The sequence below is a fragment of the Maylandia zebra genome, linkage group LG7 (assembly GCF_041146795.1).
Source record: "Maylandia zebra isolate NMK-2024a linkage group LG7, Mzebra_GT3a, whole genome shotgun sequence".
Classification (NCBI taxonomy): domain Eukaryota; kingdom Metazoa; phylum Chordata; class Actinopteri; order Cichliformes; family Cichlidae; genus Maylandia; species Maylandia zebra.
Window position 1 is genome coordinate 15,361,722 of NC_135173.1, and position 281,608 is coordinate 15,643,329.

The window sequence follows — 281,608 nt, forward strand, 5'->3', positions numbered from 1 at the left end:
CTGTCTGAATGACACATTTTAATGGATCAATTTGTAAAACCCAGTGCTTCACTACCACCTAACACTGATATGATGCGAGAAAAGTTGGAAACCCATCTGGCCCTGTCACTTCACCCCACCTGCCTCATATCCATATCCCCGCGTTGTATAGTATTTCATGCAAGAGGGTATCCTGCATGAGTTTGCCGACCGCATCATTAGGCCCCGGGCAGACTGAGGGCTTTCTTGGAGTCATTGGGTGCTTCCCCTGTCACTTTTTGATGCAAGGTGATGTGACGACTATCCCTATATTAGATGCAGAAATGAGATGTCGGTTATTTTACCACTCGGTATTCAGCCTGCCTTACATCACCCATTGGCAGCCCAGGAAGTGGTGAAGGAACAGTTTGTCCATGACCTTGACTTAGTTCTAGAAAAAGCCAGTTAGAAAGCAAATTAAAACATTTTCAATTATTTTTTTCCCTTTCTATGAGCAAATTTCCAATTTGTGCTGGAACTTCCTGTCGCATGAAGCTAGAGCATTATAAAATAAATGGGATAAGTCATGACAGTTATTAAAACTAAACCATAGAGCCCACATCATAACATTTGCCACTCAGTAGATGTTGTAAAAAAAATAGAAGTAGTTCAATTAATCCATGGCATTAAATCTGAAAACAAATTATCATTAAAATGGACACTGGTCATCAATTCCCTCTGCTGTGAAATTCTGACAGCGTCTCCTGCGGTATGTTATTGTACTTCACAGACTATCAGAGACTCTCAGATCGCCTGAGTAATAAATGTGAATGTTACCCACACAAGTCTGCAAAATAGAAAGCTAATATTCTATTCCGTCACGTGGCCCTCTGATATCACAGATTAGAAATTCAATAGGATATGAGAAGAGCTGTACTGTAGATGCAAATGCTGTGTGCATTTGCAATACCTCAACTAACTGTTTGCCTGCGTTTTGTCAATAGAGCTGCGAAGGTCATTTGCTCAGAGCGTCCTGCAGTGATTTCCATTTGATTATATTTTGTTTTCCACTGCGCTTCGTGCTATTTGTTCACGACCTGAGAATCTTTTTGCCATTTGTTAGGAGAATTCTCCACAGGCTAATTTGACCACAGTCTATTCGCACCCCCTGCCCCACGCCGCAGCCACCACCCCCCGCCCCTGTGCTCCCAGCAGCATTGTGCCTGTCACTGATGCATCTGTCTCCACTGGTATCTATAAATACCCCCTTCTCTCCCCTTCAAAAACCTGATTCCCATTGATTTAGTGACCTATATACACATCACCGTCATCCCCTCCCTTCCTCCGGCTCTCTGCTCCTTCTGTAGATGGTCCTCTGCTGTCTCCACCTCTGATTTCCTATTTCCTTCATCATCCTTTCCCATTAAGCCCAACTTAGACCACCTCTTCCTCCACCTTCTCCCATCCTCTTGTTAGAAAGCAGGAAAGGCTAATAATAGTTCACGGTGGAAAGCTTTAGTCATGACACATGAAAAGGACTCGAGTGAGGAAAAGAACAGCAGCTGGTGCTTATTTCTGTATTTCAAAGTGTTGTCATTGTGGTAAAATGAGCCTTCAGCTAATCTGCTGTGCGTGTAAACACTGGAGTGGATAGGAAAGGAGTCTCTCAGAGAGGAACAGCTTTCAATGTGAAATCTAACTCTGCCTAAATAAGATCAAAGACAAAGACATACAGAAAAAGAGAGAGCGGGGTGTGTGTGGTGTGCATGCAGGGCTGTATGAAAGTGCTATGATGTAATAATGCTGCAGGCTGCTGCAAAATAGCACCCAGAGAACTAATGCCATGAACAAAATGTTAAATTCATTGCAAACAGCAAGGGATTAATAATGAATATGTTCTGCTGACACAAGCAGGAATCCTAAACCCCAAACATTAGGCTAAATTGCACAAGAAAATGCACTTATTCCTATCATGCAAGTTCTAAACACATAGACCTTATTCAGCGAGTGCAACCACAAAGAGCTCAGGTAAAAGAGGCTCAGCTGCCTATAAGGTCTGCCACAGCTGTAAGAGACTAACAAAAGAAAGCTGAAACAGTGAGTGAGATGGGAGCGCGTGATCTTCTACCACACCACCCCAGCTTAGCATACACCTGTAGTATAAGGCGCTGTTCTGCTCTCTTCCCACTCCCACTAGAGGACCACAGCTCTACTGCGACCCCACACTGACACCTGGTGGCTTCATCGGGCAAAAACCATAACAGCAGTCACAGCTGCACCCGTGCCCCGAGGAGCCACAATGTCATCCTTGTAGTCTTCAAAACATAGCCCTACTGTTTAGTCTTCACAGCACTATTACACGTGAAAAAAAAAAACAAAAAACGCTGTGTCAGTTCTTCTGTGTTCTCTCGGACGACCGCCGGACCACAATAATGAGAGTTGGAAAAAGTGTGACACTCAGCACACAGACAACCACAACAGGAGATTTCAGGACAGTGAGTTTATTTAACAGCAAATTGTGACAGGGAACACAATTTATTTATTTTCCATTGCATTGTAAACCATGTCTAAGACAACCGTGTCATTCACCACATATTCATAAACACCCTCTATGTCATAGAGAGACTTTGTAGGTGGACAGCGGGGGTGGGGGGTCCTCGATTTCTAAAGTGCTATAATGCACAATTCCTCTTGGAGGAAGAGAACAGAGGCCGTGAAATGAGCTCAGACCCCCCAAAAGGCCTCCAAGGTCCCCCCAGCTGCATTATTCATACACTGTGTTTCCTGTGACTGACAGATGGTGTTCAGCGTTTACTTTTTTCCTACTGAGTGTCTGTGTGTGTGTGTGGCTTTACTTATTGCATATCAGTGAGCTGGTTCGTGAAATTTCTCGGTGAATGTGTAAAGCACAAATCTTTAGATTAAAACGTAATAAACTCTTCACTATATTCATAATACATCTCACCTACATTACATTCTTATATTAGATTAGTTTAGAATATGTACGAGATATACATTTGTGGATAACTGGTGACGGCTGACGTAGTGAACACCATCACGTTGGGTCTCTTATAACGACCTGTTGTCTCAGCCCTATGGATCCAGTTTTACAGACATACATAAGCTAGCATGTTCATTTCATTCAAGACTTCTGCAAAGAAATAAATCAAGACTTTTAAATCACGTCTGCAAAAGCAGCAGATGGATTTCCAAGATTTCGAGTATCCAAAGCGGGTCTCTTGTGCCTAATGATCCTTTGTGCTTTCTTTGATTGTATACACTCCGGGTCGTACATTTGGTGTTTTAAAAGCTCCTCTGTGTTAGCCCGCACCCTGGCGACAGATGCTGGACAGATTGGATGGCAGAGGAGGGCAACAGATAGAAAGAACAGGAGGGGGGAGGGCACTGGACCGACAATCAAGAGAATCAAGAGAAAAATACCGCGGTGTCACACTAACAACTACACATCAACTACACCACTACACCGTCAGACACGCACGCACATACACACAAAAAACCTAATGCACAAGGTCAGTTTAAATTCACAGCAGGGTTTAAAGAAAATTGACTTGCGCAGTGTGTTCAAAGTTCGGGCAAAAAAACAGATGAGAACGATCCGAGAGCAACGAGGGAGGGGTGGGCTTTTAAAGGAAATCTGGACGAGACAAACGTAGGCATTGTGATGACAATAACAGCAAATACGAAATGAACTTGGAATGTGGAAAAGAAAAACAAAAAGAAAAATTACAGCGGTACTTTATGAAGCCAAGCTCACGTGAGCAGACGGGCCATCTTATTATCTGCCGACATGGCTGGAGGTGCCAGATGATGTCCCTCACTGACCTATGGCTTTCAGTTAAGACATTGATAACGCTGAGATTAGCTCGAAGTGATTCAGTCAGTGTGGCCTTGGTCGTTAGTGCAGCCACTGTCATATTGCAGCCACCTCATGAAAGAAGCACCATTCAAAACAGACAGATTTTCTTTACCGTCCGATGCCAGCAGGTCTCTGTCGGCTTTCACATTTAATTTTTAGAACTCTTTAAGCATTTCTGCGAGTCGTTAACTTAAAACAAAAGACACTTCCCTCTATCACCGATGCTTCATTTGGTCCTAGCTGATGAAACAGGCTGACCCACACTTAAACAATAGCAATAGGCAATAGGCAGAAATGCCTCCCCCCCCCTCCAAAAAGAAAAAAAAGAAAGAAAAAAAAGAAAACGACACTAATGTTTCCCACTGCAAACATTTAAGAAAAAAATCTCATTAAAATGTTGCATTTAAGTTCATATGATGTGTCCGGCGTTAATATTCCTTCATTCGATATGTCCACATCATCATAAAACATAAAAATCACCACAACATGAATTGACAGGGGAGCTGGAGAGGTAGGTGTGCAAAAAAGCCATCATTTACAAAACAAACAATAAATCCTAAAACGTCAAGTTCATATCATCTGCATGTTTACAATATAGTTAAGGTGGACACTTTGACACAGGAAAAGAAAAACAACACACAAATACATAGTGCTATACTGCCCACAGAAAGGAATATCGATAAATAAAGCTCACTCCCACAAATTAAATACACTGAAAAGTTGCATCGTGTATCTACAGTGCAACAGTGCAGTTGACGAGCTGCTTGAACGGTGGGAACAAGGAGGGAATGTGATTGGAATAATACACTTCAAAGTCACCTTGATCTCCGGTGAGATAAACCAATGGCAGCGCTTCAGTGTCGTGATGCATAAACGAGATACAACAGGGCTGCTTTCCCTCGCAGCTTAAAGCAAACAAAACCCTCTAAAGCAAATAAACAGATGTTTGGTTAAAAAAAAATCATCGACTGCACTGAGAACGCATTAGTGTGATTTTTTGATATCCAAAGGATTTTTAGCTCTTTGGGTCCTGCCATTGAATTCAAGTTTGGATAAAGAATTCAAACTGAATATGAACTCATCTGTAAACAAAAATAATTTGGTCTGTATCTGATGTGAGGATGAAATGCTCTGGACTTGCTGGCTCCACAATGGATGACTGTATTCATAAATCTCAGGAGGTGAGGTCTGACCGTTTGTTAGCATCAATAATTACTAATAATCTGGCTTTCCATTAGAATTACTTTCAGCTCATTTAGTGTTCACAGCAATGCTGTCCGTCTGAATCCACCGTGCATCACGCGTGGCAGAAAACTGCTTGCTGCACTTTAGGTCGCAATCCAATCAGTGATGTCACAGCAGGTGTTTTCGGTCGCCTGACAAAGGCTAACTAAACCCCCGCTGTGACATCAGTGATTGGGGTGTGGGCAGGAGTGCGATACGCTTGACCCATAAAAAGGCGTGAGGGCGCAGCTGTTTTGTGATTCCGTCAAAGTTCAAACAAAGTTTACGCATGTAGTTTGTAGTTGAGCACCGATTCTCACACTGGTGCTTCAGTCCAGTGTGCATCCACGAAACAAAGCTATAGTCGTAGTGGAGGGGGGCCAACAGTTGAACCATTGTGGTAGTGCAACGCATCAGATGGAACCTGATCTACTTAAAAAGCCATGGCAATCAAAGTGTGCTCAGAGCTGAATGGCTGGGTTCATTACAACCACTTACAGGAAGGGATGTGGCTCCTATGGAAAGATCATAGCGATTGTGCTGGTATCACATCAACAAGTTGCCTCGGTCTTTGTCTGAAACAGAGGCCTGTGTTACTGTAACTCGTTGTGTGTTACCTTTTAAGACATAAGGTTAAGGGAAGGTTGTGTTTTTGATTTGTTTTTTTTGTTTTACAGGACTAATATTCTTCTACTTGCCTAAGTAAGGAATGTGCATTTATTTTTAATCTGATCATCATCATTTATAATTTATAGTTTCAAACCAACTGGTAAGATTTCATCTGTCACTTAAAGACTAAAATTTGGTACTGTAGGGTGGCAGAACTGCAGCAACCGAGGGCAGTACATCTGCTTTAAAACATAACAATCATATTCAAAAAGATAAGTACAATGTTGTAATTATAAAGTGATATTCTTTTTCAAACTTAAAACAAGCTGATATTTGTGGCTTTATTTCCAGAGAGCTGGCTAAACCTGCCAACTGGATTTTTTTTTGTGCCGCCATAGGCAGCTTGGCAAACTAAGGCTCCCTCCTGAATGATTTGAACACATTCAACACAAAAAAACAATCTGTACTAATGGTCACGCTCGGACCCATCACAAACTTCTCTCGGTATGGGATGAATCTTCGCGAAGTTGGTGTAATGCATTATGGGAGGGAAAGGCAGAAAGGAGGTGCTCCTTATTTGTCTTTTTTAGGCAAGAAGCTGAGGATAAATTCACCCACGCCCAGGAAGTAGACCACCTGGGCGATGCCAAACAGAGGAGCGATAACCAAGGCTCGACAGTAGGCTCCCTTCAGGAAGGCTGATGGACCCTCGTTACGCATGATTTTCCTGGGGAACAAACAGGAAAACATAGGATTAACCCAAAAACACATCCAGCACCGGCAGACATGGCGGGTGACTGTACATAGCACTTTGCATGTGCTGTAAAAGCATAATTAGGTCACCTGATGCAGTCAGTCACTCCAGCGTACGTGTCTTCTGTGTTCCCTCGGGTCAGCGACTGCAGTCTAGTCTTTATAACTGCAACACAGTGAGTTCAGGTGAGTATAACATCAAACATCAGTGCAAAGACTGCAGAAACAGTGTTCTCAGTGCCACTGCTCACCATCAACGGGGTTTACAGCCACAGCTGCTGTGCTTCCCGCAACGCAGCCTGATATAAACGAAACATAGAAAGGAGCAGGGCCCTCTGCGCCTCTTTTTCCAAAGTTATTCAAGTTGGCGAAAAGGGGGAAATAGATAATAGAGAATGGAACATCCCTATAAAATCAGAGAAATAAAACCATGACAGTAAGTTCTGAGAAATTCACTAAAACTACAAAAGTACAGTTGCCAAATCTGTTTTACCTGAGCAGCGTGGCACCAAGGCCTTTATACAGCCCAGCAATGCCCTTTTCCCTCAGTAACTGTCTGGTTATCTGCATGGCTGTCGGGGATTTCGTCTCCACGGTACCTGCTGCCACTGTCTCTGGCATCAGCTTCCTTTGAGCAGCTACAAATTGCAGGGAACATTAAAAGAAAAGTTCAAGCACTCGATGCTAAGAGCAGGTATACATGAACAAACATTTTGGATTTGTAACAGAAAAAAAGACAATAAGATAAAACTGTTGTCATCTCTGACGTGACCACATGAGGCCACTGTTACTACACAATGTCACAAACAACGCAGTATTTGCTAGATTAGATCTCCTCTTACCAATCCGCCCAGCATCTTGGAGCTGAATTTTCAACATCTCCATAGGAGTTGTGACAATAACCTACAATTAGAGCAAAATAAAGGTTTCACATAAACTGTCAACATTTACAGACTGTGAACAAATTAATCTGAAACGACTGATTAATAGAGTGGAAAACAAATGCAGTGTAAATCTAATTTCATCCATTAGTTAAATGCCAACTCTTGTTTTCCTCTCTAATCCACACAGTAGTAACTAGTTAACTGGATTAAGGGTGAGATGGTCATGTTCTCAGCTGCAATCTTAATCCAAGGTCTGCTACACTTAATCTAATCACATTCCTCGGGCTTGAAGCCTTTGGCCTCATTGACAACAGGCATTTCCTTCTGACTCACTCACTCAGCGCACATGGCTGAGCACTCTCACAGAGTCTTATCTGAGCACTCACGTCTAGCTGCCAGAGTATAGCCCGCTAACGGGACAGCATCTCAGTGATTAGAAATCATTCACTAAAAAGGAATATTACAGGTCACATTCAGATCACAGATAACACTATCTGCAGTGAGAAACTCCCAAGTATGTTTTATGACTACCACCTCTCATTTAAAGGTGGCTGTGGTTAATTCCAGCTGTAGGCAGAGACAAATGAGGTCCAGTAGTTTGGATGTGATCTGACACTGGCAGTGTTAAAGCTGGGTGTTCCAGATGGAGAACAGGAGGATGCAATTAAAGAAGCGCCTCACTCACTCACCTGGCATGTACCTGCACCGCAACCGGCCAACATCTCTTTGAACAGAGTAATCTTTCTGGAGAAGCAAAAGGTAAAAGCGCGATCAGATTAAAGCAGACACTAGACTGACAGTGTGAGAGCCAGACAACTTCATTTCCACAGTCCTCGAAAAAGGAGTTGTAACCACTAGTGCTGGTGATGCTAATCTTTGTCTTCCATATCAACATGTCAAGCACAAGGGCAGATTAATAATTCACAAGGCGAGCAGGTGGGCCAGACAAGTCAATCATTCATCAGCCTACATGTTTGTCTCCATAGCGATGGAGACGGATGCCCCAGAGAGCTCCAGGGTTGTCTGCACAGACAGTGCTCATGGTGGATAACAGGTACTTTTTTATTCAGCAGCGCACTGTGATCGGTTTTTGGCGCATGTAATGTGATTCCACTGTGTGCCAATTATATTTCACACGTACATGTAACTCTGTATTTAGAAACCAAACAGTTAACAAGCCAGCGTGAAGTGCTCGGTGCCTCTGAGAAGATGACAGAAAATGGGGGATTAGCTGGAGCCTTGGTGACACTAAAGACAGCTAACATGTCAGGTTATATGCTAGTAAACACGCCAGTTAATTACAGTGGGAATTAGAGGAGTGGGCAAGTGTCAATCTGCCTGTCAGCACTTTCATTTCTCACCCATCCTTGGAGAAGTGATGCCTGAAGAAGTCGTTTGCAGCTAATTTGATGGCTTTCTCCGGTGTGACTAGCGTTAAGTTCACGGCAGCTCCTGAGAGGATAAGAATGGCAGAGAAGGAAAGTAAGACACAAAGAAGAAGAAGAAAAAAATAAGTATTTAAGTAGTCTCTTTTTTCTCTACAGTTTGTGAGTTTTGTTGTTGTTTAACTTTGTGTACCAGGTTTTTCTTGATTATTGTAATGGCTGTATGTTTAGCCTTTAGTACATGTTACTACTGTAACCTGGTTTCCACTGGTATTTAAAAGTGTTTATATTTTGATCTTGTTTAGTCTAGCGTTCCCAGCATCCTCCTGTAACTTTTTAAATCTTCATCTCTGTCAGGTGACTCCCTTCTTAGTTATTTCCTCTTGTGCCTTGTTGTAGGTTTGACTTCCTTTGTTATTGTCTTAATTAGTTTTAGCCGTTTCTTGTTACCCTAGTGTTTCCACTTCCCTGATTACCTCATGTGTGTATCTATAGCCTCAGTTTCCCTTTGTCCTTTGTAAGAGTGACTGTTATTCACTCATGTGTGTGACTGTCATTGGTTGTTGTGTCGTTCTTATTTTGCCACATGGGATTTATATTCTTGGAGCAATAAAAAAAACTACGTAAAAACTAATAAAGGGAAATCTATGTTTCTTAAAACTGTGTCTTAAAAAAGACACATGAAAAACCACCACTCCCCATGTTATCTCATGTTAGACTTTCCACATCTGCAGAATGCAAAGATACACTTAGGTCTGAGTGACATAAATTTCATCATCAGAGGGTGAATGTGAGGCTCTGTGCTCTGTGCAGATATCCATGTCCCTGCCAACTACACTAAAAAGCATCAACTATTAAAACATTGTTTAAGTGAACACCAAACAGACTTGATACGCGCATAACAGGAGGTGCTTCAAGCACACAAGCCTACACAGGTTAGAAAAATGATTATCTTATATTTAAATGAGTTTGCACATTAATCACATACAAAGTCAAAAAGCTTCACTTTACCTCTGTACATCCCAAAATATCCCTCTGACCGAATGGTCTTAATAAGGCAATCTGACCTGTAACACAAGCACAACAGTTGTGGTATGTCAGTTGAAGAGCTGCCTGAAAGGCTGAGTGACACTACACAAGGCTACTGTGGATTAAAGCTGGAAAAAGAAAAGAAAGTCATACATGCTAGTGTAAAGGCGAGATCCATTTTGCTGGTTTTGGAGCCGAGTCTTGGCCAGGTCAATGGGAAACACACAGGTCACTCCGATTAGGCCAGCGATCCCCCCATTGATCAATTTGGCAGGCAAACTGGATGAAGGTAACAACCATAAACACAAAGACAAAAATATCAAATGTGGATGGTCACTAGATTAAAAACAAAGCCACAGCTCCAAACCTCTGTAACCTTACCTGATCTGCTTGTCAGCCATTTATCTGAAGCCCTGACTGGTCAAAGTTTAATGCGTCTGCTAACCGGCTGGTTTGTTGTTAAGAGTAGTGTTCGGCTGTCCGGGTGGGATTATGTAGCGGGACTATCTTCTGTCCACTTGACTTGTTCCAGCTGTTGTCAGGTCAAGCTAGGGGATATCTGTAAAGAAACAGAAAAAGAACCGGTCCCATCTATCACTGTCATGAAGTCGCCCGAATGAGAAAAATTTCAAAGGTTACCATGAAGCAATGTCACCTCTACAAATATTACAACATGGACTTGCTTTGGTAGCAAGTTACGGCAACAAGTATAAATATATATGCATGCTTCTGCTCAAAGCAACTTATATTAAATGCATTGAAACTAAAAATCTGCCATAGGTTTTGCAAACCTTCCTATTAAGGTTATTCTGTTTGTTTAGTGCTTTCAAAAATGAGATGAAAATTATGTAAATGCCTGCAATGGAAAGTCAATATACCAAAAAATGGGTTTTTAAGCTTTGGTGAAAGATGGGCGGTGACACTCTACAGTCCTGGTGTCTGTGGATACTTCATTATGCTCTGTATATCCCACAGTTCACAGACGAGCATAAATATTTCCACTCTAACCCAGGTAAACTTTTTAAAAAAGCACATCTCAAGTGGGGAAAGAAAGAAGAAGATGCAGGCCTAAAAAAAGCTATCTACAGCAGATGAATTATTTCCAAGATGGCGCCGCGGATGGCAGCCTCGGTACTGCGCTCTCTCGCACTTTTCTTGTTTTTGTTTATTTTCTGCGCTTTTGGTCACTCAGACCACATCACTTTCTCCAGAGATCAACTGCTTAACATCAGGCAGTCATCTCACTATAGTTCTTATCCATTTTTCACAAACCCGGAAAGTTTTTTGGAGATTTTAGTTGGAGGCGCAGCAGCTCTCTGTGGCTCCTGGAGAAGACGTGGACGGGGGAGTCGCGCCGGTGCGCTGGTGAAACTACGTCGGCGAGGATTCCGCACGGCACTCCCCTCCATTCACCTCGCGAATCTCCGCTCTCTTCCAAACAAAGTCGACGAATTACTGCTCTTAAACCGGACTAACAAGGACTTTGCACGCTCTGCTGCCCTCTGCTTCACTGAAACCTGGCTCAGTGAGCGAGTCCCAGACGCTGTCTTAAATCTGCCGGGCTTCCAACTTCACCGGGCGGACCGCGAAACAGAGCTCTCAGGGAAAACAAAGGGTGGTGGAGTCTGCTTCTACATTAATGAAGGTTGGTGTACTGATGTCACAGTGTTACAGAAACACTGCAGCTCACACTTGGAAAGTTTTTTCATCAACTGTAAACCTTTTTATTCACCGCGGGAGTTTTCTTCCTTCATGCTGGCCGGAGTTTACATCCCTCCACAGGCCAACGCGAACAACGCACTGTGCGAGCTGGCTGACCAGATTACTACCCTGGAGAGGAAATTCCCGGATTCCTTTACAATTATTCTTGGGGATTTTAACAGAGCAAACCTAAACTACGAACTCCCTAAATACAGACAGCATATAGACTGCCCCACCAGGGACAACATCATACTGGATCACTGCTACACCACTCTAAAAGATGCCTATCGCTCTGTGCCCCGGGCAGCTTTGGGACATTCTGATCACTGCATGGTCCATCTTATTCCAGTTTACAGGCAAAAACTCAAACGTGCCAAGCCTGTAGTCAAAACTGTGAAGAAGTGGACTAACGCAGCAAAGCAGGAACTGCAGGACTGTTTTGACTCCACTGATTGGACTGTTTTTGAAGCTGCATCTGAGAACCTAGATGAGCTCACGGACACTGTGACATCATACATCAGTTTCTGTGAAGACGTGTGTGTGCCAACAAAGACCTTTTGCACATACAACAACAATAAACCATGGTTCACTCCTAAACTCCAACATCTTCGTAAGGCCAAGGAGGACGCCTTCAGAAGTGGTGACAGGGTCCTGTACAAGCAAGCCAGGAACACACTGACCAAGGAGATCAAAGCAGCTAAAAGGATCTACTCCCAGAAGCTGGAAGAACGGCTCCCAGCCAACGACCCTGCGTCAGTGTGGAGGGGCCTGCAGGAAATCACCAGCTACAGACGCCCCCCACCCACTATTGAAGCAAACAAAGACCTGGCCAACGAGTTAAACACTTTCTATTGCAGGTTTGAGACGGACAGACTCCCACGCCCCACCCTCCCCTCCCCAGGGACATTGCTTCAGACATTGACCCCCAACACACCTTCCACCTCTCCCCCCTTCACCCTGCCCCTCCCCAATCAAGACTCAACGACCACCCCCACCCTCCCCAATCCAGACTCAACGACCACCACCACCCTCTCCAATCCAGACTCAACGACCTCCACCACACCTCTCACCCCCCCTTTCCTCCTCCCTGAAACTAAGAATACACACTCAGGATGTGAGCCGACTATTCCAGAAACAGAAGCCCAGGAAAGCCCCCGGACCAGATGGCGTCTCACCCTCCTGCCTCAAAACCTGTGCTGAACAGCTGGCTCCCATCTTTACTCGCATCTTCAACAGATCCCTGGAGCTGTGTGAAGTTCCCTCCTGCTTCAAACGCTCCACCATCATCCCTGTTCCCAAGAAACCCACCATCACAGGACTGAATGACTACAGACCTGTCGCCTTGACGTCTGTGGTCATGAAATCCTTTGAACGACTGGTGTTAGCCCATCTGAAAGACATTGCAGGCCACCAGCTGGACCCTCTGCAGTTTGCCTACCGGGCAAACAGGTCGGTGGATGATGCAGTGAACATGGGGCTGCATTACATCCTGCAACACCTTGACCGCCCGGGAGTTATGCCAGGGTCCTGTTTGTGGACTTTAGTTCGGCTTTTAACACCATTGTGCCTGAACTTCTTTCCTCCAAACTCTCCTTGCTCAGCGTGTCACCAGCTACCTGTCAGTGGATCACCAGCTTCCTGACAGACAGAAAGCAACAAGTGAGGCTGGGGGAGATCACCTCTGAAACCCGGTCCCTCAGTATTGGTGCCCCTCAAGGATGTGTCCTCTCACCACTAGATAGATAGATAGATAGATAGATAGATAGATAGATAGATAGATAGATAGATAGATAGATAGATAGATAGATAGATAGATAGATAGATAGATAGATAGATAGATAGAACTTTATTAATCCCTCGGGTGGGTTCCTCTGGGAAATTCGATTTCCAAAAAAGCACAGCACCGACAGAAGTTACAGAAGTTACACTACTGTTCTCCCTCTACACTAACGACTGCACCTCCAATAACTCGGCTGTCAAACTCCTAAAGTTTGCAGATGACACCACTGTCATTGGCCTCATTCAAGATGGTGATGAGTCTGCATACCGGCAGGAAGTTGAGCGGCTGGTACTCTGGTGCAGTCAGCACAATCTGGAGCTGAACACTCTTAAGACTGTAGAGATGACAGTGGACTTCAGGAGACATCCCTCAACTCTGCTCCCCCTCACCATATCAGACAGCCCTGTGTCAACTGTGAAGACCTTCAAGTTCCTGGGTACAACCATCTCCCAGGACCTGAAGTGGGAGACCAACATCAACTCCATCCTCAAAAAGACCCAGCAGAGGATGTACTTCCTGAGACAACTGGGGAAGTACAGTCTCCCACAGGAGCTGCTGATCCAGTTCTACACTGCGGTCATTGAGTCTGTCCTGTGCTCCTCCATCACAGTCTGGTATGGAGCAGCCACTAAACAGGACAGGAGCAGACTGCAGCGGACTGTACGGGCAGCAGAAAGGATCATCAGCGCCCCCCTGCCCTCCATCCAGGATCTGTACCTCTCAAGAACCAGGAAACGGGCAGGGAAAATCATCACAGACCCCTCACACCCTGCACACAGACTTTTTGATCTGCTGCCCTCTGGCAGACGGTACAGAAGCCTGCAGACCAGGACCACCCGAAACAGGAACAGTTTCTTTCCCCTCGCCATCTCCCTTCTTAACAGTTGACCTGTCACACTGCTCCCACTGCCAGACTGCAACTGCACCTTATGTACATTTTGTAGTATTCATTCCACCTCATTCATTTCTGTATTTTATGTATATAAGTTTAGATTCGTTATTTATAGTTGGTTTACATAGCTTTGTGTATGTATGTGTAATGTGTATATATAGACACTTGTGTGTGTGAGATTTACATTGCTGTGCTTGAGAGCCACCATCTACCGGAACCAAATTCCCTGTATGTGTCTGCACATATACTTGGCCAATAAACACGATTCTGATTCTGATTCTGATGAACAGTATCTAAAAGGTATGTCCTTAAGAACTAGAAATAAATCCAGCAAAGACCTGACAGAGGACATGTGGCATGCATCTGGCCCTTCATGTCATGGTCCTGGGTCGGTGACCCAGCGCTTTTAGTTTATCATTTTCTAGATGATGATTGTTTAAGTTCTGTTATTTTCGATCTGCCTCTAAGTCTGCGTCTGTATCTGTCTGTCTATGGTGTCTCCCCATCTGTTTGTGAATCTGTCTGTTTAGTTCAATGCCTTGTCTGGTTCCATGTATCTGAGTTTCCTGTTTTATTGTGAAGGTCCGTGTCGTATGTGAGTGTGATCAGGTTACGTTTCCCCTGTCCCGTCAGCCCAGATTCCTCCCAGCTGTGTTGCCCTCCTGTCTCTCATCCCCTGATTACTGGTGTGTGTATTTAAGCCCTGTGTGTTCTCCTGCCTGTTGCCGGTTCGTCTGTATTACTCAGTGTCAGTCTGTGTATCCACCATGTCTTCTCCCTGCTGTTCATCGTCATCCTCCTCTGCTCGTTTTCATTCAGGTTTGTGCTCTGTAGTTTAGTTGTTTCCCAGTTTAGTTCAGTTCGAGCCCCGTTTGCTGTTTGTCCACATTCTTTTGTGTTCAATAAATCACCTTCACTCCTCTACGACTGCCTGCGCTTGGATCCTCATTTATTCCACACGGCTCGCCTCGGCAGCCGTGACAGTACGAACCGGCCACTATGGACCCAGCAGCAGTCAACCCACCCGAGGAGCTCCGGGAGGACATTATTTACTCGGTGGACAGATTAATTAACTTATGGCTCGAGCATGAGGGGAGAGAATTCCGCCAAGGCATAGCTGTTCGGCTACAGCGCTTAGTTTCTGGTCTCCCCTGGTTGCTCAGCTCACTTCACCCGCTCACACAGAATTTCGTTCTGAACGAGCTTCATCTTCTCCCCCCTGCTACCACCCACTCTGCAACTCATGCTTCACTCCCTGACCCGACGGAGAGTGTCCTGCCCGGCCCGTCGGTCCAGCCTTCAAATGGGAAACGGCACTCACACCGTCGACGCCCCTCACCACAGTCGGACCCCAGGATATCAGAGCGGCCGACTGTGGTGAGTAAAAAGGATAACGGCTCCAATCTGAACTGTAAGACTTTTTCTTCTGGGGTTGTTCGGGGTGTGTCAGTGGGAGCTAATTCACAAAGCTTACCTACCTTCGTGATAACTGATCTCTCCCAGGTTGGCATTTTTAAGACTTCAGCGAAAGCAAAGGGCTGTTGTTCTTCTGAACCTGTTAAACCCATGTCAGCTAACCCAGGGTCTGCTAAAACTGTGGCATATATCCCAGAGACAATTAACACCAGCTCTGATAATACCAGGACTGTTTATTCTTTTGAACTGCAACCGGATGCTCAGTTAGCCGCCCGGCCTCCAGCTCAGTTAGCCGCCCGGCCTCCAGCTCAGTTAGCCGCCCGGCCTCCAGCTCAGTTAGCCGCCCGGCCTCCAGCTCAGTTAGCCGCCCGGCCTCAAGCTCAGTCTCCAATTCCACCACCGCCGTCATCCCAACCATTGTTTCAGTCACCCTCAGTTCAGCCTCCTGTTCAGCAGCCACTAGCCCTGCACCCTGTGTCACTTGCTACTCCGGTACAACAAGCCCAGTCAAATCAATCTAAAAGGAACTGGGTTTCATCCGTTTGTTCTAAGCAGAGCGTCAAACCTAATGATAATGTCAACATTCCTCAAAGGCTGGCCAGTTCTGAGACTGAGATGCACTCCAGGGCCTTCCCAGAGGCTGGGTTTCAGCCCCCATCAGACTCTGGACCCCTGGAGTTTAAGAAGCCAGCTGAGGACTGCACCCGGCTGTCGCTGCCTGAGCAGGGTCAATGCTCTGCGCAGCTGCAGGCCGCTATGTGTTTGCCAGAGGCCCGTGCGCCTGCTGGTCCTGTTCTGTCCCTGCCAGAGGCCCGTGCGCCTGCTGGTCCTGTTCTGTCCCTGCCAGAGGCCCGTGCGCCTGCTGGTCCTGTTCTGTCCCTGCCAGAGGCCCGTGTGCCTGCTGGTTCTGTTGCGTTCCTGCCAGGGGCTCCAGTGCCCACTGGTTCTGTGACTGTTTTTGCTGGGGGGCCGGAGGAGCCCGTCCAGCCTTCTGCCTCGTCAGCCGGGGGGCCCGAGGAGCCCGTCCAGCGTCCTGCCTCATCAGCCGGGGGGCCCGAGGAGCCCGTCCAGCCATCAGCTGCAGTCTCATCACCGCCTGCAGTCTCATCACCGCCTGCAGTCTCATCACCGCCTGCAGTCTCATCACCGCCTCGTCTGGTCCGGCTCCAGCATCCTCACCGCCGTCTTCATCCGCCTCGTCTGGTCCGGCTCCAGCATCCTCACCGCCGTCTTCATCCGCCTCGTCTGGTCCGGCTCCAGCATCCTCACCGCCGTCTTCATCCGCCTCGTCTGGTCCGGCTCCAGCATCCTCACCGCCGTCTTCATCCGCCTCGTCTGGTCCGGCTCCAGCATCCTCACCGCCGTCTTCATCCGCCTCGCCTGGTCCGGCTCCAGCATCCTCGTCTTCATCCGCCTCGCCTGGTCCGGCTCCAGCATCCTCGTCTTCATCCGCCTCGCCTGGTCCGGCTCCAGCATCCTCGTCTTCATCCTCCTCGCCTGGTCCGGCTCCAGCATCCTCGTCTTCATCCTCCTCGCCTGGTCCGGCTCCCGCATCACCTGCAGTGGCCTCCTCTTCAGCTTCAGCCTCAGCTTCCGCCTCGCCTGGGGCTGCAGGGGCCACGCAGCCTTCAGGTCCCCTACTACCACCTCCACATCGTCGGTCATCTGCCAGGCCGCTTGTTGGGCATCTCCGCCACCGTGGACGCCCTCCTGGACGCCGCCACTGCCTTCCGCACGGTCGGCCCCCGGACTTGTTTCCACGCCGCCGTTGCCGTCCGCACGGTCGGCCCCCGGACCTGCCCCGTTGCCATTCGCATGGTCGGCCTCCTGAACTTGACCATCTGGGCCTTTTTTGGACTCTGTCCCTCCGTCCTGGGCCCCCTCCGCCCGCCCTGGTCGGGTTGTTTTCTGTTTTGTGTTGGTCCGTTTTTTCGTTTCTGCTGGGCTGTCTGGTGCCAGCCCTTGAGGGGGGGGTACTGTCATGGTCCTGGGTCGGTGACCCAGCGCTTTTAGTTTATCATTTTCTAGATGATGATTGTTTAAGTTCTGTTATTTTCGATCTGCCTCTAAGTCTGCGTCTGTACCTGTCTGTCTATGGTGTCTCCCCATCTGTTTGTGAATCTGTCTGTTTAGTTCAATGTCTTGTCTGGTTCCATGTATCTGAGTTTCCTGTTTTATTGTGAAGGTCCGTGTCGTATGTGAGTGTGATCAGTTTACGTTTCCCCTGTCCCGTCAGCCCAGATTCCTCCCAGCTGTGTTGCCCTCCTGTCTCTCATCCCCTGATTACTGGTGTGTGTATTTAAGCCCTGTGTGTTCTCCTGCCTGTTGCCGGTTCGTCTGTATTACTCAGTGTCAGTCTGTGTATCCACCATGTCTTCTCCCTGCTGTTCATCGTCATCCTCCTCTGCTCGTTTTCATTCAGGTTTGTGCTCTGTAGTTTAGTTGTTTCCCAGTTTAGTTCAGTTCGAGCCCCGTTTGCTGTTTGTCCACATTCTTTTGTGTTCAATAAATCACCTTCACTCCTCTACGACTGCCTGCGCTTGGATCCTCATTTATTCCACATGGCTCGCCTCGGCAGCCGTGACACTTCAGCTGATCTATCTAAGCATCACTGAAGCCTCATAAGAAATGGTGGCTGTTAACAAGGCCTTCTTATGGAAGGAAAACAGGGCGAACATGACAAAATGACTCAAGATCTGGACTGAAAATTAGTAGCAACAGGTCTTATGGTGTGATGAATCCATATTTACAATTTTTGTTCAAATCATCATCAAAATGTACAGAGGAAGTTAGGAGAGTTGGTGCAGAGAGCGTCTACAGTCATCTATAAAACATGGTGGAGGCTCTGTCATAGTTCAGGACTGCATTTCAGCCAGTGGTGTTGGGTAATTATACAATTATTAATACAGAAAAATAGTGACAGATTTTGATCGAACACAATTAGCATCACAATGGAGTAAAAGCACAACTGGGTAGAAAACACACAATGAACCACTATCAGTCATTAACTGGCCTCCCCAGAGTCTGGACTTCAACATTATCGTAGCAGTGTGGGATCATTTTAACTGAGATTGTAACAAAAGCAGCCAACATCCAAAGAAGAGCTCTGAATGTCCTTCAGGAAGCCTGGAGAACTATTCCTGAAGTCTACTTAAATACATTACGAAAAAGCTTGACTGAGTTCAGGTTACATTAAAGAATAGATTTGCTTGTCTCAAATATTGTCTTTCAGGCTCATTAGAATTGTTTTTGCCTAATATACTGTTTTTCCATTTGTGCTGCACAAACCATTGCATCTATTTCCAATTTCCTGAGGGGTGGCTCGAGACTTTAGCACAGCAATGTAGGTCTTTGGTAAAAGTGGAGGTTTGATAAAATGTCTCCTCAACTTTGATAGCTATATTGCCATAAGAAGGTCCTGTTGACAAACTCTTTCACACTGGACAAACTTAAATGTGTTTCGTTTTACATGATGAAAGACAATAAATCAATGTGTGCCATTAATACTTAAAACTATCAACATGTTATGAAAAAGCAAGACTAATCCCATAAATGTAAATGTAGATTTGAGAGAGCTTTAGCCATTAATGCAGACTGATTACTAACTGCTAAACAACTCTGTCACCAGCCAAACATCTGTGCAGCATGCATGTCCTTGAATGTTCATGTTTTCATGCCTTTCCATGCTTTTCATGCTTTCATTGTCAACCTGAGGTGCTATAGAGGAAGCTCAACCCTCTGCAGGCTAAAACAGTAATTATGAAAAAAAAAAAAAAACCTAGATAAAATATGTCTGCAGTGGATAAGATGCACCCTATTTTTGGTACAGAATGCCTTCAGTTTAAAAGGATGCTTCCCATTTCCCCTTTCATTCTCTCCTCCCCCTTCATCCACCAATCACAACCTGCCTCTACATGTGCACTCCGCTGCCTTCTCTCCCTCTCCTGCTCTCTCCCTCTCACCAACCCTCCCCCATCACTTCCCTCAGTCACGAGTCACGACTCTCAAACGCAGCTTTTCCGTCTCAGATCTTTGCTGACTTGTGGGCTTCTTAGTGAAGTACAAATGCTTACAGTTGCACAACACCAATATCACTAATTCCTCGGATCCGCTTTCAGAGACATTTCGCAGCACGAGGTGATGTTTCGGTTTACAGAGGGCACGAATGCAGCTGCAGTCTGGTGTGTTTAGTTTGGATGTGGACTTGAGGCCCCTGCTAGCTGCTCCAGAGGTGGAAGAGGGAAGAAAGGGGGGGGGAATTGGTTTAGAGCAGGTCAGCGAGCTGTCTCTGGTGTCTGTTGCCTGGGCGTTGTCCTCACTGCTCCTTGGAGCCAAACACAGGCAACTTCACAACCCACCTCCATCGCTCATCTTCCTTTAACTGTTTTCTCGCCGAGCAGCGACACTGCGCCCACATTTCCACTGTGCTGCATGCTCCTTTTGTTTTTCTCTCGCTGACTTCCTCGCGAACATAGGCATATTAACGCTACGGCCAGCAGTGGGGATATAAGCTGAATTTAAAAGTGGCTATACATTTGGTTAGTAACAGGACTGAATATTAAATGAAAGCCACGAAACTGACATCTTCCTCCTTCTCTACACTGCCTGCAGCTTTTTTTGTCGACTTCACTTCAGCCACACGCCACAGCTATGTCTGCTCCAGCATCCATCTGACCCCTAGCCATAGCGTGGCTGCGCTGTCTTGTCATGACAATTGGAGTCTGTGTGGAAACAACTAGGACCAGTGTGCAGTGTTCACAGCAAGAGACACTGCTCATACTTCTTATGCTGTTCTTTGCACAGCATAAGCGGAAAATAACAAAGCGGTGCCTCATTTGTAGTTCACATAACCAGGGATTTTTCATGCTCATTGTACACACAAGAACTTTTAATCCACATACAGTTCAAGCTAAGCGTCTGTGTTACCTTACTTCACAGCAACATTTTCCAACATTTGCCATTTGAAAAACAAAACTACATTTTAAGCTTGAGTAAATGAAACCCCACTTAAAAAAACAAAAGACATTTACAATCCAGGGTTTCCTCTTTGGCGGCCAACAAAATCTTTTATAGGCAGGCACGATGTTGATTTATCGATCAAGGAAGTGAATTACTTCTGGAAAAGTCAAAGGAGCTTGCAAAGAAAAGCTTCTGGACTTCTTTAAGTTACTTGAAGACGTTTCACCTCTCATCCGAGAAGCTTCTTCAGTTCTAAGGTCTTCTGGAAAACAACTTAAAAGCAAAAAATGAGACAAAAGTGAAAACTTAATCAAATCAGCCAAGTAAAAGTGACTCGAAGCATCTCTCTGACACACACACACACTCGCACAGAGAGTGTTCACACTAAGGTCATATTTTGAGTTTGGACTACTGAAACTGATAAGCACTCATAAGTAAACAATACATGATTATGCAACTCAAGCAGAACCTTGAGCTGAACAACTTAAGCCGGCCCCATAAAACCACCCGCTAGACGTTTCTGATTAACAGCCTCGAAGAGAGTCAAGGCTCAGACTGAGACAGATAACAGTTGAGTTTCTGACCCCTATTCTCACTTCAGGAACGGGACAAAAAATGCTGCCATAGAGAAACAAGAACATGGGAACAACCTACCTAAGAAATATGTGTGAAATTTAGTGCTTCCATCCACGTAATCCTAACAAAGGTGTGCCATACTGAAGCCTTTTTTTTTAATCTAATACAAATATTTCAAATAATAATGCAGCAAGCACAGAAAAGACATTGGATCATTATGCAAGTGACATTAGTAATGTCAGATAAGTAGAATGCAAATGATATTCCTATCATTTAAATCAGCTACAAGCATAATTCCCTCATCTGCCACAGAGCCTGGGCTACTTCTCCTCTCCCAAGTGGCAGCAGGATAGAGGTCTTGCTGACTGAGCATGAAGCATAAAAGGAAGTAAGCACCAACAATGACAAAGTGCAGTGGTAGTAAGTGCTCAGCTAACGTGACTATGGTCGGATGAAAAGACAGAAACGCACGAAAGTCAAACAGGCCATCGTCATTAGCTCAGCGCAGGCTGTTGTTACCGATCCATCTGTCTCACAAGAAATGATCTGATGAATCAGATGCACACTCTGAGGCATCCAAGGAGAGAGGAGGGGGACAAGGGGATTTCTGCAATTCTCTATCAGATGTCGAGTACTTTTCTGAGCTGCAAGAGCACAGAGGTCACACCTAATATAAACTCAATCTGTCCAGTTTCTTCCAGGGACAAGATTTTCCTCATTTTTAATTTATGAATTCGGTTAAGTTTACTGCAAAGCTGCTTCAAAATATTATCATTCGGCTGACTTCTATATAGATATTAGAGCATATTTGATGACCGAGTTTAAATTTCCTTACTACACTAAAAGCAACATCTACTGTTTTCACCATGAAGCATCAGCTGCTTGTATTTTGGCTATTTTTGGACAAAAGTGCAGAAACAAGGGATGAAATTTGTGGTGTCACAGATAAATCTGATTGCTACTCCCTCTTCCCTACTGCATCGGGATTATAAATCTAATGCCTACTTATGAAAGCTCTCTCGCAATCTCCATTTACAAAAAGGAGGGGTGGGAGTTGTGATCTTGGCACAAATCATCTCTGTCAGTGGCAGTGCTCTTTGGGGCCATTAAAACTGACACACAGAGCATGCATTGTTGGAAACACCTGCTGGAGATGGGAACCAAGAGTCCACAGGTTTCAGGCTGCAAAAAATACCCGCTTCTTTGCCAACAAATGCCGTTGTTTAGTCCCTCCTCTGGCACCAACTGTCTCCCTTGTGGCCCAGTTTCCAGTCACACGGGGCTTTTCTCTCCCGTCTCTTCAGTTCTGCTTACATCTCACCTTTCCTACAACCTCGATAAAGGAATAATCATGCTATTGTTGGTCCAGATTCAGCTTTAAAGTATCTGCTTACAATTTACAGTACTGTCCCCCACCATCAGTACCACTACACTTCATTCTCCATTCGGTGCACATACATTAGTGATATTTATCGGTCCTTGCCTAGACATTTTAGCGTACTTTCAGGGAAGGCTGAAAACTTGCAGTTTTCTGAATGAATGTAATGCCAAGTCATGAGTATCACAGTCATACAGGTGTGATAGATCCAGTGGAAAGCACAGGAATGACACCCTATACTCAAGAGTGGCTCACCTCATGAATTATTTCAAGCAGTAAAGATGCTTTGTTTGGACTACTTCTCCACTACAAATGCTGTTCATCTGAAAAACGTGCTGGTTTTTCATGTACATGTCAGCACACTCAGCAGCTAAATGTTACCTTATGTGTGCACTGAAGGGAGTTTGGGGCCCCAGACGGAAGAGCGAGGAGTCACAGTAAAGTGAGTGGGTACTATGGGAACGGCCTCCGTTATGTATCCTTTTCAGCAATAATGCCATTACCTAATTTTGCAGATTCTTTAAAATGCTGGATCTTTCTAGAAGTGGTCCTAAGTTAGCGTTTAACCAGATGCAACGTGTGCCTTGTCAGAGTCAAAGAGGAGCAGCTTTTACTTTTCTCTGCCAGTTAAAAAAAGGGTAGGTGGGTTTAAATGGGTTCACTACTACAATCCCAGCCCACATGATAACACCGTCACTATGGAGGAGAAGCCGGCAGAAGACGGACTCTGACCCGTTTCTACCGTAATAACCAAATATCAAAGAAGCTAATATTTGCGTTCAAGGCATTAAAATTTAAACAAACCCCATCATTTGTCTGCAGCACTGCACGTACCCCGGTTGCACCTGTGTGCGCGGTTTGTGGGCCAAATATGAGAAGGCATATTACCGACCACCGGTGTAACGGTTATTCCGCTGTTTCATAACGGTGGGCCAGACATAACGTTAGTCTGCAATAGGCCCGGCTATGAACTAAACATCTTTAAAACCAGCACAGGATAACAAAAAAACCCAAAATCCTCGGCTTACCACATAACGGAAAATTATTTACTGACCATGAATACGCGACAAACTCACATTCAAGCAAGCTAATACCCCATCTCTCCTGTGCCGTTTTACACATTTAAGCTCAACGTGCCGCCTTTTACCCTATTCCCAGGTGAGATTTCAACGGCTCTAGGCAAACAGGCACATTTTGTGAGTCAGATACCAGACGGTGAGAAGCGCAAGGCTCTGCCTGCATCCCGTTATGTACATACCAGACACACAGAGCCGCTTCCGCTGTCTCCTCGGTGGTGCTGCGGTATGAAATCAAAGCCTTTACTCTCTGTATCTTCAGCTGAGAAACCCACAGTGGTTTACCTACCGGCGTTACTAGCGGTTCAGTCCGGCGGAGGGAGGTAGAGGAGGTGGGAGTGAAGGCAGGCGGGCAGGGAGGGAGGGAGGGAGGGAAAGCGATGGAGTGAAATAGAAAAAAAAACAGAAAAGAGGATTTTAAAAATGGGGGCCTCTAGTGGCGTGTAGTGGAAGTGCAGGAGGTAAAGTTGTAGCAATGGGGGATGGGAGTCGGCGTCATGGTGACGCTTCATCACATCACAGTGACCTTGAATACCGAAATAGAAAAAAAATGGCAGGAGCTGAAATATTGGGGCTGAGCGTGCGGCAATAAATGAGTGAGTCACGACCAAAGAAAGAAAAACAGCTGACAAGTACAAAAAATTATATCCCAGTTTTACTTATAAGACATATTAAAAAAGTGTACATTCATACATTACAAAGCTCTAACGTCCTCATATCATACTGAGATTGTGCTGCAGCTAAACTGATTATTCAGTGACCAAAGGCACACAAGGAGGAAATGTAATCAGCTGTAAAAATGGCTTATGTTTGCAGTTTTAGTGCAGTCCTGTAACATGCTCTCACAGGTCTCAGAGCTGTTTGCTGTCTGAACAGGTACCAGAAATTAAAAAAAAAACAACATTAATAGATCCAGTCATTGGTATATTTCAAAAATAATTATAGTTTGTTATTATAATTTGATTCTGAATCAAAAACATGAAATGCTCTTTCAAAATTATAGTGAAATTATGGTTTGAAATAATGAGATGTTTTTTTAAATGAATGAGACACATTTATAAAGTGCTAAAGAAAACAAATATATAAAAAGTTAAAGATTTGAGATATGGAGTCAAAAGTTTAAGATGATTTTGATCAGGACTGTCAAACATAAGGCCTAGGGGGCAAAATCTGCCCAGCAAAGACTCCAATCCAACCCGCTGGACAGCTTTGGAAAATGTTAAGGAGGTCATAAAATTATGACTTTTAACTGCATTTTATTACGTTTTGAGCATCTCTTCCTACTATTCCTAACACATGTTCCTTCATTTTACACCAAGGTAATAGATTCATTAAATAAAATAAATTAAATAATTAAATGACTTAAATGAAGATCAAAGTCGATTGTGCATGGCCATCAGGTACAATGAGCTCAACATCCCTGCTTTAGATGCTTACATACTTGGGGGGTTGGTTTGTTAAAAACAAGGTATAGGCCATTACACAGTAAATCCATTTTACCTGTTCCTCTGTTGAGCTTATGAAAGGTGCCACCAGCACATAGCCGGTTATCATGATTGTGCACTTCTGCAGTTGATGACAACAGAACAAGATAGTGGAGGCCCACGGTAAACAAGCAGGTCACTCAAGTGTAAGTCAGCCATCTGTGTCCAGCATGGGCTCATCTACTGCTGTTTTTCACCCAGAGAGGAGCTCTCTGCTTCCAGACCTACTCTCCTCAAAGACTCTGTGTACTTTCTCTTTCCTATGTTGACAATGTCCTCGATCTCTTCGGCCAGGTCTCTCCGGCCGCTCTCGATCATAGCAGCCACCAGCCGAGATACTGCCCCGGGTGCTTCGTTCTTCTGCGCCCGGGCCCAGTGAAACAGCATGTCCAGGACCAAGGCACCCAGATTGTCCCTGGTAGCGAAGGAAAACACACCACTGAAATATATGTTCAAATCCCACAGTAAACTCTCTAATCTCCTACTGTTATACCTGTTATATCTAACGCACATTAGTATTAAAATGTGAATAGATTCGTACATTAAAATCCTACACACAAATGCAAAAACACACACACACGCACACACACATACATATACATAATGCGTTTTTCTTCCACCTCCAGGATGAATCAATAGAGGGTTTCTGAACACGAGGAGAAGGGGGAGGGCCAGATGAGCATCAGCCTGTGTGTAATCTCCTGCAGTGTCCCAGATGGCTTCGTGATGGCAGTGCAGATTAAAACAATCAAAATTCACTAGCATGTCTCTCCCACTCCGGGAATTTTCCTCCTGTTACATACATCTCACGCCATCTTGTTCCTGGCAAAGCTTTGACTGTGCCATGATGTGTGATCACTCACTCAACAAATGTACTTTCCTCCTTTTCTTTTTTTTACCTCTCTCTTGGCTAAAAATGTAAATGACTTAGTTTGACATATTTATTTTTTATATGGCACCCATTACCAAATTATTCATATATTATTAACAAGAATTTGAGATAGATAGATAGATAGATAGATAGATAGATAGATAGATAGATAGATAGATAGATAGATAGATAGATAGATAGATAGATAGATAGATAGATAGATAGATAGATAGATAGATAGATAGATAGATAGATAGAGTAATGTTTTCACACACACTTCTTTTGCATAGAAAACTATCCACTCAGAACACATCACAGAGATTTCAGAATGAGGTTGCTTGGGTAACCCTCTAGTGAATTTCCTACTCTGTCATTCAGGGGTATTTTTGAGCACCACTGATTATCACTTCATTCACTCACCTAAAAGTTGAGAGTAGTTACTGACTTATTTGGAGGTTCATAAAACATAAAAAAATGTATTTGACATTACTGATTTAAAATCAACACCTTCAAGCTCGACTGAAATGTGCAGCTTCCACGTGGAAAAGCCAAATGTCTTCACTTAAGTAATTCTAAGTGAACATGATTGTTCAGTCCTACCTGTTCTTGTACTGGATGCGTTCCAGTTCTTGATAGCTCAAGCCCAGATTGAGGCCAATAACACGCCAGTCTTGTGCTATCTGAAGAGAGATGGACAGCAGGTTGGCTTCTGTCAGGTAGCCACTCTCAGGGTCACCCAGGTTCAGAGGAGGATACTCGACCTCCTCCATGATGAAAGTGTTCTCTGAGTTTAGAGCCTACAAGAACAATAAAGAAAGTGGTCCCTTTAGAGCATAGGGAGAAAGCCTCCTCTGAAATAATGCTTAGAAAACGTTTTTCTGTACTAACAAGAGTCTAGTTTAGAAACTAATAATAATGTATATAGACAGAACATTTTACATGCAATAACATCTTTTAAGATAAGAATAAAATAGGATCCATCTCTTCAACTGACAGGAAGTCTTAGAGGTAAAGTTGTAAGCCACTGGCTGTCGAGTCCTTTCCTCTTTCTGGCTACTTCCTCTGGCAGGTTGCTGGGAATCTCCCCTCTATAAAAGGACACCTGTAACAGAGGTGCAGAGCATATTATCAGTGTTGTCCAAAACCTGTTTAACCATAAAACACAGAAAGCACATTTACCTTTTTAAATGTGATTCATTATAATCAACAAGAACATTTATTAGGAATTAATCTCCTTTAGACACAAACTCCATTGGGCAAGAAGTATTATATATCAGGCCCTGAGAACAGTTTTATGTTGTTGGTCGCTCTGTGGTTCCTTGGAAAAACAGGCTGGATTACACTGTTTCCAGTTTAGAATAACAATTCCTTTAAATTGATAGCCCAGGGTCCACGGTTTATTGAGTTAAACCAAAATTGCCCTCAAATAATGGAGCAAGCACACCGCAGGGCAGCGAGGAAGAGTTTCTTTATTGCCACGCCGAAACTGATGCGATTCTTTATTATCATTGTGAAGTGGGTGAAGTGTGTAATTCTCTGTCTAACACGCTTGCAGTTCCAGACTGATGTTCGTTGGGTTGCCAGTAAAGATTGAGTAGGGTACTACGGCATTCCCATGTGAGCTCCACAGAGTAAAGCTGACGAGGACAGATCTTTGTCAATAAACCAGTTCTCCACATAGATGCCTCTGTTAAAAATGTTCTCTTATTCACCATGCGAGGAGCACAAGTCTTCTCCTTGGATATCTTACTCATAACAGACATTATCCAGACATATACAAGCACACAGGAAGCACCAGTGAGTTTACTAGAAGGAACTAAAACAGAAGGCTTTTTCCTTTTTATTCCCCTTTCCATAAAAACTGCACTACATCCATTAGGAAATAATGGGAGAGAGACCACCAATATCTAATATTCTAATGGTGAGCAATTGCAACAGAGAATTTCATTAGTTTTAAATCAACTGTTTTAGGTATCCTAGGAAGGTACAAGCTGTAAAAGAACCATTTTTAAAGAAAGTGTAGTCTTCTGACAAATCTCAGCTGTCAGGCTTAAAATTTGGATTTATAGGTCCACCTAAATAGGTACCTGGCACAAAGGACACACAGATAGATATCAGTGAAGCAAATCAGGCACACCTCACCTCCCACACACATTTGGGGATAACTACTTTCTTGCTATCTTTGGCTTCATGTTGCTCTAAAGAAAACATGTGAAAAGAGATTTATTATCTCTGAACTAAGCCATGGGACATCTGAGAAGTACTGAGAAGATGATATATGCCTCAAGAGAATGTGTATCTTTTTTAGTATTTACTTTACCTTCGTCTCCCCAAAGGTAAGGTCATTCAGCTGTCTACTTTTAACAGAGTGGGGTCTTCTGAGGCCATTCATAGAGAAATTATATCAATTCCCATGTGCTTCCACACATTTTTTTAAACCAACAGATTTAAAGGTATGTGGGGTCTATGTATGTAATGGTGTGCTATCTTAAAAATCCATACCTCACATTAAGTGTTCAGCTTTTGCTATAGACTAAAACTCTTGACCACAAGTTTTGATTCAATTCTGAGCTACCAGGACTGGACCTGCAGTGTTTTGAAAGGTGCAACTAATATTTTTTTCCAGCTCCAATGTAGCATACAGGAAAATGATGAGCTAAAATACAATAAAAAGAAACCACAGGACTGAATCAACACCACTAAGACAGGATCACAAAAATCACAGCAGTAAATATTATAGAATTGTTTTAACCTGTAAAATAGTGTAGGTCACATCTGGTCCCATCATGTAGAAATTGCTGCACAAGCATGTTAAAGGATAAAGTGCATGATGGCACTTTCACAGATGTGACCTTCAAGCTCATTTATACTGTGAAAAGTCCGTTTTTTTCTTATATACTATATTTGCATGCAAGCCTGTGAGTTTAAAAAAATGTGCTTTCCTAGTTAAATATAAAGCAGACAGTGTGTGCATGGTGGTGGTGGTGGTGGGGGGGTGGGGGTCTATGACTTACCTGCCCCCTCACTGGTCCCTTCTGACCCTGTGCTGAACAGATATACACTTCCTTCAGATTCTTCAGGCTGGAGTAAAACTCGAAACAGAGTCTTCCCCCCACACAGTCTGGTCTATCTGGAAAAAAACAGGGAAATATCAGTGTGAGACAAAAAGTTATGTCAGGCCAATCATTACACAACCGCACATCATAAGACCTCGGAAGAAAAGACAAACAAGCTAAAGTCCTTCTCCTGGCATTGATTAAATCCTTAAAAGAATCATCTGTATAGGTTTAAACACATATTTAATTTTTGTCCAAGAAGATAATTGATTCTCCTTTAAAATGACCTTTGTCCTGTTTATCGTGTGCAAATCTAGTAGTTAATTTTCAAATCGCGATTTCCAAAACACAGCGACATTGTATTCCTGGGGAAAAGTAACCTTTAAGTTAATGAAAATGTCATCACAAACAAAACATTTAAAAAGGTTTAGCGCTTTGGTGGTAAAAAATTTTTTACAGCAACAAAATAGGTTGTGTTATTTTGAGCCATGTTTTAACTGTTCCTCTTCTCCCCTTCTTTGCTCCTATGTGTCTGTTTCACTGTGACAAGCAGGGAGGGGAGCAGAGGAGAAGAATAAATGCACACAGAAGGTGAAACAGTGAACAGAGGACCTAACCCAAGCCCAAAACAAACTATGAAATATTGAGTCTGAAACCATTGCAACATAGAAATGAAGCTTTTTGATCTGATTACATAGTTATCTATGAATGTGCTGCAAATATTATGTAAAACTTGGTTGTGATTCCTATATCTGGCAACTTCACCCCACACGTGCTGAAGGACGACGGGATTTCTCCCTTAGATTGGTTACCCTGGCTGACAATACAGTTCAGAGGAGAAAATGCCATAATGGTATAGTCTGCTCTGTTCACTAATGATATAAAAACACCATCCATCCATCTTCTTCCACTTATCTGTATCAGGGTTGCCAGTTAAGCTCACTGTGTGAGCAGTGGCGACCATGTGATCAGTACAGTAGATTTGATAAAAACTCCAAATCAACCTCAAACAAGTTTCTCTAAGGCTTCATACCTGTGCTGATTTCTAAGCCTCTTTCAAAGCCAGCAAAGAACTGCTCTCCTTCCAGCAGGTCACACAGGTCTGAAGGCTGGGGTCCATCATATTGTTCTGTCAAAGACTGCATTCTGCTCTCTACCTGTGCAGGAAACACCACAACCATTGCTTAGCACCTGAGCATGCAGTTTACACCAGAAACAAATCAGTTCAAAGTCATACACTACCAAGGCTATGACACCACCCACAGTGGCTGACTCTGTGCACAGTGACAACACAGGAAAAAAAAAATCACCACAAACCTTGTTAGAAGGTAAGCACTGCAGCAGAACCTGTGAAGGATCAGTTTTCCTCTGGAGGACCAGGAACTGGACTTTGAACTGTTTTAACCTCTGGTAGATCTTCCTGACCGCCCCACTGACGCAGCGCTGTGTAGTATACCAGAGCCAGTACCTGTAGTGGTACACACATTATAATCCTACACTGTAAATTACATTTCAAAAGTGCTTTATGGTGATATAGAGCTGACCCTTACCAGGAGAAATGCGTAATGTAGAAAATGGCATACAAATGGGTAACATAGAGAGAGACTTGTGCTGTGATGTCAGTCCAGGTTTGGGCAGTGGGATCTCCATGGAGCAGATGCAAACAGGACATATCAACTGTATGGCCTGCAAAGAAAGGGAGAAAAACATTAATATACACTAATTTAATGTGTTATTACACACATGTGTGAGCATCAGGAGGGCCTAATGTACCGGTGACACCAGATGGCAGGGGAATCTGAACTTTGATTGGCTGTAGAAAATGCATGCTGGGAGTCTGGGAGAGACAAAGCAGGGGGCTGACTCTGGCCTGAGGATCACCGCACAGCGCCTGCACGTCTGACATAGACACCTGCAACACCTGCAAATCAGGAAACACCAAAGTCTTGCAGACCAGACAAGAACAGTGATGTCAATCATGTGTAGGTACTGCTGCTAGCTGACCTGTAAAGTGATGGTGCGAGTCTCCACTGTGGAATCCGGAGGAAAGTGAAGCTTTACTCCAGGATCAGCACTTGACACCAGTAAGCCTCCGGCTGGTGTGACAGAGCAGCTGTCCTTTACTGGGCGAGACACGGCCATAAACCAAGAAAAGTGGTTCACTGAGCAGCATGCCAGCTAAAGGTACAAAAAGAAGCCAGTTTCACCACTAATATAGTAATACTGTTTGTCCAAGACAAAAAAATAATTGTAATAATATCCATTTGCAGTAGCATGTTTTATGGGTTACCCTGGCTGGACGTCCCCCAGGGCGACTGCTATGGCTCTCACTTCCTCTCCTTAGCTCAGTGGGCAAAGTACTCCATGACTGTCCATCAAACGTCCGCACCACCACCTCCTTTCTTTTCGTCCGGTGATATGGCACACATACCTCAACAGGCTGTAAGCATTTTAGAGGTGAGATGCATTTATCTCATGCAAGTGCAAGAAAGAAACAGATAGGAAATAGCAAATATTTGATGGAAACCACTCAAGTTACTAGTCACATTCACACATTCATACAGTGCTTTATTTTGTGCATTTTAAGCCCATTATCTACCTCACATCCACACCTATGGCACCTGCTAACCTAACGTGCAAACAAACATAGAGAAATGGCCCAGGGTTTGATACATACATTCACCAGCCACTTCATTAGGTACACCTGCTCAATCCCTTACTGATATCAGAGGCCAGAGGAGAACAGCCACACTCCTTTGAGCTGATATGAAGGAAACAGTAATTCAAATATCTACTCATTACAACCAAGTATGCAGAAGAACATCTCTGAATGAACAACACATTAAACCTTGAAGCAGATGGTTAGCAGCAGTGGAAGACCACATCGGGTGCCACACCTCACAGCTAAGAACAGGAAACTGAGAATACAACTGGAAAAACATTGCCTGGTCTGATGAGTTTTTTGGGAAGTCTTTTCTTGGTAAACTTTGGGCATCTTACTACCAAGTAAGCATCATTTGAACACCACAGCCTACATAAGTCTTACTGCTGACTAATCTCTTTATGAACACAGTGTACCAATTTTCTGATTCCTGCTTCCAGCAACTGGTTTCTTGGATATGACAAAGAACTCACTGTACTCAAATGGCCTCCACAGTCACCAGATCTAAATCCAGTAGAGCATCTTTAGGATGTGGTGGAGCGGGAGATTCGAATCATCGATGTGCAGCCAACAAATCTGCAGCAACTGTGTGATGCTATTGTGTCAATTTGTACCAAAATGTATAACACTGTGCTGAATGTATGCCATGAAGAATTAAGGCAGGGGGTCAAACCTGGTACTAACAAGGTGAAACGAATAAAGTGGCTGATGACTGTATAACTAATATTACAAAAGAACTAGGTTGGTCATGTTTACCCGAGTGCGTAAATAACTAAGGTTCTAAACAAATATGTAAACAGAGGTAAAGTTCGGTTTCTCCACAGCCGCAAATCACAAACTACCAAATCATGATAACTAAATAGTTATGGAGTGTTCCTATACGCTTTAAAATACCTTTAAAAATGTGACTCCATGAGGACGAAGTTCCAGCGGATGACTAAGAAGGATCTCATGCTCCTCCAGCTGTACCCACTTTCGCTGTGGCCTCTTCTCGGCCCAGGCCAGTTTTGTGGCTGTCACTATGCATCCTGGGGGGAACACCAGCTCAGCCCCCCCTGGGAGGAACACGTGACACCCGGCAGACGAAATGCAGAAACTAAAGAGCAAAAGGAGCATCAAACCTTTTTTTTTTTAAATATAGCTTGTATCAATTTAACTAACGGTATTATTTCAAAGAATGAGAAAATATGAGCCTGCTATGAGTGACACTGTACCTGTGCTGATTAAACCCAATGTGCAGTTCTGGGAGTTTTGTTTCTGCTTCATCTGGTGAGAATAAAACACAGTTAATATGCTAAAAACAAAGTTCAGCACTGCATGTTCAGGATCAAAATACATTGAGCTCTAATCGATTTTAAGCTCCTGTTTTTCTCTGTTCACCAGGTGTAGGAGAGAGAGGAGGAGGAGTTGGAGGTCGTCCCAGGGGATTGTCACGGACGTCTATTTTAAGCAGAGGCAGTTTGTTCAGACAGAGTGGGATCAGACGGAGGTCATTGCTGTAGATGACAAGTTCCCTGAGTGAAAGGAGAGAACCTGGGCAACAAAAAAAAGACAATGTTACTCTTTTTGAATTGCTCCGGAACCAATTTATCTTACATTAAGTGATTTTTCACTAGACACACCCACTCACCCATATGCCCTTACCCATGCTCTCTGGTAGCTGCTTTAGCTTGTTCTGGGACAATTCCAGCTTAACAAGCTCCTCCAGTGAACCAATTTCGTCAGGTAGCTCCTGGAGGAGGTTATTTGACACATCCAGAGTCTGTAGTGCTTTCAGTTGACCCAGACCCGGGGGGAGAGACACCAGCTCATTCCCCAGGAGGGAGAGGTAGGTGAGGGAGGAAAGCTGGCTTATATCAGAGGGCAAAGCCGAGAGGTGGTTGTGACAGAGGAGCAACGAGGACAACATGGAAAGGCTAAGCAGACAGGATGGTAAACAGGAGAGCTGGTTGAAGGAGAGATCCAGGTGCACCAGATGGGAAAGTAAGGAAACAGATGCTGGTAAGGTGGTGAGGAGGCCAGGCAGGGGGTCACCCCTTGAGTCATGTAAACAGTGTCCTTTAGTTAGAAAGAAAAATGCAATTAGAGCAAAAGAAAAAGACAGAGAATCACAGAAGAATTATCATTCTATGACACAGTATTACATAGTTTAACTTAACTAAAGGCAACAACTAAAATGCAATGAAACAAGTATGGTGACAAGCAGATGACACTGAAATAAATTTATGAAAAAAGTACCCCGAATAGCCAGTGATCGTAGCTTTGTCAGATGGGACAGGACATCCAGTGCACCATCCAGCCCTGCTTTTTCCTCAGAGCCCAGCCTCAGGTACTGAAGGCCCTTCAGCTGCCCCGGGATGGACTCCCAAAGGAGGGGCAATGCAGCTGCACCTCCCCGGTACACATCCAGGGTCAATCTTGTATCAGTCAACACAGCTGAAAGCTCCACGGAAGGAGGCAAGGGTGGAGACAAGGACAAGGGAGAAGAAGATGAGGAGGAAAAGTCGGTGTGACGGCTGGAGGAGTATGAGCAGGAGGGAAGGGTGGATATGGAGGGAGCACAGGTATCCATAAGGCTGATGGGAGACACAGAGGGGGGATCAACAACATCTCCCTGCTCTCCAAACATAGTGGGGCCAGCCATCCTCTCCTGTTCCTGATTCAAAAGTCCCCAGATTCCGTGGGCCAAAATTTCTGCAACTCCACCTGAAAGGCTGCATGCAGGTGTAACCTCCACCTCTCCGTCTTCCGTGCTGGCTGCATGGCATCCACAATCTTCATCGGGAGGCGCGTCGTCTTCGCTGCCTCTGTCCATTGAACACACAGTCTGTTAGCTGACTTGCCCCTCGCCCAGTACTTTCCTGAGAATTTCTCCCCGCATAACATTTGTTATGTACAGGTCATGTCATTACACCCAGACGGAGCTAAGAGGCTCCCATGAGAAGGGACGAACAGTTTATGTGTGGCACAAGTTCTGAATTAGTTTAATCTAACCACTACGAAGCTAAACGTTATTAGTTATGGCCATAGCTATAATTAAGAACAAAAATGCTAATTAAAAAATATCCGCTTACTACGGTGGAGCTCTTAGTATTCGCTTTAATTAACCAGAGCTGTGTACGACTTAATGCAACGTTATTAGATTACTAACGTGTAACAAAGGAGTCTGGTTTCTTAACTCTTTATCGCTACTTCCGGAAACCAGATTGTTTTTTAAAAAGAGGGCTCTGCGTCACTGTTGTTCGTTTGTTTTGTTCACAAGATCTAGCGACGGAAGATAGGAGGAGTCAAATCGACATTTTCCGTTTAATTCTAGAAGCCCGCCCCTTCGGTAGCTCTTGTGTATCACAACGAGCGCCTTGATGGTGGCGCCGCCAAAGTTTCAGCAGAGAGCGGGACTGTCGTTTTAGCAACGTGTGCAGTGATGTTAGTCCCCCTTTGTCCAGCGGGCGGCGCTGTTGAGATCATTTTATTGCTGTAGGCGTTAGTGTGATGATGTCCACCCATAAACACTATTTTCAGATGTTTCATGCTATGAACAATTTTAAACGCGAACGTAATGATACGATTAATGAAATAATTGTAAAATTATTTTTTTAAATTGGTAAAATTACCAGTGACTGTGGAGGTAATTTGAGTACAGTGAACTCATTGTCATGTTTAAGAAACCCGTTTGAGATGATTTGAGCTTTGTGGCATGGTGTGTTATCCTGCTGAAAGATTCCATCAGCAGGCTGTGGTGTTTAAATGATGCTCAGTTGGTAGTAAGGAGCCCAAAGTGTCCTAAGACAAAATCCCATACAACTTTACACCACCACTAGCCTGAATCTTTGATACCTCCAATGGATCCAAGCGTTCTTGTATTTTTCAGAGATGCTCGTATATATACCTTAGCTTAAGTATTTGAGCTATTTTTGCCTTCATATCAGATCAAAGTGGTATGGCCATTCTTTCTTGACCTCTGGTATCAAAATGACATTTTCACCCAGATCACTGGATATTTTCTTATTTTCAGACTATTCTCTGTAAGCCCCAGGATGGCCTGTGGAAAAAACCCAGCAGATCAACAGTTTCTGAATTACTCAGGCATGCCTGTCTGGCCCCAACAACCGTGCGCTTTTGAAGTTATTTAAATCACCTTTATTCCTAATTCTCATGCTTGGTTTGAAGAGCATGTTGTCTTGACCATGTATACATGCCTAATGCATTGAGTTCCTGATTTAATATTTCCATTAACTTACAGTTAACATATTCATATAAATTATACACATACCAAAATTGTTACTTTTAACTTACTGACAAATGTTACTTAAAAGTAATATTTTCAGTCTGCAGTTATTCTGGCATACACAAAACAGCCATAACATATGATATTTAATATATATGTATGTTTATAAATAAATATTTTTTTTATATAGAAAATAGCTCTAGAAGACCTTTAGCTTCTATACTGTCATCATTCGTCCTCAAACGTGCTACTTGTTTTTAACTGTGTTGTCCATTTGTTCAGTGATAAGTCCAGAAATCAATATGTCGATGAGGAAATTATGTCAAAAGGTCATAGTGGAAAATTTGCTTTAAAGTGTAAAAGTATTTGTTTGACTAAGATAAATTATGCCGAAGGTCAAAGGTGGTAGAGTCAGAGTGATCAGAACATAATACTCGGTCAGAAAAAAGTGTCACCTCCTGTATTCTTTTGTTGTTGTTTTTTAGTGGCTTTCTTATGGAAGAAATATGGTGCCCCGAACAGAATCTGAATCAGTTCCCACAGCAGTGACTATTTGCAATCTATTTCTGTGAAGTGTTGCAGAAAAACATTTCAGTGTTATTGCTGGGTGTACTTTAGGCGCAAGAGATTTGGGACTTCATTACTGTATGTTGCGAAACCCTACTACCATTTCAACTTGTACCAATGTTTACTATTTTGTGGCGATACGCGCGGGAGGTATGTGTGTGTGTGTGTGTGTGTGTGTGTGTGTGTGTGTGTGTGTGTGTGTGTGTGTGTATGGGTGGTGGTGGTGGTGGTGGTGGTGAGGGGGGGGGGGGGGGGGGGGGGGGATAATCTGGTTTATTTTGCCAATATTGCATAACAGGAAATCAATACACCTTCCGAGCGATAACACCAATCGTTGAAGAAAATCCTCATAGTTGTCAGGACATGTTTTCCTGACAACGAAAAAACATAAACAGATAGACAAATATAGAAAGGACAAAACAAAACGCCTTGCTCCGTCTGGGGACGAACTTTTGACAGCTGTCAGAGAAGACGCGTGTGACCGCTCTGTGACTTTCCGGGTGTTTCAACAACGCAGAGTGTGATTGGTCGCTTTAGTATCTTTCTCGATTGTGATTGGTGAACTAGAATTTGCGGTGTCGTTGATGATTGGCCAGCCGGGTTCGCTCTACGCCCTCCTCACGCCAGTACTTCATGAAATCACAACAAGTCCCCGTGGTCTACTGCGTCGGTATATTAACCAGTCCAGGGCTGCTTGTAATTACAGCTTTCTTACTTTTTACCGTGAAGGCATTTTTAAACAGTCTGACTGTTTCGGCGCTACCTGCAACGGAAAATCTGACTTAGGCTTAACCAAAACAGGAGACCGACATTAAGTTATGAACAGGCTCTAGAAGCAGACTGTTAGCAAGTTTTTATAAGTTGGTATCTGCGTAAACTCAGTCGTATCGTGTTCCAGCGACCTTAGCCCCACTGGAGTCCACAGCTGTGGACCGCCCTGGCAGGATGTTTCCACTGGACTCCCCGTGGAACATCTCTTTCGCCGGCTGCGGCTTCCTTGGTATCTACCACATTGGCGTGGCTAGCTGCCTGCAGGAGCAGGCTCCCTTTCTGGTCCAGAACGCCCGGCACATATACGGTGCATCTGCTGGAGCTCTCACCGCCACTGCTCTGGTCACTGGAGTATGTCTCGGCAAGTATCTTTTGGGTCTTAGATTACTAAGCTCGAGTACTATGTAGGAGTTATTGCATGTAACTATGCGTTATAGCTTGAAATGAGCGGGATAAGAAAATGATGTAGCATGAAATTGAAACAGAGTGGCATTGAGGCCATCCTCACGCTCATCAGCTCAGTGGTGCAACTCAAAAGTGATAACCATCTTCTGAGGAAGAGAGGATGTTTTGTAACAGGATTGTCATCAATCTTCTAATTCTTGCTTTAAATGTATCGCCTGTTACCCGAGCAAGTCCCCTTATCTGATGCTGTGCATGTAAAAACCGATTGTGAATGTATTTGTGTCTATTTTGTTGTATACTACACGACCTTCCCAAGTACTATGAATGTAATATTGGAGTATTGCTAAAATTTGGCATGCTTTTAATTATATATATATATATATATATATATATATATATATATATATATATATATATATATATATATATATATATATATATGTATGTGTGTGTGTGTGTGTGTGTGTGTGTGTGTGCGTGTGTGTGTGTGTGTGTTACACTGATGTCCATTAACCTGTCTCGCTGCAACAAAAGCACCAAAACTTTCTGTCATAAAGTGCACAACAGTTCCCAGACGCCAATGTCTGTTTCCCTGTTTCACAGGAGAGGCTGGTGCAAGCATCATTGAGGTTGCCAAAGACGCGAGAAAGCGGTTCCTCGGGCCGATGCATCCTTCCTTTAACCTGGTGAAGATCGTGCGACACATGCTGCGACGCACTCTGCCAGCTGATTGCCACCATCGAGCCAGTGGGAGGCTGGGAATCTCTCTCACCCGAGTTACAGATGGAGAAAACGTCCTGGTGACCCAGTTCAACAACAAGGAGGAAGTGGTGCAGGTATGCAGTGTTAATACTTTGATCAGCAGGCTTGCTGCAACATAATATTCATCTCCACTGCAGCTCCTTTGTTATTGAGGCAAAACAAATGATATGCAGATGCTACATTGGACTATGACACACAATGTTTTCACCATTTTCTGATATGTTGTGCTTGAATTGTTGTGTAGGTTGTTATATTGTAATAATAAAAGTTACAAGCTGCAGCCCTAGTTTTTAAAAAAAAAATTCAGTTAATGTTATTATAAAATATCCTTTAAGACCAGAAAAACAATAATAATAATTTCTGATATCACAGCGTTTATGTGCTGAGAGTATTATTTAGCTGCAGTCTGCTTGATTTGATTTAAATCAATCAGAAAATCTCCAGCAGTCAAAGAACTGTATTTCCTTTTACAATTATTAATCAGACGTTGTTTCTTATTATTTCTTTTCCAAATCAGGCGTGTGTCTGCAGTGCCTACATCCCAGTGTACTGTGGCATCATTCCTCCCACACTGCAAGGAGTAGTAAGTAAATGTACTCTTATCTGGCACCTGTGCACCTTTCTTTTAATCTCACGTTCCTGCTTTTGGAATATTTAATTAAATCTTTCCCTAAGAAGATATTAAATGTTGGAATATAGAAGCACAGCATGTTTAAAACATGTCATGGCGAGTCCGTTTTGCTGCTTTGCTTGAATTACACATCGTGTTTCCTTCTATTGTGCTTTGCTGTGACTTTTGGCAGTTTTTCTTCTTTCTGTAAGTGCTCCTGTCAGGGGCCTCCCTTCCCTGAGAATGTGTTTGCTCTGAATGGCATGTGCTTGGAAACAATGATTATAAAATTCCTGCAGAGTTAGTGTTTGTCGCAGATCTCACACTAAAGGGGGAAGTTTTGCTGGCCATGTTTCTAGAACAAAGGTTTTTTTTCTGGGAAACATCATTGAGCAATACCAGCATTCCCAACTGCTCGCCGTGGCCTTTGTGATGGTTTGTTTGGAGCTCACGTGCTCTTGTTTGTATGCAGAGCTTGTGACCAAAATTAGAGAGTAGCAGAGCCAAATATGATGGTGCAGACACAGGCTTTGAAAGTTAGTCCGTTCTAACTCTCTTAACCCTCAGTGGCTCAAGTTCAGATGGCTGATGTCATCCACATCTTATCTGTTGACACAGTGTGAAACCTCTGCCATGCCTCCACTTCAATAAAAACACAGATTAGTCAATACACGGGATTTTATGTCATTGCTATCATCATCCTGTTTAGGAAATGCTGTAAGGACACGAGTCCTTTAAAGTCAATCACGTGTTACTTTCTGTAGATTTTCTGATGTTTTTTTTTCTTTATTCGTGTAGCGATACGTTGATGGAGGAATCTCAGACAACCTCCCTCAGTACGAGCTAAAAAACACCATCACCGTGTCCCCGTTCTCAGGAGAGAGCGACATCTGCCCCCGAGACACCTCGACCAACATGCACGAGCTTCGCTTCACCAACACAAGCATCAAGTTCACTCTCAAAAACCTCTACAGAGTCTCCAGAGCACTTTTTCCTCCAGATCCAATGGTATGTAGCTTGATTACAGCCTTCCGGATCTATGCACATAGAGATACACACACAGCTGCCGACAAATTGATTGGCTCAGTGAGTGAACTCAGTGGACCTCTCTGACTCATGTGAGATAACTCTATGTGTTTGTTTTGAGTGCAGGTAATGAAGGCCATGTGTAAACAGGGATACACGGACGCGCTGCATTTTTTAAAGAGAAATGGTAAGGGTTGTTGATCTGCCAACTTACTTCAAAGCTTCTTCTGATTGGTACTGACAAGTCGAATCGATCTTTTGTCCCCTGGCTCTGAGATATGTACAAACATTATCAGCCAGATATACTATCACTGCTTGTGCTTCCGATGACTATGTGATCAAATCAATAGACTGATTTTTCCTGTGATTTGGCGTCTCTTAGCCGTTATCGTTAGTCGTTAGCTTTATGTAACTCAAAGCATGAGTTTACTAAGGTGACACTTAGCAACACAAGTATTTTAAACATTATGAACTCGTTAAGTTATTTATTTTATTAAGAAATGACTCTGACAGATGGTCCCAGATTAAATGAGTTACTCTGGTATTTTCTCTTCTTTTCAGGATTGCTTAATCTCCACCGAATTTATACAGACAGATCACTACTAACTAACAAAGAAGAAAATGAGGAAGTCAGTGAAGAGGAGGACGCAAATAAAAGTGAAGACAAAGAAAAGTCCCAGGTGGAAGAGACAGCATTGGAGGTTTATGCCTGCGCCTCTTTCGACGAGCAGATCATTGAGTACCTTCCTCCCGCTCTGCACAAAGGTAACATGATGCCGAAGGTACAGACTGAGTTGAAAAGTTGGTACACTGTGACAAAGCAAGAAATGGAACCTTTTAGTGTAAACTGAAAGCAGCATCTGCCTGGGTAGTGGATAAATATATCTAGAGATTAAAAACAATTTAAAACTCCTTTAATAATCTTTAAAATATTTGTCACTGTGAACAATAATGCAAGGACTTAATGTTTAAAATGTTAAGCAATGTTGCTTTTTTGTTCCATTTCTCCCAGTTTCAAACAAAGTTTTTAGCATCTTGCACAGTTGGTTCATATTAAAACTCTCTTTAGGAGAAATCACAGCTTGTAAGCCTTTATGTAGCCAGCTGAGTTTTTCGATCCTTGTGAAGCCTTGTAAATCTAACTAAAGTCCTGAGACCTTTGTAAACATTTTGCCTGCTACTCTTTTTCCAGAAAAGAGGCAGCAATGGCCAAGATCTTTATGTTTTTGTGACTAGACGTCTTGTGTCATATCTCAGGAATACCTGGAGTGAATTCTTTAAATTGAACTTATGGAGGAACTCTCTGTGTTTAAATGTCACTGTGACCTCACAACAAACATTTGGGTTTTTTGGGTTTTTTTGTTAATGAAGAATTCGTACAACATTTATACAAATGTCTAAAATGATAAAATTGCTAAAGGTCAAATCAGGGCAGACTTGGATATGAACTGCACCTCTAACCCATGGGTAAAGGCATAAAACTGAGAGGTGATTATTCTAGTGCCAGTTGTTTTATAAAACCCTTATCTTAGTTTAAAATTAAAAAGAGCATGGTTCATCTTTTGGAAATCAGCAAATTTTCTGCTAACTATAATAGTCACAGCACAAATTCAGAGTAAAAGTGCTCAAACCTTTACATCACTGCAAGTCCTGTGGGAAAATAAAGTACACAATCTTCCCTGTACCGAAAAAAATCGATTTGATATGTCATAAGATAGAACTTGTGTACAGTTTCTTTGTAGTTTTGCACAGAGGAGGGTAATTCTGTCTCTCTGCCTCCCTCTGCAGCTCTGGTCGAGGCCTGCATGGAGAGGAGGAGCCTGGCGCAGTCGCTAAGCAACCTGCTTCCTGTCAGGATGGCCACAGCCATGATGCTTCCCTACACTCTCACCCTGGAGTCTGCTATGTCCTTGACTCTCAGGTGCTATAGGACTTCATTACGTCTGTCTGTTTGTACATGTAGTCCCTTTTATTGAACTAATTACCTTTAAACTGTATTTCACTTAGAGTGCATACAGTGAAAATCGATCTTAGCACCATTTTACTATTACTGCAATATTTATAGTATTATTTAAGTTGGTTCAGTCAGTTACTGCTCTTACTGTCTGGGAGCAACTGTAACCTTATAATTTCCTCAGGGATTAATAAAGTATTCTGATTTTGATTCTGGCGACTATGTCCTCTGGTGACTAATAATCGTTTGTCCCTTGTGTAGACTTTTGGAGTGGCTGCCAGATGTACAGGAAGATGTGGTGTGGATTCAAGAACAGTTATTGAAAATCCTACAGTGTTTTCTTCGCCAGACCTCCAGAAGCTTGTCCCGCAGTGTATCTGCCAGGTAGGTTTAGCCCTGCAGTTACACAAAGCTTTGACTTACTGTTTCTGCCATCCATTTATGCCACATATTTACAACGCCTGTCATTATGATGCCATGTTGATAAACCCCAAAACTGGATCTGCTTCATACAGTGAATGAACAGGGCTGAATTTCAACTGGGTTAAACCTACAGTAACTGGTTATGTGATCCTGTTGGGGGCAGCAGAAACAAGTAGCGACTAAAAATCCCTGTTCTGTCTGATAAATTGACCGTGTTGACACATCCAGCAGTTACAGAGCAACAGTATCATTTGGTTGCTGTAGCTACCTGCCGTGTAGTTCACAGAAGATGATCTACAGTGAGGTTTTAGGATCTATATGATAATTTGAAAGTGAAGCAGAGCCGCTAACTGCAGATTCCCTCTCCTCGTTCACACATCTGCATTTGATTCGTTGTCATAAAAATGTTTTTTTTTGTATCTAAACCTGATTTAATAACACAAAATCACACAGTTACAGCTTACTCCATATTCATGCTGGTAAATACTTCTCATGAATACTAGGTTGTTCTGCCAACTGGAGCTGCACCACTACAAGTCCATCCCATCCCACTTCAGCTCCCCAAGCCTGTTTCCCACTTGGGTGAACGGGAGGAGCTCTTCAGTCCAGGATGTCTTCATGCGTCTGGAAAACTACAAGAGGCAGCTGCTTTCAGATGTGCTCTGTATCAACATGGATCTGCAAGGCTCCTTCAAAACTGGAATGATGTCACCAGATAACAGCTCTGCTACTGACCTTTCCTCTGACCTTTCCTCTGAAGGTCTCACAATGCACACAGGTTGTCTTAATCTTCCAAATGATGCTAACTCTGGAAACTACCAGTAGCTGCTAAGAGTGCTGATAGAGAGAACATCAAATCAGATTTAAAGATCTGTCTTCTTCCTCATGTTAAGGTATTTTCGGCTGAAAGAAGATCTTTCTAATATGATCGTCCCCATTTTCTAATGGTTGGAAATTTTAATTGTTTCACATATTTACACTTAACTTTGTATTAAATGCCTTTGGACCAGTGCATGACGCTGAACTGAGGTTTTTGCTCAACTATTGTAAGGCCATACACACATCATGATTGTATGTCTATAGAAGTGCATTTAAACTTAGCACATGTGCTCAGTCATGTACAGACTTGAATTACAGGATGTTGGAAACAAAGAATGAGCACTTGAGGTTGCACGGTTAAAATAGGTGTGTGTTTATGTTTTTGGTGGAGTGCTGACCAGTAGTTAATCAGAGTTTTCCTTCTGTATCCAGTCATGAGCTTTAAGTAACTTTTGCTACACAGAGGGCAAAACGACTGATGAACCAGTCTGTTTAGTACACGTACCTACTCCATTTATGTGATGCAAGTGTCAATGCATAGTGTGAAAGACAACACTTTATGTTTCTTGGTTCATTTTAATGGCAATGCCTTATGTATTAACAATTATTTATATGAAAAATACAAAAGTGCTTTACTTTTTCCAAATCACGTATATATTTTTTGATCATCTTGATTTATTTAGATGTAAGTTGAAGCTTTTTATAAATGATTTTAAATATTTAGCATTGAATGTTGACAGATTTGATTTGTTGCTACATGTTTAGTGCATAAATCAAAAATGTGATTTTTTTTTTTATGAAGTCCCATTAATCTGACTGTGCCTTTTGTTCGTAGGTTACAACCTACTTGTTAAAATTCTTCTTGCACTGTGTGCTGCATCTTTAACTGTGTGATCTACTCCCATGCTGTGCCTTAACCTTCAATGAAATAATTGCAAAATGAGTGCCAAATGATGTAAAACAAAAAAATGTTTCAGAGAAAAATATAATAATGGATACTTTATTGATCCCCATGGGGAAATTACTTGTTTTTCTCTGCATTTGACCCATTCACTCAGTGAAGCAGTGGGCAGCCCACTAAGCAGTGTGTAGGGACGGTACCTTGCTCAGGGGTACCTCAGGGTAGCCGTTAAGTGGATTCGAACCGCCGACCTTCCGATCATGGGGCGACCACTTTACCTACTGAGCTATCCCTGCCCCAGGGATGTATGTTTGTTATTGTGAAATAAAGTGATGATCAATATTTGTGTCTTCATATTCCTCTTCTCACATTAGCCTGTAAACCTGTAGCTGACAATGAAAAGAAGAAAAACGTAACACATGCCAGGCAGTGACCAAATAATGACTCAGGGATCATGGCAGACTTTGAAAAATATCGCAGTGAAATGAACAAGGACAAAATAACACAGCAGGATACAGTTGGACAGCAACTAAAAGGGTAACATAAATAGTGTCCTAACATGGACAATGCCATGTTAGGACAAAAGAAAAGCTGCCACAATTTCCCTGTTTGCTAGTAGCTATTGAGAAACTCAAGCAAATTCACTCCAACATCAGACTGTGAAGTGCTCAGAGAAACTATGAAAAACTAAGAGCTACATCTCAGACTAGACAGACCTCAGTTAGCATGTTAAATGTTTAAGTTCATGAGAGAACAATTAAAAAAGACTAAATAAGTATGACGTGTTTTCTCAGGAGAAATGCTCTTCTCTCTAAAAGGACCATGACATTTGTATCTGAAAAAAAAAAGCCAAGACTTATAAGACAATCTCAGATTAGATCAGGAGTGGAGTGGTGATGATTTGGGTTTGTTTTACAGCCACAGAATCTGTGCAGCTTACAGTCTAGTCTGTGACTGTGTCTGTGGTAAGAGACTGAAAATGCCATACAGAAAACAATTAATCCAAGTGATATATATTGTATCCTCTGGACAGATAATATATTACATATGCAAACAAAATACATTCTTGTTAGTATCAAGAATATATATTTTACTTTTTATCCCCCTTTTCCATTATATTTGCATGAAAGTGCATGACTCTTGAGTTCTTCTTGAGTTACTAACATAACACAGCAGTGCATTCACTTATTCAGTCACTTTAATTCTAAAACTGTGTATATACTGTATATTCTGTGTATTTATCAACTCATTCTTATTGCCTGTTTATGCCCTGTCCTTATCTTTAACGTCATGCTGCTCTGTTGTATCTTAATTGCCCCTTGGGGATAAATAAAGTCTTTCTGATTCTGATTTAATTTAAAATATGTTAAATTATTGCAGTACAAAAAAAGGAGTTTGTTTTTTGGGTCAAATTGAGGAGCTTTTATTGTTGTTTTGGTTAGAGGAGTATTTGAATATCCCCCCCATTCTGTTCACATATAAAAGCAAAACGTGTCACACATAAGTCTCATCACTTCTGGCCTTTTAAGAAAGCTGGTGAACTTGGTATCATCCAGTTATTAGCCATAACTACCCTTAACTTACACATGCACATGCACTGATAAACACACCACTGTGCAAAACTACATTCCATGTGCAATAACCCAAACAATACAAAACGCTGTTTATTTACATATTTACTTTTCTGTCTCTCTCTCTTTTCTTTTCTTTTTTTTTATATTTGTACATTATATATATATATATTGTCTAAATACTGTTCATATGTATTTACCCCCCACCGCCATGTTTGCACTGAGTAGGAGATGCATCTGTATAGTGACAATGAAGGCATTCTATTCTATTCATAAAGATCAAAACAAGAAAAAAAAGAAAAAAGAAAAAAACGAGCATTAAAATAATATGACAGAAAAACATAAAAACTGTTGTATTTACTTATATAATTTTGTGTTTGTGTTGCATTAAATAATATAATAAATATATAATATAACAAATATTAAAAGGGAATCTGTGTTATTTCTTTGATTGTGTGGTTGGTCATCTTAACTGTCTGAACTTTTTTTCCCCTTAAATTGATGTGGTTGTGGTAAAAAAAAAATAACAGGGAAACTTCCGAGTAGTTCCTGAAGGCAGCGCAGAACTGCCACTCAGTCGCAGAAGTTCGCTATGTCGTGTTGTCCGCCAGGGGGCGCAGTCCGGGAGGTGTGTTGAGGGCGGGGGTGCGGAATCCAAACACGGCACTCCGCTTCTCTCCTCGTACCATGAGCTGAATCTGTCCGGGACAGACCAGGGAAGATGGCGGCCACTGACCATTCCCGGTCCGAAGCTGCCAAGCAGCGACGGCAGGATCAGCTGCAGCGATGGCTGGGCTCAGAGACGGATCAGACGGGTTCGGAGTCCCGGGAAATCTCGAGCGGTTCCGGAACGCGCCGGGCGAAAGTTCGGTTCGCCCAAGGAGCCGTATTTATGGCTGCTTGCTCCGCCGGAGACCGGGAGGAGGTGGCAGCGCTGCTCCGACAGGGAGCTGACATCAACCACGCTAACGTAGACGGACTGACAGCGCTTCACCAGGTAGGAAGTTTTGCCCCTCTAACTGTCAGCAGCTAGTTTTCCTTTCTGCCCGAGCTAATCGCTACAGTTGCTACAACTGTCGCTCATCTAAAGGGAAAAGGGCTCAGCGTTGATCCCTTAATGATCCTCACAGCGAAGAGGACTCACAGGTAAAATGGACCACTAACGTACTTCCAGCCTAGCAGCTCCTGTAATCCATCACTCATTCCTCTGTGCGTTTGTTTTATAAAGTCCGGGAAGAGTTTCTGGCCTGTTTAACACTAGCAAACTTGGTTTATTAGCCCGTTGGGAGGCTGTCTGATCCACACTGTTGCATTTAGTAAATTACAGGCTTCTTTTTATGGCGTAAAAAAAAGCGAACGAGAGGGCAGCAGACGGTAAAAACCAAAGAGCCTGGTGGACCATTTTTAGACAGTTATGGGCAGGCTTGTGGCATACAGGCCCTGCCGAAGAGTCAGGAAAGTAGTGGGAGAGAGAGTTTCACCGTCCTATCTAAAGGTCTTAAAGCAAAAAAGAAAAGAGGGAGGGCATTATAACTGAAGTTTTCACCCTTACATTTATTATTGCAGTTTTCGTGATTGTTGCGTTCATGAGTCGAAGACAGGCTGGACTTGTTCGGTGCATGTTCAAGTCCTCCTCTTGTCCCTGCTCTTGACTTAAGTCATAACACCCAGGCTCACTCTGGACACCATCACTGTCACACAGGCCCTCGGTGATGCAGCATTTCCTCCACTTTAATGGCACTGTGTGGTAAACACATTGCTGTCTCATCTCATAAAGTGAAAGCAGGGTCAGATGAGTTTTGACCAGGATTCCTGAGAACATACAGAAAAGATCTGCTTCGAAGTCCTCTGGCCTGCGTGCTCATGCAGATGTGGTTTTTCCCTCCCAATTTTGAGGCAGTTTAGTGAATTTGCCCCACCACGGCTGGTTCAGATGAGTCTTCTGGTGGCTCCACATGTCCGACCGGTCACCCAGTGTGGTCACCCTCCTTGCCCTCCATCCCTCTCTCCCCCTATTGCTCATCGGTTGCCTGGAAACTCGAATTAAATATAGGGCCCGCACTCTCCAAACTTTCCATCCTCTTCATCCAAAGCCTTTTCTGTCTTCTCCCTCCTCCTCCTCCTCCTCCTCTTCTTGCTTTCTCTTTCTCCTTCCCTTTGCCAGTTCCCCATGGAGGGGACTTTAGGGATTTCGGATGAAGAAATGGAAAACATGCCTCAAACAGCACAAACTGCTGTTGTCAAAGGCGATTTTCACAATGAGTCACTTGATGACCCAGTGAAGGAGTCTGCTGAGAGTGTGTGTATGTGTGTGTATGGACCGTCGTCACACGCAGGGTGCCAGAAGTACCCACTGTTCATTCATTCAGCTCAGAGCACCCACTCCATTAGTGGGCGACCCCCGCCCCCCCCCCGCTCCGGCTGTTACTGAGCCCCATTTTCAGCTCTTACAATGATCACATTTTGGTTTTTTGGTTTTTTTCCCATGCATTACCTGCCTAAATCTCTCATATTATAAAAGGGAAGGAGGAGGCTTTCCCCAGCTTTGTGATTAGTTGATTTAGCCTAAAAGAAAAGCCTCTTAGGTGGCTTAAGACAGGCCTGATGGAGACGTTTCTGTACGTGTTACAGACACTTGGCGCTGTGACGTCCCACAGAAGAACTGCTTCGGTAACGTCACATTTTTTGAGTAAATATCATCTCACCTGCTGACATCAGTGAAATGAGACACCAGTGCAGATTAAACTAATCGTTTTGTTGTTAGTATTCAGTTCAGCTTTGCTTCAGAGTCACAAAAAGACAAATCTCCACCTTTATCAAGTATTTATAGCCATGCCACTGGCTATGTGCCGCATTGGCCCAGGCCGATCTCGGCAACTACGCAGTAGATTGCCACTAAATTTATTATAATGTTTAAATAAACACTGTAGTCCCCAGAGGAGGAATCCGTATGACTTTGCAACCTTCTTCGTGAAGTTAACATTTGTAGTTTTTAGTGAAATGTATTGACAGCTATTTTTTTTTAAAAAAAAGAAAAGTTTTTTTTTAAACTTCATTTGTATTTCAGAGTATTACAGATGTTTACATATATGCAAACTCTGAGAGAGCAGGAGAAACTGTGTTGGCACTGTATCTAAAATATGGACCGTCACTTTTGATTTCACTTATTGATTACTCAGAATCGCTCTCGTTTTGGAGAAGCAGCATCGTCGAAAACTCCTCCAAAGTGAGTCTGCAGCAGCTTGTCTTTGCATACATGCATATATGAGATAAAATACAGAGGAATAGCTTCATTGCCAACAGGTACCCACTAAAAAGATGGCACACCATGATCCCTCTTTTAATAAAGAGTGGTTTCATTGTTTACGATTGAAAACGTTCTCTTCTGTTCAATTTAGCTAGTTTTCAGAGAGGGTGCCAGTTTTAGTTTTAGTGTTCTTTAATTATTCAGAAGCTCAGGGCGGCGATCACAATGCAAAGACCTGATTCACAGCCACACATGTGGTTTTTCCAGTAAACACAAAAGTATTTACCAAAGCCTATTCGTGCTGATTTTGTTGACAAAGTTAAATAAGACAAAAACTTCAAAAGTGTAGTTTTTGATTTTATTTTGTTACTTCAAATATTTATTTCCCGCCTAGTTTTAGTCGTAGGCTATAATAGCCGTGGGGCAGCATAATGTCATGATATTTTTCATATTGTACCGATACCGGGACACCAAATATCGATATTATCATCAAATCAATGAAAATGCTCATCTCATGCACCGCCTTCCCGAGATGGTGTTAGCCGAGCAAACTTGCATTAAAGCGACTTTACTGAAAAAATCGTCCAACACTGGACGCACACAGCATGACAAAACCGCATCCTAATTCAAAGTTACACAAGTTAAAATAGGAAAGAAACCTCCTTGCAACTAGAAAATAATTTTTTCACATTCTGCAACCGACTGCAACTTGTGGTGACTAAATGTTTGCTCAGAGCTCGAGGGCGTTGCACGCTCACGACCGCTTTTGATTACGAGACGATTGCGTAGGTCACCTGATAGGAGGCAAATTTTCTGCAAATATTAAATAAAAAATACTCAGAATATAGGAAAATGTTCAAAATTGCCATAATATCACATATTGAGTAAACTATTGTCTTACTTATTATCTTACTTTTGAAGTAGAGACTCACAAACACAGAGCATTACTAATATTTCATAGACAGGTGAATGGAATTATGGAGTGCTGCAAAGTTCAGTCAGTGAACATTTACGCTGCTCTAAATTGACAGTTAAACATTAGTGAATGTGAGCTAATATATCAGTGCATCCCTGTAATTAAAAGACATTCGTAAATTAACTAATAATGCTATTTATAAAGTCAGTGTCTACATCAGTTTTCACCCAAAAATGAAGAATAACAAAAGCATAATCTTATGTTACTCCCTGTCTGATTCTTACACCATCAAAGAGTAGGTACAGACGCTAGTAATATATTTTTAGTTTTTTGTGTTATTAACATTTTATTTATTTGGTCTTCGCACAGATTCTGAGCTACGGCTCATTTCTTTATATTTTGATAGGAAAATGTGAAATTGGTGTAGTGGTAGATACGGAAACATTTGCAAACATGCATGGAAATACATTATACAAGCTAAAAATGAAGCTTGTTCATATTTAATGCCTTTGAAAGTCAGTATTTGGTATGACCATCTTTATTCTTCAACACGGCCTGAACTCTCCTTGGCAAGCTTTCTTATCATTTCTTTGAGTACTCTTCAGGAATTGTTCTCCAGGCTTCTTGAAAGACATTCGATGCTCTTCTTTGGATGTTGGCTGCCTTTTTGAGCTCAAAGCTTCAAATTTGGATCCGTCAATCCATCAGGCGTGAGGAATCGGTGCTGCCACTGATTTTCAGTCCAGTTCCTGTGTAATTTGGCGCATACCTCAGGCTTTTCTCCCCGTTTCCCTTAATTAAAAATGGCTTATTGACAGCCACCGTTCTGATGAGACCAGAGCAAACAGTAGATGGATGAAAGGCCAGATCCATCTTTCTGGTCTCGGCTGGATTCTTTTTTTCCTTATTTCTTAAGGCCATGACTTTAAGAGACTGTCCATTTGCCAGTTTTTTTTATTTTTATTTTTTAAAGCTACCCACATCTCCTTTTGTCATCCACTTGTTCTGTTTCCTCAGTGTTTAAGGACACACTGCACACCATGCCGGGAAATGTTGTCGTTAGCTAATAGCTGCCAATTAAAAGTGGTTATTGGTGAAGTTGACTGTTACGTTTAGATTCAAAACTGGTTTATCTCTTGAGTTAGTTTTTGAATGATTCATAGGTCAGAGTTAAGTGGCTTAAAAAACCAAATAAAAACATTCCTCTGAAAACCATCAGCTGAAAATGAGTGAAAAAGCAGCCAAAAAAAACACTTATTCAGTACAAGAACCTTCCATTTGGCTCTTTTTAATAAATATTAACTTAAATCAAAGTAACCTATCATAGCAAAATCCCATGAGGTCCTCGTGGGATTTATCCCGGGACTTGTGTTTGATCACACTTAGATTCTTTGCTCGACCTAGCTTGAGGAAAAGCTGCTAAATAGAATCGCTGTTTCACTTGTGCTGCAAAATGACTGTTTTGGAAAGTACTTGAGGGCTTTTAGCAACCCACTTAGCAGAAAGTCATTACAGCAAGGAGACACAGTAGTCATTGTTTTAGCCCCGCTGCTTTGGTTGAGTTTAACAGATTTTGGAAGAGTCTGGAGTTTTGCCTTTAGCAACGAACCATGGTGAAGTGGGTCAGAGACCTCCTCTACTGTACTGAAACTGTACTCAGACTGGCATCCATTTGTTAATGTCAGAATAAACAGTAAACACTTGTACACGGCAATCAATCATGCGGACGTTTGTCCTCTGGCAGGCCTGCATTGATGAAAACGCTGAGATGGTGCAGTTCCTGGTGGAGAACGGGAGCGACGTCAACAGAGGAGACAACGAGGGCTGGACTCCTCTGCATGCTGCAGCCTCCTGCGGTTTCATCCAGATTGCTAAGTGAGTGTCGACCACCATCACTTTGTCACATCACAGCCGAGTGGTGCTGAGGGATTAGAAAACACAGACGTAAATCAGTGTTAGATAACACACATAAAACTCACACATATTCAGGGTTTTCCCAGGCTCGTGATTGGCCTTCTGGAGAGGGGGTTGACTGCACAATCGGTCGACATACATTTAAGGCTAACAGTCGGTGTTACTTGACTTGAATAAAAATGTATTTTAAACTCAGTGAACCAGTGATCTTCCTTTTGACTGAAGGCCAAAAGCTCATCGGAGGGTGCCAAGAAAACTCGTTTATCCTCCATTCAGGTTTTACCGTTGCTATCTGACAAATGTATCTTTGTTTTTTAAGGTATCTGATAGAACACAGTGCTCATGTTGGAGCAGTGAACAGCGAGGGAGAGCTTCCTCTGGATGTTGCCACAGAAGATGCAATGGAAAGGCTCCTGAAAGCTGAAATTAAAAAACAAGGTAAAAGCAACAAAAACGGGAGAATTGGAACCTCTCCTCTCCACCTTTCTGGTGTCCTCCCTCTAAGTGACTCATAACATGCAGTCACATTAGCTTGTTTGACTATTGTGATTGCTGGGTGCCGTACTCTAGTGCACTTTAGGATGTGGCTCCAGGTACAGTTCAGCTGGACTTGGGCACAGTATCGATTGAGATCCTAGCCTTGAAATGCTTCCTCAGTTTTAAGGTTAATCACACGAGAAATATGGGCAATTGTGCAAGATAACTGCTCCCAATGTGAGCGCACGGGGGCTTGATTCAAGGTTGTCAGTTCTGTTGGGATGTGCACATCCATCTTAATAATTAAAAGACAATATAAACCCTACTTTTGTGTAGAATCAACACAAATGCAAGGTTGCTTGTAATCGGATATTGTGCGTTTCCGTGTTATCTGTATTTTTAGGCCAAACCTGCAATCCTGAAACCGAAAATCAAATTTTCAGTGTGATGAGTGATGATGCCAAATTAAAAGAGAACTTTTATGTACAGTCAGTAATCTTACTGAAGTTAGAAGACTGAAAACAAACGTGAGCTCACATGTGTTAGTCAACCGAAGCGATGATGTTGGGAGTATTTCAAGGAATTAACTATACTGATGATTCTACACAGCTTTGGTGCCGGTTGCGTTAGTTTTTCACAAGCAGCAATAATCAGGAAATCATACAGAGCTCAGGCTTCAGTTTTTGTTTTTTTTTTATAAATATGGAGCCTCAGAACTTCATTTTTTCCTTTTTCCTGTTCATTCCAAAAGGAGGCAAAGAAACAAGGACAGCGGCCGTGCACCAAATGTTCTGTGACCTTAATTGTTCTGGACTCCAGGCTTGTGCTTTTATCTCTGTCGAATGTGTGTTAGCTGAGATCCAAATACAACCGGGAGCACAGATGACGTATATGAGATAAATTTACACTCACAAGTATTTATTTTTTTGTGTGTGGGATGCTTTACTTACAGAATTGTCCTGATATTTGTAAGCTTTTCGTAAACAAAACTTAAGTTAGAGTACATTAAACCTGACTTGTAACCCCGATGTCATCACTCATCATAGATCTAAATGGAAGGGGAGTTTTAGATGCTTTGAAGTGCTTCTTAACTCGAGGTTGTCACTGCTTGTCACAGGAATAGACGTGGATACGGCCCGAAAGGAAGAGGAGAGGATCATGCTCCGGGATGCCATGGCGGTGCTGGCAGGAGACGGCACACTCACACCTCACCCAAACACCAAGGCAACGGCTCTACACGTCGCCGCTGCCAAAGGCTACATTGAAGTCCTGAAGTGAGCATAAGTGCACACATAAGAGCAGCTTGTTGACTTTTGTTTAATTTTGTTACCATGCCAAGTCAAACGGCTTTTATTCTTAGCCTTGTTCTCTCCCCCACCTCCACTCCTCCCAACTCCCTCACCTCGCTCAGGGTACTGTTACAGTGCAGGGTGGATGTGGACTGCAGCGACACTGACGGGTGGACGCCTCTGCACGCAGCAGCTCACTGGGGGCAGGAGGAGGTGTGCAGCCTGCTGGTTGACAACATGTGCGATATGGGTGCCGTCAACAATGTGGTGAGGGCACGGCGAACAAGCTTTCCCTCTGCAGTTCAGTCTGTGATTGGAGCTTTAGCATGTGCCATCACTGATCACTGTGGCTGTCCTTGTAGGGACAAACACCTTTAGATGTTGCAGACGAGAACCTCGTGGACGTTCTGGAGGAGCTGCAGAAGAAGCAGAACGCTGTGAGTCTGTCTTCACACACACACACACAAGGCACTGTGACTATCTCACTTGCTCGGACAGACCTGTCATGATTGATGGCGTTCCAGCGGCGAGTGCTCTCTGTGTTTATGTCTGTTTATATTCCTCTTCAGTTACGTAGCGAGAAAGAGAAACAGACTCCTGTTATTGAGCCCATTTCGCATATCCCCATGGTACCAGTCCGCCCACGCAGGTCAGTGCCAGTGTGTTGGTGCATCCGTATGTTTGTGTATATCTGTGTGTGTGTGTGTGTGAGTGTGTACACGCTATGCTGTTCCTCAGCCCAATCCCAGTAATCCTTGATCCAGCTGTTGTCTGCATGCAGGTGTGACAGTCCCAGTGTTCCCATCCCTTCAGCTGTGTTACTTCTACCCACCAACCTGGGTAGATGTAGCAGTCTGTCTCTCAGTTTCATACTGAATATTAATGCTTTCTTTTTAAGTCTGCATCTGATCACCAGTGTTGGGAAGGTTACTTTTAAAATGTATTCCACTACAGATTACAGAATACATGCCCCAAAATGTATTCTGTAACGTATTCCGTTACGTTACTCAATGAGAGTAACGTATTCTGAATACTTTGGATTACTTAATATATTATCATGCTTTTTTACAACTACGTGAATGTACTATTGCTGTGATTTATGACTGTTACTGAAGGTCCGCGGCTCCGAACCGTATTAAAGGGACCTCTGACTAATATGTCGGTCTCCGAGTTGGGCTCGTAGCCGAAAAATAGCTTTACTTCGTTGTCTGGGTCAACTTTGCTAGCGAGAAACAGAGTGAGGCGTTGAAAGGCTGCTCCAACGGAACTTATTGTTTTGGAGGAAAACACGAACACAGCGTCTTAATAGCTTACTTACAACTGGGCTCATCAGACACTCTTCTTGGCTGCAGTGGTTATTATTATATTTACATGCTTCCAGCTCCTGTTTCTGCTCGATGATAACTCATAGTTTTCCACTCGCCCTTTTCTCCCTCCTCGCGCTCACAGACACATAACGGGTATGGCAGTCCATTCTCCCAGCAGCACGGACTACACTGCCCATGAGGCTACATTCTTTAGAGCATGTAGCATCCTGCTTAGCACAACAACAACAAAAAGCCGCTCTCTCACCCAGGAAACACGCAGAGAAAGAGCGTCACCCTGTAACCATGGCAACCGTAACGCTGCCACCTGGAACAACAGAACGTAGCTGTCAAACAAAACCCAAACAGTCCTGACCCGCGACAATATGAAACAGGAAAGTACCGCCGTGTAATCCATTTATTTCAACAAAGTAACTGTATTCTAAATACCACCTTTTTAAACGGTAACTGTAACAGAATACAGTTACTCATATTTTGTATTTTAAATACGTAACGGCGGTACATGTATTCCGTTACTCCCCAACGCTGCTGATCACATTGTAAATGCTAAATCCAGCCTGTTGCAAATGGCAGCTTACAACTAGTGTTGGGTGTAATGCGTTACTAAGTAACGCGTTACTGTAATTAAATTACTTTTCCACTGAAAAAGTAGAGTAACTAATTACTGTTCATTTTTAGGTATTTTAATTACAGTTACTTACAATTTACTTGCGTTACATTGTAAAATAATTAAACTGGCTGAATATCATTATTTAATTTCAATAATTTGTCTTCTAAACGTAGAAGTAAACTCTGCCGCTTTAACATCGTTGCAGTGCAGGTGCACATCATTTCGCGCCAGTTTGCTGCATAGTCGTATTCTAAAGCAGCGGTCCCCAACAATTTTTGCGCCACGGACCGGTATGAATACATTTTCTTTTTTTCGGTACCGGTACTAGTTTTATTTTGTTGTATTTATCCGCGACACCTTAAAGGCCGGTCCATGAAAATATTGTCGGGCATAAACCATACCTGAAAAGACCCAGGAAAACTGAGTAAACGATAAAAACGATAACAAAATAACGCTGAAAACCGATAAAAACCCTGAAAACTATACATTTCACACCTGAGCCTCAACTCTCGCGGCCCGGTACCGAACGACTCACGGACCGGTACCGGTCCGAGGCCCGGGGGTTGGGGACCGCTGTTCTAAAGCGGAAGATGTCGGACTCGGCTGAAGCGAGTGGCTGTTTTATGAAATGGACATATTCCCGTCTCTTCACCTTTCTGAAACAAGCAGACAAGAATATTACAGTAATATGTAAGCTATGTCCTGGGGAGAAAAAACTATCGGCTGCTGTTAATAGCACGAGTAATCTACTGAAGCGCCTGACACGAGAGCATAGACAAACACTTCCGAGTGATCCTTGTTCATCATCCATGGATAACACCGCGGCAACTCCTGCTAAGCAGGCAAAACTTGATTTTACTTCAGCAGCACAGAAAGCGTCTGAAGGTGAGCTTAAAAAATGATTGCAGGCTACATTGTGGAAGAGATGCTACCGCTGCGTACTGTAGAGTCTCCGTCTTTAAAAAATGTATTTATTATTTAAAGAGTTTAATTTCTATTGATTGTCCACTCAAGGTTTATAGGGGTTTTAAGAAGTATTTAGTAAATTACTTATTTAGTAATTAAGTTACTTTTCAGACACAGTAATTAGATAAGTATTTTAAATACAATATTGACTAAGTAATTAGTAATTAATTACTTTTTTAAAGTAACTTACCCAACACTGCTTACAACAAATAATTAAGTCCCCCTAGCAAGACTATATTTGCCATCAAACACTAGAAGGAAAAAAATATATTAACAGTAAAATAAAATGGTGGGTGATACGAGTAAATTCCAACATCGCAGTATATGCAGCGTAAAAACTACAGTGAAGGTTGGTGTGCTCGCTCACAGAACATCCGATGTGATGTGCTCATGTAAACAGGGGATCAAGAAAACAGTGTTAAAGATGTATTTCATACATTTAAAGATGGTTGAGATGGTTAGGTAGATGGATTCTTTTTTTCTGTACATGAAAGATTCCAAGAACAAAAACAAACAAAATTACAGATGGAAAAAAAAATGCCAGTGACTTAAAGACATTCAAATAATGCTGTCATATTCCTTCACGTTAGATATTAAAGACTAAACAGTCTTAAATTTGTAGGATCCTCTTTGCTCTTAGTACGAAGGGCCTTCCAGGCCAAAAGGGTGGAACGGAATAGTAGAGCAGTAGATGCACAGGATATGATGTAATGTCAGAAAAAGGTTTTCAAATTTGTGACTTCTCATGCAGCAGTGCAAGCGTTTGCAAGCAGTTGATTAAAAGCTCCACAAAAAAAAGAAAAAATATATACATTTTTTTATAACATTTTTTTAACATTAATTTAACCAGGAAACTCTAAAGGTAAACAATGTGTCTTTGGAGAGTGTCCCAAGGTGTCCTGTTGTTATCCCAGCATGTTTCTTTGTGTGCTAACAATATGCAGTAGACAGTAGAAATAAAGGACTTTTTCAAAACTTTGCAAAAACCGGTAGAAGTTGGTCAAGCGGGGTAAAAGAAACAGAAACTGACTAAAGCATAAATATTTCTCTGTAATGTTGAATTGAAAAGTCATGTAGAACTAAGCGAGGATGTTTTAAGTTTTTCAGGTAGTATAAAATGATTGCCCTCTAAGTGTTGTTGACGATATAAACGCATACTTTGTTTCTCCGTGAAAAGATGTCTTATTTTATCTTTGAATGCCATTTTTCACTGTTTCTCCTTCTCGAGTAAAAACAAGTATAATTCAAACACTTTTCAGAGGATGGGTGCTTTGCTGTTGATGTCTTGGTTAATAGGGCCAAATGTGCACGTAAACCATATTATTTACCATTAATATGTAGTGTGGCACTGAGAGACAGCATTTGTTTTTTTGTTCTTTTCACTTCTGTGGCTGCTCCTTAATCTGTGTGAATGATTTCAACGTTTCACTTTAAGGAAACGGCTCGAATTGGTGCAAAGCAATTGGCCACAATTACAAACGAAGCAGAAACGGCGGCACAGAAAATGACCCACTGTTTCACCTACCGAGGTCTTGATTGATGCATGCTCGCTCTAATTGGCTGCACATGGAATGATTACCCTCACTGATCAGCTCCCTGCATGCCACCTGTTGTTCCACCCCCCCCCCCCCCCCCACCCCACCCCCACCTTGGCCCCGCCCCTGCAGGACTTCTATCTCTCGTATGAGCAGCAAGGAGAAGATCTGCCTCCACGAGCGGGAGAAGCACCCTCCGCCTCCTGCCCTGCAGAGCAGTCCGGCAGAGGACGAGGAGGAGGAGGGCCAGGCGGGACAGAACCAGTCTCAGGGCCAGGCGAAAGCCTCGAGCAGCTCCAGCTCAGAGGAGGAGAGCGAGTCTGAGAGCGATGCAGAGTCAGGTGAGAGAAGCTGTTTCTGCTTTGAAGTACCTGCTGGCTGTGTTTATAGTTCAGAGTTATTGTTATTGATTAATCCTAATGACCTTTGCGCTCATACAAAGAAGGCAAAAGAGCATTTTTAATAACCTTTGCACTCTTGCAGAGAAAGCGAAAAAGCGAGAAATCATAAACAACTTGAACAACAAGCGCAACACCACCAATCTGCTTCCTACCTCCATGTCAACAAGCACCACTGCGAGCCAAGTGAAAAGGGTAAACGGGAAAAAGACTTGGAGCACATGAGATGCATGTACGGCTGTGTGACAGCAAGGCAGGATAATAAAAATGTTGACTGTGTGTGTAGCAGGAATTAAGCAAGCCTCCAGTCACTGAAGCCCCGGGGTCATGGAGAACATCTCTGAGGAAGGCGGACAGCTCTGTGACTCTGGGCTCAGCTGGGCTATCTGACCCCAGCCAGGACACCAGCAGACCTCCAGAGTCTGGCCTCGGCATGAGCCGCTCTGCCTCCAGCCCCCGCCTCAGCTCTGAGGCTGACACCAAGGTACGCAGGCGCTCGCGTGATTCATAGGTTTATACACTCATGAAACCACAGTCGTACTTCTATAAATCTAGCTTGACAGGCCAAATAAAGGCTTCTTTACTGCCTCCATTCACTGAGTCACATAAATAAATGACAAACTGATCTCTTCCCCCTCGCGCTCAGGAGCCAAGGCTTGCTCGAGTGCCGCCCAATCCAACACGGAGACTCTTCAGTATTCCAGATAACACTGCTGACAACTCCAACAGGTGGGCCTCAACTCTCATACACGTCCGCGTTTGTGAAGCCAGAATCCGAATCCCTGCATATGTCCCCTTGTCACCCTGTGTGTGTGTGTGTGTCTCTCTCTCAGTTGGCTAAGCCGTAGCTCCTCTTACACCCGACGCTTCAATAGTCAGTCAGGAAATGATCTCACTAGCTCCACCCCGTCTTTGCTTCACAGGTCAGTCATGCTGCTCACTGCCCGTCTAACTCTGCTGTTTGTGTGTAATTGTCACTGTCCCCTAACGGCAAACGCTAATTTGTGCGCGGCTGTGAAAGGTGCCTTTGAGTTTCCAATGGGTTCTGTCTTGTTTCCAGCTCATCTTATGGAAAGAGACTGGATGACCCCACCGTGACCTCAGCTAGCACAGGAACGAGCTCTGCTGGACTCGGCCGCCTTAATAGTGTCTTGGCTCAGAGGTATTTTTCATTTTACACTGCATGTACGATTTTTTTTTTTTTTTTTTTTTCCTTTGGACCAATATGAGTCACCTTTCATCTTTCTTTCTACGAAAAGACTTCCTCAGGAACAGACGGAAAAGAAGGATCAACCAGCCATTACCACCTCCAACTCTCAGAGCACGACCGCAGGCGAACAGGAAGCCAAGCAGAGGCGCAAGTGAGTGATAAGCGTGTCTTTGAGGATGTCGAAGGGCGCGACTTTGTTGCTAAACTTGCGTTTCGGCTAATGTAGGTCCTACCTGACACCAGTGCGGGATGAGGAGGCAGAGGCGCAGAGGAAAGCTCGCTCCCGACATGCACGGCAATCCCGCCGCTCCACTCAGGTGGGGATACTTGCTCAGATGTTCGCCCTACTGATAGAGGCTGTGTCAGTTTGGCGCTTGACTGTGTTTTCTTTCACCTCAAGGGGGTAACGCTAACAGATCTGCAGGAGGCAGAGAAGACCATACAGACCATGAAGACGGACAACAAAGGGAGAGAAAAGGAAGAGGAGAAGGAGAAAGAAGCAAAGCAGAAGAAGGGCGAGGAAGGGGTGAGAGCCGCCACTTTAGAGGCCTGTTGACTGCTGTCCTTATGTAACACCATGTGACGTCACAAAGTAGGGGATGCTGTGTTTACAGGAATTGAGCTGGAGGTCTCGTATTGCCAGCCTGCAGAAGTCAGACCTGCTGGGCCTCACACAACCTGCTGGCACACCTAGACCTCAGACCTCTGACAGAAGAGGTAGGCTGCCGCCCTTGTTGCTTGTTTGGGTTTTTGTTTTCACATTTCCTTCGCTCATCAGCGTGTGGTTTTTGCTCGCAAACATTAGTTTGGTCTTAAAAGGCTGCTGTCTGGCTTTGTTCCAGATGTGGAGGCCAACACAGGGGAGAGCGAGACAGAGCGATGGGCCAGGGAGCGCAATGAGAGGAGGCAAATTCAAGCCAGGAGGAAGGCACAGAGGACCGGGGAGGTAAATTCTGCTTATTAATCTGAAAAATGAAATGCAGGATGGATATGCTCATAAGAAGAGACAAATTTGGCGAGAGAAAATAGAAAACGAAGATGTGTACGATGAGGAGGAATAAGGGGAAAACTTGACTTTAGGGTTTTATGAAGAAGGAGCACAACGCATCACACTGAAGGGAAAAACAGTCAGGCACTCTAATATTCACTAGAGAGCTAAAACTCTTAAAGTGCCTTTAGCTGGCCAAAAACCTTTTAGTTTTCAAGTGAAAAGATTTTTTTTGGCGCTCTGTTTATTTTTCTGGTAAGAATCTAATGTTAGCTTTGCATTAGTAAGTTATTGCATTTGGCTAAACAAGTTACAAACATGGTAACGTTTCTCCTGGCTTTGTGAATTATTCACATTCAAGTCTAATAAAAAATGCAGACTATCAAATTGATTTAGCTTAACTGTTTACCCCTTGAAAGCCTACTAGAGATAACTCTCGAAGTTCTTCTCTGAACCGAGCAGGTCGTCATACTTCAGCTTATGTAACAAAATGACTGGGTTTGCATCAAAAGCCATTAAGGATACAGGGAGGTCGTCTTTGTAGGAAAAGAGTTAACTCACAGAAATGTAGTAGACACAAATTTATATCTGATTATTGGACTGCTCAATGACAAAATGCTTGCATCGCAGCTAAACATACAGTACTGTGCAGAAGTCTTGAGCCACCCCTAACTCTTTTGGGTTTCACTTCCAATGAGCCATCCAATAGTCCTCCAGACTTTCTGAAAGTCTTCCAAAGTTTTGCTTTGGACATTGGCTTATTTTTCACTCATTCAAGTCCAGTCCAGTCCTTGTACCTGACCATGTTGAAAGGAATGTTATTGTTTGTTGATTTCCAAAGAGCTACTGGTTCAAACCTTGGCATAGGTCAGTACTGTGTGAAGTGTGTTCTTTTTTTTTAAAAAAAAATAGCAGAAATTGGTCAGTAAATTGATGCCATTTATTTACCATTTTCCTACCAACATATAAAGAAATCGGGGGTGGCTTAAGACTTTTGCACAGTACTGTAATATTTCTGCTCATGCGTCTCATCTTAACCACCTTTAACTCCCGTCCGTCTCTGTTTTTTGGTTCGGGAGCTTGCATAAGTGTTGGTTCTGTACTCCAGTAGTGTGTCCCACCACACGGCAGCCTTTAGGCATTTCCCAGTGTTTTGCAAAAAACGGAGACGGAGTGCAACACAAAGTTAGTAGATTGTTGTGGGCCAATGTCTGTAAGAACCTATTGTTCTGTCTGTGTCGTCTGCAGGGTGAAGACAATGATCCCAGTGGAGAGGAAGAGTTTTCCACCAGTGGGCTCAATTCACAGGTCTGTGTGAACTCTTGTTTGTGATCTCATTAGAATGTAACTTAAGAAAAGAGCTGTAAGGTATTTGCTTTCCCCCCCTCTTGTTTACAGACAGACCAACGTTTGAGTTCCAGGTATGAATCCCACTTTTGATTGATCTGAATTTTCTCCATTCACAGTGTGGATGACCTTTTTGTTTTCATATAACCAGGTCGGACTCATCCTATAGCGACCGTACACGGGGAGGAGGATCTGAGACGAAGGACTTTAAGAAGGTGAACCGACAGCAAATGTATCGCTGTTGAGATCATGCGATACATTTGCCTTATTTGTCCTAACTCTTCATTGTGTGTGTGTGTGTGTGTGTGTGTGTGTGTGTGTGTGTGTGTGTGTGTGTGTGTGTGTGTGTGTGGTGTTTGTCAGTTGTTTGAGGAGGTTTCCAGACAAAACAGCCAGCTCCAGTCACAGCTCCAGGACACTCAGAGGAGTGTCACTCAGACCAGGTTGGATCTGGAAAAGGCCACGCAGGTGACAACAAATACACACAAAAAGTCAAACAGAAACTGTTCTTGTCGTCTTTCACCACGCAGAGTCAAAGCAAGAAGCTCATAGTGGTGGAACTAGTAGGGCAGGTTCTTTGTTACTGCTTATGATTTTTTTCAACCTCATTTCAAATACTATTGCTAAATATAGAAACCCATATAATGTTCCCTTTGTTTTAAGCCTTCGACTGCATTTGAATCCTGGTTTCATACCTTCTGCATATTATTATTATTATTATTTTTATTTTTTTTGTATTCTCCAATGGGAGTGTATTGTACAGTCAGTGATCCGTAGGCAACCCTTCAAATTCTCTACCCAGATGAGGGAAAAGTGAGACCGCTACTAGATTAAAAAGGTTCTTAGAATTTGGATATTTTTAATTTTTATTTATTTAGTAATTTTTTTTTTTACATTTTTTTTCCCTAATTAAAATTGATCTATATAGCACCAATTGACAACTATGGTTTTTGTTTTGTAAATTTAAAGTCCTTAAAATATTAGACAGAGAGCCCCCATTGATGAGCCCTTGTGATTAGGGTCTTGGCAACAGTGGGATGGAAGAACTTTCTTTTAACAGCAAGAGAAGTCCAGCAGAATCAGTCTACCATGACTGGTCGATGAAAGGAGAGCATAGAGGGGGAAAAACAGTGCAAAACACAAACTACAGGAGAGAGAAGACAAATGTTAATGGCAGTAGTGATGTGTAGTCCAGCAGCCTGAACCTACGAGAGAGTTCTGTTCATGTTCACCTAATCCTGTCGCAACTTTAAGTTTTCTGGAAAAAAAGTAATCTGTCTCCTGAACTTAAACTGGGAGCTGGTTCCACAGGTGCGGTGCCTGAATGCTGAAGGCTCTGCCTCTTATTCTACTTTTGAAAACTCTAGTAAATCACTTGTAAGCCTGCACTGTGACAGTTAAATGCTCTGTACGGGGCCAGATCCTCAGGACGTGTAAGGAAGCAGAATTCAAATACAATTCTGGATTGCTACTACTAGCAGTGAGCTCCCAGTTTCACATGCAGGCTTATTGTGTCCATGGTTCCAGGGTGTACCTTTTTGATGTCTTTTTGCATACAGGCCTGCATGTGATCATGTAAAAATACCAGTGCGGGTTATGTAAACGTGGTTTATTGTATTCAACAGAGACAGGAGCGTCTGACTGACTGTTCAGCCCTGCTGGAGCGGGAGAGGAAGGTAATGCATCCCTTGCTAATGATGTTACTTGCTGTGTTTTCGCTTCATCTGCCACACTACAGCCACTCTTGCTGTCTGTTGACGCTTTCTATTCTCTACTCACTCAAACCACTTCCTCGCTTGTTTTCGCTCAACTTTTGTGCTCCTTCTACGTCACTCTCTCTTTTTCTCTCTCTACCTGCTCCCCACCCTCCCATGTCGTATTTTCCCCGGCGCCAGGATCGAAGGATGTTGGAGCGGCGAATGGCGGAGCTGGAGGAGGAGCTAAAGGTGAGAAGATGTTGAGAACGACTCTTATCATGCCCACGGGCACTTTTGCATGCTTCTGCTCGATTAGCTTGGCTTTCGCTTGTGCTGTCCAGCAGTGTGGTGAGAGCACAAGGTAGAGAGCTGTTTTGCACCGTGTCCACGTGGTGTGACGAGGGTGGTGTCTGTTGGAGCCAATTTCTTCATTTAGTTGCTTAGCAACTTGAGGCATCTTATGTCTCTGCGGTCTCCATTGTGACTTTGAACAGAATGAGTTATTTTGTTGCCTTCTCGAAAGATAATAAACTTCTGTGTAACAGCAGACAAATGATTAAGCATGGCTTTTAACAGAATAGTTCTATTTATAAATCAATAACTAAAAATGCTAAAAGCTAAATGGATCAGTAAGGTAAAAAAAAAAGCAAAGCTCATCGTGTCACCCACTCTAAAACATCAAATAAACAAGATGATATTTAGTTTTGTAACCTGACTGAGGCAGGCTCGCTGCTTCCCTGTATATCCAGTGTTTAGTTATGTGCAATATATAAAAAAAGTACTGGGCCACCTACACATTACCTACATAGCTGCTGGGCCATGAAAGCACACAGTTTTTTGTGCTGATGTTAATGCCAGCGGAGGTTTGGAGCTCTGCAGTTATTTAGTCTGCAGACGGGTTTATGACTCGGCAACTTTGTGGCTAAAACTTCCACTTTCTAGTAATTCCACTTACAGGTTGCTGTGGAATATTTAGAAAAGAAGAAGGGGCACAAGAGACTGTTGCAACAGTTACATCTTATTACAGTATCACACTCAAATTCAATGAGCTCTTTAGATCCAGGTTTGAATCTATTGTCTTTTTTTTTCGTTCTCTGCTATCAAGTTGGTTTATTAGTTCCACTTCTGATATTCAAAGCCTCAGTGAACTGTAGACGGAGCAACATGTAACATGTTAAATGCTTAGTTTATCCACACCTGATATATATATATATATCACACATCTGATGGCTTGGAGGCTAAGGCAGCAATTTATAATCAACCCTTTGGTTTAAAAGGAGTTGTTGACTTATTAATAACCAGCCTATCAACAGGATGTCAATTCTCTGTACTGTTAATGTAAAAGTAGAAATACTAAATGGCACTGTTATCTATATCAGCCTTTTTGTTCCCTGTAGTTAATCAGACAAACAAAGCACACATAACTACACTGATAGCTGTTACTTTACTTTAGGAAGTGCTGTTTACTGGTTCTTTATATTGAGCTTGCTGATTTAGAAGTTAATGGCAAAGTCATTAATGATGTGGTTTAGTTTCATGTGCTGATTTTGCTACAGTGGGTCACAGTGCCTGCTGGAAAAAACTGCAAAAGCTATACTCGAATAAATTTAGGCTCCTCTCCTCTTCAAGGTGTTGTGTACGGCCAAACAGCTCCCAGGGCCTTTGTTTTTGTTGTTGTTTGCTTTTTTTGTTTTTCAAAATCACTTCTTGGATATCTCATTTCAACCACGTTTTCATCTGTGATGGAAAGCCTTGACAAAATGGCAATCCTACAACTTTAAATTCATTTTATGGGAAGAGGATGAAGCTGCAGAAAGCAAAAATCTGGCAAGTTGGGCTGGTTGTTGGGCAGAGGCCAAAATAAATAAGCCTTCAATGCACTGTGAGGCAGCACATGAGGGCAGAGGTCCTCTCTCCAACACCTCAGGATGTTACAGCGGAACTTTATGCTGACAACCCGACCATGGGGGACAAATTCACTGCTCAGCCCATGAATGTCAAAAAATAAAGCTCTAGCTTTCTTCCATTTGTGCTCCTGACCTCAGGCATTGCCTTTGGGCTTAGACACTGTGGACTTCAGAGCCAGAGACCCAGTTCTGATCCCTCGACGTGAAAGTGAGGTCAGCTTGACTTCCAGAGAGGGAGCGAGAGAGAAATGTAAAAATAGCAGGACGGTGAGATGGAGATGACCTTGTAGGGGAGATTGGACAAATTTATATTGTGCATAGTTTTTGGCTCTACAGTGCAGATTAACACATTCGCCTAATGCGAATCTGCGGTTCAAGACTGGGAGGAGATGGAAAACCCTGGGAAGGTTGTGCCAGGAAGGAAGGGCATCCGACGTCAAATCTGTGCAGATCCATCTGCCGCTGCGACTCCTGGGAAAGAAGCTTTATGGGTTTTGCTTCAGAGTCACAAACCTGTTGACTGCATTAATCTCTTAACATCCAACAGCTCATTGATCCAGTAATGTGACCACGACAAATGTAAAATAAAAGCTGCATTTATATTGTGTAAAGAATTTGTTTTAAAGTGAGTTTAATCTTTACCACCAGGTTTTGGTTGACCTGAAGGCAGACAACCAGCGCCTTAAAGATGAAAATGGAGCACTCATCCGTGTCATCAGCAAACTCTCCAAATAGATGCAGGGAGAGAGAGTGACATGAAGAGCAGGGATCCCCCCCGCCTCCCTCCACCCACCTATCCATCCATCACTCCCTGCCATACATTCCTCCCAGTGCCAAAGAGAGAGCGAGAGAGAGAGAAGGGGAGAGAAGCAGCAGAAAGTCCTTCGTACATGAGCACTACAGCATGACTTGGATTGTGGTGCTTCTATGCGAACAGCTGGCGTGTCTTTTGTGTGCCTTAATGCCGGATAGTCACAGCAAAGACCCCGTGGCTGCGGCCAGAGGCTTCCACAGTAGCATCATGAGACCCGACAACAGCCAGAACACTCTGTGTCTGGTGCAACACGCAAAACTGTGCGTCATGGTGAGCGCCAACGCACTCCTGTGCACTCCTATCCGTACTTCCTCGATGCACACAAGACAGTCTGGGCCTTAAAGTTCCCAGTTAGTATTTATTTTTGTGAACACATCTCACAACACACATTCACAATTTATTTTTATTTCATCCCCCCCAATCCCCTCATCCTACTCGCAGTCCAAATGTAATGTGTTGTCAGGCAAGAAAGATTTCGGTGCATCCTACTTTTTTTTTTTTTCTTTCTTTTTTCTTGTTTAAACATTCAGCGTCATCCTGACAACGGGAGTCATCCGTGAAGGTCTGTTGGGTTGTTGTCTTTCCATGTGCAAGTGTTTGAAGCCACCTACCTCTCCACCTATGCACTTCCCCACATCATTTTTATATTTTTGTGACCACAGATACACTCCATGCTCTTAAAAACAAAAAAAGAAAAGCACACACACAAAAACTGACCGGTCGGTCGACCGCAGCACTTTATTCTCTGCAAAGCGCTAAAGATCTGCGAGGCTTTGCCCGTCCTCCAGACAGAAAACGTTTCAGTTTACCACCTCACGACTGCTTGCCTTTAAGCAAGTAGAGTTAGAAATTACCAATGGGTGAATATCAGAGGTCATTGCACATCCTATTATGCTATGAGTGGTTTTTGGTTGTCATTGGATTAAATATTTTCATAATTTTTCGGCATCAATTCCTCTGACAAAGGAGCATGGTTATGTACAGTCTGTGTATAAATGTTAGCCTTGAACAATACCCCTTTGAAGTAAAATTCCATGTAGCCTTGCTTCACATGTTGGTTTTCTAATATATTAAATGGATGTCTGCACCCTAATAAAAGTGTGTTTGTAGCAAATGCTTGGTTATTATCCACCTCTGTTCAAGCAGACTGTCTTATCAGTGTACACAACACTCAGTTCCCAGATGGATTCCTGCCTCTTTTGTAACTCTAGTCATTGAGTGGCTCACTTTTATGTTTTGCGGTCACCTGTTTGTTTGCGTTTAGCTCTGTTTTCCCACACTATACTGTATCATCCATGTGCACGGTGTCTGTTAGTCTGTCTGCTGGTAGCCAGATGTCCTCTGTCACTGGGGGGAAAAAGAGAGAAACTGAACAGCTGTAACACACCAAGAGGCCTAAAAGAGGAAACAGTCCAACACAGATGTATTTAAAGTATGTTTGTGCTGCTGCATTAATCTGCTTCTGCTCCCAGGTGGACAATACATCAAGAGCTACTTGACATGATAGAAGCTGGTGTCATTACATATGCTGGAGTGCTCAGACATATGGGTGAAGCTGTGCGAGTCCCAGTGTTTCTTTCCCACTTGCAGTAAAGTGTAGTTAACTCGAGCCATCCATCTGTTTGTCTCATCTGAGAGTAGAAAGATGGACCACTGTCCTGCAGGCTAGAACCTCTGACAACAAGCTGAGCTCCTAATAAGGAAGGGCAGGCTGGCTGAGGCGCTCTCTCTAAATATCCCTCAGGTCTGAGAAAGAGAGAGGAAGGGAACTGGGGAGGAAGAGGGAAGCGGATGGATTGCAGCCTTATATGGACAAAGCACTGCTTTTCCCAGGGTTTGTGGCTCTGACCCCCGGCATGATGCCAGATGCTGCACGGGCAGCTCCCTGGCGCCACCGAGAGGTGCGAGTAATGCAATGCTGCATGTCAGCTGACGGTCAATAATTGATTTGATTTTTATTTCTATAGTTTGTTTTCTGGACTCGGCAATAAAAATAAATCTGAGACAATGCTTTTGTAATCGGGGAAGTAAAGCCAAGATCAACATCAAATAAAACAGGCAACAGACCAAAATTTTCAGGTTGATTGTTTGGCCATTTTCTCTCAGTAACTGGTTAACTGGATATTTTGGCAGCATACACTTTAAGACCCAAACCGAATTGGCAACAGCTTTATGGTGGCTTCGGTATTCCAAATCTTACTTTGGATTCACTTTTAGTGTGCAAGTGTGACTGACCTGACCCTAACAGACTGACCTGTATACAGAGAATATGTTTCTAACTAAAGATTTTCTCCTGTAAATCAATGAATCCATTGAGTCATCAATTATAAGCACATAAATTTGGGGCTCGCAAAACACACACTGTCTCCAAACCGAATCAGTAGATGTGGCGACACCCTGACTATCAGTCCCAAGATAGTTGAGCTTGTTGAAACACAGCAGACCTCTGGCACATCTTCATCTTTTCCAAGGTGCACACAGAGAATAAATCTGCAGAGATTAAACACTTGTGGCGCAGAGAATAACTTATGGCTCATAAACCCGATGCAGATAAGAAGTTAAAGCTGTTCCTGTGGAACGTGAATGACGCACCAGCACATACTCAAGAGTGCGGAGCAGAAATCTTGAGATGGGCCGTTACATGAGGATACCTGGACAGAACTGAGGGCATCAATCCCGCAACTGCCAGGAGGAATGGGAAGAGCAGATTCAGAGACTTTTAGATTAGAAAAACTCCTTCAGTGGGACCTGTGCAGCACTATGCAGATCAATCGGCATTCACCAAAGAACATCAGAGCCGACAGCTCCAGCATCATCTCCTCTGTTTGTTAAATGACTGCTGATGTCAAAAATCTGAAGTTGTGTGACTTGCCAAATCAAAACGCATCGTTTACCTCTTTATCTGAATCAGTCACGGCAGCAGGGAGGGGCAAATTCACAGGTCTGGACACTGGGTTGACACTACTGGGGATATCTGCAAGAGGTCACCCAGCCCAGAACAATACACTGTAGAGTTCTTTCTATGATTTATCTAAGTTGAGCTTTATGATAAAAACTGATGCAGTGACATTTCAACAAATAGGCTTGCCATTAAATAACTGGCACATAATTTGTTTCATGGACATCTATGGCTTTATTTCTTTTTGTATGTAGATTGGATGGGTTGCTACCACATCTGGTAAGAATTTCATGTCCATAGCACCTTTTGAAATATACTTACTTGGAAAAAAAAAAGGTGTTCAATGCGTGTTTGTGCTTGAGTAGGGCGCTTTATTAGAGTGATGTTAGACCCCAAGAAACTAATGTTATATTTCTGCTCATTTATTCCGCAAACTGAAACTAAAGGTTTTTTTTATGCGTTAGTGAATAAAAGCAAAGTAACAGCAGGATGTGACTCAAGCTGCCCACTTGCTCTGATGTCCTGGTGTCCTCACACGGTACAAACGAAACAGGGACACTCATAAAAGTGTTGTCCTAGAGCCAGCGATCAAAAACTTCACAGGATACCTCGTATTTAGCCTTACACTCTATTTGAGAGGTTCAATGTATGTGGCTGGTACTGACAGAGGACTGGCGCTTTTCTAGTCTTACTGCCCAAACAAAGGACTTCAGACTACAAGCTATTTTAAGCACGCATTCATAGAGCCCTACGTTTTATCTACCTTATCTATTTTTCCCACAGCCCACAGGAGGACAGGTGCAGCACTGGAAAGCTTAAAAATGCAATAACGGAAAATACGATGGTGATCTTTATCTTTGGAGCTTTTATTAATTAGTTAATTATAACATAAATATAACTGAAAATGTTGTGTTTAGAAAATCCGAACAAGGACAATGCATCTAAGTCTGACTGCTAAAGCAAAGAGAAAACTTTTAGTGTGACTGTGGAGCCGATGGGAAAATGAGGAGCTTTAATTTGGAGAAAGTGACGTGATGCCTCTGGGGAACAGGCCGACAACAAACAGTGTTTCTGTGTGGCCTGAAGAGTGTGCTGCTGATTTAATTGGATATATGTACGGATAAGATAGCAGCCATTTGAGCCTGTGACATAACCGGTCTCATTAAACTATCAGCATTTAAATAAAGTTTACATTAATGTCTTGCTTTTATGCACAACATGAAAAGTGCACCTGACATCGCCAGTAACACGGAAAGGGCATGCTGTTTTTAACAGAGCATCTGGATTTAATTAACTGACTTTAAACTCCACAGTTAATCCAGCCCATGTTTTACATGAGACCTGAAGTAATCCAGATTTTCTGTGCTGCACGACACAGGTCTCCTCCTACAAACGAGTTAGAGCTACTTCATCAACAACTTTCGAGTGCACTAGATATGAAATCTCGAACAAATAAAAGCACATAAAGTTTTGGGTTTGTTTTGTTTTGTTTTGTTTCATGAGTTGAGCCCTAAAGAACAAGCGGTTTGGGATCTCGTCCGGGTCTCGCCTGGACTTTGGTTTTCCTGCATTCTTCTTTGTTACGGAAACAGATGCTTCTTCCTTCTCACGTGAGAATAAAACATTCCCGCTTAAGTAATGAGTTTAAGGACTTACTGTACGTGTTTGTGCATGCTGCTGGCAGCAGCGACAGAGCTTTAACTTTAATGTGTTTTGAAACCATGATTTTACTTGATAAGGGGACATTTTATCTTTATTTGTGTATTTTTGTTTTTGCGTTGCTAAATTTCAACCAGTGTCTGCATGACACATCTTATGGTTATATTTAGGCATGGCTTGTGACACATAAGTGTCAAAGTCTACACTCTGCAAATGGTCTTACTAACGTGAACCTGTGAAAAATAGAGGGTCCAGGTCCACAGAGGAAAAAAGCCTTTGAGATCTACAGTCTTATGTTTGCATTATTAATCTTAATGGTTTTTCACTCCAAATCAAACATTTTTATCATTTAGGTGAAAACTTCCTGACTTCTTGGTTTGATTTGAGCCTTTAAAGTGAAGGTAATCTCCTCATCATGTCCTGTGATTCGGACCCTTACATCTTCACCACCGACACCCTCCCTAGTAACCTCCGCTTCCTCCCTCCACTTGCGAATGGCCATCTGGGCTGGAGGGTGTACAATAATATCATGCACATGGGGGGCGTTTATAATGGGGAGGGCGGGCGCTGCCACAGAGCAGATGTCCCCTGCCCTCTAGCTGTTAAGGTGGAGCTAGAGGAACCTGTCCAACACACCTACAGCCTGGACACCCACAAAGGTAGACTCTCCTGTGCAGGTGTTTTCTCAATGGTGTTGTTGCCGATCTGGTCTCATACTTCTCTCTCCTGTTCTTGTGCAGGCATTTTTATTCACACTCTGAGCTCCGCTAGCGCCACTGCCACACAGTCTTTGTACTCTCACCGACACTATCCCAACCTGATGGTGATGGAGATCCTGCTGGAGCGTCAGGCGACCTCACAGGAGCCTGTCACGGTTAAGCTGGTCAGCTCATTCACACCTCAAAGCAAAGACATCAGGTTTGAGACCGGTCCTGATTACAGAGGAGGCAGGTGAGGCTAACAACATTTTTTTAGTAAAAGGAAAAACTGTTGCACAATCTAAATCCAGCCCTCTCTCAGCCACATCCAGGGACAGACAACCACAGCTGAGTACCCTGGAGGTTCTTGTCCTACTGTGCACCTCATCTGGACCCCCGTGCCCGTGACTCTGATGCTCCCTCCCGAGCACAGCGAGGCTCGCTGGGGTTTCATCCTGGTTGCAGCCAGCAGTTTAGACTTGGCTGAGGCCAGTTTTGATGAGGGCCTGAATCTGATGGCAACTGGTAGTCTGCGTCCATCTCACGAGAAGGCCTGGCAAGAGCTGTGGCTGCAGAGCAAAGTGGAGGTGACAGGGTCTGAGAGCCTCTGCAAGGCCCTGATTGGCTGCATGTTCTACCTCCTCAGCGCTTTCCCGTCCATACATGACACCTCCAGCTCTTTTGGTGGAGTCAGTCCAGGAGGGCTCTCTAATGGTGGAGAAGGCCAGGACTACTGGGGCCATGTTTTCTGGGACCAAGTGAGGCTAGATTCAGCCAATGGCCATGTGTTGTTGATTCTGTTATATGTTGTGTCACACAATGACTCTTCCTTCCTGTGGCAGGACATCTGGATGTATCCCGGGATAGCCCTTTTTTATCCGAAACTAGCCCGAGCTGTGCTGGAGTACAGGGTGGGGACCATAGATGGTGCTAAAGACAACGCCCAAAAGCAAGGCTACAAGGTATAAGACGATCGGTGGAGTGTTTTTGTTTTTTGTTTCTACTGTTTTTTTTTCTGTTCAACTCTGAAAACAGAACACACAAACGCACTCATGATGTGGTGGTACATCAGAACACAGTAAAGTAAATAACAAAGTTACAATAATAAAAAAATTAAATAAAGGTAAGTAAGTAAAGTTTATTTATATAACACCTTTCATCGACATGTGTCACAAAGTGCTTTACAAGGTAAAAACACAGTACAGTCATAAATACATCATAAAAACCCTGGTCTAGTTAAAAGCTTTTTGAAATAAAAATGTCTTTAGCTGCTTTTTGAAGGTCTCCACCAAATCCAAACACCGTAGAAATTGGGGAAGTGCATTCCACAGTCTGGGTGCAACAGCTTGGAAAGATCAGTCCCCTCGAGTTTTAAAACGAGTGTGGGGGACCACTAAAAGGTTTTGGTTTGATAACCTCATGTTACGAGAAGAGGTATGTGTACGAATCAAATCAGCAACATAGGGAGGGGCCTGTCCCTGTAATGCTCTAAAAGTTCAAACTAGAAGTTTAAAATGGAACCTAAATCTGATTGGTAGCCAGTGCAGCGACTGTAACACAGGGGTCATGTGAGCTCCCTTGTTTGAGGGGGTCAGTAGCCTCGCTGCAGAGTTTTGAACAACCTGTAGACGAGCTAGCCCTTTCTTGTTTAGACAAGTAAACAGGCTGTTACGGTAGTCGAGTCTTGTAGAGACAAAAGCATGTATTATCATCTCGAGTTCACTTATCGACACGATAGATCTAAGTTTTGTAATCTTCCTCAAGTGAAAAAAGCAGGTTCTTACTATCTGATTTAAATGTCCCTCCAAAGAAAAAGCTTCATCAAAAACAACACCCAGGTTTCTAAGGTTATGTTTCTGTGAGGAACCTAAGTCACCCAGTCGCCGTTTAATATCAGGTATTGCACTGTCTGGTCTGGTGCAATAATCAAAAGTTTCTGTTTTGGCCGGGTTTAGCTGTAACCAATTATTGTTCAACCATTGTTTAATGTTGGTTAAACAGTCAAGTTATTCGTGTTAATATTAGTTTCCACCAACAGTGGTGATTCCATTTGGTAGATTTACACAATTTCCACCCAACCAAACTCTCTAAATATTTGGTTATGGACTAAACAATAACATCTAACATGTTCGTTGTTCAGTTTTAGAGGCTCGCAGGCGGATTTTGTTATCAGAACAGGTCTTAAAACACATTCCTGACACAGTGGAATTAATATTCCTGTGCAGATATTTACAATAAAGTCCATTAAGACATTTTTTCAAATGTTGTGCTTTTTTTAATATAGGATGTGACATATTAACCTTCTGAATACTTTCACAGTTACCTGCAAGGATGCTGTATAAGCAATACTACAGGTTGGACATATAATCTGTAATATCAAAACTACTCAGAACCAGAGCAAATCTTAATACTATTAAGAGTTTCTGAGGAATTTCAGGCAAATAACTCAGTGTTAGATTGTAAAACAAAACAAAACAAGCAGTGGGTACAACAGTGAGGCAGAAACGACAGATTCAACTGTAAAATCAGATATACTGTAAAAGATAAACAGGACGACTTTGTTGAAACCTGGTATCCTTCCATCACTTACTTGGAAAGAGATTATGATCGTAATAGCTGTTGCGTGTCCTGGTGCATTCACAGTGCCCATATTTAGTGGAAAATCCATGTTCTCTTATAATCCTTTTTTTCTTGCAGTTTGTTTTTGTTTTGTTTAACTGTGTGACATATTCTGAGAGTAAGAGTAACAACTGGGATATAATAATGAAAATCCTAGAATAAAGATGAACTTGGCATGAGAATAAAGCTGTATTAACACCTCAGACCCTAGTGGTTGTAATATTTTCTGTACATCTGCACCATTGGTGCACAGTTAGTATCTGCTGTATGCTATTGTAGAGCCATATATTTGACTCTCTGTAGGTCCGGCTTTACTTTTTAATAATAACAATTAAACAGAGTCTGAGTCTTCTAAAGAAATATGCTGTTTTACAGGGTCTAAAGTTCCCGTGGGAGAGTGCTGTGTCAGGGAGAGAGGTGTGTCCAGAGGACATTTATGGACAACAAGAGATTCACATCAACGGAGATGTCACATTGGCTTTCCAGCACTATCTCTACCTCACCGAGGTATGCTCGTTCACATCCCCACTCACTGTCCCTCCTACCTGGCGTTGTTAATCTAGCTCTTTGCTTTAGGATCTGTCCATGTTCAGAGAGGGACTGGGCAGCGAGGTCATCTATGGTGTGGCTGATTACTGGGTTTCAAGGGTAACCTGGAAGCCCGAGGACCAGAAATATCACCTAGATGGTACTCAACCTCGTCACGCCAAATAAATTCAGTGCATCAGTTACCCGCTTTAATGAAAGGATCTTACTCACACTTTGGTTTATTTTATATTGAACGTTAACTTCATGTTGTTTCCATTCAGGTGTCATGCCACCCGATGAATATTACTACAATGTCAATGACTCTGTGTACACAAACACAGTGGCCAAGCTTGGGTATTTGTATTCAAGATTAAACTTATAACTATAACACCTTATAACTTATGTCTTATCAATACCAGTAATAATGAAAATATCTTATTTGTCTTCAGTCTTCAGTTTGCTGTTGAACTGGCTGAACTCCTTCAGCACCCTGCGCCCAAGGAATGGCAAGCAGTGGCCGAATACATTAAGATACCTTTTGACGAAGAGCATCAGTACCACCCTGAGTACGACGGCTACATTAAAGGTTAATATTTGTTTCTGTTAAGAAAGAACCTTAAATATTCTTAACTTGATGCTAGAATATCCTCTGGGTGACAAACAGGGCATCCCGTGAAGCAGGCGGACACAGTGATGCTGGGATATCCTCTTGGATTGCCGATGTCCCCAGAGGTTAGAAGGAATGACCTTGAAGCATACGAGCCAGTGACAGACCCTCACGGTCCAGCCATGACATGGGTATGAAAGACACAGCATCCTCTATGGTCACATGAAACTGCTGAATGAACTAAATTTGAGGTTTGTTGAATCTGTGTCAACAAGAATTAACCTCCTTGGACCTGACACTCACATATGTGGACATCATATTTTGTCCCAATAGCAGAAAGAAATTAAAAATGCATGCCATGAAAGAGTTTGGGTCTTAGGAGGTTAAAGTAGTTATTAAGACAAAAGAGGATCCAAATCAGTACTTAATGTACTTAATAAGAAGTCTTACTTCTCACTGTGGTGCAGTGACTGACTTTTGTGTTCATATTTGAATCAAAACTTTTTACTTTCCTTTTTCAGGGGATGTTTGCAATCGGCTGGCTGGAGCTCGGGGAGGCTGAGAAAGCTCAGCTTTTACTTGAAAAGTGCTTCAACAACATCCAGGGCCCGTTCCAGGTACCCTTTGGCTCACACATCCACATAAACACACACCTGACATTTACTGGGTGAAAGATTGATTACCTTTCCTCGCAGGTATGGAGTGAATCATCCGATGGCTCCGGTGCAGTCAACTTTCTCACAGGTATGGGAGGATTTCTGCAAGCTGTGCTGTTTGGCTACACCGGTTTTAGGTTAGTTCTTAATCCAGGAAATAAACACTTCGGTGTGTTCAGTCCACAGTGTGTTCACAGTGATACAAAGCTTCACATACTTGTTTTATATCCTAGAGTTCAGAAGGACTGCCTGGCATTCTCGTCACTGCTTCCCAACGACGTCTGCGAGCTTTGTGTCCGTGGTGTGAACTACCTGGGCAGCCAGATGGACTGGCTGCTGAGGAAGGAAGAAGTCTGTATCATACTGAGGGAACAGGAAGGCAGTCCAGGCAATACTAAGCCCTGTAATTTACAAGTTGTCCTGAAGGCATCAGGAACTAAAATCCCCCTCACACCAGGTAAAGCACAAGTTCAAACATGCAGTTTGAACATGCAGTTCTTCAGAGAAAGTTTTATTCATGAAGATAATTTGATAGTTTCTATGTTAATAAGAGACAAACACTTCTCACAGTATAGCAAAAAGAAATTATCATTTAACTGTTTATATGGGGACACAATATTGATAGAAGTGAAAAACATATGAATCTCATAATCAGGGAAAAAACTTCAAGACTGTGATCTTCTCCAGCTTACCTTATCTAGGCTGGAAGTGATGTCAAAAAATAATGTGTGGGGCATGAACTCAAAAGCATAGCCTGCCAGAAAAAGATTTGAAACCGGTGTGCATACCTGAACCTGATCCAAACTTGTATACGTCTATATTTTCAGGGCAGCCGGTAACTTTCCCTCGAGAGCCCGGATACGTTTGCAAACTGATTTCAGCTGCTTCCTGCTGGCCTTTCTGAAACCTGAGCACCGATCCTCCGAAACATTTCACATGCTGACAGTTGAAAGCATATTATTTGTTTTTATTATATTTTGCTTGATTTACTAAATGTATGGAATAAAGAAGGGCAGTATTAATTTAAGTCCCCCAGCAGCTACGGATCTGAGCAGGGCAACAAATACAGTACTACACTGATGGATTTGTGTAATATTTGTGGACTTTTAAAGTTAATTAAAGAAATACAGAGAAACTTTGAGTCTAAATTACTGAGTTATTGAAGTTTGTGATGTCAAAGGAAATATGATTATCAGAGTTATTATAATTACGTATTTTTATTTAGTGTTTTTGTTTTAGTTTTGAATCTCTTCCTTTCACTTTAGTTCAGAGCAGCTTTGACATTTGAGTTTAATCTTTGTATATTTTTTATATTTTATGTATGCTAATTGTCCTTGATCAAGATGGGACTCACCAGGCACCGCATTGTAACAATATTATCACTTGATTTAACTCATGATATGATACTATAGCAATTTTAAACATTTTGTCATATGCAGAGTATTGCAGTAACATTTACTGTGATTTACCAACTGGAGTATTATCAGAATACAAGCCGCTGGCAGCCAGTTGAGTCGAGTCCCCTCGAGTTTGTTTGTTAATCAAGACTCAGACATCTGGAGACTGATGGCAACATGTTCGCCATCTGTCTGCATTTATAAATTAGACAGCAATTATTTGCAGACCTTCAGCAATCTGTCTGACAGTGATTGCAGTCAGTCCACCTCAGACTGCAGTTGTTTGCAGGAATGCATAATGTGATCAAATTAAACAAATCACCAGCCATCAATTTCTTTTATAGGTTTAAGGAGGTTGGTGTTTAATTTTCACTCATGTGACCAAGCCAATACCTTGAATTAGGAGATAGACTGGTCAAACTAAGTGTATAAAGTGTAGGATGTTGTTTTGTTTAACTGATTTAATGTAAATTTGCTCTTCCAAGGTTCCTCAGGAGATGTGGTGCGTGAAAAGGGCCCTCCTTTCTGCAGTGTTTGAAGAGTATTTTAATTTATTTGAAGAGATATAGATATTTGGTGTCTTTGTATTGATACATTATCACCGTGTAAAATATTGTGACACTCCCTAGTGTCTCTCTACTTGGGGATAATGAATACTTGCACCATCTCCTTTGACTACATTAAGAAAAGACTAATTTAGGGAGTAAGTTTTAGTGAACTATGTTAATTTGCCTGACACTAAGCACATCCACACTTTTTAATGGTGACTGTTAGATGATTAGAGTTGTAGTTAGATATGCCATGCAAAAAAGCAAAACACTAAACAACTTACAATAATTAAAATGCATTATAGACTTTTATTTATGACTGGAAGGATGAGGGCACAAGAGTATATACACAATGCATTTCTGTTTACTTTGACTTACAGACTACCACGACCTTTGTAAGATTCATGACTTCAAGCATCCTGTAGCTTTGCTTCCTGACAGGAGAAAACTATTTCAGTCTGCAGGGGGGGAAAAATCCAGAGGAAGGTCATCACTGTTTACTTGAAATACAATTGTGTCGTCTTCTTGATTTAGGCACACTAGAGTGCTTGTGTTGTGTGTGCTTGCGACCCTCTACCCTTTAATCGTCAAATCCCCTGTGGTAAACTATTATATAATCCAACACCATCTAGAGTCTTAGGTTTTTCTGATAATGAGCACATCCACACTTTCCAACCAGATGTTTACTAATAAGAGCCAGCCGAACTCTAAACCCACAGTTTCCAAGCGTGATTTTAAATAATAAAAAGAAAAAAGAACGAAACAAAGAATAAAATACATTTTTCTAAACTGGTCCACTTTGGTTATATTGCACTGTCATTCCTGCATGTTTGAGTGCTGGAGGGGCGGACCACGACAGATCTCCGATTGGTCCATTTAAATCTGGGCAGCGCAGTAACTCCGCCTTGAACGTCTGCTCGGGTTCGCACGATTTGAGTTCTCGTGTCACGAATTTCGGCACTCCGCCTCATCCCCAGCTATTCTGACCGGGGTGAGCTCCGCCCATCCAAATATTCCAATCCACAAATCGAACGCCTCCCGGGGACACAGCGCTTCATGATTGGCTGGAGAGGTTTGAACAAGTTATAAACGGTTTCAGCGGGACAGTTTGTAGGGTCGTTGTTGTCTTCTTGGGTATTCATTAAAGTGGGAAGCTCCTCGTTTTAGCAAATTTGTCTTTTACGCAAGTATACAATTGATGTAGCTTTTTAAAAGAACGAGCCGTCAGAAAAGTGAACATCAAAGGTAAATATTTTGACATTATAGACAATGTTAGCTAAGGTCATCAACGTTAGCTGGCAAACGTGGTACTTTTAGGACACGGCAGAGCAGCTATCAGTAAAACGCGATAAAGATGTGTTATATTATGCGGATGTGTCTTAAAATTACTGTTGCAACAGTCTTACAGTAGTATTTAAAATAATATGCGTGCACTGTCTTAAGTGTCTTGTGTTAGCTAACCTAGCTTGTTCATTTGAAAACGTTGTTAATTTTGTTCACTTCAATACATTATTCAGTGCTTTTGGAATATTTAGCTCATGTAATGATGCTATTTTTATGGTATCTCAACATGCCAGGTTTGCAATAAGATATTAAAAACAAATCTCTTGGTCGACAACACTGTTAAATACCCACCGACCTTAATTGTCATATAGTGTAGTCGCGGAAGTGGAAAACTGCACTGTTCAAGTTTAGTATACGTTATCAGGAAATCCCACACATTAGTTAGTCTAATATTACTTGTATTCTTTGCACAGCTGTCCAAAGGTTAAAGTCTTATTGTAAAACGTTTTATTCTATAAAACAGTTTTTTAACAGGAACGATAGATAGATAGATATTGGTTATTGAGATGAAAAAATGGTTAGTGCGTTAATCCTTTTAAAGGAACTCCGGGGTTTCTTTTTAAGCACATTTGGTTCGGATATTACCCGTGTAATACTTACATTCAGTGGCCACTTTGTTAGGTACATCTTGCTAGTACTGGGATGGACCCACGTTTGCCCCCAGAGCTGCCTTAATTTTTTTTATAGCATAGATTCAACAAGATGCTGTAAACATTGCTGAGAGAGCTTGGTCCACACTGACTTCAAAGCATAACACAGGTGCTGCAGATCCATGATGTGAATTTCCTCTTCAGCAACATCACTAAGATGCTCTACAGGTTTGAGATCTGTTGCTTGTTTGGCCGTTTGAGTGCAGTGAACTCACTCTCATGTGCAAGAAACAAGTTTAAGATGAATTTAGCTTTGTGACCACTGTCAGAAGAGGAGTACACTGTGACCTTAAAAGCATGGAAATTGTAAGCAACTGGTAACGGGGTGAAGTGTGGCGAGAAAATATCCCCCATATCCTCACCAGCCTGAACCATCAATGGATTTGTGCTTCCAAGTTGTTTTCACAAGATTCTGACTGTATCATCCAAATGTTGCAGCAGAAATTGTTGACTTATCTGATCAGGCAATGGTTTTCCAGTCTTCTTTTGTCCACTTGTGGTGATCCAGTGGAAAGTGTCACCTCTGTTTCCTCTTTGTAACTGACAGGAATGGCCCCCTGTAGTCTTCTGATGTTGTACGGCATCTGCTTTAACACTGAATGAGTTGGGCATTGAGAAATTTTTTTTTCTTTTTTTTTTTTTTTGGTTTGTTTTTGTATTTATTTATTTTTTTCCCATGTCGTAATTGTAATGAGTGTTTATTTGAGTTACCTTTGCCTTCCCATCACCTTGAACTAGTCTGGCTAGCCTCTTCTAACCTCTGGCATCAACAAGGCATTGTCACCTAGAGACCTGCCACTCACTAGATAATTTCTCTTTTTCAGGCTATTCTGTTCTTCTTTCTATGTTAGGAGATCTCAGTAGATCTGCAGTTTATTGAAATACTCAGACCAGCCATTTTTCACCGATTGACATTTATTATAATATTGGTGCATTTTATTTATTGGTGTGTCATATAAAGGAATTAAATATGTCGTCCTAAAACTGATTTAAAAAAATCAAAACAAAAACACTACAAACAAGAACAAAGAAAAGAAATGCAAAAAATATTGAGACAATGAGAAGGATTTAAAAAAACCAAACATTGCTGCATATGAAACATTTTTAATAAGCTATTTTGAAAAGGACATTTCAAACGCTGATGGTGCCCCATTCAATGAACTAAGTAGATTCCCCAGCTGCATTAGGGCTTCATAAGTCCTTGAATAAGGTGATTTAATGCTTTAAAGGGTATGGGTAAAATTTTAAGATTAGTAATTATTTTCTCAGCTAAACTGTAGTTGATGCTCCGTGTGGGGCTGCTTGAAACTAAGGTGACTCTTAACAGCTGATCCATAATCTTGGAGAGGGGAGAAGGGGCTCCACTGCAAGGGAAAAAGAAAGCAAGATCATAGCAAAAACTAAAGGTTTTCAATTTCCCCCCCAGTTCAAAACTGGTGTTTGGGAGGTGACTGTACATAAGCATGATTTGGAAAAATTGCATTTTCCTCTCTTTGATAATAATGTACTGAAGCTTCAGTACATTACATTTTTCCCCCATATCAATTTAACCTCACTTAAAGAAAAGACATATTTTTAGGAGAGCCCTGCTGATTTTGGCACTAAAAAAGATAAAAATGAGTCTTTTTTTTTTTTAATACCCCTGTAAATTGGGTCTTAACTATTCTTGTGATCTCAGAACTGTCGGCTTTTTGTGCCTCAGGTCGTCACCATGAACCCTGTACTATCAGTGCTATCCCTCACGCAGATGTTAGGTGGCAAAGCACAAGACATCATCGATGAAATCGATAATGTCCACATGGTTTGGCTTGAGGAGATACAACAAGAAGCCAATCGCATGTTCTCAAGGTAGGCTATAAATATGTTCTTCTATGTAGCTCTACTCTATAGATGTGTTTAATTTTTCTCTAATGGAGTGCTTTCTTTTCTTTGTTTCAGAGATTTTAATGCTGAACCAGAGTTGATGCCAAAAACGCCGTCACAGAAGAAAAACAGTCGCAGGAAGCGTGTGTCTTTGGGTCGCCAAGAAGAAAATCAAGGAAAGCAAAGGTTTGTTTTATCAGTTCCTGGTTTTAGTGAAGGCAGTCTGAAGCGTGCTGTACCTTTTTTGTAACTCTTACGTTATCCTTTCCTGCTTAGATACTCAAAGGGAAGGCGCAGTAACCTTCGTGGCTCTTCTGTTAAATCACTGCAATTCACTGCTAAAGAGGATCCCATTTCTGAGGTCTCCACCTCTGACACCAGCAGCACTGGACAGTCCAAACGCACCACTCGCAGAAACAAACAGACAAAGCCTGAGGTGGTAGATGATGAGAGCCAGTCACCTCATGACAGCGATAAAGCTGAAGAAGTGCAAAACAAAACGCAGATGCTGGAGGAGGAGGAGGAGGAGGAGGAGGTGGTTGAAAATAAGGAGGTGAATGATGCTAAAGTCAAACCAAATGACACAGTTGGCAACGCCACACCTCCTGAGTCTCTTAAGATTCCCTTACCTGAAGCCGTTGTCAGCATCTCTCATGCAGACCGCTTGTCTGCTGAGCTTGCAAAAGAGCCTGAGCCCTCTCCTCGTACAGCTGCTAAGATTGCAATAGCTGAATCTGCTCAAACCTCAAGGCGAAGCTCTGTGCAGTGCTCCCTGAAGCTACGTCACTCTCTGGCTGGCCTGCGGCACAGTATGACTCAGGAATCTGTCCGCCGTGCCTCGCGCCGCTCCATGCTTAAGAGGAAAGCTACTCGTGCGGGTAACTCCACATGTAGCACCAAAGTTAGTGGTAAGAAAAGGACTAGTTTGCTTATAATTACTTAATTTCCCAATTATTAAAGGGCTGTTTGAAATGTTTGACTTTTTATTATTGTAGATGACTCTTGCGTGGAGGAGGAGGAGGAGGAAATGGAGAGGGAAAACCAGGAAGTGTGAGTGTTATTTTAAAAAAAGGATATGGGAATCGTAATGATATGGTTTTGTAACAGAGCTTTAAAAAAAAAAAAAAAAAGTTCTGAATGGTCTTCTTGAATCTACTGATCCTTAAACTAAATCTTTACCCAAAGCCAATAAGCACGAAACCTAGGAGTGATGTTGGATTTAACTTTAGGGCTCATGCAGCTGAGGGTGGTAGACATCTCATTGTCACGTTCTGTGATCAACAGATGCCTTCATGAATGTAAATGCACAAAGTTGGTACAAGATGCAAACTACAAATTATGCTCAAGAACAGGAAGCCCACATTAGACTTTGCCAGAAATCATCTAAATGAGCTGGCTCAGGTCTGGAAAGAAATTCTTTGTACAAGTAGAAACAAGATAAACTTGTACCAGAATGATGAGAAGTAGAAAGTATGGAGAAAGAGGGAAACCAAACTGAAGCATACCATATTATCTGTCAGACATGGTGGAGGTAGTGTTATCTCATGGGCCTAATGTCTGCCAGTGGAACCAGGTCATTTTTTGATGTGTTTATTGATGAAGTAGCAGGATGAACTGTGACATGTACAGGGCTGTGCTCAGACTCAGCCTAATGCTGCAAAACTAAAAGTGAAAACTAAAAAGCTGTAATTCCCAAGCAGTTAAAGTAAAATCTTTGTTAAACCCCCTGCATTAAAGCTGAAAGTCTGCACTTCAATCACATCTTATTCGTTTTTAAAAATCCACTGTGGTTGTGTACAGAGCAACAACACGTCTCGTGCGCATCACTCGTTCCGTGGCTGCAAACTCACCCAAACTGGCGCCCCCATCATTGTTTATCAGTGAGATGACTCCTAACCGAGCAAGTATGGAAACTATTAACAAATACAATATATATTTTTTTTTTAAGTCTAAATGTCATTTCATTTGAGACTTATTTGCACTGAAAACATTGTTTTCTTTCAGTTATCACTGAGAAGCTGAATTTGCTGCCAGTTCGGAGGTGGGTGCTATATGACTGCTGTGATAAAGAGCACATTTACAGGAAAAACTAAATGAATTGTGTTTTTATTTATTTATTGCTACCTGTGTTGTGTGGGTTTTTTTGTTTGTTTGTTTGTTTGTTTTTGTTTGTTTTTTATTAATTAATTAATTAAAAATTTTTTTTTAAAGGTCAAGTCGCAGCACTAAGCGTAAAGCACCTGATACTATAGATGAAAGTCCGACAAAGAGGTGCTCTCCTCCCAAGAAAAGTCAAAGTGTAAGAAGCTCTTAATATGGTTGATGGACATTTTCATGTTTTAAGTGGATTTCTTAAGGTTTGACACTTTCTGTTTGCTCTGGATGAACAGGCAATCAAACCCCACATGAAGTCTTTTCTGCACACCGTCCAAAAGAATCAGATGCTGATGATGACTCCGAATTCAGTCGGCCGGACCGCAGTGATCAAGTCCTTCATCAAACACAACACTCCTCTGAGGATTGATCCTAAGGTAGGCTTCACACGCTGCAAGGTAGCATTATTTAATATGTACCAGCTTCTCTCCACATGCTCGGTATAGTCAGTGTTGCAGTGAATTTAAAGTTGCATTCAGTCACTTTTAATCTGACTAATGTGAAAAGGTCCTTTCATCAGTGAGCATCCCATAAACCTAAATCTTGTATGTATTTGAGAAACTTATGGGAGCTTAAAATGTGGGGGGACAAATAAAAACAAAAAAACACACTTCATAAATGTTGTGGGTCATATTTGTGGTCTGGTATGAATTATGCGGACCTTATTTGGATGTGCTTTCTCCTCTCCTCAGTTCAACACTAGCATAGTGGTAAGTGTAATGTCAAACATCGAAGCACTTTGTTTTTGGGCATTGCTGGTGTTTAATATTCCCGTTGTGTGACTTGATTAAACTTGTACTCATTTAGCACTTTCCCCATCCAAGCCTCTTTCCCACTGGCATGACATTTGGGTGTTTTTAAATAAAAAGTCAAGTACTAAATGTAAAGGTGGACTCTGCGCTGCACTTTCTATGGGCATGAGATCGACCTGCATGTAAACAACCTGAAGCTTATCAAATGCATTTGTTTCACAGCGGCCGTGTGTGGAAGGGGCTGCTCTGTAAACATTTCATCAGCCTGATCTCACGGGTCACTAATGGTCTTTGTTTGTCATGTTGTAAGCTAACAGAAATCAAATCACTTTAAATAGCTTTGGTAATCTCAGTGTTGTCTTTGAGACATTATTTCATCATAAAGTAGAAATCCATCTTAACCTAAGCTTTTTATTTATTTTCTTTTGAATGTGATTGACCTGTTTGTGGATTAAGATAAAACTGGGGAAGTATATCGCACAGTTACTTTTGGGATTTGTACAGTGCTGTGTTTGTGCACTTGGTGGTTTTTCCCTCATGGCCTTCTTAATGCATAGTTTCCTTATTTTAATCTGCACATTTGATTTAACTGAACCTTTTAGAGACCATGAAACTGGCATTTTGGATGGACTTTTGCTGTATTTTTGTAGGGGGCCTTCTCCCCCCCCCTTTTTTTTTTTTTTTTTTTTTTTTTAAATTTTATGATTGTTTGCCACCTTTTCACCTTATAGCATCTTGATCATATTTCTTTGTGACAGGATGAGGTTTTTATTTGCAAATCTACTTAATTTGTAACCTCTTTGTTCTATATTCTCAGACAAAAGAGCGTAACAAACTTGAAGCACTTAAAAAGAAGCAGGAGCAAGAGGAGGAAAGGATGAGGAAAATGGAAGAGGATAAGAAGAGGAAACAGGAGGAACTTAAAAGGTTAACCATGCACATATTTCAGAATCAAAGGCACAACTTAAATTTCTTTTAATTAACTTCTAACATCGTCTTCTAGGAAGAGGGATGAGAGGTTAAGAAGAGTCGTTGAGGCCAAAGTAAAAGAGGAGCAGAGGGAGGAAGAGAAGAAGAAGAAGATTGAGCAAAAAATGGCTCAGCTTGATGAGAAAAATGATAAGGTATGCAACAGCTCTGTTGGGCCTGAATCTGTATATTCCGCTTTAAAAGAAACCAACTCACATTTGCTCGGTCTTTCCCATTCTACACATTCATGCAGCGCGTGGCGGAGGAGAAGGCCAAGAAGAAAGCGGCCCTGAAGCGTCAAGAGGAGCTAGAACAGAAGAGGAAAATGGAAGAGGAGGCCAGAAAGAAGAAGATTCAGCAGGTTATTTGCTTTTTGTGGAGTATTGGCACTACAGCTCTTGTGCAGAGGGTTAAAGGCACTATATTTTCTTATACTGCATGCATGTTTGTTTGTTTGTTTGTTAAATCAGGAGGAAGAAAAGCGACAGCAAGAGTTGCTGGCCAAGAAGAAAGCTGAGGAAGAGGCTCGTAAAGCTCTCGAGCTGAAGAGGGAGCAAGAACGCGAGAGGGAAAGGGAGCTGGAGAGGGAACGGCAAGCTGCTGCGGAAAGGTCATATGATGATTTCAATACTTCTCACAGTATACAGGAATGCAGAAGAATAATATGTGGTCCTGATTAAACAAGAGCATATATTAGTACTGTTAGGTTTTGATTGGCTTTTCTAAGAATCCACTAACTGTAACGGTTTTTTCCTCTTAAACTGAAAATGTATCCCCAAAAAAAGAAAGGACCGGGGTCTTTTCTCTTGTTTGGCTATACAACCAGTCTGCTCCATATTATAAATGACCCCGCTGCCAATTTAAGGACACCTGTTACTTGGGCTTATCAGATAAAATATATCCACAGTTGTTAACATTAACAGTCACCGTTACAAATATAACTCCAGATGTTTAGCTTAAAAGGCTATTGTTAACTTTAGTGCTAAGAGCTGTGGTGGCTCTGATATCATCCTGCTGCACTGGAAACTTTTTGCTCTGCAAAGTAGGACTTAAACAATGTGAATTTCAAATGATTAATAAATTTCTCACTTTCCAAACATCCATAAATTGTCCTTTATTACTCTCTGTCCCTCACAGATGGAAACAGTTAACAGGAAACTGTGATCAGTGATGTGGAGGAGTAGTGTATATACAAAACACCATACCTAACATACCTAAAGTGTTAATTACCTGAAATGACAAACAAAGATTGTTAAAGCCTGTAAGAAAAGGATGTGATTTCACTCCAGGTTTTGTTTTTGGATTTTGTTTTTAAAGTTGATGTGATGTTTGTGCTTGCAGACAGCGAGTGGAGAAAGAAAAAGCTCTTGCTCTGCAGCGTGAAGTTGAGAGAGCAGCGAGAGAGAAAGAGATGAGGGAACTCGAGGAGAAAAGGAAGGCACTCGAGGAAAAAAGAAAACTGGTAAGAAACGGAATTTTAAACAAAACTTGATGTTTGAGCACTCGCAATAGTTACTCCTAATAAGAGAAATAAAAAGTGAGTGGAATTCCCCATGTTTGGGCTTGATATTTAAAAACAAAAAATAGAACTTGATTCAGATGATTAGGAAACATGGGTGTGAATACCCTGAAATTAAAGATGTGAGTCTGTGCGTTGTTGTTGTTATTATTATTATTAATAATAATAATATTAGCAGCATTATTAAATAAAAGGACTAGATGTTACAATCCCTGATGATGCATATTACAAGCACCATTTTAATTGGCCCAAACTATAAGGTATTGGTCCTAATGTGAACCTGTGGTGGTGTTTGTTTTTTCTCTGTGGTGTATGTACCAATATGTGTTATTGCTGGGTGCTTTCCCAGCAAAGAAATGTGATGCAGCATCACAGTTCACTTGTCAGTGGCTTCAGTATTTCAGCTCATTTTTGTATGTGGCAGAGAAAATTACTTCAGGTACTTTCAATTTAGCAGAGCAAAGGAAATCAGATTTGCTTCAATGTTTAGTCCTAAAGTACTGAACGGTGAAAGTGCACACACATAATCAGTGTGGCAGAAACATGCAAGTCTGTGGCTTTCTTGCATTTGATGTCATGGTCAGTGAGGTATGTAAAGACTGCAGCAGGTTCTCCACTGTCTATGCTAGAGCTTCTCGTTCACGGTGTTTGATGGGGATCCACTTCAGCAGATGTTAATTAGCAGGACTCTTTCAGGAAATGACTCGGAAAGTTTTCTCTTCTCATAAAAACTCAACACGTGGTAATCTCATTAACTTAATGTATGAGGACGTCTGTCAGCAGCTGTTTGTGACTGCAGCTGCTCAGCTGTCTGGTTTTTCTTCCACTAGGAGGAGCAGCAAAGGCTGGCAGCAAAAGAGAAAGCTGCTAAAGAGCTGGAAGCTGCTAAGCAGAGGGACGCTGCTGCTCAAGAGGCTGCTAAAACACAGGTACAGCAAAACCTTCAGTTCATCGAGACATCTTAACATAGGTGCAAACTGGGGAGCAAACCCAAACTACAGAAACATTTCCTGTGTTTCTATGCGTTCTGTTATTTGAGATCATATAGTCAACAAAAATATTTCAAATGAAACCGCTTTTAAGGGTGTGTTTTTTTTGTTTTTTGTTTTTTTCCTAAACCTTATTAAATTTCCTTCTCCCTCTCCCCATGCAATACAGACTGCTGCTAACCTAAATGTGACTGTGGATATTGAGGTAATAACAATAGATATTATACTTTTTACATTAGATTATATTCATTATACCATGTCTCTTCATCTGAAGCCTTAAGCATGTGAAAATGATTACGTGTGTGTCCATGACAAAGGTAATAGATTAGCATTTAATTTAGTTTCTCAGTAGCAAACATTTATAATAAATGTTTCAAAGGGTGTAAATTAACGTGTAATTTCCCAATTTTCTTGAACTGTTCAGCGCTCAGTAATGAGCACACCTGTAGGAAAAGGTGGTGATCTCAACGTGACTGTTGATATTGAGGTATGTGATTGTTTTTATGTATTTTTAACACACGTATATTTATTCTAAACAAAGACTAAATTATTTTTTTCCCTCCTCTTTCTGCAGCACTCCTCGCCACAGTCATATGCCATCACGCCAAAGGGTGGAGATAAACCTTTGATTTTGTCCAAAAATTCAGAAGACTATGGGATGGACCAAAACAGTGATGACTCTACTGATGACGAGTCTGCACCAAGGAAGCCTATTCCATCCTGGGCAGAAGGTATTTAATGATCTCTTAACTCTTCAGTATACCTGAAGTGCTTATGTGTTACACGTTAATCCAGCTCAGTTATAATTGATTGTCTCAAATTGTTACGGTGGATTCATACTAAGCTCAAAATTCACCATGGAGTCCTACTACTGCTACTACACAGCTCCAGTCAAAGAAATATTGTAACCTCCATGAACTAACTCTAACTCTCCTCTATCTGGGTCACCAAGCCTGAATTTGTTTGCCTCAGGAAGACTGAGAATTTATTTATTTATTTATTTATTTATTTTTTTCTCTCCACCATGTCTGGCGTTTGGGGTTTTCTTTCTTTTCCCCCTAAATTTAGGCTGAAACTCTGAGCCTAAATTTAGGGAATTGCTGGTGAAATGAAATGGCCCAGCACCATGATGGTTTTTTTTTTAAGACCCTGCTTTGAAAATCTGAGACAAGTTGAGGTGCCCGAGATTCACAGAATTTAGAAAGCCACTATTTTGTGATGTATATCAGGGCTCTAGAGTGCGACCAATTTGGTCGCAAATGCGACCAAATTTTTCAGTGGTGCGACTAAAAAAAAAAAAAAAAAAAGTATTTGGTTGCACCTGTGCGACCAACTGTTCGGGTAGCAAAAAAATAATAAAATTCTGCAACCTTCCCTGTGGTCAGCAACAGACACACATTATGCCCCTATCGTGGACTAAACCAATCAGAGATAGTAAGGGGCGGGACCTCTCTGATTGGCTGTGGTCCAGTTGAAAGTGCAGGTGGAAGAGAGAGGTGAGTAGCTTGAATAAAGCGATATCGATTCATTAAATCCTGAATCGACTTTTAAATATAACTGAGTTTTTTTTTCCCTGGCAAAACAATTTCAACAACAACCAAACAGCAAATGAGAGCAGGTACACGGATTCCACACAAAGACGTAACACAGACCCGACGCATCAGAATCAGCTTTGTCTTTCTCAGCCGACGGCCCGCAGACGGACACGCTGTCGGAGCTCGGCGATTCTGCGTCGGGTCCGCTCTGTGTTTGCGCTGATTCTGAGCTGCAAAAGAAGCAGCAAACTGTGCTTCACATTTGATCAATGTCGTCATGAATTTTGCTTCTCTCTCGCTCTCTCTCTGTACTTTCAGTTTCCCGTCTCCAATCTGTTTTCTGTATTATTCATTCGCTTATTACCCACCAGTCTACCGTTGTTTACAGCGCTGTCGGCTGTGTGCCGGTACGCCTAACTTTTTAAAGTTACGCCCATGGCAAAAAGTTAGTCTACAGCCCTGTATATTGTTATTGGGATATGAGATTTTGGCCATACCTGCACATGTGCAATGTGAACATTTACAGTGGTTAAGATTGTATAGTTTGGCCACCAGAGGGCACTCTGTAACGTCCATGTTTTCATGTGTTCTGCACCCTGAACAGCCAGCTGGTCCAAGCATTTCATTCCCAGTTGGGCAGAGCACAAACGAATAAATACTAACCACAAAAACAAAACAAAAAAAACCAAACGTATTTGTTGGCACCAGTGGAGAGGAAGAAGTCTCTTCAATAGGGAGAGGCAGAAATCTGCTGAGATCTGTTGGACAACTGATTACTTGATCACAAATATAACTTCATTTCCTGACTGAACTTGAAATGTAATGGCTCCCTTGATATTAGCACACTTTAACTTGGGATGAAGAATCCTAGGTATGACACTACAGGAAACTTGAACCATGATAAGATATTTCAGACATTTGTATCACAGTTCTGGTCTCTACGTCACAATTTTACACCCCTACCAAACTGAGCTAAACCCACATGTGTTTGTGGATATTGCATGCTATTTAAAGCCCCTAAACAGACCTGTTTGTGTTCTCTCTCTCTCTTCCAGGTCCCAATCTGCAGCAGATAATAATGAAGCAATACTTCAACCCTCCTGATTTGGACTCTTTCTTTGGAGCAATCGAGTCACCACGACTAGAAAACATCTTTTACAAGAGCAAGCCCAGATATTTTAAACGTACCAGCTCTGCAGTGTGGCACTCGCCTCCAGCTGGAAAGTAACATCTGTACACTCATACAGATGTATTAAACTGCTGTATAGTTAAAATTCTGAAAATCTGTTTCAAATAAAGTCATTTTTTTTGTTTTTCTGAATATTCTTTTTAAATGTATGTTTGTGTTTCACATCTTTGTCTCAGTAGGTTTTTGTATCTGTGGTTTGTTTAGCTTTTAGAGATGTAATTGTTTTGTTTTGGCTTGTAAATTAAAAGCAGGTTAACTGAATAACAACGGTGATGGTTGGTTTTTGCTGGACAGTAAAGCAGAATCTCTTTTATAATATTTATGGTTGTTTTCTTCAATCTGGTATGTCAAACTTTCTCTATTAGAGGTATGTGCTGTAAAAGGATTTTGTCACTCAGCAGTTGTCATGACTTTTAGTTCAAAATGCAGCACTGTGTTGAAAGCTGGTTGTAAAGCTTAAAGCTCAGGGAAATCCTCTGCTAAGAAGTCTGCTGTGTGTTCCAGAATAGCTACTTAATAGTTTTGGCACCACGGCTGGGGAAAATTTTAAATTTGGTGCGTTTATTTCACTAAAGTAAGGTTTAGCTTGACTTAAGTTACATCGATCTAGATCACACATGCAGCCTCTCAGTTATAGACTTTGTAATTGGTTTAAAATCTGGGTTTTTAATTTCGTTTAGTTTCAGGCTACAACCGAGAATTCTCTGCATTTATTATTATAAAGTTCAGATGCTCTTTATTCGGGTTTACTGATCCCTAAAATGGGTGTCAGACAGGTCTTGAGCCCAGTATTGGACCCACTGGACAGCTTTGGTAAATGTAAAGGAAGGCCTACATTTTGGACTTTTTGTCTTTGTAGCTCCTGATAAAGAACAGTAGCTATAAACTTGAATGCTTTTAAATGTTTATTTCTTAGAATTTAAGCCTAAAGAGTCATGCTGACAGATTTCATTTATTTACTACAAAAGCAATTTTCTTCATCGCGTAGAAAAAACAGACGTCCTGTTGCAATTGCATTTCTTTTTCTTATATTAACATTACAAGAATGAACTGTAAATAAATGTTTTTATCCTGAGAGAGAGCGGGGAGATTCTGTAAAATTAGACTGACATCTCTGTCAGACAGCATAATAAAAGAAATCGAAATTAAAAGGCGGCATTAAATATGTACCAGTTTCCATTGTAGTGTTTTACCTTTGGTCTACGGAATACGCAATGCATGAAAGACAAGACAGGTCCCAAGATCTACAAGATTTACTTGTTTTTGTTATGAATATTTTCATAGTTTGAATCTTCAGTGTTTAATTTTTGGGGAATGTGTCAGTCTTTAATTTAAACATAAAAAAAAACAATGCACAATGATTAAACATAATTTCAGACTAATGCAGCCGCTGGCACACTGGTTTGTGTGCTGTCCACATAGCCACAAAAGCTTTTAATTTTAACGTGTCCATTCCGCACCTTTAACGGCTAACGTCAACAGCGTTGCAGTCACCTAAGTGCGTTTGCGCGTCGGCAAAACGGCGAGTTAAGTCCTTAGTTGGAAATTTAATGTCGCAAGCAAGCGCAACTATCAGCGATAAGTTTAGCGAAACGTGTGAAATCGTCGAAGAAGGTTGGTTTATATAACCGCTTCCTCCGCAGCTGGGTTTAAATGTGCAACCTGTCCTGTTGTTTGTGAGATCAGCTGACTAAGATTTGGTTGCTAGCAGCGATTAGCTGCGCTGAATATATTTGGCAACGCAACTGTTGTTCAGTTAGCGTGGGCTTCGATGCCTGCAAGGTGCACGAAGCTTAAATTTTGATATAATTTAGCCACCAAGTTGGCCTTATTCATGCCACTGCCATAACCTAACGTTCCTCATAGCTGTTAAGCCAGCCTCCACTTGGGTCACGCAAGCAACCAGCGTTGTTTTTCATGTATTTATACTAAGCATTACGGTAGTGTAAGAAATACCTTAACGATAAAAGCGCTTCTGGGGAATTGGGATATATATATATACTCCCTTCAAACTTAGTGACTTGCGTGTAACGAGATCGATTAAGAGTTTTAATATTTCAATTCAACACCAGACTGTTATTGTGCGGGAGACACCGAGAGGCAGCTTTTATGTTAAAAGCAGCACTTACCGTAATGCTTAGTATACGCAGGTACACCACGGCCAACAAGAACAACAAATAAAACAACGCGGGTGGTAGCCCGTTATTTGGCAGTAGCTGCAGGCTTGAACGCTGTGGTTTCTTTGCGTGTGCAGGTAAACAATGTTTGTGTCTCGTCTTATCACAAGTTCAGTGTCACGAAACACGGATTCTGTATTAACTAGGTGCAAATTTAAGACAGAAGTTGTCTGCTACTTTACTATTAACTTTGACCAACAGCTGCTCTGGTGTTTGCCTTTTTTAGTCCCAAGGTCATTTGTCTGGATTAATGTGAATACAGATGACGTTGTAGTGTCCACTCGATTATTTATATGTAGGGACATTTTTCAGATGTTTTAAAAGTAGTTGTGTTTAGTTTGATGCAGGCAAACAAACACGTGAAGTGTAAATTCTCAGTGTCTCAGTATTGATGGCTAGATACTTTTTTAAAATGCAACATACTGCAATTAACTGCCTGAATAATCTGCTTCTCCAGTTATGAACAGCCTTACATTTGATCAGCATTTAGTTATTGTTATGATCTTTCCAGAAATGACTTCTCAGATCCGTCAAAACTTCCACCATGACTGCGAGGCTGCCATTAATAGACAGATAAACCTGGAGCTGTATGCCTCTTATGTTTATCTCTCTATGGTAAGAAATGTTTCTGAGTCAGTGGTGTTATGTATCACAGCCCTGTGTTATTTCAAAGGCATTAAAAAGAGTGTTTTAATCTTTTTGTTTGTTTATTTTTGTTTACTCTCCTGACTTTTAGGCATATTATTTTGAAAGGGATGATAAATGCTTGCCAAATTTTGCAAAGTTTTTTCACAATCAGTCCAAAGAAGAGGTTGTGCATGCAGAGAAGCTGATGACCTTCCAGAACAAGCGGGGAGGCAAAATATTTCTGCAAGACATCAGGGTATGTAAGGATATTTTCGCTAATGAGTTAAAAAAAAAAAAAAGCCAAATTCATGTCTTTTTATATTAAAAAACAAAACAGTCTTTTTATTCATCAAGGCTTTACAATGTTTTTTAATTATAAAAATGGATGGACTGCAGTGCTTCAGGTTGCTTTAATATGAATAATTTTACATGAATCTGATCGGTGCTGAATCTTCTTGAAATATTAATGCGTTAGAAACCGGATAGAGATGAGTGGGGGAGTGGCGTGGAGGCCTTGGAGTGTGCCCTGCAGCTGGAGAAAAATGTAAACCAATCCCTGCTGGACCTGCAGAAAATGGCCACTGAACACAATGACCCTCATGTAAGAAGCAGGCGTGGAGGATGTACAGTCTCCGCTGTTCGGATATGACTATCTAGTAAGATGCAGCATATTGTCTTTTTCCGTCCCCCGCAGATGTGCGACTTCATAGAAACACATTTTCTGGACGAGCAGGTAAAATCCATCAAACAGCTCGCCGACTGGACCTCAAACCTACGCCGGATGGGAGCCCCTCAGAGCGGCATGGCTGAGTACCTCTTTGAGAAACACACCATGGCTGAAGAGGGCAGTTAAATTGAGGCACATGTGATCATGGGTAATTCTGCTGCATGTCTGCCAAATACAGTATATACTGCATATGTTCTAAAAGAATGCTGCTTTATTTGTGTTCATTAGCTGTTAGCAGAGGCTGTAGCGCAGACTGGAGTTGTGTAACCCTCACCTCATACTACGTGTAGTGTGTAAAAAAAAAAAAAAAAAAAAAAAAAGACTAAGCAGGCCTTTAAATCATGCTAGTTATGCATTCAGGTTTCCTTACATGTCAGGTTTAGGAAGATTGGACCGTGGCACTGAAACGTTTTAGGCTGCAATAATTTAAATTACATGCATTGAAAAATTGTTAATCAACCTTTTTTGTTTGAGAATTTAAAAAGCAAAGAGAAATTCTGCTTTGTTATCTGTTATACCAGTGGTGTTTAAAATTTTGTGACTGTAAAGTAAGGTAAAGGCACTTTGGACAGAGTTGGACCTACCATGTGTGTCATCACTTCATTAGCTCTTATTTAGCACTTAAGTCCAACCATCTTGGTGCATTTTTTGGCTTTTCAAGCTCCTCTTCAGGTAGTGTGGCACCATGTTGGCATTAAGCTACACCTCCCAAAAATTACACACTCAGGCTGAGGTATTTTGTCCAGCTGAAGCCCCAGGCTTCTGTGTACTGATAAAGCTACCACGGTATTATTCGCAATAAGGTTTTTCTGGCCTATTCAGTTATTTTATTCTTTTTCTTTTTTTCACAGAATATTTCTCATAGTTTAACCACCATCCACACATAAAAGCCAAGAACCATGTTTATAGACCACTCCAATATATTCTTGTTACAATATGTAACAATACTAAAACACTGGTTAATTTAATTATATTTATTATTTTATAGCGTGTGTGTGTGTGTGTGTGTGTGTGTGTGTGTGTGTGTGTGTGTGTTGTTTTCCATTTGTCTTTATTTTAAGAAACCTTTGGTTACTAGCACAACTCTAGTTCTCTGAAAACTGAGCTCTGTATCTCACTGTGAGACGCCTTCTGCTTTGTCCAATCAATGAAACTCCACTTTCACTACATCTGACTTAAACAGACGAGCCACCTCAAGAGCATGATGTAGGGCAGTGCGATGAGATAGCTCAGAAAGCTGAAATTGCAGCTAAATGCACTTTTAATGGTGGAAAAAGCCACTTGCCCATCTATCAAATCCTGAAGGAAGCATACTTGAAACAGAACACTGATAGTTCAGAGCTAAGAATACAATTCCCTATCTCTCAAATATACACCATTTTTTAACATGCCAGGTCCATTGGAGCAGACAAGCTAGCTCTACCATCCATAATTATGAATAACATTGTACATTTTTGTCATTTTTTTAATGTCTCATAAAATCTTTCAGCTTGTTTTATTTTTGACAGTTAAATAAACATTAACATGCATAAGCAGTGAGACCTGTGAAAATGTTTTCTCATTGTATTTTATTTGGACTGATTGCTTCCTTCTGCAGATGTTAAGTCAAATTGTAGATTCAGTATGCTTGTAAAATAAAACAATAAAGTTGTAATGTACAAATAAATTAAAGTTTTTCATTTTATTTGGAAAAAAACTTTAATAGTGTCAAAAGAAGAATAATATATAATATTTATTAATAAAGACACTGATGCAAAGACTACCACAGATGAAGAATATACACATTTTGGCTGCCACTGATGAAACTGGAAAGTATTTTTCCATAATGCACTGAGGGTCAAATCTCATAAGGTCCTTTTTTAAAAAATATTACAAGTAGGTTAATTCTTCTGTGAGAGTTCATTGGAAAGTAAATAATTTTTAGTGGCTCCAGCTGATACAGTCCAGTGCCTGTTTTTGTGAGATATTTGGCACATGTGCTTAAAAAAAAAACAGTGAGTCACACCTTCTTTTCTTAGTCCTGCTCCCTCCCTCCTGCTGCCTTGTTCACCCCACCATCCACCAGAACGCCCAGCAGGTCTCCTTCGGCGAGTGAGATTCCTGAATCGTTGGGCGAGTTTTGCTGATTGGTTTCTTGCTGCGATGGCGCTGAAGTGGAAACTGTGTTCATGTTATTGCTCAACCCACCGTTGGTGCCCCCGTTGCTTGCCCTCATGTTGCCGCTGAAGTTCCCATGGTTACTAAAATTACCGTGACCTGTGCCGTTGCAAAGACTTCCCGTCGTGCCTGCGCTGTTGGTGCTTGTTACATTAATGCTGCTAGAGCTGCTGTTGGGATTACCGGGATTTGCTGCCGTTGTGCGAGAGGGCGGAGTGAACGAGAACACCCTTTCTCCTCCGCCTCCCGCAGCCCGGCCACTTGCTGGTCCAGGCTGAATGTCAGCAGATGGTAGGGTGTCCAGGGTGAGGCGAGGAGGGGGAGGGCGGCGAGATAGCAGGCCGTGTCCCAGTCTGAGTTTAGATATTGGGCAGAGTTCAGGTGGAGGGTCGGGGAAGGAGAAGGTAGGTGCACTCTGCGTATCCCCATCCTCACTCAGCCAGGGGAAAGCAGAGGATGGCGGAGGGGGGATGTGGTTAGGGGTGTCGGGAGGCAGCATCTGGGAGCCCACAGTTGGAGGGGCTAGAGAACTGCAGCTGTGATCCAAGTCATTTTGGGTTCTCCTAGCAGGTCGAGGACGGGGCACCGCAGGAGGAATGCAGTGAATTGGGGTTTGTGGGCAGCTATAGAAACCTGGTCTTTCGTACAAGGGTGTGGTGGAAAAGGCGTAGTCAGGATCTCCCTCCTGGCAGGCTTGACCTTGAGTCAAAGGTGCCTCTGTGTGCAAGTAAAGGGGAAAGCGGCTTAGTGGAGCTCCAGGGCGACGGCGGAGAAGTGACACCCGGGAGGAGCGAGGGAAGTTTGGGGAGTGGACACCGAGAAGACGACCAAGCCCTCCAAGCAGAGGAGTGGAGTAGTTGGCTTCCTCATTTTCTTTGATCTGCTCCAGATTGGACTGGAACTCCATCTCCTCCTTAGGAACACTGAAGACCAAACAGAAGGTTTGACATATGTTCAGCAAGTTTATTAAGAAGAAAGAAAAAGAAAGAAAGAAAGAAAGAAAGAAAGAAAGAAAGAAAGAATCATTAAACCTGATATCCAGCGCTGAGCCCATGAAGGAGGGTTTGCGGTGTTCAGCGCTGGCAGTAGTGTAGGGCGGCTGAGGTTCCGACTCATTCCAGTACATATCCCTCTCAACCAGAGGCAGGCTATCGTACATCTCATCCACAGATAACAATGAGACCTGGGACACAGTGAAAACCACATTGACTCAAACAATACACTCGCTGTCTAGGATCAGTTAGCAAATAGTTTGGTTTAGATTCACACCTGCAAATTGCGGTCCACAAGCCAGTTGGTTTCAAAGTCATCATCATCTTCACCGAATGGATTTATGAGTTGTTCAGCCACCTGAGACCAAAACAAACACACTACCTCAATGAAACTCAGTGGACAAATTAACAAGTCAAAGTCAGCAATCAGCATAATCCAGAGTTTAGATGTTAGTAATCCTCCTTTTTAGTTCTTGTTTATATTTATTTTTTCAACACAAGTGGTTATTTCATTTGTTGACCAGCTGTTTTTGTCAAAGTTGGGGATGTTTCATCTGTTCAATTAAAGAAAAATGTTTTCCAAGTCTTGTTCTGCACATCTTTAGTGCTCAATGGGATGAACTGTCCAGTAGCAAATTCCTTTCTTTTTGTGGCGGAAGGCCTCAACTTTAAGAACCACAGACATGATCAATCAGTGGTCCCTCACCTTCAGCCATCCAACATAGAAGAAAAACTGCAACAGGGTAAAAATAGGGAGGTAGAAATCCATTTCATGACCAGGGTATCCCTGAGTTGGATCCAAGAACTGACGACCGATCAGACACGCTAGGAAGAAGCTGTAGACTGCAACTGTTGCCACCTAATTAAAAAAAAAAGTCAGAGCATTAACTGATTATATGCCTTTAATTAGGATTGTTTTACACCATCCTAGAGAAACAGTTTATCTTGAGTTATGGCTTTTATTGCCGATCAAATGCATCTGGATTAGGGAGGGTTAACGATTTAAGGTATATGATGATTATTGCAAGAAAACCATTATATTTTTAGTACCTAATATTACTGCTATCGGCTACTTTTTGATTTCAGTGCTGAATGCAATATAAACAAAAACCTGAGTATAGACAAGAGGCAGGCTGATCCAGTCATAGCCGTACAGCTTCATACACTTCGCCCGTAAGCTATTCAACTCCTAAACAGAAAACAGTAAAAGTCATGCAAAACCAGAAAATATTTGCAGGCTGTGAGGCTTTGGTTTGCACACGGGCACCTACAGTGAGGAGAGCAGTGAGCGCCACGTCGTTGTTGATGCGACCCTCAGTCCGTGCTCTCAGAGCCAGGCTGACAAACCACATGCAGGGCACCCAGAACTTATTATGAGGGGAGGGCAAATCCTCCAAGTGCCTCAGCTCTTCTGATGTCATCAAACCTGAGATGGAAAAACACAACGTGTTGATGAAAGCAGCCAAAAGGTGCGTGTTCCTGCACGCATAGTCCTGGTGAACAGCCAGAGCTCGCCTCATAATCTTCTCATCAGTTCAGCCACATGAGAAGAAGACATTGGGTCTGAATGCTGTGCAGCTTCTGCACAGCATGCTATGTTTTAAAGAGGCAAGACTAATAACAGCAAACGACCCACCTGCCTGCACCAAATGCTCCATGGTTGGAAACCTCTTGTAGACTGCTGTGCTGACGGAGCGGTAGATGAGCACACCAGAGAGGTTGGCGTACCTCATAAGTGTCCTGCGGGTCAGCCGGGATGTTTCGTCAGCTCCTCGAACGTGACCTCCGACTAATGCTGCCAAACGGTCTGGCCAGGGTACATTCTCAAACTGTCCCCACCAACGGGACACGACCAAAGTCACATAGAAACCTGGTTAAGATAAATGAAGTGAAACTTTCAGTGATGCCCTCCTGACTTAAAAGGGTTAGGGTTAGTGAGCCACAACTCACCCAACACAAATGACACAGGGATGAGCTCTGCGTAGCGGTCGCAGTATATCGACAACTTTTCAAACAGCCTCTTCTGATCATCGTTTAACACAAACCTGGTGAGGGAAATATCAAAAGCACTGACGCGAGCTCTGTTAAAACAGCAAAGTGACTCTTTTACTTGCCAAAGTCAGAAGGGTTGTTACTTTTGTTAATACCTGCCTTGTGAAATACATCTCGCAGAACACTTAAAGCTATTTTAAGAGCTGTAAAAGGGTCACAGATGCCGTTATGTAGCAGGGTGCTACTCAAACAGACACGCAACCATCTACTCATAATAAGAATGAACTTTTGAGATGTTTGTGAATTTTCATTTTTGTAGATAACACTGAATGGCACAATAAAAAGGAGAGGAAAGCATGTACAGTGATTTATTACACCATCTGTGATAAAAACAAGAAAACACAACATCTGACCACTAAATCTAAACTCTTTTTTCAGGAATGTAAGTTAATAATAATAATGTGCTTTACAATATTTTTCTTTCTGCTTAACAACAACAATCATATTTTAGCAATACAAATATCACTTTGTTTAAAGAGCCATAAACCATTACAGAAACTGATTTTAGTTATTACCAATACTGTTAAATATAGAGCATAAGGGACATAAACCTTACATTGGAGTGGTAGTCTAATTAATTTATGAGTGCTAGTTTTTTTTTGTTTGTTTGTTTTTTTGAAGCTTTAAAGTAAAATTACATTTAAAGTTAATTATGTTCCTAATCCAACTGAGGCCTAAAAGATGACTCATAATTCCCAGTTTTGGGACCAAAACAGTTAACTCTCTCTTAAAAACAGAAAAATGTCATTATGAGAGCAAAACTCGTGCTGCTGTAATGTGACTTTCCTACCTGTAAACAACACTGAAGAAGTAGTAGAGCAGAGTGAAGATGATAAGCTCCCTGTAGAGCAGTTTGTAGATGCTGCCCTTCCATCGCAGGAGAAGGTGAAAAAAGGTCCCCAAACCCGCATCAGCAACTCGGCGGGAGTACGTCACTGTCATCGCTGCTGCTGCTTGTTGGCCAACGTGCTGGCTGACTGAGGCCTGACATGAAGGAAACCAGCGTGGTGTTGTCCTCCGTGCTTCGTCTGAGCTCAGGTTCGGCGATCAGCCCCTTAAGACCAGTGTGGTGACAGATCTGAAAGGACAGAGAGGTAAACCAAGCAGCTCAGATGGGTTGATTTGTGGTCCTCATTTAATCTGATTGGAAAAAGACACCTTGAAATGTGATGCGATTCGGATTTCAAGGTTGTGAGAGAGGTGATATGCGCAGACTTACTTAAAGAAAACGAAAATGGCCATCATGCTCTCTGCGGTTCAAGATGTGCGGTGGCAGCGTTCAGGGATAATGTTGGAGAAAGCAAAGCAGGAAAGAAAAAGCGAGCGAGGGCCTCCTACACCTCCGGTCACTTGATGTGTTAATCTGTTTCTCCAACAAAGCTGCATTGTGAGGCCAGCTCCTGTTAATCTGAGCAAATCTGAGGGCAGCAGAGAACCCACACTGCCACAAATAGGCTGGTTACGAGTATAAATGCTGAGTGTGTGGGTTTAGGTTAGAAATATGACTCTGTGAACCAAATCTCAGCCTGCTTCGACTTTTTGTAATTTAACACTTTTTCTACATCTCAGAGGTGTGCATTAGGTACACACCTCTGAGCTATTGTTCTAGTGTTTCAATGTCAGGTCACCTTTGCTGTTTTTTTCCCATCTGTAGCAGGATTTCATCATGGCAAACTCCTGGTCAGGTGAGAACGTGTGTGACCCCCCTCTGCTGGAAAAAATGCATACAGCTGAATCGCTACTGGTCAGAGTGTGTTAGTGATTAACCCTTCCTGTATAACCAGAAGGACCAACAGCAGGGCGAAGTGCAGGGTGTTTGGTTTCTGCTGCTTTTGGCAGATTTTCTTCTGCACTGGCAACATCTGTGAATCAGTTTTACATATTTCTGGTGAGTATATCCTCTCTATTTTTTTCTCCTTAATTCATCTCACAAGTGCAGTTTAACAGACTGAGCACAATCAGCCTGCAAAGAAAAGAAAATGTGGTATTCAGAAAGGGGAAAAGATCTTGAAGTTAGTTGCACTGATTTTAAGTTGCAGTATGTAACTCTGTGTTTTCTGCATCTTAGGTGCTTAATACCCACACACGTCAGAGTCATCCTTCCACAAACTAAATCATCCCAGGAGCTATCCAACAGCATTTGATGAATCTCTGCACAGCCTGAGAGATAACTTATGGATGCTTTTGAGGGAATTCACAGCGTCCAGATTTCCTCTTCTCCACCTTCAACTTCATCGAGCCCGGGATATGAAGTCCTCAAGGCGGGAATATCTGGGATTGCAGTATACTCCTCTGCAGTCTTCTTTGGCACACAAAATGTGTCTACTGTCAGGCACAAGTCTAGCAAGGTCATCGAGGAGGAAGGCTGTGTTGTCGGACAGTAAGTGTTAAATCTTGGAGCACTGGATAAACTGATAAAACACATTTTTTAACATAACACGTGCCAGTTGCTGCTTATGTATAAAGATTCATGTATACATTTATCTTCCCTTTATCCAGATTCTCCAGAGATAGTTGTGTAATTCTGCACATGGTGTAAAATGTATCTAAAAGTGGCACATTGCTTTGTCACAAGTCCTGCTCAGTGTGAAGTCTGTGATTGTGGGCGCGTGCACTTGTAACAAGGTGACCGAGTCAGATATGCAAAAGTGCAAACAAAGGTCTGTGTTTAGTTTTAGTGTAACTCCAACAGTGATTGGTATTTTCTTAGGCATGTTTTGTAAATGAAAAATCCTTCTGCTGTTCAGCGATCATGCAAAAGTTGGAAAACGTGCCGGTGTTGGCCTGAGATGGAGGATAAATGCTTGAAATGTAATCCGCACAGAACGTTTCGAGTTTTAGCGTCTTAAACCCTGCAGTCAGCAGTATTCCTAATTCTTTCCTACTGACAAATTCACTGACAGGACATGTCAGAGATTAAAAAAATTTAAGAAAAACTGGACCTTGGAGTAGCCAAGTTCATCCGCTGAAGGAAACCATTGTAGCTCCCTGTCCTCTCTTCTGATTGGCTGCTTCATGTAAACCAACACAGTCTCACAGCCTTGTGTGAAATTGTGATCTATTAATTAGTGTTCCTGGACATGATTTATCCCCACCCTTATCACACTGGTCTTACGTCTACTGATTTGTGCATTCCTTTTAATGGCCAGCAGGAGGCGACTCATCTGGTTGCAAAAAACCTTGCTCTGTATTTTTAGGACATATTGAAATGATTAGGCTTAGAGTCAGGAGGTTGTCTAAGAATGCTCATTGGCTAAAGACTCGTCAATTAAATGTCATTACCCAACAAGTGGGCTTCCTTCTTGGTTTTAAAGTCAGATCCACTCCTTGCTCATCATGTGCGGTTTCAGGACTTCATAAACAGCTGAGTAGCTACATCGGTCTCTTACACCATCTATAGTAGGAGTGTCAAAAATAAGGCCCAGGTGCCGGAATCGGCCAGTTAAAGACTCCAATCCGGCCAATTGGATGGCTTTAGAAAATGCGAAGGAAGGAATAATCCTAGACTTTTAACTGTAAGTTTTATAGTTTTGCCAAATGATAAAGACCTCCACCATGGCCATTCATACTACACCAAAGTAATTAAGTAAAACAATTCAGTGACAGCAAAGTTCCTGTTTTTTCCAGAAACTACTTAAGAAATTTCTTTTTTGTTTAATAGTAATAGTAATAATAGGCCCTCAGTAAAATAAAAAAAATATATACTTACAGGACAGCCTGGGCAATGAGATACCAGAACTCTGTAATTTTACACATTTATTTCTTACAATTTACACCCAAAAGAGTCATGCTGACAGATGTCTGTAATTAATGCAACAGCATTTCTTTATCTCATAGAAGAACCTGAAGTAGATATTTTACATTATATATATATATGTTAACACATAACACTATGTTACTATATCTCAGGGATTACGTGTGTAGTTAAAGAAAGGATAGTTTAACTGGTCCAGCCCACAATATAAAACAAGTTTGACATCCCCGCTCTGTGATTTTGGCAGACCAGGTTTGAAGAGCAAGTGGATGGGGCTTCTGATTTCACAGTAAAAGGTGTGGGGCTGAGATAACCATATTAGAATATTGGCTCTTAGTGACATCAAACAGATCCAAGAATAGAAAAAAATGTAAACTTAGAGTATTGGCGCTGATATTATTATTTGTAACTTCAACCATATTTCATATGAATATAAAACCATGATGAACATTAAAGTTCAGGGACCCTGGAGGCAACCATAGGGGATAAAATCTCACCACCCTTTTGGTACAATAAGTTCAGCACGTTTGCAGATAAGACTGCAAACTAACTTTGGTTCATAATTAACTTTTTTATTTAACATATTTACCTTCAAATCAAAAACTTTCTCAGTTTTGGTTTTACAATCCTCAGCCATCCTGCATGGCTAAGGGGAGAACGCCCTCACTGCCCCAATCCAAGATCGTGGCAGTGAGCAGAGCAAATCTCAAAAACAGTGAATCCAATTTGTAAAAAAAGAAGGCTTAATCAATCGCAATACAGTTAAAAATGACTTCTTCTGGTTGTTCATGCATAATAAAATCAAAAACATTTCTATTTCTCTAGCTTTCTGCCTGCTACACTTTCCTCACAGACAGGGCTTAAAGGTTTACACATTAAAATTATATTTTTATTCAACTTTATTGATTCTTGACTATCTTTTGATCAAACTTCTGATTTAATTACAGCAGGAATCAGGTCACTGTAAAATCAAATTAGTTCCCAGAACTTAAAAAAAGTATGCAAACTTGTTGCCTCAAAAAAGCTAATCTTACTTAAGATAACTAAGTTAGGGCAACTTATTTATTCTGAGTACCCTGTACAACCTAATTAGTTCCAGGAACTTAAAAAAGTATGCAAACATGTGGACTGAAAAAAAGAGAAAAAGATAACTATGTTAAGACATCTTATTCATTGCCAGTACACAGTACTAAAAATAACTTGTGGGTAAACAATTAGTATTGCACAATCGGAAAAATCAAGTTCTACTAAATGAAAAAACAATTTTTAGTAACTTACTATTTTTAATTTTGATTACAAAAAAATAAATAAATGCAACTAGCGCACGTTATGTTTTATCATCCTTGAATGTAAGAGATTTTAACACTTAATATAAAGTATATAAACACGGTAAGTACATAAGGCTCTGTCACTCTGTGCTACATTGCACTTACAAAAGCTGGATTTTAGGCCTCTTGCTTCATTTCTGTGCCCTGAATGGCTTTTACCCAGTGAAGAAAAATTATTTGTATGGTTCCATTAAGTATGATAAAGTTACTACAAAATAAAGTAAAATAAAAATTATCAGCTGATATTTGGGGATCAGAGAGGGGGGACTCACTGATTTTCCATAGAGTGACTCTGTAATCGGTTGTCTCTGGTCACGCAAAAAGCATACACCTAAGCAGGTAGACCCGTGACACCTTGTTGGTCCACGTACAGGACGTGCCGGTTGGGCAGTCGGGTGGATGTCATCATGTGACTTGTGAGAGCGAAGAAGAGAGAAGAAGAAGGAGGAGGAGGCAGGAAAAAGGAGATACACTCATTTTCCTGTCTTGGCAAAAAAAAAAAAGGAGAAGAAAGGAGTGAGTGTTATTTCTAGGAAGTGCAAACCAGAGCTGGCATTGCTCTTGATTTTCGTCTTGTTTCTGACTGAAACTGCTGCTGCTGGGCGGTTGATCGTCTGCGCAGGCGTCCGCATTCCTCAGCTGTGATTGAAAACGACTGGGATTAGTTTCACTGAAACTCGCTCGGACATTAGCTTGGTTTATGCTATATTTCTTAACTTAACAGCAGCAGCAGCAGCTCAGGGAAACTGGAGAGGAGCAGCTGACAAATACGCAGACGGGCTGGGAGGTTTATTTATCTGCTGTCCCGGACACTGACAGAGAGGGTAAGGGCGGATACTGACGCGGGACCTCTCCGTGGTAAAAAAAAAAAAAAAGAAAAAAAAAAAAAGAAAGGAAAAAAAGTTGGAAATGTAAGCTAACTAGCTAGTTAGCTCAAGGTCTGCTAATTATTTAGCTGCTTTGTGGACCGATTTATCTGCAACTTGGGGATAAAAGTAACTTAAGCTTCCTTTAAATTCAAATGTCGGGATTTTTAATGCTGTATCAGGGGTTTCCAAGCTGTGGTGCGAGGTCCACCCCGGGGTCTTGCAGTGAGCGCACTGTTGTAACCAAGAAGGCTATTGTTGTTAGATTGTGTTGACACTGTAAAAGTAAGTAGAAATGAATCTCAGGGTTTTGTAAGTAATCACACTGGCTCTAAGGTTGTTATGGTTTGGTGTTTTTTCTTTTAAGTATTATTTGGTTTTCTACAGTTTTAGTTTTTGTTTACATTTTATAGTGTAGTTTTAAAAAGTGGTTCTAGTTTCAGTTTACTTTTTATTTCTTGTAGATGTTTAGTTTATTTATCATTGGTGTTAATTTTAGTCTTTTAAATTACTGTAAAATCTACACACTTACTACCAACATGATGTGTTAAGTAATCAGATTGTACACTTAGCAAAGCCTAAATGGCAACTGTGTCAGGATCCAGGGTTGTGATCTAAACTATTACCTGAAAAGCATTAATATACTAATGCTGAAGGCCAACATTTGATTTTGTGATCCTTTTTTTGTCGAGCTACTTTTCATTTTATTTTTATATTTTTAAATTGGGGAAACCTCTGGGTTTTAAATGTGAAAATGCTCTGGTTGTATTTTTGTAAACACGGCATACCAGCCATTAGAGACCTGTTAGTAGAAGTAGTAGTAAATTGTAAACCTCATTAGGGTGTAGTTAAGTACAGGATTGGTTTTATTTTTATATATTTATTTATTTTTATTACACAATTTATTTTTTGTGGTCTTGTGAAGGTTGGTAGATCTGGATCCAGAACCAGAGACCAGAATGGAGGGAGGAGGCCAGGTCGGGCCCACGTCAATCCGAGGCCATGGCCAGCTCTCCCGGCTTCGCAGCTCCTCCCTGGAAATCAGGGAAAAAGGGTCCGAAATCCTCAGGGAACAGCTGGATGCTGCAAAGAAGGTATAGTAACCTACTTTGTGGTTGCGCACACACAGAGAAACAAAAGATAGTGTGACCAGGAAAACAAGGCGCTGACAATGCAAATGTTCTTCTCTGTTTTAAATGTGGTTGTGTCCTTTTCCCCTGCACATCTCAGGAACTGAAACTAAAGGACAAGGAGTGCGAGCGTCTGTCGCAAGTTAGGAATCAACTGGAGCAGGAGCTAGAGGAGCTGACAGCCAGTCTGTTTGAGGTCAGCAGTAATCATCGCTCTCTGCTGAGTGCACTGTAATTCTGACAGCTGGTGACGAAGAAGGTGGTTGGTGCTATGCCACAAAAGTCCTTAAATCAGCAGTTTGCATTTCTACAGAACCATCACTTCCTTTATATAAATAAAAATTTCAGGTTGATGTGATTTTTAAGCAACATTGTAATTGCTTTGAAAAAATTTTGACCCACTGACTCTGGGGGAGTCCATCTCTTTGTTAAGAGCAAGATTTACCAAGTTTGTTCTAAATTAGCTCTGAGGTTTAGCTACTAAAATGCATCAATATATAAACAAAGATGCAGCCAGCTCAATTTAATAGTGAACAGAAGTCTGTTAAGAGCAGCGCAGATAATTTCTGATGGAAAATAATCCAAAGTATATTTCAAAATCTTACACTCTTAAACATATGCAGTAAGACCAGCTGCAGAAAATACCTTTCAGTCGCAAAATTGACAGCACACTTCTTACCAAAAGTAGTTTTTTAATGCCACGAAGGTCATCTTTTTCCTTACATGTTCTGCTGTGTTGACCAGCCAGTCACTGTCTTTGTCTAGCTGCTGAGCTTTGAACGTACAATTTTAATTAGTCTCAATTTACCGGTACTTTTCAACAGGAGGCTCACAAGATGGTGCGTGATGCCAACGTGAAACAAGCAGCTTCAGAGAAACAGCTCAAGGAGGCTCAGGGGAAGGTGTGTGAAGTTTCTTTAAAAAAAAAAAATTAAAACAGTGAAGAACAGAAATCTTTCCTGAATCAGAACAGTTTTTTTTCACATAGTTGAAGGTCATAAAATAGCCTCAAATTATCAATATTAAATTTTTTTGTGTCTGGCTTGCAGATTGATGTTCTGCAAGCAGAAGTGACGGCACTCAAGACTCTGGTGTTGACGTCCACACCTTCTTCACCAAATCGCCAGCTGCATCCACAGCTGCAGTCTTCAGGTACCAGGGGATCGTACAAATCGCACATACGGAACAAGAGTGCCAGCGGTGCATTTCCACTCTCACCTGCAAAAAAAGAAGTTTCCATTCAGCCTGTGTCCAAAGAGGACCGAGAGGTAAACTGAAGTTTATACAGTTGTCTCTCCTCTCCTTCAGGTATGCGTCCCACTTTATTTCCCATTTCTGTTTCCAGTCACTTTTATCACTTTTAGCCAGATTCTCTTTCCTTTTTTCCCTTCTTTCTGCTAACCTCTCCGACTTGTTCTTCTTGTCTTTATCTGGGGTCTCTTCCTCTCTCAGCCTGCTGCTCCTGCCCTCCTCTCTCTGATCTTCTGTCTGATACCTGGCCAGTCTGTCAGTATGACCTATGACCCTCAATGGCAAAAACAGATAGAGGGGATGGGCACTGATGGCAGACAGGTAATCTGCATTCCTTTACATTTCCTACATTTCTCTAATCTTTCACATTTACCTGCGTCTTGACTGTGATTCTAGACTGTGATATCTGTTGAGTCAAGAGTGTGGTGAGTCTGGTCTGAGAGCTTTTCTTTCTGTAGTTTGTATTGAAATTTGTCAGCGTGTATGTAAGGTGAACAGGGACTTCTTGATGCAGCTGTTTGCTTCTTACTGGAGTTATCTGTGTTGAACGTACATTAGTGATGCACAAAGTTTATACCCAGTTCTTGACAGATAATCACTGATATGTTGGCTAATATCGAGATATTATAGATATTTTTGAAAATTGCCAAGCATGACACACTCACTGGATTGTCTAGTATGACTACAACAAAAACAAAAGATACCATTTTATGTCGCCATAATTTCGAGAATTTGTAGAGCTGGTTCAGTAATGTCAGTGCCTCTGGCTCATTGCTAAAGTGTGGTAGGGTTACCAAAACTAATTGTCCCTGGTGTCTCTTATCCATATTACCCAAGGTTGTAAATTTCGGGCTCACAGTTTTGCAGCTGTTGTTTTTTTTTTTTTTTTTTTTTTATGAGTTTGAAATTATTGTTTGACTTTTCTATCATAATGGATTAATGTTTAACTGCAAGTGATGTGTCATTTGTGGAGCTATTGTCTCTAGATCCTGTCCACATAACTGGTGTTATGTCTTACTATGAACAAAGGTTATTATAACGAACTAAAACAAGTTTTTAGAGAACTAAAAACTACCAGAAATGATATTGTGTATTTGAAAACAAGCTAAAGAAATCAAAAACCAAAATCAAAATCTTGTCTCTCTGGAGATACAGTGGGGCAAAAAAGTATTTAGTCAGCCACCGATTGTGCAAGTTCCCCCACTTAAAATGATGACAGAGGTCAGTAATTTGCACCAGAGGTACACTTCAACTGTGAGAGACAGAATGTGAAAAAAAAATCCATGAATTCACATGGTAGGATTTGTAAAGGATTTATTCGTAAATCAGGGTGAAAAATAAGTATTTGGTCACCTCAAACAAGGAAAATCTCTGGCTCTCACAGACCTGTAACGTCTTCTGTAAGAAGCTTTTCTGTCCCCCACTCGTTACCTGTATGAATGGCACCTGTTTGAACTCATCATCTGTATAAAAGACACCTGTCCACAGCCTCAAACAGTCAGACTCCAAACTCCGCCATGGCCAAGACCAAAGAGCTTTCGAAGGACACCAGGAAAAGTATTGTAGACCTGCACCAGACTGGGAAGAGTGAATCTACAATAGGCAAGCAGCTTGGTGTGAAAAAATCAACTGTGGGAGCAATCATCAGAAAATGGAAGACATACAAGACCACTGATAATCTCCCTCGATCTGGGGCTCCACGCAAGATCTCATCCCGTGGGGTCAAAATGATCATGAGAACGGTGAGCAAAGATCCCAGAACCACACGGGGGGACCTGGTGAATGACCTGCAGAGAGCTGGGACCAAAGTAACAAAGGTCACCATCAGTAACACACTACAACGGCAGGGAATCAAATCCCGCAGTGCCAGACGTGTTCCGCTGCTGAAGCCAGTGCATGTCCAGGCTCGTCTGAAGTTTGCCAGAGAGCACATGGATGATACAGCAGAGGATTGGGAGAATGTCATGTGGTCAGATGAAACCAAAGTAGAACTTTTTGGTATAAACTCAACTCGTCGTGTTTGGAGGAAGAAGAATACTGAGTTGCATCCCAAGAACACCATACCTACTGTGAAGCATGGGGGTGGAAACATCATGCTATGGGGCTGTTTTTCTGCCAAGGGGACAGGACGACTGATCCGTGTTAAGGACAGAATGAATGGGGCCATGTATCGTGAGATTTTGAGCCAAAACCTCCTTCCATCAGTGAGAACTTTGAAGATGAAACGAGGCTGGGTCTTCCAACATGACAATGATCCAAAACACACCGCCCGGGCAACAAAGGAGTGGCTCCGTAAGAAGCATTTGAAAGTCCTGGAGTGGCCTAGCCAGTCTCCAGACCTCAACCCCATAGAAAATCTGTGGCGGGAGTTGAAAGTCTGTGTTGCTCGGCGACAGCCCCAAAACATCACTGCTCTCGAGAAGATCTGCATGGAGGAATGGGCCAAAATACCAGCTACTGTGTGTGCAAACCTGGTAAAGACCTATAGTAAACGTTTGACCTCTGTTATTGCCAACAAAGGTTATGTTACAAAGTATTGAGTTGTATTTTTGTTATTGACCAAATACTTATTTTCCACCCTAATTTACGAATAAATTCTTTACAAATCCTACCATGTGGATTCATGGATTTTTTTTTCACATTCTGTCTCTCACAGTTGAAGTGTACCTCTGGTGCAAATTACTGACCTCTGTCATCATTTTAAGTGGGGGAACTTGCACAATCGGTGGCTGACTAAATACTTTTTTGCCCCACTGTATTTGTCTATGCAATGAGCCTGAGGAGACATTGTTGCTGATGTTTGACATTGAGGATGTCTACATGACTGTCAGTCAAGTGGTTATAATGATGCATTGGATTATTTTACTTCCCCGTTGCTAGTACCGCCCATATATTATTACTACTACTACTACTACTACTACCAACAACACCATTGATAAGAATAAGAATAAAAAGTAAAACTAACATTAAAAAAAATGAAAGCTAAAGTTAAACAAATGGTCAAAATGGAAATGAACAAACCGTTTGGAGCAGTTTTTAGCTTAAAGAGCTCAAAGTGTCCATTCAGCTAGAAACAATTTTCAATATTACATTTTTTTTTTCAATATTGAAGGAGGCGCTGTAGATCTTACAGCCACTGAAAGTGTTCCTGCCAAATTCAGTATAAAACTCCATAATTTTCACACTGTGGGAATCCCTTCCTACAACAAACTCCATAACTTTGACTGAGCGCTGTCGAACAGCCAGTTTTGCCTGGGACAGTTACTGAGTGACCTGACCTGGAGTTATCTGCACAACAGCATTACTAAGAGCTATTTTAATTCTCCAGATAACAAAATGAGGTGTTTCAGTATTTCATTTATTACATCCTTTAGCAGAGGATGCATCGGACCATCCTTTTTATGAAAGGAGAGGAGATGATTACATCCCTTAATTCATAGCGATGGTGGACCTTAACTACGTTTTTCACCTTAAAGGATCGACTGATGTGTTTTGAATTTTCTTTAACTGCTTGTTAAACCCACAGGTGACCTATCAGCGCTGTCTGCTTTATTAAAATGGGCTTCTTGTTGAGAGTTGCCTTGTTTGAAGTATGAAGAACATAGATTTATAGACACTCTCTAAATCCAGATTATGAGCTATATGAATTGACCAAAGCGTGCTCAAGGTTTGCTCCAGTCCAGTCTGTTTTGGTATTCCCAGACTTCCTGATTATTTTAAAAGGATTTTCACTTCAGGTCTGCTGAGATCATTTGTCTTCTATCATATAAATCCTAAATAAGGTGGAGGAATTTTATGGGCTTTATATTGACGATATTTCCTTTTTAAACTCTGATGTTTTGACAGCCCGAATTCTTTGAATACAAGATTTTCTTATCTTTAGTATTTAAACACTTTTGTGTGTTCAACAGTGGATCTTTTATTGTCAGTCATCGGTCTTTTGGGGATTAAACACGTCTTTAATCTAGATGTGTGTCAGAGAATCAGTTTTATCCAGTTTGAGTGAGGGTTTGGCTTTCTCTCTGCAGATGGACTCCATTTTGTTTGCTGAGTTTTTGATGTGGAAGGAACACCCGAGCCTGGACCGCTCCTCCGCCTTCCTGAGTCGTATTTACAGAGAAGACATCGGGCCCTGCCTCTCCTTCACGAGATCAGAGGTCATACTCACTGCTTCTTTGTACAGCTACCATGCTGCTTCATGTGTATTTTAACCTCCTAGGACCTGGCGTCCACATATGTGGACATCACATTTTTGGTTATTTAGACCAAAATACTCAATTTTGCTCTACAAGGGCCTGATATCCACTTATAAGGACATTATACTGCTACTGTTTTATCAAAATTTTAAACGATTATCCTCATATGTGGCTCTTATTTTTTCTTAAAAACAGAAATAAGGTAAAAAAAAAAATGTGGCAATTCTTTGTTTTTACATTCATCTGGCCCCAATATGCCCAAAAAACGCATGCCGTGGAAGAGTTAATGTGAAGTTATGTTAAAGTTATTGATTCCTGTTCTCCACAGCTGTCCCACCTGGTCCAGAGCGCAGTGGAGAACAACTCTCTGACCATTGAGCCTGTCGCCATGTCGGCAGTACCGATGGTTAAAGCCTCAGCTATAGAGTGTGGAGGTCCTAAGTGAGTTACCCGACTGTCATCCTGTCGTGTTTCACCACTCACTGCTCTGATTTGGTTGGTTTGGTTTTTCCATCGATGGTTTATGATCAGAGCCTTTTGTCTATCTTATAATTATGACTGAGAGTGGTTTAATCAGTGGGCACATTTCTAATCACCCTGATCTAAAATTGTTTTGTTTTTTTTCCAGTGGCTTTAGGGCTGCAGTAGAGACGTAAGTCCTCTCGGGAGCTAATAACCCTTTCAGCTTTTCACTAACTCTGATAACTGTGGCATGAAATAAAAAACTGTCAACACAGATGTGTGGAACGATATAAACAAATCTGTAAATTAATGAACCAGACGGGATCCCACTTTCATTCCTTTTGTGGCTAACTTTCTCTCTGCGCACCTCTTTCACTAAAACGAGTTGTAAAGTGTTCTCAGTATGTTTTACTGCTGAAGAACGAAAGGCCCGTAAGCTCATGTTTGCTGTATCCTGTCCTAAAACGGATGATTGTGCATCTACGTGTTGCTGCAATAAATTGTTGACACGTTGTTTTCTCTTGTAGAAAATGTGCATTAAGTGGCCTGTCACGGCTTTGCAAACATCGCATTAAACTTGGCGACAAAGAGAGCTACTATTACATCTCACCTTCCAGCCGAGCACGGGTAAATATCACTTCCTTTCCGTCCAAGGCACACCTGTAGTCTTGTTTGCACACCCTTATCAAACAGTTTGACTCAAGCAAACATGTTGTTTCTACCTGTGGTTCAGATCCTCAGCTGTTTCTCTCAGGCAATCTTTCTCTCTGAAGGAATGTTTGGTTTCTGTGTGCCTCGCCCTAAGCACGCTTTGCACCATATTAGCATTAGCAAATATGGTGAGTGCATCATTTGCACCCAGCAAATGATGCACTCACGCAACGACTTAACATCTTCTGTCTAGCTGAAGCCTCAAGGCAGGTAGCTTTCATAGTATATCATTTTTTTCTTCTCGTGTTTTGTATGTTTTGTTTTATTCTCATTAGAGGCCTTTAATGTGATTTTCATCTTCATATGTACAAATTGCAAAGTTCAAATTGCATTCATTACTTTTCTGCAGTTATAGTAATAATGTTTGAATGATACAAAATTCCAAGACATGCCAGTGTTATAAAAGTTTGCGTAGCCACTGTGTAGAGTCGTGACCTTGTCACATATTCGCTTTTCTAGATCACGGCTGTCTGCAATTTCTTCACTTATATCCGCTACATCCAGCAGGGCCTGGTGAGACATGATGGTAAGTTAGCAGAGACACAGAAATAAATAGTTTAAGCAAATGTAGTTATTATGCAAGTCATTTTATGCAATGCATGAGGAATTTTAAGTAGTGAGTAACTTAAGGTATTTTACTGAAAGATACAAATTGTACTGCAAGTAGGTAGTAGGTCGTATTTTTAAGTACAGCATAAGTAAGTAGTGGGTAATTTCATGGTAACTTTGTGGTAACTTTCTTCCACTGTATTTTTTGGGGCACGAGCCGTGTTGTGATGGATTAATCTTGCCTTTTTACATCTTTATTTAATAATCATTATGTTGATGTTTTATTAATAATCAGTTGTCCTTTTTATTATATGATGTATCATTTAATAATTTCTTCTTTCCCAGAAAACACATGAAGTTATGCACTACATAGAATTACTTAGAGAATAATGTGTCTTCCTTTAAAATTGAATTACAGGTGCGCGGCTCTGTTACCACTCGGTCTTAACTTTGCCAACAACCAACATCTTTCTTTCTAATTTTTTTTGTTCCTCCCATGTTCAGCGGAGCAGATGTTCTGGGAAATCATGCGTCTTCGTAGAGAGATGAATGTGGCCAAATTAGGTTTCTACCTCACTGACCAGGGCTAGGACGGTACCTGGAACACCCAACAAGAGAGCATAGCAGTTACAGCCTTGGGTAACTGTGGCAACGCACATGTCTTTGATCAGGTTGAACAGTGCTGCAGCAAAGGTCACCAACAAGGGAAGCAAAACATGTTTGTCACTTTTGGAAATGCAATAAAACAATTAGAATCAAACCAGCACTCCAGGAATGACATTAAAGTCCATGTTTTAAAAAAAAAGAAAAAAGAAAAAAAAAGATGATATTATTCCCAGACATGTCGGAGAAGTTTTTTCTGTTGCACCACATTCCTGGAAAATAACTGTTGTCCCCAAGAAAGTGTGGAGAAACTTCTTACTGAATCACCCACGGAATACAAAATTTCTCATTTTTATACAATAGACTGTGTGTCCTGATTCAGGCATTAGCCTGCAAAATAATGAGCACAATCTTAACCTCAAGTATTACAAATATGTGGTGTAATAGTTTTATTGTTTCCACACAGCAATGATTCAGCTTGTTTTCTTTGTACTTTCAGTTATCAGCTCAGACACCACAGCCCAGACCTTCATTCTGAGCATGGCCTTAATTTTGTTGGTACACTTCCTGCTCTGCCTTGTACAAAGACTTAACTTAGTCACCTTCAGCTTCTCGTTAGCCCTGTACCTAAAAATCAGATGTATCGTTAATTATTACCCACCCATGCTCAGAGTAGGGAGAGCTTTACAGTGACAGGTGAAAAAAGCTTTTAAGATGTGATTGAGTTTTGCACATCTGTAGTTAACAGTATGAACATAAAGTAAAAGCCATAATTGACTTTGCATGAATGCAGAAAATAGCCATAGTGTATATAGGTTGTATCTCATATTATAGATTTATTGTTACTGACTTTTTTAAAAAACAGAAATCTTTTAAAGGTAACAATGAAGTATAGTGTGTCAGAACGTGCAATAACTGCTTCTAAGCCTTATGCAGGGCTTTGAGGTTCCTGACCTCAGTGTACTCATAATCAACTGTGTAAAAGCTGCATTAAACACGAGGCATTGTATACCAGCTGTCACTTTTGTACCATGTCTCTTTTATTATTAGAAATCCGATCAAGAGAGGGAGACTCCGGAAGTTTGCCCGGGAAAGACTCATCACTTCAATTAATTTCAACCCAGTGCAACCAGATATCCCAGGGGTGATGTTTGCTCTGGGCACAGATTTGGGGTTAGAATAAGGTCATAACACTTACATACGCCAAACAGGTTCTCAAGCAGGAATACCGAGGAAATACTGAGACTGTGTCCAGCTCAGAGGGGCTTTATGAAGCCGACATTCCAGTAAGATTTGAGTTTCCGGATTGGAAAGACTTCTCTGAGCTGCTGTTTTGATGACCTCTTTGTACCGATTACAGCAGACCTTAATAAATAGTTTGCCCTGCTGTTTATCAAAGGGCACGGGAGGAGAAAAGATGAAATCAAGACGAATTTCTTATAAGCTGAACTGTTATTGAACACAGATGTGATACTTATAAATTAAGATGAAAAAAACTGCAGCTAGTCAACTAAATACATAAGAACATTTAAAAACATTTAGATAATTTCACAGGAATATTACAACAAAAATCAACCAAACTCTTACAAAGGATTGATTAACTTTTCTCTTGGCAACATCCAGCAGTCACCAGCGCTTCTCTCTTTGGGAGATATCTGCAAGAAACAAATTCAGTTATTGAAATGTTAAATATTTTTAGTGATGTATGAACATGTTTGTATAGCTCCGTTAATCATTACATTTCAATTCAATTCAGTCTGTTGAAACTAGCCCACCAGTGTTTGTGTAAAATGAGAAATCTGCATGCAGATGACTCGCCTTCGAAAACAGAACATGCCCATCACCAGCACGACCACGCCTCCAAACACAACTATCACTGCGGTGACGATGGAGACGGCCGATAGCGAGGAGGGCTCTGGGTCATGTGAAGAGGTGTTCAGAAGTGACAGACGTTTAGTACGTGCTGAATGGTGTTTAAAATTCACATTGGGAAATATTTAAAGTGATCTGAAACCAACCTGAGCACACAAAGGAGCCTGGTATGTTCAGGCACTCCAGGTGTTGTGGACAAGAAGTCATTTCCTCACATTCATCGATATCTGCAAAATCAGCCAAACTGACATATTTAATGGCATATTTTTAACTAAAAAACAAGTTTACTGAATGATTTATTAAAAAAAATAAATGACTAGGGCCCAGCCGCAGTACCTTCACAGTCCACTGGGGGCTGCAGCCCAGATATTGAAACAATTCACGTAGATAATATACCTGACTAAACTGCTAAAAATGTGTTTAAAATAAACTCCAGCAATTAGTTAAATTGCCCTTTCTGGAGAATTGTATTTTTAATTTTCATTTTAGAATTTTCCTGGTTAAAATTTCTTCCTGGAAGTTGGAATTTCAAATTCATTCTTGAGCTTAAATGAAAGTTATTTTTTAACAATTATAATTCCTTAAACAAAAAACATAATGTTAAACTCTGGCGTTAAAAGAAAAGAACAACACATGCCATCAGGGCTTGACTAGACAGTTTAGTTTTCGTACCCTGACACGATGGGGGTGCTGGGCTCCACTGCTGGCTGTTTGGATCACAACTGATGGATGAAGCTCCCAGCAGCTTGTAGCCAGAGTGACACTGATACAGGATCACCGAGTTACAGAGGAGATAGTAGCCAAATTGAATCCTGGGTATTGGACCGCAGCGGGGATCTGTGAGAAAGTCAGTGAAAAAATAAGGCCATCCCAGCTTCATACTCGACACAACTTGTTTTCCACAGCCTCACCCGAGTCCTGCTCTTTCCACGGGCTGATGTCAAGGTGAGGGATGAGGGGGTCAGAACAGGCCAACATGTCCTCCGAGGTCTCGGTGCGTGAGAACGGGTCGGCAGGGACATGTGTGACGTGGCTGTTGTCACAAATGATGCGGGATAAAGAGACTGAACGCAGATGTTTCCTCTGAGCGCGGGTGAACACTCCTTCCCTCTCCCACCAAAACCTTGAAAGACAAGCACATATTTTAGAATATTTTAGAATTTCACTTTTTTGCATCATATTTTTAATAATTTAATTTTAGCTGTGGCCCACCTGTCACCGTCTCTCAGCGCTCTGAACTGTCTCGCGAGCAGGCATGACAGGAGCGGTCCGACTCGGCCTCCGGGCAGAGCTGGCTCAGAGATGGCACCCACCCACACGTCGATGTTGTGTGGTGTCCCGTATAAGAGTTGGAATTTGTGAGCCAAAGTGAAGTTGCCCAGAATTTCAGCCAGGTCCAGTGTGTTGTTGGGAACAGAAAGGCCACAGAACTTTCGCCAGGAGCTGTATCCTGATGGAGGAGATGAGTCAGAAGACTGCGGGTTAAAGATGGAGTAAAGAAAGTGAGATAAGCATTAAATATATGGGGCTCATGTGAAATTGAACATAGCAAAATACTGATTTTACCAAGTGCTTTACAGTTAAAAAGGAAGGCAGATGTAATAGGAGGGAAATTAGAACCTTCAAACTTAAGTGTAGATATACAAAAATGAAATAAATAAGGTGAGATTAGGTTGCATAGCTGGATTCTCTCAAGGTTGACTGTTGCATTAGCATCACGTGATAACGTGCATTAGGAACTAGTTGGTTTAGCTCTGTGAGAAGTCACTCCCTGAGGGAAATTTCAGAGGGCCAGTTTTAACTCTTAATTAACAAGCAACACAAATAACTATTAGAGGACTACAGGCCACCTGGCAGGGTTATTAACACATTCCTACATCTGGGACTGGTTCATCATGAGTCAGCACACACTTTTCATGGCAGACTTTCAAGGAAACAAGTATAACTACTATTAATGATGCTGTGATGTTGTGCACGTTGACTTACATTACAATAACATCAACTGTGCTCTCATTTTTTTTGCAGCTAGAATATGAAAACACACAGTTTAATACAAGAATTAGTATACAGTATTCCCATGTCATATCACGTTTTACCTTTCCAGACACGCTACATTTTCGATTTATCTGCAAATTTATATTACAGTTTCTGCGTGTTTTAATTTTTAAAATTGCAATTTATTTTTGCAGTAAAAATAAGCATTATCTAGCCTAAAAAATGAATAACAAAGTTATAATAAGGTTTATAAGAGCACGGGGAGGATTTTTATGGCTTAAAATATACAAAAGTAATATAATAAACATATGGTTTTTACTTTGCAGATTTCCCCAGAATGGAAGCCCTGTGATAATAGAGGGAATACTGTAGCTGCAGAAAAACTACAACCACTGGTACATGGTTTTATGGTCTTAACGCTACTGTAATTTCTTTTAAAATACTAGACTAAAAGAGGTAAATGCGGGTGTTGGGAACTGTGGATCATGGATCCTGATTTTTCTTAAATCATTTAAAAGAGACCTATTCTTTGTGTGTGTGTGTGTGTGTGTGTGTGTGTGTGTGTGTGTGTGTGTGTGTGTGTGTGTGTGTGAGAGAGAGAGAGAGAGTTTTATTTATTTATTCCAATTTCTTTCATTGTATATGTCAAAAATGGCAACAATAACACAGTCTGATAAGATGTCATCAATAAGATGATTTCCACAAAGTTTCATCAGAAATTGCCTCAGTTGAAGGGTAACTGTCAAGAAGCTATTCTTGAGGAATGAAACAGGCAAAAAACGCTGAGGTACGCCAGATTAAACAAGAGCTGGTCTCAAAATCAGTGCTCTGATGGAGTCATTAATACAAATTTGAAGCAGGAGGCACACCAGTACAGCCATCTGTAAAGCATGCTCTATAGAGGCTACACTCTGTAGATGTCATACCAAATATTGACTTTTAAGACTGTCAGAATTAAACAAATGTGTGTTTATGTATGTCTCCCATTTCCCAAAATATGAAGGGTAGCTCAAGCACTTTGTAATGTCCTATATACTGTAACAATAGTGGATACTGATAGTAAAAATGGACAAAGTTTAAAAATAAAAATAAAGACACTATATGTGCAAGTAATCTCCACCCACCTGCCCCTCCTCTAATATGGGGGGCAGCCAATCACAAGAAAGCCTGTTTAAAAGGGGAGGTTCTAAAACATCTTGTTTCAGATAGAGGAGGAAGTGAGAGACTGTATTAAGGATAAATATAAGATACTGCACATATGGATTACTTTTAACTGTGACTGGTGCAAAGCTACTCTAGCTGACTTCAATAATGAAAACATGGAGCTGGAAAAGAGAACAATAGGACAGACAGCAGATGGGATATCGGTGCGAGAGGTTGCAAGTCTTGATACCGGGCAGGCCGTGGTCTCGGCCTCTCTGGAGATTCAGGGCTCCGAGGTCCAGAGGCATCCCACCCTGTGCCTGAAAGAGTCTCTCTGTCAGCTCTTCCACCATCATCTGACCGGGAGTCTGCAGCTTGGCTGGAGACAGCAGGAGGCCACGCAGCACTGGGTCTATACCACCTGAAACAACAGGAGGAAATTAAAACAGAAATAGAAATGCTGAGTACATGTAATCAGAGTAAAACAACAACATTGCTCTTTACCTTCCTGCACAACTCTCCAAGAGGCAAACAGTGAGTGATGCAGCAGCAGAGAGGGATACTGCGAGTTAGCATTATATCCTGGCCCCAATCTGGTCACTACTGGTTGCACGGTGACGTGAGCAAAACGAAATGCAGCAGTTGCAAAAACATTAGCAATGCTGGGATCCAAGTCAGGATCATAACCCTTGTAAGGAGGCATCAGATGAGACATGGCATTCTCACCAAGGACCCGTGGCAGGTAGTGCTCCCATGTTAGGATCTTAAAGGATTTAGAACACCAGTCAAAGTGATGAGAACAGGTAGATGTGATATGTTGTTCATCAGATAATCCTGCTGATACCTGATGAATGGCTCCTATGATCTTGCGGGCCTCCTGGTACAGGGTGTCTGGGCTCCAGTGAAGGTTTAGCAGGTGCAGCTCTTTGACCAGTCGGTTGTGCTCTCTCAGGAAGAGCGTGTGCAGCGCAATCAATCCCAGATGTTCATTGGCTCTCGAATCACCTGTGAAGCATTAGTCATGAGCAACAGCTGCACTGAAGCTTACAGTGGGTGGAGAATTTACAACATTCGCCCACTCACCAGCTTGAAAGCAGGATGTGGTGTTCTGTCGGTGAGCAGACCTGTCTGATGTTCCTGAGGTGGTGGAGTTGCGAGGGCCGCAGGGGTCCAGGTGAGCCTGGAGGCGAGGTAGGAAGGGCATGTAGGCAAGCTCGTGATCTGAGTGCTGGGAGTTGATGGCCATTGAGCCCAGAGGAGAAGATTGGTTTCTGAGAGCAGAAGCCAGGCTGGTGGAGCTGCCGTACACCATGCTGGCATCGACAAAGGAGGTGATGGCGTTGAGCTGCTCCCGCTGACGATGAGGCAGAACTCCAGCACCACAGCTGGGAGCAGAGCGGAAGAAAGGCATGCAACTCTGGACCCCATTACGAGGATCAGATGGTGGGATCTAGTAAAGAAAGTTGTCTTTAAACTGCTGCAGATGAGGGAAGGACATTCTTTTCCAAAGCAACAATATAAGGAAAAAAAATGATGCAAGTCTAGTCTTTTTTGGGAACAGCTGTCAATTTCAAATTTCTAAAACAATTTCACCTCCAGGAGTAAAGAATAAAAAATATCAGACATGTGTCTACTCGTGATTCAGAACTACCTTTAGCAGCAATAACGTGAGGTAACTTTATCAGTCTCTCGCATCATGGTGGAGGAATTCTGGCTCACTCTTTGTTTCAAGATTCTTTCTGTTCATTGAGGTTTGTAGGCATTTGCATGGCTCTCCTAAGGTCCTCCCACAGAATTTCAGTCAGGCTGAGGTCTGGATTTGATTGGCTCATTTGAACACTTTCATTCTTTTCTTTTTCAGACAGTCACTGGTGTTCATGGGATTGCTGTCCTTATACATGACTAGATTCATAGTTGACAAAATGACTGGAAGGTGCCCAGGATCTGTGGCTGCAAAACAAGCCCAAATCATCACCCCTCCACCACCTTGCTTGTCATTTAGTGCAGCGGTCCCAAACCTTTTTTGCGCCATGGACTGGTTTATGTAGGACAATATTTTCACGGTCCAGCCTTTAGGGTGTCGAGGATAAATACGACAAAATAAAACCAGTACTGGTACAAAAAAAGAAGATTTATTCATAACACACGGTAAAAGACCCAGGGAAACTGAGTTAATGATAAACACCCTGAAAACCATAAATTCTCTCGCCCAGTACCAAATGACTCTGTGCAACCTTGCACACCTGAGCCGTGCTGCCATGTTCTTTTTAGACAGAAAAGGATTTCTCCTGGCAATCCTTCCAAATACTTCTTCAGTGTTTTTGTAATTGTACTGTCATGACCTTTAACACTTAACATGCTAATTGAGTGCTGTAGGGTTTAGATGTAGATCTTTTTCTTCTTTTTTTTGGCAATTTCTCTTAGCATTGCATTTTCTGACCTTGGGGTAAATTTGGTTGAATGTCTGCTCAAGATTGCAGCATTGTCTTAGCACACACCTGAATGCTCCAGACCTTCAAACTGCCTAAACTTCTTAATTCCTATGAAAACAGTCAACTGAACTGTGAAGGTTCTCAGTATCCAGGTCATCGTAGTCTAAGGAGCTTGGAAAGAAAACTTCTCAGATGAGAGGTGAAACGTCTTCAAGCCACTTAAAGAAGTCCAGACGCTTTTCTTTCCAAGCTCCTTAGACTCAAGTGAACTTTCTTTTCACAGAACTTTACGTACAACGGCCAATGAGAAATCTTCTAATTGGGCGTAATGAGAGAGTATTTCCTGGTTTATATTTTCTATTTAAACCATTGACAGTGTTACCGAACCTGTGTTTGGTACTAATGGTAAGAGATAATCTGCTATACAGTAAATATACAGAAACTGTGCAGGTTACGGGTTTGGCATTTAGCATGTGAAGGAAAATAATAAAAAAAACAAAATAAATTAGAGCCTTCCAAGAGAGCTGGTGAAATGCACCTGGATGGGAAAGCAGGGTGAGTCTCGGTTGCAGGTGTGGGTACAGTCAGCTCCAGACTTAAAGGCAGCCGTACTGGGACTCTGAGGCGTCAGCACCAGATCGTGGTCTATCCACTGACCCCAATCCACCAGCAAGTGGGACAGAGTGGAGTCCACAGAGATGTTGTCATTGTGAGTGAACAGCACTTCCTGTGACACCAGCCGCACCTGGAACATACGAGATGAGGAGGAGGAGTGATGGGCTTACAGCAGCTGGCAGGACAGAAGACGACCGAGAGCTGCTGCAGGACTCTTACTGGAGGCAGGCTGGCATTGTGATAGGTGTGTTTTGGTTCCCACCCTCTGGGCATCCCCCACACATCCTCATACTCTGGAGCCAACCAACGGGAATACGGGATATTAGCAGCCCCCCATCTCGGATGTTGTCTGTACAGCAGCAGAACACAGAGAGATGGTTACCTGAAAACAACGATCTCTGTTGCGCCAGCCTGTCGAATTTTATACATGCTCTGACCTGTTGTTGCACTCGCCTGTGACGGATCTGTAACGCTCAGAGAGACAGTCTATCTGACAGCTGGGCGTCTGCAGCTCAGCGGAGCAGCCCGTCACATGCAGCAGATTCTCCGTATCTTCTACACTCAGCATTTCTGAGGGAGCACGGTAAGCACAACAAGGTCCAAGTTAGTAACACTGAAACATAAAGAAATATATATGAGAAAGATCAGATCAATTGTTGTGTCCTTTCCTGTCAAAAGCAGATACAAATGATTCAAATGATCCAAATGATCCAAATCTATTTCTGGAATTTGGTTTTGCTGAGCTTGATTATGCTTCAGTAGCCTCCATGAGTCAACTTATGCTGACTAATATTTTCTGGCACAATATGTAAACTGTATTGTTTGTAGTCATCATTGTAAAAATATCTTCTGTCCTCCTAAACAAGAGATTTTTTAATACCAAAAACACCCATACTTGGTTAAATAAAGCACATAAAACAAAGAGTTATAGAAGAGATAAATTGGCTGTGTAATATTATATCCTGAAACAAACTAAAAATATGATGTAGAATAAAGCTTGTTTAATCATTCATCAGATTAAATGGCCCGCAGGTTTACATGGTGTTCTGCTGCTGTTCAGTACCATAAGCGTTGGGCTGCATCATGGTGTTAGTGTAGACCATCTCTCTGATCAGCTCCACTGTGTTGTCCAGCAGTTCAGCAGCCCGGATCTGGGTCCTGGTTGTGCTTTCAATCTGTTTGAACTGAGCCAGCAGGTCACTGGGTCTCAGAGCGCCTTCAGACAGCGACGTCTTCACCCTGGAAACATTCAGAACTGTGTATTCAGTCCCTCGCAGACGTAAAATGATTTATTTTCTTCTATGTGTCAGCCTGGTTTGAGATATTTCCAGATATATTTTAGACCAGAATAAAGAATTTCTACCTTTCACTCGTGTGGGTGTAAGCAGCATCAGTCAGCTCAATCGCCCTCTGAAGAGCCTCATCAACAAACGCAGATCCCAGATACATCACTCCTGAGACCATAACAGAGCAGAGCAGTTAGAAAGGCTCCAAAGCACCTTCTCCTTTCAGCAATTATCAGAAATCCTACCTGAGGTGTTGCCGTGCTTCACTTTGGTCAGTGAAGCATGACCAGGGATTAAGAGCAGGACAACAACCAGTTGAAAAAGAGATGCAGACACCTGAAATGAAACCACATTAACCTTCAAATCTTGAAAAAAAAGGTCAAAATTTCTGCATAAACTTTAAATTGTACATTAAAGCAGAAACTCACCACAAGTGCTGTAGTCATTGTGATTCTGAAAACTTTTCAGTGTGAGCAAAGAAGGATCGCTTCAGGTTCAGAGAAGGAATCGGAGGATCTTACCGCTGCGTTCGCTCCGACTCATCTTGAGTGCAAGCAAGTGTAGGTGTGTGTTTGGCTCCAAGTGTCAAGGGTGCTATGTATACACTGTGAGCAGGGCCAACAGGTATGTGCAGAATCCCCTTATCTGTCCTTCATGGTGACAGAAAGGCAACATCAAACGCAGGACTCGCAGCCTCGACCTAATAACCTCTCAAATCAAATTTACGTCTGTGCTCTCGCCCTCGATGAAAAGCCTCTGTCAAATCAGCGTTACAAATAAATAATCCTACCCATCCCTCAGCAGAGCAGAGAGAGTATGTCTTTGCTGTAGTAGAGCACTCAACCAAACAAAGAGGCGGCTGAAATATTAGATGTCAAAGTTACTTTAGTGGCAGATTTGTTTAAAAAAAGCAGTTAGACTTCACAATGAGAAGCTAAGCTTAGTATTTGGGGATTTTTTTTAAATTAAAAGGGTGTCTGTGTCTTCAACACATGCCAAACATTTCAATCTGATGGTCCCTGTGCCAGTGACACAGACAGGTGGGGTGAGCTGGAAGCGGGGATTCTGGGAAATGACCATGAACCGAGCACAAGGATGAGACAGAAAGATTTCAGAGTGTTTCTGTCAACTGTGAGGCTTAACAACTCAAATGTATGCTTGCTTTCCCCCCCTTTGATGTTCCAGGTGTGTGATATCATCAAATGATTCACCAGTCCCATTTCATTACGCTGTTATTAATATTATCTCTGTTGACCCACCGTCTACTCCATGTGCTCCAGAGAAGAGTCGATGTATCCACAAAGGTACAGCCAAATATTTGGCATACAGGTAGATCAAGTGTCAGTTGACCCACATTTCCTCACTTGTATATAATGAGTTCTGGTCAAGTGGATTATTTCAGGTGATCATTTCTGATAGTAAAAAAAGCCACCTGGTTCTTAGCAGGTCTTAAAACTATGTTATTGATGCTAAAACACCTTTAGCATCAATAACTTGAAGTAATTATTATTACTATTATTTATTTTCTATATAACTATCAGTTTCATATTATTGAGCCAAGTCTTTGTTACAGTGTTGCTTCAGTTCTTTGAGGTTTGTGGGCATTCAGTTATGCTCTGCTCTCTTGAGGTCACAGCACAAGATTTTGTATACAAAGGAGTTCATGGTTGACTCAATGCCTGCAATGTGCAGTTTCTCTGAGCAATGCATGGACTAGTTTAGGGACAGTTTGCTAGGACAGCTGACATGTCATGAATGTTAATTGTTTTCCATGGATAAATAATCTTTCACATTCAGAATGATGAGCTTTTTGGAGATATTGCCTTCTAAGCCTCCCCAGACTGATGACAGCAACAGCTCCTTCTCTGTGATCTTAAACGTGCACCCATATGCTCCTGCAAATAGACAAAATTTCTGCTTTTATAAAGGTCATCACACTTGCTGAGAGAGAGTAATCGGAGAAGCTGCTACCAGTTTTAGTAAAAAAATAATGACGTGGTGTTATAACATCTATATTATTCATCTGGGTTTGCATTTTAATAATTTAAGAGCTGCTAAGGACCAGATTCATTTTATGATGTCCCTATATGTAACACCTTAGAACTGAAACAGGGTATTTCTTTTTCACTTCACTATATGGTTGGATAGTCAGTTTGTTTTTTCTTGTAATTTAGGTATTTGTTTTTCAAAGTGAAAGGTAAGAGTGAAGCTTTATGTACTTATGACTCTGTGGATGTGGGCTGGGAGACATTATGTCCTGGTGAATGTGAATAAGACTGTGAATAAGACTAGAGATAGAGAAAGAACAGCTTTATGCCAGGATGTTGATGTGACCTGGATGTCCACATTGACTAAATGTTATTGTTATTATAATTATTTCATTATGATTTCAACTGCTGTAACAAAAAAAAAAAAAAAATCCCAAATATGGGATAAAGCATTTCTCACCATCACCTGGTTTTGAGGTCTGCAGACTGGATTAAAGCCACCTTTGTGTTTGGAGCTTTCTGGATTTGTCTATCTGGCACAGATTCACAAGGGAAAAATACAGTAACAAGGATCGATAGCACAATAAATGAAACCTTAAAAAACAAACAATGAAAGCATTAAGAGCTTTGATGCAGATGGCTTTTATTCACATTATTTTACTCAGTTAGTTTGGTCAGTTTATTTTTGCCAAAGCAGAAAAATGTATTGATTCATTTGGTCGCATGAAACATGCAAAAAGCAGTAACCAGAACTACTAATTAAAAAAACTCACACATTGCAGGCACACACGCGTGAGTATTCACAGAAATTTGCAAGTACACACAATGAAGACACATAATACTGTTTTCACTCTGAGATAAATAACTTCATCTAAACTCGGGGACTTTGACAGATATCACAGTGAATAAATTAAGTCACAGTTTTAACAGCAGTTAGTGGGAAGACTTGTAAGTGTTAGCTGTATGTTGTTTGGTTTCAGATCTGGAGTCAGGCGTGCTGAGACCACAAGAACCGATCGCACCGCTCGAGCATCGTCTGGATCATGGCCCTGAAAAATAAAATACTTTTTAATAGTTTTTTTCATGACAAAGAAATCTTTAACCTGAGCTGACTTTTAAAAAGCAACGCCTGTATTTTAATCCAGTGGACAGAGCAATGTGAACGTGTGTCAATGTGCATCACAGCTTAAAAATAGGATGGGAGACATTTCAGTCTCCTTCATTTACCCAACTTACAGTTTGCTCAGACGAAATCTGATCAATGTTAATAAATATAAAATATAAAAATATAAATATAAAATGTATATTTTATAAACGTATCTGATTTCTGCTGCATTACAAACGTCTTATAGAACATGTAAAAAGAACAAAATGATATATGCAAAATATAATAATGTTCCATTAAAAGTAAACAGCCCAGCGAGTGAGCTGTCTTGATGGAGGATTGTGCTCTCAGAGTGCCTCTGGTTTAATGACCGTACAAACAAATTTGACATGAAATGTAGTCAGTATAGGGTCAGTTTGTTTGCAGCCTGCTGTTGAGCTGTGAACTACATTTAGTCCCATTTGGGAATCTTAGTCACACAAGATTCTGCTTTGTGTTAAGTACAAAAAAATAACAAACTAACAACTAACTTAAGTTCAGTGCGTGTAAAAGTGCAAACTACAACAATTACCACTACTAATTCGCTCGACTACGTGTTTTAATGAACAAGGAAATAAATCAGTGTCAGCAGTTTGTTATGCAAACATCCAAACATGTTGCAGGTTTGTTTCTGTGAACGTTACTTCCTCACATCAGCCAGGAACTGCAGGAGACCCCAATTTTTTACCGTTTTCTGCATCTAACAATACATGAATAGTCTTTCCTGTTGTTTTGAGATTCTAAACATTTGATAGCCTGACCCACCTTTGCCTCTTCTCAGCGACTCTCAGCACCTCACAGACCAGTTTGGAGTGGGGTGAAAGGACCAGTTGAACACCACAGTCCTCCAGGATGGTCAGAGCTTGGTCAGGCCCAACAGTCCTAGCCAGCATGAGAGTCAGGCTCTCCGGGCTGATCTTTCCTCTGCAGTCTGCTGAGCCATTGGACCAGTCGCTCCCGTTCGCACCTGCGACCTGCTCAGAGTTGACCGTGCTGCTGCACTGCTGAGACAGCTGGATCAAGAGCTTCCACTCGTCCACGGTCTGGGGCCTAACACCTGGCAAATAAAGAAGAGAAGGAACACACGTTAGTGCTTTTTTAGGTTTACAAACGTGGCCATTTTAAGGTCTCAATAATAACTAAATGAACCAGCCAAGTAACAGGATACAGTTCCAAGGAATTGGTCCGCGCAAGTGTTAAAGGCATTCCTGAATTTCTTCATTCAGACAACCTGTGAAGTCAAACATTTCCAAGGCTGCCCTCTGTCCTCCACCACAGCATTAAATAAAAGGAGAATGCTGCAGCGAGGGAGCTGACAGGGAATAGAAGGAGAGAACATATTTCTCCCGCATTGGCTTATCTTTATTGGCTCCCTGTTAAACTCTAAATCAAATTAAAAATTCTTCTCCTCACATCCAAGCTCTGAATAATCAGGCACTATCTTATCTTAAAGACCTTATAGTACCGCATAACCCCAACAGAGTACTTTGCTCTCAGACTACGGGCTTACTTCTGGCTCTCAGGATATTTAACAGTAGAATGGGAGTGCTTGCTCATAGGGGGTTGTTTTCTCTCTATTATCGTAGGGTCTTTACCTTACATTATAAATCTCTTGAGGTCAACGTTGTGGTGATTTGAAACCAAGTGAAATGAATCGACTTGAGTTACTCAGTTTAAATGAGTCGGTCAGTAAAGTCTGTATTTCATAACTCCTGCTCCACAGTTGGAGTTTAAGAAGATTATCGAGACCATCTTTATTACATGGTAATGATTAATTTAGATGTATTACCTGCTCATCGCACAAGAACAGCTGATCACAGGTTTTGCATTTACTTTAACTGTCCTCACTCTTACTTACTTATTAATGGATAGTTAGACGTACTGTATCTTTGTATTTCTTGTAATGAGTTTAAAGATGCAGCACTGTTCTTGTATTAAAAAAAGCAACCCCTGACGTGTTTACTGTAATTAAATCTCATCATCCAGTGAAGATTTCCCAAATTTAATTGTTCTTATCTGAGAGACGGTGGTTTAAAGACTTCGTCTTACCATCAGATTCATCCAGCAGGGTGATGTCATCCAGCTGACAGATGGCGATGAAAGCCTCTGTGCGAAGTTGGAGCTCATTGCAGAGGTAGAGGTAGCCCGTCCAGTACCTTCACACACACGTTACACAAAGGGTTATACCACATACATCCTGTTTTTTTTTTTTTTAAGGTAGGCAACTAATTACTAATTATACCCGTGACTTCGACAAGTCTGTAACATCTTCTGCTTTGAGGAAAAGTCTGCAGGAATGCGAATCAGCAGCGACAGAAGGCGTCCATAGCCCCAAGCGAAACAATGTGAATGCCACCTGCAGCAGGAAACACATGAAGTTAGTGATATTTATTATTGTTCCTCGTTCTCACTTCAGTATCTTACTTAAATAGATTCCAGTAGAAACGGCTATGTTTGGATCTATCCAGCTATGGTTCGTTTTCATCATGTTCAGCTAATCTACTGGGCCTTACAGGTTAAATAATAGCACTTATAAAAAAAACAAACAAACATATTATCTGCTTTAGTGACTAAAATTAGTCTGAAAGTTTTTAGTCACTTTAGTCACTTCTACACTGTTACCTTTATTAGTGAGACACATTCTAAAATGTTCTCCTGTAATTTTTTGTTTGTTTTCTATCATTTTTATGGAGTCTTAAAGAAACGTAATTTCTTAATTTCTTTAAGATGTCGTGAGGAGTAGCTCTCCAGGTTTCGTCATACATTAAAAACTCCACTTTGGATGTTGGCTGCCTTTTGTTCTGTTCTCTATGAAGAGGACCGCACACTGCTTGAGTAATGTTGAGATCTGGGGAGGCCAATCCATAACTGATAGTGTAAATTTGTGTGTTTTCTATCCAGGTGCTTTTATTGCATTAACCGTGTGTTTGAAAAATGAAACTGTGGCCAATAAGACGTTACAGATTTTACAGAAAAAAAATCATATTTCCATCAATCTTGACAAGATCCCTCAACATCTACATCTGAAATGCAGACCCAAATTATGACAAGACCTACAGAAAGCTAAAGAACTATTGTTCAAGAGCATTTAAAAAAATACAAGAAAGTCTGGCTTTTTGGAAGCAAAATAAAAAGAAATGAGGGGTGGCTCAAGACTTTTGCACAGCATTACAGTATGTTGAACTACTTTAAGATCAAAATACAAATAAACCGGTGACCAACTTAATCAATTAAAAAAAAGCCCATTATTATTACTTTGTATAATATTAGAAATATTTTGAGGGTTTGTGCACAAAATATTTTAGATTACAGAAACAGTAACTGTCAAAATGAGAGAAAACTCACACACAACCTTCCATTATCTTTGTGGCATCATTGAGCCAGTTCCTGTATCATAATGGCACATGGAAATGTAAGGCTGGGCTCATAAACAATCTCACTCTGCCAGTTGAAGGATAAAGACAAAAATGTGCTAACTTACCTTGGCTGTCCATCAGGGGTCAGGGTATCACAGCACTGTGGGGCATCATGGGTAAGTGCCAGCTCCAGCCAATCCTGTCTCAGCGATTCTGGATCAAGGAGGGACTGCAAAAATGACAGCCTCAAAAAAGAAGAAGAAATAAGTGTGAAATTCTGCTTCTACAACATGAGCTTGGTGTTTTATTTAATTGAACAAAAAGGTTAAGCTGAAGACGTACCTGTGCTCCTCAGTTTGTGATTGTACCAGATTATCCAGATATGCCAGGAAATGGCTTTTTTTTGCCATGGTCATTACATCAGCAGGAGTTATGGTAGGATAGAACTGGGAAAAGGAGCGTACAGCAGCCTCACCGTGCTTCTCATACAGTCTGGAAAATAACATAGCAAACTTATCTCATAAGGTCTAACAACACTTTTCTATTTCTATAGTTTAAAATCACAAATCAAATCAAAATCAAATCACTTTTACTGTCACATCACACAATACAAGACTTTGCGTTTCATTTTGAAGGTCAAACATTAAAGAAGGGACCTTTAAATATGTGATTTATCAAAAAAGGATGCCGACCTGTGAAAGTGAGCGAGGAGATGAGCTGGACTCCAGGGCTGCAGCTCTCTCAGACTTCTCAAAGATTTCTGCAAATCACCTCTCTGAAAAACTTCCACCACCTTGCTAGACTGGGTGAGCTCTACAGATACAAGCATGATATTGACGAAGATGAAACCACCAAGAATCAGTGAGCAATATATGTATATCATTATTTTATCAAAGTTCTGACTAGTTTTTAGTCTTTTGTTATATATAGGATTATTGCAGAGTACATGCATTTAATTTCCTAACCAAAATTAAACATATTCACCTTTATTTTCTGCGTATTTTTCTTCTATTTGAATGTTTTAATTTTTAAAATTGTCTGTTTGTCGATTTGTGAACTCTGAAAACACACATACATGTAAGTTTTCAAGGATAATTGTCTGACCTAGCATTGCCTCAGTGAAGGAGCTCATTATCTCGGGCTGCTCCTGATGGCACAGCAGACACATTCTTCTCACGCGCTCTTGGTCCAGCAGAAAAAAGTAGCGCCTCAGGAAAACTGTGCACCCCAGCTCTTGTTCATTCTGGTTTCTGAAGCAGCTCAGTTCTGTGTACAGTGTGGCCAGCTCACAGAGATGAGCCAGCAGATCTGATGGTATGGGTTTAGGGGGCACCACACGGACTGGCTCAGCAGGACTCCCATTTGAAGCACCGTTTTTCGTTGAGTCTAACTTTAGCTGGTCCTCACGCTGTCCCTCTTCTTCCTCAGGCTTAGGCGTTTCGTTCTTCTCTGTTACATCTGTTGGTTCTTCTGATGAAGAGGTAGGATACTCTCGTTGATCTGAGCAGGTGCTTAAATAATCCGTGTCCCATCTCTCCTCTCCTGCTCCATCCATAGTGGAATCACCTGCAGCAGCAGACTTGAGTGCCACAGACCCAAGTATTCGCTCCAGAACCGGCAACCACTCCAGCAGAGCTTCTCTCAGGGAGGCTGGGTCTAGTAGCACCAAAGGATCTTGTATCTGGGAGCTGATGTCGGAAACATATTTGTAACTGTTTAATAGAAGACATTGCTGGATCTTGCACTGGGGAAATTGACAAAATGCAGTACTTACATAGCTTGCTCTGTTGCTGACTGAAGTTCCTGCATTTCAGCCTCAGCGTTAGATATTTCATCACCAACCCTGTGACACGTACATGTCAAAGTAAAAAAGAAAACAGTCTGGATTTATTTCTTTTTTATGGCTACTATTGAAACAACACACATTGCTCTAAGCACTCTAAAACAGGGTCGCAACAGCACTTACTCATTCTCCATTTCCTCGGAGTACAAATTTGTGGTGGCTGATATTTCAGTCGGTCCGCCCTCTCTGAATTCAGGTCTCTGCCAGAGCTCAGAGTTCATCTGGAGAGTGTTGATCTTCTCTGTTGTCTTCTTAACAAAACTAGAAACACTGATGACAAGAAGGTGAACAATAAATACGTTTTGTTGCACCATTTAGCAAAACAACAAGAGGAAGAGAAAGCAGTACAAATACAAAGGTGAAATGACTCAGAAGGATGAAAAATGCGAGACCTTAAAATTAAACACACCACATGTGCCTCAGTATGAATAATAAAACACAGATGTGGGTCTTCAGCGGAAAGGGGAAGTAAGGCATATGAATGCACAGCTGCACTTGAGTGAAAGTTTCAATTCTCAGAAGAAGAAAGTGTTAAAATATAGCTCAAAGCCGCATGAGCTGCAGCGAGAGGCACGTTTGTAGTTAAAGCTTCTTTGTTTCATTCACCTGTCTTTAACGGCCTGCAGCGCGATGCGGGGGGGTTTGGGACGGAACGAGAGCGGGAGGTGAAACTGCAGGCCTTGGTCAGATCGTTCGGCCTCCGTGCGCTCACTGGTCTGCGGATCTGAGTAGAGGTGGGGGCGAGATTCGGAGGAAAAACACAGATGGATGGAGTACCAAAGAGATGAGAGAGACAGTGGACATAATGCAAGCAGATGGAGCAAACGTGGCAGACACTAATGAAGAGAGAACACAAATCAAATGCTGCACGATACAAAAAAAATTAACCCAAAACAGTGATGTATGTGAGTGATACGATGGAAAAAGATAAGAAACTTGGTATTAACAGTGGGACAAAGTGAAGATTAAATTTGTAAAGCAGGTCAATAATCACAGTGATTGCTCAGCACTCACAGCAAATCCAACAATGCAGCAGCAGAGAAATATTTTTTATCAAATGATTTTATTTTATTTTTAAACGCAAGTCAGAAACTGTAATAGAAAAAAAACAGTTGGTTATTAAAAACATGTATGATCATTACAACAGAGAGGCAAAGAGTCAAATTATTAGCAGTTGGGTTACACAGATCCTGTGGAACGCTCCCATATCCAATTAGTTAGGTTATTCACAGGTTTTTTTTCTCCCTCTTTCTTGGTTTTTAGTAGAGCGTTAAACTGAAAATAATTTTACTCTCTCTTAACGCTGAAATTAGAAGGGGTAGAAAATGAATTTGATCCTGAGACATAAATCAAATATATAAAAAAGAGAGAGAAAACACAAAGAGATGGAATCAGGATAAGAGTCAAAGAATGAAAGAAAGAAGAAAAGTAAGTTAGATTTCCGCTTTGCTGTGATCTCAGTTTCAGTATTAGTTTAATCTGTTCTGATCATTTTTAAAAAGAGTTACATCGACTTAAGTCTGCTCTCTACAGAAAAATGCTGTGTCTGCTAATATTTACTAAATTCTGGCTGCGGTTGTCAACTTTTCATCTCTGAGAATTTTCAGTTTTTGCAGATTATACTAAATATGAAGGTTATACAATGGAAAAAGTGTTATTTTATCACCAGTATTAGAAGGCTCTTTGTAACTCTGTATGCATCACTTAAGACTGTCTCTTACCGTGATTGACCTGATCCTCATCCTGCACAAAGCTGAATTCTTTGAGTCGCTCCTCCTCTGACACAGAGTGATTAAGCAGCGAGCTCGTCTCCTCATCTGACTGGCTTCCTCTGCGGCTGATCACTCGATAGATTCCACAGTCCAGGACGTTGAAACTCTCCTTAAAAACCGCGTATCTAATATCACTGCACTTCATTCATTCATTACAAAGAATAATTGTGAGCCACTGAAGAACTAAAGAAACACATTAGTTCTTACATGTGAGGAGATACTGCTCCTCCGGCTGCTGGAGGCTGAGTCAAGAGGCTCCAGCTTTGTGATGACCTCTTCCAGCTGCCCGATCAGCTCTAGATGTGTGCTGGAACTGAGCTGAGACTTCAGGTGCTCGAGGCGGTCAATGGGAATTGATTTCCTGGCCTGAATTAAATAAAAAATAATTCCTACTAAGATCTTGATAAACAAAGTAAAAAAAAATGCAAAAACACCATTAAAAAGTACTTAAACTTTAATCTGCAGCATACAAACATCTGAAAGTTGTCAAGAAAACTGACTAAAGCATCGTCGCCACTGACATTTTTATTTTAGAGGTGTGGACCAGAAGTCGAACGACTGCCTTTCTAGTTTAAAAGTCTGAATTACATTTCCACACAGTAGTATGTAGTATATATATATATATATCTAACGTAGAAGGAACATGATGGAAAATAGCATTTGATAAACTTAAAATTCAATTTGATTCAATTAAATAGCACCAAATGACAAAAAGAGTTGTCTCAGTGCATCACATGCAGCCCCACAGAAGTCTGAGCCAACAGAAGCACAGCTTAAGGTTTACCTGACCTCCCGGGCTTTAGGACTGTTTGACACAAGTATAAGCAAAGGCCTATCAAGGCCTCTTCTTGTTGAAGTTGTTGATGGTAAGATAGCAGTGTTGTTATTATTAATAAAGTAATTAATTAAGTTTCTTTTGCTTTTATAGCTGAGAACAGTTTCTTTAAATATCACTGAGCCCTGCTGTGTTTGATGTTGATGATGCAGATTAATCATTACGTTTTCTTATGAAAACTTAACAGTAAACACAAGGACTCTCTCTCCGTTTTTCTCTTCCTTCTATCAATCCCTCCATGTTTGGGTCACGAGGGCAGCAGTCTAAGCAGAAACACCCTGACTTCCCTCTCCCTGCCACCTGCTCCAGGTTGTCCCAAGTAAACCAAATGTCCCTTAACTAACCCTACTTCCAGCTGCTCTTTTTTATTAGCACCTGCTCAACTCGACTGTACCTTTAGAGTATTAGGTGATCGTACTGGTACTAGGGACATTTTTAGCACCTTCTTGGACGGGGTTTCAAGCAAACTGAATCAAGCCAAAAATGTAACACAAACAGAACCCATGCCACTGATTGGCCTGGGACCGACATGAATGAATGAGTCATGAGAGCGACTCCTTCACAAGAATCAAACCTGACATTTTTCAGACGAAGCAAGAGGGAAATGGTAACACAACGCCCACCACGTTCTCTGTGACAACAAATCAGAAACCAAGCAGCAGGTATACCATCACCTCCATCTCCTCGATTGTTGCATTGTGTCACAAACACGATGTCACCCACATTGAGCTGGTACTTCATTGTAATGGAAAATGACTGAAACTGAATAGAATCTAGCCAAGATGAACTTAGTGGAGCCAACGAGACGCTAATACAAAGCAGCTTTAGTATGGGAGTGGTAGCAATCTTACCCTGCTGGTAGTGATTGCGTGTTGGAACATACAGCAGACAGCAGCAGCCAGAGGCCAGGACTCCCTGCGCAGCAGGCGCTCAACACATCGCTCTGCAGATATCAAGGAGAGGTGGGACAGACGCCCGCTTCCATGGAGACAGAAGAGCTCACTGCGATAAACCGCCACGTCAAGCAAATCTACAAAAAACAGAAAACAGACAGAATAATTTACACTCGATTATATCAGAGCAACAAAGCTCTGTGTGATCATCGTTAACCTTCATGATTTTTGTCTATCGAGATTAAAAATAAACATGATGTTACTGCAGTAAAATAATAAAATGGTTACATTTTAAGGGAAAATTGTTTGTGTTCATGAAGTAAAAGGTTGGTGGTATTCTGGGAACAAAAGAAGGCAGAAACACACCTTTAACTTCTGTCCACAAAAGTAGCTGTCCATTCTGAGGTGTGAAGATATAAATGGCAGAATCAGTCCAGGTCAGCAGGTTTTGGTCCCTATACACAAAAACAAAGTGTATAGTTAGTCAAGTGACAGGCTGATCTGCATATGGATTTTTTTAAACAATTTGACATGTCAGATAAAATGAAAATATCTCAAATATTGTAACATGACATGAAAAATTATGCTTATTACCCCAAATAAAGCAGCTTAGGGAAGGCGATAGACTGTGGAGTCTTCTGCACTGGATTGTAATTTGGCTCATTTCTGCGTCAGAGGAAGAAAATTTAGATCAGAAGTCTGGCTTTTAAAATAAACAGGGTCCTAAGCAGGAGCACACAATACCTAAAGGTGATGAGAGGCAGTGGAGGACACGCCAGAAGCTGTTTGAACTGATGGGTGCTCAGAACCTCGCCATTAAAACTGGCCTCCCATATTCGAGACCCCGGCCGGGCACAGTACAGCAGTGGGGGCTGACCCATTAATAATCCCCTATTCTGAGGGAAAAAGCAAGCTCCAAACTCCCCGTCACGCTCCTTATTACCAACACGCCAGAACTTCTCCCTGAAGAGACACACAGAAGCCAAAAATCACATAACAACTGTGAAAAGTCCCCCATACACCACGGAATACAGTTTTTATAAACATGAGGAAAAAATAAAATATATATTGATTTTATAATATACTATACAGGAAGCTCAATGTGGCCAGGCTTTATTTGTGTTGGAGATAACGGGCATTACAACAGGGATTATTGTTTGTTTGTTTGTTAATTTATTTCAATCACGTAAACAATATACAGATACATTTAGCAAAGAAGAGAAGAGAGAAAAAAATACTGTACAAAATAAAGTTAATACATTTCAATACTGCTTCTGTTCTCATTCGGCTTTCTTTGTTATTTCTACTTCAGGCTCTGCGTGCTAACGTGAAATAGTGTTTCGACGCGTTATTTGACTCTTCTTCTGCAGAAATGAACAAACTTGGTGCCGCAAAATGCAGAAGTGATTTTACCAGTAAGCGCACTGTTGGTGCTGCCATTTATTCCTAATGTAACAGCTGCTCATTCAATCACTGAAACAATGTGGGGCACATCACTCACACTGCTGTAACTTTACAGTTGGGCTTCCTTTGGCGCTACAGGTAAACTACCGCTCAGGGTGGCTGTTTAAAGTGTATTCTTTTTGTAGAGTATAACAATTATAGGATCCTGTTAATGATGATACTGAATGATACTGTTAATCAGAATGTGTCACGGATGATTTCAAACTGAAACTCACAGCATAGCACACTGGACATATAAAGTGCTTTGGACCATATTTTCAGCATAAGTTACTATGGCGATCTAGCCAAGTTAAAAGTGAGGCACCTTTGACACTGAAAACTCGGCAACGTATTAATCCTGCTTGTAGCACTGCTTTTGTGCACAGAAGAATCTGTTGTAGTTCATGTTTAATAAAAATACAAACTTAATATTTTAAGAATAAGAGAAGAATCTGTGATAAAAACTAATATGTCCATGATAATGGACCCAACATATTACTACTGGACCATTAATGACAACATTTACCTAAATGGAAGCATGAGTGCGAGCTCTCTGTGAGTTTCTCCCGAAAAAGAGAATATGAAAGACACAAACGGATGGAGCAAAGGTGGTACTCACTTCTCTGTGTCGCAGAGATAGCAGCGGGTGAGGGAAGACACAAGCAGTCGTCCATCTTGGTACCCAAGCTGAACCACTTTAGAGTCCACAGTGGTGACAGTCTGGACAGGGAATATAACAAACGCTGACCCCTAAAGACAAAAAAAATAAATACATATATCATAGGGAAGGATGAATTTTAAATATAATAATAAATGTAGCATGCAGAGGCAACATTGCTCTTGTCTGCCAGAATAAAAAAAAAAAACTGAGAAAGAAAAAAAGTACAGTCAGAAAACTAATCGCCGTAAGAGCTAGCAGCTCTTATAGTTGCATGTTTAACCACTGAACTAGTACCTACTTTTAATTAGTGCCAAGCTTTCAATGTTAATCAGCAGTCACTACCTTTCCCATTTTGGAGGATCCTGCACGGAGAAAGGACACCTTGCCTCCAGAGTCGCCGACAAAAACTTTCAGCGCGCTTGTATCCCAGCAGAGTGCAGTAACTGTCTGACCTCTGTGCTCCCAGGACACGCTGACTCTCTCTGGACGACCCCGCCGCTCCAACTGCAGCTCCCACACCACCACCAGACCCTGACTGGATGTGTATCACACATAGTGAACAATATGGGAACCACAGCCAAACACAGAGATGAAGCAGGAAAGAAAAAGCCTGCAACTTGTTTAAAAGTACTTTTTGTAGTTACCCACAAAAGAATCTAACTACAACTTTAACCAACAGGGGGCAGCATTCTACAAGTGGGTGTGTTAACACACATTTTAAACCAAGGTGGTACAAAACATTTTTTTTACTTTCTTGAATAAACGCTAACCTTGTTGCAACTGCAATAAAGTCTTCATCGTGAGGGCAGCATGCCACCTGAGCGATGGATCCCTCCTGGCAGAAACACGCACATTGAGTGATGGGTCAGTGGACAAATGCAAAGAAAACAAACACCGCATTACTGTTTATGTTTAACTCTATCACTCATTAACAGAAGAGCAGCACAGGCTCACAGTCACTTATTACCTTGTGAGTGAGGATGAGCCGTTGTTTCCAGCCCTCCCTCTGAATCAGGTGCACCCCACCTGCTGATGTTCCTAATGCGAGCCACTTCCTCGACACTGCCAAACAGGTACACTACAGCACAGTGTAACACAGAATTAATGTCAAGCATAATTGTATTCTTGCTTTTCTAATTTTCTTCCACTACAGCTGAAAGAAATTAAATCCATATTGTGTATTTTTTTTAATACGTCCTACTAACTTTAAAGCCAGGATTCTCAAAGTGCGGTTCATGTGGCAATGGTGGCGCCCATTAGTAACCCTTTATGTGGCCTGAAGGTAGTTTATTTCAGATCACTAATGGTTAAAATATAAACACCACCAAAACAACAAATACCAAAATAAACAAGATTCTTGACACATTACATCCACTAATTTGTTTTTGTTTCAAGTCCTTCTTTAAAGATATTTAGGAATATGAGGTGCCTACTTGAATATAAATAGAAAACTGGCTAGAATTACTACCTTTAGCCTGCCGGAGTCCAAACGCAGAGCAGAGAGAAGTGGATCGAGGCAGTCGAACTCTGCCAGGACATAATTGTGGTTCTCTGGAACAACTGGTATCGGAGGCATCTTCACTGGTGCTCCAACACAGCTGAAGGACAAAGAGTGAGTCAGATAAGTATGAAAGAAAATAGGAGAGAGTTCATACCATGGCCCTCGGCCGTGTGGCTTCACATGACTTTCAGCAGCGTACCTACCCTCTTTAATTGACCAGTCATGACTCCACTCTACATTACCGCCAGCCTGAAAAGAACCCCCTCTTTAAAACAGTTAGTTTGGTGCACAGAGCACTTTTTAAATGATTTTATTATAATTCAGATAAAATACTGAAGCTTTTAGTTATTACCCAATATATAAGCAAACTTCAACATTAGGGTGTTTTTTGGAGTTAAAAATATGTTTATCTTTAACATTTTTTGTTATTAAAGCCTTTTATTCTGGAGATCTTTTGACAGGACAGCATGAAGGTGAGAAGGGACTGAAGGGACTGAAAATGTAGAACTGGCTACATTATCAGAACTCGGTGCTGCACAGTGATGATTTGCACTTAATTAACTGACGAATTTAAGGATAAAAGCCGTGAGGAGGATGTTGATTTTTTTCTTGCTGGATACATTCAGCCCTAGCTGCTGTTCAAAATGATTCATCTTTCATTTAGTGTTGGATGTTAGCCGTTTCAAAGTGGTGTTAAATTGTGTAGATTCAAGAGTTGAAGTTAGAAGTTAAAGTTTTGCAATAAATACGTTAGCATTAGTTGCAGAAAAATGAGCTGCTACTGTGAATAGTTGACCCAAAGGCTGCAGTCACTGGCTACACCAGACACCAGTTTTCATTACTGCTCTATACTATACTGTAAATCAGAGCAACAGGGCCTCACAATTGATGGCCTCGTATAAAATTTGCAATTAGGCTCTGAGGTCATTAAACACCACTGGTGCTCTGCCTGAAATAATAAATATTACAAACAATAATTAATACATAATAATAATAATTCAGTAATAAAATGTAATCTCTCTGATCCTCATTATTCTTAATGAAAACACTGTGACGCTGAAATCATTTAACTTACACAGTGAGCATTTTTTGGCCACTTTCCTTTCTTGCTAAACTTTATTAATAGCACTGCTCCAGTCTTACTGAACAAATGCTATACTGTCCCTCTCACTTACTGACACTGTGCAGCAGCTGTGCTGCTTTCCGTCTGCATTAAGTGTTTAAGCTCATATTTATGTAATATTATAGCTCCATCTTCCTTTGCCAGTGAAACCATCTTTGTTACCGTTCACACGCTGCCAACACCACCCCTTTCATATTAACGTGCTTGTAACTACATTATATGCCCAGTTTTTCCCCCCATAATTCTGTTTTATAAAAATTTTCAAAGAGAAGGCACAAACTGCTAAACTGGTGAATGCCATTACTGAAGCAATGAGACAAAACCCTACATTTGCACTTGGTTCACTGTATGAAGCAGAATATAAAAAGTAATCCATGTACCAAGTACTCACGTAGTGTCCAAATTTTTCTATATTCACAACCTCCGAGATCAGAACTTTCCACATTTACACAGGGAAATACAATTTTTTTCCATCTCCGACCTAATTCACCATCTATACCAACTTTAAAACACATCAGTGCTATTAAATAAATAAATATATACCATAAAAAAGTAATTATTTTTCCACACTTTTATTGTATGTTAAAATAAACTTGCTTTTATCTTGTGAATAAAATAAATAGGCAAAAATAAGCCCGATTATAGTAAACCAAAAATAAATAGTGATGACATTTTATTTATTCCATAGTTTTTTTGTAAGATGCAAATACCAAAACACTCTGGGCATGAAACAGACATTCTCCGTCTGAAATACGTCAGAATCGAGTCAGATTCTGATGCGTCAAAAATTTCTCTGGTTGTAGACTGTCGCATGGGTAGACTAAAACCCAGTTCATGTTGGTGTAGCTGTATCCAACTGTGGGACTGACAAACCTCAAATGTCACCAGAGCAGTAACAATATACAGGAAAAACAGGAACAAAGAAAGCGCGTTTATTAACCATTTCAGTATTATGAACAGGCAGTAGTCTCGTCACCTATGTTTGTTCATTGCAGTTGCTGCAGAGGATTCACGCATGTCGCGATCATAATTTAAAATCGAAAGCGTTTTCTCTTTTGGCCCAAAACAATGCGAAACGTGACAACGCGCACAGACACACAATAATATCCACTTAAAGATTAAAATATTCGCAGTGTTTACTTCCTCGTTAGTGGGCAATGGGTCCTGAAAAGCAGCGCCCACCGTCACGAGTTAATCTAACACCAGTTAATCTGAAACACCGGTCCAAAAATCACTGAAGCTAAAATTTGCGTCAAAACACACCGGAACCACGGGGAAATATTTAAAAGTGTAACACTTATTTCAAACATTTCACTGTCACCGTTTATTACAGTTAACACAAATCTAACCAGCCCGCTCCTCCCACTTTATTTTCAATAACAACTTAGCAAGAATGCTAGCTTAAACGCTGTCATGTCCATTCACCTCCAGCTTCATATATTAAACTCACCAGATATACCGAGCAACTCTCCCGGCTGTAACACCACACTTACAAGGCTTTCTTACATCCCAGATTTATTGCGTCTTTGCTCCGCTGTGCTGGAGAAAGTCGGTCAGCAGACCCGTGACAGTCTCACTCACTCAGCTGATGAGGGCACTTCCTGAAAGCAGCGCGTGGGCTTCCTCCGAGTTACAGATCAACTGAAATTGAAAGCGTCTGCATTTATTACCCAAATCAGTTGCGCATTTAGAAAGGCTACACATATACTCTGGATACTGCAGCAAATAATCCCTCTGAGGTAAAGATGAAACAACTCATCACATTATTAGAAAAAAAAAAACAAAGCAAAACAAGCTGCAGTGTGGAGATTTAAATGAAATAACTAAGCCTACACAAGCAGTATGATGAACAAAAGCTTTATGCCTCACTTTATTTCAGAGTTACATTTCTGTCTTCAGTGCAGACGTTACAAATCAGTGACAGTGTGATTTGAGCCACACGTACTAATGCACTCGTGTGTGAAATGTCTTTACAGTATTGCTATATTCACGTCCCCTCTTGATTAAGATTTTCCGGACAACTGTTCCAACAAATCTATCCAGAGTTCAGAAGGGTGTCTTGCACATCAATGCACATTTCGTTCTGTTCTGTGCACTGATGAAACACATTGGCAGTCCTCCACTTGCATCTCACACTGTTGTCCTGAGAGCCGTTTTTGTAGTTTTATTCATTTCCATCTGCATTTTGGTCATGTTAAACCCTTTTAAAAGTCCTGTTTTAACCATTACAGGCACCAATCTCTCAAACACCAGGAAAAGACAAAGAAAAGAGAAAGAAACTAATTACAGTTTTCTGTGACTGAAATGCAGTTAGTCTTTGTTGAACATTTGGGGTTGTAGCAGCATCCCTCTATATCCTCCTCATTAAGCCCTTGTGAACTGTGTTCCATTAGGCTTTAGTCTGTGGTCTGCTCACAGCAGTTCGGAGGACCTTCACAAGTCATTTGTCCGACCACTTTACTGTCTTTCTTGGCTTCTCTTTGAAAAACTGTCAGAGCTCAGGTTTTCCTCATCATCCGACGAGTTTGCCAGACCTGGAACTTGCTATAGGCAGTCTGCAGCATTTCCTCCAAGTGCCCTGTGAGCTGTGGGAACACCAAAGAGACTTTAGCGCTACATCTACGAGGTGAAAGAAAGTCTGTGCAACACTGTCGATGGCTCAAAAACTTACATTTGTACTCAAATACTGACGCTGAATTTTCTCCTTGAAAGGATGAAGCTTAGTCATTTGAAATCTCTCGAGGTTCGACTTCATTTTAATCACCTGCAAGAAAAAATAAAACATGAAACACATAAATTTAAAAAACAAACAAAGACTAAGTTAATGGTGTGCAGACATGGATAGAAGTCAACTAATTCACATAAGTTTCAGCTTTACGGTGGCAAGCATGTCTACTAGTTTTCATAGCAAATACCTAGTTAAGTATAGTTATTGTTTTACTTAGTTTACCAATGAGTTTGCAGGACATTTCTTAAATGCTGGGATTAGTTACGCTGGTGGGATGAGTCACAGATGTCACAATATTGTCAAAGTGAGAAAAAGGGCCAAGTCAGCAAACTGTTAAAAACAGTTGTCTTTTTTATTTATTTTACCAAGATTTTACATGGGATTTTATAGCTTCAGTTTTAATGTATTAGTGATAATTTCAGTTAAGAGTCAAATTCATTTACACAGGTCTTTTTAACCTGAAATAACAGTGCAATTAGGAAAGCTGCTACTAAGATGTGTCAAAAAACTTAAAGACAAAAGCCTTTCTCTTCCACTTTAATTTCAAAACTCAAGAAAGTCTTGAGCCACCCCTCATTTTGATATATTTTGCTGACCTTTCGGTCTAAGAAGCTTAGACAGAAAGCGAGCAGACTTTTCATTTTGTGAAAATGAAAACTTAAAGAAATCCAGCCACTTTCTTTCCAAGCTCCATAGAGTACCATGACCTGGATGACTGAGAACCTACACAGACATATTACTGACCTACGAAATCAGCAGGCATAAAAAAAGAGCCAATTTTTTTGTAATTTTTCACATTTTGTTACTAGCAGCCTGACACCCCCCCACATGCAAAAACCACACAATTTCTCCTCATTCTTTAGTTCACTCTATGAAAAATGGCAAAGATAACATATTTTAGTATTTTTGCAATACTGTTCGGAAAACATCTGCTTTATTTTACAGCATGATAATGATCCCAAACACAATATCCTTCAAGAAGCCAGAAGAAATATTTCTAAAGGGCTACTTAGAGAAATTACATAAATGCTTGCCTAAGAGAGTTCAGGCTGCGTTGAAGAATAAAGGTGGTCATACCAAATATAAACTTTCGCTTTTGTTAGAATTGTACAAACAGTTTTTTCCTTATATACTGTACACACAGCACCTATTTCCCATTGTCCTAGAAATAAATTTTATTCTTATATATATATATATATATATATATATATATATATATATAAGATTGGCTCAAGACTTTTGCACAGTACTTATGTTAATGTTCACTCAATATTAATGCTAATTAATTAATTGCTCCCAAAACTACATGGAGGCAGAAATATACATTAAATACAAAGATGATTTTCTTGTGTAGTCAAATATATGGGTCACAGGGATAATGGAAACAAAATGAATGTCAGTCACCTTCTCCTCCAAAAACAGTGTATTTACAGGAAAACAGGACCAGAAGTGTCTCAATAGCTCTCCAGCAGCTACATAAAGATGCTTCAACTCTCCCTGAACCTCGGTCGGTACCATTTCTGGAAGGAAAAAAGACAAACCTTAATTATTCTCAAAGCTGTTAGGTAAAATATGTTTCAATACAAGACAACCGATCGTTTTCGTGGTGGAAATTAAACACATTTAAGGATAGAAAAATACTGGCAGCTGCCAGTGCTACCCCCTCAGCCTCCTAGCAGATACACCTAACATATGAATATCAAAATCCTAGGTGGCTTCCTTTTTGAGTTATCGCATTAACAAGATTTCCAGAAACTTCTACCTGTGACGTTGAGGTCATTGAGATTTAAACTGTCCAAGATTTTTATTAAATGCACCTATGATATGAATTGGAAAATCCTACGTTGCCTTGTTCACAAGTTGTCCACACCGCTCGCCCCGGGTGACAACTCTACTTGATCAGCCCACATCTCAGCTGACATTCATCATATTGCTCAATCGTTTATAGCTTGCCAACAGTCAGCAACAATGCTTTTACCAAATCTGTAGTACACACTTACGATTTATGGCTTGCTGTGCACCTCCCTGCATGAGGACGCCACCTGGAGAAAGTGCTGCAATGGCAGAAGTAGCTGCTGTGCTGGACAACACCTACAAAAAGCGTGACTGTAGTTAAAATCTGTCATGCTCATAATTTGATAAAGCTGTAACAGTAAGCAGATTAAGTAATTACAGTGATATCAACAGTAAAATTAAATGTAGAGGATCTGAAATTGAATTTTTTTTTTAGCTCTGAGAGGTTTGATTATTCATCCATCCATTTTCTTCCGCTTATCCGGGGCCGGGTCGCAGGGGCAGTAGCCCAAGCGGAGAAGCCCAGACCTCCCTCTCCCCAGCCACCTCCTCCAGCTTATCCGGGGGAACACCAAGGCGTTCCAGGCCAGCCGAGAGATATAATCTCTCCAGCGTGTCCTGGGTCTGCCCCGGGGCCTACTCCCGGTGGGACATGCCCGGAAAACCTTGCCCAGGAGGCATCTTTGTCAGATGCCCGAACCACCTTAACTGGCTCCTTTCGATGTGGAACAGCAGCGGCTCTACTCTGAGCCCCTCCCGAATGGCCAAACTTCTCACCCTATCTCTAAGGTAGAGGCCAGCCACCCTTCGGAGGAAGCCAATTTCCACCTATGTTTTCCCGATCTCGCTCTTTCGGTCACTACCTGAATTATTAGATTATTTCTAACAATTTAAATACTCAAGTACGATAATCTAAATCTTTTTTTTCTACCAAAGAATAAATTAATTCCAAAATTGTCTCATCTGTTAATCAGAATCAGAATACTTCAATAATCCCTAATAAGGAAATGATGTGGATTACAGTTGCTCCAAGACAATAACAGTAGCAGACTGAACTAATTAAATATTGCAATACATTACAAAGTTTACAATATATAAGAAAGCTCTGATAATCACCATTTGAAAGTGAAAATATCAACATCATCTACTTATTGCAGGCTGGGACAATGAAATGTCTCCCAATCCGCTGACAGGGGCAACACTGAATATAAGCTTCAGTATGTGAAATGTCCCATCTCTGAGGGAAGAGTCATAAAAAATGGATGTCTGCCAAGGTTTTCCTAGTAAATGACAGGGCTGCTTTGTGATGGGTTTAAGCACTCAACTTCCTGGCTTATAGTTCCATTTAAATGGACTTGTTTACAACATTAACTATGTGTTTAAAAGCCTTTCTGCCTTGACTTTCTGACACAAAGTACTGGAAGCTTACATCCTAAACATGTGCCTGGAGCGACACTGAATTCTAAGCTGAAAGAACAACAACATCACAGGGATATCAGACTCTTTGTTGGGCACCTCCCTAACACGTGTTCTCCTGAACTTTACCTGAAAATTAGTTGCTAAACTTCACAGCTGTGCACGAATGACTCCAAAGATCAGTTGAATCACAACAGAGGCTCATCAATAGCACGCATGCATCTAATTGTAGTCTGAATGAGTATGTGAATGCAGGTTAAGATCTGATGACATCATCTTTAGCCAAATGCTAAAGTAACAGAAACACAAAGTCTGAGCTCTAACCTGAGTGAGGCTGGGTTTGTAACTAGCCATCTCATGACGGATGTAGTTGACAGAGTTGATGATATCTTGGCTAGTTGTATACTGCTGGGATTGAAGTGGCACAGGTCCATGAGCATACCTTATAAAAAGAGAAGTGAGACACATTGGATAGTCTGACTAAAAACGAGGCAGTTTTGTTAGCCTAAAACATGAATCAGTGCTGCAAAATAGAAGAGCAGCCCCTTGTGCTATAGCAACAGTAAGCTGTAGCAAAAACATTTGACCTTGTATTACATCACATCTATTATGAAACACTGCAAGTGAGAACTTTGTACAAAAGAAGTAAGGATCAGCAACAACAAACCCTCTTCTCAAATTTTGCTTGGCTGATTTTTGTCTGTAGAGTTCTACAAACTATCCCGGCTATACAAACTTTTCTAAACCTGACAGCTAATCAGCACCTAATGCAGTGCTTCTGTGAGCTGCGAGCCAGTGCAGGGAAAAACATGGCATGAAACTAAGATTAATAGATATAATTTCTGTTGGGAGAATAAACTAGCATTATATGTGGATGTGATCTTTTTTGGCTTCTGATGTGAAGAGTTTGTGTTCAATTTATTTAACTCAGGTAAACAATATACAGAAGTCGCAGGTAAGAACTACTGAGCTAATAATTGTTTAGTCAAAAGATACAGCCAGGCAATGATGCAATCAAAAACCACCGGACTTTCCAAAACTTCCGTCTTTGTTCTGTCAACTTCCTCATCTGCAAAAATCTCTCAATAAACTACATTTCAAAACACAAACACAGCTTACTGAACAATTTCATAAACTGCAAAATTCTTGGAAAATAAAGACAGCTAAATTACATCAGCTGTTTGTATGTTAACCTAGATGTTTTTAAATTTTAGGTAAAAACAAAACAATAAACTAAACGGTAAATGGACTGGTTCTCATATAGCACTTTTCTACTTTACCTGAGGACTCAAAGCACTTTATTCAACCTGCCTCACTCACCCATTCACTTTATTCTTTAATTTATTGCTTTTTCTACGTGCTTTCTATCTAACATTCACACACAACTTGAGAGCAACTTGGGGTTCGTATCTTGCCCAAACTAACTCCATCTTGGCTCTTCGTATGGTGTTTTAGTATCTTGGCATGCAGACTTCAGTAGCAAGAGATCAAACCACCAGCCTTCCGATTGGCAGATGAGCTGCTCTATCTCCTGAGCTACAGGCAGCCCATAAGTTGTGTATGTTTTACATTTATTAACTAACGATAATTTAGAATCACTTTACACTTGTTAACTGATGATATTATTAGATTAAAAAAGCATGGAGTCACCCAGAAAGAATTTAATAATATATGAAAATAAGTGGACATGTGGTACCTGTCAGACTTCTTCAGGTTTAATGGGACTGTTTTTGGTCTGTTTTCCCTTTGCAGATCCTCAAATTCTATGGCTTCCTGTAGTTTAACCTAAGAAAGTTTGTCCACAGAACAGAGTCAGTGAAGCTGCTACACAGAGAGCAATACTGTAAAAAAAGCAAAGCCATTGTACCTTCTTAACAGGAGGTTGAAAGAAGTCAGAATCCCTCGAGTTTCCATCTGTACTGCTCGTCTCACTGGCTTGGTCAGACGCCAACTCCCTTCAAATACAGGAGATTTTCAGGAAAATGATAAAAGACGCTGAAAAGCTTGCACTCAGGTTTAAGTGTGACTTCTTTACCCTCTCCTTGAGCCTGCTGCCAGGACCATGGCACTGTGATGGTTGAACCGCTTTATAATGGCAGAGTTGCTGCTGTCCTTCACCGACTTGTTTGCATTGGAAGTTGAGGGCTGTGTTGTGCAAATTCCATAACCCTGTGTCACAAAAAACAGGTTTTGATATGTAAAGGAAGGTAAACGATTAAAGAGTTATCACAAATGACTGAGGATGGCTAATCATCTCACCTCATCTAATGTTTTATCCTCCAACGACTGGAGGTCAACCAAAGGATTCTTTACTCCTTGAGTCACGAGAGTCTTTAACCCTGCATGGATTGAATGTTAAAACTTTACATTAATGGCTTCTTACGTGTGGTGGCAGTCCTAGAAAGGAGTCAGATTGCCTACCCTTCTCATCCTGCTTTGCACACTCTGAGAAGATATCCTGTGTCCCTGTGTTGATGCGGTCTCTGTGAAAATAATGGGACTGGAAAAAGCGGGTCCAGAACTCCTTTTCTGTCAGGTTATGAGGCACATTTTCGCTATACTTCTGCTTCACTGCAAGTAAAATGCAAAGTCAAAAAATTAATTTCTAAATGTCATGAGGGACACCAGCTGCACATTTAATAGACTGAGGAAAAACATCGAAGCCTCTATGCAGTTTTCTCACTGACTTTGCTTCAGTGAGAAAATTGTAGTTTTGCTTCCTTTCTGATTGATTTCATGCCAGTTATTAAAATCATTAATCTCATATCCCGATACAAGACATTTATCGTCCCAACAACGATATACATCACAAAAACTTTTACATTTTCTGTAAATTCTTTGAATCTCGAGTAACACGAATTGCGTGAAGTATTTCCAGCTGGGCGTCGTGTACCTGGAGTCGAGTGTTTTGACCGACGCATGGTTTATCTTGAGCACTCTCTCCATATTCTTTTATGTGACTCTTAAGTAGGTGGTAAAAGACGTTTGCCGTGTTTGAGTCTGAGGTGGGGACCGGTTTCCTGCATAATTTGCATAATACAGTCCATGTCAGACTTTTCATAACAATGTCCATGCTTCAGAGGTAGCCCCTCATTTAGAAATAAGGTCCTTGATTTGTTTTGACTGGTCTTTCTGTTTGTCATCATTTCAGTTTATTATGAAAAATCACAACAGGATCTTCAGCTTTATTGTGAAAGGTTTATGTGGAAAATAAACAAGCGGACGGCGGAGCCACACGCTGAGTTTACTGTCATTTTTGCTAACGACAACGCGTAAAAACAGTCGCTTGTCCATCCGTAGTGTAGTTATTTTAAATATTAGAGTAAGAGAGAACTTATTAATATAGCCAGTGACCATCAAAACCATGAAAAAAATATTGCCGTAAACTTTTTATTTTGCGACACCATGAAACAAAGAACAGCGTAATATAAAACGATAGACGTTTTCATATCGTCATCTGATAAATATTGTAATATCGAACAGCCCTAAAAATCATTGTTGCAGGCTTTGACTGAAATAAAAACCTGAGCTTGTAATAACCACTTCCTGGGATTTTTAAGGGCTTAAGAGTTGGAGATAACATAATTCTTTACCTGCAGGATATGTTCTGAAGATGGATTCAATAATGTCAGCTGTCAGGTTATATCTCAAGCCATTGCAACCATCAGTTTGAGGTCTAATGTCTGCCTGTGGAGCATAAAAGTGAGGTCTGTTAAACTTTAGCTGTAGGTAAGAGCTTCAGATTAGAAAATGTGACATAATTATGTCAGACTTCATGGACTCACCAAAAAGGCTCCAGATATACCAACTTCCTGTTTGTTGTTATACGGTGAGGGGTCTGTGTTGTTAATGCCTCCTGACCGGTTGGCCCAGAATTCCTCAGCACTGATCACTTGGCTCACCACAAGGTCTTTATATAGCTGGAAAAGCACCGGATCTTCTTGAAGCATCCTGCAGGAGAAAATACAAAAATAAAAGAGTAAAAGTGTGTTGACACATAAAAATGTAAAGGAGCTGGGAGCATCTTTATTTGCTTTACTGTTTCTCAGTCAGCTCATTAACTAAGATAGATACAAATTGACAATTCGATCTTTGACTCAAGAAGTGCCAGATGTGTGTACTATTATGCAGACATTCATTTTGTTAACTTTTATTGGACTACAAAGTCAATTTGGTTTTAGAGTTTTTGTTAATTGTATTTATTTTATTAATTTTAGCCATATCTTGTAAGATCAGACACACCCATGTAGAATGAAGTGTTTTTAATTACAATATTCCCACACACCATTTAATAATAATAATAATAATAATAATGGATTGGATTTATATAGCGCTTTTCAAGGCACCCAAAGCGCTTTACAATACCACTATTCATTCACTCTCACATTCATACACCGGTGGAGGCAAGCTACAGTTGTAGCCACAGCTGCCCTGGGGCAGACTGACAGAAGCGAGGCTTCTATCGCGCCATCGGCCCCTCTGGCCAACACCAGTAGGCAAGTAGGGTAAAGTGTCTTGCCCAAGGACACAACGACCAGGACAGAGAGCCCAGGGATCGAACCGGCGACCTTCCGGTTACAGATGCGATTCCCAACCCCCTGAGCCACGGTTACACTACTCCTGCAGCATTTTAGGATCCTTTAACCTAGAAATGCTGCTGGTCCAGCTTTGGTTGAAAATTGTGTCTCTGTGTTTTAGTCTAGATGGGCAGAAAAGACACTTTTGGAAATGCTGATGCTGGCACCCTCATTTGTTTACTGGTTTAATCTCATCAGCCACAAAATTTAAACAGAAACATAACAGCTTCCTAATCAGCTTAAATGTGTGTGTATGGATAATGCTCCTAGATGCATTTTCCTTTTGTGGCAACTCCTATTCTGTTGTCTACTACCATGACCACTTTATACTCAGTTTGTTCTTTGAGTAACAGTTTCACTTCATCATTGACTCCCCATAGTATTTTTCCACAAAATTGCCCTCTGCTTCCTGTTTACATTAGTTCATGCATGCCCACAGTGCAAATGTAACTGGCCACTCATGTGAAATCTGCCAGCTGATTATATTTTTATTATTGAAAAGAGCAGGTAAATAATGAGATTATCATTATGTTTCCCCTCTCTTGTTTTTACCAGCCTTTATTTATACATATTTATAAATTCCAACTCCACTAAAAATGCATCTCAGACGTAATGTCTCTTATTACTAAAGTCAAATGTAAGTCAAATATAAGACAATGTAAACAAACAAATAAAAAAAAAATCGAATTAAACTGAACTCAGGGCTCTAGACTAACTTCTTGCCATGGGCGCACCGGTGTGCCTAACTCAAATTTTTCAACCGCATCGCTTAACACCGCAGTTTTACATGTGCACTTTTTTGGGGGGGAATTGCAGTCCATACAGACAATATTCATTTCTAAATTATTAACTAACAATCTTGTACTTAAAGTGCTTTGTCAATATTGTAGAAAATGTTAAACTTAATCATCATCTCGGCCTCCTCTGACGACCTGTTTGCTGTTGCATGCTGCTGAAAGGCAGTGGGGAGAGGGGACACTTGGGCAGTGCATTTATTGCAGCATATAATGTGTTTTCTGGATACACTGTGCTTTTTCAGCATTCAAATATTGATGGCACCGTGTCAGAGCACTGGCTATGAATTTCAGATGGATCAGGCCTTAACTTAACAAAAAAGTTATCAATAGTTCTTTTCATCTTTTCTCATTACCCACAGCTACATCCACTTCTGTCGGGCCTAGGCTGCTCACTAGGGCTGGGTATCATCACTGATTTCTATAATTCATTTGATTCAGGTTCTCAAAGTCCTGATTTGATTCAATTTAGCCCCAGACAGTCAGAAATATTACAATTCTGATCATTTATCAGTATTGATACATGTGAGACTTCATCAGAATTTTGAACATCACAGCAGATGCCTTTGTGTGAAAGTAACTGAGAATAAAACACAGAAAAACTTGAAGGAGATTTTTCTGGCCTGGCTTTTTATAGCAGATAACCTTAAAAATATAATTTTTTCATTTAAGTGGAAAAAAGAAAAAGAAAAGAAAAAGACAGTGGCCGACAGCACTGTAAACAACGGTAGACTGGTGGGTAATAAGCGAATGAATAATGCAGAAAACAGAGATTTGAGAAACTGTTCTTGAAGTACAGAGAGAGAGAGAGAGAGAGAGAGAGAGAGAGAGAGAGAGAGAGAGAGAGATAGAGAGCTGTGCATGAAGTGTGATTTTTATCGTGGTGGAAGCAAAACAGCAAAAGTCAGAGGGAATTCATGATGACATTGATCAAATGTGAAGCGCAGTTTGCTGCTTCCTTTGCTGCTGGCTCGCTGAATTTTAGTTGGAGAGAGACAAAACCTGCAGCTCAGAATCAGCGCAAAAAGACGTAAACACAGAGCGGACCCGACGCATCAGAATCGCTGAGCTCCGACAGCGTGTCCGTCTGCGGGCTGTCGGGTGAGAAAGCCGAGAAAGACAAAGCTGATTCTGATGCGTCGGGTCCGCTCTGTGTTTACGTCTTTGTGTGGAATCCGTGTACCTGCTCTCGTTTGCTGTTTGGTGGTTGTTGAAATAGTTTTGTGAGCTTTAATCTGAGAATCTGTCGTTTCTGGCAAAACACAGTTATATTTAAAAGTCAATTCAGGATTTAATGAATCGATATCGCTTTATTCAAGCTACTCACCTCCCTCTTCCAACTGCACTTTCAACTGCCAATCAGTGACGTCCCGCCCCTGACTATTTCTGATTGCTTTAGTCCACGATAGGGGCATAATGTGTGTCTGTTGTTGGCCACACAGAGAGTTGCAGAGATTTTTTTTTTTTTTGTTACGCGAACAGTGCGACCAAATTTTTTTTTTTAGTTGCACCACTGAAATATTTGGTTGCATTTGCTACCAAATTGGTCGCACTCTAGAGCCCTGGAACTGATGTCATTCTTTATATACAAATGTGTATATAAATAATAATGAGTATATTTCCACACAGGTCTGCAGGACAAGCATTTGTAATTTGTACTTTATTTGCAGAATATTTGTAAAATGGGAAATCCTGTGGCAGAGCCAAAAGGATTATCATGATACTAAATAAATATTAACAACTTTCAAGCATGCACACAGATGGACTCTGAGAACTCAATAGGAGTTTATAGAGAACTCAAAGATGTGGAAAGCCACACCAATCCGATAAACAGAAGTAAAAGTTTAAAAGAATCTGTACTACCACTGTTATGTATTTTGACTCAGAGAACTGATCAGGCTCTATTTGTGAATATGCAGCAGTAGCAGCAGCAGCAGGCATTGCACTGCATTTCAGGTATTGCTAGTCATGGCTGAATGACTACGTTTCCAGATAACAAACAAAACCACGTTTTTCCACTTCTACTGGGGGACTGCGGTCCATTCAGGTTTGAAAGCTCTGAGATCCAACTTCTCAGAAAAAACAAATGCAGCTGGGAATCTACACCCCAGTTCACACAATTTGAAAATGAAGGCCCCCATTTAAACATCCAAAAATTGAATTACAAACACGACCACCACATATTACTGCAGGCAGGCTAGTACAGACTGTGATTACTTCTGCTAAAACATTACCCTTGATACATGTATTTACGTTAAAAATGTACCTGTTTTTCTCCTCCAGCTCCTTGTTGGCTTTCTTCTTGAACTTAGGCAGCAGCTGCTGCAGCAGTTCCTTGGCAGCCTCTCGGTCTTTGAGTGCAGTGCTCTCGTTGGCAAAGTGGAATGTGGTGCTCTCGCCAGTGTGAAGGACGAGCTGGAGCTGGACTTTGGCTTTCCCATCAGGGCTGATCTTCTGACCTGTACAGAGCAGAAACAGCAGCTTGAGCAATTTTTGTAGAGATGAGCATTTCTGTGCCTCGATTTGTAGTTTAACGGCATCTAGTACTCACAGCGGATATCTGCATACAAGTGGCTGACTGTGAAGCGGTCTTTGCCTTCTGGACCCCAGGCTATACGTTCAGCCATCAGATAGAGAGTGCCATCCTGCTTCTTCTGGCGGACCTTTTTCACCACCAACAGAACCTCCTCTGATAGCGATGTCATGGCTCAAGCAACTAACTGAGAAAACAGATAAACTGCTGCTGATTATAGTAGTAACTACGCATTAATGTAATCACGCACTATAAAATGGAGAATAGCAACAAATATGGGTTAGTGGGATGAAAAAATAATAACTGTAGCTCAAATAAAAGCGAACAGTTTATTTCTCAGTTTATTCAAGAACCTCAAATGAGCTGCAAGCAATAATAATTTAAACTCCCTCCACTGTAGTGCCATAACTGTAAGTTCTACTTCTTAGGAAGTCTCTCCTATATAACCTTAATGGCACTTAAACATATGCAAAGTCGACGTGGTGTTGACTGTTTTATTATATCTACTCAGCTAAGCTGCCTAACGTTAGCTAACAGTGAAGAAGAAAAAAGCTTCAGGGTGAAGTCGGGAGAAAACTTACTTTACCTCAAAATAAATCAATACTGCAACGAACGCCTTGCTTCCCCTCAATACATAATCTTGACACGCTTTATTCTTCAGTATAAAAACTGCAGAATGAGTTACACTGGCGATTTTTTCACGACTCTGGCAACGAGCGACTCGACTTCAGCGCCGACATGACTGCCGAGCGGTGTGTTACACTATAAAGGTTCCGGTGGGATGAGGCGAAGAAGACCATCGTTCCACCAAAGCCAGAAGTGAAAGGTACGATTTCTATTTAACGTGCATTTTAACCAAATTAACAGATATGTTACCAGTAATTACGATGCTGTTAAGGAGGATATTAAACACGATTAAAACATTCATTTGAGATTTTAGTCAATATTGATCTGACAGCATCGCACACTTGCTGCAGATTTGTTCATCCACTTCCGAAAGGTGCTCTATTGACCTGAGATCTGGTGAGGCCATTGAATACAGTGAACTAATTGTCATGTTCACGAAACCAGTTTGAGATGTTTTGAGATTTGTGGCACACGTATCTTGCTGGAAACAATATTTTTTGAAGATGGGTACACTGTGGTTATAAAGAGATGAACGTGGTCAACAGCAATACTCGGGGAGACTGTGGCAATTAAATGATGCTCATTAGGTACAGGCCCAGAGTTTAACAAGAAAATATACGCACCATCATAGCACCTGCAGCCTGAACTGTCAGTTTCTGTTTCTGACCCTAACATCTGAGTGTTCCAGCAGAAATCAAGGCTCATCAAACCAGGCAATGTTTTTCCATTCCTCTGTTGTCTAGTTTTAGTCAGTCTGCATGAATTGTAGCTGAGTTTCTGAGTGGTACTCATTGTGGTCCTGCTGTAGCTCATTGCGTTCAAAGTTTGATATCTTGTGCATTCAGAGATCCTCTTCTGAATACCTTGGTTGCAGTGTGCGGTTATTTGAGTTAATGGTACATTCCTATCAGTTGGAAGTAGTCTGGCTAGTCTTTTCTGACTTTACAAGACAATAAGATAAAAGATAAGATAAGATAAGATAAGATTTAAGATAAGATAGAACTTTATTAATCCCTCGTGTGGGTTCCTCTGGGAAATTCGGTTTCCAAATAGCACAGCACCAACAGAAGTTACAGAATGTGAGCAGAATACCATATATACACATATATAAATACAGAGACATATATAAATAAAGAGTATACAAAAGGGATAAATAGAATAAATAGGAATAAGAATACAAGGGAATTGCACATTTCAAGTATTGAAGTCTATTGCGCCGTTGGTTATTAACAAAAAGTATTGGACAGTGAAAAGGCACTACAGCTTAGTTGTTCCCCCCTCCTTTGTCCTCCTGCTTCCCCTCCCTTTCCCCTCCAGAGAGGAGTTAAACAGTTTGATGGCGTGTGGGACAAAGGAGTTTTTAAGTCTGTTGGTTCTTGTCTTTGGGAGAAGCAACCTGTCACTGAACAGACTCCTCTGGTTGTTTATGGCCGTGTGCAGAGGATGCCCAGCATTGTCCATAATGTCCAGCAGTTTTTTAGTGTCCTTTTCTCTGCCACTGTCACCATAGTGTCCAGATTCATGCCGACCACAGAGCCAGCCTTCCTGATCAGTTTTTCCAGCCTGGATGAGCCTGGATGAGTCCTTCTCACTATTACCACTCACTGTGGCACCATCCTCTGTAAACTGTAAAGATGGCGGGAAAATCCCAGTAGATCACCAGTTTCTGAAATACTGAGACCAGTCTGGTTGCCATCCATGCCATGTTCAAAGTGACTTAAATCAACTTTCTTCCTCATTCTGGAATTCTGTTGAGTAATGACATTCAGCAGGTCATCTTGGTCATACATCTACATACAGTGAGTTGCTGCCATGACATTTGTGTTATATAGAGTCTAAAAGTGTTAGTATTTTAGAAAAAAAACCCCGAATAAAAACAACCTTTTAATACCTCTTTCTAATTTTCTTAATGCTCATAATATTATAAAAATAGATTCCATGCTCTTACTTTCCTGGCTGTTTCAAATTTTTAAACAAAGTTTGCTTTGGCCAAATAATCTCAGCTGCTTCACTAATAGCTTTACCCTCCTTATTGCTTTATAGGTTATTAACATCACATTTTCATATGTATTACCTATACCCAGTTGCATATATAGCAATTCCAATTTTTCTTTGTTTTATAGTGCCACCATCTCCAAACCATACATCATAGCAAGTCTCACTACAGCTTTGAAACCCTTCCCTTTCAATCGTGCTGCAATCCTTCTGTCACCAATCAAGCCTTAACACTTGTCTCCACCCACGCCACCCTGTCTACCCTCTGTCAGAGTTAATCTGAATCTAATGTGAATTCTGGATGAGGTTTTTATTCTAGCTACTCAAAATCTGTGCTGCAAGTGCATTTGACTCTTTGCCAACAAATTGGCTTATACGTTTGGGTTTATTACAAATGACAATTGCAGAAAGATATTTTAGAGTTGAAAGGTTTTGCACCCAATAGCTGTTTCAAGTAGCATCACATCAAATAATCCAAATTCAATACATGTAATATTAATGATGGTATATTTTCAAATACCATGCAATTATTGCTACAAATGATGAATGACCACACAGAAAATGGATTTAAAACCAAAACAAGAACACATGATCATGATCAAAGCTGAATTTTATTGAAATAGAAAGTAGTTGAAAATATTAGATATTTGACAAAGATATTTTAGACATTCTTTTAACTCTTTTGCTAATAATAAAATTGAATGTTACATAATTGTGTTGTTAGAAATAATGTTCAACTATAATTTAAAATTCAAGTTATTGGTTTTCCCATTCTTATATGGAACTCTTTTCCCAATTTAAAGAACCATGACTGAATTACTGCGATTTCAGTTAAATCTGAATTTCTAAATTTATGTGGAAGCTGAAACGGCACATTATAAAGTTTGTAAGGGAATGACTTCTGGAGAGATGAAAGGACACACCCACCACAGAAATATATCATTTTCTCCCACCTCCAAAAGAGTACATGCAAATGTTTGGAGAGGGACTGTAAGTTAGAAAGAGAGAACTTAAGAAGATGCAAGTTTCAGACTAAAACATCTCTGCTGTTTAAGAGGTTTAGCATCGAGTTTTGTTTTTAGTCTTCTGATATTAAGTTTATATTGTTTAGATAGGTTTTAGGAAGAAATAATTGACATATATATTTGTCAGATTTTCTAGTCCAGTTTTCCATCTTTCTTTTCACAATCTTTACAATCATGCTCTTTGCATTCAGCAGCTTTGCAGCCACACTGGTCGACTGAAATGTACTTGTACATTTTTGTGGTGTTATTGGCGCACTTTATCTGCACTTCCTTCTCGCTGGTCTTCATTTCTTGACAGCAGGTGCATGAATGCATCATGCTATTGGCCTTTGCCGAATACCTGTAAATAAAGATAGTTTCAAAAACAAACAACTGTTTAATAAGAAATTATCATAAAAAACAGCACATGCAGTTTAGCATGAATGAGTAAATAGTTTGTTTCTGCATATTTTCATGAATCTCACATTGAGGAGGATGCTCCACAGGATCCCTCACATGATGTGAGTTCCACTTTCTCAACTGATTTGCAGTCATTTATGTACAGATAGGTGGTGTTGGTGTGGATTTTACAGGGGGAAGGAGGCAGACCTGTGAATGACAGAAAATCACTTGAATGACCGGATTGGTAATTATCATGTTCTGTTTGTTGTTCATGTTTAATAATTTGATCGTCACCTAAAAAAGCTCTTAAGTCTAGAAGCCTTTGTGAATGAAAACATGCTGCTGAAATGATTTGTTTGTGGTTTGCCTGACAGGAAATTTATAAGCATTGGCTTTCTTTCTTGGGGTAACAGAAGAAAATATTTGAGATTTAACAGTTATAAATGATTTATGAAGGCATATATTAATATGAAATTACATTTTCAAAAATATAAAGTAATACTGTGTAATGTGATTTTTTTTAATACTTACAAATTTTGCAGCAACCACTTGCATCTGTTTGCTCAGTTCCCTGAAAAACAGGGAGTTTGTACTGTAAACATTAGCAACTTACACAACTTACTTGTATAAAAAACTGTTGGAAGACCCAATAGCAGGTTGATTCTGTTTAATTAAAAAATTTGGCTTTGCAGTTATTTTAATTTAATGATGCATATTTTTATTTGGATGTAGTTTACATTGACTGTTTTTGGCTTCTGTACATTTTAAATACATTTAAATCAAAATTACAATTTTAGGAATTGTATTTTATAATTATAAAACAAAATCAAAGAAAGAAAGAAAGAAACTAACTAATCTTTCAAATGTTCTTTTTTGAGTGTCAATATTTGGCTGTAAGAAACAAAACCTCTGCTTTTAAAGGATTGTACTCACTGGAATGCAGTCGTTGGGATCAAATGGAGGACATGTTGTCTTTTGTACAGAAACTACAAATTCATTGTTCACTTGCTTGCAGTCATACTTGGTACACTGATCCTTTGACCAAGTTTGAGAAGGCTGTGAAGAACAGTAGTCAGTTATTAAAAATATATTTTTTTCATATCACAACTCATTAAGTGTTTCAATTATGTTGTACCAACCTTAATAATTACTGGAGAAGAAACGTCTGGGACATTCACGACACAGCTTGTCCTTATACATTTTCCACAACATGACCCAGGCACATCCGTATATTCATAGCCCTATTTTTTTTTTTAAAAATACAACATTTAATATTGTTTGAAACTTCACCCAGTTAAATCTACATATAGCATGATTAGTAGGCAGCAGTTACAAAATACTTAATAATCATCCTGCAAGTGGTATTTAGCAGATTGTGGTAGCTATTAGATCTGTGATACTCAAATAGTAAAATATTAGAGAAATATTATTTTCCAGAAATATTCTCATTGCTACTTAAGAAGGTTGAGTAGAAGGTTTGCTGAATTGGTAAAAACTATATTTATCAGATATTTAACAAATATTTTATAGATAGACATGTAAAGTCAGAGCATATCACATCAACATAACTATGTGAATAGCTAGCTGTAAAGTGAACAAATGAAAACCCTTTTAAAGATTGATTTCACAAATCAGCAACAGCATTTAGGGCAGCACTTTCCAATATTTAGATCAGGTCTTCAAACATATCAATAATAATACACTACATAAATTACATAAATCTTCACCTGTTTTAAAAACACACTCATCTTAGATTTCAAAAAATAAAGTATGTGAGTAAATGAGCTTGGACGTAAAATGTGAGGTCATTTAAAATCCTTATTTACATATAATTTTAGTGGTTCACATTCAGAATGAATGAAAATACAAATATTTTCATCAAAAAGTACCTTGTCACAATTTTTTAAACACTGTATTTCAGTACACTTGTAGCTGTTCAGCTCCATTTTGGAATTCTTGGTTTCAGTGCAGAGGCATTGCTCACATAGGCTTTTGTGGAAATTATCACCAGGCTGTGTGTGAAAATAAAAAGTAATGTTTTAACAGTTTTAATAGTAACACATAATATAAATATTGCCTTTAAAGAAACCCTCCAAAATACATATAAATAAATATAAATATTCACTATAATTTTTCCTTACCTTGTACTCGGTATTATTAAAGACACAAACATCTTTGGGCACTAAATAAGACAGTGTTCACAAAAATAATTAGATTAAAGTTTAAGACTTTTCACACACTGAATAAACAACACCTATAAGTTGCACTAACCACAGCTGTAAACAGGGCAGCATTTATCCTTTGGGGTGTTAACCTTCAATTCAAATCCCACGTCACAATGTGGTTGCAATGGACACGTGTTCGTGTTACATTCTGTTGGTGGAAATAGTTCCAGCATTAGTGGATATAAAACAAAACAAACCAGTAAAATCCAGAATGAATTAGAGTATTTTACAGCAGGTGTTTCTGGAAAACATATATTTAAAAAAAATGGAAATAGATCCAGAACATCAATGATATTTAGCAGTAGCTCATCTGGCTCAAAATCAGTTGCAACTCACAGGTTTTTTCCTAAAAAAAAACCCCAACCTTAACCTTGAGCAAAATTAGTCTTATAGACCAAATTGATCATTGTGTGCAAGTTTCAATTCCTCTTTAGGAGGAGCATTGTGATTTGTGGATGGACAGACAGACAGATGAAGGTCCTTCAACTAGATGAGCTAAAAATATCATATTTAAAGGGCATATTCCTGGGCACCAGTTTAGCTCAGTGAGTGAGCAGCTGCCCCCCCCCCCCCCCCCCCCCCCCCCCCAAAAAAAAATCCTTTTCTAAACCCAGTTAATCTAAGGAGCTGATTATTGCTGTTGTTAAATGATGTTAAACTGTGCCCTAAAATATTATTTTAATTTTTTATTTTGAAGAACTGTTCATATTTGCTTTGATTCATGCAGAAGAGGATACGTGATATCCAAAACAACTTACCACATGTCGGTGTCACACAGCAGTCCACTGTTTTGTTCACCAGCACCTCACCTTCGGTGCACTTTACTGGATTTTGAGTAGCGCATTTTACATTTTTACAAACCACACTAAAAGTGTTCTTATCGCAAACACATTCCTGACAACCAATCTTCCAGGTTTCACCAAGCTATATGGGTGATGAAAAAGAATTATTTACACAACATCAACAAATACACTGTGAATAATTGAAAATGTATATGTAGAATATCATAGTATTTACCTCTTTAGGTTTGCCATCAGGTCCAGCGCAACCTTAAATCATAAAAACAAGCAGCTCACATGTATACTTACAAAGATTCACATTAGATTTTTCTTTAATATGCAACAGAAAATATGCTTACAAGAGGAGACGCAGACATCAGAGGTTGAACTGAACAAAGTCATTCCCGCTGGGCAGAAGCACCCCTCTCCAAAAGAATTGCAGTTCTTGTTTTGGGGACCTTCTGCATTACATTGCTGAGAGAACTGTTCATTGTATCTAAATAAGAAGTCAGTTAAGAGGTATCATTACTTCAGAAATAGAACAAGAATTTATAATTATATGTCAGTGTAATACTTTTGTACTGGAGTAGGAGTAGCATCACTTAGTCCCCTTTGGTTCAGGCTGAAATCTGTTACTACAAATAATGACCTGAAATGTCACTAAAACTGATGCATGTTTTTCATCTCATACCACTTTGCATTCAACTTCCAGTTAGTTCAAGACTGATTGTATTTATCCTCCCCAGGGGATGATGTAATCTGTTCTGTTTGTTTCTCTGTCTGTCTGTTTGTTAGCTGTCCAGCATTCAGTTTTTAAGATACGTTTACATTTTGTGTGACGGTAGATACCAATAACAGATTTAATTTGGGTAAAAAATCCAGTCAACGTGACATCAAATGTGAAAATCAGTAAAAACTTTATATTCTCCACATTTGTTATGGATAGTCTTCAAATTTTCCAACAACAAACTAGGCTTTTGGAGACATGAGTACCTAGGTTAGCTGAGCATTTGAGGACATTTTAATATAAAAAAAGATATAAAACATCAAAGTTTTAGTATAGGCCTCACTCGCTGTGGGGAATTGCACTCTTTGAGTGCTCTTATCACACCTGTAACTGTACTTTGTGTTTAGTGTTACTTGGGTGCAGTTATGATAATGTAGTGATTACCTTGCATTGCAAGTTTGAACAACAGTTGGCCCACAAGGCTTGTAGACTTTATTGTCTGGGCATTTATATTCTACAAGAAACAAATATGTATTTAAGATGAAAATGGTTAGAAAACATCTAAAACATTATGGTTAAAAAAGAAAACATAAGAAAAAAAGCTCTGTCTTACCACACACTCCTTTAGTAGCATTCCTCCAGTCTACACAGATAGATGCCTCAGCACACATCAAGTTGTATGCCTCAATACTGCTGCATCCCATATTAACAGTTGTGTAGCAAACATCAAATTTACAGGCTTCATAAAATGGTTTTACATTTATTACTTTGTGGCATTCCTTGAATACCCTTAAAACACAATGTCAAATAAAGAAGATTACTCCAGTGGTCTCACTGATGGAACTAACATGTGTTTATTTTGTAAATTCGTACTCGCTGTTTAGGATTTCACAAGGTGAGCTATTGACGCATATTGTAGGTGAAGGTGAAGGTGGAGGTGGAGGCCCATTGCAGTATGGCGTATTGTCGACAGATACACGCCAGTCATATGCCATGTCAGAGCATGATGGAGAAATCTGACCATTTTTCAGTCTGCAGTCATTTTTTGTGTTATTGTCACAGGTACCTTGCGAAAAGAAATGTTAACATTATACAGATTACAGCCAAACACAGGGACAAACTGACTATCAGCCTGTATATGAGCCTGGCATTCTTTACTAAGCGATACAGTAGCCCATGTTTTAATCATATGGGCTACAAACAGCACCATCACAAGTTCAATAAAACTGCAACTGTTAATGCAGAAGAGAATGTTATATCAATCACAGATCGTGAAGGAAAATTTGACTTGTAAATATAGGTTTTTAATTAGAACATAGACTTATTTCTAGCATTATTTACTACCATATTATGCTCATTTAACTTTCACGATCAATACTTTAAGACATTCAACTATTAGCTTACCACACTGTCCTTCTGTGTTGCCATAGAAAAGAGTCATCGGTACATCTACGCTGAATAAAAGACCTTTGAACATCACAACTGCTTCAATTTTTGGGATTGTTAACCGCATCTCAGTTCCTTGATTTGTGATGGTCATGTCATTATTTGTAAACATAGTAGTGACAAGACTGCCGTTGACATATACCTAAGGAATTTTAGCATTAATTACTATTAGTGAAATATCTCAATGGTGCTGCATAATATTTGAATATATTATAATGTCAGTACTTTTAAGACACTTTGTCTAAGTGATACCCACCTTGTTCACAGTCTTTGCTCCTCTCTCCTGTGTTAGAATAACTGTATAGTTTTTGTAATACACAATAAGGGATTTAGGACAGGTCACAGTTCCAGTGGGATTACAGTTTACATTTTCAATATAAACTTTAAAATTGTGTCGAGGTGTGATCTCTTTAACCAGGACATAAGTGCAATTTTTTTGGAAGCTGTAGTATTGTCCATCAAATGTCAGATAATGAGGATCTCCCCAGCCACCACAAACACCTGCAAATATTAGATTGAGATTGCATCAAAACAAAAGATAATTTTGTAATTTACTTACATGTTTAGCAGCTTTGATATGTGGAATTTTAAAAGGGTTTTATTGAAACTTACATTTGCATTCATAGTGGAAACAACAGCCATTTTCATCATAAACTTTAACTGGTGGTTGCCCATTCTCACAAACAATATTTGTTACATTACATTGCACATGTGTTGTAATGTGTTTTCCATTTTCACATGTTTCTGTGGTGCAGTTGTTTGAACGCCAGGTTTCACCATTCTGATGAGAGCAAAACAGTGCTTTTAGAAATGAATTACACATGAGTTACATTATATTTTAGCCTAAAAGAGGCAAACACACTGATACACACTATAAATCACGTCGGATGTATTAAATTTAACACTTATCTGTATGTCCACAAATGTTGCAGAGGCTGTTTAAAAAATTATTTTGCTGTAAACTTTCAGTAAGAACTTTCAGTAACACCGAGAAATGCAACCACAGTGGAATTGCTAGCAAAGCCGTTACATTGCATAAAATTATAAATTTTACCTTGTTTCATATTTCAGCCTAAATAACTTAGTAAAGACAGCAGTGGATTTTTTCTTTACCAATATATTTTAATTCAAATACCTTTCTAGGTGGATTGAGAAAGAGGCAGCCTGGGATTTCTGGAGTTACTGAAGTTACTGGAGTGCGAGGGCTCGTTATGGGAATAGATGAAGTTGGTGGAGTTGTAAAGTTACATGGCTGGGAACGGATTTCAGTACCACATGATGAATTGCAATATGCAGTGTAACACCAGCCTTTTCCATCAGTCTTATTGTACATGAAGGTACCTATGTGACAATAAGAACTGAGTTAGAGCTAAATAACTAATAATGGATTGTAAAACGTACAGTTGTTAACATTGTGAGTTGGCCACAATAGCAACAGAGTTGATTATTAGATTTTCCTGTGGCCACTTCAAGTTTCTGCACAAAAGGTTAATTATTCCTCAATGGACGTGGATAAAAAAAACTATATTTTAAACACTTTATGAAAAAAAGTTTTATAAAAAGGAAAGGCAAAATAAGAAAATAAAGTTTAATAACTAAATAATTATTGCATGGACAACAACGAGGAAAGAAGCACAAAACTTACCAGCAAAAAATGAATGATTCTGGTATTTACACTGACAGTGGGTTTGATTTCCTGTTATTGGTGATGTTTTTACCGCTGTATTTGTAATTATTTTAGGGGTTGTTGTGGGCGGTGTTCCTGTGGTTGTAGTAGTGGAGGGTGAAGCTGTTGTGGTTTTTGTAGGCGGTGTTCCTGTGGTTGTTGTTGTGGGTGGTGTTCCTGTGGTGGTTGTTGTGGGAGGTGAAAATGTGGTTGTTGTTGTGGGAGGTGTTCCTGTGGTGGTTGTTGTGGGAGGTGTCCCTGTGGTTGTTGTTGTGGGAGGCGATCCTGTGGTTGTTGTTGTGGGAGGTGAAAATGTAGTTGTTGTTGTGGGCAGTGTTCCAGTGGTTGTTGTTGTGGGAGGCGATCCTGTGGTAGTTGTTGTGGGCGGTGAAATTGTACTTGTTGTTGTGGGGGGTGAAAATGTAGTTGTTGTTGTGAGAGGTGTTCCTGTTGTGGTTGTTGTGGGCGGTGTTCCTGTGGTTGTTGTTGTGGGAGGTGTTCCTGTGGTGGTTGTTGTGGGAGGTGAACCTGTGGTTGTTGTTGTGGGAGGTGAAATTGTAGTTGTTGTTGTGGGAGGTGAAAATGTAGTTGTTGTTGTGGGAGGTGTTGCTGTTGTGGTTGTTGTGGGAGGTGTTCCTGTGGTTGTTGTAGTGGGAGGTGAACCTGTGGTTGTTGTTGTGGGAGGTGAAATTGTAGTTGTTGTTGTGGGAGGTGTTCCTGTGGTTGTTGTTGTGGGAGGTGAAATTGTAGTTGTTGTTGTGGGAGGTGTTGCTGTTGTGGTTGTTGTGGGAGGTGTTCCTGTGGTTGTTGTAGTGGGAGGTGAAGCTGTTGTGGTTGTTGTGGGAGTTGTTCCTGTGGTTGTTGTTGTGGGAGGTGAAAATGTAGTTGTTGTTGTGGGCGGTGTTCCAGTGGTTGTTGTTGTGGGAGGTGTTCCTGTGGTGGTTGTTGTGAGCGGTGTTCCTGTTGTGGTTGTTGTGGGAGGTGTTCCTGTGGTTGTTGTAGTGGGAGGTGAACCTGTTGTGGTTGTTGTGGGAGGTGTTCCTGTGGTTGTTGTAGTGGGAGGTGAACCTGTTGTGGTTGTTGCGGGAGGTGTTCCAGTGGTTGTTGTTGTGAGCGGTGTTCCTGTTGTGGTTGTTGTTGTGGGAGGTGTTCCTGTGGTTGTTGTAGTGGGAGGTGAACCTGTTGTGGTTGTTGTGGGAGGTGTTCCTGTGGTTGTTGAAGTGGGAGGTGAACCTGTTGTGGTTGTTGTGGGAGGTGTTCCAGTGGTTGTTGTTGTGGGAGGTGGTCCTGTGGTTGTTGTTGTTGGAGGTGTTCCTGTGGTTGTTGTTGTGGGTGGTGTTCCAGTGGTTGTTGTTGTGGGAGGTGAACCTGTGGTTGTTGTTGTGGGAGGTGAAATTGTAGTTGTTGTTGTGGGAGGTGAAAATGTAGTTGTTGTTGTGGGAGGTGTTCCTGTGGTTGTTGTTGTGGGAGGTGAAAATGTAGTTGTTGTTGTGGGAGGTGTTCCTGTGGTTGTTGTTGTTGGAGGTGTTCTTGTGGTTGTTGTTGTGGGTGGTGTTCCAGTGGTTGTTGTTGTGGGAGGTGAAAATGTAGTTGTTGTTGTGGGAGGTGTTCCTGTTGTGGTTGTTGTGGGAGGTGTTCCTGTGGTGGTTGTAGTGGGAGGTGTTCCTGTTGTGGTTGTTGTGGGCGGTGTTCCAGTGGTCGTTGTTGTGGGAGGTGATCCTGTGGTTGTTGTTGTGGGAGGTGAAAATGTAGTTGTTGTTGCGGGCGGTGTTCCAGTGGTTGTTGTTGTGGGAGGTGTTCCTGTTGTGGTTGTTGTGGGAGGTGTTCCTGTGGTTGTTTTTTTTGTGGATACAGTTGTTGTTGTGGTAGACACACAAGTATAACGGCAACATAAAGCTCGTATTTCATAGTCATTACATTTTGGAGGAAAACCTTGGTCTTTGTTATGACAGATAAGTCCATCTTGTTGGTCACATACTAAAGTTTGACCTAAGTCTTCCAGCGACATATCTGGGAAATCTTTAGCTCTACATTGTATCTTCACAGGTTTTGTGCACACACTCAGGTCCAGATCAGTAATGTTAGCGATGGATTCATAATCTCCACCATCTGGAGTACTACTGGGATAATTCTTATTACTCCAGGATGACCATGTACACTCGTAGTCATTGCAAGGTGTTGTAGTGGTTGTTTCTGTGGTTGTCGTGGGAGATGTTTCTGTGGTTGTTGTGGGAGGTGTTCCTGTTGTGGTTGTTGTGGGCGGTGTTCCAGTGGTTGTTGTTGTGGGAGGTGTTCCTGTGGTAGTTGTTGTGGGAGGTGTTCCTGTGGTGGTTGTTGTGGGAGGTGAAATTGTAGTTGTTGTTGTGGGAGGTGTTCCTGTGGTTGTTGTTGTGGGAGGTGAAAATGTAGTTGTTGTAGTGGGAGGTGTTCCTGTGGTTGTTGTTGTTGGAGGTGTTCCTGTGGTTGTTGTTGTGGGTGGTGTTCCAGTGGTTGTTGTTGTGGGAGGTGAACCTGTGGTTGTTGTTGTGGGAGGTGAAATTGTAGTTGTTGTTGTGGGAGGTGAAAATGTAGTTGTTGTTGTGGGAGGTGTTCCTGTGGTTGTTGTTGTGGGAGGTGAAAATGTAGTTGTTGTTGTGGGAGGTGTTCCTGTGGTTGTTGTTGTTGGAGGTGTTCTTGTGGTTGTTGTTGTGGGTGGTGTTCCAGTGGTTGTTGTTGTGGGAGGTGAAAATGTAGTTGTTGTTGTGGGAGGTGTTCCTGTTGTGGTTGTTGTGGGAGGTGTTCCTGTGGTGGTTGTAGTGGGAGGTGTTCCTGTTGTGGTTGTTGTGGGCGGTGTTCCAGTGGTCGTTGTTGTGGGAGGTGTTCCTGATGTGGTTGTTGTGGGAGGTGTTCCTGTGGTTGTTTTTTTTGTGGATACAGTTGTTGTTGTGGTAGACACACAAGTATAACGGCAACATAAAGCTCGTATTTCATAGTCATTACATTTTGGAGGAAAACCTTGGTCTTTGTTATGACAGATAAGTCCATCTTGTTGGTCACATACTAAAGTTTGACCTAAGTCTTCCAGCGACATATCTGGGAAATCTTTAGCTCTACATTGTATCTTCACAGGTTTTGTGCACACACTCAGGTCCAGATCAGTAATGTTAGCGATGGATTCATAATCTCCACCATCTGGAGTACTACTGGGATAATTCTTATTACTCCAGGATGACCATGTACACTCGTAGTCATTGCAAGGTGTTGTAGTGGTTGTTTCTGTGGTTGTCGTGGGAGATGTTTCTGTGGTTGTTGTGGGAGGTGTTCCTGTTGTGGTTGTTGTGGGCGGTGTTCCAGTGGTTGTTGTTGTGGGAGGTGTTCCTGTGGTAGTTGTTGTGGGAGGTGTTCCTGTGGTGGTTGTTGTGGGAGGTGAAATTGTAGTTGTTGTTGTGGGAGGTGTTCCTGTGGTTGTTGTTGTGGGAGGTGAAAATGTAGTTGTTGTAGTGGGAGGTGTTCCTGTGGTTGTTGTTGTTGGAGGTGTTCCTGTGGTTGTTGTTGTGGGTGGTGTTCCAGTGGTTGTTGTTGTGGGAGGTGAACCTGTGGTTGTTGTTGTGGGAGGTGAAATTGTAGTTGTTGTTGTGGGAGGTGAAAATGTAGTTGTTGTTGTGGGAGGTGTTCCTGTGGTTGTTGTTGTGGGAGGTGAAAATGTAGTTGTTGTTGTGGGAGGTGTTCCTGTGGTTGTTGTTGTTGGAGGTGTTCTTGTGGTTGTTGTTGTGGGTGGTGTTCCAGTGGTTGTTGTTGTGGGAGGTGAAAATGTAGTTGTTGTTGTGGGAGGTGTTCCTGTTGTGGTTGTTGTGGGAGGTGTTCCTGTGGTGGTTGTAGTGGGAGGTGTTCCTGTTGTGGTTGTTGTGGGCGGTGTTCCAGTGGTCGTTGTTGTGGGAGGTGTTCCTGTTGTGGTTGTTGTGGGAGGTGTTCCTGTGGTTGTTTTTTTTGTGGATACAGTTGTTGTTGTGGTAGACACACAAGTATAACGGCAACATAAAGCTCGTATTTCATAGTCATTACATTTTGGAGGAAAACCTTGGTCTTTGTTATGACAGATAAGTCCATCTTGTTGGTCACATACTAAAGTTTGACCTAAGTCTTCCAGCGACATATCTGGGAAATCTTTAGCTCTACATTGTATCTTCACAGGTTTTGTGCACACACTCAGGTCCAGATCAGTAATGTTAGCGATGGATTCATAATCTCCACCATCTGGAGTACTACTGGGATAATTCTTATTACTCCAGGATGACCATGTACACTCGTAGTCATTGCAAGGTGTTGTAGTGGTTGTTTCTGTGGTTGTTGTGGGCGGTGTTCCTGTGGTTGTTGTTGTGGGAGGTGTTCCTGTGGTTGTTGTTGTGGGAGGTGAAAATGTAGTTGTTGTTGCGGGCGGTGTTCCAGTGGTTGTTGTTGTGGGAGGTGTTCCTGTTGTGGTTGTTGTGGGAGGTGTTCCTGTGGTTGTTTTTTTTGTGGATACAGTTGTTGTTGTGGTAGACACACAAGTATAACGGCAACATAAAGCTCGTATTTCATAGTCATTACATTTTGGAGGAAAACCTTGGTCTTTGTTATGACAGATAAGTCCATCTTGTTGGTCACATACTAAAGTTTGACCTAAGTCTTCCAGCGACATATCTGGGAAATCTTTAGCTCTACATTGTATCTTCACAGGTTTTGTGCACACACTCAGGTCCAGATCAGTAATGTTAGCGATGGATTCATAATCTCCACCATCTGGAGTACTACTGGGATAATTCTTATTACTCCAGGATGACCATGTACACTCGTAGTCATTGCAAGGTGTTGTAGTGGTTGTTTCTGTGGTTGTCGTGGGAGATGTTTCTGTGGTTGTTGTGGGAGGTGTTCCTGTTGTGGTTGTTGTGGGCGGTGTTCCAGTGGTTGTTGTTGTGGGAGGTGTTCCTGTGGTAGTTGTTGTGGGAGGTGTTCCTGTGGTGGTTGTTGTGGGAGGTGAAATTGTAGTTGTTGTTGTGGGAGGTGTTCCTGTGGTTGTTGTTGTGGGAGGTGAAAATGTAGTTGTTGTAGTGGGAGGTGTTCCTGTGGTTGTTGTTGTTGGAGGTGTTCCTGTGGTTGTTGTTGTGGGTGGTGTTCCAGTGGTTGTTGTTGTGGGAGGTGAACCTGTGGTTGTTGTTGTGGGAGGTGAAATTGTAGTTGTTGTTGTGGGAGGTGAAAATGTAGTTGTTGTTGTGGGAGGTGTTCCTGTGGTTGTTGTTGTGGGAGGTGAAAATGTAGTTGTTGTTGTGGGAGGTGTTCCTGTGGTTGTTGTTGTTGGAGGTGTTCTTGTGGTTGTTGTTGTGGGTGGTGTTCCAGTGGTTGTTGTTGTGGGAGGTGAAAATGTAGTTGTTGTTGTGGGAGGTGTTCCTGTTGTGGTTGTTGTGGGAGGTGTTCCTGTGGTGGTTGTAGTGGGAGGTGTTCCTGTTGTGGTTGTTGTGGGCGGTGTTCCAGTGGTCGTTGTTGTGGGAGGTGTTCCTGTTGTGGTTGTTGTGGGAGGTGTTCCTGTGGTTGTTTTTTTTGTGGATACAGTTGTTGTTGTGGTAGACACACAAGTATAACGGCAACATAAAGCTCGTATTTCATAGTCATTACATTTTGGAGGAAAACCTTGGTCTTTGTTATGACAGATAAGTCCATCTTGTTGGTCACATACTAAAGTTTGACCTAAGTCTTCCAGCGACATATCTGGGAAATCTTTAGCTCTACATTGTATCTTCACAGGTTTTGTGCACACACTCAGGTCCAGATCAGTAATGTTAGCGATGGATTCATAATCTCCACCATCTGGAGTACTACTGGGATAATTCTTATTACTCCAGGATGACCATGTACACTCGTAGTCATTGCAAGGTGTTGTAGTGGTTGTTTCTGTGGTTGTTGTGGGCGGTGTTCCTGTGGTTGTTGTTGTGGGAGGTGTTCCTGTGGTTGTTGTTGTGGGAGGTGAAAATGTAGTTGTTGTTGCGGGCGGTGTTCCAGTGGTTGTTGTTGTGGGAGGTGTTCCTGTTGTGGTTGTTGTGGGAGGTGTTCCTGTGGTTGTTTTTTTTGTGGATACAGTTGTTGTTGTGGTAGACACACAAGTATAACGGCAACATAAAGCTCGTATTTCATAGTCATTACATTTTGGAGGAAAACCTTGGTCTTTGTTATGACAGATAAGTCCATCTTGTTGGTCACATACTAAAGTTTGACCTAAGTCTTCCAGCGACATATCTGGGAAATCTTTAGCTCTACATTGTATCTTCACAGGTTTTGTGCACACACTCAGGTCCAGATCAGTAATGTTAGCGATGGATTCATAATCTCCACCATCTGGAGTACTACTGGGATAATTCTTATTACTCCAGGATGACCATGTACACTCGTAGTCATTGCAAGGTGTTGTAGTGGTTGTTTCTGTGGTTGTTGTGGGCGGTGTTCCTGTGGTTGTTGTTGTGGGAGGTGTTCCTGTGGTGGTTGTTGTGGGAGGCGATCCTGTCGCTGTTGTTGTGGGAGGTGTCCCTGTTGTGGTTGTTGTGGGAGGTGAAATTGTAGTTGTTGTTGTGGGAGGTGAAAATGTAGTTGTTGTTGTGGGAGGTGTTCCTGTGGTTGTTGTTGTGGGAGGTGAAAATGTAGTTGTTGTAGTGGGAGGTGTTCCTGTGGTTGTTGTTGTTGGAGGTGTTCCTGTGGTTGTTGTTGTGGGTGGTGTTCCAGTGGTTGTTGTTGTGGGAGGTGAACCTGTGGTTGTTGTTGTGGGAGGTGAAAATGTAGTTGTTGTTGTGGGAGGTGTTCCTGTGGTTGTTGTTGTGGGAGGTGAAAATGTAGTTGTTGTTGTGGGAGGTGTTCCTGTGGTTGTTGTTGTTGGAGGTGTTCTTGTGGTTGTTGTTGTGGGTGGTGTTCCAGTGGTTGTTGTTGTGGGAGGTGAAAATGTAGTTGTTGTTGTGGGAGGTGTTCCTGTTGTGGTTGTTGTGGGAGGTGTTCCTGTGGTGGTTGTAGTGGGAGGTGTTCCTGTTGTGGTTGTTGTGGGCGGTGTTCCAGTGGTCGTTGTTGTGGGAGGTGTTCCTGTGGTGGTTGTTGTGGGAGGTGAACCTGTGGTTGTTTTTTTTGTGGATACAGTTGTTGTTGTGGTAGACACACAAGTATAACGGCAACATAAAGCTCGTATTTCATAGTCATTACATTTTGGAGGAAAACCTTGGTCTTTGTTATGACAGATAAGTCCATCTTGTTGGTCACATACTAAAGTTTGACCTAAGTCTTCCAGCGACATATCTGGGAAATCTTTAGCTCTACATTGTATCTTCACAGGTTTTGTGCACACACTCAGGTCCAGATCAGTAATGTTAGCGATGGATTCATAATCTCCACCATCCGGAGTACTACTGGGATAATTCTTGTTGATCCAGGATGACCATGTACACTCGTAGTCATTGCAAGGTGTTGTAGTGGTTGTTTCTGTGGTTGTCGTGGGAGATGTTTCTGTGGTTGTTGTGGGAGGTGTTCCTGTTGTGGTTGTTGTGGGCGGTGTTCCAGTGGTTGTTGTTGTGGGAGGTGTTCCTGTGGTAGTTGTTGTGGGAGGTGTTCCTGTGGTGGTTGTTGTGGGAGGTGTTCCTGTGGTGGTTGTTGTGGGAAGTGTCCCTGTGGTCGTTGTTGTGGGAGGCGATCCTGTGGTTGTTGTTGTGGGAGGTGAAAATGTAGTTGTTGTTGTGAGCGGTGTTCCTGTGGTTGTTGTTGTGGGAGGTGTTCCTGTGGTTGTTGTTGTGGGAGGTGTTCCTGTGGTGGTTGTTGTGGGAGGCGATCCTGTCGCTGTTGTTGTGGGAGGTGTCCCTGTTGTGGTTGTTGTGGGAGGTGAAATTGTAGTTGTTGTTGTGGGAGGTGAAAATGTAGTTGTTGTTGTGGGAGGTGTTCCTGTGGTTGTTGTTGTGGGAGGTGAAAATGTAGTTGTTGTTGTGGGAGGTGTTCCTGTGGTTGTTGTTGTTGGAGGTGTTCTTGTGGTTGTTGTGGGTGGTGTTCCAGTGGTTGTTGTTGTGGGAGGTGAAAATGTAGTTGTTGTTGTGGGAGGTGTTCCTGTTGTGGTTGTTGTGGGAGGTGTTCCTGTGGTGGTTGTAGTGGGAGGTGTTCCTGTTGTGGTTGTTGTGGGCGGTGTTCCAGTGGTCGTTGTTGTGGGAGGTGATCCTGTGGTTGTTGTTGTGGGAGGTGTTCCTGTGGTGGTTGTTGTGAGCGGTGTTCCTTTTGTGGTTGTTGTGGGAGGTGTTCCTGTGGTTGTTGTTGTGGGAGGTGATCCTGTAGTTGTTGTAGTGGGAGGTGAACCTGTTGTCGTTGTTGTGGGAGTTGTTCCTGTGGTGGTTGTTGTGGGAGGTGTTCCAGTGGTTGTTGTTGTGGGAGGTGAAAATGTGGTTGTTGTTGTGGGAGTTGTTCCTGTGGTTGTTTTTGTTGTGGATACAGTTGTTGTTGTGGTAGACACACAAGTATAACGGCAACATAAAGCTCGTATTTCATAGTCATTACATTTTGGAGGAAAACCTTGGTCTTTGTTATGACAGATAAGTCCATCTTGTTGGTCACATATTAAAGTTTGACCTAAGTCTTCCAGCGACATATCTGGGAAATCTTTAGCTCTACATTGTATCTTCACAGGTTTTGTGCACACACTCAGGTCCAGATCAGTAATGTTAGCGATGGATTCATAATCTCCACCATCCGGAGTACTACTGGGATAATTCTTGTTGATCCAGGATGACCATGTACACTCGTAGTCATTGCAAGGTGTTGTAGTGGTTGTTTCTGTGGTTGTCGTGGGAGATGTTTCTGTGGTTGTTGTGGGAGGTGTTCCTGTTGTGGTTGTTGTGGGCGGTGTTCCAGTGGTTGTTGTTGTGGGAGGTGTTCCTGTGGTAGTTGTTGTGGGAGGTGTTCCTGTGGTGGTTGTTGTGGGAGGTGTTCCTGTGGTGGTTGTTGTGGGAAGTGTCCCTGTGGTCGTTGTTGTGGGAGGCGATCCTGTGGTTGTTGTTGTGGGAGGTGAAAATGTAGTTGTTGTTGTGAGCGGTGTTCCTGTGGTTGTTGTTGTGGGAGGTGTTCCTGTAGTTGTTGTAGTAGGAGGTGAACCTGTTGTCGTTGTTGTGGGAGTTGTTCCTGTGGTGGTTGTTGTGGGAGGTGTTCCAGTGGTTGTTGTTGTGGGAGGTGAAAATGTGGTGGTTGTTGTGGGAGGTGTTCCTGTGGTTGTTTTTGTTGTGGATACAGTTGTTGTTGTGGTAGACACACAAATATAACGGCAACATAAAGCGCGTATTTCATAGTCATTGCATTTTGGAGGAAAACCTTGGTCTTTGTTATGACAGATAAGTCCATCTTTTTGGTCACATATTAAAGTTTGACCTAAGTCTTCCAGCGACATATCTGGGAAATCTTTAGCTCTACATTGTATCTTCACAGGTTTTGTGCACACACTCAGGTCCAGATCAGTAATGTTAGCGATGGATTCATAATCTCCACCATCCGGAGTACTACTGGGATAATTCTTATTGATCCAGGATGACCATGTACACTCGTAGTCATTGCAAGGTGTTGTAGTGGTTGTTTCTGTGGTTGTCGTGGGAGGTGTTTCTGTGGTTGTTGTGGGAGGTGTTCCTGTGGTGGTTGTTGTGGGAGGTGAAAATGTGGTTGTTGTTGTTTCTGTGACTATGGTTGTAGTTGGTAGAGACGTTGTCGATGTTCGTAATGGTGTTGTTTTAGACCATGGAGAAGTTATTCGTGTTGTGGGAGTTAAAATTGTTGTGACAGCCTCTGTTATAACAGTAGAAGTCGTTTGAAATGTTTCTGTAGTGGGCCTCTCTGTTGTTGTTACTGGGAGTGTAGAAAAAATACAACATTTAGTTATACTTTTGTTTTTGCTAGAGTTAAATAAAAAATATTAAAAGAATTAAATCTTACCTGTAGAAGTGAAAGTAAAGGGTGTTGGAGATATAGTTGTAGTTGTACAAGGCTCTATTATTCTTGTAATATTTCCATCACAAATAGCAGAGAAACAGGTTCCATTTCCATCATGCGTCATATAGAATTTGAACCCTTTGTCGTAATATTTCCCTTCATCATCATAACATCCACATGTATCAACACATTTCATGGTTACTTCTTCCAAATAAGGCCTTTCAGGTGGGCAAGTTGGATAGCAGCCTTAAGAATTGAGATATCACTGTAAATTTTCAAACCTCACACAAAATAGGTGCATGCATGAAATCTAGCCTAACCATTTTGAACAACTCTGAGAAGTGGAAGTAAAACAATAGGTAACGCCACAGTACAAAGTATTATGCTTTTCACAGTGGATTCCCATGCTGTGACTGCTCTGAACACAAATTTAAAAAATAAAATCCTTATTCTTTCTTCCTTACTCTCTGAAGTGCATGCTGGGAGTGTGGTAGTGGAGCATGTGGTGAGTCTCACTGAGAGATTGAGGACTTGCTTCTAACTTTACTTTTCTACCTGTTGTGTGTGTGTGTGTGTGTGTGTGTGTGTGTGTGTGTGTGTGTTTTACTGGGTATTATATTTAGAATTGATTGTTTGCTTAGAGTTTAAGTGAGTGTTGCTGATTTTTTTTGAGTGCGTAATACCAGCGTTTTGGCTAGTTGGCGTACAAGTTGCCAAAATGGACTTCACTAAACTTATGAGACAACATGGTTTTAAGATCGAGGAGTGTAGTCTGGTGTTGGGTGAAATTTCGGGTCAAAGCAGCATTAAATCTGCTGCTCAGACAAATAGCGTAGTGGTGATCTTTGTTGACAGTATGGAGAAGGCAAAATGTAATTTAAAAGTGTAATTTGGTGAATTATATTTTTTTTGTCAGTTTCTCCTTTAACCATGCCAGCTAAGTCCATATTGCAACATTCCTCTGTTTATCAGCAATAAATCTCAGCAATAAATCTTTATAGATCTTTATAGCTTTTAAAAGACTTTTAATAACTTCTGCACTAGTCTCTCCAGAGTTTCTGAGGAGTTCATCAAGGAGCTGGGGGAGCCTCTAACATTAAAAGAAGTTCATACTGCTTTACAAAGTATGCCAGTAAGGAAGGCCTCCAGCATAGATGGACTCCCATTTGAATTTAATAAAGCTTTTTGGTCTGACCTTTGTGATGATATAATGGAGGTTGTTGAGAAGGGCTTTGCTGAAGTTTTTTTTTTGCCTCAGAGCTACATGAGAGCTGTTCTAACATTCTTACTAGGGGTGGGGGAAAAAATCGATACTGTGTAGTATCGTGATATTTTGTTTGCTAATAATGTATCGATACAGGGACAGCAGAAATCGATATTTTGTTACAAACAATTTTTTCTCTGAAGTCAACATGCTCTGACTCCAGAGCATGTTGACTTCATGTTGACTTTTTTATTTAATGTAAAATTATATATTTTTAAATTTACTTTCAAATTCTTCAGTTGCTGAAGGGGCTGCATAGTTTTCATAAATTGCATAGTTCAGAATATCTATAATTGTACCAGATGGTTGCATTCAGTTAAGTTGGACTAGACTAATACAAACCGTTCAGTTTGTCAACAATAAAACTGACTGAAATGAGAGAAAGACTGAGTGTGAGACTTTATCAATATTCATTTGATCTAATATCAAAGTTTACCTTTATGTGCAGAATTTAAATATCGCAAAATATTTAAAAAAAAAATCGCAATAATATCGTATCGTGCGTTAAGTATTGTGATAATATCGTATCGTGAGTTGTATGGTGATTCCCACCTCTAATTCTTACCAAAGAAAGGTGATCTCCACTATATTAAGGACTGGTGGCCTGTCTCTTTATTGTGCACTGATTATAATGTGCACTGTCAAAAGTGCTGGCAAACAGACCAAAGAAGGTGATGAATCATGTTGTCCACTGAACACAAACCTACGGCGTGCCAGGCAGGTCTATTGTTGATAATGTGTCACTAGTCAAAGATATTTTGGAGGTCTCAAGCTCATTGTGATGTCATATTGTTGGGGTCCCACAACTTCCAGGTGGTTTGAAATGGAAAAGAGGATGTTTGAAGTATCTGGGTGTGTAACTGGGACATGAAGACACACTAAACAAGAATTGAGGGGAAGTTAGGGAAGTGGAGATGGTTGTTACCGCAGATGTCATATAAAGGCAGGGTTCCTATTATAAATATATTATAAACTAAGTTTGTTTTTTATTGTGGCATAGATTAACTTGTTTAGAGCCCCCTTCATTATTATTAAATAAATTCAGTCTTTGATGATCAAGTTTTTTTGGGATAACTGACATTGGATATCCCAGGCTGTGCTTTTTTTGCACAAAGAAAAAGGTGGACAAGGACTAGTTCACCTAGAGAGCAGAACTGCAGCTTTCAGAATGCAGCTAATTCAGAAATACCTGATGGGAAGGGAAGAACATGTTTTCAGGAAACCAGTAACTAGTGTTTTGTAAGAGGAATGGGATAGTTGGGAATGGATAATTTTATGAAATTGTAATTTGATCTCATCTTCTTATTAAATGCCAATGTTTTATAACAGCCTTTTTAAAGCTTGGACCATTTTCAAATGGTCATTTTACTGGTTAAATATTAAAGCTGAATTTCTGTTTTATTAATTGGTGGATCATTTGACAGATTTTTTCTCTCAGTTGTGTTTTAATAATGTGGTCTGTTCTTTTGTCGATGGTCAATATTATTTCAACCATGTGTTTTTTGACTGCTTTTTTATTTTGTTAAAAAAAAAACTTGTGATGTCCTCGTATTTATTTATTTAGAAATAAATGTGTGGTTAAAATCCAATCGTTCTTTCTTTCAATTCAGTTAAATTCTATTTCATTTCAACAGTTGCCTCGAGGTGCTTTAATTTGAAAAGTATTGTAAAGTAAAGACTGTACAATAATAGGTTAATAATAATATCATGATGTCAGTGAGAGCAGCAGCCCCCGTCACCAGTTTCTGAAGTATTTTGTCAGTAAATTAGCTAAAAGGTAGATATAGGACACCAATACAGCTGGTTTCAAACAGTCGTTGAACATGGGGGCACATTTACACTACATTATCTACTTTACTTAAAAGGAGGAGACATGGTCAGTGATGCCTGGCTGTATAATTATGAACCTACAAATGCATGTACTTTCCTTTTCTTACAATGCATACCTTCTAATGCGGGAAGTTGATTGTAGCATATTCCAGAGGGATTTCTGCATGTCTTCATGCATGATCTTCCACAAGGCTTATAGTGCCATTCACACTGTCCATCAGGGTTGTAATAATCACAGAATACAGCTAATAAAACAAAAATAATAAATCATAAATAACAATGAACTCGATTTTACATTAAACCTTATTTGTAAACTTAGCTCATGCTGACAGTTATTATTATACTTTGCATTTTATATGTATCTTGTCACAGAAAAATAAAAAAAACACTCACGGCAGATGGTGGGAGTTCTCCATTTCACGCACACTCCTGCCTCATTACAGGCTGCTGCATAAGCTGCTACAGCTGAACAGAAACACTCACAATCTCCTCCTGAATTACAGGCACACGTGTCTCTCACACAGGCATCAAAATATTGTTGGGGATCCACCTTTTTGGAATAAGTAATTGTAAATGTAAGTAAAGAGTGACTTTGGTCCATTATAGCCTAAACGTTTACTTACATTCATAAACACTTACCTTTGAATAGCAGGCCTCAAATACTGCACTCTTGATAATGCTGCAGTGCTTCACTGCCCATGCCTGTCTGTGTGAGTACAGTGTACATGCATCCTTTGGAGTTTGTGCACTTGAGCAGCTAGGTGACACTTGCCAGCTGTTTCCGAATATAAGGGGATCAACCACAACTTCTTTATTTCTGGTAGTGAAATCATTCTTGATATTTCCATCAAAATTTCCACACAGACCGCAGACTTTGCCCTAAGAAAAGAACAAGTTTGTTTATATCTCTCTATCTCTCTATCTATCTATATATGTGTATGTGTGTATGTGTGTGTGTGCTCACAGACCTTGAATGTAGATCTGAGTTTTATCATGAGGGTTGTCTTTTTATCCCAAATGACAATAAGGCCATTCTTCGCTTCAATGACGAGATATAAACCCAAAGTGTGGACTTGATAGGGTATTTCTTCCCCACTGTTTTTTTTTAAAACTTTGATATGTTCATCTGAGAGACGAATTTCACTGTTCTGTTAAAAACAAAACATGCTAATTGGGAATTGTGAAAAACGATGTGACCATTTAGGAACATTAATACGTATGGATTTGCAACAATTGTAGACCAGATTACAGTACCCAGCAAAAGGTTAATATTTAATTTTTTGCCATGCTTAATTATCAAAAATAGAACAGGGCTCATGTTGAAACACACAGTCCAACTCACTATATTAACGACAACACTGTGTACCCTGTTTCTTTTTCAAAAAACCCATTTTCTCATATAGTGATAATAATAATGAGGTAATAGCATAGCATAGCATAGCATCTTTATTTATGACGCACTTTACATCCAACAATGTTGACCAAAGTGCTACAAATATAAAACAGAGAGGAAAAAGTTTAAATTACATATAAAATATCTTAAAATTAAAAATAATATAATTAATAAGAAACATATTAAGAGACATCAACAAGTCCTGCTATGCTAAAAGCCAAGGTAAATAAATATGTTTTAAGACGTGATTTAAAAACAGATAAGGAAGGTGCCTGTAATGCATAATTATTAATTATTAAGGTATCTATCTTTTTAAAAAAAACAACTTGTAAATGCAATTTCTGTTCATATTTACATACCCCTAAATAGAGCGTGATGTCAAAGGAGCAGACGCTTTCAGCATTTTCGCAGGGGATGCTCTCAGTCAGTACCTGAAAGGTGCCGTTCTCACCTCCACAGGAATCCTGCAGGATTCTCATGTCAGTATCACAGGACTGATTTTAACAGGTCATAAAGATTAAACGTAAGTGCAGACTGTACCTGGGTGAAGATGTAGCTACAGCCTCCACTAAAGGCAAATCTTGATTCATCAAAAGTGATGTAATTCCCTGCTCCATAAATGGTACAGGTTCCACCACAGTCTTGACCTGTACATTCCCATATGCTGCTTTTGCATGTGCTTAGATTTGAAAAGGGAAGTTAAATCTTGTTAAATAACTATTCCCAAAGCCCCCCCCCCCCCCCAAAAAAAGTTTCAGTGATGTGAAAAACATGCTTGGGGACACCAGAGTTTGAGTATTATTTAGTGTGTTTTTAAAATATACTCTTTATTTAAACAGAGTTGATGGATGAGTAAATAACAGGAAATTGTTAGAAAAAACCCCAAGAAGAACAAAAAAAGCCCTCACCATGTATTGCAGTCTACTTTAACAGATTGTCCATGTGTATAGTATTGTCCATTATATGGGCAGGGGCAGTCCTCCTGCTTTACACAGCCTCCATTATTATCTGATAGCAGGCCATCAGGACATACACATCCTGAGATACAATCTGTGCTGATCTGTTCAGGATAACAGAGACATATTTCATCAATATGCTTAATAACTGATTATGCTGTTGTAATGTCCATGTGTGGCAGTTATGAATCAGCTTCTCAGTCTTACACATTGTTTGTTCAGTGTCTGGCAGCTTTTTTGGCACTCAGATCCCTTTTCTCCCGGCTTTGCATTTGAGCAGTTGAGGAAAACCATTGGGCTTGTGCATGCTGAGAACAATGACAGTGTCTTTAAAGGGACACAACTGTATGGTTGTATTTACTTATACTTTGCTTTTCAGTAGAAATAACCATTTAATGAACAGTAATTAAGTACTTTGTACCTACTTTGAATCACTTGTTTTCCTGAACAGGTTAATTCTCCACCATAGCAAGAGCTGAAACATAAATGAAGATAGGCAAGACAAAGAAAAGAGATGCATTGTATCAGTTCAATGAAATAACAAGGTATCAATTGCAGCTGTGTGTATTCAGGTTAAACATTCCTGGGACAACTTCACTTGGTGATACTTGGGCATGTCACAACCTGAACCACATCAGTGAAGCAATAAAGTTCTTTGATAATGAAACTTGAATTTGCCAGAATCTTAACTTCTTTGCACATTTGCATAGGCCCTGAGAGTTAAGTGAGTCCACTTGCTGAATGAAATGAGTTATTTGTTTTGTAACAGGGTTAAAAAACAAAGAAGCCAAACACGCATGCCCTGCCCCTGCCTAAAAATAGCTATCAAGTAAAACTACCAAAGTGAAAGCAATTTCTCTTTCATTTCATCTCAAACAATGTTCTTTTTTAACTTTTCTTATTTATTTGCACTCGTCCTTTAAATTACTGCCATCTTTTGTTGACAAGTGTGTCTAGCATGCTTGTTTTGATTCACATTGGACTGTGTGGCATGTCTCCATTTTCTGAGTGTGTCCATGTCCACTTCACAGTGGCTTCAGTTTGTTACTTAATGTATAATTTGCCAATAATACAGTTTTATTTTACATCTCACAATAATATCAATAATTATCAAGCTGGACTATTTGACAAGAATATTTGAAATGGTGCACAATGGTGTTTTTAGGACCCCCAAGGCTAACTACTGTAAAGCAAAAAACGTAATTTTATTTATTGTATTTAATTGACTTTGCTTCACCCTATCAAAACCCACACATTTGCATTGCTATGGCCCAATGTCAACTTGAAACGATGTTACATCCAACTGGATTCAATGGTTACTAGCAATGTTCCTTCTAAGAGTGTGTGTAATCGCACACTGCTGGCACGGTCTCCGCACACAGAAAATCTGTGTTGCGCACCAAAAAAATCTAACCTGAATTGGAATTAAAACAATTTATTCTGTTTTGTAGTGTGAGTCAGTAAGTGGCTGCTCCAGCCAATGATGTGAGCAAAAACAAAACTAACCCCGCCCCATCCTTTCCTATTGGTGGACAAATGTACCATGTTGACCAATCTAAAAATGTTGGCAGCATGACATTTAGATGTTTAGGAAGGGGGGAAGTTTTAGGAGTGACGGCGGGGTTTGGAGATGTGAGAGATTTACGATGTTTCGTGTTTGGAGTCTGAAGTTAATGTGTTGTGTAGTTAGTGTGTAGTGTAGTCACTAGTTTTGTTGTGTGTGTCAGAACAATGAGGCGACTGCTGAATGTTGCAGGTGTTACAGGAGTGATACATCTCCTGTTGCCAGGTCTGCAGGCTTGTGATGTTCACCTTTATCTCATAGTGGACAAAAATTATTTTTTGGAGTGGCACAAATACTTTGTGTGGCATCAAATTTGATGCAGAACAGTTGATTGTTCTGTAAATAGTTTGAAATGTTTTTTTTTTTTTTTTAAACGCCTTGGCTGCATTTTTAGGTAAATAGCTGCAAAAAATTTAGTTGTTTGCAAAACTCATTTTTTTGAAGAACTATATAATTAATTGCCCAACATTGGTCATCATATACTGTATTTTACAGACAGAGAGTTACAAGACTCTCTCCCAGACCACAGACTCATACTCATAATACAGTCAGAGCTTTATTTAAAAAATAATAATAAAAAATTGTGTTTTCAAAATTGGAGTTCAAGTTATTTTTACTTCCAATAGTGTTAACATACTACACAGGTCTTGAACAAGATTTATTTTTTAAATTTTCATTGTAAGTGGATTAAAGCAGTTAATTAAAAGTAGTCCAACATAAATGTAAATGCTGTAATTTGATTATTTTAATAAACCATGTAACTTGGATGGATTCAGTGATGTGCACACGTCTAATGTTGTTTATGGTGGTCCAAGGGACCGCTCAGAGAGTTTGTGTGTTTGCTCAGACACATAAAAAATTAGAAGGAACATTGGTTACTAGTACCTGGTTTCAGAGTATCAAATATCTTGCCCCATGAAAAATGGACATGGGAAAAAAGTTCCAGACAAAAAATAGAAATGTAACAAGTTTACAGTTTTTGTCTCATATATTGGCCACAATTTCACTCCACTTTAGGCAGACTTTTGTAGGGCAAAGTACAACCAATCAATCGCATACTCTTCTACAAGTATAAAGGCACCAAAAAAACATCTTGGCAAGCACAAGTGCAGTACTTCACAGCATACTAAATTATTGGTGTTTTCTCTTCCCTTGTTCTTATCTACTTTATGTTAACCATCAAACATCATCAAAACACAAAATAAATAAATAACTAAATTAATGAATTAATAAAAATACAGAATATATGGAAAAACATACCAAGTCTGTCCATTACTGAGTGTAGTAACCTGCCCGGGATGCACCACTGTGTCTCCAGCGTAACAGGAACATTGTGAGGGTAACACACACTCGTTCTTCTCATTTAGATAAGTTCCTTCAGCACAGCCACAGCCATCAAGCTCAGTAAAATCAACCCCACATGTTAAATCTGACTGACTAAGAGAGCGACAGGTGCGACCACAGCTTGTCATTTTGTAGTCATACACAAAAGTAGGTGGGCAGTCATTTGTGTATTTCTCTGTTGGAAGAAAAAAGGACCCTTTACAGTTTAAACAGAGACAGATATGATTTATTGTAGTAGATAATTTCATTTAAACTTACGGCATGTGTTGTTCCTCCATCCAGTCAATAATACACCTTCAATAGCACATGCATGAACATAGGCGGACAAAGCAGCACACAAGCAATCCTCACTTTTTTCACAGGCACAGGTGTCATAAATACAATTCTGCGAAGAGAAACAGCAAAAAGCTTAATCATCAGTTAAAGCTAATAAATAATTAAAATAAAAACATACACTTGATTACAAAAAAGAAGAAATCCCTGCTTACAAGTTGATACTCTACTGGGTGTACCACAGGATGGCACGGTGAAAAAACACCTTTTGGGTCTGACAGCTGGGAGCACCAGTGTTTGGCATATTCCTCTACAGAAAGAAACAGGTTTACTTAAAAAGTGATAAGCCATCAACAAAACATAGAGCATGATGACTGTGACCTACCCTTTTCTGTACTCAAACTACAGGGGTCCCCGAGTATATTTGTCACGTCAGGGCAGTTTGACTTGGTTTTCCATGTGTTGGCAAATGTCCAAGCTGTATTTTCAATTATACCGGAGGTTGTTTTGAAGTCCTGTGATCCATCGTTATCAAAATCTCCACACAGACCTGGATAAAGATGATCATGGTGTAACATAACAATCTTCACACTTTAAACTTAATCCCAAAACCAATCAAAATCCAAACCCACCGACGAGTTTTCCTTTATTAGATACACTGGCTTTGATGTAGACCTGCATAACAGGTGTGAGCTGAATCTCAACATCAAGCCCGTAGGTGGTTTGCATTACAAGAAAGAATGTAGATGGGTGGAAAATTGTGATATCATCTGTAAAGGGAAATATATTTTATACGTATATATTTTCAAATTAAATGATGAGACTCATTTAAATGTTGAGATTTCATTCACTAAAAGATAAACAAGTGCTCACCCAAAAAGAGAGGAAGCTGAGTGAGCAGTGTGTGGTAAAAGACTCGCCCACTGGCATCAATTTTAACAATCTATAGGACAAAGTATATTACTATATCAGAAAAGCCATCTGAACCATTGGAAAACAAAATAAACTGGATAAAAATATACACATATTTTACCACATGATCTGACAGTAGTAGAGTGATTGAAGCCAGACAAGTTGATTTATCAGATTTTTCACATTTAGCCAAGTCGCCTTGAAGGCTGAAAGTCCCTTTGATTTCCTAAAATTGAAAAGTCAAAAATGCACTTACACATGTAGTTTACATGTATAATACATGTTTGTGAATAATAACAATAAAAATAATATAAAAAACAAAAGAAAGTTATTTTCTGTTTCACCTCACCTTTGTCAGAACATAAGAACACTCTCCGTGAAACATATACGTTTTATCGTCATAGGTGGTGATGTGAGAGCCACCCAGGATGGAACAAACACCAGGGCAGTCTTTAAGATTACAGATCCACTCACCATTTTTGCAGGTGCTGTTAAACAGAGGTCCGTCAGTTCATCTTCATAAACCAGTGTGAATATAGATATGAAGTTATAAATGATACAGTTACCAGCTCTTGCATGGCCCGGAGTAGGATTGCCCCGGTTGGTATATTTCTTCATTATGCGGGCAGCTGCAGTTGTCAACAGTGATGCACCCAGTATGTGTGACATCATCCAACACAGTCCCTTTGGAAACAGATAGTTTTATGATAATACACAAAATCACCATTAGGTCTGATGGGTATGTCATCGGCACATTTTGAGGCCCCAAATGTTCCTATTTTTTAACATAGATGTCCTCACTTTCCTCACTTTCCCAATGGGCTAAAAAGACCTAAGAAGAAATTTTCTTAGATTTCACTGTGGTAAACGTTGCAACCCAGGATGGCAACATTTGATCAAATATTATCCAATTTAGCTTCACAAATACACTATAGAGTGTCAAAAGGAAAAATAATACATTTAAAGAATAAAAGTGATAACCTAAGAATTATAATAGTGAATACATACTAGCCCCAATTTTTTTAAAAAAAGAAAGAATATTATCCTCTAGAAGCTACAAAACTTACCAAATGGACAGAAACATCCATCAACACAGTGTTCACTACACACTTTGTTTGTGCCCTGGTTTTTGCAAGTGTCCATGCAGGGATTACCACATTCCTTATACTCCAGGTTGAAGGGGCATGATTTTCCTTTTAAGCACACAAAAGTTAGAATTAAAATTAATAAACAAGTAATTGTGATGTTAGCAGTGGCAGTCCTAGCCTGTTTGGCGCCTTGGGCGAACACTTCTTGTCCATTTCCATTGGTTTTAATTTTGTACTCCAGTATGAACACCCATCCCTCAACCCAAGGATCACCACAACATGATCTAACACACCTACACCTTAGTTCACAGATTCACTTTGTCTAGGGTGCATTTATGAGATTTCAGAAATTTTTAAATTGTTATTGATCCCTTTACCTCTAGTCCTAAAGTGTAGATTTATTTTCTTACTCTTCTTATATTTATTGTTTGTTTACTTGCACTGCTGTAACTGGAGCCTCGTCGTCTCGTCTCTCTATATACTGGACTGTATGTAGTGGAGATGGCAATAAAGTTTACTTTGACTTCAGCAGCAAGGAGGCGCACCGAGGGCTCTCGCGCTCACTTTTTGTGTATAGAATTTCGAAAAAACATCGGTGCAAATTATAAGTCTGTATCATAATGTCTGGTGTTTTCGTGTTTGTTGGTTTGTTTTTATTTTGTTTTATTTTGCGAGTTGGTTATTAGATGCTGCTCCAGCCGGTCACAGAATCACCCGCCCTCCCCTCTCTGCACAGCAAGCAGCAGGAAGGGCGCCCTTTCTCCCAGCAAATGGGCAATAGAAAACCAATCGGTGCCTATGCCATTCCCAATAAGCGCTGGCTGACGTCAGGGCAGCATGAGTACGAGCATTTTTTTTTTTTTTTTTTTTGCCGGTGCCCGTGATGCCGCCCCCCGCCACGATGCCGCCCCGGGCAACCGCCCGTATCGCCCGTATCTGAAACCGCTACTGGATGTTAGTACAGTGAAAACAACAAATCCCCTTGTTTATGTTCTTACCACAGAAATCTGGGTTCTTCCACTGCCCTGGTGTCCCGCCTGCATGAGCACACTGACGGGAGTACTCTGACATGGTCGCACACACACAAGACGTATCATTGCTGACACAGGAGCACAGATCTTCCTTACAGGCGTCAATGAAGGACTCGGTTTCAATCAGGCCTTGACAACTGTCAAATGCACTTTCAGTCTTCAGTTTCTGGCAGAGATCTTCCTGTTGGTCAAAGATTATTATGCATTTAATATCATGCATTTAAATATATGTAAGATACTTCCAAGCAAAAATAATTTGACATACCGGAACTTCACATGACTCTTTAGCTTTAAAGGACGTGGTCTCACAATTGTCAGACAGACCACTGATTTTCCACTTGTCCCCATATTCTTCAATACAGTAAGAAGCCCCTGTATCTAATAGGAAATTATGTTTTAGCAAGTGTGATCACTGAATTGGATTGTAGTCTTCTTTAAGCTTTAGGATTTAGTTCTTACCTGAATTTGTGAACTCATTATTCAGTTCATTGAAGTCACCACACAGACCACAAGTTTGATTTCTGAATTTTGCATCCAGTTCAACCTTAAAACCATTTCAAAAATTAGATATGAATTAAATGCAGAAATAAAGATGAAATCTATAATTACTATTTGAATAATACAGTGCAGTGAGGAATACTCTGGTAAAGCTGCTTTTTACCTGTGCTAAAGGTAATATTAATTAAAAAACTCAACATTTCTGTAGCAATACACGACACACACAGTGTGTTTAAATCATATAGCACACTTTGGTAGTTATTTGTTCACTATAATATACAGTTTATTTACTATAATCTGCAGTATATGAGATTTATTTGTATCAAGCACAAAATCCACTTAGCTTTCTTTAGTAATTATAATCAGCATAATTTATTTATTATAGATTACTTCAGAAACATTAGTGGCGTCGAACACAGTAGGTAAAAAGCATACCCAGAGGGAGTCTTCTTGATTCCACATTAAGACCAATCCCAGCTTTGCCTGAACTTTAACATAGGATGCAATGCTTTCTACTGAAATGCCACCCCGACTGAAGGGTATTTTAGCACTATAAGGAATAAAAAAATAATCATCATAGTTAGATTAAATATTAATCGTCTATTAAACCAGTGCATCAGCTGTCAATGAAAAATCACATTTGTAAGACAGACTCACGGTTCATTGTTGATTTTGATGAATCCATTGCCTAATTCCACAACTTCACCATCCAGTTTCATTGTGACTTTCTTTATGGTGGTAACCATATCGGACTCCTGTCGTTGGAGCTCAATGTTGAAACTGTTGTAGTCTGCCTTACACTGGGATGCAAAGATGTAGCTGCAAGTGGATGGAAGCCTGAACAAATTCCCATCAAATGTCTTAAAGTGGTAGTTTCCCCATGTGCTGCAGAACTGGTTGTTGTGAGATGGGCTCACTACTATTTTGAAAGAAAATAAGTCATTACACTAGTGTAATGGTTAATCATTTATTTATTCATTGCGTTATTTTGTCTCTGAAAAAAAAATTACCTGTAATTACTGGAATTTTTCCAGTGTCCTGAACCGTGACTTAAAAAGAAGAAAAAGAAGAAAAAAGTTATAACACCTACATATCGTCATTATGTCAGAAGACAAATATGACTTGTACTTGAGTTCTGTTCATCTTAATGTAACACAAAACAGAAGGAAAAAAAAGCTGAAATAATTAAAGTTTCATCTTCACACAGTCATGGATACCACTCTCTTTGTGTTACAATAGACTACATACCAATGGTGGCTGCTGATAGGCCAAGGCAAAGGCTGAGCCATGGTATCACCCATTCTAGCTGCATGCTGGCTGACCTCATGGCTTTGAGCAATCCCTGTCCAGAGAGAGGGAAAGGTGCACCAACTGATACCTCACCGAAAGGGCCGTGTAATATAGTTCATTTGATGTTTGCAGTTTAGGAGGAGCAGAAGATGCATCCTGGGTGTTCACCTTTTTGTCTACATTAAAATCACACCCATGAAGTGTCTTATAACAACATTTCATCTTCATCTGTTTGAGTCATGATATATTTTGTCACTCCCTCTCTCATGCTCCATACCTCAGTTTTAATGGTAATCTTGGACAAACATCAACATTATAAAGAAAAATATTTTAAACTGAATTGTCATACAGTTTGTTTGTTTTTATTATGGAACACTTTCAGGACAGATTTTCATGAGAACGACACATTGTCAAACAAGGATTGCATGCTTTTCTCACGTCATTGTCAGAAAGACCAGCCCAGAGAATTTAAACTGTGGGTTGGCCTCTGTATCTTTCATTGACATAAGTAAATTTGCTGATGTAAAATACATCTATGAATCACTGAATCATACTTTGAGTAAACATTTGTCAAAGATGTGTAGATATGAAAGGGTTTACACACTAAGACAGTCTGCTTTGTCTTACCAGGTAACTTTATTCACATTTAAGTTAAGATTTAACTACATGATGGGATGTATATGTAATCAGCATAAGTAGCTTTGGATTAACATACAGCAAATGCTCAAAAAGTGAGATGATGAGACTGATGTAATTCTGAGGCTTTGCCAATATTTTTACATTGCCAAATATCATCAGTTATCATGATAACAGCACTATTTTCTGTGTAGTTTGCTCAACAAGTGTAACATTTGGTTTAATGTCTCACAGCCCCAAGAAGATAGATTCTACTAACTTTAGGTACATTTTAACTTCCCCAGATGTAACTATAACAATTTAATGGTACTGTTTTAAAACAGTCTCATTAGGACTCAACTTTGTGCAAGTAATTAAATTTTAGCTTGCTGACACATTAAACTAAGATAGTGAACTTCAAATAATCTGTATTATACCTTTGAAACAAGATGGAGTTAACATAACCACTATGCACTAGCATGTAAGTTGTGCTCTTTGTGTATGCTCATGCTCATGTCAGTTAGGCATTTACAGTGTTTCTGTGAAGCAGAAAAATAAACCTCACATAGAAACTTCAGAAATAGTTATAGTTTTAAATTAGTCAGTTAGTTTTTTTTACACGTTGTTTTGAGTGTAATAAAAATGTTGAGATAGAACCTTTGGTATAGCAAAAAGGAATTGCTTTTAATAGTTATAAATATAAAGATAAAACCTAATTAATACAGAAAATACAATTACCTAGCAGTGTGTGTATATAAAATAGAATCTTCTCGATAGATGCAATGTTTCTAGTAAAGATATCTAAACAATGATACTAGCACTTCTGTCTTAACAGGCAAACGAAGGAACCTCAATGATGAAAACATGGGGGACTGAAAAGTGGAAGTGCCCTTAAGTCCACATTCTATTTAATGGCCAGTAAGGGGGCAATAACTGTGGCTGAAAAATGATTGTAGGTTTTAGAAACAGTTATTGGAAAATGGCTCTCAGCCCTGGCTCCTATAGAAACATTCCAAATGTGTTTATGGGTTTGGTCATTTATTTTGGGTCATATTGAATATTGCGGGTAAATTATAGTGATATTTAAGGTATCAAAAAGTTAAGGTTATTCAAGTATTCTCTTAATTTTGTTACACAGTCGTTTGCATGTGTATTGTGTGTGTGTGTGTGTGTGTGTGTGTGTGTATATATATATATATATATATAAAAAAAAAAAACACCCAGCACGCCCCTGCGGGCGGTTTATCCTTCAAGCTCGGGTCCTCTACCAGAGGCCTGGGAGCTTGAGGGTCCTGCGCAGTATCTTAGCTGTTCCCAGGACTGCGCTCTTCTGGACAGAGATCTCCGATGTTGTTCCCGGGATCTGCTGGAGCCACTCGCCTAGCTTGGGAGTCACCGCACCTAGTGCTCCGATTACCACGGGGACCACCGTTACCTTCACCCTCCACATCCTCTCGAGCTCTTCTCTGAGCCCTTGGTATTTCTCCAGCTTCTCGTGTTCCTTCTTCCTGATATTGCTGTCATTCGGAACCGCTACATCGATCACTACGGCCGTCTTCTTCTGTTTGTCTACCACCACTATGTCCGGTTGGTTAGCCACCACCATTTTGTCCGTCTGTATCTGGAAGTCCCACAGGATCTTAGCTCGGTCATTCTCCACCACCCTTGGGGGCATCTCCCATTTTGACCTCGGGACTTCCAGGTTATACTTGGCACAGATGTTCCTGTACACTATGCCGGCCACTTGGTTATGGCGTTCCATGTATGCCTTGCCTGCTAGCATCTTGCACCCTGCTGTTATGTGCTGGATTGTCTCTGGGGCATCTTTACACAGCCTGCACCTGGGGTCTTGCCTGGTGTGATAGACCCCAGCCTCTATGGATCTTGTGCTCAGAGCTTGTTCTTGTGCTGCCATGATTAGTGCCTCTGTGCTGTCTTTCAGTCCAGCTTTGTCCAGCCACTGGTAGGATTTCTGGATATCAGCCACCTCCTCTATCTGCTGGTGGTACATACCGTGCAGGGGCCTGTCCTTCCATGCTGGTTCCTCGTCTCCCTCCTCTTTCTTGGGTTTCTGCTGCCTGAGGTATTCACTGAGCACTCGGTCAGTTGGGGCCATCTTCCCAATGTATTCTTGGATGTTCGTTGTCTCATCCTGGACTGTGGTGCTGACACTCACCAGTCCCCGGCCCCCTTCCTTCCGCTTAGCGTACAGCCTCAGGGTGCTGGATTTGGGGTGAAACCCTCCATGCATGGTAAGGAGCTTTCTTGTCTTTATGTCAGTGGCTTCTATCTCCTCCTTTGGCCAGCCTATTACCCCAGCAGGGTACCTGATCACGGGCAGGGCGTACGTGTTGATGGCCCGGATCTTGTTCTTACCATTCAGCTGACTCCTCAGGACTTGCCTGACCCTCTGCAGGTACTTGGTGGTTGCAGCTTTTCTAGCGGCCTCTTCATGGTTCCCATTCGCCTGCGGGATCCCCAAGTACTTGTAACTGTCCTCTATGTCTGCAATGTTGCCTTCTGGTAGTTCAATCCCCTCAGTTCTGACTACCTTCCCTCTCTTTGTTACCATCCGACTACACTTCTCCAGTCCGAACGACATTCCAATGTCATTGCTGTATAGCCTGGTAGTGTGGATCAGTGAATCGATGTCTCGTTCACTCTTGGCATACAGCTTGATGTCATCCATGTACAGGAGGTGGCTGACAACTGCTCCGTTCCGTAGTCGGTATCCGTAGCCAGTCTTGTTAATGATCTCACTGAGGGGGTTCAGGCCTATGCAGAACAGCAGTGGGGACAGAGCATCTCCTTGGTAGATCCCGCACTTGATGGTGACTTGTGCTATGGGCTTGGAGTTGGCCTCTAGTGTTGTACGCCACATCCCCATTGAGTTCCTGATGAAGGTTCTTAGGGTCCCATTGATCTTGTACAATTCTAGGCATTCCAGTATCCAGCTGTGGGGCATTGAGTCATAGGCCTTCTTGTAATCAATCCAGGCAGTGCACAGGTTGGTCAGTCTGGTCTTGCAGTCTCGGCTGATTGTTCTGTCTACCAGTAGCTGGTGTTTTGCGCCTCTGGTATTCTTGCCAATTCCTTTCTGTGTCCCGCTCATGTATTGACCCATGTTCATCTTAGCCGATATGATGCCTGACAGGAGCTTCCATGTAGTACTGAGGCAGGTTATTGGTCGGTAGTTGGAGGGGACCGGTCCCTTCTTGGGGTCCTTGGGGATCAGGACCGTCCGGCCTTCAGTTAGCCATTCCGGGTGTCTCTCGTTAACTAGCAGCTGGTTCATTTGTGTTGCCAGACGCTCGTGGAGTGCAGTCAGCTTCTTCAGCCAGTAGGCGTGAACCATGTCGGGCCCTGGTGCTGTCCAACTCTTCATACTGGAGACCCTTTCTTGGATATCTGCCACTGTGATGGTTACTGGACCCTGTTCAGGGAGGTCGCTGTGGTCAGCCCTCAGATCCTCTAGCCACTGAGCATTGCCGTTATGGGTTGCATCCTTCTCCCATATGCTCTTCCAGTATTGCTCCGTCTCCAGCCTTGGTGGTGCTGTTCTCTTATTGTTCCCTTGCCACTGAGAGTTGGTTTATTCTCCTGCCTTCTATCTCTCTGGTGTACCTCCTCAAGCGGCTGGCCAAGGCTGTGAGTCTTTGCTTGGCAGTTTCCAAGGCCTCAGGTATGGACAGCTTGCTGTATTTCTTAGGCACCTTATTTGTCGCACCTTTCTGCAACTCCGTTAGTTGGCTAACCTCCCTCCGTGCTACTTTGATCTTGCCCTCTAGCCTCCTTCTCCATGGAGGGTACTGCTCCTTGTCGCTGTTCAACTTGTAGCCAAGCATCTCACTGATCACTGTTGCCGTACTGTAGATCAGCTTGTTAGTGTCGGTAATCGTGGTTGTAGGTATTGCCCGTAGTGCTGCATTAACATCATCTAGCAGACCTTCTGAGGGTACTTCACGTAATCTTGGTAACCGGCTACGGGGGATCGAGGTTTCAAGCTTGGCCATGATCCTATTTTTCAGGTCAGTTCCTCTCGCACTCAACGATCCTTCTCCTATCGCACTTGGGGCTATGTACCCAATCTACTTGAATAACCTTAACTTTTTGATACCTTAAATATTTGAATATTGAATTTTTTTTTTTTGGTTTGCTTTTTGTAATACAAAGCAATATACTTCTCCATGTTGAAAATATTACAGGGTAATTTGTTCTCTTTGCAGTAGCATATTTAAAGGAAACCATGCAAAACTGGGAGATAGATAAATAAAGGACTGTTTTATCATTAAACTTGGCAAAAACAATTCCAATTTCTGTCATACATGGTTAAGTGGCATATACAAGACACTGAAAACAATGACACATGAACTGAGTTGCATCCTTTTTATTGAATCAATGTTCATAAATGCTCTCCTTATATTGGCATTTATTTTGTAGACATTTAATGATTGCTTTAATAATATGGGAGGAAACGTGTTCCTCATACACAGACTGGCTTATCACAGCAGTGTGAAGCTTCGCTTCCTGCGAATATGTTGTCCAGCAGCTGCGGTGCATTCTGTGTTGGTACAACCACACTCCTCCACATACATGTATGTGTAGGGGACCGTGTCTCCATTTGGGCAGACCAGGTCTACAGTGCGATTGCTGAAGCATGTCTCCTTACAGCAGGAACAAGAATGCTGCATGACTGCTGCTTCTTTAGAGTACCTGAATACAGAAGAGGATGGGTTTAATCAATACTGAAACTATATAATAGTATTTTTTAAAACGTTTCAGAGGAAATTATTTTAAAGATTATCCTTACATGGTATAAGTGTTGCAGGATCCTTCGCAATATGGCATATCTACCTCCTGGGCAGACGTACAGTTGTTGTGTGTAATATTGGTTTTCATGGACATGAACTTGCATGCCTTCTCCTTCTCTGCGCCTTTTCAAAAAAGATGCACAGTTAGCCTATTTTAATTTAAGTATCTTAACCTAAAACAAACTCAAATGTTATACTCACAAATTTTACAACAGCCGTTTGCTGCAGTTTGAATTGTCCCCTAAGAAGGAAAATATACAACAACGACTAAATACAAGAAAATATACAGCAACAAAAGTTGTTCAACTTCTGTTCACACAGATGAATGCAAACAAGATGAATAATGAGAAAATGGATACTTACAGGCTGACAGCTGCTCTCATTGAATACTGGGCAGACTGTGTGTGAAGTGCTTGTTGTTAAAATCTCACCATTCTTAACACAGGTATACTCATCACACCTATTCTCAGTTGGTGACCAGGTTTCTCCTTGCTGAAGATAATTGAGAGAGATATATATGTACACACACATATTTATTTAAACATAAATAAACATAAGCATGTGGCCTTGCAGCCAACTTACAGACAAGAGTTGCTTGGATCCGTTAATATTGACAACACAGTGTGTCTGCACACACTTCCCGCAGCACTCATCTGAATCAGTTTTTACATATTCATATCCCTGAAAGACAAAGAGAGGGGGCACATTTTGGTTGCCAAGTGCAATATAACAAAGCTACATCTACACTACACTGATATTGTTTAAACTGGGTGTTTCTTACCATGTCACACGTTTTGTTACATTCCTGATCCTTACAGCTTATTACAGTAGAATTTTGTTCAGCCTCACAGGTACACTCCTGACATACAGACCCAGGAACTGAAGAACCAGGCTAGCAGATAAACAGAAAATAGCCGTACAGAATTATGTGCAGTAGAAATCCTTAAAGGTAAAAAAGGTGGCCAATCATTTGCTTCTTATTTACCTGGTATTCAGTCTCATTCCGAACACAAACCTTTTTAGGTTCTAGGAAAAAGTAAAAAATGACTAAAGATAAGTGAAAGTGCTAATTTTGTCATTAGGTTATGCATCAATTTAAACTGCAGTCTTTAGTTTACCACATCTAAGTTCTGGACAGCATTTTCCCTTAGGAATACTGACAACTGGCTTTTTTCCAATTGAACAGGTCACATCTATGTCTGGGCAACCGCCAGGTTTACACTCTGTGGAGATGATAAAACATTTATTCAGAGTCAAGAATTAACATGAGCTAACAGTCATCTAAACACATTAAACACACGATTGCCTTGATGCTACAAGTCTTACGGCAAACAGGGGTAGAACAGCAGGGATCTGATGGATCAGTTTGGTTGATGAGGACAAATCCATCATCAGAGCATTCTGTTATGTTTGGTTTTGGGCACTCCTTAGGCTTGCAAGTCACAGTCTTTGTGGATTCTTCACAGGTGCACTTCTGGCATTTGAGCTCAAATCTTTCATTGAACTGAAAGTCATATAGAAAGTAATATATAATACTGTGGTTTCATTTGATATGTCACATTTGTCTCTTGCAGCTAAGTAAAGGTTAGGATTTTAACTGAACATGAAATTAAGACTTTGCTCACCTCACGAGAATTACCCTCAGGATCAAGACATCCTGTTGAAACAAAATTATTTAATCTTAATTGTAATTAATTCCAAACATAATCATTCATTCACTGCTTGCAGTAAAGCGATTTCTTATATTACAAGTCACTTAGAATTTCCTCCACACGTATAGATCCACACATATAGATCACAAGCATCACAATGTGTATTCACTGAAATGATACAACCCGGGCAATTATACCAAACTTACCACATGTTTTCACACATATGTTGGACTGTCTGCTGAAAAGTTTCATTCCATCAGGACAAAAACAGCCCTCAGCAGTAAAGTTCATGGTGGGTTCGTAAGAACTAAAATATTCAGACAGTGAGAAAAAGCATTAGCCCTTTTGACTATAATGGATTTTCAAGGCAAATAACACAAACTGTTTCCCATTGCTGGGAGGACCAAAACAAAAAACAAAAAAAAACACATGGCAGGGCTCCAGTTTGATCTATTAGTTGCACCAGAAAAAATGTGACCAACAATCAGGCATTTCTAAATCTGGTAAATCTTAACACTAGAATTGCACCAGCTTAAAAAAAATAGAATAAATAACTCATACTGTGACCCCTCCCAGTTGTACCGGAACTGAACATGTGCAAGTGGCATCTGCATGTTTGATATTCATGTGTTTCAACATCCCAAGTTTATTTCTTACATTTGTTCTTGTTGGTCATTAGCTGATATTTTACATTTCTGTGTAATGTCTTTAAAGTTGTCCGATCCTTCATGATAGTTAACAGGTCTGACAGCAGTTTAGGATAGCCTATCGGGTGTTTTTCTCTCTGCATTTGTTTTTCACTGCAAGTGTAAAGTATTTACTAAAATATTTATACACTAAATTGCAACACTGTTTGTGAAACCTCACTGTCACAGCAACTATGGAATTTGTACACCTTTGAAAATCTATAAATACAATATAGAGGCATGAGCAGTTTTACTGGTTGATTTGAGCCCCACATAATAAAGATTCTTCTTTTTGTTTATTGTCCTTCAGTCATGTTAACCATCTCTAGACCCAACAGTCTTAGCTAATTATAGGCCAATCTCCAACTTTTCTTTCATATCAAAAAACCTTGAGAGAGTAGTTGTCAAACAGCTAAGAGATCATTTGCAGAGGAATGGCTTATTTGAAGAGTTTCAGTCAGGTTTCAGAGCTCATCACAGCACAGAAACAGCTTTAGTGAAGGTTACAAATGATCTTCTTATGGCCTCTGACAGTGGACTCATCTCTGTGCTTGTCCTGCTAGCTTAGTGCAGCGTTTGATACTGTTGACCATAATATCCTATTAGAGCGATTAGAACATGCTGTAGGTATTACAGGTACTGCGCTGCAGTGGTTTGTATCATATCTATCTAATAGATTCCAATTTGTACATTTAAATGGAGAGTCCTCTTCACACACTAAGGTCAATTATGGTGTTCCACAGGGCTCAGTGCTAGGACCAATTCGGTTAACATTATACATGCTTCCCTTAGGCAGTAACATTAGAAAACATAGCATACATTTTCACTGCTATGCAGATGACACCCAACTCTGTCCATGAAGCCAGATAACACACACCAATTAGTTAAACTGCAGGAATGTCTTAAAGACATAAAGACCTGGATGGCCGCTAACTTTCTGCTTCTTAATTCGGATAAAACTGAGGTTATTTTACTCGGAGCTGAAAATCTTAGAAATATGGTATCTAACCAGATTCTTACTCTGGGCGGCATTACCTTGGTCTCCAGTAACGCTGTGAGGAACCTTGGAGTCATTTTTGACCAGGACATGTCCTTCAACGCACATATTAAACAGATATGTAAGACTGCTTTCTTCCATTTGCGCAAAATCTCTAAAGTTAGAAATAACCCGTCTCAGATTGACGCTGAAAAACTAGTTCAAGCATTTATTACTTCCAGGCTGGACTACTGCAAAAAGTAGAATGGGAGGGAGAGCCTTCAGTATTCAGTCCCCTCTTCTGTGGAACCAGCTTCCAGTTTGGATTCAGGAGACAGACACTATCTCTACTTTCAAGATTAGGCTTAAAAGTTTCCTTTTTGCTAAAGCATATAGTTAGGGCTGGACCAGGTGACCCTGAATCCTCCCTTAGTTGTGCTGCAATAGACGTAGGCTGCCGGGGATTCCCATGATGCATTGAGTTTTTTCTTTCCAGTCACCTTTCTCACTCAGTATGTGTTAATAGACCTCTCTGCATTGAACTATATCTGTTATTAACCTCTGTCTCTCTTCCACAGCATGTCTATTATCCTGTCTTCCTTCTCTCACCCCAACCGGTCGCAGCAGATGGCCGCCCCTCCCTGAGCCTGGTTATGCTGGAGGTTTCTTCCTGTTAAAAGGGAGTTTTTCCTTCCCACTGTCGCCAAAGTGCTTGCTCATAGGGGGTCATATGATTGTTGGGTTTTTCTCTGTACCTATGAAGCGCCTTGAGGCAACTTTTGTTGTGATTTGGCGCTATATAAATAAAATTGAACTGAATTGAATTGAATGTTGTAATACAAATATGTTTACATCTGCATCTTACATTCATGTAACCTCACTGTGTGTAGCATAACATTATTTGAAATGGCATCACAGTGTTTATTATCCTCTGATTAAGAGCAGCGTTGCTCAAAATGTGACATACCTTTTTGCTTCCTTTTGCTAGCTTCTGCCCATTTTTGTGTGGATCTGCCTGTAGTTTCTTAGTTAGTTTAGGTAATATAAAAAGGCAAAAAAAAAAGGTCTGACGACTCAGTGAGTAATAAATGTCATGTTGAAGACCATGACACAAGAAAAAAAAGGAATCAGTGATAGCAGTAACCTAAAAGCGTTGCATCATTCAAACACATTAGTGTGTCAATCCCACTATGAGAAGACTAAATTCAACCTGGAAAGCTGTTCCCAATCTAATGTACCCTGTATTTTTAAACTAAGGGGTCTTTAACAAATGTATAAAATGCATAAATAAATACATATATTTAGTGGCAGAGTGTTGTTTCTGCTTAACTGCAAGAGGAGACGTGAAGCAGAGTGATTTAGGGAGCAGTGTCAGGTCGGATTTGACTGGCACAAATTTACTAATCATGCCAGTCTTTGTAGTTGACTTATGAGGAAATAACTTGTTAGGTGGCTGCTAGGAAGCACGATGATATACGATGATGACATATCATGCATAATTAATGCCTTCATTTAATATCTATAAATTAAATTTTACTTTTTGTCCCTTCCACAATTTCCTACTTACTGTGTCAAATGTTTAACTGCTCCTCAACCTCCTTTAATAATGACAATACTTGTAATAAGTGTAGCTAGACAGGCCCCTGAAAGTAGTTTAACCACTATTAGCTTTCCCCCAACAGATTGTCCAGAGCAGTTGAGAAAACAGGACAACCCATTTACGTTTCAAATCGTTTTACCTCACTTGGAAACAAACCTTTTGACAAACAGAAGACAGAGATACCTTGAAACCATTGTCTTCCAGGGGCCAAACTGAAGAAACGCTGAAACTACGGATAAACACTGATTTTGTAAAATGATAATTCATGGCAACATTCATGTTTACATTTACAATTATGGATCATATAGCAGTGGGAATATATTTCATTATTGCAGATGTATTTCTGAAGGAGTTGTAAAGCATATAGCATATAATTCCTCCACTTCTTCAGTGCCATGTGCCAACCCAGTGCAAAGCAGCTACCTAAATTCCTCTCACAGAGGCCCATTATCTTGTTAGTGATGTTATGTCTTCACTGTATATGATAGCTTTGGGAGAATTTCGTTCTCCACGAGCTTCACCTACACCCCCCCGCCGCTACTGCTCGCCTGCTCACTTCAACGGAGGACGTGCCGTCCGAACCGCCGGACGAGGGATTACCCGGCCTGTCGGAGCCGTCTCCAAGAAAGAAGCGACGTTTGCGCCGTCGGCGTGGCACCCCACAGCCGGATGTCGAGACATGTAAACAATCGGCTGTGGTGAGTGAAAGGGACACTTTTTCTGCTGCGTCAGACTCTGTGACTGTGTTTTCTGGAGCTATTGTTTGTGTGTCTTCTGAAGATAACAATAATTTTTCTGTCTCACCCATGGCCACTGCTTCAAAGACTGTTTCTCTTGAGCCTACGCTCTGTGTTAATGACTGTTTCCATTCTGTTTCCAAGCCTGGTATTATGAATTTAGACAATGAAAATGTTTGGGACCCTTTTTCACCTGCACTGATTCATTCAGGGGAAGTTGTAAACCTCACCAAAACAGTTTTTCCTGATCATGTTCTCCCATCCACACTTTCACCACAGTTTAACGTTGGGTCTGCAATTCAGTTAACGGTTCAATCAGCAGCTGCGCTGCCCTCAGTTCAGTCAGCAGCCGCGCTGCCCTCAGTTCAGTCAGCAGCCGCGCTGCCCTCCGTTCAGTCAGCAGCCACGCTGCCCTCCGTTCAGTCAGCAGCCGCGCTGCCCTCCGTTCAGTCAGCCACTCCACCACTCATTATGACTCCACTACAATCGTCTCCGCTACCTGTAGGTCAGTCTGTAGCCGCTTCGCTGCCTATTGCTCTGTCGCCACCAGTTCAGCTGTCTGCCCGCTCATTTACTCAGCCACCATCCTCACTGTCTCATTCAAAGCAGGGAACACACTTCACCACAATATCTGCTGGTTCTCTTAAGCTGGCCATGTCAGAGACAGTTGCTCCCTCTAGGGCCTCCCCAGAGACTGGGTGTCAGTCACCAGCTAACTCTGGACCCCTAGAGGTCAAGACGCCAGCGCCAGCAGCCTCACCGGAGAACTCACCAGAACAGTCTCAGCTCTCAGCACCCCCTGAGAGTTCAAGTGAGTTCACCCGTCTGCCTCCGTCCTCTGCTGAGTGTATTGGGGAACACTTTCAGCCCTCTGAGGACTGCATCCCACTGTTGCTGCCTGAGTCTAGCCACTGTGCTGCTCAGTCCCAGCCAGTGTCCACACTGGCGGAGGTCTCCGTACCTGCTGCTTCAGTGTCTGTTTCCACCGGAGGGCCAGAGGAGCCCGTCCAGTCTCAAGCCATGTTAGCTGGGGTTTCGGGAGAACCCAGCCAGCCTCAAGTGTCGTCAGCTGGGGGTTCGGGAGAACCCAGCCAGCCTCAAGTGTCGTCAGCTGGGGGTTCGGGAGAACCCAGCCAGCCTCAAGTGTCGTCTGCTGGAGGGCCCGAGTCGCTCGTCCAGCCTCAAGTGTCGTCTGCTGGAGGGCCCGAGTCACCCGTCCAGCCTCAAGTGTCGTCTGCTGGTGGGTCCGAGTCGCCCGTCCAGCTTCAAGCCAAGTCAGCTGGTGGGTCCGAGGAGCCCGTCCAGCACCACGCCTCATTTGCTGGGGGTCCTGGAGTACCCAGCAAGCACATCCTCACGTCTGCTGACGGTCCGGGGAAGTTTGTTCAGCCACCACCTGCTGAATCATCCCCTGTGACTTCTACACCGTTGCCTGCATCCACATCACCTCCTGCAGCATCACCGCCTGCAGGTGTCCGGCTGCCTTCAGGTTCCGCAGCCGTCCCGCTGCCGTCAGGTTCCACAGCCGTCCCGCTGCCGTCAGGTTCCGCAGCCGTCCCGCTGCCGTCAGGTCCAGCTTCGCCTTCGTCTTCGTCTGGTCCAGCTCCGCCTCCGCCTGATCCAGCTTCAGCTCCGCCTTCGTCTGGTCCAGCTTCAGCTCCGCCTTCGTCTGGTCCTGCCTCGTCTGGTCCTGCCTCGTCTGGTCCTGCGGTTGCAACACTGCCGTCAGAGCCCGCTCGGCGTATTCTGCCTCACCTCTGGCGATTTTTTTTCCAGGCCTCTAAGTTGGCTTCATGGCCATTGTGGACGGCCTCCGGAAAGAGTTCGTCGCCGCCGCTGGCATCGCAGCCGACCTCCAGACCTGCTCAGTGGCCACCACTGCCTTCCAAGTGGTCGGCCTCCCGATTGGTTTTGCCTGCGCCGTGGCCGTGTGCACGGTCGGCCTCCAGAACTGTTTGCCCGTCGCCGCCGTTGCCATGTGCACGGTCGGCCCCCTGAACTTTTCATGGACTCTTGTTGAGCTCTGATTTGGTTTTGTTTTTGATCTGTTTTCCTGTGTTCTTGGACTGTTTTCTTGTGTGTTTGGACTCTTGTGCTCCTTGTTTTTTGTTTCGGACCCTCCTTCCTGGACCCCCTCCGCCCGCCTTGGTCTGGTGCTCTTTTTTTTTGTTTTGGGCTGTCGGGACACAGCCCTTGGCGGGTCGGTACTGTCACGGTTCTGGGTCAGTTTGACCCAGTATTTTGAGTTGTCATGTTTTTGCAGGTTTAGTTTAGTTCCATGTGTCATTTTCTGTCTGTCTCTCTATGTCGAGTCTGCGTCTTAGTGTGATGGTTTCTTGTTCCTGTTTTATTGTGAAGGTCTGCTTCTCATGTGAGTGTGTTCAGTTTTACCTCTGTCTCGTCTTGTTGATTATTCCCAGCTGTGTCCACCACCTGTGTGTAATTCCCCTGTGTTTCTCTGTGTATTTAAGTCGTGTCCTCTGTCATTGTAGTTGCTGGTCCGTCTGTGTATTCACCATGTTTCATCCGTGTGTTCCCTGCTGTCTACCATCGTCTGCCTCTGCTCGCCCTCCATGTTCATGTTCTGGTTTCTGCACTGTAGTTCAGTTGTTTTCCAGTATAGTTTCATTTGTCTTCGTTTGCCATTTTTCCTTTGCCATTTATTCAATAAACCACCTTCACACCTTCACGACTGCCTGCGCTTGGATCCTCCTTCATTTCTTCCACACGGCTCTTCTCACTCGCCGTGACACATACATCCATCTCTGCATCATCTATCGTATTGCAAATAACCCTCTGTTGCGGCTTACCTCTTGAGCCACAACCACCCTCAAGTACTTGATGTAATCCCTGGTTGCTCCAATCTCTATGCCAAATTATCCTTAATCAAAATACTTAACTGAAGTTGCCTATGGTGTGTTTATCAGAGTGTGTGTGAATGTTAGAAAAGAAAACACTTAGATGCAGAAAAGGAATGTGTGTTTGAATGAGTCATATTTACTTGAGTACTGAGTGCAAGTGTTTTTGATTATTTTATCTGAGCTGAGGACTAAATCTGTTTAAAAAGTCAGAATTCTGATAGGAACTCTGAGTAAGGCCCAAGTTGATGATGGGTTTTAATCAGTAACACTGTAAGGAAACTTGGAGTCACTTTGACCAGGAAATGTGTAGAACTACTTTATTGTCCTCGAACCATTCTTTAGATTTGCTGCAGCAGGAATAGTCTGCTTGTTGGCTTTGCATTATACCACAAGTGTCTCTTGCTTACTGAACTGTTTTCACTCTCTCTGTGTTTATATACCACTCTGCATTTAATCATAGTTTTTATTAATCTCTGACTCTCGTCCACAGCACATCTTTTGTCCTGTCTCCCTCTCTTCACCCCCTAGCTGAATGAGGCAAATGTTGTTTTGCCATAAGCCAGCAAAACTACAGAGGGTCTTCTCTGTATAATATTAGGGTCGTTACCTTAAAATTTAAAGTGCCTTGAGGCAAATATTTTTTTTAGATTTTGTGCTATGTAAATTGAATTGACTATGACCCTACGAGCCATTGGAAACTAATACAAATGCTTACATAAACTTTATAAGAATTATTTTAGAGCTGTGCATTTTCCAAAGTCTTAGATGTTTTATTTATTTTTAAAGCATTTCCTCTAATAAAAACATTCAGGAGTCACTCTGAAATTTGTTTCAGTTTTCAAGATTAAGGATATTTTTCTAATTTGTTGCTTGACACTTTACACACATGCCTTTTCCATTACAACTTACTTGTCTTCACAGGTTGGCTGATCTGCAGGACCACAAGGCTGATAAACTTGGTGTGATGGGCAGTGACTGGCTGTTTGTGAAATATAAAAACAAATCTTTTTTAAATATACATCCTGTTAAACCAATTTGTTAAATAACATGTACTGTAGACTGTTTTATCTCCTAAATACTATAGGATAACAAAAAAATTCCTCAAACAAGCCAATGAAATTACAATTAAATATCGCAAGCTTTCTTACCACACCACTTTTCTGTTTTAGTGTGGTTCCTCCAGTAAACACAAACTCCAGCACGAGCACAGGCTGCTGCATAAGTTTGCAAACTTGTGCACAGCACTTCTGTTTTGTTAACATTGCTGCTATCAAAAATGCAACCCTTGTAGAAATTATATGGCGATATAATAGGATGGCACTTTGCAAAGAGACTGTAAAAAAGAAAAGAAAAATATTGTGTTTTAAATGCAAACGGAATGGAGATAATCTGGCAGAATAGATTGGATAATGTCTACCTGCTATTAAGCAGCTCACAAACGCCTGTTTTGTATAGAGGTGGTGGTTCTTGTGCACTTGTAGATTTTGTAGGCGGTACAGTGCAATTGCCTTGGCCAATATCTTTTGCAGTCCAGTTGTCAGCCATCGCTGCAAAACTTTCAGCAAGCTGACCTCCAGGCAATATGCAGTCATCACTCGGGTTATTGTTACATGTTCCTGACAGTAATTATAATACAATTAATATAGAGGTTTACCTCAAACCAAGGGCTACTCGAGAGAGAGAGAGTTCTTACCACAATGACCCTTGGTATTATTGCCGAAGTTTTTATATGGAAGATTAACACTGAAGCCAGTTCCTCCAAATGTAATGACCACTTCTAGTGAAGGGATCTCCAAAACCAAGTCAAATCCTGAATTCATGACTGTAACACCATTTTGTGAATAGGGCAGCTTCAGACGTACTCCATTTTTCAGTGCCTATCAGTGCCATGAAAAAAAAGGTTGAATACTCAAAATTAACAATGAGTGCTTCTATTTGTTGTTCTCTTATCTTTGAATGACTTTAGGCAAATATGAATACTGTATACAAATACTGTATAACTGCCGGTGCAAGAAAGATCAAAGCAACAATAGAGAATCACTGGTCCTTGCTTTACCTCCAAATTTGATCTTCCAGTAAGGTTATGATTTGTCAAATTGAAAATTTGCGATCCATTTAAAATAATTATAGATCGAAGACGGGAAACATCTTCAGTGGAATCAAACACATTATCAATGTAAATCCTTAAGTGATGCCTTGGATTAATTTCTTGCATTAAAACATAAGTGCAGTTTCCTTGATAATTGTAATAGAAGCCATCAAATGTAATGTAATGATGATTGCCCCATCCTTTGCATTCACCTGGAAAAAGAGGGCAAAAAATTAAAATATGAAATTGATTAAAAAAACAAAACAAACATATGTCATTAAAAAAACAAAAAAACAAAAACAAAAGCACTAACCAAATTTACAAAAAAAGACTCACAATCACAAGCGTAATGTTGACAGCACTGGAACTTGTCATATAGAAGAACTGGTTTCTTTCCATTGCTGCAAGTTATGTTTTCAATGGGTGAACAGTGATGAGGAAGTATTTGAAATGTGTTGTTGTCAAGGGATATGGCCTTAGTGCAGTTGCAAAAAGGATGAAACTCTTGTCCCTGGTACAAATTGGGGGGGGGGGGGGGGGGGGGATGTTGAGAAAACACGATTGCAAAACCAGAGAAAGTACATGGCTGTAAAATTATAAAATAAGGTTCAATCATACCTTTGTAACATGAGTGGTAGAATGCATGGTGGATTTTGGTGTTCCAGTTATAATCCTAGTATTTGTTGGAGAAGTTGAAATTGTAGTTGGTGTTTCAGTTGTGTTTGTAGAATGAATTGGTGTTGTTGATGTAGGAGTAGTAGTTGGTGTTTCAGTTGTAGTTATAGAATAGGGTGGTGTTGTTGTAGTAAAACCTGTTGTTGTAGTAGGTGTTCCAGGTGTAGTTGTAGAATGAGTCGGTGTTGTTGTAGTAGAACCTGTTGTTGTAGTCTGAGTTGTAGTTGTAGAATGAGTTGGTGTTGTAGTCGGTGTTCCACTTGTAGTTGTAGAATGAGTTGGTGTTGTAGTTGGTATTCCAGTTGTGGTTGTAGAATGAGTTGGTGTTGTAGTTGGTGTTCCAGTTGTGGTTGTAGAATGAGTTGGTGTTGTTGTAGTAAAACCTGTTGTTGTAGTCGTTGTTGTAGTTGTAGAATGAGTTGGTGTTGTAGTCGGTGTTCCACTTGTAGTTGTAGAATGAGTTGGTGTTGTAGTCGGTGTTCCACTTGTAGTTGTAGAATGAGTTGGTGTTGTTGTAGTAAAACCTGTTGTTGTAGTCCAGCTTGTAGTTGTAGATTGAGTTGGTGGTGTAGTCGGTGTTCCAGTTGTTGTTGTAGAATGAGTTGGTGTTGTTGTAGTCATTGTTGTAGTTGTAGAATGAGTTGGTGTTGTAGTCGGTGTTCCACTTGTAGTTGTAGAATGAGTTGGTGTTGTAGTCGGTGTTCCACTTGTAGTTGTAGAATGAGTTGGTGTTGTAGTCGGTGTTCCAGTTGTGGTTGTAGAATGAGTTGGTGTTGTTGTAGTAAAACCTGTTGTTGTAATCGTTGTTGTAGTTGTAGAATGAGTTGGTGTTGTAGTCGGTGTTCCACTTGTAGTTGTAGAATGAGTTGGTGTTGTAGTCGGTGTTCCGCTTGTAGTTGTAGAATGAGTTGGTGTTGTTGTAGTCCAGCTTGTAGTTGTAGAATGAGTTGGTGTTGTTGTAGTAAAACCTGTTGTTGTAGTCCAGCTTGTAGTTGTAGAATGAGTTGGTGTTGTAGTCGGTGTTCCACTTGTTCTTGTAGAATGAGTTGTTGTTGTTGTAGTCGTTGTTGTAGTTGTAGAATGAGTTGGTGTTGTAGTCGGTGTTCCACTTGTAGTTGTAGAATGAGTTGGTGTTGTAGTCGGTGTTCCACTTGTAGTTGTAGAATGAGTTGGTGTTGTAGTCGGTGTTCCAGTTGTGGTTGTAGAATGAGTTGGTGTTGTAGTCGGTGTTCCAGTTGTGGTTGTAGAATGAGTTGGTGTTGTTGTAGTAAAACCTGTTGTTGTAGTTGTTGTTGTAGTTGTAGAATGAGTTGGTGTTGTAGACGGTGTTCCACTTGTAGTTGTAGAATGAGTTGGTGTTGTAGTCGGTGTTCCAGTTGTGGTTGTAGAATGAGTTGGTGTTGTTGTAGTAAAAGCTGTTGTTGTAGTTGTTGTTGTAGTTGTAGAATGAGTTGGTGTTGTAGTCGGTGTTCCACTTGTAGTTGTAGAATGAGTTGGTGTTGTAGTCGGTGTTCCACTTGTAGTTGTAGAATGAGTTGGTGTTGTTGTAGTAAAACCTGTTGTTGTAGTCCAGCTTGTAGTTGTAGAATGAGTTGGTGTTGTAGTCGGTGTTCCAGTTGTGGTTGTAGAATGAGTTGGTGTTGTTGTAGTAAAACCTGTTGTTGTAGTCGTTGTTGTAGTTGTAGAATGAGTTGGTGTTGTAGTCGGTGTTCCACTTGTAGTTGTAGAATGAGTTGGTGTTGTTGTAGTAAAACCTGTTGTTGTAGTCCAGCTTGTAGTTGTAGATTGAGTTGGTGTTGTAGTCGGTGTTCCAGTTGTTGTTGTAGAATGAGTTGGTGTTGTTGTAGTCATTGTTGTAGTTGTAGAATGAGTTGGTGTAGTCGGTGTTCCACTTGTAGTTGTAGAATGAGTTGGTGTTGTAGTCGGTGTTCCAGTTGTAGTTGTAGAATGAGTTGGTGTTGTTGTAGTAAAACCTGTTGTTGTAGTCGTTGTTGTAGTTGTAGAATGAGTTGGTGTCGTAGTCGGTGTTCCACTTGTAGTTGTAGAATGAGTTGGTGTTGTAGTCGGTGTTCCACTTGTAGTTGTAGAATGAGTTGGTGTTGTTGTAGTAAAACCTGTTGTTGTAGTCCAGCTTGTAGTTGTAGATTGAGTTGGTGTTGTAGTCGGTGTTCCAGTTGTTGTTGTAGAATGAGTTGGTGTTGTTGTAGTCATTGTTGTAGTTGTAGAATGAGTTGGTGTTGTAGTCGGTGTTCCACTTGTAGTTGTAGAATGAGTTGGTGTTGTAGTCGGTGTTCCACTTGTAGTTGTAGAATGAGTTGGTGTTGTTGTAGTCATTGTTGTAGTTGTAGAATGAGTTGGTGTTGTAGTCGGTGTTCCAGTTGTGGTTGTAGAATGAGTTGGTGTTGTAGTCGGTGTTCCAGTTGTGGTTGTAGAATGAGTTGGTGTTGTTGTAGTAAAACCTGTTGTTGTAGTTGTTGTTGTAGTTGTAGAATGAGTTGGTGTTGTAGACGGTGTTCCACTTGTAGTTGTAGAATGAGTTGGTGTTGTAGTCGGTGTTCCAGTTGTGGTTGTAGAATGAGTTGGTGTCGTAGTCGGTGTTCCACTTGTAGTTGTAGAATGAGTTGGTGTTGTAGTCGGTGTTCCACTTGTAGTTGTAGAATGAGTTGGTGTTGTTGTAGTAAAACCTGTTGTTGTAGTCCAGCTTGTAGTTGTAGATTGAGTTGGTGTTGTAGTCGGTGTTCCAGTTGTTGTTGTAGAATGAGTTGGTGTTGTTGTAGTCATTGTTGTAGTTGTAGAATGAGTCGGTGTTGTAGTCGGTGTTCCAGTTGTGGTTGTAGAATGAGTTGGTGTTGTAGTTGGTGTTCCAGTTGTGGTTGTAGAATGAGTTGGTGTTGTTGTAGTAAAACCTGTTGTTGTAGTCGTTGTTGTAGTTGTAGAATGAGTTGGTGTCGTAGTCGGTGTTCCACTTGTAGTTGTAGAATGAGTTGGTGTTGTAGTCGGTGTTCCACTTGTAGTTGTAGAATGAGTTGGTGTTGTTGTAGTAAAACCTGTTGTTGTAGTCCAGCTTGTAGTTGTAGATTGAGTTGGTGTTGTAGTCAGTGTTCCAGTTGTTGTTGTAGAATGAGTTGGTGTTGTTGTAGTCATTGTTGTAGTTGTAGAATGAGTTGGTGTTGTAGTCGGTGTTCCACTTGTAGTTGTAGAATGAGTTGGTGTTGTAGTCGGTGTTCCACTTGTAGTTGTAGAATGAGTTGGTGTTGTTGTAGTCATTGTTGTAGTTGTAGAATGAGTTGGTGTTGTAGTCGGTGTTCCAGTTGTGATTGTAGAATGAGTTGGTGTTGTAGTCGGTGTTCCAGTTGTGGTTGTAGAATGAGTTGGTGTTGTTGTAGTAAAACCTGTTGTTGTAGTTGTTGTTGTAGTTGTAGAATGAGTTGGTGTTGTAGACGGTGTTCCACTTGTAGTTGTAGAATGAGTTGGTGTTGTAGTCGGTGTTCCAGTTGTGGTTGTAGAATGAGTTGGTGTCGTAGTCGGTGTTCCACTTGTAGTTGTAGAATGAGTTGGTGTTGTAGTCGGTGTTCCACTTGTAGTTGTAGAATGAGTTGGTGTTGTTGTAGTAAAACCTGTTGTTGTAGTCCAGCTTGTAGTTGTAGATTGAGTTGGTGTTGTAGTCGGTGTTCCAGTTGTTGTTGTAGAATGAGTTGGTGTTGTTGTAGTCATTGTTGTAGTTGTAGAATGAGTTGGTGTTGTAGTCGGTGTTCCACTTGTAGTTGTAGAATGAGTTGGTGTTGTAGTCGGTGTTCCACTTGTAGTTGTAGAATGAGTTGGTGTTGTTGTAGTCATTGTTGTAGTTGTAGAATGAGTTGGTGTTGTAGTCGGTGTTCCAGTTGTGGTTGTAGAATGAGTTGGTGTTGTAGTCGGTGTTCCAGTTGTGGTTGTAGAATGAGTTGGTGTTGTTGTAGTAAAACCTGTTGTTGTAGTTGTTGTTGTAGTTGTAGAATGAGTTGGTGTTGTAGACGGTGTTCCACTTGTAGTTGTAGAATGAGTTGGTGTTGTAGTCGGTGTTCCAGTTGTGGTTGTAGAATGAGTTGGTGTTGTTGTAGTAAAAGCTGTTGTTGTAGTTGTTGTTGTAGTTGTAGAATGAGTTGGTGTTGTAGTCGGTGTTCCACTTGTAGTTGTAGAATGAGTTGGTGTTGTAGTCGGTGTTCCACTTGTAGTTGTAGAATGAGTTGGTGTTGTTGTAGTAAAACCTGTTGTTGTAGTCCAGCTTGTAGTTGTAGAATGAGTTGGTGTTGTAGTCGGTGTTCCAGTTGTGGTTGTAGAATGAGTTGGTGTTGTTGTAGTAAAACCTGTTGTTGTAGTCGTTGTTGTAGTTGTAGAATGAGTTGGTGTTGTAGTCGGTGTTCCACTTGTAGTTGTAGAATGAGTTGGTGTTGTTGTAGTAAAACCTGTTGTTGTAGTCCAGCTTGTAGTTGTAGATTGAGTTGGTGTTGTAGTCGGTGTTCCAGTTGTTGTTGTAGAATGAGTTGGTGTTGTTGTAGTCATTGTTGTAGTTGTAGAATGAGTTGGTGTAGTCGGTGTTCCACTTGTAGTTGTAGAATGAGTTCGTGTTGTAGTCGGTGTTCCACTTGTAGTTGTAGAATGAGTTGGTGTTGTAGTCGGTGTTCTAGTTGTGGTTGTAGAATGAGTAGGTGTTGTAGTCGGTGTTCTAGTTGTGGTTGTAGAATGAGTTGGTGTTGTAGTCGGTGTTCCAGTTGTGGTTGTAGAATGAGTTGGTGTTGTTGTAGTCGTTGTTGTAGTTGTAGAATGAGTCGGTGTTGTAGTCGGTGTTCCAGTTGTGGTTGTAGAATGAGTTGGTGTTGTAGTTGGTGTTCCAGTTGTGGTTGTAGAATGAGTTGGTGTTGTTGTAGTAAAACCTGTTGTTGTAGTCGTTGTTGTAGTTGTAGAATGAGTTGGTGTCGTAGTCGGTGTTCCACTTGTAGTTGTAGAATGAGTTGGTGTTGTAGTCGGTGTTCCACTTGTAGTTGTAGAATGAGTTGGTGTTGTTGTAGTAAAACCTGTTGTTGTAGTCCAGCTTGTAGTTGTAGATTGAGTTGGTGTTGTAGTCGGTGTTCCAGTTGTTGTTGTAGAATGAGTTGGTGTTGTTGTAGTCATTGTTGTAGTTGTAGAATGAGTTGGTGTTGTAGTCGGTGTTCCACTTGTAGTTGTAGAATGAGTTGGTGTTGTAGTCGGTGTTCCACTTGTAGTTGTAGAATGAGTTGGTGTTGTTGTAGTCATTGTTGTAGTTGTAGAATGAGTTGGTGTTGTAGTCGGTGTTCCAGTTGTGGTTGTAGAATGAGTTGGTGTTGTAGTCGGTGTTCCAGTTGTGGTTGTAGAATGAGTTGGTGTTGTTGTAGTAAAACCTGTTGTTGTAGTTGTTGTTGTAGTTGTAGAATGAGTTGGTGTTGTAGACGGTGTTCCACTTGTAGTTGTAGAATGAGTTGGTGTTGTAGTCGGTGTTCCAGTTGTGGTTGTAGAATGAGTTGGTGTCGTAGTCGGTGTTCCACTTGTAGTTGTAGAATGAGTTGGTGTTGTAGTCGGTGTTCCACTTGTAGTTGTAGAATGAGTTGGTGTTGTTGTAGTAAAACCTGTTGTTGTAGTCCAGCTTGTAGTTGTAGATTGAGTTGGTGTTGTAGTCGGTGTTCCAGTTGTTGTTGTAGAATGAGTTGGTGTTGTTGTAGTCATTGTTGTAGTTGTAGAATGAGTTGGTGTTGTAGTCGGTGTTCCACTTGTAGTTGTAGAATGAGTTGGTGTTGTAGTCGGTGTTCCACTTGTAGTTGTAGAATGAGTTGGTGTTGTTGTAGTCATTGTTGTAGTTGTAGAATGAGTTGGTGTTGTAGTCGGTGTTCCAGTTGTGGTTGTAGAATGAGTTGGTGTTGTAGTCGGTGTTCCAGTTGTGGTTGTAGAATGAGTTGGTGTTGTTGTAGTAAAACCTGTTGTTGTAGTTGTTGTTGTAGTTGTAGAATGAGTTGGTGTTGTAGACGGTGTTCCACTTGTAGTTGTAGAATGAGTTGGTGTTGTAGTCGGTGTTCCAGTTGTGGTTGTAGAATGAGTTGGTGTTGTTGTAGTAAAAGCTGTTGTTGTAGTTGTTGTTGTAGTTGTAGAATGAGTTGGTGTTGTAGTCGGTGTTCCACTTGTAGTTGTAGAATGAGTTGGTGTTGTAGTCGGTGTTCCACTTGTAGTTGTAGAATGAGTTGGTGTTGTTGTAGTAAAACCTGTTGTTGTAGTCCAGCTTGTAGTTGTAGAATGAGTTGGTGTTGTAGTCGGTGTTCCAGTTGTGGTTGTAGAATGAGTTGGTGTTGTTGTAGTAAAACCTGTTGTTGTAGTCGTTGTTGTAGTTGTAGAATGAGTTGGTGTTGTAGTCGGTGTTCCACTTGTAGTTGTAGAATGAGTTGGTGTTGTTGTAGTAAAACCTGTTGTTGTAGTCCAGCTTGTAGTTGTAGATTGAGTTGGTGTTGTAGTCGGTGTTCCAGTTGTTGTTGTAGAATGAGTTGGTGTTGTTGTAGTCATTGTTGTAGTTGTAGAATGAGTTGGTGTAGTCGGTGTTCCACTTGTAGTTGTAGAATGAGTTGGTGTTGTAGTCGGTGTTCCACTTGTAGTTGTAGAATGAGTTGGTGTTGTAGTCGGTGTTCTAGTTGTGGTTGTAGAATGAGTTGGTGTTGTAGTCGGTGTTCTAGTTGTGGTTGTAGAATGAGTTGGTGTTGTAGTCGGTGTTCCAGTTGTGGTTGTAGAATGAGTTGGTGTTGTTGTAGTAAAACCTGTTGTTGTAGTTGTTGTTGTAGTTGTAGAATGAGTTGGTGTTGTAGACGGTGTTCCACTTGTAGTTGTAGAATGAGTTGGTGTTGTAGTCGGTGTTCCAGTTGTTGTTGTAGAATGAGTTGGTGTTGTTGTAGTAAAAGCTGTTGTTGTAGTTGTTGTTGTAGTTGTAGAATGAGTTGGTGTTGTAGTCGGAGTTCCACTTGTAGTTGTAGAATGAGTTGGTGTTGTAGTCGGTGTTCCACTTGTAGTTGTAGAATGAGTTGGTGTTGTTGTAGTAAAACCTGTTGTTGTAGTCCAGCTTGTAGTTGTAGAATGAGTTGGTGTTGTAGTCGGTGTTCCAGTTGTTGTTGTAGAATGAGTTGGTGTTGTTGTAGTCATTGTTGTAGTTGTAGAATGAGTTGGTGTTGTAGTCGGTGTTCCAGTTGTGGTTGTAGAATGAGTTGGTGTTGTTGTAGTAAAACCTGTTGTTGTAGTCGTTGTTGTAGTTGTAGAATGAGTTGGTGTTGTAGTCGGTGTTCCAGTTGTTGTTGTAGAATGAGTTGGTGTTGTTGTAGTCATTGTTGTAGTTGTAGAATGAGTTGGTGTTGTAGTCGGTGTTCCAGTTGTGGTTGTAGAATGAGTTGGTGTTGTTGTAGTAAAACCTGTTGTTGTAGTCGTTGTTGTAGTTGTAGAATGAGTTGGTGTTGTAGTCGGTGTTCCACTTGTAGTTGTAGAATGAGTTGGTGTTGTAGTCGGTGTTCCACTTGTAGTTGTAGAATGAGTTGGTGTTGTAGTCGGTGTTCCAGTTGTTGTTGTAGAATGAGTTGGTGTTGTTGTAGTCGTTGTTGTAGTTGTAGAATGAGTTGGTGTTGTAGTCGGTGTTCCACTTGTAGTTGTAGAATGAGTTGATGTTGTAGTCGGTGTTCCAGTTGTTGTTGTAGAATGAGTTGGTGTTGTTGTAGTAAAACCTGTTGTTGTAGTCCAGCTTGTAGTTGTAGAATGAGTTGGTGTTGTAGTCGGTGTTCCAGTTGTTGTTGTAGAATGAGTTGGTGTTGTTGTAGTCGTTGTTGTAGTTGTAGAATGAGTTGGTGTTGTAGTCGGTGTTCCAGTTGTGGTTGTAGAATGAGTTGGTGTTGTAGTTGGTGTTCCAGTTGTGGTTGTAGAATGAGTTGGTGTTGTTGTAGTAAAACCTGTTGTTGTTGTTGTAGAATGAGTTGGTGTTGTAGTCAGTGTTCCACTTGTAGTTGTAGAATGAGTTGGTGTTGTAGTCGGTGTTCCACTTGTAGTTGTAGAATGAGTTGGTGTTGTTGTAGTTAAACCTGTTGTTGTAGTCCAGCTTGTAGTTGTAGAATGAGTTGGTGTTGTAGTCGGTGTTCCACTTGTTGTTGTAGAATGAGTTGTTGTTGTAGTTGTTGAGGTTGTTTCACAATGAGTTACACATCTTTGTATGTCCTCATTAAAATACGGCGTGTCTTCTCCACACTCAGGGTAACAACCTGCATTAATGAAAAACAAAAACATTGTGAAGTTACAGCAATTTCATATACTGATTTCGTTTCCTTGTTTTAATTAAAAAGTTCTTGAAATGTAGGACAGTGGTCCAACTAGTGTCACGGTTTCTTAAATAAATGAGTGAAGTGGGGATTGTCTACCTTTTATGTCTTCAGTTCTCACCTTTAACACATTGGAATATATACATATATGCTTACCTTCAAGTTGGTGTATATGAAGGGAGTTCATATCATTAGGACAAATTCCTTCTGGATTGTCACAGGTCTTGAGGCAGTGATTGGAGTTGTTATGAGTGTTGATGGGACACATTTTATAGTGCCATGTGCATTCACCTGGTTTATTGTAGTAATCACAAAATACAGCTAGAAAGAAAAAAAACCAACAGAAATGTGTGTAAATGAAAAATCAAGCTTAAGCCTATTTACTAGATGCTAGTTTTCAATAAATCAAATTAAAATAGAAGACCTGATGTACATTTTTAAAAAATGTTAATTAAGTATGAATCTTATGACCTTATCCCCTCTTAAAAATTGTCAGTGTCATATTTTACAAAAAACCACATACACACAGACACACGCCTTTGGAACTTCAGGTCAGAGGTTCCACTCCTGACCAGGGTATATGAATCTGGTAAGGATCCCTAGCCCTTCCTGTCGTATTCAGGTCGAATCTGACCAATTTAGAAATTTAAAAACTCATAAATATTGTGTTTTATATCTGATTGTCTCAAGGTCTTATAACATCCTCCGCGCTATGCACTTGAACATTTAAAAGTGATGAGGACCTGTTTTGTTGAATTTTGAGTGTTTTAGTCAACTATGTTACATATGTGGTGTTCCATAGAAAATGAATGGCACAGTATGTACCACCGGCAGATAGAGGAACTGGCTGACATCCAGAAATCCTTCCAGTAACAGGACAAAGCTGGACTGAAAAACATGGGAACAAACTCTAAGTATAAGATCCAGAGAGGGAGGGGTCAACCGCACCAGGCAAGACTCCAGGTGCAGGCTGTGTAAAGATGTCGCTGACACAATCTGGCACTTAACAGGAGGATGCTAGCAGGCAGGGGATACATAGAATGTTATAACCAAGTGGCTGGCATAGTATACAGGAACATCTGTGCAGAGTATGGAAGTCCCAAGTTTAAAATGCAGATACAGACAGAAACTGGTGATGGTTAACCAACCCAATGTTGTAATGTGCTAGTGGTTAATCGGAGCACTCAGTGCAGTGATCAGCAAGCTAGGCAAATGGCTCCAGCAGATCCCAGGAACAACATCTGAGATGTCTGTCCAGAAGAGCGCAGTGCTAGGAACAGCTAATATATATACACAGGACCCTAGAGCACCACCTGCAAGACTTTGGGTGCAATGTGTGTTAGGCAGGGCTCAACTCAATGGATGGCTTGGGCACTGGAACCAGTCTCCTGGAGAGGGGCTGGACTCAGTCTGGTGTTGCCCTGAGTGTTAGAGGCGGAGGTGGCTTGCTGAAAGTACGTTGGGGTTTCTCCCGGTGGACGAGAGGGTTTGTTTCCTGTGCCTTCAGGTTGGAGAATGGGTCCTGACTGTTGTCTGTGCTTTTGACTGACGGTTCAGAGTACCCAGTCTTCTTGGAGTCTCTGGGCAGGGTGCTTGAGGGTGCTCCACCTTGGGACTTTGTTGTCCTACTGTGAGACTTCAGTGCTCATGTGGGCAATGCAAGTGAGACCTGGAGGGGCTTGATTGGGAGGAACGACCTCCTGGATCTGATCCCGAGCGGTGTTTTGTTGTTGGACTTCTGTGGAAATCACAATTTGTCCATAACACACATGTTCGAACATAAGAGTGTCCATAAGTGCACGCGGCACCAGGACACCCTAGGCCAGGGGTGGGCAAACTTTTTGATTCGTGGGCCACATTGAGTTCTAACATTTGACAAAGGGGCCGGAACCGGAGCAGATAGATGGCATGCTTTGAAAACATCACCTCATTGGGGGAAAAATACACATCTTGGGATATGGAGAAAACATGTGCTTTAATTTCCAATGAAAATGAAGAAAAGCATTACAATAAAATCTCTGACTTCGAAATGAGTCTTTAAAGACTGAAAATCAAATAAATGAACATTTTATTTTAAAGCACTGAAAGTTCTGTTATCCTTCAGGATATCACATCACTCTCCTCCTGACTCTTTTTTTTTTTTTCCCCCAAAAACGGTAGGAGATGCAGATGTACTTGTCCTGTTCCTTTTATTCAATTTGTTTACCCGGTGCCAAAAGTCAACAACGACCAGTGCAAGAACAAAACAGTTGCAGCAAGTCAGTCTGTGAAGCGTTATATTTGATCTGCGCTCACTGTTCATTTTAACAACGTGCGTATCACGGAGACACACACATTTTAATGGGAGCAGTGTTGTTGGTCTCCTTTTTTAGCCAGCGCATCAAAGTCTGGAGTTAGTTTTCTTGTGGCGATTCTCAGGATGGATCTGAGGTGTAGGTCTGTTAACTTGGATCTGTGGCTGGCTTTGTTGATGTTCATGACGCTGAATGTAAAGCCAACATCATCTGCGCTTTTCGCCTTAGATTTGGAAACGCGGCATCATTGAGTGAAGCATAGAAGTCATTTAGTTTCAGAGAGCTGAACTTCTCTTTTAAGGCAGGGTCGATGAGTTCGAGCTGAAGCTCCTCTGGAGCTGTTTCGGGGTCTTGTAACAGAGGAAAGGCCAGTGACTTGTCAATTTTATCGAAATCCAAAAACCGACGGCAGAATTCTCCGTGCAGTGCATCCAGTGACTCACTGTATTTCTTTACTTTTGCTCCGGCCTCTTTCAGCATGGCTAGTGTAGGAAAATGAGTGAATGACTTGTTCAAAATCTGCCTGGAGAATAAAGCCAGCTTGGATTTGAAGGCTTTCACGTTTGTGTGCATGTCATGCACAAACTGCTCCTTCCCCTGCAGTTTCACGTTGAGCTCATTCAAGTGTGAAAATACGTCCGTAGCAAACGCAAAGTCACACATCCAGCTCTTGTTGCTCAGCTCAGGAAATTCCTCAGTCTTCCCCTGCTGCTCCAAAAACCACGCCAATCTCCTCTTTGAGCTCCCACATTCGTTGAAACACTTTGCCCAAACTCAACCAGCGGACACGGGAGTGATAAAGCAGGTCCTGGTGATCCGCATCAGTTTCCTCCAGGAATGCAATGAACTGACGGTGCTGAAGTCCCCCTGCGCGTATGAAGTTGACAAGTTTCACCACAGGATTCACAACATGATTCAGCTGTAACACCGATTTACATAGAGATTCCTGGTGGAGGATGCAGTGGAGGAAAATGACATCCTGGTCAGGGTTTTCATCTTTGACTTTATTCTGGATTCTCCTCAGCAGGCCAACGTTTTTTCCCGTTAAATTCGGAGATCCATCTGTGGTGACGTTAACAAGCTTACTCCAGGGAAGCTTCATATTTTCGATGGCTGCAGACACCCGTTCAAACAAGTCCTCTCCCCGTGTTTGTCCTTTCAGAGACTCCATTGTCAAAAACTCCTCCGTTATTTCAAAGGTTTCGTTGATTCCTCGGATAAAAATAAGGAGCTGAGTAGTGTCTTTGACATCGTTGCTTTCATCCAGTGCTAAAGAATAAAAAGTGAATGACTTTTTGTTTAATATGCTGGTGATATCTTCATCTATTAGTTTGGCAAGTCACTGTCCACCGTGATAAACTGATTTTCTCAAATTTGTCTTTGGTCTCCGGGCACAAAATACCTCCTGTCTCTACCATACATTCTTTTAAAAACTCGCCCTCTGACAGTGGTTTGCTGGCCTTTGCTATTTTGAATGAAAGCATAAAACTGGCCTTGGTACTTGACTCTTGAATGGCAGTTTGACGGTGAAAAAAACTTTGCTGAGCCTTCAAATTAGCTGCCAACTTCTCAGCAGCAGCTTCCCGTTCTTTTGTTGAGAGCTTGCTAGCATAATTAGCGTGCTTTGTGGCAAAGTGACGGCTAATATTATACTCTTTAAAAACCGCCACAGTTTCTTGGCATATCAAGCAAACAGCAGATGATCGATATTCAGTGAAAAAATATTTAGCTGTCCACTCCTTTTTGAACACTCGACATTATCTGTCAACTTTCATTTTCTTGGGTCCGCTCATCTTCATAGAGGGGCGGTGGGTCACAGGGTAAAGTGCAAACGTGGAGTAATAGGCCTACGCTTCACCTCAAAAAAGGCAATATATCTAGAGTGCGCCATCTAGTGAGGAAACATCAGAATTGCAGGGGAAATAAAACATTAACAAGGTTAATTTATTAATTTTTTTTCAAGTTTGGCGGGCCGGATCAAAATGTTTAACGGGCCGCATGTGGCCCCCGGGCCGTAGTTTGCCCATGCCTGCCCTAGGCCGTAGGTCGATGATCAACTTTGTAATTGTATCACCAGGCCTGTGGCCATATGTTCTGGACACTCAGGTAAAGAGAGGGGCTGAGCTGTCAACTGATCACCACCTGGTGGTGAGTTGGATCAGGTGGTCGGGGAGGATGCTGGACAAAACTGGTGCACCTAAACAGATATAGTAAGGGTGTGCTGGGAACACCTGGCAGAGGCCCCGGACCACAAGATCTTCAACGCACACCTCCGGCAGAGCTTCAACAGCATTGCGAGGGAGACTGGGGACATTGAGTGTAAATGGACCGTGTTCAGCACCTCCATTGCCAAAGCCACTGGACCGAGCTGCAGCTACAAGGTGGTTGGTGCCTGCTGTGGTGATAACTTCCGAACCAAATGGTGAACACCAGAGGTGAAGGGAGCCACCAGACTGAAGTCCTATTGGGCTTGGTTAACCTTGTGGGACTTTGGAGGCAGCTGATAGGTACCATCAGGCTAAGTGGATGTGGCTCAGGCAGTGGATGAAGCAAAAACTCAGGTGTGTTGGAGGATTTTGGAGAGGCCATGGAAAAAGACTTTTGGACTGCTTCGAAGAGGTTCCACATCAAAAGTGGCCAGTTGAGGTAGTTTGGACATCTGATAAGGATGCCTCCTTGGTGAGGTGTTCTGGACATGCCTCACTGGGAGGAGGATCCAGGACAGACCAAGGACACGCTGGGGAGATGTTATCTCTCTGCTGGCCTGGGAACACCTTGATGTCCCTCCTGACAAGCTGGAAGAGGTGGCTGGGGAGAGGGAGGCCTGTGCTTCTGTGCTTAGGCTGCTGCGCCTGTGACACGGCCTCAGATAAGTGGAAGATGATGGATGGATGGCTGGCTGGCTGGCTGGCTGGATGGTTTGTGTGTGTGTTTTCCCATAGTCTATTGCAGGGGTGCCCAATCCCAGTCCTCGAGAGCAACTGTCCTGCAGCTTTTAGATGCATCCTTGTTCCGACACAGCTGAATCAAATGAATGGCTTGTTATCAGACCTTTTCCAAACTTGATGGCATGCTGAAGAGGTAATCAAACATTTGATTCAGCTGTGTTGGAGTAGGGATGCATCTAAAAGCTGCAGGACAGTAGCTCTCGAGGACTGTGATCTTGTGTTATATAAATAAATTGAATTGAATTGGAACTGAGAATGAGACAGTATATCAAGTAATTAACAAGTGTGAAAATAATCAAGATAATTTAACAAACAGGAAGTCAAGGCAAGACACCAGCAAAAACTATTAAAATAACAGAAAAATAATAAAAGACACCTACTAAGCACAGAGACAAGAAAACTCATGCTCAACATAGATAAGGACACGGGGGAGGCAGGAATAATACATTTAGCCACAAATCAAAAATACAATAATTATAAAACTGAAATGTGTCACAAGAATAATTAACCCAAAGCAAGAATCTCAGATTTTAAGTTTAAGATTAAAAAATAGACAAAAAGCAAAACTTTGTACTCTAAAGCAGCAATACAGTCTAAATAGGAACATTCAGCAGGTAGTGCTGTCAGCGTTAATCTTGTTAAAATGATGTTAAAGCCATGACCGCATTAACGCTGCAAGCAATGTTCCCTCTAAGCTGTGCGCGTGCGCAATTGCGCACTGCTGGCACGGTCTCTGCGCACCAAAAATCTGCGTTGCGCACAAAAACAATCAAACCTGAAATGAAATGAAAATTAAAACTTTAACAATTCTGTTTTACAATTTTAGTCGGTAAGCGACTGGCTGCTCCCGAATGGGATTAGAACGATGCCACTTTATCCCAAAGCGGCGTGGCTGACCAGGAGTGAAGCCACGTTAATGACAACGTGTACAACCATTGGAGAATTGAGCAGGACAGACGGAATAATTGACTGAAAAAGTGTGGACTATACCACAGGCCACGTAAAACTAGAGTTATGATAAAAAAAAATATGCAATGCTTTCTTTTTTTCCTGAATACTATCGTTGTCTATATTTACTGTGGGAAGAAATGGTGCAAACTGTGTTTTATAAGGAAAACGCTCAAAAACACTCTCCGCCTGTGAGGAAAAACAACACCCCCCCCCGTCCCCCGCCCTTTCCCATGTCGACCAATCAAAACATGGCATTTAGTTGTTAAGAAACGGGAGGAAGTTTTAGGAGTGACGGTGGTGTTTTGAGATGTGAGAGATTTGCGAAGTTTAGCGCAAATCTTGTGTAGTTAGTGTGTAGTGTAGTCAGTAGTTTTGTTGTGTGTCAGAACAATGAGGCATCTACTGAATGTTACAGGTGTTATAGGAGTGATACATCTTCTTTTGTCAGGCCTGCAGGTATCAGGCTGTTGTTCTCCTTTATCTCATAGTGGACAGAAATTATTTTTTGTAGTGGCACAAATAATTTTTGTGGCATCAGATTTGATGCGGAACAGCTGATTGTTCTGTAAATAGTTTGAAATGTTTATTTAAAAAAACGCCTTGGCTGCATTTTTAGGTAAAACTCAGTAACATTTTTGAATAAGTAACTATGTAATTAATTGCCCAACATTGGTCATCATATACTGTATTTTGCAGACAGAGTTACAGGACTCTCTCCCAGACCACAGACTCATACTCATAATACAAGTCAGAGCTTTATTTAAGAAAATAGAAGAAGAAAGTTTTTACTTCCAATAGTGTTAACGTGCTACACAGGTCATGAACAAGATTTTTTTTTAATTTTCATTGTAAGTGGGCTAAAGCAGTTAAATAAAAGTAGTCTAACATAAATGTAAATGCTGTGATTTGATAATTTTAATAAACCATGTAACGTGGATGGATTAGATGCTGGCGTGACCACAGTCCACACATCTACTGTTTCTCACAGTGGTCCAAGGGATCACTCAGGGAACTAACTTAACGAGCTAACTGAGCTAACACGGTGACGCTGTGCAGCCCCATGCATGTTAGCATTAACGGAGTACTTGCCGTGTTAATGCAGTTATGGCGTTAATGTCAATTTAACAACATTAACGCTGACAGCACTATCAGCAATATTAAACAAGAAGCCAAACCTGAAGAACATACCTATGGCATGACGACAACAGTGCCTTTGTTCTATTTTTTTTCCTTTTATATCTAACGTATAACCGATGACTTAACATTTTTTTAAATTTAAATTTACACATGTAAAGAGCTCAGCTCAGTTCTACTGTATATTAGAACCTGCTTGATTCCCAGTAATAAAACAAGTAGTAAATACTTGTTTTTTTTTATATACAATTTTTATTCGTTTATCAAGAATAGCATAAAACAACACAACCAAACAGAGAAGAAGAAAGAAAAAAAAAAACACCACCCCAAAAAATCCCACATCCACACAGACACAAAAAAACATATTTTCACTCAATTACCCACAGATATAGAAAGAGAAAAAGATAAACTCCAAAAATGAATTGTCCTTTACACTTGCTTCCTATTTAACTGAGAACATCTTAATCGCAACCACCCCCCCCTCAACAGTTGGGACAAATCATTTGGCAAATAAGAAGGCAAAGGGGACCAAACATTGAGAAAGAGACCCTCATTTCCTCCTAAAATAGCAGCAGTTCTTTCGTGAGGAATAACTTTAAATAATTCTCTGTACCACAACGTCACAGAGGGAGGTTTATCCTTAACCCAATTAATGAGAATACATTTCCTAGCTACCAGCAATAGTTTGTGACATAATTTGCGCTGCAAGTGATTCAATGTTAATTCTTTTGAGGGTAGGCCAAGAAGAAAGTACCCGGGGTCCCTTTGAATCAGGTTGTTAAAAATATTACTTAGTTCTTGAGATATGAAGCTCCAAAATCTTTTGATTAATTTACATTCCCAAAAGTAATGAAAAAAAGTGCCAGTTTCTTTTTGACATTTACTACAAAGATGGGAAATATGAGGTGCAATCTTATGCAAGACATTAGGAGCTATATAAAGGCGATGTATGATTTTGTATTGGGTTCTGTCTTTTCGCTTAATAAGAAATGTCTCAATATCATCATATATAACTATTTCTGAAGACTGTGGAATTCTAGAATGAACGAAGTTACGAACCTGGAGAAAGCCAAAAAAGTGGTCTCTAGGAATATTAAAATTTGACTGCAATTGCTCAAAGTTCATCAGTGTGTTGTTTTGATACAAATCGCCAATTACCCTTAATCCCTTTTTGTGCCACTTATCGAACATGCTACAAGACATTCCTGGAACAAAATCTTTGTTTCTCAGTAAAGGAGTCAAGAATGAAGTGCAATCTTCTCTACCCAACCTTTTACGCATTTCCCCCCAGACCCTTATTGTATTATAAATGATTGGGTTATTCTTAATCCCCATTTTTAATATTGTTTTTTTTGTCACAGACAGCTAAGCTCCAAAGGGAATAAGGTAAAGTGGACCAAGAGTCTAGGTGAGAGTGAGAATTTAGATAAGCATGTAGCCACTCCCATAAGATACAGCTATGACATGCCCAATTATAAAAAATTTAATTTGGTAAGCCTAAGCCTCCCCTATCTATAGGCAATTGTAGAGTTCCAATCCTTAATTTAGGTTTCTTGCCACACCAGATAAATTTTGAAAAGGCTTTTTCTATATCACAAGAAACTTTCTGAGTGATCAATAAAGGTAGCATTTGTAGGGGATATAATAAATACTCATTTTGATTAAGTTCACACGCCCCATAAGAGAAAGCGGCAGTTTTTGCCATCTATCTAAATCTTTTTTAATTTTTATTATAACGGGTGATAAGTTCAGTTTCCATAAATCTTTAAGAACTGGTGGAATGTTTAGCCCAAGGTATGTAAAGCTGCTGGGGGACCATTGAAAGGGATTAGAGATATCTGGCAAAGAGTTAATCTGATCACCCAGCGGCATAACTTCTGATTTCCCAAAATTAATTCTGTAACCAGAGAATGAGCTGAACTCGTGTATGGTAGACATAATAGCTGGTATTGATTGTTCTGGTTTTGATAAGAACAGCAGAATATCGTCAGCGTACAATGCTATCTTATGATTTGTTCCACCCACTGTTATACCATGCACATCTTGGTGCTGGCGAATAGCCTCAGCTAGAGGTTCAAGTGCTAATGCAAAGAGGAGAGGGGACAGGGGACAGCCTTGCCTCGTACCTCTTTGCAATGGAAACGCTGATGATTGTACACCATTAGTTATGACACAAGCTTCTGGAAATTTGTAGATAGTTTTAATCCATGCAATAAAACCCTCAACTAAGCCAAATCTCTCTAATACATTAAATAGATATGTCCACTCGATTCTGTCAAATGCCTTTTTGGCATCTAAAGATATAACATAGGCTTTATGATTTGTCTGATTCGAGTATTGTATAATATTTAATAGTCGTCTAATATTTGTAGATGAGAAACGATTTTGGATAAAGCCTGTTTGATCAGGGTTTATGAGCAGTGGGAGAATGCCCTCAAGCCTCCTTACTAATAGCTTGGAGAGTAATTTAGCATCGACATTGATGAGACTGATCGGTCTGTATGATTCACACCTATCTGGAGATTTATTTTTCTTTAGAATTAACAAAATATTAGCCTGTCTGAGTGTTGGGGGCAATTGGTCATTCTTAAAAACATATCAGTCAATGGTCCTACAAGAAGGTGACTTGGTTTCTGCCCAGAGTTTTATAAAAAACTATCAGGCCCTGGTGCTTTTCCTCCTTTAAGGGAGTTAATAGCAAGGCACACTTCCTCCTCTGTCACAGGGTTATTTAACTCTTTTCTGTGACTTTCTGATAACGATACAACAGGCACCTTCTCTAGAAATTCCCGCATCTTCCCATCTGTATTACTACACTCTGATGAGTATAAGTGTATATAAAACTGCTTCATAATTCGATTAATATCCATTGTTTTATAATGCTTAACATGTTTATTATCAAACAGTGATTGTATAACGTTTGTATCTGTCCTGCCTTTTGCTATTTTTGCTAAGAGACGGCCAGGTTTATTCCCAGATTCATATAATTTATGCTTAGCAAAGAAAATTGCTGCCTTTGCTCTTTTAGTCAGTAATTGATTTAAAGCTGAGCAGGCTGCTTCTAACTTCTTAAGTATAGTTTTGGACCTGGAGATTTTAAACTGCACTTCTAGTTTTTGTATTATGTGCTCTAAATCGAGTTGTTCTTTTGACGCCTTTTTCTGCGCTATAGTGTATGAGATAATACTACCCCTAAGATAGGCTTTAGCAGTTTCCCACAATAAAGATGGGCTTACATCTTCCGTTTTATTAGTGGTCATAAAAACATTCCACTCTTTAGTGATATATTCAATAAATAAGGGGTTACTCAATAAATGAGGATTCATCCTCCATCGGCGGGAATTTGGCTCAAAATAAGGTGGGTGAATATTTATACTTACTACTGAATGATCAGATAATGGACAAGACCTTATTGAACACTCTTCCATCCTATCCAACACCGTCTTGGATTACAGGAGCAACTCTATTCTTGAGAAGCTCTGATGGGGGCAAGAAAAAAAAGTAAAGTCCCTATCTGTGGGTACTCGCCAGGAATCAAAAATTTCTAGATCAGAACAGAACTCTTTCAATCTAATGCTTCTTAGCGACAATTCACTCCCTGGTGGAGATTTATCAACCCTAGGATCAGGAACACAATTAAAATCACCTCCCAACACCAAATATGGGGAAGCTATGGCTGAAACATGGGTTAAGAGATTGGGAAAAAAAGAGACATCTTCTGAATTTGGACCATAAACACATCCTATAGAAACAGATTCTCTAAATAAGAAACCAGATATAAGAATGTAGCGTCCTTCCTTATCTTTTATGACTTTTTCTATGGTTAGTGGCAACTTGCTATGGATAAGGATGGCTACTCCTCTGCTTTTTGTGTTATATGATGAGTAAAAAACTTGGCCAACCCAATTTCTTTTTAGTTTTGAGTGTTCCAAATCATTTAAATGAGTTTCTGAAAGTACGGCAATTTGTGTTTTTTCCTTTTTCAAGAATGAAAGAAGTTTTTGTCTTTTAACAACATTATTCAGCCCTTTAACATTTAAAGAAATTATTTTAAGGTCAGTCATATCAGCTCAATCTCTTTTGTTATAATTTCTTTTCCCCCTCTATTATAACATGATGTGTGGGAAACCATTTCTCGGAGTGCGCTACTGCAATTAAGCAAACGGATGTTTCCATAGAAGGAAATGCGGGTAATTTTAGATACATTATATAGACAAAAACATGAAAAAAATAAAATAAAAATAAATAAACAACAGAAACAATAACCACGCATATTAATGATAAAAAAAAAGGAAAAAAAACAACCCCTAAAATCCCCCTTTCCTCCCCCCACAAAAACGATCCTACGATCCATCAAAAAAGAAAACTTGGTCTCGTGAAACCGAGCAAAAGTCACTGACAGAGAGGCAAAAAGGAAAAGAAAAAGACACAAAACTTCCTCTCCAAACTCCCGCATGCCACCGAGAGAACCAGCCAACCTCATTTATATTTCTGAGTTAAACATGTTTTACTTTATAAAGTTTGTAAGAAAAAACAAATAAGAAGGGACGGGACAGTTAAATCATTCCTTAATAAGTGTACAACTTCCAGTTCCAATATACCTTAACATGGACTGGGTATCCTTAAATTAAGAGTATGTCTAATATTTAAGTGCCGTAATAGAACTAATCATATTCAATCAATTGCTGTCGGTGTTCAATTTAACTCAAATTGTTCAAAAAAGCAAGAGCATCTTCAGATTTACGGAAGGAGTAATTGTTCCCTCCGTGAGAAAAGTTAAGTGTAGCAGGATAGCGCATATAAAAGCGCATATTTTTCTGGATAAGTTTTTGGCACACTCCGTTAAACGCACGTCGCATCTCTTTTACTCCTGTTGCCAAATCTTGTCGAATATGAATGATCTGTCCATCATAAGTCAGGGGGCCATTATCTTTAGCTGCAGTGAGGATCCTAATCTTGTCTACTGGATTATGCACCTTAATAATCATTGCATGAGGGTGATTAGGTCTTGATAATCCAATGGACCGATGGGCTCTGTCGATTTTGATTTTCCCCTGTGTAGTTTGAATACTTAACAATTTGAATACTCAACAAAAATACTTGTTAATTAAAATTTAATCAAGTATATAAAAAGCTGAAATGTCATTTTATTTTGTGAGTGAAGAATAACTACTTACGACAGATCTCTGGAGTTCTCCATGCAACACAAACACCGGCCTCAGCACAAGCCTGAGCATAAGCTGCAACCGCTGTGCAGAAACATTCACAGTCTCCTCCTTTGTCACAGGTACACGCATCTTTCACACAGTTTTCATAAAATGGAAGGTGGTCTACCTATTTAATCACGAAAAATGTATTAAAAATATGTGACAATATGTATGATAAAATTAGCCATAGAACTCATTTGGACAAATTACAAACATATTACCTTATAGTGGCATTCGTTAAATGTCTCTTTTATGATATGACACATAATTTTTGCCCAGTTTTCTCTGGGTGCTGATGTACAAGCTTCAAGATCAGCTGTCTGATCTGGGAAATTGCTGTACAGTTTCCAGCTGTTTGCAAACTCTAGTGGTTTGCTCACTACCAGCTGACCCTGGGTAGTGAAGTCATTCTTCGCATTACCATCAAAATTTCCACACAGGCCACACACCTCCCCCTGGAGAAACAAGAGAAGTTCATTGCTTTTTTTTTATAGCACATGACATGTGTTCCATAAAGTACGGTGGCCCCTAGAGACAAAGCATGTACAAACTCCAAAACACTTGCAAACTCCAAAACACATGCAAACTCCAAAACACTTGCAAACTCCAAAACACTTGCAAACTCCAAAACACATGCAAACTCCAAAACACATGCAAACTCCAAAACACTTGCAAACTCCAAAACACTTGCAAACTCCAAAACACATGCAAACTCCAAAACACAACAGAAGTGCTCCAGGACGCTAGGGGCAGTGTTGAGCTTTTGTTACCTAGTAACTACACAAGCCAGGAAGTACCAATGACCGGATTTGGGCTGTATCCCAATTCAGGGTCTGCAGCCTTAAAGGCCGCATTTTAAGGCAGATTACGTCACAGCGACACGACGAAGGCTGTCCCAATTCAAAGGCTGCTCGAAATGCGGCCCTCAAATGCGTCCCTGAATTTTAAGGATGGGTCGGTGTCCCCTTCATGGCCCAACATATCCCAGATTTCATAGAGCGGCGGTTGTGTGGATAATTTTGCCGAAAAAAAACGACGGAAGCGGAGCCGCCGAAGAGTAAACTTTCAGAAGTAAGTACTGAATATTATGTCACTTATTTATGCACAAATGTTTTTATAATGAAGAACATTAAAACATTACTGTTGGCCACATGTCGGGAAAGTTATGTGACATTAGCGATGGTTTTAAAGCCTTTACTTCAAAATATACGCCGTTCAATAGTTGACTTTAATCTTACAGAGAATGTGATGATTTTATGGATAATTAAAGTCAGTCATATATCCACAAACACGACAAGCTGAAAGTAGGTGATACTGCTCGGTTTGCAGTCCTGAATATCACAGCACAAGCAGGATTCACTGCACTGTTAATGTTAGCTATGTTATATTGCTGCCTCTGTTTGGTGGTGTCGAGCCAAACGGACTTTAACGTGTGTTTGAACGAGCTGACGCTTCACTCGTTAAGCTGAAAGAAAGATGCTTTAATCACAGGAGTCACACATGTGTTCACTGTACCATCTGGGAACTCTCCTTGTTTCGTAATAACACAAACACTAAATCCTCCTTCTTTTGTGCTGTTTTGTAGCAGTGTATACACCTGAGACTGTCACCTGTCTGTCTGTCCTGCACTCTCTCTCTTTTTCTTTCTCTCTGATTGTGTAATAAAAGTATGAACATTAATTTATAAGTTACACTTGTGTTTGAATCCTGCAGCTTATCACACATTTGATTTCCATGTGTGACAACTGCAAGTGTCCAGAGTGAGGACAGACTGAGGGACCCACTTGCAGTAACAAGTTTAATATTCAGAAACCTAAAGTATGTATCAGCAGCAGAATGGACCTAAAAATAAATGTTTGTTCCAGTTCTATGAAGCTTTGAGTATTTTGGATTAGTAGTACTGCTGTGTTTGTTGCATCATATTACTGTAATTGTTTATATGCTTTATATATTTTGAGGTAAGTTGATCTATAGTGTTACATCATATTCTATAAGGATGTTATGTGTTTGTATACTTTCTGCCCAGTTTGACCCATTTAGCAGAAGTCAGCCTGTTTAAGGCTCTGATATCTATTCTGTATGACTTAAAGCAGTTATGACATGGTCTGATTTTCTCACCCAATAAAGGAATGATTCATATATCAGTCTACTCTTCATTTTATCAGAAACAGTTATCACAGCTTGTACATTTTCTTTTTATAAATATATGTAAGCAATGAGCCAAATTTAGTAATGCCAACATACTGAAGGAACAACATCCATCCATCCATCTTCATCCGCTTTATCCGGGGCCGGGTCGCGGGGGCAGCAGCCTAAGCAAAGAGGCCCAGACCTCCCTCTCCCCAGCCACCTCCTCCAGCTTATCCGGGGGAATACCAAGGCGTTCCCAGGCCAGCCGAGAGATATAATCTCTCCAGCGTGTCCTGGGTCTGCCCCGGGGCCTCCTCCCGGTGGGACATGCCTGGAACACCTCACCCAGGAGGCGCCCAGGGGGCATCCTTGTCAGATACCCGAACCACCTCAGCTGGCTCCTTTCGATGTGGAGCAGCAGCTGCTCTACTCTGAGCCCCTCCCGGATGGCCGAACTTCTCACCCTATCTCTAAAGGAGAGGCCAGCCACCCTTCGGAGGAAGCTCATTTCTGCCGCTTGTATCCGCGATCTCGTTCTTTCAGTCACTACCCACAGCTCGTGGCCATAGGTGAGGGTAGGGACGTAGATCGACCGGTAAATTGAGAGCTTCGCTTTTACACTCAGCTCCCTCTTCACCACAACGGACCGGTGCAGCGTCCGCATTACTGCAGCTGCAGCCCCAATCCGTCTGTCGATCTCCAGCTCCCTTCTCCCATCACTCGAGAACAAGACCCCGAGATACTTGAACTCCTCCACTTGGGGCAGGAACTCATCCCCGACCCGGAGTGGGCACTCCACCCTTTTCCAGCTGAGAACCATGGCCTCAGATTTGGAGGTGCTGATCCTCATTCCCGCTGCTTCACACTCGGCTGCGAACCGTTCCAGTGCGAGCTGGAGGCCCTCACCCGATGAAGGAACAACATTTGTCTCTTATATATGATACACCTATATATACACTGTCAAAGATACTTGTCTTTGAGTGAAGATTTAAGGTGATAAGACATATAAATAACTGTAACTTGAATCTGTACTGAGGCTCAGTATTTGACACAGAGTTCATGTTCACTGCTGTAATAGCTAATAATGATTAATATAATAACTATAATATTGGCCATATTATATTTACATTACCAAAGTGATATGACTTTAGTCTCATGAACAACATTAGCTAATTGTTATTTACTAACTAATTTTAAATGACTGTTCAGTACGGAAATGAAGCCCAAAAACCATGTTTTACTCTCCTGTGGTCTCAGCCTCAGATACTTCTCAAATCACACAAAGCTCTTGTAGAAACAAACAAACAAATGAACAAAATATGTTCTCCTTCATTTCTGTCGAACAAAGTTGTATGACACGTTTCCAGCGGTTAGTATCATGGTTGCTAGGCAACCTGGGAAGCAACAGAGACTAGACCGTCCCATACAGACAAACTTGCTGTTTATTTTGCAAATCGAGCTCAACACTGCCCCTAGCGTCCTGGAGCACTTCCGTTGTGTTTTGGAGTTTGCAAGTGTTTTGGAGTTTGTAAGTGTTTTGGAGTTTGCAAGTGTTTTGGAGTTTGCAAGTGTTTTGGAGTTTGCATGTGTTTTGGAGTTTGCAAGTGGTTTGGAGTTTGTACATGTTTTGGAGTTTGCAAGTGTTTTGGAGTTTGCAAGTGTTTTGGAGTTTGCAAGTGTTTTGGAGTTTGCAAGTGTTTTGGAGTTTGCAAGTGTTTTGGAGTTTGCAAGTGTTTTGGAGTTTGCATGTGCTTTGGAGTTTGCAAGTGTTTTGGAGTTTGTACGTGCTTTGTCTCTAGGGGCCACCGTAATAAAGTATGTGTTCTGACTTTCACATAAAAAACAAGATGTGTATTTAAAGATAAAGGTTTATTTGACTCTTTCAGGAAGGGCCTGACAAAACGGGAAAAGGGATTTCATTCTCACAAATATGCACTTGTAAATTGTGGCTGGGGTGTGGTCTTTGGCCTGCTGCAGCGGAGAAAGCAGACACACAGTCAATTTATGTACCTGTGCACCTATTCTCCTTGCCTCCGCGCAGCCCCAAGAGCTCACTGTGACGCTTTCTCCGCTGCAGCAGGCCAAAGAACTCCTGCTGCCATAGAAATGTTTTCAAATATTACATTACATACATAGAATAATTCATTTTTAAACTGTCACTTACAGAGTACTGTGGTTCCAGTCGGATTTTAACTGTTGCTTTATGATCCGATATAACTGTTAGACCAATGTCAAATTCAACGACCAGATAGAAACCAAGCTTCCTTTTGGTGTACTGAATCTCAGTACCATTTGGAGAAATGACGTCCCCTTCATTTTCAGAATCAAAATCAGAATAAGAATACTTTCTTAATCCCTAAATAAAATATGTGGTTACAGTTGCTCCAAGAAAGTAAGTGCAGCAACAGACTAAACTATATTAAATAATTCATTATATTACAAAGTAACAAAATATAAGAAATAGCTCCAACATATAAAAATAGCAATTATAAACATCCAGAAATCAAACAGATTCAATATATAGGGTTGACACTGTTTAACTTTAACTGTTTAACTGTTTGCTGTTTTCACTGTAAAAATGTGCAAAAGGGTGTATTTTTTGCATTTTGTTTTTTTTTACTGTGCAATTTGAGTTGTACAGGTAGATAGTCACAGGTAGGAATGATTTACCTTTTAAAAGTGTGATTTCCTTTTCCTATAATGGAAAGTAAAGGGAGATTTCTTTCAATGTAATGTAAGATTGCAGTTAAAAATATTTTCCTCTACTTGCCGGTAGCTACATGGCCTTACCCCCAGGTGGATCCTGATCTTTCTGAAGCATATGGGGTTTGGAAGTTCACAAATCTCACTTTCTATGATAACAGTGAAGTTGTTCTCCTGTGTTTTATTACCACATGTGTTCTTAAAAGAGACAAGCATTAGCATGTTTATTTTATACAAACAGAGACTGCTGATCAAATCAAAATTCAGGTTGTCCTGTACTATTCAAAATCAAGTGTTAAATCTCTTTAAATATTGTAAAGTTAATTGCTTATTTGACAGCTGATGTTACTAAAAAAATATATTACTTATGCAAATGCACCTTGTGAACAAATAGAACAAATATGATAAGACTCTGTTACCACTAAAGAACTCTGAGTAATCACAATAAAATGAGCATACAATTATTTTTGATAAAAAGGCATGTATTACCTTGACTACAGTGTAAGACATCTGTCCATGAAAGCCATATGAGTTCTCATCAAATGTAATATAGTGACCGCTTCCATAAATAATACATGTTCCTGGACATTTCTTGTCTGTGCAATCCCATTTTCCACTTTTGCAGGTGCTAAATGTTTCAGAAAGGATTGAAATTAAATACATTTTTGTAATAAGACTAAAACTAATATAATATATTATCAGTTTCAGTGATGCTATGTCAATCAATCAATCAATCAATCAATCAATCAATCAATCAATCATACCAGGTGTTGCATTTCTTAGAGATTTTTTCTCCACTGGAATAAAGTTTCTTTCCATGCTGACATGGGCATTGGTTTTCTTTTACACAGGAACCTTTACCATCATCGACGAGGCCTCTGGGACAGAGACAGCCAGATTTACACTCAGTGGCATCCTGGAAGGATAGAAAGAAAAATACAAAAAATAGAAAAATTGATGATTGGTAAAACCAACATGACATTGATAACACAAAGGCAGACTTTGTATCTACATTTTGAAAAAGTTAGTAGACCTAAAATGTAGGTCTTGATCAGCAAAAACAGCTTACGCATTCATTGTCCGGATTTGAACAGGTTCGAGCACACTGCACTCCAACATCTCTTTTGTCTGCAGTGGAGCAGTTGAAGTATTCTTTTGGAGAAGTGCATGCTGTAACAGAAGCAGGAACTACTTTAATATTCTGTAAATTAACTACAAATCAGTTTTATAGTAGAAAAAGAATATCATTAATAACTGACTTGAAGAGCCAGCTGCCAAAGGATCACAATGAAGAACTCCATCAGTGCATACGCTAGAAAAACACAATGCAACACAAAAGGACTTTAAATTATAGTTTGTACCAATATTGCTTGCATTATATTGCTTGCATTATAGTCATGGTTAATCATTAGTTTAATTTGTAGTCCTTAAATAACTCACCAGTAGTCATTGTTGATGTTAATGGTCTTTCCTGGTTCAATGGTTTCATCATTATGATAACAGGGACACTTTGCTTTGGGGACACAGATGTCATTGTCATCTAGGTAGTGATTTTCAGCACAGGAACAGCCGCCCACAGGCAAGAAGTCAGAGGTGCAGCTCTGCATCTTTGAGCTCAGCGATCTGCAAGTCAGCTGACATCTCTGATGTATGTAAGAGAAGGTCTGAGATGCTGGGCAGTTCTTGGTGCGTTTGTCTGTTTTATAGAAAATATGATAGTCATTACATCATAGTTTTGGACTAACTAATGAAAGAGAAAATGTCCATAAAACGTCATTACTGAGCTGTTTCACTTACTGCACACATCCTTTCTCCAGCCTATCAAGAACACTCCCTTTGATGCACAAGCTCTTGCAAAGGAGGAGAAGACAGCACACAGGCAGTCCTCGCTCTTCTCACAGTTACAGCTAGCATAAATACATCGCTGCAGAACACAGTGAATATTTTTATGGTATTACAGTCCTATTGAATTTAGTTAAAGACAAACAGAGAGGTTTTTTTGTACCTTGTAGTAAGTCTCAGCATCCACCACGGAATGGCACTGTGCAAAGGTACTATTTGGCTGTCGTAGCAAGGGGCACCAGTTCTTGGCAAACTTTTCTACAAGTAGATTATCAGTTTTGAAGATTTTTGAATTTATTGTATTTCTTGTGTGATTAGATACATATATCACAGAAAACCTGTCTTGAGCAGTAAAAAAATCAAAGGAATAATGCTTGATGATAATAGTTAACAACTTACCATTTTCCGTCCTAAGAGAACAAGGGTCATCAAGTCGTCCATGTCCATCTTTGCATGAATAGTCAGTTTTCCAAGAATTACTAAAAGTTCCTTCTTCTCCCTCCACCATCCCCTGACGAGTCCTCATGTCATCAGACTGCATCATGTTGTAATTCCCACATAAACCTAAAGATTGCAGGAAGTCGAGTACGTACAAAGGCTCTAAAAATATTGCCTCGAACAGTTTTGAGCATATTGAAAGTATTTGTAATTCTTCTTTTTTATTTTTAACCAAAATTTTTAATTACACTATGATGGCTGATGATGGTGAGAAAAAAATACAACACAGAAATAATCACAATTACTGTTACCTTCAAGACCAGTGGTATATTGATATTTTAATATATACATATTAACTGATAGTTGTACTTCTGATTATGGTTAATGGCTAATATAAAACCCACCACGCGTCTTTTCTCTGTAGCTCTGCTCCAGACTGACATAGACTTGCATCAGAGGCACATGCTGGATCTGAATTTGTAAACCAAAACTTGTCTGGAGCATGATGTGAAAGGATGAAGCATGGAATATACTGATATCTCCTGTGAGTCAACAGAAAAATAAAAATCAGAAGATCATATTTGGGATAAAATGATCAACTACAATCTTAGTTTCTGATATACCTGAGTTATAAGGCAAAGTGACCTTCTGTCCATTCTTCTGCACTCTGCCTTCAGAGGTGAAAATTATGGCCTGAATAAAAAAAAAATGCTATTAGAGTGTGGCTCAGTGTAAATTATTATAATTACTGTAGTTTACACTCACGTTGTTTTTGTCTCTGTTCAAATGAATTTTCAAGGTCTTGAGACAAGAGTCGTATTGTTGACGTGAACATTGTGTCAAATGGACCAGAATGGTAAAATTTGGACTCACATAATCCTGAAATACACATAGAGCATTTTGAGTACAGCCTATATAAAATGCCACCTTAATATCAGAAGATTGCATATCTTTAACAGTTGGAGGCGTTGACTCATTCACCTTGCTGTTCACTTTAGCCAGAGTGTAGTCACAGTCTCCATGGAAGGTGAAGTCTTTACCATCAAAGGTGGTTATGTATGAACCCTGTTCAACTGAACATGTAGCATGCATTTGAAGGCTCTCACAAGACCATTTACCTGCAATGCATGTACTGAAAACACAAAGACTTTAAGGAAAAAGCACACACTAATGAATTGAAAATAATACTTTTTGAAAAACATGAAATGTGAAACATACCAATTTTCTCCCCGCTCCTGGTAAACCTCATTGGACTTGTAGACTTTGTCATGTTTGCATGGACACTCAGAAAGAGGAATACAACTTCCCGTGGAAATATCATCAAGCACAGTTTCTAATAAAGACGTGACATGATTTTAGACCGTATATATTACTGGTACTTAAACATTTAGGCATGATGAGTACAAAGAAACAGCACCAACCAGGAGGACAGAAGCAGCCGTCTATATTGTGATCTTCACAAACTAAACTCGTGTCTGGGAATCTGCAGGTATTGATGCAAGGAGACCCATACTCATCATATACCATCGTGGGTGGACAATGTTTAGCTGCGAAGATTAGAATATATAGACAAACAGATGGGAATTACAAGAGGGACCTGTTTGTATCATGTCAGAAACGGATGGACTATATAATAACACTCAGACCAGATTTTTATTTCGCTAATCTTATCTAATCTTTTCTTCTTCTTTCTTTCATATTTATGGTCTTTCTGTTAAAAATAGAAGAAAAATAGATATGTAGGCAGATATCTTTAACAAATTATTGAAGTTAATGCACATTATACTGTACAGTGATTGCTGAATGTCAATAAAAACGAAATTAAAAAAAGAATACGTAGAATACATGGATGAGATTTATTACTATTTATTGTACCACTGAATTAATAATCTTTTTTCTTCTTAATTCACTTTACATGTAAGTAATTAATTTTAAGAAAAAGTGTCCGAACATCAAACCACATGAACAACACTGGCCAACATTACCAACAATCTTTTCAGAATCTCAGACTATGAACTGCAAGATATTTGTAGTGCATCTGACACTAATAAAGAGTGGAGTATGTCAGTGTTACTAAGGGAATGCCAGATTTCTTTTAGATTATTACCAGCTAGATTTCAGTTTCCTGATGAGTTCAATCACTCTTCTGTGCATAAAATACTCAGTATTGTTACAGACACATTTCAGTCTACGTATGCGTCCTACATTGCCATTGTTAAATTTGGTAGTAAGAAAACCAATTGCTCTCAAAATGCAAGTTTAATAATTTAATTTCGCAGGGAAATGTAACTCTTTATGTCCAAGAGTCAACCTCATGAGAAAGAAATAAAAATGACAACATAAAACCTTACCACACAACTTCGGAGTCCTCCAGTTGGGAGGTTGTCCTCCAGCATGAGAGCACTGTCGAGAGAACTCAGAGAGTGTGCTGCAGACACAGGAGCCATTTAAATTGCTACAGTGACACATATCCTTCACACAAGCCTGAATGTAAGGCTCAGGGTGAATCAGAGGAATGCAGGAGCTCCAGGATTCATTTTTAAAGAGGTCTTTGCAGAAGATTTCCTTAAAGGGACAAAAAAGAGGCATTGTTAATATGTGTAAAAGGATTTATGCAAATACACATCACCACATATCTATTTTTAAAGCTAGCTGGATAACAAAAACTCACAAACTCCTTGCATGAATCCGTCATATTCTCAGTCTTCCCTGATGTCTGTACCGCTTCAGTGAGGTCCTCACAATTAATTGGACTAGCGGTTTTCCATCCATTGCCAAACGTAATGGGGCTGATTTGTTGACCTGTATCTGATGACATTAATCGTTACATTCTAACTCTTGCATACTACCGATGAAACACATTAATATGAAATGAGTATACACCTTTATCGCGGAGGTCTGAATTGCCATTGAAATCTCCACAAAGTCCACAAATGCGATTAGCATATTCATCATCAATTTCCACCTGAAAAATGCAGAAATAGGTTTATTTATTGTTGTTCATTAAACAGTGAGATGATTGAACCACTGATTAATCAAAGGAAAAACCTTATTGTTACTTCTTGGTAAATGGTAAATGGCCTGTATTTGTATAGCGCTTTACTTAGTCCCTAAGGACCCCAAAACGCTTTACGCGTTCAGTCATCCACCCATTCACACACACATACTTCTTCTTAAAAAAAACCCAAAACAAGACCCTCCCCCCAACACACACGCACACATGCTAGCACGCACATAGGCGCGCACACACAAACAAAGTTACATTTGATACTGTCATAATGTCACCTACAGCTGGAATCTTATACTGAAAGTGATGAGATAGTGTACACCAAAGAGCATTTTATCTTACAGTCTACACAATACTTGTGGTGTTTACTCTTGCTTCACCCACATCCACTGCTTTCTTAGTACTTACAGTTGTGTTTGTACTCATTTCTCCATTCAAATATTCTGCTTATTCAGCCCTTCAGTATGCTTTTATCCCCTTTGTAGTTATTGTAAATCTACTTCCAGCACAATACAATGTAGACTTTGTGTTTCTCAAAGATCTTTTAAAAGTTACTCTGTAACCAATGCCTGGCATTTCTCAAGTGTAAAGCAATTCCGATCGACTTAAGACTTTTTGCAACAACCATCAGAAATATGGTTGTGACCTGGAAAAAAACTGTCTTGAGTTACTCTAAGTTTCAGCAGTGTTCATAAACAAATGATGTCTAAGTTATTACCATGACTGCATCATCATTGTACCACATGACAGTGATGCCAACTTGGGAGTAAAGCTTTAAGTAAAACTCAGTTTTTTCCAACCGTACCCCGGCCTGGAAGTATGGAAGTTGAATACTTGGGAGAAAAACAAAAACAATATGACACAAAGTATAGTACAGTTGTTTTCATTTCAAATTTTGAGGACCAAAAGAAATGTTGTTTGACTTGGCATTGTTTTGTTTTGTTTTGCTTTTTACCTCTGCTCATCCAGAGTGACCAAATCCTTGCTGATGTTGTATAAATAACTATTAATTTTCACAACCACAAAACGTATTGTAGCGTTTCCAGGATTCTCCTTCCTCTTTATGTCCATTGAGAACGTCTGGGAATTCTGAGACTCATCGCACGTTTTGACCAGCTTGTACTCACACATACCGGGAAACTGGTACACATCACCATCAAACGTCTTGAAGTGCTCACGGCCCCATGTGCTACATGTTCTCTTGTAAACTGGGAAGCCAAAAAAAAAAGAAAGAAGACATTTACCAAAATTTATTTCCATGCCCATAAATAAACACAACAGAAAATTACAGTTACTGGTCTATCTTATTACAGACACTTTTCCAGTGTCCTGACCTTTGCATAAAGCTATAACAATTAACCGTTAATGAACATTAAAAGATTCCTGTACATTATGCACATTACACGAATATCTGTACAAGCAGTTGCACCCTTATGAATCTGATCTTACCCAACTCGGCTTGGATATCAATAACAATGGAAACAGAACAAGCAAGGAAACACAACCACACAACTTTCCACTTCATTGTCGCCGCTGTGTGCTCGCAGTTAAAAAGGAAGCTGACAGTGAGACAGTGGCCAGTGGCCCTTTATATAGAGATTGCTAATTTGTTTTGCTCCAACCCTCTATGAGCACTTAAATAGTTTTTTTCCTGATGGGGAAAACATGGTTAGACTCATTTGCTATTGTCTGAGCAAACATGCAGTGGTATGAGGCCTTTCCAGAGAATTTGGCTGCTTTCATGTATGATACAGTTTTTCTCGATTGCTAAAACACATTTCTTGAAACTACGCCTCATATCCTCACAACAGTAAACACAAATCCATAACATCTCACTCAATTTCCCAAACATCCTATTTCCAGGTCAAAATGAAGCTCTACACCCAAAACTATTCACTCCTGCTGAAAAACCAAACTTTGCCCTCAGACATCAAACACAAGCCCTCAAAAACACACACACTACAACAGAGTTTTGCACACTGGTACAATTAATTCAAAACAATAGTTCCAAAACAAATAGGTTGCTTATGGTTCTCCCCTTCAAAACCCTTGTCACATGATAAACACAAAAGACGCAACCAATGTATGTACAGTGGCACATTGTCATTCATGTACTATACAGTACAACACACACCAGAAACATTATCCCACCTCAGCATCTTGTCTTTGGTCTGGGTCAGGCCAGAGAATCTCATCCACATCACAGGCTATATTGGCCCCAGCCAGGCAGCGGGGGTAAAATCCTCTTGCATGCCTGATCCACCCCTGGCATGCATCTACTGATATGTCTAGGCAGGCCTCTTCCATGGCCTGAAGGAGGTGAACACGGACATAAGGTTCTCGGTCATACACTTTCCACCGCCATGCCGAAAATAACTCCTCTATCGGGTTTAGAAAGGGAGAGTATGCAGGCAGAAAGATATTAGAAAACCTTGGGTTATTGGTAAACCAGTCACGAACCAGAGCAGCGCGATGGAAGCTGACGTTATCCCACACAACAACGTAGTGAGGCTGCTCTGGCTGTGCTGGTTCCCTGTAGTCCAGCTGGAACATATGTTGTCTTAAACCATCAAGAAAAGCAAGGAGAAGCATAGTGTTATAGGGTCCTAGTACGGCATGGCGGTGGAGTACCCCTCGTTGGCTGATGGCTGCGCACATAGTGACATTCCCCCCACGCTGACCAGGGACATTTACAATAGCCCGATGGCCAATTATGTTCCACCCCCTTTTCCTTCTTTTGGTCAGGTTAAAACCTGCCTCATCCACAAAGATTATTTCATGGGGAACAGGCCGTCCTTCAATCTCAAAGATTCTCTGCAAAACACATAACACAGTAGAGTCAATCGGTACCCTGAACCACAGTTCAAGAGTGCTGAAATGGCAGCATAAACTGCCATGCTGTGATGGTACACAATACTTTATACAGTATCAAAACTCATACCTGAACATATTCCACACGTTGGTTTTTCACTCTGTCAGAGTTTCGTTCGAAAGGGACTCGGTATGCCTGTTTCATCCGGAATTGATTCTTTCGGAGGATGCGGCCAATTGTGGAGAGGCTGATGGCATTTATGCCTCGAAAAAGATGATCATCCTCAATCACTCTCCTTTGAATCTCTTGCAGGCGGATTACATTATTTGCAATTACCATGTTTACAAGTTCCCTCTCTTGCTCCTCCGACAAAAGCCTTAACCTGCCTCCACCAGGTGGTCGTCTCTGTGTCCTACAAAAATAGAAGCACTCATTACTGTAACTGTCACACATTCATTTTACAGGCAAATAATGGAAACATACTGAAACTCAAGACACATAAGTTCAGTAACTTAAACGTTACTGTACAAAGCAGTCTTACTGCAAGTACACCTACCTGTTTTCCTCCCTGAAGGTTCTGATGATGGAGGCAACAGTGAAGCGACTCAAATTTGGTTGTACTCGTTGCCCAGCCTCCCTCATAGTCATCCCATGGACAAGGACATGGTCAACTAAAGTGGCTCGAATTTCATCCGAGACTGACTGTCTTCTTGCCCTTGCTCTTCCCCTTCCTTGTCGCCGTCGTTCTCCACCTCCACTTCCTTCACCACGTCCTCTTCCTTTGCATCTCTTTGGATCCATTGTTTCAAACCTGAATGAGCTGACTTTGGCCCTTTTATCTATCCATCGCAGGTTCTGATTGGTGTGTGCTAAATTTTGACTCCTAGTGTTTCCACCTGGTTAATTGTGTGCTAATTGAGCTCAAGCTATGCTGACTTAAGTTAACATTATTGCATGCTAGTGCTTTCTAAATGACTACATGGTGTAAGCACTGTAAAATGTAGGGATTTGTGTGTAGAGTTTTGCAGTAACAGTTCACCAAATTTGAGTCATGTGTCAAAGCAGGGAATAGTGTTTATAGTTCAGGGAAATGGGTGAGCTTTTTGAACAATAGCGTTACGGTTTTGAAATTTTAGTTTAGAGGCCTGGTTATAGTGTTTAAGCAATTGAGAAAAACTGTAATATATCTGTTTACACTGTGTCCATCATCTTTATGCTTTCTTTCCAACAGCGAAGGCAACGACCATTAACTGCTTGACACGGTGTGTTCTTTTGGACAATTAGGCATGTGGTGGCAATTCTGTGACGTTTATTTTTTAAACAATATATTGCAGTCTTTGTTTGTAGTCTTTTATAATCCTATCCCCCATGAAGGAATACTCTCTACTTTTCTGAAGTATTTGGCTTCTCATTTTTAAGGTGATGAAGGTGAATTATACTAGCTTTATACTATCTAGGAGTTAGACAAGATTAGCTTTTACCTTTTTAAATTCGACTGGCTAAATCAAGAAAGAGCAGCAACACAATTCAACTTGTACACAAAGTAAAGTCTACTGGAGCTCACAATGCAAATTATTATGTGACATCTAAGCAGTTGTTTCCTTCAAGCTGCAACTCTACATCCCATCTTGGGCTTCCCCTACTTCCTACTTTAACATTTATATATTTATATTAAGAGGACTGATTCATGACCACCAATCAGAGCAGACATTCTGATGTGATTTGGGTCATTATAGAATATCCATGGAAGGCATAAACCAAGACAAATGTCGTCTTGATGCATTCTTAATCTGGACGCTACGTCCAGATGAACAGAATCAACTTTTGGAAACAAGACAATGTCTAGCCCAAATCTGGATCCAAACACCCTTTCTGGTATTTTATACTAAAACTGCCTAAATTTCTGGAAGTGCTCTAAAGAAAGGCACTATTTCTATTGGATTGACTCTAAATTTGTCTAGATGTGGCACATCAATTTAAAGAATTAATATTTTACAGCCAGAATATAGGCTTACATGGCTAAACTTATTTGTATTAAAAAGAAGTTGTACTTCATCACCTGACACATTTTGCATTAAACAATAATAATAACACTCAGTAACAGTAACAGTAAAGTGCCAGTAACAGTTACTGGAAAGGTCACAATTACTTTTTGACACTGGTGATTAAAGAATTACATTTCTTTCATAAATACAATTATAAATTAAAATGTGAATTTTGTGTTTATTCAGGTTGCAATTGCTTTAGGTTAGGTTTTTGTAAGGTTTTATAGTTGTGTCCAACGAGTCTGAGCACTGTAACATTATATACATTGAAAAGTATTACTATTTATTTACATTCAATAACAGCTGATAATTCTATAACCATTAGTTAATCAGTGTGTTTACTGGACTATCAGCTATATCAAAGTAAACACTGGATATATTCACAGTCATTACCATACAATACATTACTATTACAATAAACACTAATAAATACAGCAATATTATAAAGGTTTAGCACTATCGGACAATTTATTTTAGTTTTCATAGTGTTTCTCCTATTTAGAAGCAATGTATTCATCTTATAACATGCAGTGTATTTAGAGCATAAGTGACTCAAATGTTGTGCTCAGGTATCTGCCTTAGGGAGGTAATCTGTGTGTGCACTATGCTTGGTCACTACACGTGGAATACTTTGAAGACAACTTGCAACTGGACCCATTGGATAGAAGCCATTAGAGCTCATTGGTATATCAACATGAATAGGGTTCTTCAAAGAGGAATGTTCTGACAAGTGAGATGCTGAAGTCTTGTGATTCAGAGCGACCTAGCTAAAATCAGAAAACAGAAAACTGGAGAGTAATGTTTTTTGGAGATGAAGACCTACCAGAATGAAAACAGGAGTGGAAATCGAGGCATAGTATGTCTCCCTCTGTAAATTAAGCATCACAACCTATTATCTATTCAACATAATTGCCCATAGGTGCGAATGATTGTCTGTCCTCTGTACCCCACCTCTCACCCTATGGTAGCTAGGATCGGCTAAAGTACCCCCACAACCCTGAATTGAAGAAGTGGAAGAGGATGAATGGATGATTAGCATGTGTGGCCACCCCTGATTGTACATGTTTTATGCTATGGTATATACATGCATATTCACACTGTTTTTTTAGTGAGATTCATTGTGAATCATCAACACCGGTGTGGCCTGTGATGATGCATTAAATGTCTATGGGGGGAAAAACTGCAACAATTTAGCAAGAATTTAAACTGTGATTTCAAAGTGTTTGCATTTCCTCTCATCACCATCAAGTTTAATTACACATTGGCAGCCTAACACTAAATACACGTTCTAACTTGTGTAAGCACACACCATCGCTAGAAAGTACAGGACTGGGACTAAATGAATAAACAAGTCTTCATCTATACAATACTGGTTAAAAGTTTTAAAAGTTATTAAGTTAAGTTATTTATTTCAGTTAAATTATTTGAATCAGTTCACTGCAAAAGTAGTTTGAATCAAATGAATAGCTTGAAATGGTACAAAGGTAATTGGTAAACTGCCAGAGATTAAAAAAAGGTGGGTTATCCAAAACTGAAAAATAATGAACATTGCAGAATTGTACAAAAGGCCTTTTTCAGGAAACACAAAATGGGTTCCCTGAAAAAAATTCTTTTTTAGAGCTGTTCTGCATCAATAGAGGTTGATCAAGCCTTGAAAGCTGGTGTTACTAATTTCTACAAGTGTTTCAACTTTTCTGCATTACTTACAACCCCCTGTGTCTTTATGAAAGCAGTGTTGGAACCCACTGTGGTACCATCCCCTCGTCAGCATCGGTTCAACAGTATTGTACTGCAGAAAGTAGTGTGTTGGTCCAAAAAAGGGTGAGAAAAAGGCAATAAACAATGGAAGAGAGACAGACCACCATAACACTTAAAAATGTAGGTCTTTCCTATGGAGGAAATACAAAGAAAGTCATGGTGTCCGTGAGTACAATTTCCTGCACCATCAAAATGCAGTCAGAAACTGGGGAAAACTCTGACAGAAAGAGGTCTGGCAGACCCAAAGCCACAACTGAGTCAAAGGTCAAGTTTCTGAGCATTAACAGCTTCCGTGATTGGCAGCTCGCAGGACAACAGCTTCAAGCACAGCTTAATAGTGGTCGAAGTAAGCAAGTCTCAGATTTGACAGGACAAGTTGCAGTAAGATAGCCATTGCTAATATATCAGAACAAGACAAAGAGGCTTCGCTGTGCCATGAAACACCACCATTGTACAACTGAAGACTAAAAGAAAGTATTATGGACTGATGAATCAAAATCTGAAATCTTCGGTTCATCACGTAGGATCCTTGTACGCCGTCGAGTAAGCAAAAGGATGGTTCCACAGTGTGTGGCATCAACTGTCAAACCTGGAGGAGGAAGTATGATGGTCTGGGGCTGTTTTGCTGGATCCAGGGCTGGTGACTGGTACAGAGTGAGAGGCACCCTGAACCAAAACGGCTACCAAAGCATTCTACAGTGTCATGCAATACCCTCTGCGATGCATCTAGTTGGTCAGGGGTTCAACCTGCAGCAAGATAATGACCCAAAAACATAAGTCTGAACTATGCGAGAACTACCTCAGGAAAAAAAGAACATAATGGTATGCTTGAAAACATGGAGTGGCCAGCACTGTCTCCAGATTTAAACCCCATCAAGCTGGTTTGGGATGAACTGGTAAAAAAATAGTGAAAGCAAAGCAACCGACAAGTGCAACACATTTATGGGAAAACTTTCTGAAGAATATTTGACTTCTATTGTAGAAAGAATGCCACGGGTGTGTTCAGCTGGTATATCTGCCAAAGGTGGCTACTTTGATGAGTCAAAAGTTTAGAATACATTTTTTTTACTATGCATTCATTTCAGAGTGCAATGAGATATTAAACTTCATAATTTTCAACAAAAATGTTAAAATTGAGGCGTTCTAACACTTTCGACTGGTGGTGTATATTTATCATGCATACACATATTATGTTATAAATTCCTTTTTTTTTTAACTTCATCGGGTTGGTACAGTTGTTGCACTTCAAGTGTATGACAGTTAAAAGCTACACTTTAGGTATTAAGAGGTAAAGGTAGGCATTGATTTTACCTGAATCCTTGAATCTCTTTCTTCCTAATTATCTTGGTTCTAACCACATTGCTTTCACCTTCCTCTCTCTTCCTCAATCTGTTGTCGAGACTGCTGTCCCACCTCTTGCACTTTTCCACGGCTGGTGCTAGCAACAGCAACCTCCTGTGATTACAAGTGAGTGACTACAAGACTCTTGCATTTGTCATTGGTTGATTTACGAGTGAGAATGAAACCTAACAGGCAGGTTATAAACAATAAGGTTGACAGCATGGAGACATTTACTCAGAAAAAGGAAAATAATGGCATGCCAAAGCCTGCTTACACCTCCAACACATCGTTTTTACGTGTAATCCCCGTGGTGCATTTATGTTGCAGATGCCCAAAGTTGTGTTTATAATAGATAATTCTACCTAGCTCTACAAAATAAGGTATGGAGTCCCGCAAGGGACATGGGAGAAAAAAAAATTAAGACAGACTTTTGCGAGATCTCGCAAAACAAACTCGGGATCTCGCAAAAGTTTTAGCTGCATTCTTCGGAGGCCGCCAGCTCAAAGCCGACCGGGAGGTCGAGGCAAGATGTGCCGGGAGAGCGGTGTTCCCCCCAGCTGTAGTAGGTCTTGACCTCCCGTCAGCTTCGAGATGGTGGGTGTCAGACATCTCCGAAAACATCGGAGCACTTTTGCAAATATGTTATGTCTTGTAAACCGAGCAGATATTTGACGTTTACACAGCTACATTAACGTCTCAAAATATCTTAAAAGTTTATTTTGTGGCCCAGAAAGAGTAATATTACAACTAAGTAGCTGCCGCCATTGTTGGAATTCAACTTTTGCGAGATCCCGAGTTTATTTTGCGAGATCTCGCAAAAGTTCATCGTAATTTTTTTCTCCCATGTCCCTCGCGGGGCTCCGTAATAAGGCGAACATAATCAGACTAACATTTTTACCTTTTCAATCTCAGCAGCTCAGCAGATTTCACCAAAAATAAACGTTTAACATTTAGATAAGTAAATGTAGCTGCTGTGCCTCTATTGTGTAGAGACTGAAAACGTGAAAAATAACAATAAGGTCTGACACTGTCAGAGTAAGATGTAAGAAAGGCAGGACAAGACAGGAAGATTTTGTAACTGCACTGTAGGTGATATTTGATAAACTGGACAGAAATTTTCCTTAAAGTCCTATTTATTTTTTTAATCAAATATTGGAACTGTATATTATATACTGCAGAGTTTTGTTTTTGTGAAACTTCCTGCAAAACAAGCTGTAGTATAATAATAATTGTGTAATAAAAAGGTTGGGGTGCACATGGTTAGTATTAGGCTGCATTAAGGGTAGCATTCATGTATTTAAGAGGATGATGCTGATAAAATTTACTTGCCAAATTTGACATTTTATACTAGCTTTATAACATGTAGGCATGAGACATCTGCTCATGTCATGTTGAATTCAGTTGGCCAAATCCACAAAGAGCAGCGTCACAGGTCAGCTGACCACAATTTGTACACATTTTAATATATAGTGGAGTTCACAATACATATTAATATGCAACTTATTTCGAAGGGATATTTTTCCCTCACATACACCTGCTATATTCTCCTTTAACCCCTACATGTAACCTTTTCATTTTCGGATTAAGAGTATTTATTCATGACCCTAAACTAAACACCAATAATACGAGGTCTAATTTCTTTTTAAATGACACTAAGATTTTCTGGATTTAGGTAAATCAGTTTAAATAATAAATATTATATCAAGATCATAGACTCACATTCAGAATAAGTCCTACATGATATATATTATTATACCTGATATCTTTTAGATTAAGAATAATCATAATAAATAATGACAATCTCTTGCCCATGTACTTTTTTCTAAAGGTCAGATACAATGAACTGCTTGTTTTACCAGAGCAAATGTTAATTGTGCCAACAAAACCTTTCCCAAAAAACATGTCAAAGTAGACAATGTTTGGTTTTCGTATGTTATAGCAGCACATGCACTGTTGTCTTTGCATGGTTTAATGATAACAGAAACTCTTAGTCTGACTCAAAGCAAATAGATCAGCTGGCTTTAACTCAGAAAATTTAGTCAAGCAGAAACGTCCACACGGAAGTACCAGAAACGCAGATCCTGGAAAGGCTGTTTGACATTGACTCCAAAGTGGAGAAACTAAATCCCACAGACTCCTATGGTGAAATGCCCACATTAACAATTAAAATGCACGTCTACAGCTTTTGAACAGTAACAACTATACGATGGGTGAATTCATTGATTTGGAAACTGTTCAAGCTTAAAGTTAGAGGCAAGGCTGCTTTGATTGCCAGGTGTAGCTGTAGCCAGTCTTGCGCACCAGGCCCCATCTCTACTAATTTCTTTCACTGAACTGGACCAGAGATGCTACAATGTGAAGACGTGGTACTGTTAGAAATCTGGGTTTAAATACTTGGGAGATTTGTGTAACAGCAAAGATGGTGAAAGGCCAAATTTAAAAAAAAATAAATAAAAAAATAAAATAAAATAATAATAATAATAATAATAATAATAATACTTTTAAAAGTTTCTTTTAGTGGTTTTCATTAGATTTGACCAGTGACAGTTTAAATTAAAGCCAAATAACTTCCAAATAAGTAATAAATATATGTGCCTAAAATTATACAGTGATGAGATAAAAAGAGATGGTTACATTTTCACATTGGTGATTTAAGAATTACATTTCTTTAAATCACAAAATCATTTAAAACTTGCATTATGCATTTAGCAAGGTTGCCTTTTGCTTTAGAGGTTAGGTTTTCTTTAAAGTACTGTAGTCAAAAACAGACACAGTAAAACATTTAAGTGCTAACACATCCCAACAGATTATCTGTTATTGATTTATTATTATTTAACATCGAGTATGAAACTCTACTGGGGGAACATTTAGGCATACATTTTACGGTATCTCGCACAGAGTTTTATCACATTACTGCTAAGTCTCTAATTTTAAACTTGTGCTGCAATCTGACACACTACCGTCTTAGTGACAGTTGAAAGCGCCAGACAGGTTTTAGAGGATGATAAAAGGTGTTGGAACTTAAATAGTAATATATCTTTGTGGATTAAGTGTGCAGTTGTCCTAGTGACCAAAACTGCTTCAGTGTAATCATTTGTCCTCCCTGAATAAACGCAGTGCGTGCTGCTTCTGAGAACTTAATCTTCCTTCCTTGTTCTTACTGCCAGCTCATATTTGTCCTTGGAGGAGCTCTCACCTCAGTATTTGTTTGACAACATTCAAATTACCTTGGCATTTTCAGTTTGCACTCCAGAACCCCAGATGAAGTACTGAGTAAACAGACTTTAGCAAATACAATTCATGCTTAGTGTGGTTGGATGAGAAACAGGTTACATGAGCATCCGAAGCAGCTAGAGCCTCCAAAAATCCCCAAAACATTTACTTAACTGAGTTCTCCATTTAAACACAGGTTTGTGTGTGTGTGTGTGTGTGTGTGTGTGTGTGTGTGTGTGTGTGTGTGTGTGTGTGTGAACACTATTTATTAACATATTTCAGCACTTAGTTGTGTGTTTATTTTAGCTTTTCATTTAGTTATTTATACTGCATTGTGTTTAGTAGCATACTGCATATACTGTGACTGAAATTAGTTATCATTACAAATAGCTGAATGACAATAAAGCTGAGTCTAAAAATTGGCTAACATCACTGTAGTTTCCACCCAGAGTACAAAGACATGTGACTGACTGGTGATGCTAAACTGACTGTAGTTGTGAGCGTGTGAGTGTGTAGTTGTCTATTTCTGTGTTTTAGACTGGTTATGGACTGGTGTACCCCTGGCTTTTACCCAGTTTTGGCTGGGAATGGTTTCCAGCCTTGTTGAACAAGCAGCAAAGAAAATGGACTGATGGAAGGAAAAAGAAATCTTATAGCATCTGACAGTTATTTGTGCCGTGTTCTTGTATACCCAGCAGAGGGTGTTCATTATGTACAAGTTGCTAAATGGACTGGCCTACTCTGCTGGCTCCTAATATATATGTGAAAAAAGAAAGCTGTAAAGTCTTTGCAATTGCTTCAGCTTATTCTAAAACCCCAAACAACCCTGAAGCTCCCAAACAGACACTAAACATAGGATGAACTATTCCGGACTTCAGTTTTTCTTAAGCATTCATCATCCTTATTTACACAATTTGCTTATGGATTATTAGGCTGCTGCCCCCGCGACCCGGCCCCGGACAAAGCGGATGAAAATGGATGGATGGATGGATTATTAAGGTATTCTGGTTGTTTTAGCAACCTATTCAAAAGTTATACTAATTTGCATTGCAGAGGTGTGTTGCTATATTTGATTGATTTACAAATTAAAGCACAAATCTTAAAGTGCTTCTTCACTTATTTTATGTTTACTACCTATTAAATCATTGTAACTAGTCTACAGTTTATTCACTCATCTGCATGTAGTGAAGCCGTTAAATATAATAAGCTGAAAATATTGTGTCTTTATTCAGATAAAAATTGTATATAAATCTAGAATAATTTCATAATAATAATTTCAAATTGATCTGATGTGATCAATAAAGGACTGAAGTGATAGGATGTTTGTATCCAAAAAGCATTCGTGTTTCCAACTACATAAGTGGACTGGCTGTGGTAAAATAGCAAAGTTAGCCATGTCTTTGGTATGTTGTCAAAGCAGAATTCAAAGTAATAGAAACTCTGGCTCTCACATAATTCTAGCGTCTTTTTTCATGCTGTATAATTGCTTTGAAATAAACATTATTGCTGAATTCTTTTCTGTTTCATTCTTATACTTACTAATGTTGTAACAGCTTGTTTCACCCCTACCACTTTTCAAATACTCCACGCGTTTAGTGATTTTGTATCTATATCTACAGTCCATAAGCACATCTCCACTCTTTCCTATTTTTATTTATTACTGCTTCACCAAGAACAGTCAAAATGCAGACTCTCCTGGTCTTTTTATTTCAAAATTTCACCCTGCCAACTTTATTGTATATTTAAAAAAACAGCTCGCTAAACTTTAATGTTTTTATGGAGAATAAGACAGTACATTTAGGGTTTGTGTGATGTAAATGTAAACACAAAATAAATGTTTAGATTTTATTTTACTAGAAAAAAAGAAGATGGAGGAGATGAGACATGAACTGAGTTGCAAGTTCTTTTTAATTTTGATCAGCAGATAAATACTCAAACTACAATACCAATTACTTTGTAAGATATATAATGATTTTTAAGAAAATATGGGAAGAAACATTTAAATGTCACATCTGTGAAGAGACGGACTGTTTCATCACAGCAGTGTGAAGCTTCTCTTCCTGCGAACATGATGTCGAGCTGTGGTGCAGTCCGTCTTGGTACACCCACACTGTTCCACATACATGTATGTGTAGGGGACCGTGTCTCCATTCAGGCAGACCAGGTCAACAGTGCGATTGCTGAAGTTTATCTCCTTACAGCATGAGCAGGAATGCTCCATAGCTGCTGCTGCTTCAGAGTACCTAAAGATAGCAGGGGACAGGATTATTAATATAGTCAAAGGGTAAAATAACACTTTTTGTAACTTTCCAGGGAACCATATAACATTAAGGTTATCCTTACATGGTGTAAGTGTTGCAGGATCCTTCACAATATGGCATATCTACCTCCTGGGAGGACTGACAACCGCTGAATGTAATATGGGTTTTCATGGACATTAACTTGCATCCCTTCTCCTTCTCCACACCTTTTACAAAAAAAGATGTTGAGTTAGTTTCTTTTATTTCTATTTAATGTAAATCCATCCATCCATACTGTTCCGCTTATCCAGATGTCATAGGCTGAAAGGCAGGTACATCCTGGACAGGTCGACACTCTGTCGACGCCATCATAGGGCTAACACCGACAAACAGCAATTCACAGTTAAATTCACACCTATGTGGAATTTAGAATCAACAGTTAACCTAACTCCACTAAGTGCATGTCTTTGGACTATTGGAGGAAGACACAGTACCCGGAGAGAACCCATGCAGACATTAGGGGAACATGCAAACTACACACAGAAAGACCCTGGCTAGCTGCTGGATTCAAAACAAGTCCCTTCCTGCTGTGAGGCAACAATGTTAACCACCACGCCACTGTGCTGCCTCTGATTAAAATATTATATATCAAAATGTTATACTCACAAATTTTGCAACAGCCATTTGCTGCAGTTTGAATTGTTTCCTAACAAGGAAAATATACAACATTAACACAATTTGTTTCATTTCATTTCAGACAGATACAGTCAATCAATCAAGATTATTTTTTAAAAGCATACTTACAGGTTGACAGTTGCTCTCTTGGAAGGGTGGGCAGACAGTCTGTGAATGACTTGCTGTTAAAGTCTCACCATTCTTAACACAGGTGTAATGTTCACACTTATTCTCCGATGGTGACCAGGTTTCTCCTTGCTAGAAAGCAGTGAAATAGATGTATACACAAATCCACACAAACTTAGTAGTATTTATTTAAACACACAAATAAGCACTTATTGGGGGTTGGCTTAGATGAATTAACGCATGAAGTTACAACCAGCTTACAGTCAAAAGGTGTTTGGTTCCATTAATGTTGACAACACAGTGTTTCTGTACACACTTCCCGCAGCATTCATCTGAATCACTTTCCACATATCCATATCCCTGTGAGACACCGAGAGCGACGTTAGCTTGTGAAGCCCAATCTAGCAAGTGACACACTAAAGCCACCAAAGGAAAACAAACTGGGATGTATGGTGTAAGTGAAGATGACGGCTTTATTGTCTCTTACCAGTTCACAGTGTTCTTTGCATTGTTGAAACACACAAATTATTTTTAATAGACCAGATTTGGGGTCAATCTGATTGGCACAGGTACAATCCTGACATGCAATCACAGGAACTGAAGAACCAGGCTGACAAATAAAGAGAAGGTCATACATAATTATTCCATCATTAAAGGCAAAAAGGTGAGAAATGACAAGTCATCTGCTTCTTATTTACCTGATATTCAGTTTCTCTGTGTACACAAACTCTTTTAGGTTCTAGGAAAGAGTTGGACAAAGACGAGGTGAATTGCATGAAAGTACACACACACACACACACACACACACACACACACACACACACACACACAGATAGATAGATAGATAGATAGATAGATAGATAGATAGATAGATAGATAGATAGATAGATAGATAGATAGATAGATAGATAGATAGATAGATAGATAGATAGATAGATAGATAGATTGATTCAAACTGTTTGAATGAGATTACCACATGTATGTTCTGCACAGCATTTTCCATCAGGGACACTGACAACTGGCTTATATCCAATTGGACAATTCATATTAGTGACTGGGCAGGTGTTAGGCTGACATTCTGCAGAGATGATGGCACAGTGAGATACTACCAAAATCAAATAACATTCTGGAAAATTTTAAAGTGCTTTGATACTATATGTCTTACGACAAACATAGGTAGAACAGCAGGGGTCTGATGGACTGGTCTGGTTGACAAGGACAAACCCAGGAGCAGAGCAGTCTGTAGTGGCTGACGGTGGAGGGCACACCTTAGGCTTGCAAGTCACAGTCTTCGTAGATTCTTCACAGATGCAGTCCTGGCATTTGTACTCAAATCTTTCATTGAACTGAAAGAATAAACCACAACTTATATTATTTTCTCCTGTAAGTAAACAATAAAGAATAGAATTTCTGAAAAAAAAAAAAGAGGAAGAAGATCACCTCACGAGGAATGCCCTCAGGATCAAGACATCCTGTTGGAAAATAAAAAAGTCACTAAAACTATATCATATACTTAGGTATGTAGTAGTAAACTGAAAATATTACAAAAAGTAATTACCACATTTTTCAACACATATTCCAGACTCCTGGTTGAAGAGTTTCATTCCATCAGGACAAAAGCATCCCTCAGTAGTGTAGTTCATAGTTGGTCCACTTGGACTGTAAAATAAGTTACGTTGGAACAGCAGTTAAATTCATTCAGTTAAGTTGATAAACAGTGTCACTTTTACTTATTGCCACTGTAACCATTTATATTTTGCCACATTTTGTTATTATCATAGTGCCTAGAAATGTTTTTGCATAGTTTTGCAGAAACTTACTCGTCTTGACAGGTTGGCTGTTCTGCAGGACCACAAGGCTTGTAAACTTTGCCTAATGGGCATTCACCAGCTGATGATGAAGAAAAGAACTTCATTGTTTTGTGCTTTGATTTTTATATACATGCTGGCAAAGTGTCACTTGTGATTCCAACCATTTCAAAACATTTACAAAATGATGAGGGGTTGCTTACTGCACAGTGTGGTGTGGTTCCTCCAGTAAATACAAACTCCAGCCTGAGCACAGGCTGCAGCATAAGTCTGTAAACTTGTGCACTCCACTGTTGGATTTGAAACGTGACAGCTATCAAAAACACAACCTCTGTAGAAATTTTCTGGAGAGACAAATGGATGGCACTCTGCAAAGAGACTGTTTTAACAAAAGACACAAAAATTAATGTATTTTGTTTTGAGTGCAAACTGTTAATAGTACAGGAATAAACTTTTGGGACAGATCAGATCATGCTTACCTAGTTTTAAGTAGGTCACACATGGAGTCTGGTTTGCATGGAGCTAAGGTAGGTGGTGGTTCAGGTGCACTGGTAGGTAGTGCGGGTGGTGTTGGGCAGTTGGGCTGGTAAAGGTCTTCAACAGGCCAATAGTCAGCCATCACTGCACAGCTTTCCACCAGCTTACCTCCAGGCAACATGCAGTCATCAGCCTGATTATTGTTGCATGTTCCTGACAATAGTAATTAAACAGTTAATATTGCAGTACAACCTCAAAGTAAGGGTTAAGAAATATGGCCATTTTAGTGAACATTCTCACCACAATGTCCCTGTGTGTTTTTGCCAAAGTACTGGAATGGAAGGGTTACACTGAAGCCAGTTATTCCAAATGTAACAACCACTTTTAGACGAGGAATCTCTAAAATCAGGTTAATACCTGAATTCATGATCTTAACACCTTGTTGAGAATAAGGTAGGTTCAAACTTTCTCCATTTTTCAGTGCCTACAAAAGAATAATTGCACCATATGTAAAAATATACTATGAAATAATCTATCTTGGTTATTTTGCAGAAAAATACAATAAAATATTGGCAATCATATATGCATAAAGTTACCTCCAACTGTGCAGCTCCAATAAGATTATGATTAATGAGTGTGATGACTTGTGATACATATGATACTGTTATCGATCGTGGACAAGAAACATCTTCAGTTGGATCACAAAAGACATTGTCAATATAAATCTCCAGGTTATGTATCGGTAAGATCTCTTTCATCAAAACATAAGTACAGTTTCCTTGATAACTGTAGTAAAGTCCATCAAATGTGATGTAATGTGGATCTCCCCACCCTTCACATACACCTTAAAAGAAAGAAAAAAAATTTAATGGAGGGGAAAAAACATGAATGGAACAAATGTTTTTTACTCACAAAATAACTTACAGTCGCAAGTATAATATTGACAGCAGTAGTACTCGTCATATACCAGAACTGGTTTCTTTCCATTCGTGCAAGTTATGTTTTGAAGAGGTGGACATTCATATGGAATAATTTCTATTATGTTGTTCTCTATGCATCTGGCCATGGTGCAGTTGCACAAATAGAAGGTCTCATTTTGCTTGAAGAAAATAGCACAAATAAAAATAGTAAAGGTACTTTAAGATGTTTTTTTGCCAAACACCTATGAGTTCATTAAGCTATAACCTATAAGTTAATTACTGGAAAAGTGAAAACAGTCAAAATCTCATTAAATACAAAGTTATTGAAATTTTTTTTTATGTGTAATGGGTCTTACTGAGACACCCCAATCAGGGCAGTCTGGTGGAGGAGTTGTAGTAGGAGGTGTGGCTGTAGATGTTGTAGTAGGAGGTGTAGCTGTGGTAGTTGGAGGTGTTGGTGTAGTTGTAGTAGGAGGAGTGGTTGTTGTTGTAGGAGGTGTAGTCGTAGTTGTAGTAGTAGGAGGTGTTGGTGTAGTTGTTGTCGGAGGAGTGGTTGTTGTTGTAGGAGGTGTAGTCGTAGTTGTTGTAGTAGGAGGTGTTGGTGTAGTTGTAGTAGTAGGAGTGGTTGTAGTTGTAGGAGGTGTAGTTGTAGTAGGAGGAGTAGTTGTAGTTGTAGGAGGTGTAGTTGTAGTTGTCGTAGTAGGAGGTGTTGTTGTAGTTGTTGTCGGAGGTGAGGTTGTAGTTGTCGTAGTAGGAGGTGTACTTGTGGTAGTTGGAGGCGTTGGTGTAGTTGTAGTAGGAGGAGTGGTTGTTGTTGTAGGAGGTGTAGTCGTAGTTGTTGTAGTAGGAGGTGTTGGTGTAGTTGTAGTAGTAGGAGTGGTTGTAGTTGTAGGAGGTGTAGTCGTAGTTGTTGTAGTAGGAGGTGTTGGTGTAGTTGTAGTAGTAGGAGGTGTTGGTGTAGTTGTTGTCGGAGGAGTGGTTGTTGTTGTAGGAGGTGTAGTCGTAGTTGTTGTAGTAGGAGGTGTTGGTGTAGTTGTAGTAGTAGGAGTGGTTGTAGTTGTAGGAGGTGTAGTTGTAGTAGGAGGGGTAGTTGTAGTTGTAGGAGGTGTAGTTGTAGTTGTTGTGGTAGGAGGTGTAGTTGTGGTAGTCGGAGGTGAGGTTGTAGTTGTTGTAGTAGGCGGTGTAGTTGTGGTAGTTGGTGGCGTTGGTGTAGTTGTTGTAGGAGGAGTGGTTGTTGTTGTAGGAGGTGTAGTCGTAGTTGTTGTAGTAGGAGGTGTTGGTGTAGTTGTTGTAGGAGGAGTGGTTGTAGTTGTAGGAGGTGTAGTTGTAGTAGGAGGAGTAGTTGTAGTTGTAGGAGGTGTAGTTGTGGTAGTTGGAGGCGTTGGTGTAGTTGTAGTAGGAGGAGTGGTTGTTGTTGTAGGAGGTGTAGTCGTAGTTGTTGTAGTAGGGGGTGTTGGTGTAGTTATAGTAGTAGGAGTCGTTGTTGTTGTTGTAGGAGGTGTAGTCGTAGTTGTTGTAGTAGGAGGTGTTGGTGTAGTTGTAGTAGTAGGAGTGGTTGTAGTTGTAGGAGGTGTAGTTGTAGTAGGAGGAGTAGTTGTAGTTGTAGGAGGTGTGGTTGTGGTTGTTGTAGGAGGAGTGGTTGTTGTTGTAGAAGGAGTAGTTGTAGTTGTAGGAGGTGTAGTCGTAGTTGTTGTAGTAGGAGGTGTAGTTGTGGTAGTTGGAGGCGTTGGTGTAGTTGTAGTAGGAGGAGTGGTTGTAGTAGTAGGAGGTGTAGTTGTTGTAGTGGGAGGTGTAGTTGTGGTAGTCGGAGGTGTGGTTGTAGTTGTTGTAGGAGGAGTGGTTGTAGTTGTAGGAGGTGTAGTTGTCGTAGTAGGAGAAGTAGTTGTAGTTGTAGGAGGTGTGGTTGTAGTTGTAGTTGTAGGAGGTGTGGTTGTAGTTGTTGTAGTAGGAGGTGTAGTTGTGGTTGTTGTAGTAGGAGGTGTAGTTGTACTTGTTGTAGTAGGAGGTGTAGTTGTGGTAGTTGGAGGCGTTGGTGTAGTTGTAGTAGGAGGAGTGGTTGTTGTTGTAGGAGGTGTAGTCGTAGTTGTTGTAGTAGGAGGTGTTGGTGTAGTTGTAGTGGTAGGAGTGGTTGTAGTTGTAGGAGGTGTAGTTGTAGTAGGAGGAGTGGTTGTTGTTGTAGGAGGTGTAGTCGTAGTTGTTGTAGTAGGAGAAGTAGTTGTGGTTGTTGTAGGAGGAGTGGTTGTTGTTGTAGGAGGTGTTGGTGTAGTAGTTGTAGTAGGAGGTGTAGTTGTGGTAGTTGTAGTAGGAGGTGTTGGTGTAGTTGTTGTAGGAGGAGTGGTTGTAGTTGTAGGAGGTGTAGTTGTAGTAGGAGGAGTAGTTGTAGTTGTAGGAGGTGTAGTTGTGGTTGTTGTAGAAGGAGTAGTTGTAGTTGTAGGAGGTGTAGTCGTAGTTGTTGTAGTAGGAGGTGTAGTTGTGGTAGTTGGAGGCGTTGGTGTAGTTGTAGTAGGAGGAGTGGTTGTAGTAGTAGGAGGTGTAGTTGTTGTAGTGGGAGGTGTAGTTGTGGTTGTCGGAGGTGTGGTTGTAGTTGTTGTAGGAGGAGTGGTTGTAGTTGTAGGAGGTGTAGTTGTTGTAGTGGGAGGTGTAGTTGTGGTAGTCGGAGGTGTGGTTGTAGTTGTAGTAGGAGGAGTGGTTGTTGTAGGAGGTGTAGTCGTAGTTGTAGTAGGAGGTGTAGTCGTAGTTGTTGTAGTAGGAGGTGTAGTTGTGGTTGTCGGAGGTGTAGTTGTAGTTGTAGTGGGAGGTGTAGTTGTGGTAGTCGGAGGTGTTGATGTAGTCGTGGTACTAGGGGATGTGGTTGTTGAACATATCTTACAACAATATACCCTTATCTCATAGTCATAGCACTTTCTTGGAGGTCTAGTCTGATCCTCTACTCTACATATTAAACCAGTGTCCTGATCACAACTAACAACTTGGCCAGTTTCAGTCACAAAGTCATCAAAGGTTTTGTCCGGGTATAGTACCGCTCTACACTCAATGTCTTGAATATCTTCACATATTTGAAGACCGCTATCTGTGATGTTTTTGTATGTTTCCCAATCACTTTTGTCCGTTGGATCATCCACATCATACCAGTCTGACCACGCACATGTGGTACTTGGAATGCAAGTAGTCGATGAGATTGTGGTTGTACTTGTGGTAGTCGGAGGTGTAGGTGTAGTTGTAGTAGGAGGAGTAGTTGTAGTAGGTGTAGTCGTAGTTGTTGTAGTAGGAGGTGTACTTGTGGTAGTTGAAGGTGTGGCTGTAGTTGTACTTGTGGTTGTCGGAGGTGTAGTCGTAGTTGTTGTAGTAGGAGTGGTTGTTGTAGTTGTAGGAGTGGTAGTTGTAGTTGTAGGAGGAGTGGTTGTTGTTGTAGGAGGTGTAGTCGTAGTTGTTGTAGTAGGGGGTGTTGGTGTAGTTGTGGTAGTCGGAGGAGTGGTTGTTGTTGTAGGAGGAGTAGTTGTAGGAGGTGTAGTTGTAGTTGTTGTAGTAGGAGGTGTTGTTGTAGTTGTTGTAGTAGGAGGTGTTGGTGTAGTTGTTGTAGGCGGAGTGGTTGTTGTTGTAGGAGGAGTAGTTGTAGTTGTAGGAGGTGTAGTCGTAGTTGTTGTAGTAGGAGGTGTAGGTGTAGTTGTGGTAGTCGGAGGAGTGGTTGTTGTTGTAGGAGGAGTAGTTGTAGAAGGTGTAGTTGTACTTGTGGTAGTCGGAGGTGTAGGTGTAGTTGTAGTAGGAGGAGTAGTTGTAGTAGGTGTAGTTGTAGTTGTTGTAGTAGGAGGTGTACTTGTGGTAGTTGAAGGTGTGGCTGTAGTTGTACTTGTGGTTGTCGGAGGTGTAGTCGTAGTTGTTGTAGGAGGAGTAGTTGTAGTTGTAGGAGGAGTAGTTGTAGTTGTAGGAGGAGTGGTTGTTGTTGTAGGAGGTGTAGTCGTAGTTGTTGTAGTAGGAGGTGTTGGTGTAGTTGTGGTAGTCGGAGGAGTGGTTGTTGTTGTAGGAGGAGTAGTTGTAGTTGTTGTAGGAGGAGTGGTTGTAGTAGTGGTAGTCGGAGGTGTGGTTGTAGTGGAAGGTGTAGTTGTGGTAGTTGGAGGTGTGGTTGTAGTTGTTGTAGGAGGAGTGGTTGTAGTAGTAGGAGGTGTAGTTGTGGTTGTCGGAGGTGTGGTTGTAGTTGTAGTGGGAGGAGTGGTTGTAGTTGTAGGAGGTGTAGTTGTGGTTGTCGGAGGTGTGGTTGTAGTTGTAGTGGGAGGAGTGGTTGTAGTAGTAGGAGATGTAGTTGTGGTTGTAGTTGTTGTAGGAGGAGTGGTTGTAGTTGTAGGAGGTGTAGTTGTGGTTGTCGGAGGTGTGGTTGTAGTTGTAGGAGGTGTAGTTGTGGTTGTTGTAGGAGGAGTGGTTGTAGTAGTGGTAGTCGGAGGTGTGGTTGTAGTAGTAGAAGGTGTAGTTGTGGTAGTCGGAGGTGTGGTTGTAGTTGTTGTAGTAGGGGTGGTTGTAGTAGTAGGAGGTGTAGTTGTGGTTGTCGGAGGTGTGGTTGTAGTTGTTGTAGGAGGAGTGGTTGTAGTAGTAGGAGGTGTAGTTGTGGTAGTCGGAGGTGTAGTTGTGGTTGTTGGAGGTGTAGTTGTAGTTGTAGTGGGAGGTGTAGTTGTGGTAGTCGGAGGTGTTGATGTAGTCGTGGTACTAGGAGATGTGGTTGTTGAACATATCTTACAACAATATACCCTTATCTCATAGTCATAGCACTTTCTTGGAGGTCTAGTCTGATCCTCTACTCTACATATTAAACCAGTGTCCTGATCACAACTAACAACTTGGCCAGTTTCAGTCACAAAGTCATCAAAGGTTTTGTCCGGGTATAGTACCGCTCTACACTCAATGTCTTGAATATCTTCACATATTTGAAGACCGCTATCTGTGATGTTTTTGTATGTTTCCCAATCACTTTTGTCCGTTGGATCATCCACATCATACCAGTCTGACCACGCACATGTGGTACTTGGAATGCAAGTAGTCGATGAGATTGTGGTTGTACTTGTGGTAGTCGGGGGTGTAGGTGTAGTTGTAGTAGGAGGAGTAGTTGTAGTAGGTGTAGTCGTAGTTGTTGTAGTAGGATGTGTTGGTGTAGTTGTTGTAGGAGGAGTGGTTGTTGTTGTAGGAGGTGTAGTCGTAGTTGTTGTAGTAGGAGGTGTTGGTGTAGTTGTAGTAGTAGGAGTGGTTGTAGTTGTAGGAGGTGTACTTGTGGTAGTTGGAGGTGTGGGTGTAGTTGTAGTAGGAGGAGTGGTTGTTGTTGTAGGAGGTGTAGTCGTAGTTGTTGTAGTAGGGGGTGTTGGTGTTGTTGTAGTAGTAGGAGTGGTTGTTGTTGTAGGAGGTGTAGTCGTAGTTGTTGTAGTAGGAGGTGTTGGTGTAGTTGTTGTAGGAGGAGTGGTTGTTGTTGTAGGAGGTGTAGTCGTAGTTGTTGTAGTAGGAGGTGTTGGTGTAGTTGTAGTAGTAGGAGTGGTTGTAGTTGTAGGAGGTGTAGTTGTAGTAGGTGTAGTCGTAGTTGTTGTAGTAGGTGTAGTTGTGGTAGTTGGAGGTATTGTCGTAGTTGGCTCACATACATCCACACATGTTTTGTTTTTCTCATCAAATATGGGCTTATCTTCTGGGCATACAGGGTAACAGCCTGTATAAAAGGATATCACATAATAACCTTAATTAATATTTCTGAATGGCACATTTATCTGATTCAAGGTAATACAAACTGACACGACTGAACCTCCTACCTTCCAGGGTGGGTATCGGATTCAAACATACACCTTCTGGATTCAAACAGGTCTTGTAGCATGGAGAGTGGCAAGGGTTATAGTGCCACGTGCATATAAATGGGTCGTTGTAGTAATCACAATAGACAGCTAGGAGAAAAAGATACAAATTATGCCATTTACTTAGATGATTAAAATGTTGACTAAAATATATGAAATTTCAATTTATAATGTGAATGCAGTTCAAACTCCACTCTCACATTAAAATTTAATAAGGTTATTGAAAATATTTTGGAATTTCTGTCTGATTGCACTAAAATAAAAAGATTGCAATGAGATTATTTATTTGATTTTGGAAATAAGTAACCCTGACTATAATATACACTGAGTTTAAATTGAAGTGAATGTGTTACATATGCAAGTGTTATAAACTAAAGCAAATATTGTCTGCAGTATATTTGATGTTAGATTACATAAGTAATAAGTCTTTACTTATTACAGATGCAAAATTTGTTTCCTTTCACTTTTCCACATATTATTTTTGTTGTGATTATCGTTAATCACATTTGACCTACACTCAGTATTTAAGAATGATCCCACTACAATTGCATATCCTTTTCAATAGAGCCCAACATGTTATATTACAGGATTTTTTTAAGCTAACACAAACCAAACACCGACTCTGGAACAATCACTTTGCACATCCATTTTCTTTTGCATTTAACACTTAGAAATGTGTTGTCCGGAGAGGTTTAATTAATTGTCTGACTATTGTAAAAATGAGAAAATTCCGTTTCAGATGCTTTATAAGCTTGCAAAAGCACGTGTCCACTTTGGTCCCTATTGGTTATTGAGTGTAGCTTGATACAGAAAAGATCAAGTTTATTAATTAATAATAATAAAGTAAAAAATACGAAAAATGATGGGGTATGTTTACTGAGCAGATTGATATATAGATCTCTGTAGTTGCAAACACCAGGCTCACAAGAATTTAAAGCCTCAAAAAACAAAAAACAAACTGTTACTCACGACAGATCTCTGGAGTTCTCCATGCAATGCAAACATCATGCTCATTGCAAGCCTGAGCGTAAGCTGCAACTGCTGTGCAGAAACATTCACAGTCTCCTCCAGTGTCGCAGGCACATGAGTCTTTTACGCAGTTTTCATAAAATGGAAAAGGGCTAACCTGAACAGTGGTGCAAATTTGATGATGATTTTTTTTTAGAGCATTGTTTTAGATTTGCGTGAATGTGAACAAGTTACAAATTCTCATTACCTTTTTGTGGCATTCTTTAAATGTTTCTCCAATTATGATGCTACACATCAATTTTGCCCACTGATGTCGACCGGGTGTTACTGCGCACGGATCAATGTTCACCTCCGCATCTGGACAAGAGCTAGACACTTTCCAGCTGTTTGCAAACTCAAGTGGATTGCTCACCACCAGCTGACCCTGAGTGGTGTAGTCATTCTGTCCATCACCATCGAAATTACCACACAGGCCACACACCTCTCCCTGTGCAAATAAACAAAAGAGTCAATCGAGCAATGTGAGATCTTAATAAATATAATTTAGTGATTTACATTTATCATAATTTCATTAATATATTAGGCTCCTAGGAATTTTCTTTCTTTTTTAGAAATGATTCTGTTAATTTTTTCAATATGAGGTATTGAAAACCACAAGTATGTGGTCAGACAAAAAAGGGTACAATAAAATAGTAAAACTTTAATGCAAGAATTTAATGTAACAGTTACTGTGACTCACGTTGTGCGTTGGTTCAAGCAGGATCCGAACAGCTGTTTTGCGATCCCACATCACTGCCATCCCAATCTCAGATTCTACAACCACATACAAGCCAACATTCCTTATCTTGTACTTGATCTCAGGTCCATGTCCCAGATCACCCTCTTCAACTCTTCCCCTTGATAGTTTAATTTCATTTCTCTGTAATGAAGGAAAGGAAATTTCTGTTGGTTCAATTGCAATGCTGAAAATATATTTACTTAGATTTACTATTGATGGCATAAGAAAGCTTTGATATTGTTTATAAGTGATCTTACCCCCAGTTGAATTCTGACTTTTTTAGAGCAGGTGGTGCCCGTAGAGCCACAAGGTACATTTTCAGTGATAACTCCAAAGCTGTTGTGCACCGTTTTATTGCCACAGTTGTTCTGTTAAAAAAAAAAAGGGAAAAAAAAGGTTAAACTTTGTGTTTTTTGGGGGCTAAAGTAGACGATAACAGGAACAAGATTATGCACTTAAATGTTATATATTGACTAACTGCCTTTGAATCTTTATGTAATGACTTTTGGAGACACAGTGTAGGTAATTCTTAACTGTCTCAAATCTTTGCACTTAGAAAAAATGATATTATTTACAATATAAGGCATTTGCTCCTTGCAATTTCACCTATGAGTTCTAAGTAAGTAATTGTATTTGGTAAACAAAATATACAGTGTGAATGGCATGTAACTTTTTTTTTACAAAGGAAATTAGAGTTGCATAACTGACTTTACTCCTAATTGTTCAGAGTTTATTTCTATGAGAAACTTTAGATCAGGACATGACAAGGTCAATTTAGGTGACAGCTGTGCTTTGGATGATTCTGGCATACATTATTTACCTTTACAGCAATATAGCCACACTGTCCTTGAAATGCATATGTTTTCTGATCAAATGTGGTGTAGTGACCACTTCCATAAATAATGCAAGTTCCTGGACATTTTTTCTCAGAGCATGTCCATTTTCCACTTTGGCAGGTACTAAATGTATCAAAAAAAAAAAGTAAATACAGTACAATTTGAATACTGTGAGAAAAACATGTCATATATATCACATACTGTTTATTACTCTACAAGTATTAATTAGAAAATAACTAAAAAAATAAAATAAGATCCTACCAGGTGTTGCACTGATTAGGTATTTGTGTCCCGGAGACATAGAGATGGCCATCATGTTTGCATGGACAGTCACTTTCTTTCACACAGAAACCTTTACCATCATCAAGGAGGCCACTGGGACACCGACAACCAGATTCACACTCTGTGGCATCCTGGGAGGATAGAAAGACCACATTGATAAAAAATAAATAAATAAATAAATAAATAAATAAATAAATAAATAAATAAATAAATAAATAATATTTATCAGATATTGTTTTTTCAGACTTGGAGGTGCATCAAAAACAACTCACACAATCATCATTGTCCAGATTTAAACAAGTTCGAGCACACTGCACTCCAACAACTCCTGCGCTTGCAGTGGAGCAGTTGAAGTATTCTTTTGGAGAAGGACAAGCTGTAGAAACTGTAGGAAAAAAAGTACAAATTCCTTTAATATACTATATATTGTCTTAAAAAAACTCTCTCATTGAAGAAGAAAAAAAACTGACTTGACATGCGGGTTCTCCCAGAATGGCAATGAAGAACTCCGTTGGTGCATATGCTAGAAAAAGTCACCAGAATTATAAAGATACAACACAAAAAGCCAAGTCTGTGTAAATCCATCATACTACATGTATTACGGTCCTGTTTAATCCTTAGTTTAGAATGTTTCATTTGAAATCCTGAAGTGACTCACCAGCGCTCGTTGTTGGTGCTGATGGACTTGCCTGACTTTACGTAGACTTCATTATGGTAACAGGGACACTTTGCCACTGGGACACAGATGCCGTTGTCATCTAGGTAGTGACCCTCAGCGCAGGAACAGCCATCCACAGGCAAGAAATCAGAGGTGCAGCTCTGCTGCTTTAAGCTCAATGAGCTGCAAGTCAGCTGGCATCTCTGATTTTTGTAAGAGAAGGTCTGAGATGCTGGGCAGTTCTTGGTGTATTTTTCTGTTTTACAGAAAATATGCTAATGATTACCTCATAGTTTTGGACTAACTAATAAAAAAGAACACGCTCATCAAACTTCATTACTGAGCTGTTTCAGATACACTTACCGCACACATTCTCTCTCCAGTCTGTCAAGAACACTCCCTTTGATGCACAAGCTCTTGTGTAGGAGGAGAAGACAGCACACAGGCAGTCCTCACTCTTCTCACAGTTACAGCTAGCATAAGTACATCGCTGTAGAAAACAGTGAACACATTTTTATTGTATTACAGTCCCACTGTATTTAGTTAAAGAAACACAGATAGATTGTGTTGTACCTTGTAGTAAATCTCAGGATCCACTACAGAATGGCACTCTGCAAAGGTGCTATTTGGCTGTCGTAGCAAGGCGCACCAGTGATTGGCATACTTTTCTATAAGTAGATGAGTAAAAATGTCATTTCTTGCTTATATTTCTTGCTTGTTTATATATGCTGCAATTAGTGCCTGGAAAGTAAGTTTCAAGAAAATGATAGCAATTAAAGAAATAAACTTCCTTCCATCCATCCATCCATTCTCTTCCACTTATCCTTGTCAGGGTCGCGGGGTGGGTGGGAGGTAGGGTACACCCTGGACACACCGTGGACACGTTGCCAGTGTGTCACAGGGCTAACACATAGAGGATAGACAACCATTCACACTCACATCCACACCTATGACCAATTTATAGTTACTAATTAATCCAAACCCACTAAACAAATAGGTGGAGTTCAGAAAAAAACATAAACGTGGACAACAAAATAAGGAATAAGAAATAAACTTGATGGACAAAAACACTTTCCAGTTTACCATTTTCCACGCTGAAAGAACAAGGGTCATCGAGTCTGTCTTCTCTGTCTTGGCATATATGGCTAGCCTTCCAGGAGTTACTGAAAGCTGCTGCACTTCCCTCCACAATGCCCTGACGAGTGTTCATGTCATCAGACAGGACCATGTTGTAGTTCCCACATAAACCTAAAAATTACAGATTCTTAATGAAGAAATTATCATGAAATGCAAATAAGAATGCTAAAGAAAAAAGTATATCAAAATAAATTATTTTCAATGACTTGCTAGTTGGGTGGTATTCAGAGTGGGACAATCCTGAGATCATCCCTGGTCACATACAACACAATTTCTCTATTATGTTCTTTGGCTACCTCAGTGTCTACTTTTCACTGAACCTTCAAGATAGCCTTTTTATTTTGGCATACCAGTTAGCTGCCCACACCATCTTAACTGGTTCCTTTTCATCTGAAGAAGCTAACAGTCTATTACGAGCGCCTTCATTATTTTTTAAATTTCTCGCCGTAGCTCTAAGAGTGGGCGAGGCCATTTATTACAACCTTTTAGCCAAAAGGTTGTAATAAGGTTGCTGGCAGTGTTTAATTAAAAAAACAACAACATATGAATCACTGAAGTCAACATAATCTGCTGTTGTTTCATTTGTTTAAGCTGCAAATGGCAAAGTTTGTTTCGAAATGCACAGATATAACCATCTTCAACAGACAGCATTCTTTAAGTCTTGCAATAAATAGTTACTTAATAAATGCATACTAGCCCTCGTGATATAATGCTTTAAGACTAATGTAAAACTTACCACGTGTCTTTTCTCTGTAGCTCTGCTCCAGGCTGACATAGACTTGCATGAGAGGCACATGTTGGATCTGAATTTGCAAACCAAAACTGGTCTGGAGGATGATGTGAAAGGACGAAGCGTGGAATATACTGATATCCCCTGTGAATGAAGAGATACACAAAAATCAGTGGTATCAGTGGCTCAGTGGCTAAGTTCTTACATCTCAGCATAAATGAAAGTAACATCTTAAATCGAAAGTTCCTTATTTTCCGACCAACCTGAGAAGTACGGCAAACTGATACTCTGCATATTCTGCTTTACTGCGCCATCAGCAGTGAATGTTAACACCTGAATAAAAACAGAATCGATCATTAAAATGTTGCAGCTGTCAGTATCTATTTAAAGCACGAGCCCGGTATTAAACTCACATTGTGTCTGTCATTGTTCAGCAGGATTTTGATGGTCTTCAGACAGGTGTCATACTCTTGGTGTGCACATGGTACCAGTTTGACCAGAATGGTAAACGCAGGGCTTGCATCATCCTGAAATACACATAATGTAAGCAAAAGAAAAAAAATGTAGCCTAATCCAATATATTTTTACTTACATGTGCCCAACACAGTATTGTCTAAAATTTGACTGTACTGTACTAAGGCTCATTTACCTTTCTTTCCACCTTTGCCAGGGTGTAGTAACAGTCTCCATGGAAGGTGAAGTCTTTCCCATCAAAGGTGGTTACATGTGAACCTTCTTCAACCGCACACGTAGAAGGTGTTGAAAGACTTTCACAAGCCCATCTACCTTCAAAACACGTGCTGAAAAAAAAAAACCCAAATTCATTAAGAAAACAAAATATGCAGACACATTGTTAAAAATTACATTCTGATTGCATTATGAACATTACCATTCCTCTCGCTCCTGTCTGTAAACTTCACCAGATTCATAGATTTTTCCATGCTTGCACTGGCATTCAGACTGAGCAATACACCCCCTCATGGAAATGTCATCGAACACGGTTCCTGAAATGGAAGGTTGGCATTTGAAGGTAACATCCCATGAAAAGAGAAGCTTTAACAGGTGTGTAGAAAGAAACTTATTTGACAAGCGCGCTAACCAGGAGGACAGAAGCAGCCGTCCATTTTGTGGTCCTCACAGAATGAGCTTGTGTCTTGATGCGTGCAGGTATCCACACAAGGGGATCCACTCTCTTCATAAACCATGTTGAATGGGCACTGTTTGGCTGTGAAGGAAGTGGGAATTTACGCAAAGTGTCTAAACATCAACTTGTTGAAGTTTTTCACTTGAGTGTAAAAACAGCAGATTTTTTTGTGCACTTATTTTACTTCTGACATTTGCCAAATTTCACCATATACTTGGCTCAGGTGATTTCAGTGTTTTGGTACTCTCTCTACCACTTAATATATAAAATACAAAAAGAAAAAGAAAAAGAAAGAAAAAACAAAACTTTACCACAGAACTCAGAAGTCCTCCAGTTGGGAGGCTCCCCTCCTGCATGGGAACACTGTCGAGAGAACTCAGAGAGTGTGCTGCAGACACAAAAGTCATCTGAATGGTTGGTGCAGCCACACATGTCCTGCACACAGGCCTGAATGTAAGGCTCGGGGTCAATCAGTTTGGTACAGGAGCTCCAGGTTTCTGCATGCAGCATCTCTTCACAGGTGTTTTGCTAAACGACAGTAAACACATGCACAATTATTTAATGCAAACAAAAAAAAACATCAGATCTCTTTCGTTAAACCTGGCTAAAGTAGGTAACAAAACTCACAAACTCTTTGCATGACTCTGGCACATTCATAGCTTCCTGTGAGACATCTTCCTCTTCATATGGGTCCTCACAATCATCATTTGGACGATGGACTTTATGTATGTTGCCAAACTCAATGGGGCTGATTTTCCGACCTTTTGCATACAATTACATTAGTAGGGACACGCAATAGCCAGCATATTGAAGATTTAAAAAATTAATGAATGATGAACAGCTTTTACCATCAAGGAGGAACTCGTTGTAAACTGGAACACCGTTAAAATCTCCACAAAGTCCACAAGTGCGGTTAGTGTAATCATTATCAATTTCCACCTTAAATATGGAGTAAAGGGTTAGAAAAAGTTTTAGAAACCAGACATGACATGTTTAAGATATTAATACAGTATATATATATAATATATAATATATATAATAATAAAATAAAATGAAACGAATGCATCAAAGTTGCCACATTTAAGGACTTTACATGTATGCAAGGACAATAGTAACCACTGTAACTATTGTTGTAGTGAACCAGGTAATCGGCAATTCAACTCGAGGACAATGTATTTATTTAAATGCCACACAGACCAAAATATAAAAGTATGGCTAAGTATTTCTGGAGGTTGGGCTGTTAGTCATTAATAAAAGAAATGTGTTTAAAATAATGTCCTATTGGATCTGTCTATTTTAAGGATTTACCATGACTGCATCATCAAGGTTCCACATGACAATGATGCCAACTTTGGACTGGAGCTTGATGTAGACTGCATTTCTTTCCACTTGTACTCCGGCCTCGTAGTGTGGCAGTTTGACACTGAGAAGAAAGATAATATCTTTTTGACAATTATAATTCATTTATATCTATAATTAACATTATATAAGAAGCATCTCTGTAATGAATAAAGTCTTTTGCATTAGTAAATCACTCTGTGAACTTCAGCTGTGCTTTTTATGAGTGTATACAAGTGCTGAGGGGAAGTGTGCGTAATGATGAACATGGTCAATCAATCAATCAATCAATCAATCAATCAAAGATTAATAAGCATGTGGATATTTCTTCCTACTCCATTTCAGACTTGATGATGATTTAGTGGTTAATTCATGTCATTAGGATTGTGTGTATGTATTGTTTATATATATATATATATATATATGTATATATATATATATATATATATATCTGAGATAAAAGATTATCATTGTCATCATAATTCTATCAGAGTTACTTTTTTTTTTTTTAAACTTACGGCAGGTCGTTCACAGTGACCACATCCTTGCTGAGGTGAAATGCAAAATCGATGATGGTGACCACCACATAACTGACTGTCGGGTTTCCATTGTTTTCATTCCTCTTCATGTGCACAGAGAACTCTGGGAAGGTGTCATGGCAGTCGGAGACCAGGTTGTATTCACACATGCCAGGAAACTGGTACACATCACCATCGAACGTCTTGAAGTGCTCCCTGCCCCATGTGCTACAGATGCTGCTCACATGGTTGCGGACTGGAGAAACATTCACGTAAATAAAAGATGAATATTGGTGGAAGTATTATAAATGTTGTGTTCATATATGCATCAATGAAGAAGATACATTTATTTAAATAATTGAGGTTTAAAAGCAGACCAAAATTATTTGAGTCTTACCCAATCTGGCTTGGATCTCAGTGACATGGGCTATAGTCAAAGCAAGGAAGCACAACCCCACCGAACTCCCCCTCATTGTTGCCACTGTGGACTTGATGTTCCCTGAGTGGGTAATGTAGAGAGTGGTTCTTGACTACCTTTTATATTGAGATCAGACTTTTTTTTTCTCACAGCTTCTTCCTGTGTAAGACGTGAAGATTTATTGCTAGTCGTGGCAAACATGTGCTGGATGGCTGTCCAACACCCTTCACAAATCCCATATAACTTATTATTACATCCTTCCTCTTGATTGAACAAGTATGTTTGCACTTGAATATATCTTCATTTCAAGACAACAGAGGCAGCAATAAAATGCTCCTCTGTTCTAAATCTATTGTTTCATAAGGATCCAATAATTATAATTTATTAAAAACAGAAATGAAAAGGGGAAAATGAGACACTGGGATGTCAAATTTCTTACAAACCTGCCAAGGAAGTAAAGATCTCATGAGTGACTATGACCATGCAGGTATCACCTAACATAATATGAAATCTACGTGACATGCTTTAAGCAAAGCTTATGCCAACTTGTCTACCATCTGCTTTACATTTGATAAGATCATTGACAAACATCCTGCAATACTCGGGAGCTTGCTCATGTATTCATGTTCTACTCAAAAGCCATTAAGCAGCAGAGTTTGATTCCTTCAGCTTTATCTCTAGCAGCTCATTCTTGGGAATGTTGCAAATTCACAAACAGAAAGGAACTTTAAACCGAGGAAAGAAAAGTCTCAATTTGATCGGGGGTGTTTTACACATTACATACACAATTGACCAATGTATGTCTTTAACTAATTTTCATCAGTTTACTCATATATCCCTGTAGGGCTGCATTCTCAGCCCCCTACTGTAATTTATTTATTTATATATTTATGACTGAACACCAACCCAACCAATGTCATCGTTAAGTAGACCAATGTCACCACCGCTATTGGGCTCATCTCTGATGAGACAGCGTACAGGGCAGAGGTTGAGAATTGATAACCTGAAACTGAACCTCCCTCATACAAAAGAACTCAGATATTAGTACTTTAAGTTTGGGACCCATCAGAAGGCCCATCAGCGGCCACACTTCCTCTGCATCCAGAGGAAGAACAAACTCGACCTGAAGCTGCTACTGGCCTACTACCGCCCCTCAGTGGAGAGCGGGTTCTCCTACTGCCTGGATGTTTTCTATTCAGGGACCACGAAAAATCATTCACTGTACTTTTCCACCACTGAAGGGCATCGCCAGATCGTTCTGTCTCAGGAAAATCAGACCTATCACAGGTGACCCCTTGCACCCTGCCTGCTTGACCCGCTGTCTTCTGGTCGGCGCCTCAGGTCAATCAGGTCCCACACCTCCAAACGCATAAACTTCTTCCCCTGAGCCAGTGTCATGGTCCTGGGTCGTGTGACCCAGTGCTTTGAGTTTCCATGTATTTTGATATTGATTGTGTATGTTTAGTTCTTTTGGTAGTAGCTTCCAGGTTACTTAGTTTACTTCTTTGTTTATTAGATCCCTTTATGTCATCACCCCTGTGTTAAGTATTCCCTGCTGGTTTGTGTCATGTCTATGTCTCTCCATATTTCCTGTTTTATGTTGAAATGTCTTGTGTTTCTTTGTACAATGTGTTTAGTTTTACTCTCCCCTGTGATGTCATTATGTTTCTTTCTAGTCAGCTGTTTCCTCATGTGTCTCCACTTTCTCTGATCACCTCATGTGTGTATTTAGTCTTTGTGTTGTCAATCAATCTTTGTCAGGATGTCTATTTTCCTCCATGCTCGTCACAGCATTCATAATGTCAGAGCTTTCATATTGTCTCATAGCTTCACAGTTCTGTCATAGTTATCTTGTTTTAATTTTCCTAGTTTAGATTACAAGGTTAGTTGTCATTCCTCTTTCGCCCTTGCTTTTATTTTTTACCCCTGTCATCAGCCCTAATAAAGTCTCGCCTTTTGTTTGAATTCAACTCCGTTCTCCTGTATCTGCATTTTGGGTCCATAAGATACCGGCTGCTGACTTTTGGACTGTCAACAAACACTATCCCCCCACACCCCATCCCTGTCCACCCACCCACCAATCTAAGCCATGATCTGAGGAACCCTTATCACTCAGGCCACTCACACATGGACTATACTCAGACCAAGTCCAATGCACTACTTTCAAGCAATTTGCAACCTATCCTCTATTATGCATTTTCCTCTTATTTGTTTATAATCCTCTTGTTTGATATTTATTCTTGCTGCAATACTATTTATAGCTTTAGTCCATGTACAGATGGTGTGGAACACCCACAATTTTATTGTGCATGTGCAATAACAATAAAAATCTATTTTGTTTTATTTTGTTCTATATGTCTAAACATTACAATGTTTGAAATTCCCCTCCGCGAATCACTACCTTGTCATGGTGGAGTGGTTTGTGTGTCCCAGGGATCCCAGGGGCTATGTTGTCTGGGGGCTTTTGCCCCCTGGTAGGGTCTCCCATGGCAAACTGGTTCTGGGTGAGGGACCAGACAAAGGGCGATTCAGAAGACCCTTATGAGAATATCACAGAGGGAACAGATTTTTCGTAATATTTGAAATATATAAATTCAACCAAAACAATAAATGCTACCATAAAATCAAGACATTGTCATTTGACAATAAAATATATTTTAAAACATATCATAAAATTATATTACTTACGCAAAGTTAATATTTGGTAGTGCAGTAAGAGTGCGTAAGGCGCTGTCTAAATTGCTACTGGCTCATGAATTGCACAGGATGTGCAAATAAACTCACAGGTCTAGATCCTTGGTGACTATCATTGCCGACCTGCAGCGTCATGTTTACATGCATTAGGTCTGGTGGCATGTTAGGCTTCAAATTTTTTAACTCTCACACATAGTTTGGACAGTAGTTTTGATTTTTACTTTTAGAACATATTGAACGACTTTCATCACCTTCTACAAAATTCTACCAAACACCTGTATTTTGGTCACAGCTTACTAAATATTTGTATAGGATAAATCATCAACACCTTAGTGAGAGGAAAACTAAACATCAAATGCAGCTTTAAAGGTGCTTCTTCAAAACAGATTTTAAGAAATGTACATTTCAAACTGCTTTAAATGTACAAATATGGCTCCATGTTGAGTCAATGTGAAAGTCAGAGTTCAGATTTTTGCATTTTTGTGTCACAAGTACTATATAAGATAGATAAGTTAAACCTTAATTAGTCCCACACATGAGACATTTTTTGGTTACGGCAGAAAGTGGACAGTACAAGTTAAGAGAATTAAACGTTAATAGAATTGAGTAAGATAAAATAGAATAAGATAAAATTGAATAATATACTATACGAAAATAGAATAAAATACTTTGCTATATCAGGGATATTGCATCTATCTATCTATAGATACAGATATAGATATATTAATTAGGGTTTTTTTTTTTGCTTTTTTTTCCCTTTTTGCCTCTCCTTTCTGGTACAGTAGCAATCAAAATTACCCCCTCCCTGGACCCAGCTTCCCTGCTGATGCCAGTGGGCACCCCCGTTTTCCATAATCAACCAAGAGCAGGGGCCCTAGGCCCATCCAGACTGGGTCCCAGCAGCAGCACTGCCAAGACCCACAGAGCACGGGGCAGCCCACCTGACCACACCACACCAGCAAAACTACACCCACCCCAACATGTGGTGGCTCAGGTGGTAGAGCAGATCAGCTACTGATCGGAAGGTTGGTGGTTCGAACCTTGGCTTTCCCAGTCTGCATGTCAAATATCCTTTGGCAAGATACTAACCCCAAGTTGCCCTCCAATGTGTTCATCAGAGTGTGAATGTAGTTTAGCTTGCACTTGAGTTTAGAAGTGCTTCGAATGGGTGGGTGTGAATGGGTGAATGAGGCATGTTGTGTAGTACTCCGGGAGAGTAGAAAAGCACTATATAAAAATCAGTCCATTTACCAACAATCAGTCAACTCCTAGAATGTTGTCTAGGAAATAGCAGCTCAATGTGGTGGGTTTGTTCCATACAGTACATTCAACATATGACAGGTCTTAGAGAAAGCAGATCTGTCAGTGATAAACCAAGTTTGATCCTGTCAAATCAAAGTGCCCCCAAATTTATTAAGACGTGAAGACAAGATGATTTTTTTAATTAATAGACTAATTGGTGGGGTCTCTGTCCTTCTTAGGAAGAAGACAAACATGGGCATCATACACACAATCAGAAAAGAGCACCATGCAATGGAGCAGTTCACCATCCTGAGTAAAATTGGAGCAATTATATCAACATGGGCTTTACAAATGTCACAGTTCTGTGTCTGTGGGCTCCATGTTTTTCTGTTTGCATCAGTTATCTTTGATTTCATGATGCGTCTTTCCTAGTCTCTTGGTTTTTGATTTCTCTCTCTAGTATTCCCAGCTTAGCATTTCTTGTGTTCTAGTTCTGAGGTTGTGATTCTGTGCTCCTTCTATTTAGTGAACAGTCATCCCTACCGCTTTGTTCCCTTTGTTCTCTGTCAGCTGTATCCCTTAGTCAAGTCTGTGTCTGTTATGTGTTCTGTTTTACTTTGAAAGTCATTATTGAAATAAAATTTAATTTAATTTAATTCTTTCAAATAGATGCAAGTAAAACACATCAAAAAAACAAATAAAATCAAAGATTCAGCGCCACTAATTCCTGTTGCTCATAAATATATTTTCACCTGTTTAAAAATGTGAACACTGGCATCCTTGAAAGAGTGACCTTTGTTCTTTAGATGCAGATGGACAGCCGAGTCTTGTCCCGTGGAGGTGGCCATAGAATGGCCACCTCCACGACGTAATCATGATCAACTGAGTCCAAGGATGCAAGCTAAAATGAAAGCATTTGGCAGTCTCACTGGAAAGACACCATGGTCTAGGAAGCCTTTCACCTGTATCTGCCCAACTGCTTGCCATTCAGCATTACAAAAGGCTGGCCTCAGCCTTGGAACTCGTTCAGTTTCACCTTCACACTGTTCCAAAAATCGCTCCCAAAATGCAGTGTAAACCTCCCTTGACACTCCAGCATCATCAAAAGCATTTTCATTTACAAAGTTCATCTTTAAAGTCACATTCGTTTTGTTACTGTCCATAAATACAGCCAAAAGATCATCAACAACCTTTGTCCTGTGAATTGACACACGGGGCTCTGTGGACTTCCTGAAGTCGATGGGGAAAGATGGTTGCTTTAATCAAAAGGCAAACCTTGTGCGATGAAATTCAGTACATGGTCCTGGGTACAAGACAAAACATGCACATTCCATAAGAAATAATAATCTTCCAGGTGTGTCAGAGTAGTACGGAAAAAAATGGGGGAAAAAAAAAATAAGATGAACTTTTGCGAGATCTCTCAAAAGATCCCGCTACTTTTTGAAAACTAGAAACTCGATTTCATTAATAGCATCTTTGTGTTTTCTTGTTGTTTCTGTTCCATGAGTAGGTTTCCTCCCGGAGCTCCAAAAGCATGCATGGTAAATAAATGGTAATTGTAAATTGGTCATGGAATCTTTCCAAATGTACACTGGGACAGAGTCCAGCCCTGCATAATGCTGAATTCAACACTTGCTGTCATGGCAGGGTGTGTTTTACTACAGGACCCAGAAGAGGTACTGCGGTTTTCTGCAAAAAAAACCCCCCAAAAAAACAAACGAGCCATTATTCTCATATACTCAACACAATGACAAGAACACACCAGACTCTTTCAAAATAAACCGGAAACATGGAGACATAGACATGACAAAGCAAGCTTGACAGACCTAAAACACATGACGGACTAGACAAGAAACCAAAACACATAAACCAAGGAAACAGATGAGAAATAATGAAAAACCTAAACTCAAATAAACCCTAAAACATGAACTTATAACCAAAAACCTAACATAAGAGACTCAAAAATACAAAATAAAACTCAAAACAGGTACAGAGACCCAGCCTGTGACACTTGGTTAAAAAATGGCTGGATGGACGCCCATTAGGCCTTCAAACACAACTCCCTCTCTGAGAGCTTAATCTTTAACTTTCCCTGTTTATAACATATTCATCTAATAATAAGAATGCTAATAAAAAAAGAATTTGAGATTAATTTAATAAATTGTGCTGTAGTTCAGTGAAATGAGCTGTTAACAATGCAGTATAACATACAGGCTAGAGCTTACTTAGAACGAGCCCCAGACAGAGTTATTGCTTCCTTGGTCTTGCATGTTATATTTGAATGATCATATATTTGAATGATCATATTATAACTTTTAAATGTATTTCAAGTCTTCTGTTGTACTTTATTTCAATCCAACATGGAAAAGAAAAAAATAAAGTGAATAAAACAAAAATAAAAAAATCATCTGTGCAAAGCAAATTGTGGGACAGTGATCATATCTTGATATCCAGAATTGCGAATGAAATTATAATATGTTCAATCACACAGCTCCAGTGAAGATTTTTTGTTTTCGCAATATTTAAAATATCTAAATCCAACTAAAATCCTACAAAACAATAAATGCTACCATAAAATCAAGACATTCTCATTTGACAATAAAATAGATTTTAAAACATATCATAAAATTATATTACTTACTTAAAGTTAATATTTGGTAGTGCAGTAAGAGTGTGTAAGGCACTATCTAAATTGCTTGTGGCTCATGAATTGCACAGGATGTGCAAATAAACTGACTGGTCTACATCCTTGGTGACCACCATTGCCGACGTGTTGTATCACGTTTGCATGATACTGTATGAGGTCTGGTGGCCTCTTAAGCTGCAAATTTTTCAACTCTCACACACAGTCTGGACAGTAGGTTTGTGTTTGCTTTTAGAACACATTCGGCGACGTTTAACACTTTCTACCAAATTCTACCAAACATCTGGCTTTTGGGCCCAGCTTACCAAATAATTGTATGGGATAAAAGATCAGTAACTTGGTGAGAGAAAAACTAAAGATGGGCAGCTTCAGAGATGCCCAAAGAATGATTATGATGATTTATGTTCACTATTAAATTTCTACTGTCCAAAAATCACAGATGTCCTGTGATGTATTTTGTTTCTTCTTAACAACAAATTTCAAGAAATGTGCATTTTTACAAACTGCTTTAAATTTACAAATTTGCCTACATGCAAAAGTCAAAGAGTTTTTGAGCATTGTGCGTCACAAGTACAAGTATAAGCAGTTGTATAGTCATCAATTACTGAAGCTGGTGCAGTCATTCCTCTGGTGAGCAGGGATGTAACCAAGCTATCTGTGATTAGATGTATCTACAGATAAACACATGTTTAATCAAATGTTATTTTGCACGCAAAGCTCTTCTTAGTGCAAACAGGGCTTTGAACCACTCCCAAGTGAGGACAGCTGCATGATGAGAAGTCTTTTGCTATTCCTGTCTATGAGTATACATTGTGTTGATTCAGGGAGGACAGTACATGCATCAAATTATTCCAAGACAATTTTGATTAGAGGTGGGTCCCTGTTTACATAATACTATTTAACATTAGATACTTGTTTCAACACTGCTTAAACCAATAAAATAAAGTCCTTAAGCAACTTAAGCATGCTCTTAAGATATGAATCAAATTTTGTAATATATTTGAGATTATAAAGATAAATTTATAGATTAAAACATTTTTTAATCTATAAATTATACATTTGTATTGCTTATATAGTTTGGTGTACTATGGAAAAAAATAAAAAATATAGTATTAAAAACATTTTTTTTAAGTTTCCATTGTAATGCATGTGGAGCATCATGATATTCTGAACCTTTCTTTGAGGAAACTTTCTCTGACTGGACTTAAATTTTAATAGAATTTCCCTGGTTTATGTATTCTAATATTATTTGGAGATTTTACATCAAATCAGCATTAAATTAATAAGCAGCCTTGGTTAATACAACAGAAACTTGTTTTATGTTTTCAGCAAGTAAATTGATATTCCAATAACCTAGATACTACTGTGTACAGTGAGTTCAAGCCCTCATGTTTGCAGAAACATTCTGATAAATGATCAGAATTTTAATATTTCTGACTGTCTGGGTCAAAATTGAATCGAATGAAATCAGTGAGATCAGTGAAATCAGTGAAACCCAGCCCTTTATGTAACTTCATGGACAGAGAAGCTGTTTAGCGGAAGGTGCCTTACAGAAGGAGAAAGAGACATGCTACAAGCCTCTCTGTGCGTTTTGTTTGTTTGTTTGTTTGTTTGTTTTTGCTGTAAGTGCAACAGTTTTCAGAATCAACTTATAATTTTTAAAATATGACACTATCTTGCAGATTCAATCCACTACCAGCTTCGCTTCTCTCACATGTGGACACGTAGTTCCGTCTGCGCACTGCAGATGGCGTTATTTATTTGCGGGTGGCAGGAAGCTTGGTCCTGGTTTCACGCATGCGCAGATACCCACTAGTACTAAATGGAGGCTGTTTGAAACAACCGAGCGGCTTGCTGTGGTGGAAAAGTTAAAAGCATCCGATGATATTGCCTTTAATTGCCTGCTAATAACGGTAGTCAAGAGCGGTCAGTATGGGTGAGTTAAAAAGTGTGCGTCTGCCTGCGAAAGTTAGATAGAAATCCACCATTAATAACTAATTATAGCTGTTAGCTTAACCAATGAACGTGAAATGGACAACATTTAGTATTTATAAGCACCACCTTTACCTTTTACTGGGTGTGCCTTTGTTGTTTCTTGATATTTAGAGTTTCAATATTTAGCATGACACTGAAATGATACAAAAAGATTTACTGTAATCTGTTTAAGCTTTGTGTGGTGAACTATAAACTTTATTCAAACCCTGCCACGGTACATTTAACGTTACGTTAACGACAAAGTGCCAGGAGGGCTGGCTGCCTTTTCCTTGTCCGGATAAATACCTGTAAAATTAAGGTATGCCGTCATTCTAATGCTCCGAGCATGTCAAGCGCAGTGGCTGTCGCGTATATGGCACACTTTAAAATGCGATTCATTGCAAACGTCTAATGTAAAAGGCAAACGTAAACTAAAGCACGACTATAACGAAAAGGAAAGGTAAAGTAAACAAGTGAAATAAAAACCTAACAAACTTAAAAGAGTAAATAAGAAAAACCTTGACTGTGGACTTTGGGGGGGGGGGAATCTATGAGGCTTGACAACAGTCAAGCAGGCTATAACAGAGAAATCCCAGCCACTTTGGGTTTTTAGGTGTGGTTTGGGAGCTGAATATGAGGACATGTGGAGATAATCGATCTCTAATCTATCATGCAGCTGATCCTTAAAGGGCTCTCAAAAATTATTAAAATATATTGGTTACCAAATTCTTGAGCCATCCTGGCCATATTTTGCTTCCAAGGAGAAAGGGTTTAGTCCAGTCTTTGTACCTGACTATTTTCTGAGAAATATTTTTCCTTGTTTGTTTCTTTGTTTGTTAAGCCACTTAACACGTGACCTATCAATCACCCAAACAACAACAAAAAAAAAAAAGATAACTGACTCAAAATCCAGCAATGGCCTGAAACAGACCTGAGAGATGCGGCTATTACAACTTACATCTATAAATATATTGTTTCATGCATTGTTCAAAACACTAGACTTAAGGAGCATGACGCCCAGCCGAAAACACTTCAAACAAGTTGAGTTGTTGCTTTCACATTATGAGTGTTGGGCCGAAGTTTTGGAGGAAATCTGCAATGTAGCATGCTGCACTGCAACGACAAGCCGAACAACGCATCTCTGTATGAGCTTAATGGCACACTTGATTCGAGACTGGACACTCTGTAGTCAATATTTGCAGTCAAGCTAGTTTTCTAACAATCATACAGGAGCAGTAATGATAGCTGAGGAAGCTCTTGCGTGACTGGGGTCAGCTAATGTGTGTCACAACGGGATAATGCCATGTAAGGCCCATATTTAATTCATTTTTAATTATTTAATTTAAATGTAAAAATATAAATAGTAGTTTCGATGTGGTGATAATATAAACTATTCCCTCATTTTTACGGAAAATGCACTATATTGTTATATCCATTGCTAATGATTTGTAACAGGATTTTTAACATTTTGTTTGTGTCACACAGTCTTATTGACAATCAAAAATGACTGGAATTGGATTAACGTGTGTACAGGGAATTATAGTATTTTATATAAGAGGTAATACAAGCAGGGATAATTATTTGTACGTTTTTTGTAGTTGGTAAATGCAAGGAAGTAGCTATTAAAACTCCAAGCTTTTTAACTACAGTTGTACATATGTGGATAGAGGTTCAAGTGCTTTTGTTAGGGTATTAACAGAAGTAAGGGGTAAAATGACTTAGATTTTGCTGCCACTTATTGATGTTAAATTTTTCAATCTGAAGAGATCTGAATAATCACTGAGCCTTTACATCAAGTGCTACGGAGAAGTTTGTAGAAATCAGAAACACCAAAATATTGGCTGATAATCTCCTTCATCATTTCTGTAATGCGTTCCTTGGTTTATTTCCTCAGATGGTGGCGCTGACGGTGCTGGGCAAGTGGAGAAAGAGAGCTCATCCCCTCCAGCTGAAACACAGTCTCCTATCATGGACCGTAACCCATCACCACCCCCAGACGCAGCAGATGGAGCGGAGGACGAAGATGTGGATGCCATTGGAGACACTGTTTACAGCAAGCACTGGCTTTTTAGCACCCTGACTCATCTCATCCATGTAGGCTGGCTGCTGATGTAAACTGAAGTGATAAATATTGCACGTTTCATTCAGCACTTAAGTCATGCATCGGTTTGCTGGTTTGGTAGGTGAAAGTGTGCAGTGTTACAGCAGCATTTGCTAATGTCTGTAAAATTGTCTTGCAGATGGTCACAGAGCATTCAGAAGAGCGCTGTGAAGGTCCAATGCAGCTATCTGATGATGAGGAGGAAGACTTGTGCAGAGTGTGGGATATGGCAATGGATAAGGTAGACTTTCTCTTCTGTGTTCCAAAGACCACACACTGTTTGTTTTCCTTGTTAAAGGAGAATAGTTTCATTTGAACAAGTGGCATCGAGGTAAGTATACTGCCCAGAACAGAGAAATCAATTACTCGTTAAAGAAAAATTGAAAAATAACAATAGAATTTGCATTTCTGCAGGTAAACTTTCCAAATACCAAATGATGTTAAAGCTTAAAATATTGCTCTGTCACACATGATGCATACAGCTTGTGTCCTGTTTAATGGCGATCGTGGCTCAAGAGTTGGCAGTTTGCCTTGTAATCGGAAGGTTGCCGGTTCGAGCCCCGGCTCCAACAGTCTCGGTCGTTGTGTCCTTGGGCAAGACAATTCACCTGTTGCCTATTTTTTTACTGCAAGTAGTTTTGTCAACAAACTCAAGTTGGTTTTATCACACCTTGTTTTGGTATGAGTTATTACAACAGAGTTTATAATAGCTATCTTTTTTGCATTTAAATAATTTAATTACAAAGCAGTGCAAATAAAGCTGGTTTCTACCTGCCTGGCTTTCACATGGTCTGCAGTTAAAAGTGATTAATTAAATGTTTATATATTTACTAACTGACTATTTATTTACCACCTGTTTGTAGGATGTGGCTGGTTTTCTGCAGGAATTTAAAGCTGCAGATATTCTTCTAGGAGTGATTTCCAAATCACGTTGTCCACGACTTACAGTGAGTGAAATCCTTTTTTTACGCATACTTTCTCTACCAGAATAAATCCTGTACAATTAATTTATTTTCTACCGGTAATACATTTCTGATACAGTGCTTTCTTTTTTTCCTCTAGGAAATTAGTGTGGGAATCCTTGGGAATATTTCGTGTTTTCCTGAAACTTGTATGACTTTGAGCCAAAATGAGGACTTGGGGTGGGTAAAAAAAAAAAAAAAAAGTTCTTTGATAGATGTTGTGCATCAGGGGTGGGGAACTCCAGGCCTCAAGGGCCAGTGTCCTTCAAGTTTTAGGTGTGTCTTTTATCCAACACAGCAGATTCAAATGTTTAAATTATCTCCTCAACAAGTTCTCCAGATGTCTGGTAATGACCTAATGGTTTGTTGACCCAGGGTGATATCCAAAACCTGCAGGACACTGGCCCTTGAGGCCCAGAGCTCCCCACCCCTGTTGTACATAAATGGGTTTCAATCTACTCTTTGTGTCCACAGGTCTGTGGTGCTGCTGCTTCTGGGAGATACCGATCCTCCAACACTGCTGGAAACAAGCAGGTGCGATTTGCATTTTATGTAGACGTGTGAAATAGAGAAACGGAACGAGAAATATTCATATTTCCTCATGATGTTTGCAGATTGCTGCTGACCTGTCTTTCTCAGAAAGATGTCTGTTCACTGTGGCTTCAGCGAATACGACAGCACACATCTGTGCGCTCCAATCTCTGTTTCATCATGTGCAGCTCCACCAATAGTATTTATTTTTATTCTGTTTAATTCCAGTTTTAGTCCATTTCTCCAGTAATAACCTGGTTACTTGTATTGTTTGACACTGCAAGTCCCTGTGACGCTTATAATTATTGTTGACATGAGTGTGTTGTAAACTTACCATTATAAGTATATACTGAATGTGTTTACAGCGGATCTGCTTGAGAAGGTGGGAGAACTAGTTGACAAATTGTTTGACCTTGATGAAGAGTTAATGAAGAGTTGGATCACAGCTCAGCCTGATGAGGAGCAGGGGGATGATGGTGAAAGCCATCTGGAGATGACCTCATGTCTTCTTGAAGCAGCCAAGCAGCTCAGGTGGGAATCTGAATCTGTTTTATGAAGTATTTGTATTACTGTTTTTGATGACGCATATCATTTAACCAGGCTCTTACTGCAGAGTTAAACTAAATACAATGTACTTGTGAAATTAAAGGTGAGGTTGATTGTCAAGAATCCACAGTATTAAATTGTTTTCACAGATCAGAGAGTCCGAATGGCCTAGAGGTTTACCTTCATATCCTCCAGTTACTTACAACTATAGATGAGGGGATTCAGGTTTTTGGTGAGACATTTCAGTACTAAAAGGTCTTTATTGAAATCTTGTTCTTAAACCATTATCAGATAACAATAGAGAAGCGGTTGCCTTTTAAAATTAGACTTTGTGTATTTCTTCTAGCTGCTTCTGATGGACCGGGGAAATCTGTGTGGGAGTTTGTCTGTGACGTCGTGTGTGAGGACCTCTGCCAACCAAATGATCTTCCAGTTGTACTGCATGAACAGAAAAGCATTCTGGTCCAAGCACTTGCTGTGCTGCAGGCTCTTTATAAATGTCACGATGAGTGGTGCAGCAAAAGTGACAGAAGTAAGTTTTCATAAAGCTACACTGATGTTTAGCTGCACAGAGAATGTTGCCGATAATAATAAGTCCTCTTGATAGCCATACAGGAAGTGAAGAAAGCAGATTTTGTGGTCACCCCATTGTTTGAATAATTAGTTTAAATGAATGTTGCTGTATATCACGGTATGATTTTCAGTGCCATCCTAAAATTATACTTGTCTGTCTGTTAAGCTGTTGTCATATTGAAGCCTAAAACACCACCAGAGGTCACCAGTGTTCACAAACATTC

At 40.7% G+C, this 281,608-nt stretch overlaps 17 protein-coding genes, 1 long non-coding RNA gene and 1 pseudogene across 34 annotated transcripts in view; 8 read left to right on the forward strand and 11 right to left on the reverse strand.

Moving 5' to 3' along the window:
- Positions 1-2,443: 2,443 nt before the first annotated feature.
- Positions 2,444-23,887, reverse strand: slc25a22a (solute carrier family 25 member 22a). Of its 2 annotated transcripts, none has more exons than XM_012919607.4 (11): positions 23,787-23,887; positions 10,101-10,278; positions 9,873-9,998; positions 9,702-9,757; positions 8,667-8,757; positions 7,995-8,049; positions 7,264-7,324; positions 6,915-7,059; positions 6,673-6,827; positions 6,512-6,587; positions 2,444-6,395 (listed from the first exon to the last, which is right to left on the reverse strand). In XM_012919607.4, the coding sequence occupies exons 2-11, from the start codon at positions 10,118-10,120 to the stop codon at positions 6,242-6,244; spliced, it is 939 nt and encodes a 312-aa protein (XP_012775061.1). In that variant the 5' UTR covers positions 10,121-10,278; positions 23,787-23,887; the 3' UTR covers positions 2,444-6,241. The 2 variants fall into 2 exon arrangements, with proteins under 2 accessions (XP_012775061.1, XP_004553054.1); XM_004552997.5 differs by having other exon boundaries at positions 23,680-23,863.
- A 98-nt stretch (positions 23,888-23,985) lies between these two features.
- On the forward strand, positions 23,986-25,739 carry LOC143419365 (uncharacterized). Its single transcript, XR_013099330.1, has 3 exons — positions 23,986-24,093; positions 25,276-25,399; positions 25,608-25,739. It is a non-coding gene; the product is annotated as an uncharacterized LOC143419365 (long non-coding RNA).
- On the reverse strand, positions 24,151-35,058 carry pidd1 (p53-induced death domain protein 1). 2 transcript variants are annotated; one of them, XM_004552996.3, is made up of 15 exons: positions 33,809-35,058; positions 33,215-33,628; positions 32,951-33,103; positions 32,785-32,836; positions 32,465-32,666; positions 31,199-31,348; positions 30,913-31,086; positions 30,682-30,829; positions 30,459-30,594; positions 30,226-30,376; positions 29,942-30,065; positions 28,867-28,982; positions 26,847-26,954; positions 26,453-26,649; positions 24,151-25,396 (listed from the first exon to the last, which is right to left on the reverse strand). In XM_004552996.3, exons 1-15 carry the CDS (start codon positions 34,383-34,385, stop codon positions 25,162-25,164), a joined length of 2,937 nt encoding a protein of 978 aa, XP_004553053.1. In that variant the 5' UTR covers positions 34,386-35,058; the 3' UTR covers positions 24,151-25,161. The 2 variants fall into 2 exon arrangements, with proteins under 2 accessions (XP_004553053.1, XP_076741953.1); XM_076885838.1 differs by lacking the exon at positions 33,809-35,058 and having other exon boundaries at positions 33,201-33,295.
- A 1,912-nt stretch (positions 35,059-36,970) lies between these two features.
- On the forward strand, positions 36,971-44,378 carry pnpla2 (patatin-like phospholipase domain containing 2). The gene is made up of 9 exons (XM_004552995.6): positions 36,971-37,497; positions 38,145-38,377; positions 38,821-38,886; positions 39,712-39,921; positions 40,066-40,126; positions 40,501-40,704; positions 41,728-41,860; positions 42,155-42,277; positions 42,820-44,378. The coding sequence occupies exons 1-9, from the start codon at positions 37,311-37,313 to the stop codon at positions 43,139-43,141; spliced, it is 1,539 nt and encodes a 512-aa protein (XP_004553052.2). The 5' UTR covers positions 36,971-37,310; the 3' UTR covers positions 43,142-44,378.
- A 1,846-nt stretch (positions 44,379-46,224) lies between these two features.
- zmp:0000001167 (protein phosphatase 1 regulatory subunit 12A) lies at positions 46,225-67,361 on the forward strand. 6 transcript variants are annotated; one of them, XM_012919659.3, is made up of 25 exons: positions 46,225-46,604; positions 51,515-51,645; positions 52,004-52,122; positions 53,279-53,435; positions 53,573-53,717; positions 53,813-53,887; positions 54,020-54,099; positions 58,019-58,227; positions 58,370-58,479; positions 58,571-58,768; positions 58,931-59,013; positions 59,118-59,207; positions 59,345-59,446; positions 59,544-59,645; positions 59,721-59,811; positions 59,895-60,020; positions 60,091-60,211; positions 60,337-60,440; positions 61,731-61,790; positions 61,881-61,903; positions 61,981-62,044; positions 62,193-62,297; positions 63,455-63,505; positions 63,725-63,775; positions 66,082-67,361. In XM_012919659.3, exons 1-25 carry the CDS (start codon positions 46,329-46,331, stop codon positions 66,166-66,168), a joined length of 2,760 nt encoding a protein of 919 aa, XP_012775113.1. In that variant the 5' UTR covers positions 46,225-46,328; the 3' UTR covers positions 66,169-67,361. The 6 variants fall into 6 exon arrangements, with proteins under 6 accessions (XP_012775113.1, XP_012775114.1, XP_012775115.1 ...); XM_012919660.5 differs by having other exon boundaries at positions 58,574-58,768; XM_012919661.4 differs by having other exon boundaries at positions 58,043-58,227.
- Positions 67,362-70,489: 3,128 nt separating this feature from the next.
- pgghg (protein-glucosylgalactosylhydroxylysine glucosidase) lies at positions 70,490-77,050 on the forward strand. The gene is made up of 14 exons (XM_004552990.2): positions 70,490-70,756; positions 71,159-71,464; positions 71,546-71,756; positions 71,826-72,261; positions 72,346-72,465; positions 74,498-74,629; positions 74,699-74,810; positions 74,932-75,004; positions 75,100-75,236; positions 75,315-75,448; positions 75,779-75,874; positions 75,953-76,050; positions 76,147-76,370; positions 76,741-77,050. The coding sequence occupies exons 2-14, from the start codon at positions 71,221-71,223 to the stop codon at positions 76,815-76,817; spliced, it is 2,094 nt and encodes a 697-aa protein (XP_004553047.1). The 5' UTR covers positions 70,490-70,756; positions 71,159-71,220; the 3' UTR covers positions 76,818-77,050.
- Positions 77,051-78,939: 1,889 nt separating this feature from the next.
- On the forward strand, positions 78,940-91,089 carry incenp (inner centromere protein). Of its 2 annotated transcripts, XM_004552988.2 has the most exons (20): positions 78,940-79,103; positions 81,555-81,700; positions 81,791-81,901; positions 81,992-82,623; positions 82,711-82,765; positions 83,516-83,619; positions 83,720-83,756; positions 83,927-84,014; positions 84,106-84,246; positions 84,562-84,579; positions 85,439-85,548; positions 85,625-85,745; positions 85,844-85,951; positions 86,061-86,200; positions 86,932-87,052; positions 87,940-88,038; positions 88,268-88,303; positions 88,523-88,585; positions 88,673-88,829; positions 90,689-91,089. In XM_004552988.2, exons 2-20 carry the CDS (start codon positions 81,564-81,566, stop codon positions 90,859-90,861), a joined length of 2,451 nt encoding a protein of 816 aa, XP_004553045.2. In that variant the 5' UTR covers positions 78,940-79,103; positions 81,555-81,563; the 3' UTR covers positions 90,862-91,089. The 2 variants fall into 2 exon arrangements, with proteins under 2 accessions (XP_004553045.2, XP_004553046.2); XM_004552989.2 differs by lacking the exon at positions 84,562-84,579.
- A 1,182-nt stretch (positions 91,090-92,271) lies between these two features.
- Positions 92,272-95,904, forward strand: fth1b (ferritin, heavy polypeptide 1b). Of its 2 annotated transcripts, none has more exons than XM_004552986.4 (5): positions 92,272-92,436; positions 93,511-93,614; positions 93,736-93,882; positions 94,102-94,227; positions 94,321-95,904. In XM_004552986.4, exons 1-5 carry the CDS (start codon positions 92,373-92,375, stop codon positions 94,477-94,479), a joined length of 600 nt encoding a protein of 199 aa, XP_004553043.1. In that variant the 5' UTR covers positions 92,272-92,372; the 3' UTR covers positions 94,480-95,904. The 2 variants fall into 2 exon arrangements, with proteins under 2 accessions (XP_004553043.1, XP_004553044.1); XM_004552987.5 differs by lacking the exon at positions 92,272-92,436 and adding an exon at positions 92,462-93,076.
- Positions 95,905-95,911: 7 nt separating this feature from the next.
- On the reverse strand, positions 95,912-100,886 carry best1 (bestrophin 1). The gene is made up of 10 exons (XM_004552985.3): positions 100,774-100,886; positions 100,345-100,632; positions 99,453-99,547; positions 99,139-99,372; positions 98,774-98,928; positions 98,614-98,691; positions 98,209-98,361; positions 97,780-97,860; positions 97,542-97,693; positions 95,912-97,433 (listed from the first exon to the last, which is right to left on the reverse strand). Exons 2-10 carry the CDS (start codon positions 100,494-100,496, stop codon positions 96,368-96,370), a joined length of 2,166 nt encoding a protein of 721 aa, XP_004553042.1. The 5' UTR covers positions 100,497-100,632; positions 100,774-100,886; the 3' UTR covers positions 95,912-96,367.
- Positions 100,887-101,328: 442 nt separating this feature from the next.
- Positions 101,329-115,425, forward strand: rab3il1 (RAB3A interacting protein (rabin3)-like 1). Of its 6 annotated transcripts, XM_012919679.3 has the most exons (12): positions 101,331-101,442; positions 101,623-101,934; positions 106,428-106,596; positions 106,733-106,828; positions 107,457-107,534; positions 107,682-107,900; positions 111,912-112,040; positions 112,408-112,520; positions 112,708-112,731; positions 113,069-113,168; positions 113,712-113,778; positions 114,306-115,425. In XM_012919679.3, exons 2-12 carry the CDS (start codon positions 101,729-101,731, stop codon positions 114,389-114,391), a joined length of 1,287 nt encoding a protein of 428 aa, XP_012775133.2. In that variant the 5' UTR covers positions 101,331-101,442; positions 101,623-101,728; the 3' UTR covers positions 114,392-115,425. The 6 variants fall into 6 exon arrangements, 5 of the variants coding, with proteins under 5 accessions (XP_004553037.2, XP_012775133.2, XP_012775135.2 ...); XM_004552980.3 differs by lacking the exon at positions 112,708-112,731 and having other exon boundaries at positions 101,330-101,442; XM_012919681.5 differs by lacking the exons at positions 101,331-101,442; positions 101,623-101,934 and adding an exon at positions 105,019-105,152.
- An 87-nt stretch (positions 115,426-115,512) lies between these two features.
- On the reverse strand, positions 115,513-122,797 carry epx (eosinophil peroxidase). Its single transcript, XM_004553397.2, has 12 exons — positions 122,681-122,797; positions 122,385-122,591; positions 120,498-120,864; positions 120,259-120,419; positions 119,919-120,177; positions 119,665-119,835; positions 117,489-117,726; positions 117,188-117,399; positions 116,949-117,113; positions 116,423-116,503; positions 116,223-116,319; positions 115,513-116,059 (listed from the first exon to the last, which is right to left on the reverse strand). The coding sequence occupies exons 1-12, from the start codon at positions 122,732-122,734 to the stop codon at positions 116,002-116,004; spliced, it is 2,070 nt and encodes a 689-aa protein (XP_004553454.2). The 5' UTR covers positions 122,735-122,797; the 3' UTR covers positions 115,513-116,001.
- A 3,564-nt stretch (positions 122,798-126,361) lies between these two features.
- Positions 126,362-141,926, reverse strand: hps5 (HPS5 biogenesis of lysosomal organelles complex 2 subunit 2). 2 transcript variants are annotated; one of them, XM_004552978.2, is made up of 23 exons: positions 141,757-141,926; positions 139,151-139,280; positions 138,650-138,760; positions 138,453-138,517; positions 138,025-138,217; positions 137,641-137,771; positions 136,323-136,541; positions 136,173-136,244; positions 135,945-136,033; positions 135,537-135,715; positions 134,058-134,216; positions 133,800-133,959; positions 132,685-132,802; positions 132,202-132,348; positions 132,010-132,078; positions 131,340-131,923; positions 130,928-131,048; positions 130,578-130,727; positions 130,361-130,480; positions 129,122-129,235; positions 128,929-129,035; positions 127,645-127,936; positions 126,362-126,784 (listed from the first exon to the last, which is right to left on the reverse strand). In XM_004552978.2, the coding sequence occupies exons 2-23, from the start codon at positions 139,256-139,258 to the stop codon at positions 126,724-126,726; spliced, it is 3,369 nt and encodes a 1,122-aa protein (XP_004553035.2). In that variant the 5' UTR covers positions 139,259-139,280; positions 141,757-141,926; the 3' UTR covers positions 126,362-126,723. The 2 variants fall into 2 exon arrangements, with proteins under 2 accessions (XP_004553035.2, XP_004553036.2); XM_004552979.2 differs by having other exon boundaries at positions 141,800-141,925.
- Positions 141,927-142,147: 221 nt separating this feature from the next.
- Positions 142,148-154,941, reverse strand: gtf2h1 (general transcription factor IIH, polypeptide 1). Of its 2 annotated transcripts, none has more exons than XM_004552977.4 (15): positions 154,735-154,941; positions 154,167-154,352; positions 153,882-154,074; positions 150,030-150,195; positions 149,838-149,931; positions 148,666-148,815; positions 148,504-148,583; positions 148,280-148,413; positions 148,112-148,199; positions 147,941-148,029; positions 146,569-146,686; positions 145,035-145,125; positions 144,439-144,554; positions 142,978-143,070; positions 142,148-142,891 (listed from the first exon to the last, which is right to left on the reverse strand). In XM_004552977.4, exons 2-15 carry the CDS (start codon positions 154,318-154,320, stop codon positions 142,805-142,807), a joined length of 1,653 nt encoding a protein of 550 aa, XP_004553034.1. In that variant the 5' UTR covers positions 154,321-154,352; positions 154,735-154,941; the 3' UTR covers positions 142,148-142,804. The 2 variants fall into 2 exon arrangements, with proteins under 2 accessions (XP_004553034.1, XP_004553033.1); XM_004552976.4 differs by having other exon boundaries at positions 154,167-154,335; positions 154,735-154,940.
- A 38,574-nt stretch (positions 154,942-193,515) lies between these two features.
- On the reverse strand, positions 193,516-205,070 carry LOC105940637 (intestinal mucin-like protein). Its single transcript, XM_076887113.1, has 18 exons — positions 205,044-205,070; positions 204,762-204,936; positions 204,393-204,637; positions 204,030-204,213; positions 203,754-203,952; positions 203,485-203,669; positions 203,246-203,315; positions 195,683-195,783; positions 195,450-195,481; positions 195,151-195,328; positions 194,943-195,047; positions 194,810-194,850; positions 194,606-194,716; positions 194,407-194,505; positions 194,188-194,316; positions 194,026-194,065; positions 193,824-193,947; positions 193,516-193,726 (listed from the first exon to the last, which is right to left on the reverse strand). Exons 1-18 carry the CDS (start codon positions 205,068-205,070, stop codon positions 193,516-193,518), a joined length of 2,256 nt encoding a protein of 751 aa, XP_076743228.1.
- Positions 205,071-205,194: 124 nt separating this feature from the next.
- LOC112435152 (uncharacterized) lies at positions 205,195-208,814 on the reverse strand. The gene is made up of 5 exons (XM_076887114.1): positions 208,493-208,814; positions 207,398-207,784; positions 206,388-206,548; positions 205,808-205,997; positions 205,195-205,313 (listed from the first exon to the last, which is right to left on the reverse strand). Exons 1-5 carry the CDS (start codon positions 208,812-208,814, stop codon positions 205,195-205,197), a joined length of 1,179 nt encoding a protein of 392 aa, XP_076743229.1.
- Positions 208,815-213,534: 4,720 nt separating this feature from the next.
- On the reverse strand, positions 213,535-237,603 carry LOC105940530 (mucin-2). Its single transcript, XM_076887116.1, has 26 exons — positions 237,528-237,603; positions 237,034-237,286; positions 236,797-236,911; positions 235,945-236,036; positions 235,743-235,875; positions 235,423-235,636; positions 234,493-234,618; positions 234,290-234,404; positions 234,053-234,203; positions 233,837-233,950; positions 233,695-233,764; positions 233,476-233,613; positions 233,033-233,197; positions 232,797-232,891; positions 232,589-232,715; positions 232,232-232,487; positions 232,051-232,103; positions 231,861-231,961; positions 231,556-231,707; positions 231,281-231,419; positions 230,879-230,900; positions 230,253-230,398; positions 226,180-226,413; positions 225,929-226,085; positions 213,644-213,745; positions 213,535-213,545 (listed from the first exon to the last, which is right to left on the reverse strand). The coding sequence occupies exons 1-26, from the start codon at positions 237,601-237,603 to the stop codon at positions 213,535-213,537; spliced, it is 3,357 nt and encodes a 1,118-aa protein (XP_076743231.1).
- Positions 215,899-216,889, reverse strand: LOC143419609 (general transcription factor II-I repeat domain-containing protein 2A-like; annotated as a pseudogene).
- Positions 237,604-249,143: 11,540 nt separating the features above from the next.
- Positions 249,144-268,172, reverse strand: muc2.1 (mucin 2.1). The gene is made up of 46 exons (XM_076887117.1): positions 268,097-268,172; positions 267,700-267,955; positions 267,152-267,266; positions 266,692-266,782; positions 266,471-266,604; positions 266,155-266,371; positions 265,799-265,924; positions 265,589-265,703; positions 265,349-265,499; positions 265,113-265,226; positions 264,963-265,032; positions 264,706-264,843; positions 263,916-264,080; positions 263,406-263,500; positions 263,196-263,322; positions 262,833-263,088; positions 262,645-262,697; positions 262,447-262,550; positions 262,154-262,305; positions 261,877-262,015; positions 261,314-261,424; positions 261,018-261,197; positions 260,526-260,765; positions 260,279-260,435; positions 259,271-259,399; positions 259,129-259,170; positions 258,480-259,096; positions 257,448-258,188; positions 253,850-257,404; positions 253,498-253,672; positions 253,170-253,417; positions 252,874-253,057; positions 252,576-252,786; positions 252,300-252,475; positions 252,109-252,178; positions 251,847-251,947; positions 251,729-251,760; positions 251,454-251,634; positions 251,262-251,366; positions 250,987-251,027; positions 250,776-250,898; positions 250,550-250,648; positions 250,292-250,420; positions 250,154-250,193; positions 249,591-249,714; positions 249,144-249,490 (listed from the first exon to the last, which is right to left on the reverse strand). Exons 1-46 carry the CDS (start codon positions 268,170-268,172, stop codon positions 249,283-249,285), a joined length of 10,713 nt encoding a protein of 3,570 aa, XP_076743232.1. The 3' UTR covers positions 249,144-249,282.
- Positions 268,173-276,497: 8,325 nt separating this feature from the next.
- saal1 (serum amyloid A-like 1) overlaps positions 276,498-281,608 on the forward strand; it is an 8,202-nt gene continuing 3,091 nt past the window's right edge. Inside the window, exons 1-10 of the mRNA XM_004575087.5 lie at positions 276,498-276,633; positions 278,566-278,765; positions 278,912-279,013; positions 279,636-279,719; positions 279,835-279,914; positions 280,209-280,268; positions 280,349-280,464; positions 280,631-280,796; positions 280,961-281,043; positions 281,158-281,343. Of these exons, the coding sequence (XP_004575144.1) occupies positions 276,630-276,633; positions 278,566-278,765; positions 278,912-279,013; positions 279,636-279,719; positions 279,835-279,914; positions 280,209-280,268; positions 280,349-280,464; positions 280,631-280,796; positions 280,961-281,043; positions 281,158-281,343 (1,081 nt within the window). The 5' untranslated portion in view covers positions 276,498-276,629. The remainder of the gene's footprint in view (positions 276,634-278,565; positions 278,766-278,911; positions 279,014-279,635; positions 279,720-279,834; positions 279,915-280,208; positions 280,269-280,348; positions 280,465-280,630; positions 280,797-280,960; positions 281,044-281,157; positions 281,344-281,608) is intronic.

Coding starts and splice junctions, on each gene's coding strand:
- zmp:0000001167 (XM_012919659.3), top strand. CDS start 46,329: ATGGCGGCCACTGACCATTCCCGGTCCGAAGCTGCCAAGCAGCGACGG. Junction 53,718..53,812: donor TGGGTGCCGTCAACAATGTG/GTGAGGGCACGG, acceptor CTGTCCTTGTAG/GGACAAACACCTTTAGATGT. Junction 58,480..58,570: donor CTGCGAGCCAAGTGAAAAGG/GTAAACGGGAAA, acceptor CTGTGTGTGTAG/CAGGAATTAAGCAAGCCTCC.
- LOC112435152 (XM_076887114.1), bottom strand. CDS start 208,814: ATGACTACAACAACACCAACTCATTCTACAACAACAACTGGAACACCG. Junction 205,998..206,387: donor ATTCTACAACTACAACAACA/ACTACAACAACA, acceptor ACTCATTCTACA/ACTACAAGCGGAACACCGAC. Junction 205,314..205,807: donor AACTCATTCTACAACTACAA/GTGGAACACCGA, acceptor ACTACAACTCAG/ACTACAACAACAGGTTCTAC.
- muc2.1 (XM_076887117.1), bottom strand. CDS start 268,172: ATGAGGGGGAGTTCGGTGGGGTTGTGCTTCCTTGCTTTGACTATAGCC. Junction 262,306..262,446: donor ATCTGGACAATGATGATTGT/GTGAGTTGTTTT, acceptor CTATCCTCCCAG/GATGCCACAGAGTGTGAATC. Junction 259,097..259,128: donor AGATAAGCCCATATTTGATG/AGAAAAACAAAA, acceptor GATGTATGTGAG/CCAACTACGACAATACCTCC.
- LOC105940637 (XM_076887113.1), bottom strand. CDS start 205,070: ATGCATTCTACCACTCATGTTACAAAG. Junction 195,329..195,449: donor CTGAGGGTAATTCTCGTGAG/GTGAGCAAAGTC, acceptor TATGACTTTCAG/TTCAATGAAAGATTTGAGCT. Junction 195,048..195,150: donor CTGTTCTACCCCTGTTTGCC/GTAAGACTTGTA, acceptor TCATCTCCACAG/AGTGTAAACCTGGCGGTTGC.
- fth1b (XM_004552986.4), top strand. CDS start 92,373: ATGTCGCAAGCAAGCGCAACTATCAGCGATAAGTTTAGCGAAACGTGT. Junction 92,437..93,510: donor GTGTGAAATCGTCGAAGAAG/GTTGGTTTATAT, acceptor TGATCTTTCCAG/AAATGACTTCTCAGATCCGT. Junction 93,615..93,735: donor CTTATGTTTATCTCTCTATG/GTAAGAAATGTT, acceptor CCTGACTTTTAG/GCATATTATTTTGAAAGGGA.
- pgghg (XM_004552990.2), top strand. CDS start 71,221: ATGTCCTGTGATTCGGACCCTTACATCTTCACCACCGACACCCTCCCT. Junction 71,465..71,545: donor CAGCCTGGACACCCACAAAG/GTAGACTCTCCT, acceptor GTTCTTGTGCAG/GCATTTTTATTCACACTCTG. Junction 72,262..72,345: donor GCCATGTTTTCTGGGACCAA/GTGAGGCTAGAT, acceptor TTCCTGTGGCAG/GACATCTGGATGTATCCCGG.
- slc25a22a (XM_012919607.4), bottom strand. CDS start 10,120: ATGGCTGACAAGCAGATCAG. Junction 7,325..7,994: donor GCGGTGCAGGTACATGCCAG/GTGAGTGAGTGA, acceptor CTCTAATTGTAG/GTTATTGTCACAACTCCTAT. Junction 7,060..7,263: donor CCAAGATGCTGGGCGGATTG/GTAAGAGGAGAT, acceptor TGCAATTTGTAG/CTGCTCAAAGGAAGCTGATG.
- epx (XM_004553397.2), bottom strand. CDS start 122,734: ATGCCCAGAGGGTGGGAACCAAAACACACCTATCACAATGCCAGCCTG. Junction 120,420..120,497: donor CACATCCTGCTTTCAAGCTG/GTGAGTGGGCGA, acceptor AATGCTTCACAG/GTGATTCGAGAGCCAATGAA. Junction 120,178..120,258: donor TCATAGGAGCCATTCATCAG/GTATCAGCAGGA, acceptor AAATCCTTTAAG/ATCCTAACATGGGAGCACTA.
- rab3il1 (XM_012919679.3), top strand. CDS start 101,729: ATGGATGCTTTTGAGGGAATTCACAGCGTCCAGATTTCCTCTTCTCCA. Junction 112,041..112,407: donor TCTCCTTCACGAGATCAGAG/GTCATACTCACT, acceptor TGTTCTCCACAG/CTGTCCCACCTGGTCCAGAG. Junction 112,521..112,707: donor ATAGAGTGTGGAGGTCCTAA/GTGAGTTACCCG, acceptor TTTTTTTTCCAG/TGGCTTTAGGGCTGCAGTAG.
- best1 (XM_004552985.3), bottom strand. CDS start 100,496: ATGACAGTGACGTACTCCCGCCGAGTTGCTGATGCGGGTTTGGGGACC. Junction 97,861..98,208: donor TCTATGTTGGATGGCTGAAG/GTGAGGGACCAC, acceptor TTTTGGTCTCAG/GTGGCTGAACAACTCATAAA. Junction 97,434..97,541: donor GGCTCAGCGCTGGATATCAG/GTTTAATGATTC, acceptor TTTGGTCTTCAG/TGTTCCTAAGGAGGAGATGG.
- pidd1 (XM_004552996.3), bottom strand. CDS start 34,385: ATGGACAGAGGCAGCGAAGACGACGCGCCTCCCGATGAAGATTGTGGA. Junction 32,667..32,784: donor ATTGGGTTTAATCAGCACAG/GTACAGTGTCAC, acceptor TTTGCTCTTTAG/TTTCTGCATTTCGTCTGCCG. Junction 26,955..28,866: donor AGGGACCAGTGAGGGGGCAG/GTAAGTCATAGA, acceptor CCTCTGTTACAG/GTGTCCTTTTATAGAGGGGA.
- LOC105940530 (XM_076887116.1), bottom strand. CDS start 237,603: ATGAAGTGGAAAGTTGTGTGGTTGTGTTTCCTTGCTTGTTCTGTTTCC. Junction 232,892..233,032: donor TTCTCTTAGGACGGAAAATG/GTAAGTTGTTAA, acceptor ATCTACTTGTAG/AAAAGTTTGCCAAGAACTGG. Junction 231,420..231,555: donor TCTAAGAAATGCAACACCTG/GTATGATTGATT, acceptor TGAAACATTTAG/CACCTGCAAAAGTGGAAAAT.
- pnpla2 (XM_004552995.6), top strand. CDS start 37,311: ATGTTTCCACTGGACTCCCCGTGGAACATCTCTTTCGCCGGCTGCGGC. Junction 38,378..38,820: donor ACAAGGAGGAAGTGGTGCAG/GTATGCAGTGTT, acceptor TTTCCAAATCAG/GCGTGTGTCTGCAGTGCCTA. Junction 38,887..39,711: donor CTCCCACACTGCAAGGAGTA/GTAAGTAAATGT, acceptor TTATTCGTGTAG/CGATACGTTGATGGAGGAAT.
- gtf2h1 (XM_004552977.4), bottom strand. CDS start 154,320: ATGACATCGCTATCAGAGGAGGTTCTGTTGGTGGTGAAAAAGGTCCGC. Junction 148,584..148,665: donor TGCAAAGCAGGATGAGAAGG/GTAGGCAATCTG, acceptor CAATCCATGCAG/GGTTAAAGACTCTCGTGACT. Junction 143,071..144,438: donor CACTGTTTTTGGAGGAGAAG/GTGACTGACATT, acceptor TTTTTCTTGCAG/GTGATTAAAATGAAGTCGAA.
- hps5 (XM_004552978.2), bottom strand. CDS start 139,258: ATGCCTCCGATACCAGTTGTTCCAGAGAACCACAATTATGTCCTGGCA. Junction 134,217..135,536: donor ACGCAATCACTACCAGCAGG/GTAAGATTGCTA, acceptor TATTTAATTCAG/GCCAGGAAATCAATTCCCAT. Junction 131,924..132,009: donor TCAGCAACAGAGCAAGCTAT/GTAAGTACTGCA, acceptor TTCCGACATCAG/CTCCCAGATACAAGATCCTT.
- incenp (XM_004552988.2), top strand. CDS start 81,564: ATGAACCCTGTACTATCAGTGCTATCCCTCACGCAGATGTTAGGTGGC. Junction 82,766..83,515: donor GAGAGGGAAAACCAGGAAGT/GTGAGTGTTATT, acceptor GGTTGTGTACAG/AGCAACAACACGTCTCGTGC. Junction 86,201..86,931: donor CGGCAAGCTGCTGCGGAAAG/GTCATATGATGA, acceptor TTGTGCTTGCAG/ACAGCGAGTGGAGAAAGAAA.